The sequence below is a fragment of the Dermacentor andersoni genome, chromosome 8 (genome assembly GCF_023375885.2).
Source record: "Dermacentor andersoni chromosome 8, qqDerAnde1_hic_scaffold, whole genome shotgun sequence".
Classification (NCBI taxonomy): domain Eukaryota; kingdom Metazoa; phylum Arthropoda; class Arachnida; order Ixodida; family Ixodidae; genus Dermacentor; species Dermacentor andersoni.
In genome coordinates this window covers 30,973,638-31,261,995 of record NC_092821.1, presented here as the reverse complement: position 1 = coordinate 31,261,995, position 288,358 = coordinate 30,973,638, and the positions used below count along the sequence as shown (strand labels likewise).

The 288,358-nt window shown below is 45.5% G+C and overlaps 1 protein-coding gene across 1 annotated transcript; it reads left to right on the top strand.

Moving 5' to 3' along the window:
* The first annotated feature begins 96,498 nt into the window (after positions 1–96,498).
* On the top strand, positions 96,499–237,656 carry LOC126526149 (fatty acid synthase-like). Its single transcript, XM_050174097.2, has 25 exons — positions 96,499–96,705; positions 100,343–100,669; positions 109,074–109,274; positions 117,380–117,502; positions 118,411–118,644; positions 122,599–122,900; positions 137,707–138,096; positions 145,550–145,739; positions 148,405–148,634; positions 154,743–154,946; positions 155,469–155,726; positions 157,279–157,495; positions 159,253–159,507; positions 160,278–160,451; positions 170,841–172,056; positions 173,864–174,018; positions 177,408–177,623; positions 180,600–180,929; positions 182,031–182,150; positions 196,862–197,214; positions 207,030–207,386; positions 208,668–208,911; positions 219,959–220,195; positions 223,652–223,879; positions 237,429–237,656. Exons 1-25 carry the CDS (start codon positions 96,573–96,575, stop codon positions 237,434–237,436), a joined length of 6,702 nt encoding a protein of 2,233 aa, XP_050030054.2. The 5' UTR covers positions 96,499–96,572; the 3' UTR covers positions 237,437–237,656.
* Positions 237,657–288,358: the final 50,702 nt, after the last annotated feature.

Below are 288,358 nucleotides of genomic sequence, written 5' to 3'. Positions count from 1 at the left end.
GACAGGTGGTCCATTTGTAGCATCGCAAAAGAGAGTCCATCACAAGTTCAAATGTCGCAGGAGCATTGTATAGGCAAAAGGGCATGACTTTGAATTGATATAAGCCATCCGGTGTGATGAAGGCTGTCTTCTCCAACCATTTCATCAACCGAAATCTGCCAGTAGCTGGATCGAAGATCGATGGACGATAAGTATTTAGCTCTGTGCAAGCAGTCCAAGGCGTCATCGATGCATGGTAGTGGGTAGACGTCTTTTCGCGTGATCTCATTTAAGTGGCAATAATCGACGAAAATATGCCAGGCACCATCTTTCTTTTTTCACACGGACGACAGGCGTAGGGCTGGCTGATGGCTCGATGACCCCTTTGCGGAGCGTTTTGCCCACCTCTGATTGGATGACTCGACGTTCAGCATGCGATGCACGATAGGGACGCTGACAAATAGGATTTGTGTCTCCAGTGTTTATATGGTAGTGAACAACAGATGTTCAGCCTAAAGGCCTGTTGCCGAAATCAAAGATTCCACTGTACGATTCAAGCAGGAGACGTATGTCCCTGGCCTGTGCAGAGGTGAGGTTAAGTGCAGTCATTTTCCCAAAGTCGTCCGTTAAGGAACAAGAGCTGGGCACTGCGATTGGCGCTAATAAACCACTCTCAGAATTTAGACTCACAATATCAAATTCAGAACCACTAGAAACGGTGTCCAAGAACATGCTGGCCGAGGGCACAGGCTCAAATTCAGAAGAGGTAAAACAATGTCATTATTAGTAACCGTGACCGGTTCAAAGCACATCGATGATGGGGCCAAGCACATATTCACCATCAGGAAACTGTGGCTGGGCGGTCAAAGTGACGTAAGTAACTGCTTCGAGTGACAGACGCACATCACGAAGCGAGCACAAGTGCGGTGGGGTGGTGCTCGGAGCATCGGCGAGTTGAGGCAGTTCTAACTGAAGAACGTCGGCCGTGCAATCGAGGAGAGCAGAACGAGTGGATAAAAAGTCAAATCCTAGAATAACGTTGTGAGGGAAGATGTTGCTCACAGTAAAGAGAACAGAAGTAGGGCGGCCAGCTATACTTGCAGTACACATTCCAAGAACCAGCATTCCACCGTCAGCCATATGAAGCACTCGGGCAGCTGCTGGGGTGAGGACCTTCTTTAAACGACTACGCAGGCTAGCACTCATTACAGGTATGTGGGCTCCACTGTCGATGAGTGCTTGGACAGCTATGCTGTCTATTTTAACACCAATTACACTTCTCCTTGTGTGCATAGACAGAGAATTTGCTGCAGCATTAGGCAATGCAGCACCACCTCCGAGGGCTGCATTTCTTAGTTTTGCGAACGGGTGCGGCCAAACGCCACAGGGGACGAAAGGCGACGTGGCTGTGGCGAAAGCGAAGATGGGCGACGTGTTTGCGGTGAACGAGACTGGTGTCCGTGCGGCGATGGTGAGCGACTGTACCACATGTTCCTAGCAGAGTTGGCGCTGTTAGATTCGGCGGTGGGCGAAACATTGCGGGCATTTTCATCACAACGGCTCAGGTTGGTCGGCATGCGAAGTGTTAAGGGCCACGAGTTGTGACAGTATCAGGCGACATGACCAATGCGGCAGCAGGTGAAACATATCGGCTGGTCGTCCGCAGTGCTCTACTCAGTCGGGTTGCGATAACGCGGAGAGAAGCGTCGGGGTGGAGCAAAAATAGTAGAAGGGCGTTTGTTAGCTCTGGGATTGGCAACAGCACAGACAGAATGTAAGCCAATGTTTTCAAGTTCCTGGTGAATGATGGCTTGTAAGAAGGGGACTGAAAATGTTGTAGCATCAGGGATAGGCAAACAGAAATGCAGGCGCTATCGCATCCAGTTCACGTCAACGATTCGCACCACATCCTCCAATGGCGACGCATGCTGCTGTGTGGGTTGATCTTCACACGTTGGCGTTGCAGCAGTAGTGGGAAGTCTGGCGAATGGCTGCAAGACGCATCGGCTTTTGGCGTGCTGGAATTGTTGGCACTCTTTAAAGATAACATCAACTGTAGAGCAGCTTTTGTTTGCACATGAGCAGATTAAAGGCGTCGTCAGCAACCCTTAAGCACATGCCCGACGTTCTCAGCTTCTGTCATGTCGTGATCGTGTTTGCTTTACGACAAAGTGCCAGCATGTCTTGGATGTACAAGAGATAGGACTCCGTGGGAGATTGGGTACAGGAGGCCTATTCCTGTTTTGCGTCAATATTACGGCCGGCTGGTTTGCCAAACAACTCTGTCAACTTCTCTTTGCATTGGTCCCAGCTGGTTAGCTCCTTTTCGTGGTTTTCATACCACACCTTTGCCGTGCCTCTTAGGTAGAACAACAGGTTAACTAGCACACGCGTGGGGTCCCATCTGTTGATTCCACTCACACGTTCGTACATAGCCACCCACTTTTCAACATCGGTGCCATTGGTCCCACAGAAAGTTCCAGGATCCTTGGGTTGTGCAACCACAACCTTGGCTATGCCCGATGACAAGGTACAGCAAGATGCTACTTTACCCCCAGATGTCACCTCTTATGACATTTCAAGGCAGCGAGACTGAGACTGCACTGTATTCAGCGGCACTGACAACCATGATGTAGAGGATTGACTTTCCCCCTATGTACAACACATCAGCAGAATAAGAACGAGGAAATGCCCCACACAGGTGCATGGCACTAAACTGGACGCACTACCTGCTGTATGCAAGAGAGAATGAGGAAGAATGAGCTTCCCATTACTCCTGAGCACCTACCTACAACTGCTTTTATGGGCACAGCATTGAAGCTGCAATTGAGGTAATGCCTAACACCAAATGAAATACAAAGCACACTACGTCAACACAGAGAAACCAAAACAACTGCACACACTTCTCACCGAAATAGACACAACATCTGCTTTGTTGCATCTGAGCTGAAACGGGTGAATCCCAAACTCTGTGTCACATAACATCTGAAAAAATTAGATGCTACGAGAGAACCAATGAGATTAATCTGGCGCACTATACATGCATCTTTAGCCTAATGGGTAAAGAATTGGGCTGCTGCACTAAGGACCCAGATTAACGACCCACCATCAGGCACGTTACTAACTGTTATTGAGCCTATCTGACCGGATGTACGAAGAAGCCAGGAGACAGCTCATGATAATGCTTTGCATAAGAGACAACGAAGCTGAACCCACGTTTTCGGCCTTGTGCTTGCAATGCTCTACCAAGTGAGCTTCAACGGCAGTTGTCCCAATGTCAATTTTCTTGGATAGCTGCGCATATGTAATAAGCAAAGCCGTGGGAGTGCTAGGCAGCAGTACTGACAGTTATGATGGCAGACGTGTAGTATCCTTTAAAACACCCACATTACAAAGCACACGATCTTAGAAGCTGACAACTGGCTAATAAACACTCGTTTTCTACCATGAGGCCCCAAGGCAGCCGAAATCAAAACATTTGTATCTTATGAGCGAGAAAAATCAGGGGAATCATGCAGCTCAATTTTTTGTTTATAACAAGCATGTGATGGCAACAGACAATGAAGCAACAGTGACTATATAGAAAAATGGGTTAGAGCTGACGACAATCATTGGCAGCTCACACTATAATGCTTTCTCGAGTTTATTGTCGCAAGACATCTGGCAGCAAATCCTCTGGATTCTTCTTCTACTATGTCTTTTGCAACTGAAATTTTAAATGTGTGTAATACTTCATGGCAACTTAGAACACTTAAATGGTTAAGCATCTCCATACCTTAAATTTGTGGACCAGCTTTGTCACCTTTCTAGAACAATAACTCTCTGGTGTCATACATCACTCAAAGCAACTAATTCCCACTCAAACCACTACTTATTAAATCTACCTTTAGATGAGCAGTACCTGCATTAGACGCAGTTGCATACCCTTTTAGCAAATGGATATACATACCACGCTCAGACTGAGCAAACCAAACAAACCAACAGCAACCAGTACTTGTGTCCATTTGTCTTCAACGAGGCAGAGACAGGCACAGGTCTCGACAAACACAACAAATTTAAGGTGCAGGCAGAGGAAATAAGCAGAAGCTGTAAAGACAGCAGCAAAGTGAAACAAATTAGACAAGTTTGCAGACAGTCAGCGATCTGGGCCGAGGACAATTCACAACGTTACTGCCACAATTAGAAGCAAATGCTCCTCATGCAACAAGAAAAAACACGTTTTAGCTGTAAACAGCACGACTGCGCGGGGTTGGTTGATATTCTAAACACAGCACATACAACAATTAAAGAAGACACATTACTTGTGCCATCTGTCTTCTTGCTGTTTTTACAATATCGGTCACGGTTGCAAAGCTACGCACATGATCTATGAACGAAAGCAACGGACGTGCATATAAAGTTTGGTGAGCCGATTCATACTCATATAGGTTTAATTTTGAAAGTTCTCGTAAAAGTGATAGTAGCAGCAGCAGTAAAGTGGTTTCGTTTACCAGCTCGCTCACAACGCATTGTATGATTCAACTCCACGGCTCGCAAAGGAGCTACTAAGAAGCTTTAAGTGAAGGAAATACGCTTTCGTTATCTCACTGCAACGAATGAAAGCCTCTGACGCCCATACCGCGGTCAGCAGTGAGAAAGGTAATTAAATGCAGCAATGAGCTTCATGGGTAAATAAGAAGGGCATAGCGTAGTCATCCTATAGAGATGGAGAAAAATAGACTTAAGAACGCGATAAACATCATAGGACGACATCCACGCTAGTTGAGTGCATGCATTTCTGGCGCGTGGAAGATGTCGCTGTTTTTTTGTTCATTTTTTTACATCGGTGCAACGCGTAGGAACTGCAGCGTTGAAGGCACGAACGAATAAATTATACTGCGATCACTGCGGGACCTGCGACAACCGTTTCGTGTTCCTTCGAATTTCGAGATCACATCGACCACAGCTCGAATGCGCAACCGGTTTTTTACGTGTCAGCAAGAGAACGGGTAATCGCACAACGCTTACCGTTGTTCCAAGTACGTCGCGGTAGCACCAGCAGCTGGGCAACAAATGTCATCAAGCCCTGGCCCACCGCAGTGTCCGCAACTTGAAGCTTCTAAGCATTCGCCAAAAACTAAAAGCGGACCACATCCATACGTACGCGCGCGAACGAGACACGAGCCATGCCGTCTGAGTTCGAGAGTAGTTATTTCATAAAAGCAAAAACAAACAACAATGTGACGTCAGATCCGGTAAAGCCAACTTGTCCTCCGTTCTCACCTTCTCTCAGCTAACGCATGCGCAGCGACCACGGAGCCCTCGGGGGCGATGTTCAGGTGTGCAGTTCGGCCTGTCTGGCCGGGAGTCTATGCACAGCACCGAGCACCTCAAGCCCATTCGTGCCAAACCTCAGCTAATTATCGCCTACCACTACAGATGGCGTTAGTTGTCTGGTGGGGCTGATCGGTCGACGAGTACGTGGGCGCCTCCACAGTGCCAGCCTGCGGCCGGTGAAGTCGGATATATCATGCCGGAGACGCTACGATCACTAACATTTTACCCTGCGCTTTAAAGATGACCCGCACCAGCGCGGCAATCGGTTGTTACCGCAGCGCACGTTTGCCAGATTTCGCGATTTCTGGCAAAATCTGCTACCTTTAAGGCTCCTGGCGTACGAAAATCGTGCTTGGCGACTTCGCTACTTTCCGGCTACTTTTGGCAGATCTAGTGGTTATAAGAAGTGGCCGAATCACACCCTGCTCGACGGCCCCCTCGAAGCAGCAGCTCCAAACGTCAGATCTTCAAGGCCACGCTTTCTTATGTTGCAAACACCGGAAGCAAATTCAGGAGCGGAAAATACATCTTAGCCGGCGCAAGGTCAGTAGGCCTCTTCGACATGTCACCGTGGGCTGCCCAGGACTGCCCAAGGCGCTTCATCTGCAACGGTCTTTGGCTGAGATCAACGCCTCGGGAAGTTCGGGACTGTCATTAGCGGATAACTGAACAGGCCCAAGCAGCCCCCTGTAACAGGAATTAACCAATATCCAACGCAGTGCTTTTGCGTCCTGTGAAGCAGGGAAGCAGTCCGTGGTGTCCTAATATCACCCCCGGCGACGGTTGCCTCTATGGAGAATCTCGAAGACCATGGTTCTTGGCGTCCGCAACGACTGCAACAACCAAACCCACGTCATGGCAGCCATGATATTACAGGTGCCAATATCTATATGACTATGCGACTGCGTACCATGGAATGTGGAACGTTCGTGACGTCATAGCGGTCGCACGGGAACGTTTGAAGTGAAGTCAGATTGGCATAGTGTTAATATAACCATCTTTGCAAGGACGGCGCTCAGCGAGTTTATTCCACTGAAACTGGCGATACCACTTCGGCTATGAGAAAGCACGCAAATATGCGGCCGAATTTGTCAAAGAACATCAGATGATAATGCATTATGGTAAATTATCATACAGTATGATAACTACTGTTTTGTGCTGGTTTTTTGTTTGTCATCAGCGCAGCAGGAAATTAGTGGTCTTTCTCGCCTCACATCTTGATTCATCTTTATTTTTTCGTTAAATATGGCCAAATGTTACTTTGTCGCACCGCGGCAACATTTATGGCTAAGAATTAAACCTTCTGCCACAGTTGGCGGCTCTTTCTCTACTTTTCGGAATTTTCGGCTGCTTTTTCTTTCGAAGACCTGGCAACGATCCCGTAGCGCTCGCGGAGAAGTGCGCGGCGAGCCAGCGCTTATTTGTTTGTCGAAGATGCAGACCTAACACGCTCACCTCAGTGAAACCGAACAGCATGCTGCTGGTCCACCAAGCTACTGCGCGATGCACCCTTTTCCAGTTACCGCAGCGTGCGTATGACATGTTCTATTCCCGCGCCAGCCACACAAGACTGAGAGCGTCTAATTTCCGCCGATTTCGCGTAACTGCGCCACGCGTGGATCGCGTCCGCGTTAACCCGGACTAACCCACACATTTAGCGTGACCATTCCGATACGCTCTTCTTCAAGGAGAGGCAGAAAGCATCGAGGCACTGCTGTTGAATATAGACAACCAGATAGATGGAACTGGCTAGGCGCGGAGGATAGATTGCATTAAAAGAACATGGCGGGCGCATAACAGCCTTGTCACAGCGCACGAAGCAGCTGACAAAGTATACTAACTCTGTGACTAGCAGAGGTGCAGGACCTGTTCACTGAGGCAACGCAACGGAATACAAGCAAGGAAAGCAGACAGCACTGGCGCTCGTTCTCCACATACTGAACTGTACGTCACTTTCAGCGAGCGATAATGGCGTGTTTTTTTTTTACAGTTTCAGTATGAAAAACACCGATTTTTGCGAGCACTTTGTGACAAATTGAGCTGCATTTCAAGCATACGGTTTTGGACAGAGGCTACGGCATGTCTAAATTATTGAAAATTAAGCTTTTTACGCGGTCGAAAAATTTTGTTGTAGTTGGCCTGTGAACTTCATCCCTCTGGTATGAGTACGAAAAGTGCGTTTGCGACAGTTCTCTTTAAGTTCGGGAATCGCGGCTAAACGAAGCATCCCAGCCCCCAAAGCTTCCACAAAGATAGGACAAGAAAAACGGTGTGAGAATTTCGCGCGGCGGCGAGATTAAAGCAGTGCTCGTGGAACCGTGACTAAATCGCCTGATCGGAAAGTGTGAGCAAGACGTTCCTGAGAAGACGCAGTGAGTTGCGCTCGATGCTGCAGTATAGCTAGCCGAGCTCGGAGGCGAGGCTCGCGCATCGTTTCGCCAAAGTCTACTTTTGTGGCGCGTTCTTGGAGAGACGTGTAGAAGCCAAGAAAGTGTTCCTGCGGTAATCATGGCGTCCTCCCGTAGAGCAGCTGAAGCGGCGTGACGCGAGTAATTTTCTGTTGGGTCGTGTTTAGCACGAGAACTGCTGCAGCGACGTAGTCCTCTTAGTCGTCGTGAGTGGGACAGACGTAGAAGAACTATCTTTAATGGTGCGGTTGGTACGTTCGACCTCTCTATTTGTTTGTGGATGTGAGGGGGCGCTGCAGCGTGTCGTATTCCGTGTTCAGACAAGAAAGTTTTCAAGACACGTGACATTAATACCGTGCCACGATCGGAAATGAGCAACTTTGGCGTGCCATGCCGAAATATGAGGCACTCGTTAATAAAGCTCCTGACTTTAGCGGCTGCAGTACCAGGAACGGCTCGAACTGCTACCCACATAGTAAGGTAGTCCGTGGCCACAATGCGAAATTTGTTACCATGCTTGTTACAAGCAAACAGACCCATGTATTCAATGCCCAGGATATGGACGGATTCGTTACGATGGTCGATTGGTTGTAAGGGCACAGGTTGTAGGTTTGTGACGACCCCACGAGCTGGACAAATAGTGCAGGATGACACGTACAGGCAGACATCGGCACACATGCCATACAACCAAGGCCATTCCATAACGCAAGCCAGAGTCTTCTGCTGACCCAGGTGGTTAGCAGAGCGGGCGTCGTGACACATTCCGTGACGCATGCCGACCTCCGGAAGGCGAGTGATAGTTTCGGTTTCAAGGAACATGCGCGCTCGAAGTGGTTGCCGCACATCCTAACTTATTTTTTTTGTTTCTGTTTCTGTAAAAAGTTTAAATTGGGCGAAGCGCGGAACATGGTTGTATTGCGTCCGTCGAGCTTACCCCCCCTCACCCTTCCCACTCGCTCAGCGATATCACCAGTCAGATCGCACTTACACATCTGCTTTGGTTGCCGTCCCAAGTATGAAGATGGGAAATATAAGACAGAGAAGCTTGATCAGACGTGCAACGAATTGAAGACGCAGGAAACCAGGTCATTCAAGCATTAAGCCTGTTTCACATGATGCGATTTTCCTCGCACCGGAAGTGCGATATCTGTCGTTTGCGATGAAAATCGCAGTAGCAGTGCCGACTCCTCGATTTTTGGCGGCGACGAACCGGTTGGTCGCACAGTCGCAGCAATCGCTGCAATATTCCGTCGAAATTGCGCGGAAAGCGGTCATGCAGCTATTTCACCGGTTTGTTTTGGAAAATGGCGTCTCGCACAAGTGCAATGCGCGGAGACGTGGACTACCGAATTCGGTACGTAGGCGAAGGGAGAATAAAAAAACAACTTGCACCGCAGATTCCATTCTCCGATTTCTACGCTTTCCTTGACACGCTACGCAGCAAATGAAGTGCATTTTCACATTTGCGTCGTACACCTTTGCGAGTTGCCACGAGACGACATGGCCTTTTCGGGTCTTCAAAATTTGCTTTTGTTGAATAGCATACAAAAATCTCGCGTACGGAAAAGCTTAAATGATTTCATCCTCGGCAAGGACAAATGACAAGACAGCAAAGTACCCGAATTTTAAACGTTGTGCGGAACGCGGTACCGTTCAGTTCCATTTTCTTGTCGGTTATCAAGCGGGAACTTCCCGATGCATCTTGAAAGGTTATCTTACCTCACTTTTTAAATTTGACAGAGCAAAGGTGTAGGCTATCGTAATGCATTTTCTACGATAGCATTCAATCCGTGGCTTGAATAAACAGCATCGTTAATTTGTTTTTGAATATTACATGCACGTTAAGGTGCACATTTTCTCTGGAGAATTTTTTTTTCTCTCTCTCTTTTGCACAGAAACCCATAAACATTGAATATGTTGCGGACTTTGTATCCTTACTGCACCTGTATTAACATTTGCTGTGAAAGGTAAATAACTCTAGAGCTAGTAAATTGAGTAAATTATTTGCTTGCTATAGTGGCACAGTGACAACGTAGGCTCCTGCACCATTATGTAAATCTCCGGCAACAATGCGAAAAGCAGGCAAACAGCCTGTTCTTGTGGGGATAAAACAGTAGAAAACGACACGTTAAAGAAACGTGTACTGTACTGTACACTTTTGTACAGAAAAGTGTACTTGTACTGCAAATTACAACCTGCACAACACCCTGCACACCTGCATGGATCCACCAGAAACTGTCTGGGCCTGTACATCACATGAGATTGTCAGGAAAATCAGGAGATTGACACGTAACTTGCAAGCACATGGCCAAGAATTTCATTACAGGATACATAACCTTGAAGATATTCCAGGCCACAAGCGGGCTTATAAGTGCGACATAAGAACTGAAAACTGGATGTATTGGTGTGTATTCATTATTAACTAAAGCGCAGCAGATCGACAACGGACAAGAACGAAGCGCTCTGTGTGTTCGCTTCGTTCTTGTCCATCGTATTTTTGTTGTGCTATAGTTAACAGATTCATGAGGCCGCACAGGAGAAGAATGATACCTCCGCTCAAGGGCCTGAAATCACATCCAAATCCATGCGTCCGCACGCACGCACACCCATACACACACGCACACAAATGTTGCAAGGGTGCACAGCATGAAGCAGTATCAACAGGATGACACTACAGATGAATGAGGACTTACTTTCAACTAAGGTTCACTGTAAAAATGTGGCGAGTTATACAAATTACCAGAAAAAAAGAAAGACATCGTTGAAGGCTAGATAAAAATTGGTGCTTGATGCAGCCAAGCATAATAAAAATGCTACAAAAAAAATACGGAAACATCCTAAGTGCAGGAAAAAAATGATTACAATTGCTAATTCTGCATGCCAGCACCTTTCAGGAAACACTGTTCTTATTCCAATAAAAAGACTGACAGCTTGCTTATGCAAGCACACTCTTCCATTTCTGTGCCATTGGAAAAAAAAAACAAGTTTTTTTAAGATGCCCATATGCAAACATGTATACTTGTATACTTTTACGTATTTTTTCCCATTGCCGTTCTTATCTTTGGTTTCATCATAAGCTAGTTTTGATCAAGTTTTATTGCTGTACTACTTTCTGGTAACCTTTATAAATGACTGCATTTTCACAATAAAACATTTAATTAGAAGTTAGTCTACCCTGTTCTTACTGCTTTACACTATACATTCTTGCTACATAGGCCAAATAAAAATATTTATAAGGTACACAGAAGCATCACAAGGACTAAAAAATTCGCTTATTGCAGTCTAAAAAAAAAAATAAATAGCCTTGCTGCAAATGGCAGCAGAGAACACATAGGACGAACAAGAAAGCCGAGATGATCTAACAACCAAAACTTTAATGTACACACAGAGTAAATGCTAGCTGACAAGCAATAAACCGAACGTACACAAAAAGGAGAAGCAAAAAGTAATGTGTGTTGCCCGTCAGGAAATTCATCCATTTCTAACAGAGGCCATGCCAACAAGATTCACCTGGCATTTTCAGATCGACAGCTTCCTTAATTTCTCTAGGCAGCCGATCTGCACAGAATGCTAGCTTCTTCCTCTACAACGCACGCTCAGATGTCCAAAGTACACTGTAGCGGAAGAAACTAGCATTCTGTGGAGATCGCCTGCCTAGAGAAATTATGGAAGCTGTAGATGCAGAGACACTGGGAGAAGCTTGTGTCAGCGTGGCCTCTGTTACACTTTCAGAGATGGATGCGTTTCCTGTTGGGACATGTATGGACACACATCAGTTTTCGCTTCTGCTTTTTGTGTAAGCTGGATTTTTTGCTTCTCAACCAGATTTACTCGGCATGTTCAATAAACTTTCATTTGTTAGTACGCCTCATGATCATCTTGGTCTCTAGCAGAAAGGTGTTCATTCTTTCTACAGTGAAGCTGTATATGCCTAGGCGAAACGCTCGTAGTCCGATCACAAAACCCCTAGTGCAGGGGTATGAGCCATTGTTTAGGGGGTGTGAGCCATTATTCGTCTTACATGATGGACAGAGAAACTTGGTTAGACATAAAAATGCTTATGCATTTAAAACATATACATTTATCTACGCATTATTGCCAAGAATGGACACAGAGCGGGCGGGGCTAAGACAAGATCGTGATGTCATAATTATCTCGCACCAAAGGTGTGGTGGGCCATTGGCTACACCGATAGTGATGTCGTTTCTCTCTTGCAGCAGAGCGCGCGTGCAGCAGTCTCTCTCCGACATCTCAATAAGTATAAAAATGTGTCCCTGTATTTTATTAAACGAAATGTGCAGCCGCGGTGTGTGACTTGGCAACTACAGTGTATAACCGAGTCATAAATACTATGATTACCAATTACAAAACACAAATGCATAGCATAATTCGTCACTGTGTTGATATCTGGCAGTCTGCATCTACATTACCTGCCGTTTGCATTTCGTTATAGTTGTTAACAGTGTAGTGCATAAAGATTACATGACATTAAGGTTGCGACCTATGCGGTGCATAAGCAAACCTTGCAAGAAATGGCATGTTGGATTGCTGAAAATAAGACAGATTGTATATATCGCAGTTACTTTAACCGCATCTTATTGACCACTTGACAAAAACTTCACTTCGCATAGATTCCAACATGTACACTGAAACTGCAGTTTTTTTTTGTTTATTAATGTGGTCGTTACTGCATAGCCACAGTGCAGATTTGAAAACAAAGTTCAATAAATTCGTTTGTTTCAATATAAAATATGCGTAGATCACTGTGCTTGCAACACCAGAACTTGATACAAACACACAATATAGGATGCTCAGGACAGACTCCAGAATTTTTGCATCCTCATACTTATGAAAGTGAATAGTTTCATTCAATGGCTGTCAATGAGAGCGAGAAACAAAACTTAATTGTGTTCGTGAAACAAAAACGCACTGATAAGCTTAGAGATATAGTCATTGTTTAACACATTAGAAATCAATAAATATAGGTTGCTATCGACATTGAAGCAGCCTTTCGACAGCAAGAAAACGAAACAGTTTTTCCAGCTCTGAACATTGAATTGCAGGCAATGCAACCAGGAATACACTTCTGCCAATAAAATATGTTTAGGCATACCAAATTGGTATAAACATTGAGTCTTTCATTTGTACTTTCTCTGGCTGAGCAATCTAGGTTGAAATGACTCCCATAAGCATGTCGTAACAATGTTGATGTAAGACAGGTTAAATGCATAGCTAGCTTAATAAATCTGGATGATCGCTATCAATTACAGTGAAGAAACTATAATATTTAATAACATTAATAATACAATAAGAATATTTATTTGCACAAAACAGGCTAATCGTGAGCGGTGTGCGAGGCTGAGTCGAAAGCTGAAAAACCCTACGGCAAGTGCGCTTGCCGTGGGCCTACGATCCTGCATTAGGGATAGTGCGTATAGATATGGTCTTCTTGTTAGGAGTTCAGAGTATACTACCAGCGCAAGACAAAGAACAACAAAATGGACTAGAAGCGTGTCTTTTAGAATGCTATGTTACAACGTACAGGTTTCTACAAAAGTGACGCTAACTGATCAAAACAATTGATGCGTCAGCTTTTGCGCCTTTAGAAATATTTAGAGAGGACTCCCATACATATATTCACAGCACACGTATGGCGATGGACGAACAAGGCTGGCGCTAAGGTTGAATTTCACAACAGAATTTTCATTCCACGTCCAGTAATCACACAGATCATTTGCGGCTTCATTCAGGGGCACACGCGGGCTTTCGGGTTGGTGCTTGTTGTTGCGTTTGGCGCAAGAATATGGCTAAGAGCAGGCACCACGTATGCCCAATCACGAGCAATACACACACATCATTTCTCCAGAAGCTGACGCCGAGCACGGGTAGCGCGAGGATCTTGTTGCGCTGACACGATTACTTCATGGCAGCCGAATTCCGAATACTACATATGCGGTGAGGGTAGCTATATGTACTTGTAGATAGGTCATCTTGTAGATTGTTGTAGCGCAGGCAGAACTAAACGGTCATAGAAGGCAGATGAGACAACAAACAGCCCTGAACCACATGCGAACAGCTGTTTACGTGCGCCATATCGCACTGAACTTCAGAAACCGCCATTGCGCAACCCAAAATAAATCTTAACTAATGCGTTTTTGAATTACTAACCGTGCATATTATTTGCTCCTAATTAGAAAAATCAATAATAATATAATGTAAGCGTTTTATTCATTACATTAAAATAACTATGCATCGTGTGCCACGAAACCTGGCAGTAAGCAACCCTAGGCGTCGCAGCAGACAAATTGTTGAAATCGCAATCATGTGAAATGGGCCCTCTAAAAATCGCATTGCGAAGCATGCGACTGCACCGATTTTTGTCGTTCCAGTCGCAGCATGTGAAGCAGCTTTTACACGAAGATGGCTGAAGCGCGGCATATGTGTTACGCGGCTCTGTTCTAACACCAGTAATTCTAGTTCAGCGAAATTTTCAGATTTCCTAATGACAGCAGGTAAGCAGAAGTATTTTACTTTATGTAACGTTCTAAAGTGATTCACTCAGACAGATATGTAAAGAGATGGTTGTCATCCCCCATTTTAATCTCCTCCCCCTTGGTATTTTCATATTCCTCCTCTTCTGCCTCTTCCACGTCTTCTATGACTCTGCTGGAGCAGACCACTTCACTCCTCTAGACTTCATTGTTCACACCTCCCGTTGTAATATTTGAAGACATTGCTTATGGAGGCGCACTCCGTTTGCACAGTCTCCCAATTACCAGATGGTCTTCAGGATACCACGCTCTGAGGCAGTCTTGATTACTTGAAAGGCTCCATAAAACTTGTGATTGGAAGTGCCACTGCCTTTCCGTTCTAGAACGCGGTCGCCGGGTTGTATGTCCGGCATGTCGCTGCTGCGTCTTCTGCCAAAATTTCTCTTCATTCGATCTTTATACGTTCTTGTTGTTTCGCACTGTTCTTGCTGTGAGAAACTTTTAGGTTACTAAAAGGCCCACTTCGTGATCCGCTGGAAATACGGGCACAGTCCCTGAAGCAGTGAAAAGAGGGCTGCAACCAAGACCACTCGCGCAAGAACGGTTATCATGTCTCACAGCGCCTTCGAGGCAGCACTTCCAAGAACCTGCAAAGTTCGGGTAAATGTTAATGTACTGTTTCGTGTCTTGTATAACACGTTCTGCGAGGCCGTTAGCAACTGGGTGATGTGGTGAACGAAACTTGGTTGTCATTCCATTATCTCCTGCTAACATTGCAAGCTTTTTGTGCCGAACAGTACGTCCATTATCGCACACTATCTTTGTGTCTCGAAAACACCCAGCCTTAAGAAGAGCAATGATGCTGTTGTCGTCTTCCTTTCCTGCCGTAGCCTTAAGCATCTTCGTACATTCATCAATAGCCAGCAAGAAAGTTTGTTTTCCTGATGCCTTCCCCTTTCTTTCTGAGCTCCGCGAAATGCAAATGAAGGATTCAAACGGTATACTTGAGTGCTCTGTGGTTAACGTTACATCTGTGGGCTGCCTGAACTTGACTTTATTCGTCTGGCACAGATGACACGTTTGGATGTAGGTTCTGGTATCATTCTTCATACCTGGCCCCGTAAATATCTTGAGCAGTTTATTGTACGTGCTCCAGAAACCATCATGCCTACAGGATTCTGGGGTGTCATGGCAGAGACGGAGTATTCTGGGAACCATTGGGGCTGGAACATGATATTTGCCGTCGATGAACTTCATTTCTTTGGTGCCCTCCCCAAAGCGTCATGTGATTAATTTCTTTAGGGTAGTCAAATATGTTCGGTACCAGCAACCTGGACAGTGCATCAGCATCGTTGAAGAGAAGACCGAGGCAATGCGAAATAACGAAATCAAACTGTTGGAGATAATTTACCCACCTAGCGATGCGTCCTCTTGGTTGTGTCATGCCAAGAAGGTGTGTCAGTGCCTGGTGACATTGTTCGCCTTCCAGGTAAGTTCGAAAATACTGCACACCTTTGAAGACAGCCAGTGTTTCTTTTTCTTTTTTACAGTAGTTTATTTCAGCTGGCTTCAGAGTATAGCTGTAGTACCCGACTGCATAATACTTTTGGTGTTTAGACTCGGATGACACATCTGTATTCAGCAAAAACGGCAAGAAGTCTGGTATCTGTAGGATAGGGTCCGACGACATAATTCTCATAATTTCACCGTACGCAATCTCACAGTCGTCGTGCAACTGATAAGGTATAGCTTTTTGCGTCAAAGTGTAAGACATTCTCGTCCTGATGGCATAGCTTTTGATGAAGGACCTGAAATGTCCAGCTAGACTTAGAAAAACACGCATTAAACGTATATCGTAAGGCTTCATCAATTCCGAAATTCTTTCAGCTGATTCCTGTTTTGTACGTTTTGTAGACCCGTCAAGAACTCTTCCAAGGAGCAGCACCTTTTCTGGGAAGAGGGCACTTTTTTGAAGTTCACTTTGAGTTGTGCAAGACTGAGTACGTTCATCATCGTCATCATCATCATCATCATCATCATCAGCCTGGTTACGCCCACTGCAGGGCAAAGGCCTCTCCCATACTACTACAACTACCCCATACCCCTACTAATTGTGGCCATGTTGTCCCTGCAAAGTTTTAATCTCATCCGCCCACCTAATTTTCTGCCGCCCCCTGCTACGCTTCCCTTCCCTTGCAATCCATTCCGTAACCATTAATGACCATCGGTTATCTTCCCTCCTCATTACACGTCCTCCCCAAGCCCATTTCTTTTTTTTGATTTTAACTAAGATGTCATTTACCCGGGTTTGTTCCCTCACCCAATCTGCTCTTTTCTTATCCCTTATCGTTACACCCATCATTCTTCTTTCCATATCTCGTTGCGTCGTCCTCCATTTAAGTAGAACTCCTTTCGTAAGCCTCCAGGTTTCTACACCATACGTGAGTACTCGTAAGACAAAGGTGTTATACACTTTTCTCTTGAGGGATAATGGCACCCTGCTGTTCATGATCTGAGGATGCCTGCCAAACGCACCCCAGCCCATTCTTATTCTTCTGATTATTTCAGTCTTATCATCCGGATCCGCGGTCACTACCTATCCTATACAGATGTATTCCCTTACCACTTCGAGTGCCTCGCTACCTATCGTAAACTATTGTTCTCTTCCAAGACTGTTAATCATTCCTTTAGTTTTCTGCAGATTAATTTTTAGACCCACCCTACTGCTTTGCCTTTCCAGCTCAGTGAGCATGCATTGCAATTGGTCTCCTGAGTTATCAGCGCAACGCAAGCTGCTAAGGTATTCTCCATCAACTTTTATCCCCTATTCTTCCCAATGCAGGTCTCTGAATACCTCCTGTAAACACGCTGAGAATAGTATTGGCGAGATCGTATCTCCCTCTCTGACGCCTTTCTTTATTGAAATTTTGTTGCTTTCTTTATGGAAGACCACGGTGGCTGTGGTGCCGCTATAGATGTTTTTCAGTATTTTTACATATGGCTCATCTACACCCTGATTCCATAATGCCTCCATGACTGCTGCGCTTTCGACTGAATCAAACGCTTTTTCGTGATCAATGAAAGCTATATATAAGGGTTGGTTATATTCCGCACATTTCTCTATCACCTGATTGATAGTGTGTATATGGTCTATTGTTGAGTAGCCTTTACGGAATCCTGCCTGGTCCTTTGGTTGGCACAAGTCTAAGGTGTTCCTGATTCTATTTGCGATTACCTTAGTAAATACTTTGTAGGCAACGGACAGTAAGCTGATTAGTCTATGATTTTTCAAGTCTTTGGCGTCCCCTTTCTTATGGATTAGGATTATGTAAGCGTCCTTCCAAAATTCCGGTACGCTCGAGGTCATGAGGCATTGTGTATATAGGGTGGCCAGTCTTTCTAGGACAATGTTCCCACCATCCTTCAGCAAATCTGCTGTTACCTGATCCTCCTCAGCTGCCTTCCCCCTTTGCATAGCTCCCAAGGCGTTCTTTACTTCTCCCGGCGTTACTTGAGGGATTTAAAGTTCCTCTAGACCATTCTCTCTCTCTCACATTATCGTCGTGGGAGCTACTGGTACTGTATAGATATCTATGGAACTCCTCAGCCACTTGAACTATCTCATCCATATTAGTAACGATATAGCTGGCTTTGTCTCTTAACGCATACATCTGATTCTTGCCTATTCCTAGTTTCTTCTTCACTCCTTTTAGGCTTCCTCCGTTCCTTAGAGCCTGTTCAATTGTATCCATATTATAGTTCCTTATGTCAGCTGTCTTACGCTTGTTGATTAAATTCGAAATTTCTGCCAGTTCTAGTCTAGCTGTAGGGTTAGAGGCTTTTATAAACTGGCGTTTCTTGATCAGATGTTTCCTCTCCTGCGATAGCTTACTGGTATCCTGTCTAACGGCGTTACCACAAACTTCTATTGCACACTCCTTAATGATGCCCATAAGATTGTCGTTCATTGCTTCAACACTAACGTCCTCTTCCTGAGTTAAAGCCGAATACCTGTTCTGTAGCTTGATCCGGAATTCCTCTAGTTTCCCTCTTACCGCTAACTCATTGATTGGCTTCTTATGTACCACTTTCTTCCGTTCCCTCCTCAAGTGTAGGCTAATTCCAGTTCTTACCATCCTATGGTCACTGCGCGCGGCCGCCGTGCGTTGAACACCACCCCTATCATCCTTCTCTTGCACGGAATCGTCCAATCGTCAACTCACTCCGAGTCCTCGGCCTGGACCTGTACGATGCCGGCTCCGCCGGCCCCTGGATTCGCACAGCACGTCAGAAGACATCCCAAATGCTGCAACGCATCCGTAGGATTTCTCAAAAGTCAGGTGGTGCCACAACCACAATCGCGCGCCTTCTCATACGTACTGTGCTACAGCCAAGATTGATATACCAAGCCCAGTTTCATCACATGACACGAGCAGAGTGGGACCGCTTGGAATCTATCAATCGAGCAGCAATGCGGGTTATTACGGGCCTCCCTCAAATTACGCCCATTCACGCACTCCAGGCCGAAGCGCAATGAAATACGCTAGACGAACTGGTCCACCAGCGTCGCCAAGCTCGTTCCGCAAAGTGCCATAATATGCCTGAAGCTGCAGCTCTTGAGAAGTATATGGCAGACAGTTCAGTGATGCCCTGCGATTGCTGCTCGCCACGACCGCCATGGCTTTATCAGCAAGTTACGGACAATCGGCCTCTGTCTCGCACACACACACGATCCATTGGCCACCTTAGAGAGTCGAGTATAGTAGCAAATAGCTCATCAGCTACGAGTGCAGGCTCTTCGTGCAGGAATGTAGCGTATGTCGACGCTAGTGTGAGTGATGATCACTTCACCACGGCTATCGCTTGTCCGGAAATATTGCCAGAAATCGCAACCTGCTCGTATGCTTGCTCCCCTGCGTTGCCGTCCACACAGGCGGAGCCCTTGGCAATCCGAGACGCAATATACATCCTCTGTCCGCTGCTTTCGCCGTCTAGTAGACACACTGACATCTTCACCGATTCTTCAGCTGCCATCCGTTGTCTGCGGCGTGTTCTGAATTCCGACGTTTTGGCACAGGAGATTCAGGACAGAGTGGAGAAATTACCCGTTACAGTACGTGTACAATGGTACGTCGCAATGCACATCCCACACAAGCCTTAGTGGATGCAACGAGCCATAACAAACCTTCGCGTCCACTTCCACTGGCCCCCACCTTTCCGGAGACAAGGCTCCTCACAGAAAAAGAACACCTTCGGCGCGCCACGCGAGCACTTCCACCGTGTGGCACCGACCTCCCTGGTGGCCTAGCGCGCTGGGAAGAGGTCTTGTTACGAAGGTTACGCCTCCGTGTCGCCCTCACCCCTGCGGCAACCTGGTCGTGGTCAGCACAGTACCGTGCCTCCGTCAGCGATTCCTGCCCCTTCTGTCCCGCTCCTCTCTGTGAGGTGGACACCGGGCACCTCCTCTGGACTTGCCCTTCTCTACATGCCCTCCGCCAGAAACACCTGCTTCGATGTGGACCACCCCCAGGTCGGCCGCCTGATGTAGAAAGTTGGATCTTGGGGCACCACCACCGGACATTGCTGGACTTCCTCCGCGAAGCCGGAGTGTATCTACACGTTTAAATATTTCTTTATGCCAGAAGGCACGCTGTCGCAATAAAAAAAAAATTCCACATCTTGTATGTGCCAGGGTTAGCGCAGTGTATGAAGTCTATTTCATTTCTAGTCTCGCCATTTGGGCTCCTTTATGTCCACTTTCGGCTAACCCGCTTTCGGAAGAAGGTATTCATTATCCGCATAATATTCTCTTCTGCAAATTCTACTAATAACTCTCCCCTGCTATTCCTAGAGCCTATGCCATATTCCCCCACTGACTTGCCTCCAGCCTGCTTCTTACCTACCTTGGCATTGAAGTCGTGAGAACGTTCAAAACTTATTAAATATGTTTCTAATATTCGTCGTTTGTTTTTGAATAAACAATGATATGATAAATGTAAACGTTGCAGAACGTGCCCAAGTATGGCTTCAGGGTTTCATTCATGATATTCTGAAAACATTCGGGGGATTTCTTACAGCCGAAAGGTAGGCGAGTATATTCATATAAGTCGAATGGTGTAATGAACGCAGTGTACTTTTTCGTTTCTTCAGTCGATGGCATTTTACGGAAGCCCTTGCAAAGGTCTAATCTTGAAAACCAACGAAAACCACCGGTCTCGTCAATCAGGCCATCAATCCTCGGCATTGGGTAAAGTATCACCTCACTTTGTTCATTAAGAGCTCGGTAATATGTGCAAAGACGGAAAGTTCCGCCTTCTTTCGGAGCAATAGCTATAGGTGATTCAAATGATGACACGGACGGTGGAATGGTGCCAGCGTGCACCATTGCTTGTAGCTGTGCTTTGAACCATATCTTCTTTTCTCGTGACGTATTATACGAAGTTCTCTAACCACTGCTTTATTGGCAAGGTCGAAAGGAAACGAATGAGATTTTATCGCTGGCGTGTTGTTCCCTTTGCCAAAAAGCTCTGAGAAAGCTGTTTCTGGGTCATCCTCACATTAAATCTGTTTTTGGTGTGCAGATATCTCTCGCTTGCTCTTTCTTGTTAAGTTGCCTTCAATCAAGACATTGCCGTTCCAGTAGATATTCATCTTCAACTTTTTCATATCAGGGCGGGACAACAGAAAGTGATAACTTACATCCGGCAACAGTAATACGTCTGTATGAGTGCTATGACTTTTACACTCGAGAGCTACACTCGCGCACTCATTACGTGAGCTCACAGCCCCATCGTATGCCTGGACGCGCAGGGCTCTGCCAATATGCAGGCGGCTGATGTGCACTAGACTCTTATTTATTATGGACAGAGAGGCACTACTCTGCAGCAGTGTTTTCATGTTAACGCCATCGAGCTTAACAGGGAAGTGAAGCAAGCAAGTTGACACCACGTACACGGTATCACACATTTGAGGCTTTTCACTGACAGTGACTTGTATCTGTCGCCACAACAAACATGTAGTCAGATCTTTCAGTGTGGCATGTTGACTACTCCACTCAACACAATCACTAACGGGATAGGAAATTTCTTTTCGGTTATATGTTGGGCTGGGTGGAGGAACCTTTCGTGGATAGGCAGTGAACCCATATTTTGTGTTCCGATCACTTGAATTAGGAATATATCTTGTTCTGCAGGCCTCTAGTTCTTGTGTCGATTCCGTTGTTGCTAACAAGAAGTTATGCACTGCAGCAGGTCTTCAAATATTACTGGTACTTTTATCTAAACTTGGTTTCGTATATCTGCAGATAACTCCTGTGTAATTAAAGCTGTAACTACTCGCGATGTGAGCTTAGGCTCTGCTTCATACAACAAACGGCGTTTTTCGAGTAAGTACCCTAGTAAATAACCACATTGGTATGTAAAGCGTAAAGCCGCAACCCAACTTTCAGCAGGTTTTTGATGGAAAGCCACCAAAATTTTTTTTCCAATTGTTCCATCAAGCTGGCAGCTTATCCAAAAAACTCAGTGCCCTTACACTCTGCGAAAAAGGATGGCCAGCGAAGCTGTGTATGTGGGCCCTCAATGGCGAACTGCACCTCCACTGCGGGTCGCCCCAGCATTCCCCTATCTTCGGGATCCGCCCACGTATGGGGAGTGCCTAACGCCTGCTCTGCCTCCACCGCGGGTAGGCCCCGCATTGCACTATCCTAGGGATCGCCCCACGTATGGGGAGTGCTGAACGCCTGCTTCTGCTCCACCGAGGGTCGGGCCTGTATGGCACTATTTCCGGGATCGGCCTACGTATGGGGAGTTTTTTGCTTAATACTGGAAAATTTCCTTGGACGGTAGAGGTATGCAGCTTCGCTGTAAAACTGCATGTCATACCACTTTCTAGCGGTGACCTCGAGGTAGCGACGCATATTCTGAATCTTCTAATCGTCATAGAGTCACCCATTCTGCTGACATGCATATTCGGAAAACCGAAGCCAGTTCTTGGCGCTCGCAGAGCTTTCCTCGAATATATCCGGTTCCACAATGTTCCGTTCGAGGTTATGCACCCTGAGCAGAGTTGACATAGGATGGCTCTGATGTGTCATTTGTCGTTGCTGTTGCTCGATGACTTTCAAAATAAGGCTCACATCTGCCGATGTCTCCTGCTTAATGGTGCGTCGGTGTGAAGCTCCAGGACAAAGACCACAAGCTCCTGCAGCGGTAGGTCTACTTTAACGGATCACGTCTGCAGAAGTTATTCGCGACTCATAGCACCACTTCAACGATGTCGACCAATGTGCCAACCCAGGCAAGGTCTTTCGCTGGCTTACCTTGCACTTGGTAACGGTTAAAGGATATGCCCGGTAGTGACTTTGGGTCAACGAAGAAAGTCATCCACATACGTCTGCGCCAAAATCTAACGTTCCTAAATTTTCACTTAGACACATATGTAAAGAGACGGGTGTCGCTCCCCATTTTAATCTCAACCACTCTAGTATCTTTTTCCCTCTCTTCTTCTCCCTCTTCCTCGTCTTCTATGACTCTGCCGGAGCAGACCGCTTCACTTTATTTTCTTATAAGGTATTCATTTTGCACGAGTAAACAAATTCTGTGCAAGCCTGAGTGCAGTAGCATAGGAGCAATGTCGCTCGACCAAATAGTCATGACGGTAGCCCACCTGTTGTCGTTGAAATACTTCTACTGAAGAGCTTGAGTGTGTGTTTGTTCGGCTATACACTTCGTGCGCTTTTTACTTTGTGTATGCATACAGCCAAGGCTAAAGGAAAAAAAAAGGGACACAACATGATGTTTTACCAAATTTCAAGAGCAACGATGGTGAAAGGTAGTGCGCACGTAATTTCGTGATGCGTTTTGATGCACCACTATTTAGATGTCACATTCAAGAAGGTTGAAGCTCTATTTTATCTGAATTTTGGAGCGTTGACAGTATCATACGCTCAGTTACCTTGCTTTTGGCTCAGCTTCGGTTTGTGCAAGTTATTGAGCACCTGTACTTTAGACAAGTGCCGTGTTGCTTGTTTACCGGCAAATTGTATTTAATAATACCAGTTATACAAGCATAGGCTATTTACTGCTAACTAAACAGGAACATGTAATCCTCCTTGCGATTAAGAGTACTATTACGTTTTTTCACTATATAAATGATTGGTTCCTTGCGTTGCTATTATGCAAAAATAGTATCCTAATAGTCGTTGTGATTTTCTGTATATATAAATATGACGCAAAGTATCACAATAGGCAGATCACGTGTGCTTGTAAGCGCCAAAAAATATGCTCCCTCATTGGGCATGTAGTCCATATAATGAAAGTAATTATAGGCTACTTCCTGTTCGTGCAGACGCATGTGGCCAGTTTAAATTTCTGTGGGTCCTTAATTCTCAAACTGTCAATGAAATACATGTATTTTGCTCTACCTTCTTCCTGTAAGGAGCAAAATGCGTTGCCGTCAGACCATGCCTGATAGCCAAGTTCCGCATGACCCGCCCGTGACAATTAATCTTCGCATTAGTTTGGATCATTATGTACAAATTCCAATTGTGGATGAAAATTGATACTGCGAGTAGACGCTCTCGCATTGCGTGGAGGTCAGTCCTTTTCTAGTACTGAATGTGTGAATAAAAACATGAGCGTTCAAATTTTACCTTTGTTGAGTTTCGGCTGATAAGAAATTGGCCAGCCTTAGTTGATAAACTTTACAAAACACGAACAAAACGATTGATGGTGCCAGGAAGTTATTTTCTTTATACTACCCCCACTACATCTGTGGAATAGTTGAATTGTAGCCCTAAGCTTAAGCACAAGTTAAGAATTTCAAAGCGGCTGCGTTCACAAAATGACGAAATGTATTACCTCCGAATATTAGTAGTTAACGATGGTTTTCTACATAAATATTGTTCGTTAAAATTGCTTGGCACAGGCGTATACAAGCGTTGTCCCAGTGCTAGAAAAAATGAATGGATGCTTCCAAAGTAAACGCGGCAGACAAAAAGCGCTTCGTAAACACGGCAGATTTCAGCGGGTTCAGCCGCGCGTCTTGGCCAACATCACCGCAGGGCCAGCGGAGCTGCAAGAGTGCACGAACACAGCCCGCTTACATGCGAAGTGGGAAAGGACGGCTTCGAGGAAGGCCTCCTGTTCCCGAACGCGAGCCCTCTCCCTCTACCTTGTGACCTAATAAGTGACCTCATTGAGGGATTGTTTTGTTTGTGAAATATTTTCAGATAGAAATCCGGCAACCGCCAATGGTGGAAGTGGTGCAGCCGCCGCGTATCGGCATGGGAACGAGTGTCCCCTGCCGGTGGCTACAGGTAGGTGCGGTTCACTTCCTGTACGTCGATGATAAAGAAAGCCATCGCTGATTGTATAGGCTGATGAAACGCTCTTGAGGTGGAGCTTAGGTGTACTGGTACCACCAGAGAGGCGTCAGACGATGCCGCAAATTGCAGTATCCTTTGATTGTGCAGCTCGGCAATTGATTATTACAAATGCTGGCGCAGGTAGTTAGTAATTACAGGGTGACGTGGACGGTAGTCGGCGCCTTCGTGACGAGAACTACTGCGATGAACGAATGTGATGCTGCAGTCTTGAACAGGGCAAGTTTGGCATTTAGGTCCGTTTCATTTTTTTTTGTAGGCAGAGCACTGCAATGCTGTCAGCACCAATAGTAAAATGCTTGCCATAGACGTAAAGGCCAAAATTTCTCAATGGCAATGACTACCATTAGGGACTCTAGTTCTGAAGCGTTGCACCGGCACTCTCTTTAACTGAGGTGGCGACTCCCATAGGAAACGGGCTTCTTGATGCCATCGGAGTCGCAATGAGGAGAAACCGCCCCAAGGCCAAGACCATTGACGTCAGTGTGGATAGTATAGTATAGTATAAGTTTATTTTCCAGGTTCAACTGGAAGTTTTTCTGGCAAAAAGCTGCATGCCAGCTTGACTATGATGATGATGATGAGGATGATGTTAGGGGCCTCCTCTTGATAATGTGCGAGCGTCGGTGAAGTCGGCAAGGCCACTTCAGTTTTCTGAAACGCTGCCCAATTGCAAAACCCAGTATCCAGTGTCGAGTGCCGGATTAATGGCCAGTGTCAAACGCTGGATGCTGGGGCGCTGGGCAGGCGCGGCATAATCGGACGCGTTGGGCACTGGTGCGATAAGCAGCTGTACGGCTTGATTGAATATATATATATATATATATATATGTGTGTGTGTGTGTGTGTACGCCAGCATATTGCAAGGCGTGAACAATTTGCCGTCTCTGGAATCAGGCGCAGTTTTAGTTTCACAGAGCTTTGTCTCGCAGAAACATGGTAGATGCGCTATCGCCCCACAAGTAAACTTACGCCTGAATTAGAAAGAAAGAATTGTGTGTCACATCCAGTAGTATGCTTGGCAGTGCCAAAACACCGACTTCCTTATGCGATAGGTATTTTAGCTTCAAACGAAAACTTATATGAACGGTCCGCTCGGGACGCTGTCTAGGCTGTTACTGGAGATGTTTATATATGTTTCTTGTTCTTCACCCAAGGGATATGCGACGGTTTCTTAGCTCACCGATGCGTTTCAGTCGACACATCTGCCTAGTCACACACCTTCGTCAGAGAATCGTAGGCTATTGGCGGCAGCCTTGAAGGACAACATATATACGTATGTTTATAGCGCGTCACATCGGCACTCATCGCTTCTTGTGCTGATACTGTATACATGAAAAAAATGGTTTATTTAAGAACATCCATGCGAAAGCTCAAATATATAGTGATTTATTGTTGGCAGACATTAATTTCTGAGCATAGACGGGCCGATAGCCTGTAGACATACTCAGGTGATACGCTAAGCCTGAGCTTCGGTGGAAGGAACCGATCTCGGCGCGGGCACCTGGCGTATGCAAAATTGTAGGTATTGGAGCCTGAGAACTTTTTATCAATTATTTTTTAGTACACAAAGAAAGTAAAAGTGCACGAATCGCCTCTCACCTTTGTTATCGGTGTTATAATGTGAACCAGTGGTAGGCTTCGAACTCAGGGTCCGTTCAAACGAGTGATTTCTAGGTTTTCTGTCGACTCCACAACACTGCGACAGAACACTGCAACAATGGCAACAACTCGCAGTCATCGGTTACGTGCAAACTACCAAAAACCAGGGCCTCTCGGCGTTTTCTTGGTTTCATTAAAAAGTGTAGCTATCAGGCTAGTCAAAAGGGACAACGCAAAAAAAAAAAGAAATTGATCTTCAGTGTCAAACACACATGCATAAACAGGGCAGCTCCGGCACTTTTATTCCAAGCTGCGACACGAAATACACTTTTATGAGCCCGAGATATAGCGTTATTTATAACAATAGACTAGCATCTAGCGATTAAATTGTATAAAGCAATTATTATTATGCAGCCACTATACACCTTCCGTACTGGTACCAGTGCGGTACAAATACAGCCAGCGCAGTTTCCAGTGCGAACCAACGAAATGCAGTGAGAAACACCGCGTGTACAGAACAAACCAGTGCGCACCAGCTTCATAGCAGTGAGATGAGCGTCTCGTCCAGTGTGACCCACCTCTTATCCAGCATTCTCACTGGTGTCCCAGTGATTCCAGAGCTCAAAAGGAAGGCGGTTAAAATGGTACAGGCCGTTCGGTGTGATAAAAGCAGTATTCTCCCTGTTCTTGTAGAACCCGACTTGCCCTTAGCCGGAGAGGAGGTGGAGTGTAGCGGAAAATCTGGCAGGAAGATATCCTCTTCTCCTGTCGTAATCAGCTACCAGCCTTCCTAAGTGTCGTCGAGTACCTCGGCTCGTCGGGGCTCTCGGCGAGACTATAGGACATTTCTACAAAGACGGATAGCCTGACGGCCATCCCACCACCTCGGGCTTTATGATCCGTCACTACTTCACTTCCATCTCTACGACCCTCTACCTTTCTCCCTCCTACCCTCTCTCTCATTTAATCCCATCTCCCCCACCCTGCTGGCGCTGAGCCGTGCTCCCGCATTGGTTGCAGAAAATAGTGCTAGCCTTTCCTCCTTCCCCACAAGAACCACTTTTCTCTCTGGCCCCGTGAAGCTGATCTAAACCGTCGTCGAAGCGCGGTAGAGGCTTGGTGATCCGGCTAAGGCGGCGACAGTCACGTAGTGCGGCGATCGCGTAGGGTCGCCCTTCTTTCTCACGAGAACTACTGGGGACGACCAAAGACTGAACGAGCGGTATATGATTCCATGCTGTAACGTATGTTTCACTTGAGTTCTAATTTCAGCGCGTTGAGAAGCCGAAAAACGACGACGGTTGTGTCGAATCGGTGCAACAGAGCCAGTGTATATATTGTGACGGGCTACATTAGTACAGCCAAGTTCGGTCGGTGATAACACCAACCACTTTTCAAATTTCGCCAGCAATGCTTGGATATCTGACTTGGATATCTGACTTCTTGTATGACGTCAGATTTCGGCCTGAATAGAACACATCCCAATCGACAGTGTCATCGCCACTCTCTGAAGAAGTACGATGTAGTGTTGCCAGGACGGAGCAGGGCTGAAATGCTTCTCCTGACGTCATTACCAACACAGTTCCAGAGTGTATGAGCGGCGTCCTGACGGATAGGTTGAACACCAGAACAGCAAATTCAGATGAGCAGGAGCGCAGTAAAGAGCGCGAGACGGCAAATTCATTGCCCTGTCGCGAGGGCAAGGAAAGCAGCGTCCATGACGCAATGGTTCGAGAGCGCTCACGGTATACGTCGGAGCGACTAGCTCGGCATGCTGACGCTTGTTGATTTTGAGAAGGGCGGGGGGGGGGGGGGGGTCTTACTGCAGTGGCGCGTTCCACTATGTGAGCCTCCAAGGCAAGAGTTAACCAGATTGAACGGTAAACGGGCTAGCGAGGTGGACGAAGCATTGATTGCTGAGGTCAGTGATGGTGTCGATGAAGGATTTACTAGGAACGAAGTCGTCGGTAGAGTTCGGACAACCGGCCAGGGCCTTCGACGACAGGCATTAGATATGACCAACGAGCTCTTGCAGGTTGTAGGGGCGCAGTTGCAGGTGCTGTAATTCTGTAAAATGTAAGTGCTGAAGATGAGCATCACCATAAAGGAGCTCGAATGCCGAGATTAGACTCCCGTAATTTCAATGGTCGGATGCCCACAGGAACTCCGGAAATTGATCGGCAGCTGAACAAAACTCAGACATGATGATTTGAGTTTCGTGATGAAGTAACCAGGTGGGTAGATCAGCGAGAGACTCAAACTGCAAACGAAAAGCAGACCATGACGTGGCATTGGTAGCGTCAAGGTTAGGTGGACTTGGGAAAGGTCCCTGACAATGCTGCGTGACGGAATGCGGCGTGACAGACACAGGTGGAGCTTCGTCAGTAGAATCAGGTGACACGAGGCTCTAAACACGCTTGCTGAGTTCCGCGATTTGACTTTCCGCGGTAATCATACGCGGGACTAGACCTTTCTCAAGGGAGGGCAGTCGCTGCTCAAGGCGTGCTTCAAGAGTGCTTAGGAGAGCCGCTAGGTCTGGCGCAGGCTGACGGCGAGTCGAATCTGGATTCGTAGCATCCACGTCTGAAGGCGCCGCACCAGAATTTGAAGCCTAAGATGGCGGCAACGGTTGCGTAGTGGTGGTGCACTCGTGGAAGGGGCGTGATCCACTTGGCTGTCCCATGACGATTTTGGCACAGATTTTGGCACCAATACGAGTGAAGGCCTCGCACTGGGGACGTCTTGCTGCGGGGTAACATTACCGCTGCCTCAAATTGTAAGAGTCCGCCAATAGTTCTAAGCTGTAAACGTCCAACCCAAATCACAGCTTTTCCAAAAAGCACTTACTATACTGACCAACTGCTCCTCTATCCTTCGCTGTGACTACTTGCGGCGCTCTTCGTTAGCGTTACATTATGTACGCATATTCACAATTAGTTCATATATATATATATATATATATATATATATATATAACTGTAAAACAACATTTTGACACGTACACATGCTGAATAAATTGAGTAAAAAACGAACCTGCACAAGAAAATAAGGGACGAAGTAACATTATGTCGTACTTCGGCTTACTTAAGGTTGCCTTTGGCAACTTTGTGTGTTTGGTCTTGTACGTAACGTGGCGTGTCTTGAAAAAAAAATCTTTTGTTTTGACCGGTTCGACCACTTGGCCATGTTTGTCAAAAAGCGTGGACAGTATAACTATGGCCTGTATTGCTTTTACATCTGAGCCCATCTGCAAGACGTCACACATAGGCTCTAATACACAGTACAAAGTAACGACACGGACTGATGCATTGTCTATCTGTAAAATTAGAGATAGCAGCCACAATTACCCGTTGAGTTGCAGCGCTGGAGGATGTATTCCATCTCGAACAGGCTGGAAGTATAGCGTATAACAAGCGAAAATTGTGCTTAACTAATTTCCTGAGGGCCGTGCAGACAGAGGAATGCTGCATATATAATACGCTACCTAAATAGTGGACTCGAACAAGCAGGGTACCCTTAGGAAAAGCCGAGCGGGAATCCAATTCATGCAATACGTTATCGAGTCTATTTTAGTGAACAGGCCGATATCTTGAGTAGATACTGCTGCTAAGCCCAATATAAAGCCCATACGTTTCGTATTATTGCCTGTACATATGAGTTTCGCAGGAAATATACTTCAAAGTCCCAGTATGGCCCCTTGGACTGTTCAGAGGGCGCCATGAAGTTTTCATTTTTCACCCCAGCGTAACCGACACCAGCCGCTAGAGCTGATGTATATGATATGTCATTTCAAACGATAGCGGTCACTTTTCGTCGCTCGTCAAAGTGTTATGCCCTGCGCTACATCGAGATCAAATTCACAATTATTCACGCTTCTCATATCGATCGCAAACACGTGCAGTGATATGCAGAACATGCGCACTTCAACGTTTTCACTACTTGGACACTCTTGCCTCGCGAAAAGCGATCGAAGGTCTCACGAGGAAAGTATACAGCGTCCCCCCCCCCCCCGTTTCACTCCCTCCACTCTATAGGCTGTAAGTTCTGGCGATGCTGTCTACTCTGAAAATCTTCACCGCAAGGTGCCTATAATAGGTAATCGACCGCGGTAATCTATGTTTTATGAATTGCCTTGAAAAGATAGTGCAGCCTTTCAACAAGCTGTGTCCCAAAGTACATGCCCAGATCGTGGTGCATGAAAAGGAAAATTTGAAAATGAAATGGAGTGCGCATGTTCTAGGCAAGTCGCCTTTATTTACCAAATAGAATACAAAACAATGTCTTAATTTTGAATAAGGCGAAACAAAAAAGAAGAGGGCAATATCTTGCGGTCAGGAGAACGGGTCACGTAAAGCTAAATAATAGGCGCGCGAGATGTTAACCGCTCTCATCACAAGGTATGAAACATTTATGTGATAACATCACTCAGATGCAAAGCAAGATGACGACATTAGTAAACAAACACCGACCAGCAGTTGGACAAAATGGAATCCTCCCTAGAGTTTGTTGTGGGCCCCGTAGCACCACCAAAACCATAGGTACATCTTTCTGACCTAATAGCTAGTACTGTAGCCATCATTCTAGCCCCACCTGGGACCGGTGTCCAGTTCTTAAGAGATGGGTCCGACCCTCGGGACATTCCGAATTCGGCAGTGGAACTGTAGGGGCTTCTCTATCAAGAAGGCTTCCCTACAGCAATATCTAAGCAGTTGTGGCGATGACTGGGTTTCGGCCGGTCGCTGTGCAGTCGCGGAGGAGGGTGTGAGTACTGTTGTTAGTAACAAACTCACTTATGTAACATGATCTGAAAATCGTTGGTAGTAATATCGGGTATCCTATGGTAGAGATCACACCTGGTCGGGTAAACCGAGGGAGCATATATGTTCTTAACATTTCCAGTTGTCCTCACGATACAACGCAGCGGTTTAAGACTTTGCTCCACAAGGCCGTCGGCCTGGGAAGCTCTAGCCCTCTTATTGTCGCAGGAGACGTTAGCACCACGCTTCATGTCTGGACTTGTAAATATGATGTCAATAAATGTAAGCACCTCTCGCGCAATGTCATGGATCTGGACCTGACGCTGATTACTGACCCCATGTTTCCGACCCGAATTGGGGCATCCACGTGTAGACTACCCCTGGTCTCATCTTTGTCAAGAATATGACTGAGGCCAAATGGAACAGCTTCGCTGAGAACCGCGGTAGTGCTCACGATTTCTGAGACCCACATATATAAAGGGTAAAATATTGTGGGTAAAAAGCAGCACGAGTTCTCGTACACGCACTCGGATGACTTCCCCAAGCTTCGAGAGGAGAGGCCTCCCTCAGATTCCCGACATACCATATAGCAATATATGGGTCAGGTCGAAGTGGATGTTGGGCGTGCAACCTATAAGGTCTCATCCGACCTTCCTGTTGAGAAAATGGACAGCAGGTTAGCCCATCTGTTGGAGGTCAAAAACTCCACTCTCAACAGATAAAAGAGTCAGCGTTCTTCGTAGGCCACGCAACAAGTTCTCGGAGATTAACACATTGAGCTGCATTGCATAACCCTGTCTAAGCAGCAGTGGCACCAGGTTTGCAATTCTTAGACGGCCAGATGCGCAACCGTAGAACTTCGAACTTGCTTAAGTACCTGCTTAGGGAGACTACTACTAAGTTTAATCAGAGGCATATAATTGGTAGATGCATAAATGAGGCCGCACCAATGACCTCGGAGGAGGAGTTAATCCGTACGCTGGCTGAGAAATATGTCCCAGTCGAGTCAAAGCGATCTCGCGTGCATGCCGATTACCAAGGCCAGGACAATTCCTACCTGGATGCGGTGTTTGGCGTTAAGAATATTCGTAGGGCTCTACGCGGACTCAATGGTTGATCCGCATCCGGGCCGGATGACATCTCCAGCATGAGGTTGCGAAATCTGGATTGTAAATCAATCGCTACATCACAGAGCAAATGAATGAAATTTGGAGGAAGGCAGCAGTCCCATTGCTTGGAAGACTGCTCTCGTAGTTCTCATCACCAAACATGGCAAAGGACCTAGCGCTGACAACTTGAGGCCCATCTCGCTTACATCCTGGGGGGTAAGGTAGTGGAGCATGCGCTCCTCAATCGGCTCTCCTGATTCCTAGAGAATAACGTTATTTACGCCCGAAGTATGATACGATTCAGAGTGGGCCTAACGAGATGGGATGATATGAAGCTAAATAATAATCAAATCATAGACAACGACTCTAGCGAAACTCAGTACGTTTGGGGACTTGATCGTGAGAAAGCCTTCGATAACGTAAATTCGCATATCCTAGCCTCCATATCTCGACTCTCTCTGGGTGAGATATCTTACAACTAGGTCAGATCGTTCCTTGCGGATTGGAAGGCTACTCTCCAGGTGGCCGATGTGGAAATACAACTTCTGGAACTTGGCGAGAGGTACACGCCACAGGGGCCGAACAGTTCCCCCTCTTTATTCAATATAGTCTAGGTCGGCATCAGCAGAAAGCTTCTAGAGATGGAAGACATGAAACACGCCATGTATGCTGATGATATCACTCTATTGTGCATAGGACGCAAAGATGGTCAGGTTGAGGGAGCCCAGCAGGAGGCCTTAGACACTATCGAAGCTTGTCTCGAACCCACTGGTCTCAGGTGCTCCCCCTTGAAGTCAGCACTCCTAATATATAGTTACAAGAAGCATGCTCCCCAGCCCAAGGGATGGACCTCGTTAGAAGACAGAGACATCAACCTATGTAATTCGAACGGTTGCTGCATACCCACAGCAGATGCAGTCAAGGTCTTGGGAAATGATCGTTGAGTCAGGGGGTACAAATGGCGAGACTATGGGCAAGCATATCGCAAGCTTGCGGCTACAGGAATTTGACGTCACTACCGTTTATAAGTCCGGCCGTAAGCACAAAGACGCTGATACACTGACCCGCGCACGCATTGATCATTTCAGTCAGGAAACGCAGGACGATGAGGGTGCTTATTTAAATATAACGACAATGGAATGACGACGCTAGAATGACAACAACAAAGTGACGACGCTGGAACAAGCATTACGGCTTGACACCGGTGGAACAACTACGACGGCATGACGAAGACGGCATGACGAAGGTGGCGATTGAATGACGACGGTGCAGCATGGAGACTGCATAATTACACGGCGTGACCATAACGGTATAGCGATTGCGTCAGGACGTGGGTTCACGATGACGCAGAGATAGTCGAGGGAGTGACGATGAGAAAGTGACAGCGATGGAACGATGGCAAAAGCATCACAATCACGATAGTAAAGTGAGGCAACAAATGAGGGTGACGGTATGCCGACGTTATAATATAAGAAACAAAATGGTGACCATGTCATTTTCCTAATTGAAGTGACGCCTGCACTTAGCTTCATCAGCTACCCGAGGCCGCCTCGGTTTGCATCACCTCCGCTACAGATTTGCACTATCTTCGAGCCTTGCCCACCATACAAAAGAGTCAACGAAAAGTTAGAGGCAAATCAACCGTTATATGAGTGCTTTTTCCGGCCGATAATGGAGGTTAATAACAAATGATATTTAGGGGTGAACTCGGCTACTTTCTTAAGGGTAAAAGTACAGATTGAGAGCAGTGTGATTTCAAAGACACATTAAATATAAGGGACTCCATGTCACATAGGCTTTAAGCTCGTTTTCCGAAAGCGGATGACGAACACGGACTACGAACGAAAACCTGTTTGTGGAAGGCATGGATGAGCCTGGCGATTCAGCAGAAGGGCCTTGTCGTCCTCCGCTGTAACGGCACACCTTTTTGGGAGCGCAGGCTGTTCAATACCCTTTCTTCAATGAAACTACTAAAACAGTGCTGTCATCTTAGCTACTCCCCTATGATCAAAATGTATACTGCCGCACTTACGACCACCGCTCGCCTAAACCAAGAGGAAAGGTCCTTATCGGCTCTTCATCGTCAGGAGCAACAAGGTAACTTTCGAATTCCGAGTATATATGGTGCATAATGATACATTATTAGACTCATGCCGACAGGCAATTCTGATAAAGTTTCTAGCAATCTTTATAGCTCCAGGGACATACAGCCATCCATATGGAGGTTAAATATAAAATCAATAATGTAGCAATTAGGACGGTTGACAAATTTAATTATCTGGGTGTAGTTATTGACTCGAAGTTAACCTGGAACGCTCATGTCCAATACGTCGTTTCGGCGTCGCTAAGGATGCTATGGCTAATTAAACACCGGCTCAAACATTGCACTAGTAGGACTAAACTCGCTGCCTACACGACACTCATTAGACAACTGCTTGAATATGCCGATGCTGTCTGGGATCCCCACACAAAGACCGGTGTCAACAACATTGAAAGCGTGCAAAAGAAAGCCCTTAGATTTATTTATAATATTTATAATAGACGAGTCTCGATCACTGATCTCAGAACACGGTCTGGCCTCCCATCACTAGAATTTCGGCGTAGACTGCATCGCCTACAAACTTTGTTTAATATCGTTAATAAACAAACAAAAATGGATCCCGACATATACATCAATTTTAATAAAACAAGAGAAACCAGACGCAAGCACAGCAAAACGATTGTGATGCCACCGACTAAAACTACTGCTTATCGCTTCTCGTTTTTTCCTCGAACTATAGCAGAGTGGAATGCTCTACCGCAAGAAGTCGCTTGCATGCCCTCGGTTGAATCATTTGTGTCTGCCGTACAATCTTTGCAATGAAGCGTGTTCATTTTAGAATCACCATTTTCCTATCTATGTAAATTTTGTACATGCTGCATTTCCCGACGCAATAGTCTGTATAGTTAAGCATATTTTTTATGGTTCCTTGTAACCCATGTTTTTGTTATTTTGACTTGCAGTGCCGACTTTGTATACACTCACTCCTGCCTGGACTGCCAAGAGGCAGTTGGCAGTATCTAATAAATAAATAAAATAAATAAATATTCTCACTTTGTTTTTAAGCCTTCAGACACATCACGGAGTCTTTGCAATTGGGGCAATGCATTACAGCTTCAGTGTTTTTCCGCAATCGTGTACGGTTCTGTGGACGATTGTTGTTGTGCCACCGCGCGGTACAATTACTGTGTGATTGCCTCAGGTTTCCTTGTTTGCGCTTCATTGTGACGGGAAAGTTGAGGTTTGGAGTTGTTTACTTCCATGTAACGCAGTGATGTCATAGCGTGCTCTTTTTTCTCGCACACGACAGAAAAAACTTCGCTCAATAAGAAGGCGACATGGGTTATGATCTATTGCAACACGAAACGTCAGAACGGACTGACGTCAACATAGGATGGCATGTGACTTTCTGTGGCGGCACTGTTTTGCTAACGGCGATCGCATTTTAGGAGTACTCATGCTTTTGGTCGTTTTTCTCATTAGACATGATATATTAGTCTTCAACTTGGGATTTCGTCAAATATATGACAAATATAAATTTGTGAACTTTGCCTGAGCTTTTACTTGCCCCCTTCAATTTCAACCTCACATTGACAAAAACAGTTCCCTTCAAGCTATAAGGATGCGCAAGTGTTTGCTGTTTTAAAATGTATTCCTAGTGCTCCACCCGAGCCTTCATTATAGTGCAAGTTGCCAGAAGTTATCCCTTGCCGTTTTTCATAAAATGTAATTGGTCCACTTTTAGACTACAGAGAGAAATTCGTGACCCACCTAGTGTACTCTGAGATTCAGAGAGAGAAAATTATTTACAGAAAGGCAGAGAGGTCGGCCTGAGCTATAACTTGCTCTGGCCTGCTAATCTACACTGGGGAAGAGGCACGGGGAGGGAAAGGGCTGATGAATGACGATGGTATAAGGAAGAGATGCGTATATACTAATTCACAGAGTTGTGGCCTCTCTAAAGCCGTGCGTCCAGCCCAGTGGCTTGCAAAAAAGCTATAGCGGCTCTTGTTACCAGGGCTGCGCTGTTTGCATTAGGCCAAGGACCTAAAAGAAACTCGTCCGATAGCGGTCTCTCATGGATCTTTGCAATGGAAGAGAAAAGTTGCTGTCGTTCTTGCGTGTAGGCAGGACACACAGGAAATATATGTTCAAGTGTTTCTGGCACCTCACAGCATTCACAGTTTTGGCTAGTATCACTGGCACCTATCATATGTCTTTAACGGTTGGTGAATGCGACACCAAGGCGAATCCGGTGCACCATGCTCGTGTGGCTTCTTTTGAGCTTGTGAGGCATACGAAATTTCAATTCTTGGTCCCATTTGTGTAATCGCTTGTGTCGTTGATCTGGTTGGGTACAGGGTTCTAACGTAGACTTGCGGTTTACGCGACGAAGTAGGGCGTTTGTGTCTGTACGTGAAAAGGAATGCCTACTTTACAAGCATTATATAAAGCAGTTTTCGCTTCAGCGTCTGCCTGTTCGTTCCCGATCAGGCCACAGTGTGGGGGTATCCACTGAAAGGTGACATTGTGGCCATCTCTAGTTGCGTGGTCGAGGCGTTCTGTAATTTCCATAGCTATGGAATAATACGGGCCCCGTCTGAGGAAACAGTCAATCGTTTGAAGACCTGGCTTGCAATTGCAGTATATTGTCCATGCTTGAGGAGGCTCCTCGGAGAGAAATCGAAGTGCCTCCTGGATAGCAGCAAGTTCTGCGGCAGTTGATGTTGAGCTATGGTCTAGTTTAAACCGCCGAGCGATGATGATATGTGGAATGACGAAGGCTGCAGTGGACGCATATGGTGTGACAGAGCCATCCGTATACACATGTACAGTATCTCCGTACTTTGCAGAAATGTGCCACTGCGGGAGGTGCCTGAGGCCAATAGATGTAACGGATGACTTTTTAGTAATTCCAGGTATCTGCAATGTAACGACAAGTTTAGGCAGAACCCACGGGGGTATTCTTGGAACACAGGCAGGAGAAAATCTCTACGGCAAAACGCTTTGATGGCGCGATATAGTCCTTGAAAAGCTGGAACCTGGGTGGGCGGCAGGGAGCGGTGACAGAGGATGGTGCCTGTGTCGGGTCAACACGCGAAGGTACATTCGAAGAGGCTCGCAGAGCAAGTATACCCCAATAGGACAAGCACGAGCTTCCGCTGTTGTTCCATTGCTTGACGTGCATCGTGGGAGGCTTAAACATGGGCGCAATGCTTGAGCTTGAATGCTCTCCAGCGCGCGCACACAGCTGATTCCCATGCTTGAGAGCGCCGGAATGCTGTACCGTATATACCCTACGAATACTGCTTGGTACAATTGGAGTAATGACGACTCCGAGGGGCCCCATCTTGTTCCTGCAACGACGCGAAGGACGTGAACAAAACTCTTCAGCTTTGACTTCAGTGCGGCGACGTGTCTTGACCAAGATAATCCCCGGTCTATGACTAAGCCAAGGAATCTGTGCTGTGTAACCGTAGGTATCGCTACTCCGTTAACTATTATGGGATGCCTGGTCATTTGTTCTCGCGTGAATGTAATCACGGAACATTTTTCTGTTGAGAGTTGGAGTCCTTGACGCCGCAGATACTTACCTGTGATTGTTACTGGACGTTGAAGCGTAGCACGCATTTGGGGACGGGTGGCTCCAGATGTCGTTCGCATATGCGCTAATCTTCACCGTGTTAAGAAGTTCGGATGCAAGGCCAATCAATGCAACATTGAAAAGAGTTGGACTCAGAACTCCTCCTTGTGGGACACCTCAATGTATATGGTACTGTCCGGTGTCGCCATCACATATACACCGCGCGGCCACTGAGGTAGCTAACAATCCATGGATATAGCCGACCACCGACGTCTAAATCTTCCAGTGCATCAAGGATTGCATAATGGAGTACATTGTCGTATGCACCCTTAATATCCAGAAAAACAGCTCCAACAAACCAACGGCGACTTCTTTCTTGTTCAACAGTGGAGACCAAGTCGATAACACTGTCAATGGAAGAACAGCCTCTTCTAAATCCATACATAAAATCAGGAAAGCAATTATTTCTCTCTAGAAACCATCCCCGCTTTGACAAGACCATTCTTTCCATTACTTTGCCGACGCAAGTGGCTAAGGCGATCGGTCTGTAGGAGGAAAGCTCGTTAGGGTATTTCCCCGGTTTAAGCAGCGCTACAACGAGACTGCATTTCCAACAATCTGGAACATTTCCTCTCTCCCACGTCGTATTATAATAAGAGAGAAGAAGACGTTGTCATTCGGTGCCAAGATAGCAGAGTGCAGCGTATGTGATTCCGTCTGGTCCTGGTGCCGATGAGCGTCGAGACATCGAAATCGCAGCGTCAAGCTCTTGCATCGTAAACGGTACTTCGAGTCGCTCATCAGGTGACGGGGGCGCGATGGTGACAAGGGATGAAGTCACTGCATTAGATGCGTCCACAATGACGCATTGATTCGCGGCACGTCCTACAGCAGCTGTCTTGACTTAACGTTTGTATCAAGGAGCCTTCTGTCTTCAGCATGCTGGTCGACGGATCTAGAGACTCATGGTAGTGACCACCTCCCCACTTACGTTCACTGGCTTCGCCGTTCAGCCTCACTTTACATTCGTCAAACACACGGATTTTATTTAAGACTTCTGTCGACACCGCCTGTCCCAGTATGACATCTCGATCCGAAATAGAGCACATCATTGCTTCTACCCTGCGGGACAAAATCAGAGAAATCAGCACACTGAGGCACAGATCATCGGTCGACATAAAATATGAGGCCCTTCGTGCAATCCGTCGCCGCGCGGAACGGCGATACAGAAGAACAAAGTCACCGTCAGATCTTTCGAAGAGTCGCCAAGCTTGATAGACAGCGTTGGAGGGCATTCTGTGGATCCTTAGATCCACGACAGCCTCTAAGATCTGGTGGGTCATACGAAGTCTCCAGGCAACTCCACAACAAAGACACCCATTCCGTTGGGTGGCTCTACATCAACGCCGGACCGAATCGGAGGTAGCAGAGGACTACTGTAAACTGAGATTCAATTTTCTGATGAAGTGAGTGACGCTCTCGGTTGTTTCTGGGGCATGTACGATTTCTGATAGTTTATCTGACGAAATGTCGCACCAAGTCCTCATTGAATGCAAAGATTGAAAAGAGAGCTTCTACTTGACCAGCAATCTACTTCAGTTACAAATTTGTATCCGTAACGGACGCCTAGTGGCTACGGCTCAGCACTGCTGAGCTTGAGGTCACGGGTTCCATCCTGTCTGCAATTGCCGCATTTCGATGGGGGCGAAATGCCGAAACGCTCGCGTACTTAGATTTCTGTGCACGTTGAAGTGCCGTAAGTGGCCAAATTATTCCGGAGTCCACTACAGCGGCACGCCTTCTAATAGGATCGTTATTTTGGCGCATACAGCTTACCTGTGTTTGTCGTTATTTGTTAGAGCGCAGTGGAGCGGGGATCTCGTGTCGTCAGCCTTTTTACGTGGCAAAATGCAGGTACGTAGAATTATTGTGAAATGAAAGGCTCACGGCATTCGGATAAATTTCAGAATGCAATTATCAATTTAAATAAGGTCCTTTCTCTTCTGTGCACTGCATAAAAGCAAACAATGACCCATATTTTGAAAGGTTTCTTACAGCACTTGGCACGCAAATGATGGATACAGTGCTGTGACACTGCTGTGTTTTTTTTTCTCAGCTTAAACGTCGTAATGTAGGTTCTCATTTCGGATAACATTGAAAGAACCCTTAAACACGATTGTACTGCAGAATCAGAAATCCCAAAAAGCCAATTTTTTACCATTTCATTAACCGATTTGGTGGGTTTCTTATCATGTTTTATTCATTTTCAATCAGGCACCATTTGTGTTCAAATGTAAAAAAAAAACGTGTTCAGCCTGTCTACTGGTAAAATGAACAGCTAATTTGTTGCCGTTTGCTTTGTTTTCCCTTTTACAATGACATACTAGTAGCTATTGCAAATTTTTCTAAGCACGTGATACCTTTACGATGTGCAGCCGATATGTCTACTATCCCATTCAGATTTCTTAGACAAAATCGCTTTTCTGACCTTCCCCAAGGCTGACACACTTATTTCAGCATCTCTTTCTGTCCACCATGCGGCCCTTAGGTTTGAAAGTACAACTAGCTAGTCGTTGGGCCACAGTCCGATCGTCCCTGAATTTCAGTTACCTTCATGACATTGTTTCTGACCGATTTTTTTTCTACGATCATTTCCTATTTACGCTTCAAACCAAAAAGTTGGCAGTCTCTTTTTAGAATGAAAGCTACGCTACGCCATGTATCGCAAGGTCATTCATCGCGTCGTAATGACCTTGAGCCGCCGAAGCGCAAGCATGGCAGGTGTGCCGTCACGACCCGTGATCCGCTGCGGGGAGGCGTCGCAGCTGCGCTCGCTCGGAGCTCCGCCACTGCGGTGCCACGTGACTACACAAGGGCTTAACGGCTTCTTCGCGCAGGCTGGGCCGTCTGCGCGTGGGCTTCAGCGCAAGCGACTGGCTGAATTCAACCATCCATTAGATATAGCTAGATGGCAGGCTGTGAAATCTCAAGCAAAGGCTAAGTTACCTGCTGAAACAGCGGACCAAAGGGAAGCCAGATTAGCACGCTATAGAAAAGCTTACGAAGGGCAGAAGCGTGCAAAGATGAAAGCTACTGCAGCCGCCGCCGTCGTGCCGCAACACGAACAATAACAAGAAAGAGACAAAGGCGTGGATACAAGCAGTGGCACCCACAACGAATGTTTGACGAACCACACCCTTAGGCTGGCGGCAAGCTCGACTGCGACTGGAAGTTTTCACCCCGTGTTCACAGACAACCTGTTCGGCAGAGTATGTAACGTGTCGGAGAGACCGTGGCCAAGCTTTACAGAAACACTTGGTGCATAGTCTGCAAAACTAAGCCAAACAGACTTTCGCTCGTGAAAACTAGGTTTGCTATAGTTAAACTTCAACCATTTTTTCTTTACAACACCAACGCTTGGATTATTATTGTAGAGCTGTGCTCTCTCTGAAGATAATTTTCATTTCTTCAGAGCATAGTTACATCGTAATCCCATAACTATTCATTACACAGCCGGCAATACTGTAAAATGTAAGGAAGTCCACCATGTTGTCTGTTCTAGTGAAGAATTCGGCATAACAACCATTTTGGAAAAGTTTGCGCTTGCGTATCGGAGAAAAGTATGAATAAGTTCCGTCGTCTAGAGTATCGCAATATACGAATTTAATGTTGTTCACAAAGACCACTGTATGTGGCTGCAGCAAATGAGTGTCGGTGATGATATGTTCTACTACTTTCTCTCGGAGTTGAACTTTTGCAAAAAAACCAGCACAAGTAGTAGCCCATACAGCACATCCAGACGCTTTTTCAAGCTCAATCTGAATACGACGTCCTACCAGCAAAGTATGCGTGGCTGAACCCTCATGACAGTAGTGGGATATTTCTATATAGAGTGAAATACAATAGCGACGGTATTTGTTTCGATCGTAAGTCCCGAACATTTCCGAGTTATTCCAACAGTCCGAGTTATCTCCAGTCGTCATAGTCTCGCGCCATCCGATTGCATGCTATGGCCGACAGGTGGCAGTTTTCTGATATCATGACTTCTGATACCTTCATTCCCGTTTCCCTATTGATCGCGTTCATCGTATTGCTCTGGTAGCCTACCCATTAATAACTCGACAGCGTTAAAGAGCCGTCGTCCGCGTACGGTGTAGGACGTTGTTTCAGCAAAAAATTATTTCGTGCTACCCATACCCAGGCCATCCATGTGATGCAAGAAGTTTACTGAACTGATTGAATTTTTCAAACTAAATTACGTGAAAACATGCACACAACCTACAGACATGATATCTCTCGGATTGCACTTTGACTATACCAGAATGTATAATTCTGTTACGCCGCGAAAACGTAAAAAAACCCCTTTTCCAGCGTTTTCACAATTCACAGACCGACTTCGGTGTCCGCCATTTGCGCACGCCGGCGGGAGGATGTCTCGGAGGCCACGGAGCGGCGCGCCCAGTTCCTCGCAATACCTCCAGCTGGCGTGCGCCTCGGCCACATCGCGGCCCATGCAAGAGGCCGCGTTTCTACCACAAAGGCCACCTTCATGCACAGTGTTCGCGGCTAGCGTTTCTCGGCAGACATTATGGTTACATACGTTCCAGTTGCCGGGAAGCGTGAGAAACAGTCAGGAATCTTCTAAGGCTATCGCCTTCCACTCTTAAAAACGAATTTTAAGCGTCCTCCAGATTTTTTCCTCTACTCCGTACACGCGTTCTGCTATACGATTTATTTCTCACAACAAGATTATAAAATGGCGGTGTTTTTCACTAATCTATATCCCTGTGTCGCTGCCTCCTAAATTAGAGCTACTCACTTTGTGTTGCATCACATGATCAAACATTCCGCTGTTCTTTTGTTTACCTTTCCCGGCACGTTTCAAATGCTTATCTCTATGGTTAAAATCATCCGCGTCATCCAATAACAGTGCGTATGACAAGGGTTGAGCATAGAACAGACGCATGCAGCTATCTGACATGTTCCTGCTTCCTTTTACGCGTTGGTATTAGGCCATCGTGAAAAGGCAATCATTCAAAATTCTCGCTTTAGTGGCGACGTCTTTACTAGTTTTTATAAGAGCACCGCAACTAAAGACTGTTCTTCGTCTGCCGGTAGGGGACATAAGAGAAATTACAAGAGGAGGGGATTCGCTTAGTTATAATGCTCCCTGTTATGCAAGCAAAAATTCTTTCATTTGATCAGCTCAATGTAGTACCTGTAACAGACCTACAGAAATTTGTACTAATTACCCATATTATAAAAATATAAAACACGATAACTTATTTCAAACTTCTGGCTCTAACAAAAGGACGCTGTTTTCATAATATACGTTATGATAATCATTGGTTCGTACCATGCAAACACAAATATTAAGAGTTACAAATGATTGGATATACATTGCCAACTGCTTTAGACACTTTTAGAGCTTATTAGCATCATCATTCGTACAACCAATTTGCTTCATTATCTTTTTCATAGAAAAACGGCCCATGAAAAGCACATGCTACGGTGTCAAGCCAGTTTTTTTTTTTTTTTGTCGCAAGATGCATTGTGCATCATTAGCTTATAAGGGTAATCTTCTTGCCAATTTTTTATTGTTCTTTACGTAGATGTTACCTATTAAACTCAGAAACGTTTCTGTGAAGGTGTGCCGCCTCATTTTTATTTTACTTCATCATATGTCTAAGGAAAACTGCATACTTACGTAAGAGGCGCACAGATTTCTTCGAGTCTTCCCGGCTCTTTGTTTCCCCACCTTGCGTATATATGTATTTTGGTATTTGTGCTGAATATAAATTTCATTTTAATTGATTTGATTTGAAAAGAAACGTCCGTGTGGATACCTAGGATGCTGGCTTCTCTCGTGTAGGATGCGCCACCACTGGAGACAATGAAACTCCCCCACAGAAAACACAATAAAGAGTACTTTCAAAATGTCTTTCCAGCGTCACATGTTTGCATTACTATGCTTCCAGTGAAAGATGTATTTGATGTGGATTCTATTTTCTTATGCTGGAATTGTCAGCATGTTAGTAAACCTGAAAAACAAAGCTTTCTGTGGCCCTGACGAAACCCCGAAATGTTTCTAAAACGATATCCTGAATTCATGGCCAGCTTTCCTGTAAAAATTATTCCGCTTAACTGCTGTCGGGACAACTGCTGGATTACTGGAGAGTGGCCGGAGTTCCAATATTCAAAAAGGGGGATCGATTAGCATTGAAATATTATCGCCCAATTTCTCTGACTACACAATGCTGCAAAATCTGGGAGCAAATTAAATTAAATTAAATTATGGGGTTTTACGTGCCAAAACCACTTTCTGATTACGAGGCACGCCGTAGTGGAGGACTCCGGAAATTTAGACCACCTGGGGTTCTTTAACGTGCACCTAAATCTATGTACACGGGCGTTTTCGCATTTCGCCCCCATCGAAATGCGGCCGCCGTGGCCGGGATTCGATCCCGCGACCTCGTGCTCAGCAGCCCAACACCATAGCCACTGAGCAACCACGGCGGGTGGGAGCAAATTGTGACGAAGTATATGATGGAATTATTGGCTAAAAACAATGTACTCGCGGAGCTTCAGCACGGCACCAGGAAGCGTCATTGGACTGTAACAAAATTCGTATCAGTGATTCAATTCAGTGATTCGTATCAGTGATATTCAATTGGATGTAATATTCTTATATTTCACCGAAGCCTTGGATAAGGTTACGCACTACAAAATAACCTTCAAACTTGTAATTATTGGCATACCTGACATGTTCATAAACTCCAGTATTGCTCATCTGACCAAACGCACCTAGTATGTTACACGGGAAACGTAGCTGGGCCATTGCTCCAGTCATCTCAAGGCTGCCCCAAGGTAGCGTCGCGGACGCTTTGCTGTTGGTACTATACATAAATGACATCGCTAAAATCATCACTGCCGGTGTACAAATTAGACTGTTTGCCGATGATGGTAGTTTGTACTCTGATATAACTTATCAGAATGATCAGATCGTCCTCGAAAGGGGATTTAAACAACATACTGAAGTGATGTAGAGATGGGAAATAACACTGAAAAATCCGTATTTATTTGTATTACTCATAAAAAAAGCCCTAACTTTTTTTACACACTAGGGTCTTCAGCGCTGCGTGATAGTAATTACAAATACTTACTTGTTACTTTGACTTCCACATTGTCGTCGGACATTCATATTATTAATATTTGTTCTGATTTCAGCAAACACGGTTTTCTTTGACGTGCCTCCTAGTGCAATATTACTCTGTTGTTTCTTATCTTTATTTGACCAAAGATACAGTATGCACGACCATCATAGGATCTATGCACTAAGTCAAATATTATGCGTCTTGAAAGAATACAAAGAAAGGCAGTTAATTTAACCCTGAGACAGTTTTAACAAGACAGCTTAACCCTGACTCATTAACACCCTATTATGACCCAACTGATATGTGCAAATTTTGTTTTTTTCCCCAAACAATATCAGACTGGAACGTCGGTTTACCGGCACAGTGTGACTAAAAATTGTATAATACGGACTTGCTTGTTCCTCATTTTTGCACTATTGTTTGTATGTATTCTATTGCCCCTCTGCTTGAACCGAAAGGCCTAGGGCACGTACTAAATTATTAGGCCGATGCCGCCTGCAGCAACGAAGGCCATGATACACGAACCGCAGACGTGAGCTCAACAACATACAAAATCGAGACAAGTTGGGTGCTAAGTGCAGAGTAGACAGAAGCTCTCAGAGACGCGTACAAGAAAGGTTTAAACCGAGATCCGGTGCCGACTTGTAAGCGCGCAGCAGAAGAGCGTCGAATGGCACCGATAAGCTAAGAAGAACGCGCCGAACATTTTGCCAAATTCTAACGGCAATATCACAGAATGAGCAAAAAAATGAAGAAAAGCAACGTAGTTCACAGACAAGCCCAACTACTCAAAAGAACTAGTAAGTAGAAAATAGCACTGTGTATGAAGGACATAGAAGTTACCATGAATAGGAAACGGGAAATAAAGAAAAGGACGCTCACTTCACATAAATTGAAGATACTGCAGCTAACTTTAGGGTAGAAAGAAAAATTGGAACCACACCATTTGACTGGCATGCGATGGGAAACAACACGTAATAAAGAGTTCAAATGTTCAAATGTATTGTTTGTGCTATCGGCTCTGAAACAGTGCCTGAGCCTGCCACTGCTACTTCACACGAGGTTTTGAGGCCCTTCAAGTTGCTGTGCGCTACTTTTTCCTTAGATCGCCCATAGATTTTATGTTTATGGAAAATAAAGGCTATCTAATTCAATTCAAATTAAATTCAATTCGCCCTCACCACCTCTCTTGGAAGCCTGTTTCAGTCTTTGATCATTGGGAATATAAGAAAAAGCAGTAAGCATTCCTTCAACCTGGATGTGATGAGCGGAGTCATTGCGGTTTTGATCGACTTTTCTTGGAACCCTGCACTGCAGGCCACTGTGAATAAAACTATGATCCGTGATGTGATTTCCCCTTATATGTTTGTGTATTGTTGGGAGACGAAAGTGGGTAGGCTTTACTAAGGCGAAAGCCTGAAGTAGCTCAAATCCCCGATGGCTTTGAAAAAAAAAAACGCGTCTTCCGTTCAAATAGCACAAAAACTATCGTCATCAGCAATTACACGTAACCGCCAAGCACGCGAAAAATGCAATGGCTCATCCCCTCCTAATGCAGAGGCTACAAGAACTCAGCAAGGTGAAGATTACAGTGCGCACATTTATTGAAATCACTCATACAACACACACAACAGCGTACGTTCCAATTCCCAGCTTAGAGGATGCAACGTAAAGCCGAAGAGGAACGTCGTTGGCGCGAGTCTGACCCCGCTATACGAGCGCGAAGCCGCACCTAATCGTCGAAAACGAGCCGAAGAAGCCGGACTGCGAAAGTAGTAACGTGACGATGGAAGCCGACGCATTACCAAGTGTGTAGAAGACTCTCGCCTTCGAATGATATAGGAATGCAACGTGCTGCCGTACTTTGTTTGGGACACCTGTTCCACGTACGTATTTTTTTTTAATGTAAGTTTCCTTTTTTTTACTTTCCCTGAGTCTTCTGATGGACATTTGCATGATAAAGCGCGCTTTCAATGAGGAAAGACCACTGGATTTAGCCAAAACGGGAGCACCCAAAATCGCACTCAGCAGCACTGCGCAAAAGAAGTCTCTGTTACTCTCGCAGGAAGCTTGTACATACCTCCGAGCTCCTACGTTTCTTTGCAGAGGAAACTGCTCTGTCGCCACACATATCCAGCTTTCCTGGACACGTACCAACTAGCGCCCCAAGCGGCCCCGGCACGAAGCTAGCGCGTTTTCAATGGAACGAGCGGGTTTTTCGCGAATAACAAAAGCTGCAGGTCGATTATCAAAAAACGCAGGTGACAGACGTGTTCTGGAAGACAATCCACACGAGCCAAATGCAGTGATCACTCTATGGCACGTAAGAATTTTGTTCCCACAGCGGTTAAAGATTTAGCAATGGAAGCCTATGGAAACGACGAAAATTTGTACTCCATTTTCGAGGCAAGAACTGTGGCTGTGATTACACTACGGCTTCTATCGTAATACGCAGTGCAGCGTATGTAGTCCGGAGACTCAGCTTTCGATTGATGCTTAGCTCGACTCTCCACACATGGCGTAACACTGTTCCCAAAAGCGTTTTTTGTAACACTGTCGTGAAAATTCATGTGGTATCTATAAAAAGATGTTCGTACCACTTCGCGAACCCTCGGAAGCCGTGGCCGAGCGGTAGAATTGCGCGCACCTTTAGTCACGCTTCGCGGTGGCCGCGGTTCGATTCTCGCTCCGGACTTTTTCTTTAGCCGCATAGGACCTAGTTTTGTAGTCTCTCACTAGATGGCGGAAACACAAAGCCCAGTATTTGCTTTCGGTTCTGGTTTTTCAGCGGCGCAGTTTTTTTTTTTTTATAGCCACAGAGGACTTAGTTTTATAGTCTCCCACCAGATGGAAAATACACAAAACTCATGATTTGCTTTCGGTTCTGGTTTTCCAGTCGTTCTCTTGAAATATTATGTTTTCTATTTTTCCTTCCTAAAACACAGAAATGTCGTGTTCATTTGTTAAGTCATCGCATTTATGAAGGTTTTATTCATTGGACATCATAACTAGAAGCTTGCGCAAAGCTTTGTGCTATGCAAAAAAAAAATTTCGTGCTTTGTAGCGTGGAACCTGGGAGAACAGAATGGCCATTCTTATTGCGTCCTTCTGGAAGCTGCGTTTTCTTCGACTTTCCCCTGTCCTTAATGGCACATACTCCGAACGAATGAGGTCCACCTGGGCCACAATGCCACCCGGTGGCCAGTGCCATTCCTATGCAACATTCGTGCGGAACAAAGTGTCTGCTAAGCTGAGTCGCTGCCCGAACGTTAATTATTTCTAAAGATTCATCCAATTAAGAAATGCACCAAAGAGGAGAAGATGTGCAGCGTGTGGATTAATAGCTGCTGGTAATGTGTTCCCTACAGCCAAGTGGTATGAATCCGTAGGTGTGCCCGTAAAAAAATAATTTGAATAAATGTCCCGTGCTGTGTCTGCCCCGGTCGCTCTACAGAGAAGCTAGCTTGGCTAGCCGTCAGTATTTAGGATCAACATATGGCGTCGCTCGTTCGGTGCAGTTGCTTTTAATGTGAAGCATTCTTTGGTGAGTGCCCCAGTGATCTGGTAGCAAAATCGTGCGAAATCGTGTCTGTAACGCCAAAAAACTTGACGAATTTCCCAGATGAATACATACGTCTTTATAAAAAGCGGTGGGGTGGCCAACTTGAAATTGGAAGTGGCGTCAGCATAAATTTGGCCGTGATGCAGGGATTGGTCAAGTTGAATGTGGTAGTGATATGGGATTGGCCCAACATAAATTTGGGGTGAAATGGTAGTGAGCCAAGCTGAATTTGAGGCTGATATGGGGGTGGCTCAACCTAAATTTGAGGTGATATAGGGGTGGGTAAACCTAAGTTTGGGGGAATATGGGGGGTGGGCCATCCTGGATTTGGGGAGAATACGGGGGTGGGAGAACTTAAATTTGGGAGGGATATGGAGGGGTGGGCCACCCTAACCATGGGGCTGATATGGGGCTGGGCGAAGCTGAATCGGGGGTGATACGGGGGTGGGATAACCTAAATGTGGGAGTGATTTGCGGTGGGCCATCCTAAATTTGAGGTGATAGAGGGGTGGGCTAGGCTAAGTTTGGGGCTGATATGGGGGTGGGCGAACCTGGATTTCGGGATGACATGGGGACAGGCTAACCTAACCATGGGGGTGATGCGCGGCTGGGCCAAGCTGAATTGGAGGGTGATATATGGGTGGACTAACCTTAGTTGGTGGGCGATTTGCGGTGGGCCATCCTAAATTTGATGTGATCGAGGGGTGGGCCAGCGTTAGTTTGGGGCGGATATGGGGGTGGGCCAACCTCGAGTTGCAGGTGGTATTGGAGTGGGCCAACCTAAATTTGGTGGTGTTGTGGAGGCGGGCCAATATGTATTTGGGGGTGATATGGGATTGGTCCTACCTAAATGTGGGAGCAATCTCGGGGTCGGCCAATCTGAATTTGGGGCCGATATGGGGGTGGGCCAACCTAAATTTTGGGGTGTGTCGGCTCGAAATTTGGAGGATGATTTATGGAAATTCGTCTGTGGACCAACTTGAAAATTAGGGGTGGCCCAATTGAAATTCGGGGTTGAGCCAACTTGAAGTTCAAGGCTGGGCAAAAAGAAAATCGGGCGTGGCCGACTTTAAACTTGAGGGTGGGCCAATTTAAATTTGAGGGTGTGCCAACTTGAAATTTGGGGATGGGCCTACTTAATGTTTGGGATGGGCCAAATGAAAGTTGGGGGCCTGTTTACGAATAGTTAGACAACACCAGTGGTGTTTCTGCATATTTTTCATCATCGCAAAGTACGTATATCAATAATTGTTACCTATATCGCTCAAGGTGAGCTACCACTCGAGCTTTCCCAGCTCACTGAGCTAATGATGTCACGGGAGTGCTCTCATCGTAACGACTGCGACGTTCAATGGGCAGATCCACAAAAACAAATCGCAGACCGAGCTAACCATTTTCACACCAATGACACCGCTAACACTACTCGCTCGTGCTAGACGCAACACAAGCTTACAGCGATCATAATTCAACTCTCAATCACACCTAGTCGACACGTTCTCAGTGCAGAATTTCGTCAATCATCTGAATAGAAACCATGCTGAATGTTTTACTGTTATGTTGGGCCGTTTTTTCGAAAGCCTTCTCCCACAAAGACAATACATTTTTGAGATTGACGAGGCAAGCTAGTACATAACTCATACGAAGCAAACGTATAAAGGGTTATAGTGATTTCTCAAAAAATATGTTAGGTAAATAAGATTTCAGATAGTATTATTTCGACCGGGCATGACAACGATTTCTTCCCGCCTGTCACAGCGCTTTCACCGAAGACCTAATCATTTTGCTCAAACGCGTTGCCCCAATACTACATGTGCTGGATGTACAAAAGTGCGGTGCGTGGTCACAGCTTCAAAGCCGGTCTATTTTGTGTACTGTTGTTGTTATTGTAGTAATGTCTAGTTTTCCTTTTCATAAGAGCACAAAAAGAAAAAAAAATATTACAGATAGTAGCTGAGCGCAAAGTACATCGGAAGATCTGAAACCAGCAATTATTTTTAATTTGCGGGTTGGTCTTCTCTGCTGGTAGATCGCTGTCCGATCACTTTAACAAATTTTGTTTGCGTGCAACAGCAGGAAAACCAAAGATACTACCATTTCATTGCTAGGACCTTTATGCCATTCACACGCACAATAAGGACACCAGATAATTGACACTATCAGTTCATAAACTGACATTGTTTTGCTAATTTCAGTGTAGCGTGGTGTCTGCGAACGGAGTATTTTCTTAGTATCAGTCCAGTGTTAGCAGTGAGAAGCAGTTCGGTCTATCATCTCCGTGAGGCCATACTAGCCATTGTAGCGCTTTACTCTAGGCCAAGTGCTAAAAACTTGGTGTGCTTCGTCCTTTCCGCAGGTCGTCCATCCATTCTGTTATGGTGGCCATCAACGTTGCGTCCGTCAGGCCTCCTCCTCATTTTAGCTGCACCATCGCGAGAGTGGGCAGAGAAAGTAAGCTTTCTTCACAGTCAGCCCCAGCGGGGTTCCACCTCTCGTAACTGCTGCAATTTGCATTAAGTGGCAGGGCATGCTAACTACATCCTTAGTTTCACAATGTTCATCCTTAGTTTCACAAGAAAAAGTAAAGCTGTGGTCGCTATCACTACCACAAACCCATGTCAATGCAGATGTAAGTACGTGGAGGGGCTGGGCATGCTAACTTCTGCGCTACGACCTGCCGCCGCCACCTCAGATTTTCTATGCATACCTGCTTCTGGTTTCTATCGCACACGCATGCAGGACAAACGCGGATAAGTAATTGGATTAGATTGGGAAAAAGTTTATTGAGCCTGCAGTAAAGCGCGAAGGCGCGCTTCGGACGTGGCCTACGTCGTCATCGTGGCGGTGTTCGGAATGGCCGTACGGGGTGGCAACGTGCCAGCTTTCAGCCCGCAGCACGTGTTCTAATCCCACCAGACGGGGCGCACTTCAGAGAACTGCGGATGACCGGCAGCCACGTGGCACGCGGTCAACTAAGGAATGTGGTACTCGGCTGCGCCACCCGAGAAAAAGCAGAGTTCTACGAAGCCCTCTGATGTCGGCTCCGGACCCTTTTCCCCTGTGCGTGTGTGCGGCACGTGTTTGTGAGCCCTCCGCCAGAAGGGCTGGTGCACGGGGACATCGAACGGTGACGTCGAACGATGACGTCGAACTATGACGTCGAGCGGAGAGCTTATAAGCAGCGTTTACCGGCTGCTAGAGCGTGCTCGTCGTCGGGAGGTGAGTGCTCGTTGTCATGCTAGAAATGTACTAGTGAGCTGTGTGCTCGTAAGCTGTTTGCTGTATGATAGTCTTGCGGGCCCCATATGGGAGTCGCGCTAAACTGCCAATGTATCTTGCTTAAAATGGTAAATAAATCCTGCTCGCCTAGTCCTGTCGCCACAAGGTCCTCCCTACAGCTACGACTGCCAACTCTTACAGCGGGTGCTCTGCGAGGATCCCCGCTCGCCGTTGCCGGCTCGCCAGGCTCCTGCCTAGCCATCGCCTCGATGACCTGCTGGACGGCCTGTAGTTGTTTTTCTTGGCTTCGCTCCACGTTGCTTCCTCAAGCTGCGGCGGTATATGTCCTGAGTTAGCTTGGCTTGGATGTTTGGAGCAATCCCATAGCATGCGCTCGAATGTGGCCTTCTCCCTGCAGCACGCTCTGCACTTGTCATGGGGGTGCGATTCTGGGTACATCCTATGCAATAGCGCCGGGCTTGGAAGTGTTCTCGTTTGTAGTTACCTGAACAGCACGGCCTGCGACCTGCTCAGCCCTTTGCAGGGTGGCGGGAGAAGTCTACGGGCCAGCCGAAAGCCTTGGTCAGTTCGTTATAGGTGGTCATCCGGTCTTTGGCGCTGAAACACAGCGGGCAGCCATTGCCTTGGGCGCGGTCGGTTAATCCTCGCGCTCTGGCGTGTGTCGTTTCGTTGCGATTGGCATGCTTCTCCGACGCTTGTCCTGCGTGCTCCGGGAACCACTTGATTCGAGTCCTCTTGTCGCGGTATGCCTGTCGGCGCAGGACGCGTGCCGACATTGGGGCAATTCTTCCTTTGGCGTAGTTCTTCACCGCCTGTCTGAAGTCGCTGAGGATCATGTGGCATTCTCGGGCTACGATGGCCAGGGCGATGGCTATTTCTTCTGCTTCCTCCACTTGCTTGCTCGATGTGCTGGCAGTCGCCCGGACGGAGTCGACCACCGCGATCGCGAAGCAATTGCGGCCGGCATATTCGGCTGCATCCACGTATCTGGCACCGGTGTCTTCCGCGTGCAGGTCCGTCAGTGCCTTGGCTATAGCGCGTCTTCTGCCTTCGTTGAATTCCGGGTGCATGTTCTTCGGCAAGGGCTCAACCCGCATGTTTCATCGTGCGTGGTCGGGGACGGGGCATTTTGGTCCCTGCTGTTCGTGATAACCGATGCCTAGACTGCACAGGATCTTTCTGCCGGCCTTTGTTGATGACAATCTTTCAAACTGAGCGGCTCTTTGCGCTTCGACAATCTCGTCGAGCGTGTTGTGTATGCCCAGCTGGAGGAGACGTTTCGTGTTGGTAGTTTCAGGTAGACCTAGGGGTGTCTTGTAAGCCCTCCGGATTAGGATGTCTAGCTTATTCTTTTCGCTTTTCACCCACTTGTGGAAGGCTGCCACGTACACTGGCAGACTACGAAGGAGTGTATAAGCCTGATGAAGTTTTCCTCCTTCATGACTCCCTTCTTGGTGGTAACGCACTTGAGCAGTCTGCTGGCATTGGACGCCTTACCCATGATGCGGGTGATGGTGTCTCCGTTCCTGCCGAGCGCTTTGATCGTCATGCCCAGGACTCGGATCTTGCTGACCGTCGGTATTGTGTTACCATCCCTGGTGCGGATCTTGATATTTTCGTGTTTCCTTTGCTTCTTGATTCTGTGCGTTTTGATCGGTTGGTAAAGCAGGAGCTCCAACTTACTTGGGGAGCAACGCAGTCCCGTACCTTCCAAGCTTTCTTCGACCGTGTCGACTGCCGTCTGTGGCGTGGATTTTGTGCGGGCATCACTGCCCCCGTCCACCCACAGCGTAATGTCGTCCGCGTATATCGTGTGCTTCAGACCTTCAAGCTGGCATAGTCTTTTGGCAACTTCAATCATAACAAGATTAAATAGCATGGGTGAGATGACGGAGCCTTGGGAAGTGCCCTGGATCCCTAATGTCTTCTCGTCCGTCTTCAGGTCGCCGGGTCTGAGCTCCGCCATCTGCCGGTGAGGAAGCCTTTGAAATATTCGTACGACCTCTCGCCTAGGTTTAGATGCGATACCTGCGCGAGGATGGCAGAGTGCGTAAACTTGTCGAAGGCGCTTTCTAGGTGGAGCACGAGGACGGCTTTGGTGTCCCTGGTTTCGCCGTCGATGACCTGATGTTTGTTAAGTAAAAAATCTCAGTGCCCTCCCACTCTGTGAAGAAAGATGACCAGCAAAGCTGTGTATGTGGGCCCCTTAATGGTGAACTGCACCTCCGCCGTATGTCGGCACCGCGTTGCACTGTCTTCGGGATCGGCCCACGTATGGGGAGTGCTTAATGCCTGCTTCACCTCCGCCGCTGGTCGGCCTGGCATGGCGTTACATTCGGGATCAGCCCACGTATGGGGAGAGCTGAACGCTTGCTGCACCTCTGCTGCGGGTGAGGCCGGTATTACGCTATCTTCGGGATTTTGCTCTATACGCGGACGCGATAGTGGGGAAAGTAGCCCTTAAGAGGAACCTTTAGCTCTGGTGGTCCTATATAAATACATGTAAAAGGAGAATTCGTTTTTCTCCACAACCACTGTATCAGATTTTACAAGGTTTATTGCACTTAGAAGAAATACGTAAAATCTAGTGACTGTTGGTTTAGAATGTTTTATTTAGGTCATCATTTGTTTACTCAAAATTGGCAAAAATCACAAATATACAGAAAACGAAATCAACTTTGCAACTCTGTCTTTCGGCAATCAAAACTGATATCACAATTCTGTACATTGCATCTAACAGCACATCTAAAGCGGACAAAATTGATATATTACGCATGAATCTAAAAAAAATTTGTAATGTGAAAATACAGCTTTTCCACAACCCTTGTTCACAATGTAACGACTTCACTTAAGATATAAATCGGCATATTGGATTTCTCCGCTTTGAATTGTCTAAAAGATTCTGTTTACGTAACCGCGATATCAGTTCTTAATGCGGAGTTATTAATTTGTAAACTTCGTGCTTCTGTATTTTTCGCACTTTCGTATTTTTGAAAATCTTTTACCAGCATTCAAGCCCTAAATAGAAATTCCGCTTCCAATAGTCACTAGAATTTACCTTTCTGTCCCGAATCCAGCAAAATTTATTAAATCGGCCCAGGGGTTATCTCAGAAAATCGTTTCGGCCTTTTACATTTATGTGAATAGGCCACGTCGGAGTTGGGCCCGAGTTAAACCATACTCTTAACGAATTCGTTGTAAAAAAAAAGCCGTCAGTATCGCCGCCTCAGATTTTGTCATGATGGCACCGCCACCATCGGCACGGCTCCGTGAGCAGCTACCAAGCTGTTCACTTTCGTTATCTTCCTTCCCTCGGCGGCAGTGCACTGTCTTGATGCCGACGACACGCTAAATCTGCACCATCATTCCGTCATGCATCTCTTCTGCGAACAAGCAAGCTTTCGGCGGCACACGTTCACTGCCGTATTGACATTAAACCTTTAAAATGCTTGCCTTCGAGAAAGCAGCGTGAATAAAAATGGAACGCGACTATGTGACCATGGGGAACATGTCCAGGGGGCCATACTATTGATGACAGCATCACAAAAGGCTAGATGTGGTCAGGTTGACATTACAGGTTTGGAAGGAATGACTGACGGGCTAGTTGCTTCATTATCACATAAACAACAGCGCCTAATGTTAGCGCAGTTTGTGTGTGGTTCCCCCTGTGTGTGTCCCGTCGTGAAGTGCTGTTCTTTCTTTGACTCTACAGATGTTCTTTTTCTGCATCAGTTACGTCTTCCAAGAGTGTTTACTTGGAAAATTTTTGTTCGCATTGCTCTTACAGAAGCATATTTAGTCGAAATTTGTTCGCTTGGCTGCTTAATCTCGAGGACGGGCTCCAAACTGCTCATTTTCTTTAACAACGTAAAAACCATTCCTGAAAATTTAATTAACGTAGCTTTGTTAATTACGCAAACAAATTCTCAAGTTACTCCGCATCTAGAGGTTACCAATCTGAACACTTGAATGATAAAATGACGTTAACACTGTTTGCATCGTTCGAATAGTTTTGTTTCGTGCAGTTAAAAGCAGCCGGCATATTGATGGTGCTGTATATAGGCTTCTTATAAAGTAAGTGTCAAAGTTTGGACAGCTTATCTTGGCACAAATCAACTTCATGACCTTAAGCACATGACCCAACCTTGCACGTCTGTCTTTACAACCGATTCTCATACATTATACAAGAAGCACCTCAGCGCTACGGTACATCCCACAAGGTGTGCGAGAACGCTGTGCGCGCTCCCGATTAGGTTTCTGAGCGTTGGTGGCATCAGACTCGGTTTCCTGGCATCATAAGGAATAAAAACAGCTTCCTGGAGGAAAGCATTGGGTACATTTTCAGCACTTTGTAACATATGGATCAGCACGGATATGTACGTTAGAACGAAAAGTACTGAAATATTAAGGTGAGGGTATCGCTGCATGTATTTTGGCTGTCTAATGTTAAGATCTAAAGAAAAAATGCTTTGATTTTGTGACAATTAATGCTGACATGAAATATGAGCTCCGACACAGTACCCGTGGTGGAACTGGCCCCTGGAATACAGGGCTACATTAAACCACGATATGCTGGTTTGATAAATACCAGTAATTGTAAAGTGGTTCACTCTTGAATTTCCTGTATGTCAATCGGCGCCGCTGTGCAGTGTTGGGGGCCCTTTTTATGCCACCAGCACTATGTTTCAGCTAATATTGAAAGCAACTCTATTCTTTCTTGTAAAGGGGGGGGAGGGGCTTTTTTTAGCGTCTAACCACAGTTCCAAAGTTATCAGTTAGCTCAAGATGCGCCTGCATGTGTTTCTAATATCCAGTATGTTGGCACGAATTCAATAGCGAAAGAGCGCTATCTTATCAGATTGCGCGCGTGAAGCGAATACTGGCGTACATTCTCCATCACATTTGCCGACCCGAGATTGCGCTGCGATGTACGAGCATTCCAATCTGACGAACCGACGCCTTGATCCGTAGATCGGAATCAGAGGAAGCACTTTGCGCGCAGCCATCGGTATCTTTGAGTGTTATTTTCTTTTCCAGCGCAAGCTCATCTTATAATGAGTAACATTCGTGACTGACTCTTTTGGAAGTGTTTTGTTCTTGACATTTCTACAACGTGAGAGTATAGAGGTGCTCCATTTTTATTGAGAGAATACTGGGCAATGAACTAGGCCTTTTCTTGCGTCTGCGTTTACACATTTACCGCACCAATTTATTTTCCATAACTTACGTTTTAATTTAGGGGGCTGTAAAGCACAGCAACCTTTTACTAACACGATGTTTTAATGCCACAGAAAATTTAAATGCTTATTAGTCGGCTTTCACTTCATGGTAAGGAATTTCAATAAAGATCTACTTACGATAATTAAAAGCCTATCCGTTTGACAACGTTTCATCTGAGTTCCCCTTTGCAAGGTGATACAGACTTGCAGATTGTTCGTATTGGGCACCCTCGACATATGTCCAACCGCCAAACAAAGGGTTATTCCGAATGTTTCATTTCAGGAAGGCGTGTTACCCTCCTGTCTTTCATTCCCGTTCGCAAACACGCATAAGACGAAAGTTCTGCGTGAAGAGCGTCGTTAGTCCAAGCCAACTAGCTACCGTAACTCACCTCGCCTATATCGCTGTCATTTAGGCTTAGATAAGAAATATTATTATTTCAAATCGACGCATCACGAATCCAAAAAGAGCTGCCCGCGACCAGCCCAGCTAGGTTTCTTTCATTTCGTACTTCGCCCTAGCGGCTAATAGTAGCTCACGAAGCAGAGCACTGAGTGTGGATATGGCAGAGAAGGTGTTCTATATAATGTCTCGTCACCCACCGAGAATTGCCCGCCGTGCTACTGGCCATTCCTAGAAAATTGTATATGTGACGCCCAGCCATTTGGAACACGGCAACTTTGTTTTGCGATGGGAGAGTCCAGGTGAGAGAAAGTGTGGTTATGGAGATAAAGACACGCTATTTTCTGCAGTAACTTAGGCATGCATGGATGAATGCCTTTATTTACTGAGAAAAAGGAGGAGCAAGCATCAGTGGAAGCACGTCTCAACAGACTGGGAAAGAAGCGGGGGACAAAGAGGAAAAGCTGGGGCCTGGGTGGCAGGCGAAGTCGCAGCTTAGAGGCGAGAGAATATAAGCAAGAGTTGGCGAAACCAGTTGAATTCCAGTGTAGATGTGTGATGTGCCGAGTAAATGATTGGAGTCACCGCCCAGAATCCGTCCTTTGCGGCAGTCTAGGCTCCCACCGTTCTTGGTAACAAACCTTTACTGAAAACCAATCTTCGCAGTTACCTATTGATCAGCCATGCCTAGCCACGTATTCCTTAGTGGCAGGGTCTGTGGATTAGAACTACGCTGTCCCGACAAGTTACGACCATAATGTGGCGCTTGCGGTTACGGATGCCATACTCGTGACTCTTACTGTTCTACTACTATACTGCGCGAATACTGTAAACATGGGGTTACTGCACAAGTTAGTGAACAGACATTTTAGAACCGCGTTTTTCGCCTTACATACGCCCAACGCAAGCACCATTGTAGCATGTCACGGTGTGAGTCCCTTCAATACAGAGACGCGAACGCAAACATAAGAACGTGTTAGAAGACAGGGTCTTGGGCCTCGTGCCAAACATATCCAAGCCAACAATATCATAACAATCATGCCGTCGTTTCTATGCAAAGAGGTTGTGTATTTAAACTTCTGGGGTGACAGTCCAATCCACCACCTACGGGAGCGCGTGAAGCCGCCGGGGGCCACATTGTTAGAGGAAAAGGAGTGCGGCCACAGTACGTGGCTGCGGTAGACGCGCGACGCAACCTGTGCTTGCGGTTCTGAGATGAAAAAATAAAATTAAACCCCTTTAGGAAGTATATCAGTCCGCCATTTTGTGTCGCAGTTGTCAAAAATAAAACGTCATGGTGGTGGGTGCCTTGTGTTCTGTGTACAATATTGTTACGAGGAGTTGCGAAGAAATGGTTTTATTTACAGGAGAATTGGACGATGATGGTAGCGTGATCGTAGCGAAGCCCGGCCTCTCTAACTCCTCGTTTTCTTCGTCCTGTCTTTATTCTCTTCTTGTCCGTGCCTTTCGTATCTGTTACATTTTCCCGCAAGCAGGCGAAGCCCGTGGAGCGAGTCAGGATGTACAAGCAGGGTAGAAAGACTTCAGGCGAGCAATATGAGTCAGCTGAGTTCTGCTTGATGGCCGACCATTGCACAGGAGGCTAGCTATGACGTAAGTGAGTTCGCTCAGGCGGTCCACAACTACAAATGGGCCTGAATATTGTGACAAGAACTTTTGGCACAATCCACGCTTGCGTTGCGGTGTCCAAAGGAGGAATAAGTCACCTTTTTGCAGCGATACTTGTACGTGACGGTCGTCGTATCGCTCTTTCGAACGACTTTGCGAGGCCAGAGTACGAAGACGAGCTATTCGACGCGCTTCTTCGGCGAGACACACAGTCTTCGATACAGGATCATCACTGTGCAGAACGAAGGGTAAGAAAGTGTCCAGAGGGCTTCGCGGTAACCTTGCATACAGGAGATAAAATGGGCTATAGTTCGTGGTTTCGTGCTTCGCCGTGTTGTATGCATAAGTGATGAAGGGCAGCACGTCGTCCCAATTCTTATGATTGGAGGAGACGTACATGGCAAGCATGTTAGTCAGCGTTCTGTTTGTCCTTTCAACGAGGCCATTGGTCTGTGGATGATACGGCGTGGAATGACGGAACTGTGAAGTGCACAAACGAAGTAACTCCTTAATGGCATCAGCCGTGAACTGGCGACCACGGTCGCTGATGACACGTGGTGGGCCTTGACGAAGGACCACGGAACGGAGCAGGAAGGCCGCCACGCCAGCAGCGGTGGAAGACGGTATGGCTGCAGTTCCTGCATACCGTGTAAGATGGTCTAAGCAGACAATTATCCAGTGGTTCCTGTTGTTAGATAACGGGAATGGACCCAAAAGGTCAATGCCTACTTGCTCGAACGGCGTACTGGGCTGTGTCAATGGCCGAAGGGGACCCGGGGCTGCGGTGGTTGGTCGCTTGTGACGTTGGCACGTTTCACAACTAGCGACATAGCGCTTGGTTGTTTCGTACATCTTGGGCCAGTAAAAGCGCTCCTGCGTGCGGTGCAGCGTTCGTACGAAGCCGAAATGGCCGGATGTCACATCGTCATGCATGGCGCGTAGAACGTCGGAGCGGAGACTCTCCGCGACAAGAAGCAGAAAACGCGCTTCATGCCCGGAGTAATAAGTTTTGTACAGCAATTTATCACGGGCAGTAAAGCGACCGCTGCCTTTAGAAGTACGGGCGGCGACAAAAAGCGGATCAAGGGTAACATCATCCCGTTGTTCTCGCTGAAAGTCTGCCGCGTCATGGAACGTAGGAGTAACAGCAGCGATACAGTCGTCAAAATTCTCAGCATCGCAGTCGGTAGTCGCAAGAGGAAACCGAGAGAGGCAGTCTGCGCCAGCGTGACGACGGCCACTCTTGTACGATATCACAAAGTCGTATTCCTGGAGGCGCAGCGCCCAACGTGCGAGGTGACCAGAGGGATCACGCAAACCGACCAGCCAGCATAAAGAATGATGGTCATCGATAATCTTGAATGGTCTACCGTAAAGATAACATCGAAACTTTTGTACGGCGAAAACGGCTGCCAGGCATTCCTGTTCCGTAACCGTATATTTGCGTCAGATTTGCTCAGACAACGGCTGGCATATGCGACAACATGTTCTGCGCCACTGTGACGTTGTACAAGCACCGCTCCTATCCCGATTCCACTCGCATCAGTGTGAACTTCAGTCGGGCAAGATGGATCGAAGTGACGCAAGAGAAGTGCTGACGTTAGTATAAACTTCAGTTGAGAGAATGATGCGTCACACTCTGGTGTCCAATTGAAGGATGCATTTTGTCGCAAAATACTTGTCAACGGGTAAACGATGTCGGCAAACCGGGGAAGAAAACGACGAAAATACGAACATAGGCTATTAGATTCGTAGGCCCGGATCTACCGCTGTCGACCAGATGTAGGAGTCGTCGGACTAACTCGCCGCTGCCACCATTTGAAGGAGATGAAGGTCGTAGACAGGAACTCGGTGAACAGAATTTATTTACATATTAACAGTTTAAGCAGGATACATTGGCAGACTAGCGCGACTCCCATATGGAGCCCGCAAAACTAACATACAGCAAACAGTTTACGAGCACACAGCTCACTAGTACATTTCTAGTATGACAGAGCACTCAGCTCCCGACAATGATCACGACACGAGCACACCCTAGCAGCCGGCAAACGCCGCTTATAAGCTCTCCGCTTGACGTCATAGTTCGACGTCATCGTTCGGACGTGGACGGAGCACGAATGGTCGGGAAGGTTCGTCCAAGCATTGTAAACTTGTCGTCTCGCACTATGGCTCACACACACAAAGGCACACAGGTGCGAACCCATACACACAAAGGCTCCGGAGTCGACGACCGAGGGCTTCGTAGAACCGTGCTCCGTCTCGGGTGGTGCGGCCAAGTACCAATTTCCTGAGTTGATCGCGCGCCACATGGCTGCCGGTCATCCACAGTTCTCGGTACCGACCAGCTTTCAGTGCCGACGTCAGAGGGCTTCGTAGAACTGCTCCGTCTCGGGTGGTGCGGCCAAGTACCAATTTCCGGAGTTGATCGTGCGCCACGTGGCTGCCTACCGACCGCAGCTCTCGGAAGGGCGCTTCGACTGGTGGGCTTGGAACACGTGCAGCGGGCTGAAAGCTGGCACGTTGCCACCCCGTATGGCCATTCTTAACAAGGCCAATGAATGAGCGGAGTTCTCGTGCTGACTGCGGTGGCTTGAAGGAGCTCACTGCTTCAATCTTACGAGGATCGGGTCTGACGCCATCCTTGTCGACTAGTTGTCCCAGGACCACTGTTTGACGTTCGCCGAACCGACACTTTTTTGAGTTTAGGACCAGTCCAGCTTTCTCAATGCAATTCTCTTCTTGTCCGTGCCTTTCGTATCTGTTACAATATGTTGCGAGAACAGAAAAACAGTCGCTTCCTGTTTTCTTCATTGAGTAACCTGCCGCGTTCATCGGCACTGTGAAGCCCTTTCGTCGATACGTGGTGCCGGCCCGTATTGACACAATGACCTGACCTCGAAATGTAGTATCCTTATGCCACTTCTTAAAAAGATCACTATTTGTGTAAATCAGCGTTTTTGGTTGAAACCAAGAAAACAAGAAAAAAATATTCAACGGTAGGTATAATTTTTTCCGGCATTTGAGTTCTAGCTGAAAAGAGTCGCTGAAAGCAAATTTACAATAAAGCTAAGGCGACCCACAATCTGCACACAGCCGCAAGCCTACATGCGCTCCAATGAGTATAACCTGCCAAAGTTAAGGTCATGTGTCAGCTGGCCGCTCAAGCAATCTTTACTTTTTTTTCGTTTCTGCATCCATTCTGCCTGCGTCTGCGGCAAAAACGTGAAGTGGGATGGTGGTGGTGGTGGTGGTGGTGGTGGTGAATTGTAGCAGCAGGCGGGTTTAGCCTGGCGAACAAGTCCGGCAATTGCTCCAGGCAGATAGATAAACAGAAATTCGTGGAGGCAGGTGCTAGCGTAATGGTTAGCGTGCCCATTTCCCAAATGCAAGATGGAGCATTTGGGAGATGGGCTCGAATCTCGGTGGTTTGTTTGTGAAGACAGCTCTCTGTGCTCTCTGGTGACTGCGAAGCTCAGAATGAGGGGACATCCTGACGACAACGGTCGCCGTCCACGTAACAGAATAAGCGGGCGTGCAAGGTCACGCCTAAAGCCGAAAGCACATTCAGAGGAAATACACTACACTCTTGCCGACAAAAAAAAAAAACGTGATGAGTAACGAGCGGTGTTGTTGAGAGAGGCTGTAGACGGATAATGTCACCATAGACAGGCCAACGCTCCGATCCCGGTGCTCAGCGGAAATATATGTCGACAGTGTGTCAACTAGCGTGTAATTGATACTTCATTAAGGTCGTTGCGTGTTTGTGTTGTGTCTAGCAGGAGCGAGTAGCGTAAGAGATGACACTGGAGAGAAGGCGGTGAGCGAAGTTCGCGAAAAGTAATTGAGGATAGCCATATTGAACGTCGACGCCATGTTGAATAAAGCCTGCGACTTCAGTTGCTCAGCCGCCAGAAAGGCTTGTGTCGTAGCATACCGCTGGGCGTATTTGGTAACCACAGCGATAAACACACATTTTGCGGAAGTAAACAGAGGTAAGGGACGTAGTGAGTTGGCCGCCCTTTTCGAGCTCTGGCATAGTTTGAAAAATGAATGTGGCGAAGTATGACGCACAAAATAGTATATGTCAACCCAAACGAATCAGCGTAGTCATACTTGCGCGACACGCCATGGTAGCCTGCCACCAATACATCATGAACTTGCAGCGATGAGAGTTTTCATTGCGCACTTGAGAATAAAAACGAGCCCATCAAAGACGTCCGAGGGACATTTCTAGGGTACAAGAGCATAACGCCCCCCCCCCCCCCCCCCAAAAAAAAAAATCACGAATATAAGCTTACGAATATGGGCGTCCTAAGATCGAGCACTACGGCGCTTGTTGATCTTCTTTAGGATCACGTCAGCATTTCATTCAGCGTTTATTTCTGAGAAAAAGAGTTGAAGGCGCCCGTTTATTTACATCACAATGGCAGGCGTAATCAGGCAAACATTGACAGCATTTCATTAGAGAGTGCCTGTCTACTCTGTGGAGATTACGCATTACAATGACAACAAACGCAGAAAGCTTTGCTTACATCGATTCGCACATACATTGGATTCGCATAATTTTTTCACTCATTGAATACAGTGCATTCTACGGTGTCATTCTTCGACAGATGGTACCGATTTTTGCGCAATGAGGATTGGAACAAATTGTCTCACCTTCCGGCTGTCACCTTCCTCCTACTGCCAACATTCCTTCCCCTCCATAGTTTCTTAGCTTTTATTGGGTTCGGCTGCTAATCACGAGGTCTCGAGTCGAATCCCAACCATGACAGCGGTATTTCAACGGGTGTGAAATGCGAGAACCCGCGTACTTAGGGTTAGGCACACGTAAAAAAATCCCACGTGGTCTAAATTATTCTGAAATCCTCCACTACGGCGTGCCTCATAATGAAATCGTGGTTTTGGCAAGTAAAACCTCATAATGTGTTATGTAACATTCGTTAAGGATATCCTGGGCAGTCGCACAACTCTTGAATACAATTAAGCGTCAGGAGTTGTGCGCGAGGTCTTTGAGTATGTGGATAGCCTTTATGGCGTTCGATAGCTGCTAGTCTACATTGCGGCTATATAATAAAGGCGGAACGGCAACATGGTAGAGAATGTGGAGAACACACAAATCCCGCATATATTACTGCACAATAATTTTAAATATCATTCTTGCTTCACGCACGTGGACAACCGCCATAGGAGACGACTTTGCAAACTAACTGCAAGTACTATATATGTCGTACCCAAGGGTGTACCTGGCCTGGTGGCCAGTAAATGGAGACGTAATATTGCGAACAGCTTCGGCTATAGCATGCTAACGGACGACGACACAAACTGAAGTGACTAGTGCAAGAGTGGACAGGGAACACTAAAGACGCTACAAGGACAAGCGCCCAGTTGGATGTTTGCGCTTATCCTTGTCGCCTCTAGTGTCCCGTGTCCACTCTTGCGCTAGTCACTTTAGCATGGAATACCAACTAGCCCGGTCTCACACCCTGCGACGACACAGGAACAGTTTGCTCAACTCTTGTATCGTGACTTTTGTGTTAAGGTGAAAAACCAACTTATCCATGTATATGTCTTAATGCTTAAGCACATCTAGATTTGCAGCTGCGGCGGTAGCCCATGAGTGCGCATTGCAATGTCGCTAGTGAAATAATTGTGTGCACCTTAACGAATTCGATAGTGGAAAATCAAAATCCGTCCACGACGGCGTCTCTAGTAGATGCTGTGCGATGTTCGGACGTTAACAATGTGTGCCGACTGAAGATAGGCTGCCCCGAAGTACTTCTGACGATTAGGCTAGCTTCTTTACTCCGTAGAATGAAAAAAAAAGAAAAAGAAAAGGAAAAGAAAATAAGAAAAAAAGAACCGCATCAATAGCCCAGAATCAACCATTGCTCGTCGCGACGAAACGCTCTTAGGATGACGAGTAATTTCTAGGCGACGAGCGAATACGCTTGATCAAGACCACTGATAACACCGGCGGGACAAGCATTGTGGCGAAGTTCAATGCGCAGGGATAACTTTTATTTTTTTTTATTTTGTTTGATTGACGTCATCACGCGTCACCGCGGGAAGTTTGAAAAGTTTAAGGTTAGTACGCCACGTGGTGGCACTCACGCGAACTAAACCCTCATGTCCAGAAAAGCTGGATACGACCCAGGGTTTGTAAACCTGTCTCATAAGTTCATACCCATTATATTCACGCATAGCCTACATCATTACCGCTCATTGCTATGACGTCAGACGTGACCATATACCCACGTCCTTCACAGAGCACATGTACCAATAAACCTTGTGCACTGTTCTTGGTCTGCTCGTTGGCACTTTCACTGCTTTGGGCCGCACACGTGACCCTCGGCATTCTTTTCTGGGCTCGCAACTCCTTTGCTCACTTCAGTTATTTCCCGACACTGTCGGAAGCGGTGATAATGAACGGCACCTTCGCACGCCACCCATCATACCGCGACGATGCCAGAATGTGACTCGAACCGGCTTCAACAGGCGTTCGCTGCAGTTCTGCTCCAGCTTCCCACTACGTCACCTGTTTTTCAGATCCAATCACGTATCCGCTGTGCTCTATTCGCTGGGACTAACGCGGACTCGACTCCCAGCGTGTCTCTTCTGCACGTCGCACATAGCAGCGCAGCTTTCCTTTTCCGTTAATTCCTCAACATCCTCGTACTCGTGGCACACGAGGAATCGCTGTTGTCATATTGCCAGTAGAAATCCCTCTCGAAAACCACAGTGCGGCAGCCGGAGAGGTTCTAATGCAAATTTGCGACCAACGCCTTTCCATTACTACAGGTGTGAACGGACGTACAGCAACTCGTTCCACCAATTTTTGCACCGCCGCTGGTTATCGCCGGTACTGTACTCGAACTCCACCAGTGAAGAGGCTGGAGCTGCCACGAGCATAATGCCACAAGAAGAATAATGGGACTGTGTAGCGTCCCTTCTTAATCTCCCACGCTCCGGGTGAAGCACGCTGGAATAAAATATCCTTTCCTAAATTCGCTACCCTGTTTGTCTTCCTTTACATTGCTAATAAAGGTGATTGGCATCTTCAGGCGTTTGAACATTAACAAGGTTTCTGAGTGGTGGTGCTGGCTAACCCTCCCAAGCTTATTTTTAGCAGTAAAAACACACAAGCCTAAGAAAGTAGAATGGAAAACGGCGCCGGGGTAGTTCAGGTGGTTAGAGCATCGCACGGGAAATGCGAAGACATGTGATCGTTCCCCGCCTGCGGCAAGTTGCTTTCTCATCCAATTTCATTGCGATTCATTTATAATTCATTTATTTCAATTAGTGTGTCAAGGAATTTTCCCTATGTTGACCTTGGTGTCTTGGTTGGCTTCACATGATATGATTACTAAAAATGGGCCCCTCGTTTAACCCCCTTCTCGTTCATTACATAACGACAGTCTCGAACCCGGCAACCTTGATGCCTTCAGGTAGCATGTGTGGGTATATTGGCCAGTTCCCTTCACCCAAAAGGATCACGTGCGCGGGACATCTGCAACGGAGAGGAGGTTCTACATCCGCTACCAAGGTTTGTGAGTGGTGGCGCAGGCTAACACTCCCAAGGTTAGTTCTAGTAGTAAAAACATAAATACCCAAGAAAGTAGATGGGAAATCGGTCCGGCGGTAACTATATTGGTTATAGCATTGCATGCGTAATGCGAAGACGTTGGATCGTTCTCCCCATGCGGCAAATTCTTTCTTCATCCACTTTCACTGCCACTAATTAATCATTTCTTTAATGCAATTAGTATGTAAAAAGTACTTTTCCCTATGTTGTCCTTGGTGTCTTTGTTGGCTTCTCATGATATGATCAGTAAAAATCGGTCCCGTCGGTTAACTTCTGTCGTCTATTTCATTACAATACGAAGTGGAACACGACTAGATTAGCAATGCTACGATGAGAAACTCAATAACAGCCAAAACTTGTCTACGCGCTTACTCCGGGACCCGACTTCAATTTTGCTCACGGGTTCAAGCAATCAGCTTGCGTCACATTTATTTTTATGACACAACAACTAAACAACACAATTCTGAGTCCGCCTAACATCTATGCGCAACGCGAAACATTTGCTAGTGTAATAAATAGTTAGGGCTAATAAACAACCTATCACAGGGCCCGTATACGTCACTGAACTTGCATATCCGATACTCGTATACTTCCCTAAAGATACACACTTTTTATAGTATCGATATGTGTTCATATATTATTGAAAGTACGGTGTATTTTATTACAGGTCACCGCGGTTTTCCTAATTATTCTGCTCGTAGGCACCCAGTACAATAGTCACTCGTGAAAATCTACACCCCCCCCCCCCTTTGAGAATCACTCACACTATCAATCAGGTGATACAGAAATGTGTGGAATATAACCAACCCTTATATATAGCTTTCATTGACTACGAGAAAGCGTTTGATTCAGTAGAAACTTCAGCAGTCATGGAGGCATTATGGAATCAGGGTGTAGACGAGCCGTATGTAAAAATACTGAAAGATATCTGTAGTGGCTCGATAGCCACCATAGTCCTCCATAAAGAAAGCAACAAAATCCCAATAAAGAAAGGCGTCAGGCAGGGAGATACGATCTCTCCAATGCTATTCACAGCGTGTTTACAGGAGGTATTCCGAAATCTGGATTGGGAAGAATTGAGGATAAGAGTTAATGGAGAATACCTTAGTAACTTGCGATTCGCTGATGATATTGCCTTGCTTAGTAACTCAGGGGACAAATTGCAATTCATGCTAACTGACCCGGAGAGGCCAAGCATAAGGGTGGGTCTAAATATTATTCTGCAGAAAACTAAAGTAATGTCTAACAGTCTCGGAAAAGAACAGCGGTTTACAATAGGTAGCGAGGCACTGGAAGTGGTAAGGGAATACATCTACTTAGGGCAGGTAATGAGCTCGGATCCGGATCATGAGATTGAAATAATAAGAAGAATAAGCATGGGCTGGCGTTCGTTCGGCAGGCATTCTCAGACCATGAACAGCAGGTTGCCATTCTCCCTCCAGAGAAAAGTGTATAACAGCTGTATCTTGCCAGTACTCACGTACGGGGCAGAAACCTGGAGGCTTACGAAAAGGGTTCTACTAAAATTGAGGACGACGCAACGAGCAATGGAAAGAAGAATGATGGGTGTAACGTTAAGGGATAAGAAAAGAGCAGATTTGGTGAGAGAACAAACGCGAGTTTATGACATTTTAATAGAAATCAATAAGAAGAAATGGGCATGGGCAGGACATGTAAAGAGGAGGGAAAATAACCGATGGTCATTAAGCGTTTCGGACTGGATTACAAAGGAAGGGAAGTGTAGCAGGGGGCAGCAGAAAGTTAGGTGGGCGGATGAGATTAAGAAGTTTGCATGGACAACGTGGCGACAATTAATACATGACCGGGGAGTTGAAGAAGTATGGGAGAGGCCTTTGGCCTGCAGTGGGCGCGACCAGGCTGGTGATGATGAGAATCGTTCGGACACCAAAGTGCTACCCTGAATATCTCATAGTACCAACTCACGTTTGCGCAGATGCCTTCCTGGCATGAAAACACTAGTCCTGCGTCTATATTAAGAGGGCAAGCTTTCGGTGTTGCCGTTTGTTCTTTTCAGTGCTTGGGCTCCTATCACATTTCTTCCGAGTACTTCTAAAAAGTGCTCCCGCGTCGTCTATGTTGCCAAACATATTTACTATTCTGTCAAGGATAGCGGTAAATACTCATGCTGTTCTAATAATAAGATCTAGAACTAGCAGCAGAACAAAAACACGTTGTGCAGTATTACATGTGTGGTGGCCTGGTGATCTCTGTGTGTTGCGGTTCGCCTATAATAACATCATGGTACGTATCCATCATGGAACCCCACCTTATTCTCGCGTCATGGTGCATGAGTTTAGCAATTCTTCTCGTTCAATGTCTTGTAGCAGAGCTGTCACTGGCTATGTTTCCGTGCATTTCTTGCCCTGTGTGTGCAAAAACTCAGGTCAGGAATCTGATGCCAATTCGTTTGACTCTTTGCAAAAGATTCATCTCATCACTTGGTCATTTATTTTGAGTACGCTAGTTATCAAATGGTCACATTTTACGCATCTGTAGACTCTCATGTACATTATAAAGGTTTCTCAAAACTTGCCGCTGTGCGACCGGCACCAGCCATGTCTACGTTCGCACCGCCCTGTCTTTGTCGACGTTGCAAGCTCTTGCGAATCAAGCCTCCTTCCGCTTTTCCGTGGTGGCGGTGCCGTCAAAACATCACGGCTGTTTACTTTCCTCTGTGTTCTCGGGGCAGCGAACCCGTCATGCACGAGAATATATATTAAAAGAAACCTTTGTATCATTTGCCACATAGCTTGCAGGTCATCCACCATCACAAAATGGAATGGCTCATGATTTTTTAGAGGAATGTGTTTCCATTTATTTCACCGCTGGCAATCTTTCTCTATGAGTCTTTGCGTTCTATCAATAATTGAATTGCACATCTAAACTGGAACGATCGTGCACTGGCAAGTTGGCTCAAATTACCCGCAGTTCCGGAGAATAATGGCGGCCTCGGAGGGACCATGTTTTTGTTTTCCTTTCCGTGTTTACCTCATTACGTTTGTAGAAATGCCCCCTCCTCCCCCTACCACCTGTGTTCGACAGTACGAGTTACCGAAGCGCGCTATGCCCGACAACCTGACGCGTGAGTGCTAGCCAGATATCGTATTGTATTGGGTATAAAAGTAAGCCACTACGAAGCAGCTGCTTCACAATTTCTGCGCCTTATACGGCTAACCCTCGCAGAGACTAAGCCGGAAACCAAGCAATTACGCACCATTGTGTTGGCAACCGGAACAGGATCAGCGTTAGTGCTACGATTACACTGTGCGCATCTGGAGCTGCAGTTCTCTGAATGTGGAGAGGTGATTGAGAACTTCATGCAGGTAAAGTCTTACCTTTCGGCAAAGAAGCAATGCGAGTTAGAACAGGGAGATATCTGTTGAAATAGAAGAGTGTTTGACGTAGTAGTTCTGCGGAAACCCGCAAGGTGGAGAGAATTAATAAAGCGAAAATCAGACATCCACCCGTTCCTAGCAATTGCTACAATTGTTTCAATTGTTTCCTTTGTAGCAATTGCTACGAACCGGTGGATGTCTGATTTTCCCTTTAATAATGAAATACAAGAGGGACACTGTAAATCTTGTGGAGAAAACTTTTACTAGCGCGAAGAAAACGAGACGGAGGACGTGGAGAAAAAGAAGAAACACAACCGAGCGTTTCTTCATATTACTCGTCCTTCGTCTCGTTTTCTTCGCGCGAGTAAAAGTTTGGTTCAAGATCATCAACCAGCTACCTCGTACCAGAGTTGTGCTAACACCTATGGAGAGCTCAAGCGCGTCGCCTATGTTGCTAATACATATTTTCTGAGTAAGCTTATTCATATTCTGGCAATATAACTTGCAAGAAACTTATTTTTGCTTGTTATAAACTTTGTATTATAAAAGTGTTGTATATATCTGGTGTAATCATAGAGAAAGCAATCATGATTATTAAAGACTTGGGTAATAGTTGACAACCGTACATACGCCGTCGGACAATAGGCGAGAAGAGCATAGCTATGTGAAGATTTTTTTGTATTGCAGTCATAAATAATTATTAATGAATATTACATTTGTGTCCAACCTCATACGCTTAATAGATAAAAATTGTAATATATGAGTGTGTGATATCGTGTCTTTAGTGTAGGTTCTACTCACATTTCACGCGATCTCATATTGTGAAGAAGCGGGTTAATGTCGGAATTTCGATAAGCGTTTATTTCGTATCCACGAACGACACTCGACGAGCTTGACTGCAAATCCGAAACAAACCCACCGAATGCATTTATTCACTTTCCGCCAAGGCGGCTTGGCAACAGAGCTCGGAGCGCGATCCGCTTGCTGTAAAGCATGAACGTTCTGTGCACGCGCACTGCCATTCTTGGCGATTGGCTATCTGCTACTATTTATGGCACGAGGGTCCGAGACCTGAGTGGAGTGAACTGCAAACGTGGAGTTAAAATTAACCATAAGTACTAGGAACCATATTGTGAGATATAGGTTTCTCTTATATGTGTGAAGCTTAGTAAAACCCGGCTGTTGTTCTCACACTTTCAAATCATAAAGTCTAACTTGAGTATTTGTCAACTTGCATTGATTTTACCTGAATCGGGGCAGCATAAGGAGATGCTACTACAGTAGTCAAAGAAGACACTCTACCTCCGGTAAAGTGCGCCCTGTCATAATGAAAACAAACCTTTACTATTCACTGTGCAGAAGGCAATGTAGTCGAGACATGCCCATGCTCTGCAGCCCCTGTGAAGTATATAATGGTCTAACATTCGGAGCAAACACCTCTTTCTTTTCCTGCTCCCTTCCCCTTCCGTCACTGCTCTAGCCGCGTAATATGATAAAAAGCAACATCAAATCCAACTAGTTGGAATCTGTACACAGCAAAACTTTCTGAGAGTATATTTACAGCCGAAGCACGACTTTGTGTTTAACAAATGTCCGCGAAAAGTGACACGGAAGGCTTTATTCAGGCATTGTAGAGAGGCTGATTCAATGCCTAGTAAACGAAACACACACGTGCAATTCATCGCGGGGCGTCCTGCCGTTTTTCCGATTCTTCTTTTTTTCTACACCCACACGGCTCCCGCCGCCGCTTCCACTGAGCCGAGCGCCATTTGGTGGTGGTTCAAGAAACCCATGGTCGTTGACAATGTCCTCCGCTGTTTTTTCTGGTTCTTCATTTTCTTGCCACTGCACGGCCGCCGCCACCGCTGCGGCAGATGGATGGATGGATGGATGGATGGATGGATGGATGGATGTTATGAGCGTCCCAATTGGAACGAGGTGGTGGGTTGCGCCACCAAGCTCTTGCTATTATACTGCCTGATGTCATACCTATGTTCGAAAAAAAAAAACGAAAATACACGCGATCGACTCCCACAACCAAATTTTCTGACCCCCTATTGTGAACTTTCCTTTTGTACGTCCCCGTTTTTCGTCGTTTCGCTACTTTTCGTCCACGAATCTTCCAATCACCTCTTACTAATCTATATTGTGGACATGTTTACTTTTACCCTGCTTCCGTTGAACACAAGGGCTTTCAAGCAGGCCAGTGGTGCCTAAATCGACCGCTGGGCACATGCCTTCGCGTTCTAATAAAACATGCTCCATCGTTTCCCTAGCTTTTTTGCAGCAAGCAGATGTTTCTTCTTCCTTCTTACATCTCGCTCTATAGGTGCGAGTTCTAAGGCATCCTGGTCACGCTTCGAAAAGTAATGAGTTTTCCTTCAACTTATCATCAATTGTTTCTGTCCTGATTTGTTTTTTTTTTTCCTCTTAAGTAGTTACTCATGGCAGGTTTCTTTTCCATTGCCGCCACCCATAAGATTATTTCAGTCTCTCCGGCTTTCCGCTTGACATTCTTTGTTGCTGTGTTGCTCACCCTACAGGCCGCATATTTCCTGGTAAAGTTCCTTGTTCTCTTTTTCCACTGTGCATCAATGTTTTTCCTGCACAGATATCTCAACACTCTCCAAGCCCATTCACTTTCTTCCATATTCCTCAGTCGTTCTTCATAATGAATTTTACTGTAAGCTTCCCTCACTTCAAAACCATTCCTGCCCATATCACCCTGCAGAGCTTCATTTGTAGTCTTGCCGTGAGTGCCCAGTGCGAGGCGTCCCACTTTGGTTCCCATCAAGTCCTGCTTGCACCCCTGATTTCAAGCAAACAACCGCATTTTCAAAAGTCCTGGAACCATTACACCTTTCCACATATCGCGGTGTATGTCGTCTCTCGCAGTCATTGTGCTTCGCGGTGTACGTTATTTTTGTTAATGCGTTCACCGATGCGATTTCTATGAACTGCGGCTTCCCGAGGTCAGGCAGCAAGCATGTCCTTTAAAATACTCATAGATGCGAAAGTATCAAATGACCCATATAGTTTTTGAGAAAGGCGGCATCTGTCGTCTGGACAAGCGAAAAACGGCACCTTTAGCTTTGGCTTCAACGCCACGTCGCGAGTGCGCCTCTACGTGGCTGAGCGGGCGAAAGGGAACGCCTTCTGCGCGATAGCGTGCCAGGTGTCGCATGAGAGGACAAAGCATCTCCACTAGGCCACGTCACCCTAACTCTCGGAAGCCTGTGTTATCCGCACGTTCCTTGCCCACGCGGGCTCTCGCCTGCGTTCTAATGGCGCCTAGGTAAGGCCAAATCCAAACGCGTCAAGCAAAGGCCCCTCAGATAGCAGAGTTGTGCAATACGGCCTTTGACGTCATGCTACTTGGAGCGCGATTTGCATTGCCAAGCCAGCGGTGACGAAACGGTGACAACAAAATCACACCTGCTTACTCGGGAGCGTGCCCATTAGATTGTAGAGGCAGGGAAGGACCTGGATAAATGTTTTCTGGAACATCTTATAGCGTGGTCACGCAGTTGTGTGCTGTGGCCACTGTACTGAAATGTAAGCTAAATAACAGTCTACTATAAGAAATATTTGGCTCTAAGAAGTGTCCCATAGACCTGCTGCAGTAGTTATGCATGCGTGGCGTATGCTCCACATAAATGGCATCAATCTGAATGTCAAGAAAAGAGCGTGAGAGAAAACCCGCTGCAATAAGAAAGCTCCAACAGCTTGAAAATAAAAAAAAATTCTTGCTGATATTTTAATATTTTTGCAATTCTCATAACTCTTAGCGTGGTCTCCTGGTTAGCGTCTCCTTAGGAAATATTTCGGCATATTTCAATATTTATTTATACATAGCGCAGCCTCAGTGAGGTTATTGCAGGAGTAGGATGAAGAACAAACATGCAAACGTTTATAAACAAGCTTGCCTGAATTGTTCTAGCCGTAGTAACCGGATGTGCCCTGTAATGAATTCTAGACTGCATTTGTTGATGGAAAAAAGCTGCATTTAAAGGAACCAGCATGGGCCAAAAAGGCTCAGATATTTAGAGCGTGGTGAATCCTCGTAGAAGAGGGTTTGGGAAAAGTCAAATACTTATCTAGAGAGGAAACACGAGGAGCATTGATTAACGTGTGCAGAAATTTCAGGCATTCAAGTTTGCAGCGCTCTTCAAAAGGAGTGAGACCAAGTAGGGGAAGAGAGTTAGAGGCTAAAAGTCCTTGTCATGTCTCCTGTCTCCTACAAAGAAAACTTTCTGCCTTTCTTGCACACATTCTAGTTTTTTTCACGTCACAGTGCCTATATGGATTCCATACAACGCAGCTATATTCAAGGATGAGGCGAATGAGTGTTTTATATGTTAGAAGTTTAGTTTCTTGAGAAGCAAGGGGCGGCGTACGATGTAACTACCCTAGTCTGTTAAGGGCCTTGTTACAGGTGACATCAATGTGTTTCGACCATGACAAATCATCTGCTAGCAGGATAACTAAATTTTTGAATTCAGACACTCTATTTAAAGTAATAATATTAAATACATAGGCAAAGAAGGAAGGGCATGAGCATTGTGTAAAGAACATAGAGACCGTTTTGAAAAAGTTGATATTCATTTGGCATGCTTTGGACCACTTACAGAAGTGAGCGAAAGAATTGGTAAGGACGACATTATCGGTAGGAAATTTCATTGTATGATGTAAAACGCAATTGTCTGCAAAAAGGAACATTTTTAAATGACGTGTTTAGGGGGAGAGCATTACTATACATCAGAAATAAAAGAGGACCCAGTACTGAGAATTGGGAAGCACCTGTTGAAACAGGCATCAAGGATGAGATAGCAGAGTTGAAACGCACAAACGCACATAACTCTAATATACAGCCAACCAAATGTGCATTTCAGTATAGCGAACAGCTTGAGCATAAGTTTAGGGTGTGAAACAACGTCGAAGGTCTTTGCAATGTTCATAAAAATAGCTTCAGTCAGGACACCTATGTATAAAGAGCTGCTGATGTCATGAACGAATTCTCTCAGTTGTGTTATAGCGCTGAGGCCACGTCTAAAACTATGCTGGAAAGTGCACAAAATTTTTGTTAGTTTCAAGAAATTGTATAAGATCTTTAAAGATAATGTGTTCGAGTAATTTACATGAATGTGTTATTAAGGAGATAAGCCTATAGTTAGACAACAATTTAACGTTACCTGACTGAAATAAGGGGAGAATTGATGCAAGTTTCCTCGAAGAAGGAAGGGTGGCGGTTGAGAGAGATTTTCTAAAGATAATTGTTAGATATTTGCTGCAGCAAAGATAGTATCGAACGAGAAAAAACAGTCGGGATACCGTCAGGACCACACGACTTCTTCGTGTCTATGTTTAGGATTAAGTACGTCCTTAGAAAACAATGATACGTCGTCGATTGGAGTATATGGTTGTGAACCAAAAACAAACATTACAGAGTTAGCAGTCCTAAAGACCGAGTCGAAGTAGGCGCTAAAAAAGAAACTATTGTCTGCGTATCAGAAACTGCAACATTGCTCATTATTAACGTGCCGGAGGGCTACCAAGGTGGTAGGATAGCCTTTCAAAATTTACGGGGATTAGTCTTCATTTATTTCGGCAAGGTTACGTTGTAATAAAAATCTTTTGGCAACCGTTTTCGAACAAAGTTACTTTTTAGCTCTATGGAACGGCATGAGTTTTGTTGAGTCGCCAGAGCGTTTCGGTCGACGTAGTCTGGCTACACGACGTGATAAATGCAAAAGGTCCCGAGTCATCTAAGGAATTTCAGTGTTTGTTTTCTTTGTTTTTAAAGGAATGAAAAGGTTGATACGCTTACAGATAAGATTTTCGAAGAAGCTTGTCAAGGTGTTAGTATGACTAGTGGTAATTATTAGTTCAAACTCATGAAATAAATCGCTTAGGGCGTCTGTTATTGCCAAATCATCAGCGCAGGTAAAGTCAGAAAATGCACAGTAGAAATAGTGGGATTTAGGGACGATGCCTGGAACTGAAAATAGCACAGCACTGTGGTCAGCTATTCCATTAATAACATTGCGTTTATAACTGGCATTAAAAAGAGATGTAGTAAGAAAAAAAGATCAAGTACTGAAATTTGCCGAGTGAAATCCTGAACGATCTGGTACAGGCCACAGGACAATGAAATGTCTACCAACTCCCGCCAGCTCCTTCATGTGCACTGACTTTTATAGAAGACCAATCAACAAAGGGAGAATTAAAATCGCCCATACTGATAACGTTGGATGAGGAAGTATTATCACTATGCAAATATTCACCTAGATTATGTAAATAGTCAATATTTGAACCAGGTGGGCGGTAAACGACACCTGAAATGAAAAGCATATTTTTAAGTTGGATTTTACACCGCAAAGACTCAGTATCAGGTGGGCCAGGGAGTACAGAAAAGTGGAGGTGAGATTGAAGAAATAGACAAATAGCGCCTCCTCTCCCGAATTTGCTGTCTCCCCGAACCAATTTGAAGCCAGGGAGGGTTACTTCAGAATCATCCACACTATCATGTAACCAGGTCCCAGCAACACCGACTATATGTGGCGTGTAAGATGAGACCAAGGAAAGAAATTTAGAGATATTGTTGACAAGGTTTCTTGCATTAACGTTTAAAATGGAAAGTTTATTGCCAATACCGTGAAATCAAGGGGATTTGGCCCTAGGAAGTGTCTCGGCGGGTTTAGTTGAACCAGGAGATGATCTGACGAAAGTATCGTATGTACTCTCAAAATCGTATCATACCATGTCAATAAATACATGATCAAATCGAAGTTGGACCGATGAGCTAGTATCCCTATGAGAGCAGATCACTTCCCACTGCTTCTTGCGAATATTGCGAGCCTGAGGCGAGAAGTCTTCTGAAGCACGAAAGCTAGTATTCTTAAGTTTGTAGCATTTCTTCAGCACCAGCACCTTATCCTGAAAACCAAGGAGCTTTATACTAACGGGACGCGACTGGCCTCTAAAATAATTGCCGATTCTATGACCCCTTTCGACACGCGGACATACGATCTTAAGAGTGTCTTGGAACCAGTTAAGAATGTTGGAAGAAAGTTTCTCATAATTCTTGTTAGGGCCCTCGCTGACACTATGTATAATTGTTTCTATGCCATCTGTTTTCTAAATTGTCGTTTGTGCAAGAGAAAGTTGAGATAGCATTTTTAATTGCTGAATTGGAGTATGTAGGTTGTTATTAGAATCCTGCGCAGCAATAGAAGTGGAGGGCGACTCAAGAGAATATACAACAGCTTCCAAAGTCTCAAACCTCGTATTGGCAGATGATTAAATCATTTTGATTTCACCAATATTCATAGCCAGTTTCTTTTGCCCGTTCAGGAGTTCAGAGAGCAGTTCAGCTACCTCGGGTTGTTTATCAACATCTGTCAACCGGGTTTGGGAGGCCGGATCGCGCTGAGAAGAACGTTGGGACCAGGGTTAACTTCAACATCGCCTATCAATAAAAGCCTGTGGGCTTATATCTCGCTTTATAGGTGCGTGTTCCAAGGTATCCCCATCTCGCTTCCAAAAGTAATGAGCTTCCCTTTGAGTTAATAAATGATTTCTTTCCTGATTTCGTTTTTTCCTCTTAAGTAGTTAATCATAGCATGTTTCTTTTTCATTGCCGCCATTCATGAGATTATTTCAGCCTCTCTGACTTTCCGCTTGACCTTCTTTGTTGCTGTGTTGCCCACCCTACAGGCCGCATACTTGCTGGTAAGCTTCCTAGTTCTTTTCCTCCACTGTGAATCAATATTTTTCCAGTACAGATACCTGGACGCTCTCCCAGCCCATTTATTTTCTTACATATTCCTCAAACGTTCTTCATACTCAATTTTACTGCGAGCTTCCCTCACTTCAAAAATAGTCCAGTCCGTATCACCCTGCACAGCTTCATTTGTAGACTTCCCGTGAGCGCCCAATGCGAGGCGACCCACTGATCTTTGGTTCCCGTCGAGTCCTGCTTGTACCCCTGATTTAAAGCAAACAATCACATTTCCAAAAGTAAGTCCTGGAACCATTACAACATTCCACATACCTCGGAGGACCTCGTACCTATTGTATCCCCATAGCGCTCTGTGCTTCATTATAACTGCATTTCTCTTCCCCTTCCCTGTTATGGTTTTTTCTTGTGTTTCCATATATCTATTGCCTTCATTAATCCATATACCAAGATAGTTATACTCTGTTACCCGAGGTATTTCCTGGACCTATATCTGCAGTGTCTGTTCACTGTTTTTATTGAATACCATAACACCTGATTTCTAACACTAAATTTCAAACGAAAATTGTTGCCTTCCAGCCCACAGATATTAGCCAAACGCTACAGATCACTTTGCTTGTTAGCTAGCAATACATGTGGTCCGCATAAAATAAACCTGGGAGTTGCTCTTCTACTACTGTACCCGCCTGTTTTTATGAGAGATTAAACCCGATATTACTTCATTCTAACGCTCTCTTCTTCCTCACCAGGTACATCATAAACACCAGCGGGGATAAAGGGCACCCCTGCCTCAGTCCCTTGTTGATATGAACTTACTCCTCGCTCCTGATCCCTTCCCATTCAACGCAAACGCTATTTTCTAGGTAAATCTCTCTCAAAAGCTGTAGACAATCGCTACCGAAGCCTTGCTTTTCCAGAATATCCCACAAAATGTTGCAGTCTACGTTGTCGTAGGCTCCTGTAATGTCTAAAAAGGCCACATACAACGGGCTGCTTTCTGCTTTTGATATTTCAATACACTGAGTGAGAACAAACAAGTTATCATCCATACGCCTACCCATTCTGAAGCCATTCTGAAGCGCTCCCAAAATGCCATTATTCTCTGCCCATGCTTGAAGCTTTAATTTGATTGCCTGCATTGCTAGCCTGTATATTACCGATGTAATGGTCAACGGTCTATACGAGTGAATTCGTTCTTTCTCCCCCTTCCCTTCATAAATTAAATCATTCTACTTTTTCGCCAACTGTCTGGTATTCGTCGATCTTTTAAAATTTTTGCCACTGCTTTCACCAGAGCTTCCTTACTTGTTGGTCCTAGTTCTTTTATCAGCCTAATGGGAACCTCGTCTAGCCCTGTGGCTGTGCGCTTGGGAATTTCCTCTTCCACTTTCTTCCAGTTTAAATTTGTCAGCACCAGCTGCTTTTCCACTTGGGTCTCTTTCATGCTCTTTTTTTCTTCAAGTACAACCTCGCCATTGCCTTGGAAATATTCGGCTGTTACTTTTCTAATGTAATTTATTGCGGCTTCTCCTTCCAGTCTGTTTTCATCTTCGTCTAGGATATGTTATTGTATTGTTGCTGACTTCCTGCCTAATAATTTTATGTGGTTCCAAGATAATCTAGGTGCGGCCTTGTTCTTCTCACGTATTTCGGACAACAAACGTTCACTTTCACCTTTTAATTTTGCTTGCACCAGTATTGGAACCATAGACTTTCTCTCCCGGTATATTTCCCATTTACTGGTTACTTAATCCGTCGGCAACTGCGCCTTCTTTGCCTGCCTGTGCTCCCGAGATGCCTTCTGTTGTTCGGCAATCGCTTCTCGTATCTCCTTGTTCCGGCAGCTTTTCGGTTTCTTTTTTCCTTTCCAACGAACATGTTGTTTCTCTTTCAGTATTTCTGTCGTTATTACACTTAGAAGCTTACCATATTCCCACTCTTGGCCATTTGCCAACTTCTTTCTCAACTCTGGTGACTGTATTTGCTATTTCGTCAGCGTTCATATTTGGGCTGGCCATTTTGCTCTCCTTGCTCTCTTTCCCAACTACGTATCCTATTATCCAAATGATAGGTTTATGGTCACTCCCTGTGCTGCTAAACCCTTCCTCGTCAATGACCATTTCTCTGGACTTATGAATTGCTTCTGTCATCAGAGAGTAATCAATGGTCGATTGCGGGTTTCCCACTTCCCGCGGGGTCTGCCCTTCACGCTTAGGCACTGTATTCAAGATAACAAAGTTATGTTGCTCACAAAGGTCAAGCATAGACTTCGCGTTGTTGTTGCTACAGCCATCTAAATCCTGTATGCGGGATTACAAAGACGGCGCCGAATAAAACAACACACGAAGAAGGGAGACACGAGTCTCCCTTCTTCGTGTGTTGTTTTATTCGGCGCCGTCTTTGTAATCATGCTTAACCAACTAGCCCACCAGCACATGCTCACTGTATGCGGGCATTCATGTCACCTAATAGGACAATTTCAGCACCATTCCCGAAACCCTTAATATCAGCGTTTATGCATTCCACTAACTCTTTATTCTTCTCTGCGCAATTTTTTCCGGTCCACAAATACGTAACGCCAAACCAAGTTTCTTTCTCACTCATTGCACCTGATAACCAAAGATGCTCTTGACCTTGTGAATTTTCTATTTTCTATTTGGCTCCCTGATGGATGAGCATTCCGACACCTCTCCCTTTCTTTGCGGCTTAGTTCTCTTGCACCCTTCCCGGACATTATTCTCAATAACAGGCAGCTCTTCTGAGTCTCTAAGGTGCGTTTCTGTAACCGCATACACCCCTATTTGTTCTCTATGTAAGTGCTCCTCAATCTCTGTCCACTTTTCCTTTCTTCTGCCGCCCTGCATGTTTATGTAGGCTATTGCGTGGCAAGCTCATTTTCTTGCTTTCCTCCTTTTTCTGTTATCGACAGCGATGCTCTTCTGATGTTCCCCTAGGGGACCTTCTTCATTACTATCTACTCTGACCTACTGAGCGTCCGCGGGCCCCCTAAAAAAGCAACAGCGTGACCACGAAGTCACCAGCCTACTTCTCGTGCCAGCCTGTAATTGAAGCAGATCCCGTCTCGTTTAAAACCACCGCACCTTCTCACTTCCCTGTTTAATTCGACAACCTCGAAGCCTTTCTCTCGGCTCATTTTCCATATCGCCTCATTAGCTGCTACTACAACTCTTTGTACGTGACTGCCACGTACAGGCACCTCTGGCACCGTGCACACCACGATCTGGACCTGGGGGGATAGCTTGCGTAAGTCGTCCACCCCCTTCGCCAAGCGCTGGGCTAGTCCTGGCCCTTGGCTCTTTAGGACGTCATTTAGCCCACCTGCACCTGCTACAAGGTTGCGCATGTGGGCATTTTTCACAAGTTTTTCTTTTGCTCGCTCCATGACAGAACCCAGTGTCCGCCCTGGAAATATCCCTACCGGCACTCTTTTGTCGCTTTTCACCCTGTCCACAATTGCTTTTGAGCACCCAACCAGGTTCGAGTCGCGCGCGATAATCACTCTTTTACTCCCTCCTACCTCGCCCTGCTTCCCTTCGTCGGTTTCCGCGTGATTCGGATTCGACAAGGGGCATTGTCCCCTGGGCTCCTGCTTTTTCCGCGTGGCGGCCTCAAGGTAGGTGCCGCTCTTTCCAGCTAACCCTTCATCGCGCTGCATGCATTCCACGTATTTCGCTGCCACTCCCTCGCCTGTCGCGTTGGGGGCCTGCGTTCCATTGTCACGCACATTCTCGTTCACAATGGCGGCCCTGTTCAGCTTTTCCTCGGCTACTTCAAGTCTCTTTTCAACTACCTTCCGTGGATCACGCTCCCCGTTTAGCTCATTTTTATTTCTTGGACCTGTTTGAGAAGCTATTCCTGTAAAGCCTCCATTTTCTGCAGCCTAGTATCGATATCACATTGTGCGCTGCTTGATTCGATGCCCTCTCAATTCTCATCCGTCTCCTCATCTGCCTTGAGGGACCCCCCGCGCACTGCTTGCTTTCGCCTCTTTCTCGCCATGTATTGCACTGTCTTTTTGCAACTACTACAATACTGTAATAATGCTACTACTGATGGAAATATTACAATACTATATCAATGCAGAGCGCGTGCCTTTTAGCAAAGACCGATATGCACAGGATCCGAATCCTCAAAATGTCACAAAGCAACTCTCACCACTGTTTCAAAAACAATCAATGCCGCGAAGACTGAAGGTCTGACACGCTCTCGCACGCACTCAACCACGCGGCCACGCTCTTACTTTCCTACCAAAACACGCACAGTAAAACCACTACTAATAGCTGTTTGTCTTGCCACTTCTAAGCTACTATTTGAAGACTACAAACACTCAACGTCCCACGCGGCTGCACGTGTTGGAGCACGTGGCACGAAAAGACCTTCTAACCATCCTGCAAACCAAATGTGCACGAAGCACACCCGCGCACCCGGAATACGAGACAAAAAAAAAGGATAGAAAAAGAAAACCACTCAATTACTATTTAAAGGCAAAAAAATCAGCAAATGAAAAACCTAAGCAAGCTCAAAGCACGCACAAAAGGCTATGATTTCGTCGCTGCCACGGAGCCCCGAAAAGCAGGTCCATTCGCCACAATATGCAAACATTAACTCGCATACGCCTGCACGCACGCCGCCTGCAGAGTGATCGACACCTAGCGCCGTGTATCGGAGAAATTACGCTCACGTGATTCGTTTTATCTACTCGTCTTTTCCGATATATCTCGTCAAGAGAAATCGTTTCGCACCGTTTGCATTTACATACGTTTACCCTTTGTCGAGTTACAAAAAAGAAAACCCTCAAGATACGTCCGAAATGGAAATCTGCCCGTTTGGGGGTCAAAATAGGCCTACAATTCGGTTTTCGGTGCGACCTGTGCTCGTTTTAATTAGTAATTCCATGTGTACAATGCTTATTTATTATTTAATCGTGGCTTCATTTATATACTACCACCCAAAGCGTTTTATTTAGACACCAAATTCGGTGCACAACTGTCCCCGTATGGGTACCCCTTGTTCTAGAAGTATATGTAGCGGAACGAATACATATATGTATAGCGGACCCGTAAACGGATGGTTTCACTTGTTTGCCGTCGGCATTAAGTTATGCAGTAAACTCATGTTTATGCTATTGGCGCAATCGCAAAAGTCACGAGTATCACTGCATTTCTCTCGTGTGGATTGTCTTGCGGAATATGTCTGTCCCCTGCCTTTTTCAATAATCGCCACGCAGCTTTAGTTATTCGCGAAAAACCCACTCATTCCATTGAAAACCCGCTAGTTTCGTGCCGGACCGCTTGTGGCGCTAGTTGGTACGTGTCCACAAAAGCTGGGTATGACTCAAAGAAGACAGTTTTAGCAGTGCCAAGTTACCGTACGGTAAGTGCGGTAATACCGTACCAGTCGAGGAGTGTGCAAGCGCATATTTAGCGTACGGAAACACTTTCCGTATGGCATACGAGTCGGTAAGGAGTTGGTAGGGCTTGACTCGCACCGAGTTTTGCCAGCCAAGCCGCACCAAGAGAAAACAGCGAGAATATGGCGTCGGCCACAGAGTCCGCGCAGCGCATGTCCGCGTCTCGCACGCGTTTTTCACCTTGCAGGACCAAGGCACCAGTCAATTTTAATTTACCTGCTGCAGCGCGACGAAGTGGCAGCAAGTATGACAGCCCTTCTATACAGCAAGGTGAACATGGGCTGAAGTGATTTGAACTTTTTGCCGTACCTTTCGTAACCGGCGATTAATATACTCTGGCCGAATGAGGAACAAAAAAGAATAATTAAAAAACGAAAATTATCTAAAAAAAACACAACATACACTCTAAGAACAGTTTACACCCTTTGGCGTGCCCCTTCTGCCACACAACAATAATCGTCATCTGCCTTGATGCTTTTCCTTTCTTTATCGCTGCGAGCCCGGAACTTTCCAGCAACGAACGGCACGCGCGTTATCAGCATAGAACAGTTTACACCCTTTGGTGTGCCCCTTCTGATAACACGCGCGCCGTACGATTACCGTTGTGTGGCAGAAGGGGCACGCCAAAGGGTGGAAACTGTTCTTAGAGTGTAAAAAGTGGCATAAGAACACTTCAGGTTGGTGGCTCCATCTAGTGACGCAGAGTTTACTTAGAGGTGACGCAGAGTTTTTATTGCAGTAACTAACTATATTCTACTTATTCGGTGGTGTGAAGTGTCACCAGCTGTGCGATTTACAGCAAACTATATTTTTATATAGTGCTTAGATGAGAACATCTATGCAACTAAAAAAGGCTTCACGCGTTGTAGGACAAAGTGTAAAAAATGTCGCTTCCGGCCTTGTAACTGGAGTCTGCACTTGCCGTAGTCGCGCATATTTGTAAAGAATAATGTGTGCATGGACAAGCTAAAGCTATCTAGTATTCTCCAAAATGAATATTTCGTGCTACGGGGTTACTACGTAATAAACACGCGGGATCACCAAAGGTCGCGGTTTTAGTTCGCGAAACGGTGACGGCCGTGAGACAACATTATCAACATCACGGCATTAATCAGGTGCTAGTGGAAGTTCTCCCGCAGAAGAGGGGTACACGTAGCACTTTCATCCTGAATTTGTACAGTCCGCCGAGGGCTGGGAAAGACGACTTCCACAACATCATTTACGACGGCGTGATAGCCGCTGGCTGCAACCAGCTGGTAGTGGTGGGAGACATGAGCGCTAGACGCACGACTTGGAGCTACCAACAAGACACGCAAAAGGGGAGGTCGCTCCTGGATGCAGTTGACCAAATGGGTCTCGAATTGATAACCAACCTCCTCCAACCGAACCGAGTAGGCAACAGTGTAAGTCGAGACACGTTTCCGGACCTGCTTTTGTCAACAATGTAAGCGAATACTCGTGAACGCACCTGGACGAAACATTCGCCAGCGATCACTACATCCTCAGCATCTCGGTATCCACCCCGAAACTCAAGAGAACAATTGGCGAAATTAGGCTCACGGACAGGGAGGCGTTCAGGCAGTACCCCCCACCCGAAAACGTAATAACGGACATAGCGGAATGGATGCAGCACCTCTGGGACGCCCACAACCAAACCACTAAAACCATCCAGCGCTCGGTCGGGACGCCCGAAGTCAACCGCCGGCTCTTACACCTGTGAAAAGCTCGTGAGGGCCTCCTCAAACGGTGGAAACGACAGCGGTTAAACCGGAAACTACGCCTACGAATGCACAAAATAACAGACGAAGCCAGAAATTACGCGCACGAGCTGACGCAGCAAAATTGGGCACAGTTTTGCACCTCTCTCAAGGGTACCCTGAGTACGGCGCAGACGTGGGCCATCCTACGTTGCCTGATCGAGCCCGACAAGGCGAAAGTGACAACCAGTGGGACACTTCAAGAAATCGCTCACAAGTTTCCCGGAAACGACCAGGATCTGATTGACACCCTAAAAACCAAATACCTGGGTAGCGACCCCATACGACTCTGCCTCCTCAAATACGAAGGAGAATCAAGACCAGAACTGGACGCTCCGATCATGGAGGAAGACGTGTATGCCGCGGCACGAGCCTCACAGCGCAACACTGCTCCCAGAGTTCACAGAATCACCAATGCCATGATTAGAAACCTGAGCCCGATGCACATGCAGGACTTGACCAAATGCCTAAATGGGGAGCTCTGGAGAAAGGGCCACGTACCGAGCGAGTGGACACGCGCGGAAATCGTGGCCATTCCCAAACCCGGCAAGAAGCCCGCGATCGACGCCCTGCGTCCCATCTCGCTCACTTCGTACCTCGGCAAGCTGTACGAGAGGATCACCGAAGCCTGCCTCCAACATTACATAGAGGACGGTGACCTCTTCCCGCACACCATGCTTGGCTGCACAAGATGCGTTCCTAATCTTAAGGGAAGAAGTTCTCAAAGGCATCCCGAAGGGTGGAGAACACCTCCTGCTCGTCCTCGACCTGAAAGGGGCTTTCGATAACACCTCTCACGAGCCCATTATCAAGGGACAGAACGACATCAGCTGCTGGGAGTGCATCTGTAATTACGTTAAATTGTTCCTGACGGCCTGGATGGCAACCATCGGAATAGGCCAGACTCGATCGGATACGATCGACGTGCCGAACAAAGGAACACCGCAAGGGGCGATAGTCTTCCGGATTCTCTTCAACGTCGCGATGCTAGCGCTGACCAAAGAGCTGCGGAAGATCCCGAACCTAGGTTACGCCCTATACGCCGACGACATCACGCTCTGGGCCACCACGTGCTCCCTAGCGCGAAAAGAGGCGACCCTTCAGGAGGCCGCGACGGCCGTGGAGAGATTTGCGGCAGCGAGCGGAATGCGTTGCGCTCACGAGAAGTCTGAGGTGATCCGGGTGCACGGAGGAGGAATATACAAGTCCCCCAGCCCCAGCTACCTGCGTCTTGAGTGCCAGAAGATCACGAAAGGCAATAAGATTAGGATTCTGGGTTTTTGGATCCAGAGCAACCTGAAAGCCTCCCACACCATCCAAACCCTTAGATCTGCCACCAACCAGATCTCGCAGATTATCAAACGAATTACAAGAAGCCGCAAGGGCATGAGAGAAGAGGACACGCTTCGCCTCGTGCAGGCTCTGGTGATCAGCCGAGTAACGTATAGCATGCCGTATCACTACCACGCGCTAAACAAACGCGACCAAGAACAAGTCGATGCCATCATCAGAGGCGAGTACAAAACGGCCCTGGGTCTCCCTATCACCACCTCAAACAAGAATTTAGCGGCCCTTGGGATCCACAACACCTTCGCTGAGCAGTCCGAAGCGGTTATGGCTTCGCAAAAAGCCAGACTACAGAACACGGCGGTGGACAGAGCCATCCTCCACCGTACCGGAGGGGCAACGGAGCTCCGTGCCCTCGATGGGCAACGATCACTCCCGCCTGAGGTCAGTGGCAAAATCAAGGCGAACCCGATACGGAAGCACATGAGTCATGAACTTCATGAAGGACAACGCAAGGCTCGCGTCCACAGACAGTGCCGACAATTCAAGGGTGAACCGTACGTAATGTACGTGGACGTGGCGGCGTACCCATAGGGGGCCTCTTCGCGGTAGCCGCCGTGAACAGGAGAGAGAACTCCTTGACCCTCGCGGTTTCCGTCAGGGCAGAGACGCCAGCTGCGGCTGATACCATAGCCGCAGCGCTGGTAATAAAACAAGACAGGGTAGGCAGGGAGGTTCATGTCAATACCGACTCGCAGCAGGCCTGCGGTAACTTTACCAACGGACGAACACCGCTCCTGGCGGCAAAAATTCTAGGCCTGAGGCTGCAAGAATCCCATCAAATCACGTGGACGCTGCGCCACGCGGGTCTGGAGGGGAACAAAAGGGCAAACGCCCTAGCTCGAGCTCTAATCAACAGAGCCGGGCAAGACCAATCGTCTCATCAATCCCCACCCTTTACCTTCTTGCCCCTGCCATTCAACTACATCGAACTACTGCGACCGACTCGAGATCCAGCGACTCAACCGCATGATTTATCCTCCCCCTCACAGAAATCTCAGCACTGAAGAGGCAGTAGCTCTCAGACTTATTCAGACCAACACTTTTCCAAACCTACACAGATACAGTAAAATGTTCCCACATACATATCGCGGCATCTGCCCCTGGTGCGTCGACACACGCCCTACACTCTTTCACATCTCGTGGGGGTGCGGGGGCAAACCTCAACACTAAAAGACGCCTAGCACATCATTCCAGCGGTGGGAGGTACAGCTGACGAGTGATACCCTGGCGGGACAAGAAGCTGTCGTCCAGCAAGTACGTCGAGCAGCCATGGCCAGTGGAGTCCTGGAATGAGGACACCACCCACTCGACCTCAAGGGCAACAACCTCGATGGTCCAAATAAATGTTTTCTCTCTCTCTCGCTCTCGTGCTTAGCACAGAGTTATTGCGTCCTGTAAAGGCCCACTGTTAGCCACTGTCATCATTATTACATTACTGTATGCATCGAGCGGCCCACGCGGCTAAAACGTCGTCGCTCGTCGCGGTGCGTTAGTCTAGAACGGTAATAGCGTACCGTTTACCGCACTTACTGTACCGTAATGCGGCACTGCAAGAACTCTCTGTTAACTCTAAAATTTTTCTTTCCATAAAAACTTGAACGCCAGCTGACGAAATATGTCGACGCTTATAAAAATTTCTAACAACATTTTAGACAGTCTTCAGAATATTGTTACTAGAACCTACCAACAGTTAATCGAAATTGTTCCAACAGTCTTACGGCTTCCTAACAACTCCTTGTAAGACACTAGAAGCAATTGGCCACCAACATGATTTTGAATCATGTCAACAGGCTGTCTGTCAACTTTCTACTAACTGTCTAGAAACACTTTTCTTTAGATTTCGATTACCAGTCATCCTATTAGCAATTTACTATCGCTTTCTTCAGACACCCTAGTAACATTGTGCCAATAATTGGCCAAATAGAAGCATGTTTGTACACTTTGACAACATCCTTCCGGCATTCTAGAAAGAGTTTCTTAGGCCTCCATCTAGACTTCGTCATTTATTTAAAACCTGCTACCAACATTTTCTCTTAAAGCATTCCAGAAACGTGGAGCAAAATCGGTCTCAGTGTTTGAATAAAACATGTTCAAAGCTGCTTATAAATATATAACAACCAGAAAATTATAGATTTAAATCACCCAGTACGCCAACCTATAATGCTTGCTGTCGCAACTATTCATTTCCGTTTTGACACCATTAACGTCTCGCGCCTTATTGATGTTTATGCGATCTTGCTGAGGCATTGATAAATTATAAGCTCTTGATGCACTGTGTAGCTGAAGCCACCGGGTGCTAAATGAGCCACTGTATATACAAGTGCGACAAATCCTAAACGTGGGGAAGTTTGCATCATTTTTTCCATTCAATCAGACGAACTTGATAACAGCAGTAACGAGACTGTAGTCATGCGAAACTTCTTCCTCATCCTGGGCGTTAGTTGCAGTTGCACTTTAGCTATCGTGGACATGTTTGTTTTTGTGAGCTTTTTGCTGTACGATTCCGGGCCTTGTATCCTGAAACCCTGTGCTTTGCAGCATACAATAACTCTGGCAGCAGTGGCATTGCATGAGTTATCCTGACGGGCCACTATTAACCCACCTCTCTCTGTCTCAACAGTCTTCGTGGTGCCACGCCACATCGTCGCACCGCCCTCCTGGACGGCACTGAACCATCTGCACCTGCTGAAACTGCGACAGCGTGACCACATCGTGGCCTACTAACGACATCGACGATATCACCCCTGGAGGTCGCTGCCCTGAGCTCCATCCCTTTAAGTAAGCGAGCCCCGCGCCTACTGTTCACTAGCAGCAGTCGCATTGCACGAGGCACAACTTATGCAGTGTTTCCTGTTTACGCTGTTATCCTGACTGGTCACTTTTCACCCACCTCCCTCTGTCTCAACGGCATTCTTCGTGGTGACGCATCGTAGCACTACCCTCCCGGACAGCATTGAATCATCGACAGCTGGTGAAGCTGCGACTGCGTGACCACATCCTGGCCTCCTGGCGACGTCGACGATATCACCACTGGAGGTCGCTGCCCTAAGCTCAATTCCTTTAAGTAAGCGAGCCCCGACGCCTACTCTTCACTGGCAGCAGTGGCATTACACGAGCCACAACTTAATCAGAGTTCCCTGTACACGCAGTTATCCTGACTGGTAACTTTTCACCCACCTCCTTCTGTCTCAACGGTATTCATCGTGGTGCCGCGTCGTCACACTGCTCTCCCGTACGCTACATAATCATCGACAGCTGGTGAAGCTGCAACTGCGTGAACGCATCGTGGCCAGCGGATGACATAGACGATATCAGCATTGGAGGTCGCTGCCCTGAGCTTCATCCCTTTAAGTAAGCGAGCCCCAATGCCTACTCTTCACTGGCAGCAGTGGCATTGCACGAGCCGCAACTTTATCATAGTTCTCTGATTACGCAGTTATACTGACTGGTCACTTTTCACCCACCTCCTTCTGTCTCAACGGTATTCATCGTGGTGCCGCATCGTCGCACTGCTCTCCCGTACGCTACTGAATCATCGACAGCTGGTGAAGCTGCAACTGCGTGAACGCATCGTGGCCAGCTGACGACATAGACGATATCAGCACTGGAGGTCACTGCCCTGAGCTCCATCCCTTTAAGTAAGCGAGCGCCGACGCCTACTCTTCACTGGCAGCACTGGCGTTGCACGAGCCACAACTTTATCATAGTTCTCTGATTACGCAGTTACACTGACTGGTCACTTTTCACCCACCTACTTCTGTCTCAACGGCGATCTTCGTGGGGCCCCATCGTCGTACTGCCCTCCCGGACGCTACTGAATCATCGACAGCTGGTGAAGCTGCGACTGCGTGACCACATCCTGGCCTGCTGACGACATCGTCGATATCACCACTTGAGGTCGCTGCCCTGAGCTCCATCCCTTTAAGTAAGCGAGCCCCGACGCCTACTCTTCACTGGCAGCAGTGGCGCTGTACGAGCCACAACTTAGAGTTCCCTGTTTACGCAGTTATCATGACTGGTCACTTTTCACCTACCTCCCAAGGTCTCAACGGCAATATTCCTGGGTCCGCATCGTCGCACTGCCCTCCCGGACGCTACGGAATCATCGACAGCTGGTGAAGCTGCGGCTTCGTGACCACATCGTGTCCAGCTGACGACGTAGACGACCACTGGAAGTCGCTGCCCTGTGCGCGATCCCAGTAAGTAAGCGAACCCCGACGCCTACTCTGCACAAGCAGCAGTGGCATTGCAGGAGCCACAACTTAAACAGAGCCCCCCGTTTACGCAGGTATTCTCACCAACTCTTCTTTTTCTTTTTTCCATAGCACTGCCTCTGCTGCCACCAACTGTGTCCTCCTCCTCTTTGCGTGTTTGATATCGTATTTTAATCTATATTATGCTAACGAATGCTGAACTCTAAAAAAAATCGCAGATCTAGAGGCTAAAATTAACGGTTCAGCTAAAGACACCTCTGATAAGGTGTTCGGCAGGTTCTTGATAAAAATGAGACCCCGGCATTGATGTTGTGGAATTAAAAAAGGAAGTTGAGTCCCTTCAATCAGGTGCACAACATTTGAATGAACTTGTCGAGGACTTACATGGCCAAAATGCCTCATTGGTAAATTATATTGAAGAACTAAAAACACAAAACCACTCACTCGCTCGTAAGTTGGAAGAAGTTGAGCAATACGCACGCCTCAACAATGTTGATATCAAGGGCGTTCTCTGTTCTCAAGAGTGGACTGCATCGCGATCATAGTAATGCTAGGGGAAAAGTCTGGCTGTCCCATATCTCCTAATGATGTCGACATTTTTCATTGCCTGCCTACACGGTCTAGTGATAAAAACATCATTGCGTGTTTCTCCTCTCGAACTAAGAAATCTGACTTCGTCAATAAACCACGTAAGGCCAAGCTTTGTGTTAGTGATCTGGACTTCTCTAGCATTTCTAACACAGGCACTTTCGTAAACGATCATCTGACCCCATGTAACAAGGCCCTGTTTTCCAAAGCCCTAACACTGAAGCAAGAAAAGAAGTGGATGTTTTTTTTTTTTCGAATGGCAACTGTCAAGTCAAGACTAGAAAGACTACTAATAGCACAGTTTTGCATACTCGTGATGATTCCAACTTTACTAGCATGGACTAATAGCAGAGTAACCAGTGCTCATTGTCTTGCCCCTGATCAAATAAATAATGGTGTCTTGCCTGGAACCTAATAATGTTAACTCTTTCATAAGTGGATTTCATTCCGTAATTTATTTCAATGGCAGAGCTCTTTGAAAACATCCTGATGAGATTGATCATTCCCTTTTATCAGGTTCTAGCTCATTCTCATTAATTGGCGTGACTGAAACTTTGTTATCAGACGATGAGAAAAATCGTTTTTCTTTCCTTATCTACAATTAAGAATATCTTAACAGATTGCCTAGCAGTCATGGTGGTGCGGTGATATATAACTCTCCTGATCTTACTTATCGTTGGTGACATGATCTATACTTACCCATCACTAATTGCGAATCTGTCTGGATTGAAAAAGTTAATTGTTCTCCCTCTAATGACCACAGAGATTTCATATTTGGTTGCATTTACCGTCCCCCTTCATGATCAGTCAATGACTTTTATCTAATATTGATCATACTTTACATACCGTTTCATCAGAAAATAAAAATGTTATTATAAACGGTGACACTACTTTTAACCTACTCAATGATCACCAACAGTTATTTCTTACCCCAGTCTACTACGAAGCTACGCGTATGAATACTTCATCGATGTTCCTACACATCAGGTTCCCAATGACACAGGGACGCTAACTGATTACGCCCTCTCTAGCTTACTAACTTCACCAGAGGTGAAAGTTTTTGATATTGACAGAAGTGATCATCACTTGATGCTTCTACGCTTTAATTCTAACTCGAGTGCTTGTCGTCTTCCCCATTCCAAATATGTTCTGGACAAAGAGAGCATCATAACTGCCATTGCTAATATAGACTGATCTGAAATCAAAACTTTTAATGATGCTCAGGGAGCATTTGATAAATTTCTTACTGTAACTATATCAACTATTCATAAATTGCAGTATGAGTCATAAGACAATTAGCTAAAAATTGAATAAGTGAATTTTTATTAATTAGTCGATTTTGCATCTCAATTTTTTTGTGCAAGTATTGTCCGGCGCTTCGAGCAGAGCGGCTCATGGGTTAGAATTGTATTATGTGCCACAGGCAACATATAAAGATTTTTGAAAGTGTTCGCTGAAACGCCATGTAGAAAGTTACATAGCTCTGTAAACAGCCAGTTGAAGTGGGCAAACCAAATATATCTTGAACAAAAAATCTTACAAGCAGGCAATATTACTAAATTGAAAGGGAACATCGTCAACTCCTTTCTAAACAGGAATTCTCGACCAGAACACGTATCAAAACTATGTACAATAACTCACAGTTTAACTCCCCTATCCAAATGGCCAACGCCTTCAGCTCCTATATTTTTTCATAATGACACACCCTCTCCTTCACAAGTCACTCAACTTAATCTTCTCCCTCACTCAGTTTTTATCTTCCCCACAGCACGAGAAGAAATACGGAAGGTTATATGTCACCTAAAACCCACCAGTGCGGGAATTGATGAAGTTCTGCCTACTATCACTAAAATGATTTCGCACCTAATTTCTGATATCCTGTCTTGCAAAACTAAATTGATATTCATGACTGGCGTGTTTCCTAACGAGCTTAAGCACGGTAAACTAATTCCAGCTCGAAAAAAAGAGGTGACAGCGCACTAATACATATCTTTCACTCTATTTTTATTTTAGATTTTTCCGTAAGGTTCACGAGAAATCAATCGAATTGCGTCTAACCAAAAACCTCACTAAATTTACTATTCTTTCTTCATGCCAATTTGGCTTTCGTAATAAGTACTCAATAGATATGGCACTCATACATCTAACTGTGAAAAGAGAACTGACAAAGGTCTATTCGCAGGTTCAGTCTTCTTCGATCTAACAAAGGCATTCGACTACTTAAACCATACTATCTCTTTTACTAAGCTGGAGGCTATCGGTGTACGTGATCCTGCCCTCTCACTATTAAAAAGTTACTTATCTAACATAGTTCAGTTTGAGTCTGTGTCTAATGTCTATTCCAGACAACAAACCAATAACATTGGTACTAACATTGGTGTCCCTCAAGGATCCAGGGACACCAATCCTCAAGGGCCGCTATTGAGTATTGTACTTATATTACTGATCTACCTAAGTATTTGTCGTCTACTAAGTGCATTCTGTACGCTGATGATAGTGTGATAATTGCCTCTGATAAAAACCCGTTACTCCTTATTAACAAGCTAAATACTGATCTAGAAGATATTTTAAGTTCGTGTAATGCTAACCTATTATCTAATAATGCCACTGAGACTAAATTTGTTACATTTTCCTCACATCAACGGCATTCGGCATCCGTCTAACTTTTCGTTCACACTCTATCTTTCCTTGGCCATGCTCATCTTTGCTTGGCATTTTCTTTACTTCAATTTCAAATATAGAGATCACATTTCTCACATAAAAAAAATAGCGTACGGTAATCGCGTTCTAATTAAAACCCACCCCTATGTTACACATGATACATTATTCTCGCTATACCTCTCATTCATTCACTCTCATATTAACTACTGCATAATATGATGGGGTAACACTTACACCATACACTTGGCGTCCCTCCAGGTAATCCAGGACAAATCCATTAGAATTATTACGCTTTGCAAATGGAAAATCACTACTACATGAAAACATCATGCAAATCATTTCAGAACTCATCAAATATAATCTAGGGATCTTATTCTACAAATATGACTAAGGAACTACCATTGATTTGCTTCTCACCTTCTGACGTGATAGCTCATAGTCACGCTAGATTTGCACTCAAGAACTCTTTCTTTCTACCTAAAGTGCGTACTAACTATGGTAAACGGACTGCAGAATTTTGCGCGATATCGCTTAGAATACTTTACCACCTCTAATCAAAAATGCAAGAAAAGTATACCAATTTAAACGTAAATGAAAGCATTCATAATAAATAATTTACTGATATTGTCGGTGTTTTTCTATTTTATACTGTTTTTCATACTGTCATGCAGTTAACAAGTGCTGTTGTTACTCATATACTATAAACATATTCTGATATTACTCTTTTCTCTTGTGCTACGGTTGGTTTAAACATTGTATACCATCATAAGTGCCTTTAACTGCAGGTTCCCATGGAGTCTTCAACTACGGAACCTCCTACATACGTGTAATTTTCTGTATTTTTATCATTAAGAAAATCGTGAAAAAATTATCAAAGAGAAAGAAAGTGAGTAGCAGTTAGCTGCGTATTACTGTCCGATAACCAGATATGTGCTTTTAACAAGACGAAACCAGACACACACACACACACACGTAAGGATTTAAGCTTGCAGTCGTGAAACTATACGCTGAATATTTCCCTACGTCTCATCCTGTATGGCCAGAGTAGGAACTTGCAAAGAATGAGTTTATGATCAGACAATATTTACCACACATTAAGTCATCGCGATCGCTGTGAAAACGTAGTGTTTGTATGCTTCGTGTTTATGGCAAAATCAAGCAAACCGCGTGAGGTGGCGTAACTCGTTTATGAACATATTTCTTTAAACATTTTAGTAGCACTCCGTCACCCATTCGCCACCGACTTAGATTGTGACTGTAAATTAAATCAAAGAGCTTCATTCCTGAGTATGTCATATATCGACATTTTTTTTTTTTTTTTTTTTTATTTGATACTGTTGACCCTCGCTTGAGGGTCGTTACAGGGAGGGAATACAATGTACAACAATGTACAATTTTGTACAACATACAAAATTCATATATCATAATCATCAAGTTGGGTGCTCCTGACAAAAGATGTCGATAGAACGTTCGAACTTGTGCACGTCCGATTGCTCGACAACTTCAGCAGGCAAACCATTCCAAATTTCGATCACCTCAGGAAAAAAAGAAAAACGAAAAGCATCAACACGTGACTCGTAAGGCTTGATGGATCGTGTGTGGTTTGTTCTCGCGCTCCGTTTTCCCGGAGGCTGAATATATCTATTTGATTTAATCTTAAAGTGCCCTTGAATTATTTGAAATAAAATCCGTCTCCTAGTGTGGGGTTTTCACTCACACAAGAGCACGAAGTCATTTTCAGACCGTCGTTTGACAGAAGCTTGACTAGCTGTCTCATCTGTTACATTTTGAGCACAGCTTGTCGAAGTGCGCTTATTCATTGTTGCAAAAAATGAAAGTGAAATACTCAGCATTACTTTATGGCGACTTACATAAATTGAACAAAAAATATGGAGGCTCCAGCGCCAATTGAAAGCGCACTAGACAGCCTTGCTGCCACAGAAAAGCTGATCGAACTCAATAACTTGTAAGAGGAAGCGTCTGCGTGCTCTCTGAGCTCAAAAGCATTGCTTCGGGAGCCCAAAGCTTGCAGCAAAGTCAAACGAGGTGCTTTCTGCAATGAGTAAAAAACAAATGTTCCCTGTACAATAGGAATTTACCCGTTTTCACATTTGCGAAGCTACTGCTTTCCCGCATAGCTTGGGCGTCACTATGACTATTATTTGCACCAACCAATGTGGATAATCACTGTTCTACTTTATTTGACCTACAGAAGTTGATAAGTGGAAACCATGTGCATATTTTGTATATTTATGACTTTTTATATTCTAAGCACTTGCAGTAAAAATAGACTATTACTTTCAATCGTGTTGCTTTTGGTACTTCTAAATTTCATATAAGATTTGTTAAGCGTTATCCGAGCAATTATTGCTGCTACGCATCCACTCCAAACACCAGTGCTCATGCCATAATTTTATGTACCGCATTTTGTATTGTGGCTACTACATCTTGAAATAAAATGGTAAAACCTAAGATCTCTAAAAGTGAGAACATCTCAAGTGGCAAAGGAACTGTTACGCATTTTCATTATCTGGTTTGAAATCAATAACGAAGCGTTGCTGGCTGATGCGCCGAAATGTAAATCAAGCGTGTCCAAAAAGCAGCCCGGGACCCAACCCAAACTTTCTGTGGCCAGACCGGGTCCTAAAGTGACTAATTTGGCGCAATGTACCGACCAACAGCAAACCTCTTTGAAGTCTGAAATAAGCCCACGAAATTCGAAAAAGTGACGTGCGACTAGTCCCTTAGCACTTCTCTCTCACAATTTTCCCATTGACACTTTTGCTCTGGCTTTAAGAATTTAAAGCGAAAAAATAAATACTAACTAGTTATATAATTATATGAAATGCAAAAAAGGTGCTTTGGCTTACTTCAACGACGCCAAACGACACTAGTTAGGTTCTGTCCATCTACGGAGCGCTTGCATCTGTTTAACTTATGGCACAAGTTTCGTCGGACACACGGTATATAGCACCTCCTTTTTCTGTCTCCTTGATTTAGGGTTATCGACAGACAACCATGGCGGACGATGACATCGTTATCACTGGCTTCTCCGCCTACTTCCCACAAGCTGATCATCTGGTAGAATTCAAGGAAAAGTTGTACGCGGGTGTCGACATGATCACCGAGGATGACTTGCGCTGGCCTCCTGGTGGGTTTCGCGAAATGTTAGATAAGTGTAGCCCTCTTATTATATGTTTTGGCATAAACGATGACTTTCTACCTTCTACAAAATATTTTTCATAAAACATTTTTCCTGGTAATACGTATCCTTAGCCGCCACTGCTAGCGAAAGGCATTACATCAGCCATAAAGTCGGGAAGGTTTCAAGGCATGTTTCAGAACACAATTTACTATTGCTGCAAAGTGTGTCATGCCTTGGCGCGAATAATAAAAAAATTAGCAGTAACAATACAATTTGGTTTGAAGCTACACTTCAGCGCAACGTGCGTACAGCAGGTTTTCTTGTCAGGTCCGAAATTAAAGATTTTAGAGAATAGTCAAATCAAACTTCAAGATTCCGTTCACAAACCTATAATTTCGAGGTGTTTCAGCAATTAGTTTGTTGCTAAATCATTCAATAAAAAAACGAGAAATTTTTTTTCTCGGCTCGTGGGGCTCAGCAAAATAATATTTAATGCTACAGGGAATGCATATGTAGAAGATATGTTCAACCGCTGAGTCGCCATCCCGCCGAGTAATTTCATAAATCGGACCGGACGCCCCAATTCAGTTAACGGCATGTCGGAGAAAGTCAGCAGGACATAAACTTGCTTTATTCTGAATCCATTAAACTGAAAATTTTTAGCACCGGGTCTTACCTGACGTCGTGGAGATACTTTAGTTGTTTAACTTTGCGGCAATCTTTCTTCACCTGAAGTGCATAAAATAAAGTTGTACATCTGCAGATTCTTTGGCAGTGCGTTACTAGCGATAACATACTTAAGTAAAATGTGATAATGGCGATAAAACTAGTGAACAACGATTTGCTGCTCAGAATTATACTCATTTGGGCGTAATAACTAAATGTTTGTAAATGAAGCAGGTCCCTGAGAGGTACGGAACTTGGTAATTGTCGGCTGAGCAGCACTATTTTCGACAGTTTGAACCTTAAACTCTGGTAATAAATATATAGCTGCAATTCAAGCTTGTCCCGCAAGCGAGATCGAAGATTTCGCGAAAATACCAACCAGTGCATATATCTGCATATTTAAGGAGGACTACGTCCAAATCGATAGGACTCCTTGTAGGTGCAAACACCCTAAGCACTCCCCTGATTCAGGTCCAGTATTCCAAGATGTAACCTGACATAACAAGTAATAATCGAGCAAGTTAATAATGCGAAGCAATACATAGGAACCTTTTAACTGGATCATGCAAGTTCATATTCAATTTCTCCGTTCACCCAAAAATCTATTTACCGTTTTAAACTCCTCCCTTCCCGGGAACGAAATAGCGCACAACCTGGCTCGAGAACTGACAGGCCGAGCAGGTGACACGCAACAAATACTGGGAACGGAGAGAGACCGGATGACCAGCTTTAACGAGATCACCAAACACTATAAATTGAGAAGGGCCCATTTCCCCCCGGCACACTCCTCGTTAAATAGACGGCAAGCGACGGCATGGCGCCTCTTACAAACAGATACATATCCGAACCCGGTGGCCTACCACCGCTACTACCCGGACCTTTACACGGATAGATGTAGATTCTGTGAAGAAAGGGCGGACCTACAACATATTGTTTGGGCTTGTCCTCGTACACCCATACAGAATAAAATAATTAAGACCAGAGAGCAGTGGGAGACCGGGCTGCTCAGCTGTGCACCGGAAGACCAACTCAAGGCAATCCAGCAGGCCGAAGATGCCGCCAGGGCCCAAGGGCTCGAGGCCGTCATTTAGGTAGAGGCCTAGGTCTCAAATCTGCTGTGCACAAATAAAGTTTATTCCTCCTCCTCCTCCTCCGTTTTAAAAGAGAAAATACTGCTTCAGTATCAAATGAGACTCAATATTGTCTATAATAATGAAAAATCCTGAGGATATATACATTAGGTAACTAATTATTTTTAAAAAGGCACATCACAGTTGTGAGGTGGTGTGAATTGTGACCTTCCGTACACCATTTATGTATGCCTATGTATAGTGCACAGAACGCATATCAATACGCTTTTGCTCGAGGCACTCTTGTGCGCGATTTCTGGTAGCCTGCGAAAAGGTTAGAACTGCCATTGCCTCACACGGCACACCGCATCACGGCTGAAGCCTTCCTTTGCATGTTCATTGTCGTCTTGACGCTAAGATGCTTTAATGCGGCTTTCGTATTCACGCCCTGCGTCGCTTGTCCACGTGGACGTATTTAGCAAGTGTTTATTTTTCCACGAGCGAAAAGTGCCAATGTCGTTAGTGCTCCGTTTCACTACTGCATTTCCGTTATCTATACTCTATCTACTATTTCCATTTACTCTGCCGTTCTGTGTATCTTTTCTCTGGGCATTTGCGCGCGAGACCAAAGGCAAACACTGCAGCTTCTGCAATGCTTTCCCGGGGGGCTCCCGAGTAATCGCTGCAGCCCAAGGGGGCATTCTGCCTACGGCCACGAAGCTCCAGAAGGAATTGTTGCGACGCCGAGGGAGCTCTCATAGGAAACGTTTCATAACCCCTCTGCCACGCCTTGGTGATGGACATTATATACGTCTTCAACAATTCCCGACGCGGCGTGGCTGACAGGAGCAGCAGGAGCAAGAGCATCAGTCAACAAGTTGAAGGAAGATCCAAAGAAAGCTTCGCTTTATTGTTGCTTAATTTCCTCGAATTATGAGTACTGTTAACTGATAAGCTAATGCAGGAGTCTGGAAATAGCAAATCGGTGTTGTCTACATAGTAAGGCTTATGCCGCGGGATCGAATCCCGGCCACGGCGGCGGCACCTCGATTGGGGCGAAATGCGAAAACACCCGTGTACATAGATTTATGTGCGCGTAAAAGAACCCCAGTTGGTCGGAATTTGCGAGTCCTCCACTACGGCGTGCCTCATAATCAGAAAGTGGTTTGGCACGTAAAACTCTGTAATATAATGTTTTTTTTTTTTAGTAGTAAGGCTTCATTTAAGGAGAGTCACTTGACCATGCAATAGTTTGTAGGTCTTGGTTCCCGGGAGCATGTGGGCGACTTCGCCCGCAACAGTTCGAAGCTCCGCCCTTTTCATCAGTGCTGCGTCACGTTGTGGAAAGTTGTTGACAATTGCAGCTTAATGAAGAGTCGAGGCCGTATCATCGCAGATTAGATCCCTGCGGAGTATTCGATTGATTGAAAGTGATGATATGCGCGAGACTGGGAAACTCTCTTGCCGTGTATAATCTTGATAAATGTATGAGGAGTGCAGTGTTCTAGCCTGGAAACGTTCTGCAACATCGTCGACGAGGTGGTTATTGAAGATGCCGCAATATTCCGGCAGCTACTCAAAAATTTTATAAAGTCTTCGATCAGAAACGCAATAACAAATTTACTTGATAAGCTACACCAGTTGGTCGTCATTTCGGTGTCTTAAAATGGGCTAACTCTTTCCAGTTTAAATACGCCAAATCATGCCTCAACCTCGGTCACTAGCCTGCTGCTTTCCATTTGCGAGGATTAAGAAGTCTTGTCAGGGTTGCATACTTTCTTTTAAATGAGAGTTGAGAATTGGGGAAATATCATATGTTACCCCGAATTCGGAGGAACGCCAGCACGGTAACATGGTACTGTGATTATGCTGGCAACGTAATACACAACTCTCCACCGTTTTTGCAGGTCACATGGGTTTGCCAAGGCGCCATGGCAAGATCCGGGACTTGTCCCGCTTTGACGCGCAGTTCTTCAGCACACACCCCAAGCAGGCGCAAGTGACGGACCCACAGCTGCGAATGTTGCTGGAGACATCGTACGAGGCCATTGTGGATGCCGGCTACGACCCCGATACCTTGCGCAAACGGAACATAGGCGTCTTCATTGGCAATTCAAGCTCGGAATCTTACGACGCGTTCCGAAAGGACCCGAAGAAGATGGACGGCTACTGCCTTCTCGGATGCTCGAGAGCCATGTTCTCCAACAGAATTTCTTACTCACTCGACGTGCAAGGTATGTTTTCGAGCAGACCCTGAATGATTACTGTGGGCACAGAACGGTTTCCTCTTAAGCAGTAAACATTTGTAACAATATGAATGTTAACAGTGCACAAGAAAAGGAACAAAATTCCGCTGGAACAGCAATTCATTTTACATGAAAACGAACTAGCCCTTGTAATCCTGGCACTAATGTATTCTCAAAGGGTAGGGAATCCGGCAGCTTCAATTGTGAATAATAATTATAATAGCGTTTCTCGCCTTAAGATGTACAGATAATTTTGGCGGGCCGGCCCAAGTCCAGGTGAGACTTGTCGGGCCGTACCTGGCAGCAAGCAGTAAAAAGGCACTTTCGCAGTTTCTAAAACAAAAAACCCTAAGCAACAAAGAGAGAAAACGAAATGTGATTACATGAAATGGTATAGCACATAGGTAAACTTTAACCAGGTTGTATGGGAACTTCAGAAAAATTTGTCACGGAGGTATTGAACCAATTCACGCTTCGAAGACAGAGAAAATAGGGAATCCGGCAGCGAATGAGAAATACTTGGTATATAGTAACTCCTTCTAAAGTGACCGTACCTCGTGTAACATCTCTGAACAGAAAAGCGGGGACTCGACCGAAACAGTCTAACAGGCACATGCTGAAATAAAAAAGCGCTGTCCCAGTAATGGTTATGTGCAACGGTCTGCAAAAAGAGATCATCAAATGACGGCAGGTGTGTGCTAGAAAACAGTTTCGAACTTTGGGAAAGGTGAACATTGTACGTGGCACTTCGAAGTATAGGCTTCAAGCGACAGTTACTTTTGTTTCGCAAGGATAGAGAACAAATATAGAACAAGTGCTGCCAAATCTGAGCGTGCTATAAACGAGCCCATGTGCAATAAGTTTATGGAAAGGTCAAGGGATTAAAGAAAGCAAGTTGTATAAAACGCATGACGTACCCCGGAGCTTGTTGGATATAAGTGAAAGATAGTAATTCCAGGTCAAATCATGGTCTATGGTGAAACCTAAGTACCTAATTACCATATTATCACATTATTATTACCATAGTAAGTACCACAATATACCATAGGTGAAGTGTGCATACTAGTGCCATCGCCTATGAGATAGCGCGCGCTGGCAGGTGGTCGTGGTGGTGAAAACTACGTCTCCTTTTGAAGGAGAGGGGCACAAAGATAGAGGAGGTGAGGGTGCTACGCGCGATATTTGCTCGCCACCGTCTCAGCTATCCCAATGATGCCCTCCTGGCTGTCAGGTTTTGCTCCAACCGTCCTAGTCACGCAGACAGCATAAATTCAGTGGCGGGTTTACCGGCTCCGCCATACTGAGGCTCTCGCAACCTGGGGCTTTTCATACGTTTGGGAGCCTTCCGTGCGCTCCGGTATTGTTGGTGCGACTTCCTTAAGGCAAGGGAAATAAATATTTTTGCGTTGCTTTGGGAATCGTCACGGATTTGGAAATGGAGGCTGATGGTCTATAAAGGACAAATCGCATTCTGGGGTAATTTATTCTCATATGCGCGTTTCTTTCTCATACATACTCCACTACATTCAGGTTGGCATGTAGAAGCAGAACATATCTGTGAAACTTTGTCAAGTGCCGGAAACGCACTAGACTGTGTATTTATCTGTGTCTTTATCTTAGTTTTAAATAGCTAGTATACGAACACATCAATCAAAGAGCCGTGGTGCTCCGCATGAATTTCGGCATATATACGCTATATGTCACACTATGATATGTGCCCTGTTGTATATGCGAATTAAACTGCTACACTATCCTAACACTGAAGTCGCTGATACCAAGTTTTACATTCCTGACTAAATAATTGCTCACTGTTTAGAGAATGACCGCCAACAAAGACGTGTCATGAAACATAATACTTGCAGCGCATGCTTTTATCCTCAATCTTCTCACACTATGAAATATTGAAATTGTAAAACCATGTCAGAGCTCAAACCTGAGAGCGGAGTACTTTTTACGGGTGCCTCTCTTTACAGGCCGTGTAGTCGCACCTGCGCAGTGTAATTGCAGGCCTTACTCGGCGTGGTAAAGCTTGTAGCAGTGCCAGACATTTTGGTGCACCCGCATATATCGCGACCGCGTTAGTCGGACCCCCGTGTAATTTGTGCGTTCAAGCGCAACGGGAAATGTTGCTTTCCCAGTCAGTCTTCGCTCGTCGGGCGGAACAGCCAATTTTTCGTGACGCGGATTCAAAGCATTGAACGAGTCGCCAGCTGGTGTCGGTGCTCGATTTCGTCTTTGCATTTTTCTGTCTTGATATGGCGTTAAGCAATACGTAGCATGATATGCCTACATAAATAGTCTGCAATCTCTCGCCAGATTAAATTTAGGTGCATGTTAGAGGACAGGTGGTTAAAATTGGATAAAAATTATTAAAGCCCACTCCTACGGCGTGGATCACAATTATACCGCGCTTTTGGCACGTGCGCTCGAATTGATAGATTTTTTAAATGTTTTGCCACAATCGCAAATTTTGCCATTTGGTTCGGAAATTTTGAACTCTGTTTGCGTGCCGGAACCAGGGTTGCGCGAATGCACATGGCATCAGTTCGCAAGGGAAGACATTCAGATTTATTATAACAGAGTATAGAAATGATAACGTTATGCTCGCCAATGTATCTAGGGTTAGCTTTATCCGCAAACAGACAAACCTAAGTCGCAGGATTAGGAAGACAATTATCCATTGTGTAGTCTCACTGAATGTACAAACGCGCATAGAATTCTTCTGCTAATCTTTAAAGAAGTCTTTTAATGAATTAAAGATTATCTGTGTGTTCTCGTTGCCTAGTTTGCGTGTCATTACCTACTGCGTCCATTTCCTCTAGGTACCATGGAGCGAGAAAGTGTGCGTCAGGCGTACAATGATAACTTTTGCAATTATTTACTCATTTATTATTAAATGTAGTTGCCGTACAAGCAGGCATTGCCATTACTAAAAAGAGTAATGGTGAAAATGTTAAATACATCACAAACGAAAATGTTAGCCTCTTTGCCACTTATCAGTTATACGTTTATTGTATTTTGTTTTCTAATACGCTTGTTAGTTAATAACTTACATGCCTTCCGGAAGGCGTTGGGCAAGGGGGAATACATTTACGTGAACGTGACACAAGCGCTATTCAAAAAGGCATGAAGATTACGGCAGTACTCATCTCACGATAAGTGTCGATAGTAATTGGGTTAGCATTCAAGCAACGTAGCCACACGCCATACTTATGAGGCCAAGTTTATTTAACACGATGTGTAACATGAACTGGCGCTCCTCAGGGCTGAGTTTTAGGCCCTTTGCGTCTTCTAATTTACATTAATATTTACGAAGTCGGGTTTCTTCTGATATTCACTTTTACGTCAGTGATTATGTCGCATATAGAGAAATTTTGAGTGAGCGGGAGAAACATCCGAGTATATTACAATGAGACTTAGATTCTATAATGGGTTGGTCCAAATCATTATTCATGCAACGCAATTGCAGGCGACGTCAAACTAAAAACACTAAAATTTCGCAGAGGAGGATACTCGCCAATACAACACGCACATCATTGCATAGAGTAGGCGCACAATTCACTGAAATGTGATATCAATTCCTGAATCACCGCAGGGCACATTGAACACAGGAGGAACCTAAGTTGACAACAAGTAAACTCTGAAATCTACGAAAAGCTATCAGTTCAGAGACAAAAAATGGTGTATAAACCCACACAACTTTTCTAGAAATATAAATAAATAACCATAAGTAAAGACTATAGATAGAAGAAATTCAATGGGTCAGGTGCTGGAAAAAAAATCACGACAGAGCTCCTCTCACGATGTAAATCGACGTTAATGCGAGTAGCATTCGTGCAATGCACGGACAGACCACGTACCTCAAACGACATTTTTTTAAACGTGTAGTAGTATTTCTGAGATTTCGGTTGCTTCGGCTATATTTTACGTACTTCGATATTGTCCGACTTTACTGTGGCACTCGCTTGCCAAGATCACCGATAAGCATGGCATCATGATGACGACTGCATAACGGTGACATATAGACAATATTGGTGAAAAACTTATACCGACGGGATGACAAAGGGGTTAATGACAGTGGCATGACGACAACGAGATGTCTATTCGTAAGTTAGGCGGATGGTGTAAAAACAGCATGACGAGCACCATATCAGGAAAGTGAAATGACGATGATGGCGGGAACACTACAGTGTGACGACAGCGGGATAAAGAACCTGGAATGATAAATTGGCACGAACACAGTGGCATGACAAAGACTACATAACAAGATGCACGATATTTTCTGCCTAAAGGTGTCTCAAGGACGACGGTGGCATACTCAGGATTCAAGATTGACAGCGGGATTAGGCTAGAATGACGAACAAAAAAGTCGCTGGATTGTTAGCAGTGGCATGACGTCACTCACGTAACAAAGATGGTGGAACGGGAAGGTGAGGACGATGGCCTAATGACAACGGTATGATTACGAATGTGTGACGGCGATGGTTAACTATGACGACATGACGAGTGCCAGATGTCTAACTTACAATGACGACAATGTTATGGCCGCACATTGGCCACACGATGACTGTATGACTACGAGTACATGACGGCTACTGTAGGACGACGACGCAAAGATAACGATGACGTGACTCCCGCATAATGACAACTGAATGGCGACAAGTACATGATGAGAATGCCGTTTTTATGACGGTATCGAGACACTGCGTGACGACGACGTGGCAATGGCATGACGAAACTCGAATGACGAAGCTGTTGTAACGACGATGCCACGACCACGATGGCATGACGACGACGGTTCCACAGCAGATGGATGATACTAGCGCTCTGACAGTGACGCCATGAGAACAGTAGTATGCTCACGACTGAATGGCGAGAGTATGATTACGATAGAACACAGAAAGATTGACGTCGGTGGAACAACGAAGGCGGTATTACAACTGCATGACCGCAATAGGACAACGTTACCGAAGTCGTGACAACTATAATATGACCTTGTGACAACGACAACATGAGGACGACTGAATGACGACAATGGAGTGACGACGACGGCATGACGAGAGTCGGATGACAAAGCTGGAATGGCCACGATGCAACGACCATGATGGCGTCACGACCATGAGCCTACACTTTGTGGCCTAAGGTATTAGACAACTTGGACAAATGCTCTGGGGTGCAAGGTGTGACGCCGACGGCTTGACGAAAGTTTAATTATGAAGCTGAATTGACGAAGATGGATGAGCACGACGGCATCACATTCACGAGCACCCACCTAGTGGCCCCAGCAAGTACAGATCTTGGACCACTGGGTCAGAGTGGAAGGCATGATGACGACAGCACGACGGAAGTCAGATCACGAGGCTGGAATGACGATGATTCACTGACCGCGGCAGGATCTCGATAGTAATGTGACGAGGCATACATGACCACCGTATGAGGACGATGACGTGACGACGAGGGAATGACGAGAGTCGGATGACGAAGTCGGATGACAATGATGAAATGGCCACGACAGCATCACGACCACGAGCCCATACCTAGTGGCCCTAGCAGTTAGACAACTCGGGCGGAACAAAAGGCGTGACGATAAAGGCATGACTTGAGCAAGACTGCGACGCTTTAATGACGAGGATTGAATGCCCACGACGGCATCACAACCAGTAGAACATAGCTAGTGGTCCATGTAAGCTGACAACTTAGGTCGCGACGTCGCGTGAATGCATATATGTGTGCATGTCTGTGTTTGTATTAATATGTAGGCAGGATTACGGCTGTTATGAGCAGTTACAACGGAAACATTTATGTTGATGTATCTTTTCACATCAAAAATGTAAATCCTGCTGCAATGCTTGCCCCACCACTCATCCCTTCAGCACGACAGACACTAGGGAGAAGTAGCTGCCACACTACGTTTCCTAATTAACTAAAATGCCTTCAATTATTCACGAATGACTGCTTTCAAGTTTCTATAAGTACATTCTTGCAATGACGGTAATCCAGCCGGGCGTCGCCGAAGTCTAGATAATCTTACGCGGTCTTAATAACGACTTGCGTTCTCGAGAAATTGTTCCACTCGAACCCACATTTTTCTGCTTCGATTGTAAAACTGGTCACACGAAGAGTGTTGGAAGCCATCTTCTGCATACACCTGACCTGATCCGAGCTTAGCGTCACAATACTGAGCGGGTTGAAGATTCCTCCTCGAAATTTATTTCACCTTGTATGCCCCCGAGAACAGGGCATTGCGTAATGTGTTCTTACATTTCAATTATCATAGTAAAATAGTTCTGTGAAAGTCGACAAGGTGGGGGAAAGTTCGCGAAAGCGAACGTCATCCCACATGTTAGCGTAGCACAATGTTACAACGGAACGCATGCGGGTTTGTCAGGAAGGAAGCTCCGCAATACAAAAAAAAGCATTCGGCCTGTCTGGCGATCAAAGACGAGACCAAACGCCTTTCTGGGACTGTTGCTCTGCCATCTGAGCTAACCAGGAGCCTGACATATCGCAGAGCGAAGTCCAATTATTCCACATCTCGAAGTCGATTATTATGGCCTTTTGGATGGCTGTCTTAAAATGTTGCAGTCAATTCACTTGTCAGAGCTTTACAACGCGCAGAAGATGGCGTTTCATAGTTGACGGTCGCATACACCACAGCAAGAAATATTAAAGTGCTGTATAAAGTGAAACAGAAAAACTATCTTGAGAATTTGTACAACTGAAAAACAATGCTTTGACCGCTGCGCCTTTCACTTCGTAGTTTTTTGCGCTTTTTTTTGTTTTGTCATCTTCTGTCCGGCATTTATTGGCCAAAGAAAGCAAAATATTACAGCAAGTTTCGCCGCTCGTGTTATCGTGCGAGTAGCGCATTTCTATAAAAAATTATTATTGACGCCGTATGCTTCTTAAAGAAAAACATTACAAGGCGCTGATGCCAAATGCCTTTGCTATAATACACGCGGTAAAAAGTTAACCAGCTTTAGCAAGCAACTACATAGCTGGTAAGTAAAGCCTATAAATACACTTTGAAGTTATGCTGATAATAAAGCCGCAGTACTAGCACATAGTCGGCCAGCCATACATATCTGGTTCAACCGAAAGGACCAATACAGACTAGTGCGCCTCTTTTCGTGAAAAAAGTAGTTTAGAAAACGAACTCATAAATCCTGAACATCCACTGTAAGATTCGTTTATGCACAATTTAAATATAACGACCGAAACTTATCGGATATGTCGCGGCGTAGGCGTAATGTGGCTGGTTGCATCCTTGGTGCGTATTGCAGTTTCACGCATTCTAGAGCTTCGCGCTTGCTCGTGGAACACGGGATATTCTGCATTATGCGCAGGCTTGAATATTTGTCATTGAGATTTAATGCCGTTAAACATATGTAAAATTTAACGCGTTTCTTTTTATCAACAGTGCGTGGGAAGCAAAACCTGCGTCGGAAAAACGCCGTACGCAGAAACGCCGTGTATTCGTACAGAACATAAAAAAACTTTATAATTACAGCGAAAGCAAGCCAGCTAACACATTGCTTCCACTAGAAAGCAAATTCCGCGGCAGTACAAAGATAAACCAAGCACACGCAGCAGCGCCAAAGCAGAAGCTCCTGCACAGCATCCAACTTTACAATAAACTTTCGGTGGGTAGAGCACGCTGCTCAACGGAATGTACTGGTGCCCAATTTGCCAGGTTTCGCTTTCGCGTGTGCATCTCGCTTGTCCTCACGAGATAACTGCTGGAGTGGTTGTATGTTTTGTGCTATGTTTATGCCGTAAGTGCAACAATACAACAGCGCCTGTGTTTCTGGGCCGTTGGGCGCTATTTTTAGTGGAAAAAGAAAAGCCGAACGTGGCTTGTTTTAGAACGTTTTGGAGCGTGCTATACAGCATTGGCGATGCCCTTATTGGTGTCACGCAAGCCATCACACAAACAAGTGCGAGGAGCTTAAAGGTAATTATTTGAAACTATAGCTTCAGTTAAAATGTGTGCTGAGAGTAGTTTTGTTTTTGTGTCTTGAACAATTATGGCTCCTGTATTGTCATTTACAATAAGAAACGCACATTTGTTGGCCGACCTGGTCAGGGACCGTTTAAATGCAGTGAGCGCTAATCACGCATATTTCGGCAACAAAGCGTCTGCCCTAAATAAAATAGTTTACACAGATTATTTATTTCTTTTTACAACAACATACCTAGTCATTGTCAGAACAGTCTATTTATGCCCTTAAATAATATATAAACTATATGTAAAGAAGAACTCATATCATCTGCTAATAATGCATCGCCAAAATATAGGTTATCTTGTATGGCCTATGTTAAGAACAATCTGCAATCTAAAATTAAATTGTAATCGCACGGTTTCCCTCTTTCCTAATGTTTGGTGCCACAGGCCCGAGCATGACGATTGATACTGGCTGCACGTCAGCGATGGTGGCCCTGAATGAAGCAGTCCTGGCGCTTCGCTCGGGACGCTGCGAGGCGGCCATCGTGGGAGCAGGGAACCTCAACCTCGATCCCAGCGTTGCTGTGAACTTCAGGCAGCTGGGCGTACTGTCAGAAGACGGAAAGTGCAAGGCCTTTGACTCAAGTGGTGAGCCCCTCGCTGAACACAACCCTCCGTGTTTACACATGCCTAAACTGGAAGTTTTCTTCGATTGATCACTTCTCGAGCTACGGCGATTGGCGGTGGTGGCGGCGTAGTAGGAGCTGGGGCTAACCTGGCATTCCGAGCCGGTGATTGTTCCGCCTGAGCATATCCTACGTTTTCATCAACGGTGCGTTACAAGACGTTGTCCAAGTTCGTATCTCAAAGAAACACAACCGACGCTTGAAATCTGTTCCTGAATACAGTGGGCCCATCAGGGAACACGTTTTCTTACGTCGTGCGTGTAAATCCTTTCTTCTGCAGAGTGCGTAGCAATGCTTTTCATTCCACGTCAAACTGCGGGCACACCAGATGAAATGTTCCACATCACCGATCTCGCCGCTTGAAGCAGAAAGCGCGGAAGCGGATCGTCCAGTCTTAAACGACTAGCTATGGACGTAAGCGGATTTGGTTTTAATGTGATACAGCTAGGTGGTGTCCTCGGAAAACATGCTTGATGTGGAGTTCTGTAGAGCGCCTAAAAACGTTTACGCATTACGTTCTCACACTTTTGAAAATTGTTTGGGGTTCTCAATTTTGGGGCACGTGGTATCGTTCAACGGGGAAGAGCGTCAGCTTTTTCACTGCCTTCACACCCAACATCTCATGAGCTCCACAGAAATTTAACATTGAATCTCCAGCTGCTAAAAGCTTTCAAGGGGTCCTGAACCACCCCTCGGGCTTGGTGAAAAAATTCCGTCCACGGATAGCATACGCTGCTTTGAACATCTCACTTAAGTTTGCAGTCGTGGGTGGTTCGTGGAGAATGCAAGTGGAGCGCGAGGTCGCCTTTCTCTTAAAAGCTCTCTATTCAACAGAAGCCTATTCCTTACAGTTTTCTAGCGGCTTTATTTCGTAATATAGCAGATTCCCATACGCGGCTGCTTTTGGCAGCAGCTGACATCAATCAAGAAGGGTGTTTGGATCAGTGCGCTTCTTCCTAATCTTGATTTGTATGTATATTGACACAGTTTAATAAACAGGCTGAAGTAAGCGTGTTTCAAATTTCGATAATAATTACGCACTTCCAGAACAAGCCGACTACGGTCTGCTCGCGTTCGGCCGCGGACGCCCCGCGTAGGAATTACAATTTGACCACCCTTCTTATCGGTGTCGTAGCCATTGGGTCTCGCGAATTTCGGCTAGTTTTGAACACTCAACTAAAATTAAGCGCGCGAAACTTAAGTTCACACCACACGTACGCATGCCAGCACACGCTCGCTCCTGGCCGCTCCTGGTTAGACGCCCTGGCAGACATCACTTCGTATTAAGAAATTCATAGCGCTTAAAAATGTGCAAGTTTGATGTGGCTGCTATCCGCCGGTCAAGCCAGTGCAGTACAAAGCCCGTCCGCACCACGTAGCACTACCAGACTGAAGCACATGATCGCCAGTGGGCACTGAAGCCCTGTCGTGCACAAAGCAAACGTTACGCATAGGCGTTACCAGTTGCGTGCAGCTGCACTCAACTACATAGCGTAGATACAGCGGGTGGCCCGAGATGCCGCAGTAATTTGCTGGCTGAACGCACTTCGGTTCACTGAGGACAGCTGCGTGTGGAGGGTCGTAGGCAGCATAATCGGAAATAGAGGCATCTACGTCAACATCCATCATCACCATCATCAGCCTGGTTACGCCCACTGCAGAGCAAAGGTTTCTCGCATACTTCTCCAGCTACCCCGGTCATGTACTAATTGTGGCCATGATGTTGTCCCTGCAAACTTCTTAATCTCATCCACCCACCTAACTTTCTGCCATCCCCTGCTACGTTTCCCTTCCCTTGGAATCCAGCTCGTAACACTTAATAACCATCGGTTATCTTCCCTCCTCATTACATGTTCTGCCCATGCCCATTTCTTTCTCTTGATTTCAACTAAGATGTCATTAACTCGCGTTTGTTCCCTCACTAAATCTGCTCTTTTCTTATCCCTTAACGTTACACCTATAATTCTTCTTTCCATAGCTCGTTGCATCGTCCTCAATTTAAGTAGAACCCTTTTCGTAAGCCTCCAGCTTTCTGCCCCGTACGTGAGTAGTGGTAAGACACAGCTGTTATACACTTTTCTATTGAGGGATAATGGCATCCTGTTGTTCATTATCTGAGAATGCCTACCAAACGCCCTCCCCCCCCTCTCAGCCCATTCTTATTCCAGTAACACTTCATTTGGGCCTAGTTAGTACATAATTCTGAACTTAACGTTACAGCGGAAACAACTAAGACGAACCACAAAAAAGAAAGACACAACGGTGTGTGTCGTGTCTTTCTTTTTTGTGGTTCGTCTTAGGTGTTTGCGCGGTAACGTTAAGTTCAGCATTCTTATTCTTCTGATTATTTCAGTCTCCTGATCCAGATCCGCGATCACTACCTGTCCTAAGTAGATCTATTACCTTACCGTTTCCAGTGCCTCACTACCTATCGTAAACTGCTGTTTTCTTCCTAAACTGTTAAACATTACTTTAGTTTTCTGCGGATTAATTTTTACGCCAACCCTTCTGCTTTGCATTTCCAGATCAGTGAGCATGCATTGCAATTGGTCCCCTGACTTACTAAGCAAGGCAATATCATCAGCCAATCGCAAGTTACTAACCTATTCTCCATCAACTTTTATCCCCGATTCTTCTCAATCTAGGTCTCTGAATACCTCCTGTAAGCACGCTGGGAATAGCATTGGAGAGATGGTATTTCCCTGCCTGACGCCTTTCTTTATTGGGATTTTGTTGCTTTCTTTATGGAGGACTACGGTGGCTGTGGAGCCGCTATAGATATCTTTCAGTATTTTTACATACGGCTCGTCGACACCCTGATTCCGTAATGCCTCCATGACTGCTGAGGTTTCGACTGAATCAAACGCTTTCACGTAATCAATGAAAGCTATATATAAGGGTTGGTTATATACCGCACATTTCTCTATAACCTGATTGATAATGTAAATATGGTCTATTGTTGAGTAGCCTTTAGGGAATCCTGCCTGGTGTTTTGGTTGACAGAAGTCTAAGGTGTTCCTTATTCTATCTACGGTTACCTAAGTGAATATTTTGTAGGCAACGGACAGTAAGCTGATCGGTCTATAATTTTTCAAGTCTTTGGCGTCCCCTTTCTTAAGGACTGGGATTATGTTAGCGTTCTTGCAAGATTCCGGTACGCTCGAAGTCATGAGGCATTGCATATAGAGGGTGGCCAGTTTTTCTAGAACAATCTGCCCACCTACGTTCAACAAATCTGCTGTTACCAGACCCTCCCCAGCTGCCGTCCCCCTTTGCATAGCTCCCAAGGCTTTCTTTACTTCTTCCGGTGTTACTTGTGGGATTTCGAATTCCTCTTGACTATTCTCTTTTATATTATCGTCGTGGGTGTCACTGGTACAGTACAGATCTCTATAGAACTCCTCAGCCACTTGAACTATCTCATCCATATTAGTAATGATATCACCTGCTTTTTCTCTTAACACATACATCAGATTCTTGCCTATTCCTAGTTTCTTCTACACTGCTTTTAGGCTTCCTCCGTTCCTGAGAGCACGTTCAATTCTATCCATATTATACTTCCTTATGTCAGCTGTCTTACGCTTGTTGATTAACTTGGAAAGTTCTGCCAGTTCTATTCTAGCTGTAGAGTTAGAGGCTTTCATACATTGGCGTTTCTTGATGAGATATTGCGTCTCCTGCGATAGCTTACTGGCATCCCGCCTAACGGTGCTACCACCGACTTCTATTGCACACTCGTTAATGATGCCCATAAGATTGTCTTTCATATCTTCAAGACTAAGGTCATCTCTCTGGGTTAAAGCCGAATACCTGTTCCGTAGCTTGATCCGGAATTCCTCTATTTTCCCTCCTTCCGCTAACTCATTGTTCGGCTTCTTATGGACCAGTTTCTTCCGTTCCTTCATTAAGTCTAGGCTAATTCGAGTTCTTACCATCCTGTGGTCATTGCAGCGCACTTTGCCGAGCACGTCCACATCTTGTATGATGCCAGGGTTAGCGCAGATTATTAAGTCTATTTCATCTGTAGTCTCAACGTCCATAATCAAAATTGATTTGCGCACCATGGTGACGTTCAGTAGGCGGAGCATTGTGGACACGCCGGGCCGTGGTTCGTGCAGCCTTCGCATTGCAAGTCATTGAAGAAGGAATGAACGGACGTGATACTCGATTACGCTAACAACTCCGGTTCCGCTGAACGCATTGAAATACTTTTTTTGCGACAATCTATTTCGGAAATTGTCTAATTAACTTCAAAAGCATTTCTCGACTTTGATAAAAAGTTGTTCAGGGCCCCTTTAAGGGCACAGGATGGGGGAAAGTTATAGAATATGTCTTAAACATTCTCATTTCTGGCTCAAAAAAATTTTTCCGAAAGCAAGTAGGTAGTGAACACGCGCCCTTTTCGAACGCGCTCTGTGCTTACCGTGAATTATTTTAAAAAGAAGCTTCCGGCAAGCAAACCAGAACGCTTCTTTGGAATCATCTATATATATGACATTTTCTGCAAACTATTGCATCGATGTGGACTTTTTTTTCGCGTTTCTGCTTCGTAGCGCGTCTGTTTGAGCGCTTTTACTTCCTGTACTCGCGGACAACTTCCTGCGGCTATGAAGGGATAGCTGTGGAGGCGAAGTGCGCACAAGTGAGACTGCTTCCGAAAGCAGTCCCGCGTTTAAATTCGCGTTAGTTTATGCTGAGGAAGCAAAAACATAAACACCCAATTAGCAAAAGTTAAGTAAGACAGAAAACACCAGCGAGTGTAAAAGTTTGCTTATTTTGCAGCTTATCCCTTCCGTGTCTGGGCGAACGCGAAACCGTCGCACATGGAAGCTGCTTCAATTCACTGCCCGTTCCGTGCAACGAATAGCACCTTCAAGCGCCTTTGAACTATTTGACGCGGTAACAGATGTGCAGCAGCCACGCGCCATTAGCTTTCCCTTCATAGCCGTAAAAAGTTGTCCGCGAGTATACCTGCATGATACCTTGTGTCTGGGGTGTGATTGATTGCGTCATTAGATGCTGTTCTTTCCTTAAATAATGATACCATCGCACGTGCGAAAATTCTAAAGTAATTAGAATTGAACGCTGGCCGCAACACGGTCGATTGTGTGAAAGATGTTGACCACATTCAACGATACTTTGCAGACAGGTCTGCAAAGTCCACAAAATAGGATAGGCAAGGCAGACGTCATGCTGGAAAGCGACAAAATCACTCCGACAGTGGATACCAAGCTGGTGGCTTCTAATGAAATGATTTGAATTGTGTTTGTGGCGAAAAACGTTTTTTTTACAGCTATTGTCTTACTTTAAACTCAATTATCTCAAAACCATGTTTTTGATAAATAGGGACTATTATTTCTTATGCCTTCCAGGAAAACCAGTAGATTTTTTGTGCAGACGAATGCTGAGATAGAATTGAAAACATGCGCTTAACGGTTCTTGTGTTACAAATTTTGAAATAAGCAAATAGAACCCGAATTTAGGTACTCGGGGGAAGAATTTCACCAAAGTCGTAACTTTAGTAAGAGTTTACTAGTTCCAGTGCAGTTAAAGGAGCGCGAAACTTGGAAGGAAATGCTATATATATATATATATATATATATATATATATATATATATATTATGTGGATAGCTCTTTTAGTTACCAACAAAACGGTCCCTCAACCTGGTCAAAAATGCGCGGGAAATATAGGACATATTGTGTGCCCTTAAGAGGCTTCACAGATTGCCTTGTAAACTGATTCCTAGGCAGACTACGATATAATCTGTATAGCGCTGAATTAACTCCGTGAGTATAACGACAGCTTGTGTAGAGTAGACCCTTTGTTTTCGTACAATGGTCATGATGGCAACACTCTATCGGTGCAGTTGCGGATAAAACTAATTAGTTCAGCGCACCAGACCACGACATGTCGACGGAAGGCATACAGACTGCCTCTGCGTCCCGACCCGTCTGTGTAGAGTTGCAAATGGCTTCGATACATAATGTTTAAGTGGTCCAGCACCAGACATTTCACTTGGCCAGTATGAATTGTGCGTTTCGCCAGTCGACGGCATTCAGCCAGCGAGACCTGTAAACCTTACAAAAGCGCTAGGATTTAAAGCGAATGGAAGCATTAAGTGGTCAGTACTCGAAGTAGGCAAGTGATATTTAGAGTATCGGGGACGAGAAAGCAGGCAAGAAATTAATAGGTAAAACTCTGTTACAGTCATAGCTATTTATACAAGGTATATAGTATGTATAGAGGAGGTATGGAAGAAAGAAAAGACTAAAGAGAGATAGGCGAAATAAATGATTCACTGATAAATGTCTATAGATTGCATGATGAGCTTACCAGGCAAGGTGAATATTTGAATAAATCATCATCATCTTCACGAAGTGAATGCATAACCATAGAAAATAATTTGCAACGTGTCACCATACATATCGAGTGGTCAGTAAGGACGTACAAACATGCCCCAGGCACTGGGATTTAGGGATAGCAAAAAAAAGAAAGCCGAATGAACCTTCAATACGGAGTAGAAAAATACGACTGCAGAATTGGTGGCCTGAAATCAAGGGAACACCAAGAAAATTTATTTTATGGCACTAAATGTCATTCCGGGTGAATCAATTATGTACGCAAACCGAATGACCTTGAGGCCATCAATAAGCAAACAAGAAAAATAAAGGTGACGAGCTCCGTGGCATCTGCCACTACCCCGCTTTAGAGACACTGCACATAAGATTTATAAAGCAATCAATTAATCCAGTGAATCAAGATGGAGCGCAAAGTACAGTAGTGTCGAAGAAAACGAGGGAATAAACTGTCGCCTTATGAGAATTAGGCGAATAAATGAGGAAACTCAACGTACGTGATTGTCAATTTAACCAAATATTTGCAGCGTTATAGAAGTCTGAAATGCACTCGCGGTATATTATGGTAGAGTTTTTCTCTGCATTTGTCGCGTGGCTCAGTTTTAAACTATAGCAACAGCAGCAGCAGCAAAAAAAATTAGGAAATATAGAATGACGCTCTTTTAAGAGCGAAGCTCTTTGGCTCGCGTTCCTCCGTTTCGCCTCACCGTCGCCATTGTACCTCGCCGTTGTCCCTCGCCGTAACCAGCTCCGGAGCCAGCGCGCTGCTCTAGATGAGCGTGCTCCTGGAGCCATCTCTCGCTCATGGCGCTATCCTTGCTCTCTGCGCTTCTCTTCCAATGCCACCCCTGTGCGGCGGCAATGAGAGCACCGGCTCGTTGGCGGCTGATCACGATGATTTGCTGCTGCCCAAGCAGAAACGCAGAGCCACCTTCAGTTGACTCGCTAGCAGCGTCAGCGGCGTCAGTGAGTCGCTGCCATCTCTTCGCGGCGCAATGTTCATATGCGCCTGCGCGCTGTCTCCCGCCGCCCGTTGATAAACGAGGCAGTTGCGCCAAGCTACGCTCCGTTTGCGGCGTCTGGTGTGAAACGTTCTGCACGAGATGGATTGTCCGAGGCTCACAGACGGTTTATGTAATAATATAACCCGTCTACATATATAAATAGTTGATTCTCAGCCAGTTCTTTCTGACTTATGAACGAGGCCACCGATGGAAGTCCTTCGTCTGCTGCTGCTGCTAAACGAGCTGCCCGAGCATACGCCAAGTGCCGTCGCCGCCAGAAAACAGAGGTGCGCTAAAACCAGTCATAGGTGCAGCAAGTCGAGCAAGTCGACTACAAAGCTTCCTTTATGACAATCAAGAACTGGGATTGGAGTGTTGAAGAAGGTATATGTGTGAAGAATAAACAGTTGTCTGTAACGCAACATACATGTATTGCTAGAATTCTTTGCCTGAATATATGGAAATGCCAAAACAGCAGAAGAGCTGCGCTCAAATTTCGCATTAGGAAATAACGTAATCGTCTGCATTTTTTTTTAGTTTCTACGCTACTTATAATTATGACAGTTGAATCACTGAGCGCGGACATGTTTTTTTTTTATTTGCTGGCGCCTAAATTATTATTCCTTTCAAATCACAAGGGATATAAAATATTTAGTGTGTGTGGTCCAATGCATCTCTCCTCGTTTTGCTTTTTCTTAAACGCAGGCGATGGCTACGTTCGAAGTGAAACTGTCGGCTCCATGTTTCTTCAAACGCGTTCTGATGCCCGTCGTATCTACGCCAAGGTCATCAACATCAGTGTAAATACAGATGGGTACAAGCCCGAAGGTGAATTTTTTTTTTTACATTTGCTATGTGCCGCAATGGTGCGTTTCATAACCTGGCAAGGTTGTCATAGGCAGAGTTGATGCAAAATTATTCATAATAATATACCGCTACTTCCTCTTCGAACGCGAAGAAAATAGGGGATGCTAGTGTACCTTGAATAGCTTATCCTTCAGGAAAGAAGGTGTCGTGCGGGAAGCAAGTGGGGTGGTATTCCGAAAGGGGGGCGCAGTTGAATATTAGGTGCCCTCGCGGTGTGGTGTGACAGGTAACGTTGCCCATGTGTGTTATATATAGTTTATTGGTGATAGAATTTAATTTTGCTCTCTTTATGACACCCAACGTAGCGCGCTATTGCCATTTGCCATTCAACCGCCTATTCTTAGCTCGGCAAACCACCACTGCTACTTGGCGGCGGCGGTTTGTTACGTGATACACGTAACATACGCGTATCACGTCTGTTACGCAGGCACTTTTTGTTATACAGTTAAATTTCATATGGTGCGCAAACTAACTCGCATCACAAAATTACCGCTCGAGAAAACTGCATTTAAATACAATTGACAGAAACCCCGCACCAATCAGATCGCAAAAAGAAGCCGGCCACTGAAAGAAAAAGGCGCAACTATGAATTCAAATACCTAAAAGGGCTAAATGACACAAACGCTTAAAGCTTCCTCCAGTATTTGTCATTTTCTTTTGTGGACAGGGTTCGCCGCTACAGAGTTCTCCTCATGTAGTCATTCACCAAGTCGCGACATGTTGGCATTAGGTCTGTGTGGTTATGGCTACCTGGACTCAATTTATCCGCTGTGAGGACGGCAATTCTCATTAAGGTGGCTTGCTTGTGGCCGGGCCAATTAGAACTAAGGTTTAGGCTTTTCAGTGCAAGAGTTTTCCGACTCCCGCAGGTATCCCCTTCCCATCGGCCACCGCGCACGAGCAGCTTCTCCGTGCCACATACGCCGAAGCCGACGTGGACCCTCGGAAAGTAGAGTACGTTGAGGCCCACGGTACGGGAACTAAGGCTGGCGGTCGTCAGGAGTTGGAAGCGATCAGCAAGGCCCTGTGTCCACCGGCACGGGATAAACCACTCAAAGTGGGATCCGTCAAGACCAACATGGGTCATGCAGAGAGTGCCTGTGGTAAGAAGATGTGACTACATGGTTAACCTATCACCGGTAGCGACTAGACAAAATATTTGAGCCCTCCTCTGCTAAAGATCCACAATCAAGTGTGGTTGCTAGATCTCAGATAATAAGTATGTGCGTCTCTCAGTGTTTATATCAAATTAATGCCACCATGGCCTTTGTTGCGACTCGCCGTTCTGCAAATTCCGATTAAGTGTGGTGGGTGACTGTGGCCTTCCACATTTAAGTGGGCTGAAGGGTGCCTTCCAAGTTCAATTGCGAGACAGATTTCTTCAAGGCGTGTTTCTATTCTGCTTTGAGGGGCTCCCAGGAGCATATCTGCTTTCGCCGATGAGCACGCCTTATTCAAAGCGATTGTTTGTGGGGCGTAGTTAAACGCTGGCGTCAAGGCCGAACCCCAGTGTGAACAATCTATTGAGTGTTCTCGTCAACCGAGAAAAATTTATATCCGGTATGCAACCTTATGGTTGGGAGTGATCATATTAAAAAAAAATGGAACCCTCTTTTATGTAAAGTGCAATGCCGTGGCTACATCAAGAGCACTTGCTCTTTATGTCAAACGATAACGTGAATAGCTAAATGGGTTGGGAATCGCTCTTTGCGGGAGCTTTCAAAAGTATTTCCTCCTGCCGATAACAAGTCGCAACCGTAATAATGGAAAGGCTACGCACACCTATTGCATAATAATGGCCTCCTCGTCGGAAAAGGAGGGATTTTAGTCCGGTAACACAGGGGTCAATCAACAGGCAGTTGCGCGTGCCGCGTGACTAGGCGGCCAATCGGAAGAAAGGCAGCCTGTCTTTCAGGTAAATTTGGGTCACGACCCTCATCGCTAGACAACCCGGGGCTAATTTAGCAGCCTCGCCCTGTGCTCTCTCTACTCTCATCTAATTATCTACACCCTGTTGTGAATCAAACGCAAAGTTTTTGTAACAGCGATGTCGGCGTTACTTCCCGGTTGGCTGCACTTCTGATGCCCATTACATGTCACGCTCGGACACTCGCCAAATGATGACGCCAGGCGGCAAGCTACAAGAAACGAGCACCCGGCGTCCTTAACCTTTTAGTTTCTCTTCTGATGCACTTTCTTGACCAAAATAGAGATTTTAACTTCATTAATGTTCACATCATTACAAATACTTTTGTTGCCATTCCCTCTCTGATTTGCTTTGCACCTATTTGGTGTACTCTGTAGTGAAGTGGGAAGCCTCAAGCGTATGGTGTCACGTAAGAATGGAGACGATCACAAAAGATGCAAAACTGTGAGCTAAGACTGTAATTATTTATTGGACGAATTTGTGCTCAGCAAGATAACACTTATATCACGGCCCTTGCGGCATTAAAAGTAGTCGACCATCGAATATGAACAAAAATATTGCGCGTGCTATTTATGTATGTATAGCTCGGCATTCCACAGCGATCGCTGATGCTCGTATGCACTTGAGAATGTTTACGACATTATTCTAATAGGGTGTGCAGTCTGATCACGCAATAACGTTTGGCTATAGAATCAATTGCAACATTCAATAAATTTCAGGCATACATTGGGCGCCTCTAGAATCGATAACTGGATTACTTTGATAATCAGGTGAGAAATGTCACTGGCTGTAAGGAAAATAATGGACACGTGACAAACTCCACGCATCAAATAAGTTCTTTATTTTGATTTGTCGTTAATAACCGAAACTATTCGATTTCTTCTTAATGTAACCAAGTTTAGGAACACCTGTATGAGTCAAGAGGTATTTTTATGACAGCTGGTTCGTTATAGCAAGAAATGGGCCAGAAAGTTGAGCAGGGCACCAAATACTAAAAAACAAGCAATTTTCACTGCATTAAAGGCAAAATGCAACGATATTTTACTTGGGCTAAATTGCTTATAGATGCTTAGTTTATGCTATCAATGTAATCTTTGCAAAGCTGCAGGGCTGGTAATTGTCTAATATTCTTATTAAAAGCTTGTAAATAGCGCCTAAGCAGATGACGCGTGCTACTGACGGTTAGCGGTAACGACGTGGAAATGGGGAAAGTTTCAGTACTGTACACAACTTCTGATCTCTCAGTTGCTTCTAGGCGCCTATGCGCGTAACTTGCTCAACATTTACATGCTCATGAGTATCTCTCTAGGCTTTCTTTCCCGTTGCGTACGTGACCTGACATATTGACAGAATGCCGACGCGTTGCGGGGCCGTCAGGTGCTCGAACACGTACGCGAATATGAGCGATGGCTCTGCAGTACGTGCGCAATGCTGCGAAGAGGAAGGCCCGGCACATGTTTCCCTTCCCAGCTTTTTCAGCAAAAACTTCCACCGCGCCGCGGCAGGAAAATGCAACGCGGATCAGTAAACGCGCAAGAAGCATCTACACTGCAGTTGACCAAGCTGCACAAGCTAAACTTCAACAGTGAAACCTGTTACTCATGCAAGATGTGCATGGCAAACGCTTTCTCGGGATGACTATAAGTACTATAAGTCGCGATGGCGCATGAAAACCAAAGCTAGCTTGTATCTAGGCGCCATATTCTCGAGCGATCATTTCCGGCAGCGCATTATCTTCGGTACATTTCGTGCGTCTCTACATGGGACATGTCGAAGTAGCTGCACATTGCAGTCAATGGCAATATGTCTCCCTGTTTCATCAAACCACAGCGCTGTTCAAGAACAAAAACAAACAATCTCAGTCGAGGCATATCACATGCACATGGATTCCCCCTCATATGTTAGATAAAAAGTTTCATACTATAAAAAAGAAACATTTTTCGACTGTCCGGATTTCCTGGCCCTCTTGCATATCTCGTACGCACCACGCGACCTTATTTGTCAAGCAATAAACTTTGAAACCTCAGTGAGTGCTCGTGTTGTTAATTCCATGTTCTTCGTCTGTGTCGCGCTGCACATATACATAAAAATGTTAACCTATATATTTGCCCAACTTGCTGTATTGATGTTGTTAATGAGCCTTGTGATTGCCTTGATCTCCGTTCTCGTCTCTCGTCTTCTCTGGTGCCGTTTGCCGCAAAATATCTGAGTATATGCTATCGAAAGAATATCGAACAATTTATTGGCCCTGAGCACTTTTTTTGTTAACTTGACACCGTTTGATATAGAAGTGCTGCTCGATTTATTTTCTATTTTAGAGTACATGCCTGTATTATTGTCAACAGGAAAATTGGAAACATCGAGAGATGGTGTGAGCCTCAAGTTATATCGAGAATAATGACACTTGAGGGTGTACTACATCATTTGGTTATCTTGAAGTGACCGCATCTTTACGCTAAGCTGGAACGCAGCAAATGTAGCTTGTCAGTAGAGAATATCTTTTTTCGCGTCTCTCCCTAGTCATGCCACCAAGGCTGGTAAATGCGCTTGTTCACTGTTTTGAAATTCATAACATGTCTTCCCTCTCCAACGAAAGCTATCTTGTGCCGCGTCTATTGCCGTGGTTATTAACATGCGTCGAACAAGGAATGCCGCTTGCGCGGAACGCTTCCGTGAGAGGACTTCTCTACATCAGTCCCCTTATGCGAACTGTGGGTCCCGCGACGTTGCTTTTTCGACCAGTGTTATTCATTGGAAGCCTGCACCTTCCTCTAAACATCTGTCTGGTGCGCCGTGCAGCACTTTTATTAGCCTCGTCTACAATTAATTCTTAATGAAGGCTTCACATGTGAACGCTTGTTATTAATGTTGCGCCTGCTCGTCCCCAAATGTTTTATTGAAGACATTCAGTGGTTAAATAATTGACATCGGTACAGGCTTCTGAAGTAGGCCCTCCTCTTAAGAATAGTAGTACATAAGCTTGTGGCAGAAACACTGGCACAAGAATGACATTAGCAGCGGAACATGCAATTTCAGCCTTGCGAGCTTAACGAAATAAGCGTTGTATAGCAGTTTTACCCACCTTTCGCGCTGGTGACATTCTTCACTTTCTGGCCCCACCTTTTATCAGGTATCGCTTCGGTGGCGAAAGTGATCCTAGCCATGGAGACTGGAACCATAGCAGCCAACTTGCACTTCAAGGAGCCAAGCCCGGATATCACCTCGTTACATGACGGCCGCGTCGAGGTGGTTGACAGGCCAACGCTATACGATGGTGGTCTAATAGGCATCAGCTCTCAAGGCATTGGTGGTACCAACGCCCACGGGATCTTCGAGCCCAACCAAGGTCTGCACATTGACTTTCTTCCACGTGAGAAGCCGGAAATTCCAAGGCTTGTTCCTATGGCCGGTAGAAGCAAGGAGTCCCTGCTGGTGAGTTGCTTATCGAACGTCCTGGCCAGTTCATTTGTGTACTGACAGCGTTCTCTACTTTTCACACTATTGGAAGGCACTTTTTTTCATTGATTCATTCTTGATTTACAACATATTGTACAAAATATGAAAGCACTACTGGATCCATAGCCATTGGCTAGTCCTGGGTCCATAGTCAACTTAGGGTATAAAACGCAGCACTCGAGCAAACAATAATAGCAGACATAATACATAATAGTCATATTAACATAGATAACTCAGACACGAAGGTAAATATTAACTCAGTGTTCTTTTATCCTTCACGCACGCGAGCAAACTGAACAGACATAATACATAACAATCAAATTGACATGTACAACTTGAGCAATTGAGATGCACAACATAGGAAGGAATGTAAATATAAAGGAGTGTACTTTTATCGACTGTATTTTTCAAAAAAGTATTTTCTCACAGCAGACCTAAAGTTACGGGCTTTTTTTATACGTTTTGGAAGAGAATTCCAAATAAGTGCGCCGTTGAATTCCAAGAGCCTTTTCCCGTACAGATTACGACATGGAGGCATATTAAAGCACTGATTAGTTGCAGCTCGTGTATTTCCTTACGGGATTTTAAACAAAATATTTGGAAGTGGATTATTTTTATTTCGATAATACTATAAATGACCTCAGCAATTTTCGATTCATACAATGCATGGACTGTCAACACATGCAATGAGCTATACAAGTACATACTGGGTCGTGTACACCTAGAAGAAGTGATAATTCCTAATGCCCGTTTTTGCAGACAGAATACAGGCTCAAGGTTACTTATAAAATGTTTTCCCATGATCAATGCAATAAGATATGTGACTCTGAATGAAGGAAAAGTACAGAATGCGTAGGACAGGATATTCGAAACATTCACAAGCCTTAAGAAGAATATAACATCTGTAAGCAAGCTCTGAACAAAGGTGTTTAATGTGATTTTTCCAGTGCAAGCCTGAATCAAAGAAAATTCCTAAATACTTGTAGGAGACAACTTGTTGTAGTTTTGTACCTCGTAATGATATGTCGAATAATTCAGTATTGAGTTTTTTCTGCCTGGAATCAAAAATTATGTACTTAGTCTTACTAAGATTAAGGGTCAGTTCGTTTTACGTGAACCAGTTAAAAACACTAACTCTGAATTTACTTTATCCTGTATATCGAGCAGACTGTCTCCAGTAAATAGAAGAGCGGTTTCGTCAGCATACATCACAGCATGTGAATGCCTAAGCATTGCAGGGAAATCATTTATGCAAAGTGAGAAAAGCATGGGCCCAAGAACGGAATCCTGTGGCACACCAGTTAGTACGGTTTGTAAAGTAGACGTATAATTTTGAAGTACTACTTGCTGCTTGCGGTTACTGAGGTAGCTTCGAAGCAGCTTGAGGATTGTGCCCCTAAACCCTAGTTTGTTAACCTTGTTCAGTAATATCTGATGGTCAACGGTATCGAAGGCCTTTTTTATGACGAGATAGACAACGACCACAATTTTATTCTGCTGCAGAGCCGTATTCAGTAGGTGCGTCAGGGTAAAAACAGGGGAAGTAGATTTCTGAGGTCTGAAACCGTGTTGGTGGGGGCTCAGTATATTGCATTTGGATATGAATTTGTTTATGTGCACAGAGAGTATCTTGTCAAAAACTGTGTTGATAAGGCTGTCAATTGAAATTGGCCGATAACTTGATGGATTAGAACCATCTCCGTCCTTATAAATCGGAATTACTTTTGCTATTTTTAATTCTGAATGATATATTTCGGAATCAAGGGAGTGATTAAATACGTGAAGGAGGGGAGCCGCTAATATGTTAGTGTGGTCCTTAATTAGCTTAACAGGTATTTGGTCGAGCCCAGCTGCCTTAGTTCTTAGCCCATTAACAGGTGCTATTATTTCATCCACTGTGATATCCTCAATTACCATAGCATTCTCCACTGATTGGATAGACTACGTACATTCGGTCACTTGAGGAAGTTGGTTTGCTAGTTGCGGTCCTATATTTACAAAATATTCGTTAAATTCATCAACTGTTGCCTGGTCAAGTACATCAGGCAATATACGCTGCTCTGAACGACGCCCTAGTGCACCTGTTACAATTTTCCAGAGTTTACCTGTGTTGCCCTGAGCATTAATGATAAGAGAATACTGGTATTCTTATTTTCTTTTATGCAGTAGAGAAAACGACAGGTTCCTTTACAGGTTGCATGGTGCTTGCATGCAAGTTATTGAGGAAGCGCGATTTACAAATTGTGAATGCAAGACGTTATTGCTGGTGTTTTAGATGTCTCCACATACGGTGACTAGGCGGCATTTATCAGGGAAGCGAATACACGTTGTTGTTTTGATGCTGCCTCAGAACATTCCTGGGCCGCTGGCTAATGCGTGTTCACGGCGCGAGCCCCTGTTCGCCTTGCTTGTCCTCTGTGGCGGCAGCCAATAGAAGCAGCGTTGCTGTGTCTGCCAGCTCCAGAAGAAAGCGAGCCTGCTTGAACAGCTAAAAAATGCCCACGTGCAGTGTCACTGCCTCTCATTAATGATCTGCTTCCGCGAATGATAGTTGTGCGGAGCTAACTGGTTTTCTGCTCGCTGCAAATACAAAACAAAATTGCAGTTTCTTCTGAAAGGCACTCTGTCGATAGCGACAGTAAATATTAGAGTATTAGACGGGCTGCGGATGCTTGTTTTATGGGCACTACAAATTCGTGTAAAGATAGCTTACTAACTGAAAAGACATGGTTTACTCCACCAAAGACACTCATGAGCAGTTTTTATTACATGAACACGAGTAATCTCCCTCACAACGCGGGCTAACAAGCGTCGGCATCGGAGAGATCTCATGCTTTTTCCAAAGCGAACCCTATGTGCTTCTACTCCCCTCCTATCTCTACTGCGCGGCACATCTGAAACTCAACATACCACGTGACAAATGGCAGCATTGGTCGCACGAGAACTCTGCGCTCATAAAGAGAGAGTCAGAAACGGTTCTTTATGAGGAAGGAAAATGTTGGCACTGTCTTCTGCAGCCCTTGAGGGAGCAAGGCCACCAGCCTTCTTCGCTCGCCCTTACATGTTGACCTTTCTTCCTGGATTGTGCAGCTAATTGTGCGACCTGCAAACATGGCGCGCGGATCTCGTAAAGCTGCATCGCGTGCTTTCCTACCTAAAACAAGTAGAGAAATGCCGGAGAACACATCTTACTATGAATGTCATTGTCATGGCAATTAGCACTTAAGCAATGTAGTGACACACCGTACTGCCACCGCCAAAACACCTCATGTATGTGGCGTGTATGCATGTGGATTTGTACTTCGCATTAGATGTACCCCATTAAGGGGCACCACCATGACGCAAGCATATGGTGGGTGCATGAATATATATGTATTCACTCGAAATTCGCTCAATATATATTAGGAGAGTACAAATCCGCTCACCTACGGAGAAATACATTAATTTTAATGTGTTAGCTTTCTAAGGGTACTGCACTAACTTTTCGAGGGTAATCTAATCTATGTTTGTACATAACAGTTTTCCCACCTGCCTGGCTAACGAACTATAGGTGCATCATGACCGAATGCGTAACGCATCGGTTTGCTGTACTGAAGGAACAGGGTTCAAAAGAAAGAACAAACCATTGGACGGTCTAGGGTTACGGAGTATGTGACAATGTGTGCTTATGTGCGGGTCTTCAATGAGCTCCTTTCACACCGACATGGATCAACGCGTAGATGCAGGACTACGTAGGTACATTCAATGAAGATCTTTGACTAAGACTTCGAGCTCTGACTATGTGTCACTCTGTCTGTAGTGCTCTTCAATGACCCTCTTTGATACCTACTTGGGTCCCTGCGTATGTCCCGGTAGGTGTGTGCCACTCTTTCATGAATACCTTTGAATCCATGTCGTGTAACTTGATATAGTATGCCCGCTGGGAAGGTGCCGCTCTACAATGACAAAAAAGATTGTTTAAATTTCTTCTATGCAAGGTGGGATTGAATCCACGTCACAAAGATTCCCCAAATACAGCAACCCGACGCTACGGCAGCCTTCGCCACAAATGCATTGGGTATGAGCGGATTTCAATTGAACATCTTTCCCGCCAACGCTTTAGCGAGCTTCGGAATGAATGCATTGGGCATGTGCCGCTATTGAATGAATCTTTCGCAAACGTGGATCACTCAGTATTGAGTCACTGGAGATGCGGTAGGTGAGAATTTTCAGCATTTGCATGAACCGGCGCGCCCCGCTTCTTCCTCGGATGACACTTGCACATTTTGGCAGCGGCACCAGATGGCGCAGCCTGTGCAAAAAAAAAGTGCGAGAGAGTAGCCATGTTGGCGCAGTACGCTCTTCTCAGTGTTCGGATGGACCGGCGTGCTTACTCATTTTGGAAGCCACGTGTAAGTTTTGCGATGGCTTCGCTAGATGGCGCCTAGTGTTCTTAAGGAAGCGCGAAAGAGAAGTCCCGCTTAAGAACACGCCTCATAATTACCTTGTTTCAATGGTGGCAATTCGTTGTCTCGCTACATTGATTAAGTGCTAAACGCATAATCGTCGATAGTCATAGTAGATGGCTCGTGCTGATTTTATTTGTCATTGAAGAGCTGCACATACCCAGTAGCACAAATTCATTGACCCAAGCTGTAGTCATAGAGGTTGATGGAAAAGCGGCAGATATCGAATTGTGAATACCCTGCGCTGCAGGTTGGTGTGAAATATGTCCCTTTAAAGGGACTGAGAAGCAATTTTCACGGTACTTATATTTTTCAATGCAACGGAAAACCTATCACTAAGTGTCTAACATGAAGTGGTAACGCGCAAAACACCGTGGGCAATTTTTTATCAGAATTTATCTATCTGCAGTGACGATGTAGTCATTCACTGGAAGCATGCTGAAAACAGTGATAGGCGAGTGTGATAGCCATTATTGGCCGACATTATTGGGTGTCAGATGACAAGTGCAGTGTAAATGCGAGAACAGTATTATTTTAATTATCAAGTCGATGTTCCTGCGATTCATGTTTTCCAAAGTGTTAAAGCATTTCTGCGATAACAATTGCCTGTTTTTGTGGTTTCCTGTTCAACTGTTTTCGTATGTAAGTAGTCAAAACAAAACCAATCGAATTCAAAATGACATGTTGCTTTTACACATGATACGCAGTTCAGCGTGTTGCCGTAGCCATGCGTCCGCTTTTTGTTTCCGAAGCATAGTATAAAGTGCAAGTGTAATCAGCAAATGCAATCTTAAGCAATAATATTGCTGTACTTCATAACGGCCGACTGAAGTGCAGGAATCTCATAGACTACATATGAAGCACCAAGATTTCACCGCCAAGCATCCCCACTTACTGATTTTGGAAACTGTTTTTGCGAATTTAAGATTATCATTCCTACTTAAACCGCGAACAGCGGACAGAATTCTCTCATTATAAATCCTCGTCATTTCATTTTCATCAGTTTCGCAACACATTCTAGCCAGTTGTCAGTCCGTGTAAAAGCTGCACAAGCCTGTTTCACATGCCCCGTGACCAAATTTGGGGAGAACGAGGTTCGTTGAACAGCAGTACATACCCATTGTCATGCTGACTAAAACTTCCTGCTGCGTTAGTTCATCCATAATTCGAACTTAAGAATAGCACGGCAAAAATACGCAGACATGGAGAACGGATATTGGGTATCTAAATGATATTGGTCGTTCTTCGTTTCTGTTTTTGTTGAATGCTGTCTTTAAATGCATGCGCCTGAGTTTTACTTCATCGTAAATTTTCCTGAATAACTTAGCAGGTAGTTGGCACTCATCCCGTCTTTCGTGTCTGTATATGCTGTGTCGCGCCATTCTTAAGTTTTACCCAACGTCAAATATTCGTGAAAAATGTTGGTCGGGTGATTGGTTTCGAACTCGGTTACGTCAGCACAGCAACCCGACGATTTACCCATTAGACCTTGGACTACCGACTGAACCAATCTTGGGGGAAGGCGGTCAGAGGCACTGACAGGCAGAAATATAGGCCAACAAGAAGACAGATAGCTTCCGAAAAGTGCGCGAAGAGCCCTATGGATGCTAACCGAATTGAACAAAATAAGACCCAATCCCGATTACTGTCCAAGAATGCGTTCAGCATGCTTTAGGAGGCCATTATTTGTGGGACTATGTTGCACCATCTGTTATGGTTGGCGTTTCCAGCATACGTTAGATGTTCTTGGGAGCCAACAAGCCGTTCGAGCGCCATTTCCTTATGAATCAGATCGTAGCCCCGTGCAGGGACTGTGGGCGGAGGCTATCGCCTATGCTGGAAGGGTTTCTGAACTGAGGCGCAGCACCTGCGTCTTCGACAAGATGCGCTTGTCGCCGACAAGGGCAGCTGTGAATGCCTTGTCGGCGGCACCCGCCCCCTCCAGTGAGCTAGTAGGAGACAGTGCACACTAGAGAAAGTCGGTAGGGGAAGAATGATCTGTGCAATCCTGGGAAGGAAGCATTTCGTTCGTATAGAAAGTCGCCGTGGGAACGCTCGCAGAGCCTGTACTTTTAAAAGTGAAGCTTTTCCTTGCGAAACTCGCCGCATTTCGTGACCGCGGGTGCTGCGGCCTTGCTTTCATCTTACCGAATAGGCCGAGAAATCACAGCGGAGTACACGTGCCGCGCGCGGCCGAAGGTTGCTTGCACCGCCACTAGATGCCGCTCGCCTCTACCGCACACTAAAGTCCCTTGATAATTCGAAAGTAGCGACACTCTTTGAACTCTGCCGCTGCTGCGCGACCTCCTCGCCCCTTGCGCGTTCCCTCGCGGCAACCAGTTTTACCACCGTTTTTCTGCACGACGATTGGTTTCCCTGCCGTTGCCCTTGGAAACGCGCGGATTTGAGTTTTGCTTGTGTTTTTCTTTTTCGTTCGCGCCATTTTCCTCCTGAGCACGGCGGGCACGGCGTAGCGCACGTTGTACGCTGTGTTTCCTGATCTCTAAGCTAGCGCTATGCCGGGCTGTTGCGCATATAACTGGAGCAAGAAGCCTGAAGATGGTTATGCCGTTTTTATGATACCACTAGGAAAGCGTGACGGCTTGCGCAGGAAGCAGTGGCTGCGTGACATTGGCCGAAAGAACTCGGTTCCGACAAAGAACAGCGTTGTTTGCGAGCTGAGGCGTCTTTCTGATAGCTCGTAGCAAAGCATCCCGTAATGCTGAATTTTTTGTTTCATTCTTCCGACCTGCCCACCAGCGTTTTTGTTGCGGTTGTTCTCAGTATGCTTAATATTCTGGGGCGGCTCCATCACCTCGCAGGTCGCTAACTGTTGTTATTCAGTCGGAAGTGCAGCATTACAGATTCTGCTTTGCGCACTTAAAAAATTAGTGGCAAGTGTACCCGTGGCATTGCAGGTGATGAGCGTTAGCTAGTAAACATAGAGTTTCTTTTTTCAAGTTTAAAGGCGAAAGCCTTTAGATCTCTATGTTTCAAGGTCGCGTTGTAAACTGGAAGTATCACGTGACCCAAGGAGGGCCAGAGGTGACCTAAAGCATGTCCTTTCCTGTATAAGAGAATGATTACCCAAGTTAATTAATGAATCATTAGTGATTGGCATAAGGTGGATTAGGAGGATTAAGGTTTATTAGAGCATATTAAAGAAGATTATGGTGGATTAGAATGTATTAAGAATTAAGATGCATGAATAATGATTAACGTGGGGGAGGAGGATTAAAGAGGATTATGGTGGATAAAGGTGAAAGGTTGATGAAAGGATATTAAGACCGATTAGGGTGCATAAACAAGGATTAGGGAGGATTAAGGTGGATAAAGGAAGATTAAGGCCGATTAAAATGAATTAGCGTTGATAAAAGAGGATTCGGACCAATTAGGATGGATTACGGTAGATTAAGGTGGATTAAGGACCATGGAGCTGGATTAGGTTTGATAGGGGTGGATTAGGGTGTATTAAGGTACGTTGGGACTACTAAGCCGGATTAAGCTGAATTAAAGTGCACGAATAAGGATTAAGGTGAATGAAGGAGGATTAAGGCGGATTATGATTTATTAGGGCTGATAAAGGAGGATTAAGACCGTATTGGGTAGGCTAAGGTGCATTGGGGGCGATGTAGGTTGATTAGGTTGTATTAAGGTGGATTGAGGTGGATGAAGGTGGATTAGGGTGGACTAAGGGGAATTAGGGTCCATTGAGTATTAGACCGATTAGTCTACCATAATTCTCCTAATGCACATTAATCCACCGAATCCACATTCATCGACCTTAATCCTCCTTCGTTCACTTTATTCCACCATAATCCACGAAAGTACTCCTTAATGCACCCTAATCTACCTTCATCGACCTTAATCTACTCTAACTTTCCTTAGAGCACTTTAATCCTCCGTAATCAACCCTAATGCTACCTAATTCATCTTAATCCACTCTAATCCACTATAATCGTCACTAATTCACCTTAATCCAGACGAATCCACATTCATCTACCTCAGTCCACCCGAATCCTTCTTAATCCAGCCTAATTCTCCTTCATTCACTTTAACTCACCCTAGCCCACCATAATCCTCCTTAATGCACCTTAATCCTTAATCAACCCTTATCCTTCTTCATGCACTTTAATGCACCCTAATCCACTATAATCGTCCTTAATGCACCTCAGCGCTCCTTCATCCACCCTAATCCACATTCATCAACCTTCATCCAACCTAGTGCTCCTTTGCGCACCTTAATTCACCTTCATCGACTTTAATCCACCTTAATCCTCCTTAATACACCCGAATTCATCTTAATCCAATCACTAATCAATCTATACTTTGCTTATCATTAATCATCTCTCATACGCGGCTGCACATGCTTTGGTTCGCTTCCCGCCTTCCTTCGGTCACGTGATATTTTCTGCAGCTCACAACGGGACCTTGAAACAGAGGTCTAAGGCTTTCGCCTAATAAGCCACACACAAAGGGATGTGTCACAAGCAATACTAGATCAGACGCACGAAGTAAAGCATCTGATCATGTGGCAGAAAAATTGTCTGGAGTATAGAACTCGCCTCAAAGCTACATCGGCATACCCCGTTCATACGGCTTTAAGAAAAAAACCAACCTCCTCATAAACGTTGCCTCCAGCATTATCGAAGCTGTTATTAGCATTTGTCAAAATTTTCAACCCCACTGGGGCGCGCAGCTGGCCCAATATAACACGCCTCCATAGAATCATGCGGCCGTTCGCGGGAGCCCAGGAAGAAAAGCGCGCCGTGCGCAGCCGGCGGGCGAGGAGAATCGTGGAGGAATGCGCCGTTAGGAGGAGAGTGCTGCTACTTTCAAATTATCAAGGGGCTTTACCCCACACGACACTTTGCTTGGTTGTTCCGTCTCCCGAACCGGGATGATGACACCCACCAGAGCGATGAGACAACCGGTCCCCTCCTCCACCGAATGCACAGTGTGTAACGAGGCACCTTGTTGGGCACTCTCGAGACTTATGGTGGACCGGTCTATGAGAGGGATAAGTGCTCGCGTAACTCGGAGTACTGATGACATGCCAGCGCGCTTGATCGATTGTATAGGCGTGAACTCCAGGGACCAGCATGCCAAGTTGCCCGCAGCTGTCATTGATAGTTAACCTGTGCCTGAAGACTGGCATAATGGAAAAGTGAATCTGATTCTCTAACGGGATGAAGATGCAAGTATCATTCAGCATCAACGACCCTTTATCGTGACCACTGTGCTGTACTGCCTGTTTACTAGAGTAATCAAGGAATGTCTGAGCTTCTGGGCTGAGGCGGAGGTGCTATTCACGCAGGTGGAAAACGGCTTTAGACCAGGCAGACGATTGAGCGTCAATGTTTTGTCATCGCGCAGTGTGCCGAAATTGCATTAAATGAGAGCGGCTTTGTCGATTTGGAGAAATCTTACGAGGTCGTTCCACACTCGCCACGCTTCACTTGCCTGTCCGAATATTGCATGCCGTCACGTCTCTTCTATACAAAACAAATACTATACGGATAACGAAATGCCGGAATATTTAGGCTCCGCTTTGTCACGTGCAAGTGCTGTCACCTAAGGCCTGAATCAAAGTTCCTAAACACGGGCCACCGGTTCCATCTGAGGTTTAGAACAAGCAGTGCAAACGAGAACCGCCGCATCCCTGGCTTAGCGTTCGGGGAGGACTACTTGATCATGGCAGAGAACAGACATCTACCGGCCCTCCTGGACAGCTGCCAGGTGGAAATCTCATACATGAGGCTATGATTCGGTAGAAGGAAGTCGGCGGTTCTTCGTCTGGCTGGAGAGAGTGCCGATCCAGCTGCCCTGACTCTCCCGGTAGAACAGGTGGCTACACGTAACGAATTCAGGCACCTCGGGGTCACCTTTTGCGCCGAGGTAGCTAAGTACAGCCTCCACGAGAGCGCATTGCCACAGACGGCTCTTCGGGCGCAACGTCGGTGGATTGTGATCTACGAAAACTGGTCCACGTACCCGGCATCACTTTTTCAAATGCAATTATTTCCGTCTTATGAACAACACCAGACTGGCTGGAGTGTCAGCAGAGGGAGGCAGCACGCACTTCCATTGTATGCCATGGCCAGGTAACCAATGAGACTGCGCAAAGAGATGTAGGTGGTCGAGCTTTGAGGCATAGGAAGCTCCGAGCAACATCGCCTACCGAGGCCGTCTCTAACTCCTGCCGCGCACGGGGAGGGGGGAGGTGCCGAATTTACGAGTACCTCTCGGCGACATGCATGAGAACCGACTCGACAGGCCGAGTGTATCATATCGAAAAGAAGTATGGTTTGGTTGATGAGGGAATCACAGCCGACCCTGCCACCACGTGGTCTACCGAGGTCAGCCGACGCCTAAAGGAAGCCGAAACTACCATATGGAGCAAGGGAATGAAGTCCAAGTCCACACTTAAGCTCTACCGGAGAAGCAAGAAAGGTGTGGAGTGCTTATATGATAACAGCATTGGAAGCAGCCTCTTGTTCGAGGCGAAAGCAGTGGCTCTCCGCACTCTCGTACACCACAGCCGATTCCAAGGCACCGGTATGTGCACAAAGTGCAGTAACAGAATCGACAACTGGGCTAGTTGGTTTACTTCCATCTTTAAACTGTAAAATTTATGAAAAATTTTATTGAAAGGAAGCAAATATATGCTCACAAAAACGGAGTACGACGGCTGTGCATGCATGTCAGAGATCACGGGAGAAGTCATTCAAAGGCAACGTTAAAACTTCAGGAAAGTCTAACTATCAAAAAACTTGAATTCCTGATTATGTAGCAAGACTGATGCGTGGCTTACGCAGTTATTTCCTCTTTTGTTTAGGTGCAAGACCTCTGCCATTTCACGGGTTAGCTGGTTAGCAGCAGACGCTAGCTTGGTTAAAACATGCTTGGTTTCCACACGCTCGAGGCAGACGAGGGAAATCACGAGGCGAATGGACGTTGACCCGAACTGCATTGTGGAGGCCATGAAAAAGCGACCGACTGGATGGTGGAGCAGTGTGCGTCGGATGTGACTCCGGATTGTCTAGCGACCTACAATATGCCCGTTTTCTTTCTTAAGTTTTTAGACCCTGCAGCCCAGGACATTGCGTGGCTCCATCCGGTTCAAAGGTGCTGGCCGCCACTGCATCATCTTCCTCATTATCCGCTGAGGCGAGCATTATCACGGGCGAGCACCGAGAAAAAAGGGGCGAAATTGATGCGAGCGGATTCGTTGCAGGCCTAGGTAAAGATAAAAGGTGGATAGCGAAGTCATGAGGAAAAAAAAGTTTGCGGAGATGTATACAAAAATGTCGGAATGAAAAACATATGCAGTATACCTGATTAAATCAAGCAGGCTAGTTCTCTAACTGTGACGGCCCCATTTCAGTGGGGAGGCCAATAAATGTTATCATCACCGCAGCGGCGTCACCGGCAGTGCTGGGGAAACAAATGAAGAACACAAAAGCTTGTATTCGCGTAAGGAACAGCACAATTGTATCAACCTCTCTATAATGACTTAATAAGCCTTCCTTTTGATATTGTGCGGACATTCAATAATCACCAATTTTCGCTGTATAGAGATTTCGCTGTGTAGATCGCTGTATCTTTGCTGTATAGAGATTTCAACTCGGTGAATCTCCTGCATTTTTGTACAAGGGTCACGCTCACTCAGGTGTTAAATGATGGACAGGTAATTCGATGCCAGCAATGGTGAAACCGCATTCATCTGGGTGAACGTCGAGACCACTCACCTGAAACAGTACAAATCTCCTGCGCAGATGGGAAGCGTGTTGTTAAGCGGATGAACTTGCAACAAGTAGGTCGTCGATATAAGCGGACACGAAATCAAGTCCACGAACAACCTTCTTGATAAATCGTTCAAACGTTTCTGCTTACTTTCTGAGCCCAAATGACGCGAGCATGTACTCAAAGAGGCTAATTGGGATGACAATGGCGGTCTTCAGAATATCAGCAGGCTCTACCGGTATCTGATGGTAGGCCTTAACCCAATCAGTTTTGCAGCAGATGGTCGTGGCAGCGAGAGAGACGCGAAGTTGTGGTATGTGGATTAGCGGATAGGGGGGGGGGGGGGGAGATCGGAGGCTACATGGGCATTAAGAGCGTGGTAGTCGCTGCCCAGACGCCAGTCGCCGGGGTCGCATCGGAAGTTATGTGGATGTGGAGAGCAGCTGACCAGCTACACCAGAATGAATGAACGATCCATAATTGAAGATTGTGGTCAAATACTCTACGTAAGTAGGTACCCAGCAAGTCGACGAGGTGGACAAGAAACTAGAGGTGCCGTGGTGGTGATGATGTGATGCTCCACAGTTTGAGGAACTGGGAGCTCCAGGTGATGTGACCTGGTGATGGCGTCTAAATAAGCAAGTATCGAGGTGAAAGTCTGAAGGCGCGTACGGGGCTTTCCGCGTGGTGTAAGTGGTTCGCGCAAGAAGTCCTTTAACAGACACGAATGTCGTAGTGTCTACGAGGCGACGCGTGCGTAGGTCGACGCTGAGGCTCAATGCACTGAGGATTGTCTGCTCCCAAAGTGGCCAAATGCATGTCGGCGGCTATAAACACCCACTGAAAAGTGCGATTTAGACCGATATCAAGTGTGAGGGAACGTTGTTCATAAGTTCCGATTTTTCAATTGTTGACTACTAGAAGTGGTCTGGAAATCGGAGAACGTTCACGGTCAGTACATGTAGTGGGAATGACACTGACCTCAGCACTCGTGTACAAGAAGGTATTTACTTTTCTGACTGGTGAAGCGTCAAAGGTCAAAAGGAGCTTCCACCTGGGTAAACCACACAGCAATGTTGTCCGGCGAGAACTGCAGTAGTTCTAGCTGGACCACCGATACACTTTCCGAGGCCACAACTGCTGTGTCGTTCGGCGCTTGGAGCATGACACCTTTGCCGATAACGACCACACCGCCTACCGGGCCGCTGCCTCACGATTCTATGGGTGCAGCGTCGATGCGCAGGGGTGGTGCGTTCAGACCACATCCGGGTCACCGCGCTATAGGAATGCAAATGAGGCCCCATAGCCTATGGTACATGTCGTGGGCTGGGCCGACAGGTAGACGACCATCCAGAATAGACCGAAAGAACTTATTTTTTAATCTCTCGAGCGCTTTCCTTGAGGAGCCCCAGTATAACGCAGTAGCGTGGTCCAAGTGGGGCTGCAACCCAGGAAGACCAAGGAGCCGCTATAGGAGGTACAACCGCTCGTTGGTACTACCATGTGGTTTTCGCCGATGTGTTAGTCTGAACGAAGCTTCGCGATCAGCCCACGAAAAAGGTTAGACAGTAAAATCATGGTTAGTTCCCCCAAAAAATATATACGCTTTAAAATGTTATCATTTATAGTCGTATGAAACTACCGTCCTTCTCGGATCGCGCTGGCTGGCTTGCCGTCTTACCTTCGACGATCACGTGTGCTTCAACAAGTGATGGGTGGCGCATACGCCTCGCAATTGAGATAGTTTAATGGCGACACCAACAACGTGAACATGTCCGGATTATCCGTATGATTGCTGTCACAGTAACACGTCACGCCTCTGTGCTTAGGCTTCCCAAACGTTGCAGCGTGTCGCAAAATGACTGAACGCGCGGTAACGCGCAGGTGTGTGTCACAGTCCAATCTTTCTCGCTCGTTATTTCGCGTTCTAATCTATTCACAATGTTCTCGCTAAATCGAAAAAGCCCACTACCTATAAGCCACAAGAAACCTCAATGACTTGTTCCACCTGCTGACTTTAGAGAGTAAGAAGGCATGTAGTGTCTGTAAAAATGCGGCCCATCTTGCACGTTGCTGTACTTAGTTAATAGTATTCCTGCAATCACCCAGCAGGTGCAAATAGGAGACGGCACAGGGATATTTAGACAGGTGAGCGGCCACATGTTAGAGAACATTATTATGACAAAGGATAAAAAGCACAGGTAAAAACAACACAATTAGAAATTACCGGTCAAATTCATACTGACCCGAACAAATAATATGTCGTACAAATCAGACATAATTATTACGGAGACCTGTGACAAATTTGTCGCTGCAGCCAACTTCAATGATATCAGGGGGAAGTAGATTTCCGAGGCTGAGGGTTACGGGAAAATATGTATTTTTCAACGTAACCTTACGATATTGTAATACAATCGCAAATCAATCATAAACATTCTAGTGTTCTTCAGGCTTAGGAATGTTGTTTAGAGTTGCAACACCTAGTGGTGCATCAACGAAGTTCCGAACGGCAAGAAAGCAAAGTTTCTAAGATTTGCTCACGCTACTATGAAATATTATAATGTTTCGGTTTGTTCACGCCATTTTTGCAGCGCACTCTGGATCGGCTAGAGGCCGAAGGACTATACCCAGACTCCGGGTACGCCCTGCTGAGTCGCGTCGCTCAGCCAAGAGTGAAGCTGTTTCCGTATCGAGGCTTCGCCATTATACCCGTGGACAACTCGGGTCGGGAGGTCGTTAAAGCTGTCCACGAGGTTCCGTGCGAGAACCCACCACTGTGGTTCGTCTTCACTGGCATGGGCTGCCAGTGGAACGGCATGGCGCGCCAGATGATGCACTTTGACGTCTTCGCCCACTCTATCAGGAAGTCCCATGAACTGCTGCTAGAGCGATTCGGCATCGACCTTATCGACCTGGTGACTAGTGACGAGCCGCGAATGAGTACCATGGTGGCGCCTTTTGTCGCCATCACGGCAATTCAGGTGAGTACTGAAATGGCACTATTCAGCGAAATTAGAACGCTGGCAAGAACAAATTGACTTCGTAATAAATAATCCACTTCCCAGATTCTGCAAATCGGCTGCGCTGCCAACTTGCTTGTCAACCTGAAGCTTCAGCGCTCGGCCTGCATTTGCCCGCAAAAGTTCAGTTCTGTGGAGGAAGCGTGAGCGGGCAGGACATGTACTGTTGCCATTCAATAACCTTTGCCACTGCCGAACCATCGCCGAGTAGAGGTGTCTGCGGGGGTTCGGCAGTGGTAAGGAGGAGCACTTGGAATGACTGCAGACATTGTTATACTGATCTAATGGTCCACAGTTTATTATGTTTAAAAGGAGACTTGCTGGTGCAAGTGCATGATCACTCTTGCAAGTGGTTCGTTAACAGCGCGATTAGTAAAAGAAAGAAAAAACCACAGAACCCGCGCATCAGCCACTCTTTTGTTAAGGTAATGCATATGTATACATTAAAGATTTGAAGAGAGAGAGAGAAATAAACTTTTTTGTTACACGAGGCTTCTTGAGCCCTAAGGTGGGTGGCCTCCTCAGTCCAGGTAGCCATGGCTCGCCGCCGCCGCCGCCCGAGCCCTTTTCACCAACCATAGCTGGCTGTCAGGGTCTTGCGTCACCAGCAGAGCCTCCCAGTGGTCTTCCGATTCTTCCTTTATGTCCGCTTCTTCCTGCATGCTATCGCCTGGTGGTCATGATGACGGTGGTACTTCGCGGTTATTTCTGCACTCCAGCACCATATTGCGCAAGGTGTTGGGCGTGTCCGGCGGGCAGAACTTGCAGTCTCGCCCCTAGGTGCCCGGATACATGGCGTGCAGCAGTGTTCCATGCGGGTAGGCTCTAGCCTCGAGTCTTCTCCAGGTTACCGCTTGCTCCCTGCATATCGTCTTATGCGCGGGCGGGTAGCGACGTCTCTGCTTCCTGTAGTGCGCCAGGATGTCCGAGTACTTCTTGGATATCCGTTCATCATCCTCGTCGCAGTCGTTGGTCCGTGTTCTCTGCGTGTCGGAGATGGCTCGGCGTGCATGATCTCAAGCCGCGGCATGCGCCGCCTGATTCCCCGCGAGAGACTAGTGTCCCGGCGTCCAGAGGATTTGTGCTGTTTCTGTGTCGGTGTTGGTCAAGACCTGAAGTGCTGCCTTCCCGATCCTTCCGTTCACATATCTCCTGCATGCTTCTTGCGAGTCCGTCACCACAGTAACCAAGGTCTTCTTGCACGCTGCGATAGCCAGGGCTAGGCCCAGCTCCTCTGCTGATGTAATTCAGCTTTGATAAAGCTTTGATGTAATTATATATATTTTTATCGCAGATATATACGTTGAGGTGTTGCAGTATGGCTTCGTCTGACACGTTGTCGAAAGCCCCTTTCACGTCAAGTGCGAGGATGGCTCTTTTGCTGTGCGTGTCCAGTTTGTCGATGACTTTTTCTGTGATCTGCAGTAACACGTCTTGCGTGGACAGGTGAGCTCTAAATCCAAACATGGTGTTTGGGACGTGTCCGTTGTCTTCGAGACGTTCGATCATGCGGTTGTGCACCATGTGCTCATAGAGTTTTCCAGCACACGAGGTGAGGGATATAGGTCGAAGGTTCTGCACGCTGATGGGCTTGTTTGGTTTAGGTATCATGGTTACCTCGGCATGTTTCCATTCCGGTGGTACTTTACCGTGTTCCCAGCACTCGTTGATGTATTTTAAGAGTGCGTCTACAGAGGGTCCCTCAATGTTCCGGAGTGTCTTGTTTATTCTGTCGTACCCCGGCGCCGTGTTGCGGGTGAGCTTGCTCAAAGCCCTCTCGATTTCTGCTTCTGTGAAGCAGAAACCTTGTGCCTCAAAACGTTAGGAGAACACTCATAGGCATGGGAGCGCACTAATTTATTTAAAACGTTTATATCGAAGGCAGTTTTCCTTTCGCTTGCCCGGAGATCTACATATCCTGACGTCATCATACGGAAGGTTGCCCCGCGGGAGCACAGCATCATGATGTTTTAGTTTTGGCTCCCGCTCCACCTGACTCGTTCTTGTACCGCTACTATTTGCGCGGCACCATGGAGCAGCATGGCAGAGGGAGCCGCAACTAATGCCTTATTTCCAAAATATTATCTTCAGTATCTTTTCTAGGGTTTGGAGGTTTTTAAACACTTCATTAGGTTTTGGTTTATGTGTTTCCCATGAAGCACTATATAACAGCACGTATTGAGTCTGCAGGTATGTTCGTCCTGCTTTCTCATGCTTTATGTGCATGCTGCGCTGTAACTGACGTCTTAGCGTACAAGCCTGGTGGTGCTGCATCAGCGTGCCGCGCACATATAAGTGTCGTCTTTATCTTCTATGGTGTGCGATGACGGCGACGAGCGACCGCCATCTAGACACCGCGCGGGCGATGTGGGGTAGGTTAAGATATTTAGAGGAGCGTTCACCCCTGCTGTCGGCCAAGCAAACCTCAAGGAACGGTTGAGGAAGAGTTTATTGCAAATAAGATGAAATCCCAGAGTTACAGCAGGCAGGCAGGCAGGCAGGGCAGGGCAGGGCAGGGCAGGGCAGGGCAGGGCAGGGCAGGGCAGGGCAGGGCAGGGCAGGGCAGGGCAGGGCAGGGCAGGCAGGCAGTGAACACCGTCATCATTATCCACTATTGACACATTAACAATAAATGACTCCGGAATATTGAAGCAGTTACTTGAGTTAGACGTGAAGAAAGCAAACAATCCCGATAACGTTCCCAACGAGTTCTTGAAAAGATATGCTTAATGTAACAGTAAATACCTTGGCCTCATTTACAGCAAGTCAATTTTGACGTCAGACCTACCTGAAGATTCGAAAATTACCAAAATTGTACCGATTCATATGTCAGGTGATACTAACCTGCCATCTAACTACAGACCAATTTCACTTACCAGCACATCATGTAACATTTTGTAACACATTATTCTCAAACATTTACCTGCATATTTCGAAGAACATATTCTAGTAGATGTTCAACACGGTTTTAGAAGAGGCTTATCGACAGTCACTCAGCTAGCAGAGGTGGTACACGATCTTGCTTTAAGTATTAATAATCATAATCAAAGTGACCTAGTTTTACTAGATTTCAGTAAAGCGTTTGATTGTATATGCCATACTAAACTAAGTGCCAAAATTATAGCTGCGATTGGCAGTGTACCCATTACTGCATGGATAAAAATCTTTTTATCTCACCGATCCCAATTTGTCGTCATCGAAAACATTGCATCTTCTACGGTGCCTGTCACATCAGGAGTCCCACAGGGCTCAGTAATAGGTCCGCTGTTATTCGTGGTTTTTATCAATGACATTACACATAACAATGATTGTAAAATTAAACTGTTTGCAGACGACTACATAAGATACGGAGAAATACGTAATCACCAGGATCATGTTCTGCTCAATAATGCACTAGCAAAAATACCCGAAGGGTGTGATAACTGGCAAATAACCAATAATACAAACAAAACGGTTTGTATGACAGTAACGACAAAAAAGCACTCATCGCTTTTCCTACACACTTAACGGCAGCCTCGTAACAAGAGTTCAACAGCATAAGTATCTTGGTTTAACAATAACGTCCGACCTTAACTGGACATCACATATTAACAACATTACTTCTTGTGCATTACGAAAACTCTTTTTTCTTAAAAGGTGCCTGCGGTTGGCACCAACTAACCTCAACCTTTTAACTTCAATTAAATTTGTGAGACCTGTCCTTGAGTATGCTAATGTCGTACGGTTCCCTTACACTAAAACAAACATATCTAAACTGAAAAGGATGCAGAGAAAGCAATTAGGTTTATCCACCGAAAATACCGGCGCAGTGATTCCACTACTCTTCTCCTAAGACAGTCAGGGCTTGCAAAAATGGCCATTCGAGCAAAACGAGCTCGTCTAAAATTTCTGCATCAACTACTACACAGCCGACTAAAAATAAATGCCTCTGAATACGTTATCTTTTCTAAATCCCGCGCACTTCCTCATAATTATCCATATACAGTGAACGAGTTCCTTTGTCATAACGATACTTTTCAGTCTTCCTTTCTCCCCCGTGTTGTTCGCGAGTGGAATAACCTCGATGCATCTATGAATAACACAGTATCGCAGTCTGATTTTGGTAAGTTATTAGAAGATGAAATAAGTAGTTAGGAAAGAATAATTCTTATGCACATATAATCGCCAGAAACTCCCATTTTCATAACTATAGCTAAAAATTTACCTCCTTTGTTTGTTTCTTTGTTTTTATAACATTGTAATAATCTTTACGCACATGTAACCTGACGTGTACTATTTATGTGAGTTGCTCTTGTAATTCATGTTATTAGTGTTGTAAAATTGTGCATTGAACCTGTTTGATATATTTCCATATACATGTTTTGATGTTCTTACCATTCGGCATATAAAACATGCATTGCATCTATAATCATATGCCCACCTGCTACGGTCTCGATATGAGACTGGCAGTATTGTAAATAATAATAATAATAATTAATATACAGTCACAGCGCCGAATTATTTGTTGGTGTGAGCTATTACCAACGCCGGCGTTGGGCAGTGTGTTTGCACCGACGACCTGGTCCTACAGCCGTTTCGGGGCTCCAACGCAGGCTGCGTTTCGCTCTAAATATAGTTGCCTCCGTGAACTATGATACCTTTAGCAGAGACAAAAATTTGCGGTATGGGAACACAGGTGCTAACGCTTAGTGAATATTATTCGCATGTCTACGCGTACGCCACATTCCACGGATGCTGCGGACTCTTCGGGTCGTACAGGCGTCGGTAGAAGGCGACAAAACGCGGACGAAAACATTTTGTTGTGTTTGCCTTCATCAGTGGTCGAGACGCTGGTAGCTTCCACAGAGCTGCACGGAACATGTGATACAGAGTAGTACAGCGCCGTGTCCCTTTCTATGTTTGCTGTGATCGCACACTCGAAAACACTGTACGTGTTACTTCTTGAGTGCGACTATAATTTTCCTTTCGGCAAAATTTGACTCTATCATTGGTGCATGCGCACTTGTTTTCAATCTTCTACGAAATAATAAACATCACCTCTAGCCATTCAGAACATCAAGTGCAAGTAATGCACTAATCTCAGACGCGAATTAAGGATAACAGAGAGAGTGAGCGCGAGATTGAGGAGGACGACGCAAGGAAAAAATGAGTGTCGCTGCCTTGGGATTTTTTTATCTAGGGACCTAAGGCCGCCTTAGGCGCGCGCGCCGTCGGAAGGACACTTCGCGTGATGACGAAGACAAATAATGGTCCTCTTCGATTATCAGCCCCTGATTGCCCCGGCCTCCATGGAACTGCTGTGTCCGATTCAATTTTGTTCGGTGGGCTTCGGTATGTCCACCCACAACTGCGAGAGTTGTCGGAAGCACGTTCGTTCTTTCACGAACCGGAAATTCCGGACTGCCCACGGATTGTGGGAGCGGTCAGATGATTTTCACTCGCGCAAGCACAAGTAGCTAGCCGACGACAGCGGTCTGACAAAGATTCGCGCGGTGTCTGCGTCACATTATAAAAGCTGCCGTGTGCTTCAGCGCTCCTTACGCGTTTCAGAGGGCAAATATTGTACATGCAGCTCTCGCGTCTGTTACATCGTTGCTTTGGGTGCCATTATGTGAGCTTTTCATGAGGCGTGAAAATACCGCAGCTTTAAGGCCTTAAGTTGCTCATGGGTGGAAAAATCCGATGTCCTGTGTTATCGAAAAATTGACTGTGCGAAGTTATGGCACCAAAATTTATGGTAGACCAAACCATGACCTTTGGTTGGATCAAAATTCAATGGCGGCAAAATTGATGGTGCCACCATTGATGGTCCGGCCCACGACCATTGTTGGGAGTCGAACTCACGACCTATGGTGTTATTCGACGCCAGAATAATTAAGGCACCCGAAATCCACGACCTTTGTTGTGGCGAAAATTCAGTGGCACCAAAATTCATTGTGCCATCGTTGATGGTCGAACCCACGACCATTGGTGGGAGTCGAACCTGTGACCTTTGGTGTTTAGGCGTATTAAGGCACAGTTAATTACGATATCGTTAACTAAGGCACTCTAACCCGCGAAATTTGGTAAGAGAACACAAGTAATAGGAATTAACAACGCATTCGAACGAGAATGTCAAGTGATTTAGTCAATGTCTGGAGAGCGTGCGGGCGTTCACCATTATCCTCTGTGCGTTTGCTGAAATGGCTGTCAACTTTTCTCCGTGTTTCTTTGAGAGACAACTACAGTGATCAAGCACACAATCTTGCATTTCTTTGTGCGTTTCACTAAATCCTGCACGCTCATTGCTATATGGGAAGTAAACAGATGGACTTCACTGTCCAGGTGACTGAAGCTGGTGCATGAGGAAGGATATCACATAGCATGCGGCTATTTCACTCTGGTAGCTGAGCTGATACACCATCGGAGCTTCGCCGTTTATCCCTCCTGGTCCCAAGTTCGAGCTTTTGCGTTCTGTCCTGTAGGATTAGTACATGATGTACATGCGCTTTGTCCTACATGCCCGTCGGGCCTGGCGGAGACGGCCTCGCGAGCTTTGAGCACATCGGCATGCGTGTTCTGCGTGAGCACTGGCTTGACAAGATCGAGATTTTGCTTACGTGCGTGTGGGGATGCTGCTTCAATTTCGCAGGCGAACTAGCTTAATTGCAGAGGGTAAACGGCACGAAGAGCAACAGCGCAACGTAAACTGCGCTTTGCGAATTCGTTGTAGGCGCTAAGGCTGCGACACAACTTTATGGTTGTGTCGGTGACGTGGCCTCCGGGGCTGCGCCATCGAGGAGGCCACGCTAATGAATTCGCTAGATAGTGTGGTTTTAGCTGCGAGCAGACGACGGCCGCCAGGAGAGTGATTTTCGGTCACGGTACTTTCGAGCAAAGCTTCGGACAGCCCCCGATCACGTGACTATGACGTGTCCTTCTGTAAGAGCTAGTCAGACCGAAAGCCGCAGACGTTTTGCGGACAGTCCAGGGCAGGATAATAGAAGAGGCACAGTGTACTGCTGATTTAACCCGCTGCTGATGGCCTATTTGCCTGATCGCTTTGATGTGGTCTACCAGAGCTACAGAAGCCGTGCAGACAAGCTGCAATGCTGCGCTGCCAGAATAAGCGCCTTTTGCAGCGTTAGCTGGGCTCTCGTACGGCCCCTTCAGGCCGTCAGCACCTGTGGTGATGGACAGCATACTTGCTGTCTTATACAAAAAGCACTCTAGATTGACCAGTCGAATAAGCAATTGAAGTCTGCTCTTCGTGTACCAGCGAGAGTTTGTTCATGTACTTACTACTGCTTGAAAATGAGGTCAACATTGCTTGAGACATTTGACTTGTAGCGTTGAGATATAATGAAAGAGAAATGTTACCATTATTCAAAACTGTGCGCTGCATACAAGTTTTTGTCCACTCTCTCATTCCCAGGTTGCGCTGGTGGACGTGCTTCATGCTTTGGGCCTCAAGGCGGACGGCATAGTCGGACACTCTCTGGGCGAGGTTGGTTGCGCGTACGCAGACGGGGGCTTAACCGCCGAGCAAGCAGTGCTTTCTTCCTATTGGCGAGGCCGCTGCACGGAACTGAGCCATCCCCCCAAAGGATCCATGGCTGCAGTAGGCAAGTATCAACTGGGCCAGTTCGCCCATGTGATTCTCAAGACTTGGTATTTTTGTTTTAACGCCCGAAACCAGAACCGTAGAATAGGGTCAACGTTGCAATGGAGATTTTCCGTAATTATTTAGCAATTGGAATATTTCAGCCTCTATAGAATTTTTGTATATCAGCATTAAAACCGAGCCAACGTGGCTGGAAGTCAAGGAGCGCTATAACGTAAAACTATTCCAAACTTTTCTATTCCAATACTGCAATCAGCCCTCAACCATTGGTGAAAAACTTTCTTGGACCACCCCCACTTCACCTGTCTGTCACGCGAGGTTACGAAAACCGCGATAGCTCCCCATGTGATATGACGTGTACACACTGATTATGCGTGATTTTATCGAACAAAACAAAAATACTCATTTCTGATTCCACGCCTTTTCGCCATTCGCCCTCGGCTTTTGGTGAAAACATTTCGGGCTGCACCCACTTCACCTGCCTGTCACGCGACGTCCCAAAGCCGCAAAAACTCACTGCTGCAAAGAGACGTGTACGCGTTGAAGATGCATTAATATGCCGAACAAAACTGAATTTTCTTCCGAATTGCCGCAGGCTGCCTCGTTCCGAAAGGAATAAAAGATGGCTACATCCAATCACTCAGGCACTGCCTACTCGCACCTGCCGGAGAGCATGGGTCTATTTGCGGGTAATAAAGCTTTTTGCGTGGTCATGTAACATTTTCGGGCACTTTCGGCACGTTTACGACCTCATTCTGCCAGCTCTTCTTTTCTGAGTATCCGTTTTGGCGTCGTTCTTGAGCTTCCGTTGCATGCCGCCGCGATTGTCGACGAGCCACAATAAGCTAAGTAAGGGAAAGCGGACCAATTACAGACGCCGCACCACCCTCTTCATCCGGTTATCCGTTTTCAGTGCGGTGGATCGTCCCCATTGAATCCCTCTCCACTTGAGCGTGCTCCTCGCCCCTTGTAAGCCAATTAGATAAGACAAACTACTCAGTGTAGGCAATGGTATTTGCTTTCAAGCTAACAAAAGTGACCTCCTATGAACGAGGTGAGCGTTTGATTGGTCTGTTTAGACAACCCGGCGGGTGACCACCCGATGCTTGCGTCGGCGGTTAAGCAAATGTCAGGTCAGGAGATTGGAATATAAACATATTGGAATAGTTTTACGTTAAAGGGCCCAAGAGTAAACTTCGCGCTCTAACTCTGACGTAATCTGTCCTCAAAATGAACCGTGTTCACGTTTGTCTTATAAAGCACAGAGGACGCTTTATTAATAAGATATTGAGTAGTTGTAAAGCAGGAAGCTCTTCTGTGCACGCTAAGTACCGCCTAATCAGATAACAAGTTTGCCTACTCAGCCGTGAGCAGAATTGGCGTAAGGCGGTTTTACAGCGGTGCTGTCGTCTGCACTATATTATTTTAAATATTTCACGGCTTCAACAGGAAGCTCAGTTTGCTTAAGGCTGAATATACCAAACCGTCCTGATTGGGAGAAGTCATGGTTGAGCTGAGTTACTGAGGGCTTACGAGACTGGTACTACGTCCCCTACGAAAATTGACACCTGTGAACATTTAAGAAATTTCCTTATTTCCTGATGCGTCCGTTAGGTTTGTTACCTCGCCTACTCACAGGAAAAATATTGTCTATTTCTGTTCCAAAATGCTGGCAATCACTTTACTTTGCAGCATAAACGAGAAATTCCGCACGAGAGTGTTTCTATTGCATTTTTTTTTAATACGACCCGATTGGCCATTTATATGGGCCAAAGGCGGCTATTCTTTGAGATGGGTGCGCGTAAGTGAGCTGCCAATCTCTCATATCCTTTCTAACTCGTGCTTTGAGACGCTGTGTTGGACAGCGCCATCTCTGATACATGCGTTAGATTCCCCAGTACTTTCCTCGTAGCAGCTAACGCTACATACAAGCTCTGCGACACTGTACCACCTTCCTGACCTGCTCAGGTCGAACGCCTTTGAGCGTTTCATCGCCAAGTGAAATTGCTGCCGCCATTTTAACGTATGCCACGTGATCTAGCCATATGTATGTACAATTATATCCCAGCAAACGCCTGATGACGTCTCAATCAGCATTTCTCTTGCTCACTCTCGTCCAGTACTTACATACAATCCAACACTGTTTGTCTTAGGCTCACACCGAATGGCCGCAGTAGAAATGATGCCGTCGGCGTCACACTGTGGTTGTCACCACAGTCTTGCTACTGTGGTCGCCAACACGTTCTCGTGCCACAAAAAATTGATTCATCTTAAAGAAATGCATTGGTCGAGCTTGTAACACTTCGCGTAATCCCAAAGGAAGCTGGGTAGCCAGCCACCAGCAAAATGTTGAACATACCATTGATTCGCAATAGATGGCATTTGCTTGATTTCTTTAAGTCCTAGCCGCAGTGGCGTTGCGTATGCACTCACCTTCCATAATATTCACTCGCTTTATCAAACCAACAATGTCGACGCGCCTTCATTTGCTAGATAAAATGATCCCTTGGTATTAAACTGCGACAAAAATATCCTAAAGGTATATACCTTTAGGATATTTTTGTCGCAGTTTGATATATTCATGTGAAACACAGCTAAAGAGTAGCTGGCAGGACTGGCGGGAGACGAAATGAGGCAATTTATTCCGGATGGAAACTTTTCTTTAGGACTTACATGGGAAGAAGCGAAGAGGCGATGTCCCACTGACGTGTACCCTGCATGCAACAACGCTGAAGATTCTGTGACAGTGTCCGGTCCTGCCGAAGCCGTGGCAGAGATGGTAACGCAACTTCAAGCTGAGAACATCTTCGCCTGTAATGTCAACAGCTTGGGCGTGGCCTTCCACAGTAAACACGTGGAAAACATCGGGCCTATCCTTCGAGAAGCTCTAAACAAGGTGACATTTTAATGTTTGATGTATTAGACCTTGTACGTTCTCCTAAACATTGCACAACGTGAATGTAGAGCATATTCAGGGATAGTTTAATTACGCCTTAATTTCGTGTGACTACATGTTTGAACATTTAGAGCATAGCTCTTATGTTCAAGCATAACGCCTGTTCCTGCGTTCAATGTCGTCCCTCAGCATAATCGCGCGGAAAACCACAGCGAAGGATGAAAGAGTGACTGTGGAGCCCAGCGGGGGATGAAAGAGGGCGATAGCGAAGAAAGCGCTCGGAGGAAATCAGAGGAAGAGGTATGGCGATAGCGTGCGAAGAAAAGCGTAGTGCCGCAAAAGACGGGCTCTCAGGCAACGACCGCTACGATATGGCGCCAAAGTAGCACGCCGTGACTTGTTCACCGATGGCATGGGTCGAGCGCGTCCACCAATACCATATGTGGAAACAAAGCATAGCATGAGAGGACGTCTGTCTGCAGCGGCTGCTGTGAATAGGGCCCGCGCGTCACCACCGCGCTGCCTCTTGCGATCTCCGGATTAGCGATACAGTTGCGCCACACATTGCTCCGTTTGCAATGTGCCGCATGACACGCATTGTCTGTGCCAGCCAGTATGTCGCAAAATGAAAACACGCATAGAGCTGCGCTCTACTTTTGAATTAGGGAGCGCCGTAACCGTTGGTGAATTTTTCGGGGGGATACCTTAAATGATAATTTACATACTGCACCCATTACTGTGTTGCGGGCGTCAGGTTATCGCCGGAAAGGCGATGTTAACGTCACCAGTTTGAGCTGCAACTACGACAAAGTGTCAGCCGACTTTTGTTCAGCAAGGTTCGAACCATTGAGACAGCGCCCCTTTACAAAGTGGGCTCCTCCGTAATAAAGCTGAAATATTCACATCGCCAACTAAATATTATCAGACATGTACGTAAAACCTTACAGCCAATAACAAATGTTTAACGTCAAAAGAATAATTAAACATTCAGACAAATAAACTCTTGTGTAATGAAAGTGCGTAGTTAAAAAAGAGAGTTGTTTTCAGCAAATGCAGCGAGACCAATCCTACTTCTGCCTTGTGCGAATTCCGATGCATAGCACCATGACATGGTAAGGCGTGGTTAAATTAAACCACAATGCAGGGAACACATCGGATACCTGTCACCAATAGCATGCGTGTGGGATTTCAACCGAATTTGAGCGAGACGACAATGCGACAAGATTAGATAACGCTAGTGAGATCGCTGTTGCTATTTTGTAAAACCAGTTACGAGCGACGGCTGCGGGTGACGCGACGATGAGACAGCATATTATCCTTTGTAATCTGCTTTATCTAGTAAACTGTCCCAGTTACCGCCTGACTTAAACTTTCTACTGCAATATTACCGAGAGTATGGCACTACTCTCCACGGTTGCGTCATAACTATTTCATAGCTCTTTGCTCAAACAGAGCAATTTCAGCAATCGAACGGCCGTCATCGTATCCAAAACACTGCGTAGTGCGATAGTGACCACACACAATATTGTCGTCTTAGCATTTGTTGGTAGGCAGCACAATGACTTTCAAGTACACTAAAAAACAAAGAAAAGACAGAAGAGCCAGCTTCAAAGGAAATTTAGTCCAGAAAGAGCATACACACAAACAAAGAGAAAGCCATCACATGCAATGCCAAGTGCGTCACTCATCATGCACTAGCATTAATTCCTGCTCGACATCTTGTTTCTTTCGTTGTGACCAAAACTGCGTTGTCCTCCCGCAGACTATATGATCACGCTGCATTTCGTACACCTCTACTATCATAGGACGGACTGCTCTGTGTTACGATGCAATATACATCTCTTACTGAAAAAGGCCCTACAGCCACACTCATGACAGTGAACTACTAAGTGCCCATTTGCGAACTTCTCAACCTTGTCATGATCTCTCAGAGGTTCATTAACGCACCGCGCTCAGTGTGCCCAATGTAGACTCGACTACAAGATAGTGGGATTTTGTACACCACACCTTGTGTACAAGCTACATAGTTATTGTGGTGTGTAACGCTAACTGCCTCTTATTTCTTTCGGCACGGGATGTGTTCTTCTACAGACTAGGCAGCTTTCCAGGCGCTGACATTCATACTTTAACGCCACTTTTAATATCAATATGCTTGAAATTGTGCGTGAAACTGTGAATGTAAGGAATTACAGCAATGCGTTGCTCGTGCTGGGAAGCTTTGTCATTACCTGAGCTCCTTTCCTTCTTGGTGTCCCTGTGCACCACTTCGGCGACAGCTGCGATAAGCTTCGGTTGGTAGCCTGCTACAACCAAAGTCGAAACATGTTGGTAAAACATAAGTTGCATTTTATAGAAGCACGACTACTTGAAAGCATTATGAATACACATTCGTGCCACTGACCAACTTGCAGTTCTGGTATGGGCACAGCAGAAGCATAACAAGAGCTTACGGCTCCTAGGCTCGTAAAACCAAGAAACATGATTATGCTGATATTGCAAAACAAGATTCAAGAGCTTCAGAGTTCCACGGTCAAGAATTCATGTGTTGGTACTAAAGAGAGGCATTCATGTTCGAACACACTGGGAACGGGCTTTTCTTATGATGAAACGTTTTAGCATCAGAATTCAGAGCAAGAAGTAAGTCATAGAAGTTTGCAGATTCCCAAGCAACTTGTGCGTCATAACTTCTTTTCCAACAGCCTGTCAAAGTGTGTCATAGAGATATCGCCGAGGACAGGGGCTAATTACGAGCCTATGCATATAACTTGCTTCCAGTCAAAAACCTCCCTATTTCACTTAAGAAATTTAGATTTAAGGTATAATGTCAACAAAGGCAAAAGTATCTTGCACATTCATATTAAAGGAATTCTGGAATTTCCCAGCACAATGTTCATAAATGCTCTGTTGAAAAAGATTCAGAAGCTTATCTAGCGGTAACAAATAGTAATGATCGTTTACATCAATAGAAAACGCTCTAAATGCGACGTCAGCATGCATAGTGAAGACATCCACGGTCTGCTCAGAATTCTTTCTGGGAGAGTTATGATTCAGTTGCAGCAAATTTACCTTGTGTTGAAAAAAATGAGTTACGCTTTTCTGCCACGATCACAGTTCTCAAATAATCACTCTGAACACCCTATCAATTTTGTTTAGCACTGCTCAAGAACATGTCCAGGCCAAACTACTCCCTTTACCTTGACATGTTCTTTAGTGTTGAAACACTCAAAGTTGATATGCCGTTCGGAGTGATTATCTCTGAACATGGATCACGGCGGAAAAGCGTTCCCTATTTTCGTCAACACAAGTTATATTTCTTGCCACTGAATGATAACTTTCACACAAAGAATTTTGAGCAGGTCGTAGGTGTCTTGACTATGCATGTAGACGTCACAGTTCAGGCGCTTTCCATTAATGTAAAATATTTGTGTTATTTGTTACTGCGTGATAAGCTTTTGGATATCATTGAACAGTTAGATGTTCGAACAGACATGCCTGCCTTCAGTACTAACGTAGCGCTCTGTCCCGTTGTGGTCTCTCGTGTTCGGTGTGCTGTTCTTTCGCGCCTTAAAATAGTTATGATGAAGCAGTACTAACATATTAAATGTATGACCGTGGCGCTCTGAAGTTTCGGAATATACATTTGCAGTTTAAGCATAGTCACGTTTCTGGATTTTATGAGCCTAGTAATCGTAAGCCTTTGTTATCCTCCTGCTCTGCCTGAACGAAATCTGCAAAAGTGCCAGTGGCACCAATGTGCCTTCAAGTGCTCTGAAGAAGCCGTGATATCACATAAAATGCAATTTAGCTTTGACCAAGAGGTTTCGAGCGTGGTTGCAGTGAGCTACTCAAACAGGCTTATCGCAGCTGTCACTGAAGTGGTGCAAAGGGACACCTAGAAGGAAAGCAGCACGTGATGACGAGGCTTCGCAGGAGCAGAAGAAATCGCAATATTTTCTTGATTTATGGTGTCGTGCACAATTTCAATAATATTAGTAAGAAACGTGGCGTTAAAGTTGTAATGTCAGCTCCTCAAACGCTGTCCAGTCTATGTAGATGAACGTGTCCCGCTCCGAAGGAATAAACGGCATGGAGCGTTAGACAGCGCAATAAGTATGTAGCTTGTACACAGGGTGTAGTGTAAAAAATCCCGCTATCTTGTGGCGCAGTCTACATTGGGCAGCCTGAGCGGTGTGTTAATGAGCCTATGTGAAATCATGGCAACAAAGTGAAGAAGTGCACAAATACGAACTTAGCAGTTCACTATCAAGAGTGTGGTTGTACGCCCTTTTTCGATAACAGGTGAATAGCGTATTCGTAACATAAAGCAGTCTATCGTATGCGAGTACAGGCGGAGGAAATGCAGCGTGATAAATTTGTCTGCGTGAGCCCATCGGCAATTTTGTTCACAAGGAAAGCAACAAGATATCCAGCAGGAATAAATGATAGTGCACGATAAGTGGCGCGCCTATCATGGCATGGGGTGACTTTCTGTTATCTCTTTTTTTTTCGTCTTCATGGTTTATATGTATGCGCTTTCTGGATTAAACTTTCTTTGAAGTTGGCTCTGATGTTCTTACTGTGTTTTTTTAGTGTACCCGTGAGTCATTGCACTGCCTACCATAATGTTTTTTTTAGAATTAGCCCGATCCTGTCGCTTGTCTTATTGCTTCCTCGGACACCGAATCGAACATGTGTTTATGAATTTTCAACAATGCACGCAACCCAGGGAAACAAAAACAGTCTTTGTTAGTATTTCGCTTCAAGTTGCAGCCGCAATGGGCATGGCAAACAGCTAGCTGCCCCAGCCTTAGAGGTGATGTGCTCCAAAATAACACACGGCGGAGTAGCGATGACAATGGAGGAAGCACGCACTCCATTAGGCAGTGTCCCATTGGCTAGTGGCGAGAACGCACCTAAATAGTCGAGCAGTCGGATGACCTGAACGAACGATGCCGTCGCGCGACGGTCCGTTTCGTCGCTCGTCGCTGTCGTTTGACAATGTCGCGCGTAATATCGCTCAAAAGTGGACTGAGCTCTACAAAGGCGTGTCGGGCACACTGATAAATATTCGCTCTAGGGCATACAAGCAAACCATAATAGCACTGACACCTCCGTTACATGCTTCGGTAAATCTCGTAGTTTGTCCTTATCACCTTTTCTCAAAGCGAGCGTTCAGCCATTACATCACTGTATCTAATATTTAACTTATTGCATAGTAAGTCACGATAGCTCGGCGAAATTCAAGCCTGTCAGGGTTTTCTTTATCAACCAATTTTTTAAGTATCTCACTGAGCTCACGGCGGAATTCAATCTGTTGATGTATATTACCTGAACAGGTGCACAATGACCATGCCATACTTTCTTCGTACAAGAAAAAACGGGGGCATGAAAACATGAACAAACAAATGATACACACCGCGCTTGTGTCTGTTTATTCGTGTCCCCTTCTTTTCGTGCATAGATGAAGCAGAAAAATTTGACCACCCGCCAAATACGGCCCTTTCATCTCCGCTATGAACCAACAGTACAGATCACAGTGCCCAGATTGCAAATGAAAATATTCAATATACTTAACTTTTTCCTTTAAGCAAAATGATGTCAATTCAAAACTATAACCGAGTAGTGAAGGTATCACGTCTGCTAAGCTCACAATTCAAAGACGAGCGCTACTTTTGGTATACCCGCCTCCAAAATATGTAAAATATGCGTTGGAGCTCGAGATGATATCATCCCGAACAGCTCAATGTGCGTTTCTGATTAACCTTTAATGGAACCGTGTACAGTGATTGCTGAATCTAAGGCTGCATACCTCCTAAATTTATTTCTGCAAAATTGTCTTAGCACGGCTCCAAAGCTAAAGAAACTGACAACTGCTCCTCTTGAATTCTGCAATCACAACTTGTCGCCTAAAACAAATATATAAAAGCTGTTTAGTAACTTTTCTTATTTTTGACTTGGGTATAATATTTTTTTAGGCAGGCACTTTCAGTTTCTTCAAAGAAATGTACCTGAATAAAAGGACGCCATCAGGACGAAAAATTATCTTCTTTGAATACATCTCACGCAGTGCTAACTGATTGTTCGTCGCTTAATTTTGCATACGACTAGGTCATACCGCAGAGTAAGCCCCGCAGCAAGCGCTGGATAAGCTCATCGGTGCCTGAGAACCGTTGGCACGAATCTGGCTCGCAGCTATGCTCTGCTGAGTACCACACCAACAACTTTCTAAACACGGTACTCTTCCGGGACGCCCTCACGCATGTACCCGAGGACGCCGTCTTGTTGGAGATTGGACCACACTGCCTCCTCCAGGTGAGACGAAAACTAAAATGATGGCATCTTCACTCGCCGCGTTCACCTCATTCTGCTGTTCTTGCTGAAAGCAGCACCAGTGCAAATTTGATTGGTAGCTTCTTAGCCAGACCTTCATGTGGCACTACGCATGTTTCGTACGTACTCCCCCTGACTGTCCATTGCATTTCCTCTTTGTTTACTCGATCTGAGTCTGCCCACTAATACCGTCAAAGCTACGGGGCTTGTAAGTCACCGAAGAAGTGTTGTAAATGCGTTTTAGGCTGACAATGGTGATTACATTGTGAAACAAACGAAAAAGTCAAATCATGTAAAATTGCTCATGTGAAAACATTCAATTACACCCTAAAATGCGGCTATGCTGGCGATGGTCCAGGCAGTGGACACTTGCAAGGACTTTAGAGTATATGAAGAAAGCTGGCACTTTTCAAAAATTTCTATACGCTTTTCTATGGAAACCAGTGTGGGGTAATTCAGTATATTGATTACTTGTATCAGTGACGCCTACTTTACTTTGACCAGGCTATCCTGAGACGAACTGTTGGGCCCAAAGCAAGATGTCTGGGGCTCATGAAGCGTAACGCGGACAACTTGGAGTATTTCCTGAGCTCACTTGGCCAACTACACACTCTCGGCGTCAAGATGGACTTGTCGGTACTCTACCCTCCGGTTCCGTGGCCCGTACCGCGCGGCACACCAAACATTGCACACTTGGTCAGCTGGGATCACTCACATAGCTGGACCGTCGCCCAGTGGAAAGAGTTCACTTTCGAGACACAGGTGAGCCACCATTGTCTGCGTCGAAATATACCCTGGGACTGGCATCATTCTTGTCTTTTACAAGCTAGCGTTCCCTGAATCGTTCGGTATGTTTTCCAGACGCTGGTCGCGGTAGTGCTTGGGCTTCCTGCATTCGAGATATTCAAGTCCATGAAAGGGCAATTCGACGTCTTTACGTGCTTACGAATGATACTTTTTGCATTTTACCTTTGCAAGTCTCTCCGAATGGCGAAAAATTCAAAAGTCAGTGATTCTCGTCTGTGACTAGAAAGCAAACCTAAGTGGTATTGCATGAGCGGTGGTGCTTGCCTTTTTTCGATTGTCCCTCGTCTGATAGCACTTGGTCCTCTAGATGAATGCATAGCAGCTTTTCCAGCTGTCAATTTAACTGCAGCATTACAGTTATCCATTAGCGAAAATACACCAACGCACGCTACTACTATTACGCGAGAGCACATCATAGGCAGAAACGATGAAGTAGAAAAGTAGTCTGTCTGGCTCAAGATTCCTATAGCAGCGAGGTTGGGAAAAGTACGCTGTGACATGGCGTCTGATATTGGCAGGAGTGTGATAGTACAGAACTTTGCGCATTATTTTCCGTTCATGTCGTTATGATGCTTTCATACCGGATTGCACATAGATCAGCATTGCTGTTGAATATGAATAAACCTAAACAAGCTACACCGCAAAGAACACAGCACGATGAGTTTTATTTTGACTATTCTTTTCGATACGCAGTCTTCTTATCCTGACTTTCTTAGCGTGTTTATCTCAGCGCTCTATGTTGAACTTCAATGTTAGTTCATTTGTTAGTATTCTCACTGCGATTACGGTCAACAAGTCAATTTCAGTTCTAGTGCCATCTCAGTGCTTGCATCCTCTAGCACAAAGGAAACACCAAAGCAGTACATTATATGATGCGTTGCCGTGTGAGAAAATTTGTGGTAATTGTTAAACCATGCATAGATTCCATTGAAAAAAAAACGCGACGTGGTCGTGGAATAATAATTCAATAACAGAAATGGTAGTGTAACATTTTTTTGCCAGAAAGCTCGCAGAGTACGCAATAGTATGCGTTGAGAATCTTAAAAAATAATAATGAATTATCGACGCAACCGTGGAAACAGGTAGGCTATCGCTGAGCTTTTCGAAAATTGTGGCCTCTGTTTTTTGTTAAGAGGTCTTTTCTTAAATTATGGTCGGGTGTGATTCTCAAGTTCCCTTCCCACGTATTATCTTTGTTGTGCTGTATACACTGAAGCATATTTACAGAGCTATCGCATTTCAAACGAGTACATTTGAAGGTGTTTTGTATACAGTGCAATTTCGGAACGTATCCGTGAAGCTTACTGAAATGTCGGCTCAATCTGCATCGCCTATCCAAAACTACACTTTATCTGCATAGATACTGTACATAGAAAGAAATGGCTGTAAGTGTAGCATGATACATCTGTGTATTTAAATTTCTGAGGTATATCTTACACTAACGCACTTCGCCTCTTAGACATTCAATACTACAGTGTCCGGCTCAATGAATGTGTTACACGCACAGGCGTTTCAGGAGATCATCGAGATTGACCTCGAAGCTGACAGCGCCATGAAATATCTGCTCGGTCACCAGCCAGATGGACGTGTTATATTTTCTGGCACAGGCTACATAGTCCTCGTTTGGGAGTCGCTTGCCAAACGCTGTGGGAAACCTTTGAAGGAAACTCCTGTCATCTTCGAGGACGTGAAAATTCAACGCGTCACGATTCTCCCTCTAGCCGGTAAGTTACGGCACATTTAACAATAAAATATTTTTAACTAATATTTACATGAATCGACCGCATTATGTATATTAGCGCTTCATAAGGACCCGCATCACAAACACCTCTTTGCACTCATTGGACATTGTAGATGATACTAGTCGTAGACTCCTAAAAAGGCTAGTCTTGGTAATATCCCTTATGAAAGATATATTAGCTATGGTAATTGAATGTAAAGTTACTCTTCCTTGTTTACCTTTATAGATACTTGAACGAAGCATTTCGCCGCATTTAAGGACCTCTAGATTATGAATCTTTGCTTCAAGTACGAACCTCAAAGACACAAATACGACAGTACGGAGCGAAAGGCTTTTGACACTCTCGTTTCTTGCAAACTTGCTAAAGCCCGTGAAAACGCCTATAAGGGTATCTGAAATCAGTATCTTGTCCAAGGTTGCCACCTGACATCAATTTAAAATCGGATGTTGCGTTACTATTTCGTTTGCAACCTTGAAATGGTTCTCTCTTCGTACGACACATTTGTGTGGCGCATCCTTTTCTTTTTCGGCAGCAATGAAAGCAATGTTCATAGCTCCACAACAAACTGCAAGGAGGTCAAAACGAAGGCATGACCAGACTGATGACAAAGCTGACTGATGATTGTCGGACGATGAAGTTTACAATGACTACAATGAAACGGTCAGGGCGGCATCAGAAGGACAGTATGACAACGAATGCAAGGCTACTGTATAACGACGAAGGTGTAACTACGACACGCGGAACAGACGCGGATGACAAAGCTGGAATGAAGATAACGGCACAAGCACGACCGCATTACGAGCATGAGCACACATATAGGGACCCAAGATGTTCGACAACTTGGCCCATTTGGTCGGCTTAGAAGGCGTGACAACGACGTCATAACGAGTCCATGGCGAAGCAAGAATGACGACAATGGAAGGACCACGACAGTATCACGACCGCGAGCCCATGTCTAGTTTCTCAAGCTAGCAGGCAACTTGGGCTTCTGCGTTGGCGTAAGACGATAGATAGATAGATAGATAGATAGATAGATAGATAGATAGATAGATAGATAGATAGATAGATAGATAGATAGATAGATAGATAGATAGATAGATAGATAGATAGATAGATAGATAGATAGATAGGCTCAAAATGTAGAACAATTGGCATGTGGGCAAGTTAGTCTTGCACAGCCCCTTCAAGAAGCTCAAAACGTCTGAACATGCAAAGAATGCCAATCGCATCGATGTAGGACATGGTTTGTGACTTTTAAGGAATAGCATACATTGACTGGTTGATCATAATTAGCAGTCGGGGGCACAAATAATACTTCTTTATGATTTGATCTCCTAAGAAGCTGTTGCTGTATGCCCACGCTCACACCACCTTACAAAAACCATGCCTTGAAATATTCGGTTTATCACTTTTAAGTAATTTCTGCCATTGGAGCATCGAATGGCACATTGTTAACTTGACGGGCATGACTCAAATGATTGAAAACTCTTAATTTTAAGAACCTCGAAAAACAACGCGACCAGCTGGTATTGCATCCACTGGGCTAAGTAAACTGATTTCTTCATTGCTTTGTAGACACAAAGTGCAAATCTTAAGCACTTCTTTCATTGCCAACACTATGCCTTAGTAGTTCTGAAACTAATCTTGAGCAAGAAAATATTGTTGAGGACATGCTTGAGATAAATTGAAAGCTGACTAGACCACCTAAGCAAGGCGAGAACACGCTCTTGCACACGCAGGTTCTGTGCGAATCCAGGTCACAGTCATGCCCGTATCTGGGGAGTTCGAAGTGTGCGAGTCCCGAGCTGTCGTGGCCAAAGGACGCGTCCGAATGGCCGAAGAAGGTGAGACGGTGCTCCTCAAGGAACCTCCAGGAACCTCCGGAGAGAGCATTGCCTATGATATGGACTCGGCGGACGTCTACAAGGAGCTCAGACTCCGCGGCTACCAGTTTGACGGAGCTTTCCGGGGTGTCCTGAAGGCTAACTCACAGAGTAAGACGAACAGTTTCTAATTAGGTAGAATTTCCGACAGAACTGCTAGTTAGGTTAGGGTCACCAAATTTTACCAACATTTGAACCTTCGGAAAATGTTATATCCTAGAGCTGAGACTTCCATTCCTGATATTTTTATGGGGCGTACACTACCAACATATTGCACTTCTTAAATTTACTTTTTTTTACAACTAAGCAGCAGCGCAACACAGTTTTAATAAAGTTTCTTTACATTGTATATTGTTCTGATACTCTCCTTTGTATCGAATTCATGTCATGTGAAATTACCGCTCCTTCGGTACATTTCTTTCAGTTCATGTTTTGGTGTATAAGTCAGCTACGAATCAGTCGTCCTGAGAATATCTTGTTTGGGTCCATACTAAATGTTTATGCCTGCCTTTGTGCCCTACTGATGTATAGCTGCGGAATGGACACATTGAAGCTACTACATTGCGGAAATTTCCTTTTCTTTATTGCTGAGATGTAAGAGCATCTCAGCAATAAAGCTTCAGCTGCTTGGGTTCGTAAATTTGTTTGATGATACTAAACAAAAGCCGCGTATGCGATTGTAGCATCTCCGCTGATTATTGTCTTCCGAAGATTGTGCCGGGGACTGTCATCACCGATTCTTTGTGTGCTGACTAGTGCACACTTTTGTACATAAATATTTCGTCAACGATACATTGTGTCAGCACTTTCTCATCTTTCAGTGCCCGCCTCATGCATAATATTGATTCTCCATGTGCTTCACTCGCATGTTTCTCTTCTAGAGCCCTGCGCAAAGCTAAAGTGGGAGGGAAATTGGGTGACCTTTATGGACGCCTTGTGCCACATCAGCTTCTTGTGGAACCAACATAGGACATTTGACGTGCTTGTCAGTATACAGTCGTGCCGCATCGACCCCAAGGTTCAGGCAGAGGTCACGGATATTGTTGGGGACAAGGGTAAGTTGCAACTCGCCTCGCAATCGCCTGTGTAAGCTTTTCGAACGTACACTTCACTGTGTAGTATTAATCATGCAGGTTGCACATTACAATCAAAGCAAAATCCATGAATCAGCTGATGCAGACATCCATCACTGCCTGCTATTATATCGTCCTTTTAAAATACAACTGGTCTTTTTGTTATATGTTTGCTCTCTAATGGTTCCCTGATGCTAAACAACACACAGTGCACGTGGGGATAGCAAGAAATGTGCTGATTCTTTTCCAATTATCACGCCGCCTATTAGTGGCGTTTAATGTTAATTAAATAAAATTTCGGCTAAGCTGACTATGTAAGAATGGCCAACCTTGGTACACATCTTATCTATGAATCAATGCAGAATCAACTGTTTGAAAGCTTATTTATTAAAACAACTTATAACAAATGCGTACAGAGATATTGCACATAGTGCTAAAGTAAAGCAGTCAGATGGGACTTCTTGTAACTATATACAAAGACTTAATTTGCCACTGGATAGCAAGGAACACCGAAAAAAGAGGTAATGGACATGAACACAAAATAATGACAAATAAGTACGCCACATCATTAATGCGATTTGGGCGTATTTCATGGCGTCACCGCCTGCACTTTATAGCGTATTAGTTCTGCTTTTGCTCTCATTTGACTATATGTTTGCTGAATAGCTGCTGCCAGATCGTTCTTTCGTCTCAATTCCTAAGTAGACATGACACGATATTTTCTTCATCTGATTATGATCACGTGACTTCCTTTGAAATCTGTTTATTATCTTTCAGACTCTAGCTAGCTATGTACTAACGCTCGATTAAGTCGTCAGATGTTGAACGGGCCATGTGAGTCTGCTAAAGATGGCCCAGAAGCGTTTACTGGTTAAAAAAATGGTGTGTAAAAAAATGTGCGCAGGAGCCCAACCAAAAAGTACTGCATTTTTAATATTTTAGGACTCTGCTTAATGACATCAAGAAAGAGAGACGATTAATTTTTTCAGATGGTGTTGCTTTGAGTTCCTTTATTGCCTCCCAATACAGTACACACTTCATTCGTGAATTTATAGTGGTGATTATGTGTGGTGTTTAGTGGCGCAAGGACCATATATAGCCGGAGAGCGCCATGGAAGTGGTGATGCGGTGTCAATGAGTAGTCAGTGAGGTGAAAAGATGAATTGCGATAGGTACATTTAACATTGCTCTAGAAGGGCTTAAGATCAGTCGATGTGCATCAAAAAGAATGAAATAATTGCCATGAGAGAGACGTGCGCTAGACTGCAAATATATATACTGAGATCAGTAAGTATCAGTAGCACTAACACCTCACGAGGGCCTCTACACACTAGGACCTGCAGGTATTTGCTCTAGAAAAGTACTATCGCAGCAGCACCCTCTAGTGAGAAAATACGCGACGGTACTCCTTGGCTAATAACCTGTAGAACTGTTTCATTTATGAAATTCAGAGCTGTCTTCATAATAAAAGGGAATGGTTCTGAGCCTATTAAGAATGCCGAATGTAGCTGGCAGATATGGGGCCCAGCAGCTCGAAAAAAGTGCTTTCTCCGTTCAATTTCTGCTTTTCTATTCTCTGCAAAGACGGCGTGGACGACGGTGAACCATTCACCACTTCTACCACGTAGTGGAGGGTCGCCGTCATTGCGAAATTGTGTGGTGCATGTTTGTTGGCCCCATGCGCAGTGAACTGACCAAGACATCAGTTTGTCGTAACATTTTTATGGTGAAATTCTCAACTCTCGCTTGGTCAGATGGCGTTTATTAGAACTTTCTGCATCCCATAAACATTGCCAGTAGCCTCTAGTAGGGAAGTGCTTTAAGTCAAAGTAACAGCACTTCGTTCAGAAAAGGGCTGAGAGGCTAATGGCGACCCTCGTGGGATGCCGAAACTTCTAATAAACGTCATGTGATCAAGTGAGAGTTAGACATTTCGCCACTAAAAATAACCTGCCACCAAGACCCACACAGCACGCAAAAGAACAGAGTGCCACTCACGATTGTTTTATTAACGCGAAAGCCTTAAGCGCCTATGTTGGCGGGGGCCTTGGCGAAACTGCGCCGTGACGAAAAATGGCCGACGCCCCAAAGAGTAAAAAACAGGTCAGAAATGCTTGTTGACGTCACATTTCTCTGGGAGGTTCCAGTAAACAAAGTAAATTAGTGGCTTTCGAAGGAACATTTGGTACATTTCGGTCTCTGCGGAAATCGAATCCAAGCCACCGGGGGTGCAAGACCAGCACGCTTCCTCGAAGCCACGCCTGCTCCTCGGTTCTGTCTTACTAAAGAATTGCTAGTGCGTAGCACACGTCTCTTCGCAGCCACCTCGCTGGATAATGCGTTCGTCATTGGACGGCGCACGTGACGGTGCGGAGCAGGGGGCGCAAGTCATGAGTTCCTAAAATGAGCGCGATGTTCCGCAGTCTAAAAATAGTATAATGCTTTCGCATTCCCACATGTAGACAGTGTTAAGTATATGCCGAATTTAACTTTAGTAATTTCTGTCACGCCAGGTGTTGTTGCGCAGAAAAGCACGCGCACTCTCCGCATTGACGTCACGGTCGCAGCGGCGGTGGTGGTGGTTGTCGGCGTGGAGCGATGGATGTACGCTCTTTGGGACTCGCGAGGACGGCCGCGCAAGTGCCCCACTGCGGAAGATGCGCCTGCCGCTGCGCCTTAGTGAGGACGTCGTCTTTGTGCCACACGTGTACTCCCCGTTGCGGCTCTAATTAATCTAGCCCCAATTGTATAACTTAATGCACTACCAATATGTCTTATAAAGAATCCATACTCCACTTGTATAAATTGATTGGCTAACTTCGATTCCGTGCAACAGAAGCAGGCTTTCGCCTTCTTGTGTTACAAGAGTGTAACTGTCTGCCGAACTTTTTTATAGAAAACGCGTATATATATATATATATATATATATATATATATATATATATATATATATATATATATATATATATATCTGGAATCAGTGCCTGCACCACAAATGCATTGAGCACCACAAGCGGTACAATAAGGAGCGGTCACAACAATTTTTCTTGGGCTTGCACAATGGTAGGGAGTTTCACTTACGGACAGGCTACACTTGTAAGTGTCGAACGCTCCCATCACTTCCCTAGCTTTCGTATTTTGTGGCAAGAATCTCCACGTCAAAATAGCATGGCCCACAAGATCGCGAGAGGCAGTTTCTATTATGCTTAGGCATTTTGGGTCCTCTTTATTTTGGTGAACGTTTCGTTCGTGTTCCCTGATCTGCTCACTTACACAGCGCCTGGTTTTTCCTATATAGGAACGACCGCAGAAGAAGGGAATTTTCTAAACAACCAATTAGGCACATCCGCAGCCTCTAAATTTTTCTTTTTCCTTTCCCTTTCCTATCCGTGAGAAAAGGCCTCTGACCTTTCTAGGAGCTGAAAAGACGAGCAGTGCACCATGCCTGCTTGTCTTGGGCACAGCTTCTGAGAACTGTGGCCAAACCTTTGGCATTTGAAGCATCGGAGGGAATTTGGGATACATGGCCTGAGCCTAATATTTTCATGCAGCATTAAAACACTTGCATCCTTCGGGGTGTACAGTTGTCTAACAGTAACCCTCATCTGTCTTGCTTGCGTTTCCTTTCTTAAAAACGCTGCGCTCGCTACTTTCCTGTCAGGAATGCTATGTCGCACTGATAACGCGCATGCCGTTTGTGACTAGGAGGCAAAGGGCCCGCAGCGGTAAAGAAAGGAAATGCGTGCAAAACAGATGACGATCACTGTTGTGGCACAAGATACAACCCAAAGGGTCTACACTCTTCTTTAGGAGCGTGTAGCGTGTCGATTGTCTCGGGCAGCGCAGTTGAACGGGATGTTAGAATAAGATGTTTAGTTTCTGTTTCTTTACCATAGCGTCCCAATTTGGTTTGTTTTTCACTAATCACGTCCGGCTGACTCCAGCCCTGTAGTAGTTAAGTCTTCGTCCGATCAACCAAACCGTCGTCGGACCGACCCCATGGGTGGTGCTATGAATTGCGCTAGTTGTATATTCATTTTTTTTTCCGCTAAGCACTTTAAGCCTCCCCTGTGTCACCTCGTGTCTGCTTCATATCCAGTGTTCGTTTCGTCCCCATTGCATCTTAACAGTGCTTTGCGCAAAAAAAAATGTATTCCACGGGGGGTGCTCCTGATACCATGTGGGTCACACTCACAGGAACGCCCCCAAAACACACAAGATTAGGCACCCTTTGAGGTTGCTTCTTATCGCTTATTTCCACAAAATCTCCACATGCCAAATTGGAAACTTTATAACCTGAGCCAAGAGCTTCAGGTAGCGATTTAGCAACGAGAAAAGCGGTAATTATTATCGCTGCTTTGCTGTTTTCTCGGAATGTACAACATAAAATTGTAAATAAGTTTCAGTTTTTCGGCCCAAAAAACATGATCCCTTTGGTGCACCCTCTCTTCTGATGCTGATCGGAGAGCGGGGGGACCGAACATGCCGTCACGTCATAGGTACACATTGAATTCTGACAGTAGCACCAGCCACCCATAAGAGCTCAATGAAGGGCATTGCGGGACTTGGAAAAGCCATGCCCTGCATAGGCTAGCTGTGCGACACTACTGTCACCAAATACAGTATACGCAATGTTGGCTACTCACACACGGTTAACCCTTGCGGTCCGGGAAATCGGAAGCAGTAAAATGCAAAAACTAGACAGCGTGAAAGAAAGTCAAAGATTGCAGAGGACTACAGAAAAAGAAAACTACCAATCTCTTTGGGTTGGGTCAGTCTGGAGGTGCCGTGTAGACGAAGCGGGCCGGGGGCTAATGAGGTGTGCGGCCTCGGCCGAGTGGCCATAAAGGTCCAAGCACCTGGCATGGCCTCAAACACCAGTACTCCTTTCACTCTGGAGAAGGCTAATCCGCACACGACAACACGTGGGAGGCTTCAATCCCCATGTACTCTTGTCTATGGTGTGGCAATACATTACACGCCCGCTGACTGAAGTTATTATTCTTCGGATATATGCCTACAACTATCCGTTGCCAAATTCTCTAAGACATGACCCTAGCAGGTAGACGGGACACAATACGGTCTTCCTGCGGTCAAGTGTCTGGCAAGTGGTCGATGAACAAGTACGCAAAAGTGTTGGTTTAACCGGCCTATACGCGTATAAAGTACATCAGCGCAAGCGAGAACAGCGCCTCCACAGGAATTTTTGTAGAAGCTTCGCAAAAGTAGGGTCGCTGACTGGTTCAGTTCGTGATCCATTGGCGTGAATGTACAGCGGGAGAGTCAAACGAGGACGCATATAAGACAGCGCTTGGCACTCGTGATAGTGACGCGTGACCTGCTGCGCGGGAACGCAGTGTTGCGCGCGACAGTGCTTGTCCTTGTCTACGTCCTCGTTCAACCTTCGCGCTGCACACTCTCGACTTCGCAAGAGCGCTCTGCACTCTCTCCCTTTGTGACAACCTAATGTACGTGTTTACTTTATTTGTAAACTATCGCTAAAGGAGACACCCACGTTATAGACATTTTTATCTGGTGAGGAGGACAGGGCGCCCGTCGAGCCTTTCCTTCTCCCTGGCTTGTGCGAGTCGGTGCGACTCTTCTTGAAGGTGTTGCCGCAGCATGCTGCTTCTGTATGCTCTGGAGATGTTTTACCTCGTTATGTGTTAAGGTTATGTGATGTCATTTCGTCGGTAAATCACTGTGTAGTCTCTCACTGCAGCGGCAACTACAGCACGCGAAAATTTATGTATGGTGCGCAAACATGCGACTTGCATCATCAGCCGTTATGTGTGTGTGTTGTGAACTATTTTGAGTGCAACGTTTTCACACGATGCAGAGTACCGGTGTCTGTGAACTATCAACATGAGTTCGAAAATATTCTTACTATCCCACCGCGTGGCGTGGGAGCTACAGCAAAAGAGTGCATGGTCATGCACTCTTTTGGTTTTCATAAAAAAACGCCCATCAACGGTCATGCACAGGTTTTCATAAAAAAAAAACGCTAAAGACGGAGACGAAGTCGAAGGAACACATACGACAGGACTTCGTTCGACTTCGTTTTCGTCTTTAGCGCTTTTTTATGAATACCGTCAAGGTGAACCAACTCGCCCACACCAAGGCATTGTTGCGACAGGGATTATTTTCTGCCGTCTAACGACGGGCCAGACGTATGGCACTCGGCACTTACTCCTACATGTTCACCGTTTATGAAACTCCTGTCTGCGATACATGTGACTTGACGCCAACAGTCCTTCACATCTTGTAATAGGCTAGGGAAGCAGAAGCTTAAAGAAAAAAAGTACTTCGGCCTCGCATACAAACACATTACCCTCCACCTTGGAATTATTCTTGGCGTGGAAGAACTTTTTGACATTTAGTTTCAAGATTTTGCAAGTTGCTGGTAAGTACATTGCATGTTAGCTGAGGACACTGGTAGCACATCCTCTCGCTGGAAGCTTCTCCTGCGATAGCATTTTTTTAAAGCACGTGCCTCGCAGCCCTTGCGTTGAACTTCTCACAGGTGAGGTACAAGTGCTACTGTTACTCACGCGTTTACATCACCCCTTTGCAATATAACTTTTTTTGTTGTGGCCTGCATATAGTCATTGTCATTATTTCAATGCACATACATGTTGCGCATTTTACAGCTAATAATATTTAGGCCTCTCTACAATCATGTTACATATAATATTCACAACTCTTATTCACAAACGTGAAATTTGCCACCTTTTGCCATGCACAATCCCCTTATTATATTTTGCTTGGCGGTCTTTGGCGTAGCTGGCCCTTGCCCCAACAAAATGCACAAATTGTGAACAATTCGATTTCTTGTCAAAATAAACAGCACAACTTCTTCCCACAGCCCACACGGCGTGAATAGCTACATGTTTCGGAACTACTCACAGCTGCTAAGCACCACCTTAGGAACACAGTGACAGTGCTAAGTAAGGTCACATTAGTGAAGCGAATTTCCTAAAATGCACAACTGCTCGTGGAGACTGATTACAGGCTCAAACATGCCAGCACACATTGCACTGGGTGCACAGTCCGCCCTAACGCGGCAGGCCATGCTGACTTAGATTGCTTCAGTACGTCTCTTATACGTTTCCCACGTAAAAGGCGTCACGTCATACTAAATAGGCCGTGCCACGACAACTACAACCACCAGAAACTGTCGCCAAGGTTACGTGGCATGCAAAACGGAGTGATCGGCACAACCAGCCCGCCGACCGCCTAATGATGGCGCTACTGCGTATGCGATATGGCGGTGCGCATAGAAAACGATCTATATAGTTCCTAATCTTCATAGCCTCTTCATAACGAGCTAATAAACGAGTCATGGAACGCAGATCAGCGCTGCTCAAATAACTGATTTAAGAACCTAAAAAAGGTAATCAAGGTGTGCTGTTTGCGACCTGTGTTTTGTACAATGCTCCAAATAATAAATACTGCCATAACCTACATTGTTTCACGCGAGTCCAGTTTTGTTGCTCAGGGGCATTTTCATTAATTGTTCCCCCAGAAGTAAACTGAATTTGAACCTTTTCAATATCCTAGAGCTCAATTATTTGTTATTTTTTAATGCTACCGTTTCGTTTCCAGCAGACATTATTTCGCAAGCGGAATACGGGAATTTGCAATTTCTGCGTTGTGAAACGGGTTAAAACAGGCCAACTTGAACGAAATTTTGCTTTCGCTAGATTTGCTTTAAAAAAGTGGTATATCACTGAAGGAATCATGGAAATGCCGTGTAGTTGTGACGTGAACAGTTTTCTTCTCGGGGCCCTATAACCCAAACCTATTCTAATATGTTTTTATTCCAATCTCCTGGCGTTAAATGTGCGTAACCGCCGACGCAAGCATCGCTTGGTGACCCGCAGCGGTGCCAGAACAGACCGATCAAACGCTGTCCTCGTTCATAGGAAATAACTTTAGTTCGCTTTAAGAACGAATAACATTGCCTACAATGAGCGGGTAGTCTTATATAATTAATTGGCTGACAAGAGACCAAGAGCACGCTCAAGTGGAGAGGGATGCGATATGGGGCCGAGCCTGCGCACTGAAAATAGATTACCGGATGAAGAGGGACGTGCCGGCTCCTGCGATTTGTCCGCTTCCCCGTACATAGCATGCGACGGCTTGTCTAAAATCACGGCGGCGTGAAACGTACAGTTAAAGATGCCGCTAAAACGGATCCTGAGCGATGAAGAGTTGACAGAGCGATGTCGTATACGTTCCGAAGGAGCTCGATAACGTTACACGGACGCGCAAAAAGTTTAGTTATACGCAAATAAACCCCCGCTCTCCGGCAGATGCGAGTAGCCAATGCCTGGGCTATCGGCTGCAGCCATCTTCTATTCCTTTCGGAACGGGGCACTATCCGACTATTGAGAAAAAGAAATCCAGTTTTGTTCGGCTTAATAATGCATCGTTAATGTGTGCACGTCACTTTGACGTAAGGTCCTTTTGCGGTTTTCTGACGTCGAGTGACAGACAGCTAAAGTCGCTTCAGCCTCCAACCTTTTTAGCAATAGCAGAGGGCTGATGGCGAAAAGGCGTCCAATCAGAAATAATTCTGTTTATTCTGTTCGCTCGAATCATGCATAATGAGTGTGTTCACGTCATGCCAGATTGGGAGCTATCGCGATTTTTGTGACATCGCATGACAGACAGGTAGGTGGGGGTGGTCCAAAAAAGTTTTTGACCAATCGCGGACAGCTTATTGCGGAATTGCAATAGAAAAGTTTAATAGCTTTACGTTAGAGCACCCTTGGTAGCATTCAGGCAGCACCTCAGCAGAAGATGCGCACACCTGGTAAGTCGTTGCTATTACGAAAATCCCAGCATGCCTCTTCCGAGACTTTTCAGGGCGCCGCCCGAAGCCGTTAGCCGTCACTTTATCCCAGAGGTCATGCTAAGGAGCGGCGCGTTCAGCTAATTCATCAATTCTACAGGGCGGTATTGGCGGCTATTCTTTTTTGCGAATTCGGTAGCAAAAGTGGCTATTTGTGCGTGCTTCTTGAGATCGTTCTGCTCGTATTTTAAACGTGTAAATCTGTGCGACGCCTGCTCTATATCGACAGAATCTTACTCTTAAATTATTTTTGTATGGTCCAAAATATTGCTCTAGCTGGACCTTCAAAGAACGCTTGAGTATAGGGGCAAGCTCCGATTTGGCCTGTCAAAATTAATGTAAAATGCACACAAGCTCTTTTCGATTTCAACGAAATTTGCTGCGTTTTATAGGGAAGGTTGCGTTCTACTTACTGATACATGCAAACTGCTTATTAATGCACGAATTGTTTAGAATTATGTCTAAAATTGGTAGTGCACAAAAAGAAGAAGCATAAACATTACCAATCCGCAACCTTGCACCAAATGTATATATTCAATAGATGAATTCGGTAATATATGCTATGAACAAAATATAGGAAAGTGCTGAACCACAAGCAGTCCCAGATATCACGAATAATCGGTTAACCGTAACAGAAAACCTTTCCAAAATGCCAGCGTGCCGCACTAGTTCTTGTTTTTAGCCAAATAGAACTTCTTATCATACGCAGGATTGGTTGGTGTCCCGATGATAGTAAATATATCTGAAGGTCTCGAAGAAAAAAATGGCGGCGCTCAAAGTTTCGAAATCGCAGCTGACCGGAACCGGGCGCGTGCCATTTCGAAAGAGCTACGACGCCACCATTCTTTCTCTACATGACTTTTGTGACGTAAACTTGGAGCTAGATGTGGCAACGTGTCGGGAACGTAAACGAAGATCCTGAAAATCAGATATGTTAACAAGATGTTCTCAATTGCATTTGCTAACGTCAGCTTAAACGTCCTAAAATTTTGCGCATACGATCCCTTTCCGAGGAACTATCGAGCCTTGTAATAAACCGACTTAACTGTACATGTAATTGGTACGTGAATTTATTATATTGTTCACCTTCGTCTTGCCGACGTTCTACTTATGTACTAGTCGTATATTTCGGAGCACGAAATACATCAATTTTGTGCGCATCAGGAGCACTGTAGATGCTGCTTACAGAATATAATTTTCAGTGGCTCAGTTGGTACATAGATGTAAACATGACAAAGTGGTTTTTTGAACTGTTCCGTTTTCAGCCACTTGTATTAAAATATTTAAAGGTTAAGGAAGACATCTGCTTTTAGTAATGGCTAGATTTCAACATCTCATTGCGTTGAGTGGCTTCGTTGACGAGAAAAAAACTTTTCATTCCCATGCATATAGATGGCAGCCCCGGAGCTTAAGCTTCCTCATAAGCTCATGGTTGGTTCGCTAAAATGAAGTATTGAGGTTAAGTGCACGGGGCCGACACGTCAATTACATCATCTGGATATCACTCTACGCAGGTATGGATGCCGTCTACAGCCCGCATCTCAACTTGCGGCGCGCTGGGGGCGTCGAAATAGAAGGCCTCAAAGTCAGCAGCGTACAGCGACGGCCAGTCCAAGAGGCACCAGTCTTGGAAGAATACTGCTTTGTTCCTTACCAGGATAACGAAACCACACGAAGCGAACGGGAGCACTTTGTGCAGGAGTACGTGGACCTGTGTTGTGGCATCACACAATGCATCCTGCAGTCTTTTGCAGAAAATAACAATTTTCTCGGCATGACGAACGGATGTCATAAACTCTCAGAAGTGCTGAACCCATATGTTGAGAACACTGCATCAAATCACGGCCTATTACAGCTACTTCTTAATATCCAGAAAGCAGACAACGGTGCTGCGTCACTGGCTTCAACGGTGAAATTAGCGCTTCTAACCACCAAAAAAGCTCTGGAGCAGGACTTTCTGAGCACCAGCCTCCTAGGAGAAGACCCGCTGAGATATCTGCTTGACGTAGTGGTTGAAAATACAAGCTCCTTGAAGCTCCGTGTGGTAGAGCTGGCGGCTAAAGGAACCGTTACACTCATGGCTCCACGAGTATCTCCATTGCTTTCCATGTACCATGGGTATCTCAAGACCGTGTACTCAATCGCTCACCCAAGTCCAGACAGCCTAGCTCCCGACCAAGTTCCCGAAGGCGCAGCAGTGGTTGGAGCGAAGCCTTCTATCTCTGGGGGAAAATTTCCCGAGGCTGACTTGGTGATAGCGTCCTGCGGCACCATGACCGCTCCTATTGACCTAGTTACATTGGCTGAAGAAGTGCTCTTGCAGTGCAAAGAACACGGGTTTGTTCTCATTTCTCATCGAACAGCCCTGACAGCGGCCGAGGCATTACTGTCTGTAGTGAGTGGTGTTTCATTTCAAGTTTACGTGGAGGATACGACGATAGCAGTGTTTAGAGCGGGCGGATTTCGGTTGGTGGGACTGAAGTCGAACAACCTATCCACGCTGCTATTGTTCCGAAAAGTGACCGTGCCCACCGACGTCAGCAAGCAGGCGGTTATCAGACTGCAGAACATGGCCTTTAGATGGGTAGAGACGCTGAAGGAAAAAGTCCTCGAATATGTCAGCAAGTCATCTGGAGAGAAGATCTGGCTGCTCGCCGAAGACGCCGGAACCAGTGGCATCCTCGGTTTAACCAATTGTCTACGAAAGGAGACCGGCGAACGCCTCATAAGGTATGTATATGTATCAACTTATGCTCAGGTTTCACTGGTGAGCTGATCGTGTAAAAAAGTCGCTACAAGCAAGAAAAAGTATCTTTAAAGTTACAGTGCAGAAAATTTAGCTGGATTTCTTGCCTTATTACACGTGACCCGAAATCACGGCGGTTGCGACATGTGTCACTGTCGGGAAATTCCTCCAGTAAGTGCGTGCAGAAATCAAGTCGCGGGTGTGTGAACTTGTGCATATACGTCGGAAAACAAGCACGATCGGCAAAGCTAAACAGCGTACTACACAGATGCAAGCTGTGATCCCTATGCACGCCTTCTGGTTTGTAGCGCAGCTTTCCTGTAGAAAATACCTGTTTACCCGACAGGCCTCGCCAAGAATCCAAGAATGCGTATTATCCATATGCAATATGGTATGGTAGGATATGAAATTTATTTGGGACATCTTGCTTATGTGATACGGTTGTTACACGGGGATTGGCACGCATAATATGCTCTTCAAGTTCTTCTATTCATATAGTATAACTATGGTTTGTGTTGGAGCAAGATTTACATATGTTAAGCATTACATCGTGTACTGTGAAGGGCCTTTCAGACTTTCATAGAATGCCTTCTGCCATCAACAAAGCTGCATGTATTGTTGTGGCTTGTCGATCAGCTTTCTTTCGCATGTGCATCCTAGAAATTTTGAATTTCTTCGCTATTCATTGTCATTGTAGGTCAAATTCCTGCATTCGTCATAGACAACAGTCGCATAAATTTTCTGCACTCTTGTATTTTGCAATATATATATGTGTATATATATATATGAAATTTTAGCCGCTCCTGCACAGCTTCTACACATGAATCTGCAGATTTGTGTAAGAAATGGTGGGGTTTAACGCCCCACAACGTTACAGTAGGTTATGAGGGACACAGTAGAGGGCCGTTTGTTATTAATATTCAACTCATAGCATGATACAAGAATGCTTTCGCATTTGGTGCCCATCTGAATGCAGCCGCCACAGCAGAAATCGCCATCAGGGCCCCGTGTTTAGCAGCACAGCGCCATATCCACCAAAGAATTTATAAGTGAGTCGCCTAGTAACTGGCGGAGAGTCAAAGTGGAAGGCCGCACGGAGTCTTCGAATGTGCACACATTTAAGTTCTGATGTCATAGTAATTGTGTGGGCACTCCAAGCACATTTCTACCTTCAGCGTCGGCGTCGCCGTGAGGTTCCGTATGAAGTCCAAGGGCAATAAAATTGCTGCTACAGCGGCCGCACGCCAGGCGGCTTTATCTTGAAAGCCACCTACGACAGAGACACAGTACACCACGCGCTGTGTTTTCGCAGCTTAGTTCGCGTTGATGCGAGACTCAGCACAATAGTCAGTTCGATCGCTGATGCTTCCGCGCTTCCTCATTCCAGCGTTTTGACAGCGAGCTTCCGCGTTCATCGGGTGCGATGTGTTCATGTGCGCTTGTGCGCGCACGAAGCCATGCTTCTTAATTTGGTTAGTAAGTGTATGTTTCCAAGTTTACGCAGCCTACTGAACTGAAATGTGCCATCCTTACTTTGTATAGCTTTTCACTAATTTGCTGTCGCAATGGATTCTTCGTCTTTCTGGCGAAACCATGGCTTTTTATAAAGGAGAAGTTTATATAAAAGGAAAGACACCGTTCTAAATACTTTTGTATTTCATTATAACCTGGCATATCAGATTGCTATACACCCTGGACACTCTTCCATGTTACGTGAAAAAGACTACGTGCCATGCAGATGCATAAAAGCTGTATTCACGGTGCTCAAATTTCTTGAAATTTTTTGTACAGGTGCCTATTCGACGTCACTGGGAAAGGTGTCAACAGCGTAGCCGACTTCAGTCCTACCAACGCCACCTACAAAGATATAATAGAAAACGATCTGGTGATGAATGTCTACCGCGACGGACAGTGGGGATCCTACAGACACCGGAACATTGATTGCTGTATGTAGTTCAACAATGCGTTCCTGTTTTACCTGCTGTGAAACATCATGCTAAAATAAACCACGTAAGAGGTTATGCCTAACTCACGGTACCTGTGAAGGCTCGGCAGTTTATTGAACGTTATCGACACTTCCGAGATGACAGTGGCTGAAGTGCCACTCTTATCTACGTTATCGTTTCCTAACCAAGTGTTGTTTTCCCTCTAGGATCTGGTAGCTCACATTGTAATTGCTGCTGAAACACAATGTGTAAAAGGTAAAACAATCTCGGTGAGGTGAAGAACTTTTGAGAATTTAGGAATAAGGCCCAACGACCCCACATTCGGATCAGATTATTGAGCCTAGCCTTTACAACTGTTGCTTACGTGAGCCATGGCACGAAATTCGAAATTATTTCATAAGCAGAAATAGGGTTTCCTTTCTCCATCTTTTCTTAAGCCTAATTTACTATTGGTTATATGAACGCAAGTTAAAAAAATACCAAGAAAACCGAACAAACGGAACCGCGGGGCCTGATTTTTATTATCTGCAATTGTGTGATGCAAACAGACAGTAAAGCCAAGGTGAGAATATTTGTGTGGTCTTTTGTGACGCAAACGCAGCTAAGGTTATCACACGTCAAACAGGATTAAGTGAAGTGATACACTAGAGACCGAGAAAGAATCATTTGCTAAAATTGCAAAATAGTATAGATATGTTCAGACAGCCACTTCGGTATGAAAATTTTTCTATGTTGTCCTTTTTGGAAACCTAAAAAACATCTCTGCGTTTAACAAGGCCATTCTCATCTAGGTTTATATTGGGGTGAAATATCTCAGAAAAAGAGGTTCGCCTTTGTGTTTCTAGGGCGACATACGTTATTTGTACATGATTTACTGTAATGGTTCATGGTACTTACTGAATTTAGGCAGTTCTTGCTGTTTAAGAAGGAAGCTAAGCAAGAGATGTGTATGTGCTGTGCGTAGCCTGCACAAGATGACTTCAGAAAAACGTTCTTGGTATTGCAGGTCTTACGTTCTCCGAGTACATTCTTAATAAGACGAAGCTAACTATCAATTGTGGAATCCCACTCACTCTGTCCGTTTGAGGTAAACGCGTTACGAATAGCTCTTATGCTGCCCTTCAAAGTTATTGTAGTGAAGCTGTATATGGCTCACCGATTCGTCCATCCGTCTGTCAGTATGTTGCCTGGACGCCGAAAACTCATCTGCCGCAAACCCATACGTATTCGCGAAAAAAAAAGAGAGAAAGAGAGGCGTGCGTGTGGCCGCGCCCGTAGTGGCGTTGCTACGCTCCGTCGCTGCCGAGCGCGCGGGCAGCAGTTTCTCTCCGGCCCCGCAATTGGTAGGCAACGCGTCATACGTACTTCTGATGAACAGGAAGCTTTCGATCATCAACGCCGCTAGCAAGGAGAGTGAACGAGCTTGTCTAAGCAGTGCCGATGCTGCAGCCCGGGCACAAGAAAATACTCGCGCCGCCGAGCGCAAGCATCAACTGCGTACGGAGGATCCAGCAGCCTCCCATGCCGTCGTTCAATGAACCATCGCGATTAACCTAGTGATGAACACCAGGGTTACACGTTTCAACTTCGCTGGTTAGCTACATGTACGGAGTGATTGGTGGCCGTCGTAACAACTCTATTGAAAATCTGGCAAATGCGTAGCCTGTGCCTAGGCCGCCCCCGAGGAGGTCCGGAGATCCTGCGTCCTCGCTGGCTCACGAGTTTGCTCGAATGCCTATAGTTGATCTTGAAGGTTTGAGCTGCGCCGCGCGGCCGTGCACCGCGCCGCTGCTTCATCTAGGGAGACCGTATTTTCTTTGCCTATAGCCTCACATTGCCAGAGAATGTGTCGAAGAGATGCTTGAGCCCTGCCGCATACTTTGCAGTTATCGTCTGAATAGATGCCTGCATATATCATGTTGAGGTGAACGGGGTTTGGGAAGGTCTTGGTTTGTAACCGCCGCCAGTCTGCCACTTGAGCCGTGTCGTGTTTGGGGTTAGGGGGTGGATAAACACGCCTGGAGTTCTAATAAAATTTTGTGATGCCACATTACCTGGTCATTCTGTCCCGTGTGTCCATCCCTCCGTTGGGTTTCCATCGCTCACAGAGGGTCCTTTCACGCGGTCGTGAAATATGAGGCCTCGGGCTACGCGGTGTGGACCTCCTTGTTTAGGTTGCGTTTAGGTTAGGAACAATATCACCCCCCTAGGGGGTAATATTGTTCGCTTTGGCTTTTATATAGCTTAGGCCTTCGGCAAAATTCTTCCTTATGCATAGTTTCTGGCCACCGTCTGGAAGTCACTAAGTACGTATCTGCAACTGGGGTTAACGATGGCTAAGGCTATCACCACCTCTTCCGCTACCTCGGGTTTTGTGCCGCGTAGACTACATGAACTGACCAATTGTTTGTCGGTATTGAAGACTGCCACTGCGAAGGCATGTCGAGCCTCGTATTCTGCCACGTCTACAGACAGCGCTTCCTTGTTCATACCAAAGACTTGTAATAAAGTCTTGGCTCTACCTTTTGACCGACCCTGATTGAGTTCGGAGTTCATGCTTTTGGGTCTATCAGCCTCATGGAGCTTTTCCCTGATCGCACTTGGGAGAGATGTCTTGTTGCCACGAAGCTTCTGATTGATTATCCAGAGTTTGTCCAGGATACTCCTGCCCGTTCGTGTCCTCGTTAGTCTCTCGAGTCGCGAGATTCGCTGTGCCTCTATAAACTAATCGAGCGTGTTGTGGACGTCCCGCTGTAGCATAAGTTCCATGCTAGTGCTATGTTCAAAGTCCAGTGCAATCTTGTGTGTACTCCTAATTGTTGGGCGCTGATTTTTTTATTGGTTTACCGCAATGGATACATATTCATTGGATTTCTCATTGCCAAAGATTCTTGCATGGTTTGACACCAAGCAAAGACGGATTCTTTGTAAGAAAACAAATGGGGTAACTAATTGCAATAATTGATATGTTGAAGTGATAAATAGAAATGAAAACGGCAGGAAAAAGAAATGGCGGGAGGTTGGTTTTAAACCATTAAATTCTCTTTGCCTCATTTTCATTTTTCTATAATTTACAATGGGCTGATTCTTGCACGATGTAATTGAGTATCAAGTTAAACAGTATTGTGAAACATGGAGTTACAGTCGAAGATTAATTAATCGTTAGATTCATAAAAGACTAAGTGCATTCAAATTTACACTTAAAGTTCAGAAGAAATTTATATATTCTGGTACACCTGCAGTTATATATGTTTTTTCCTACAAGTGTTCATATATTGGTGTTCCTATTTGATTACTGAAACACCATTAAGGACGTTTTTGGAGGATGTAGTGAGCAAAATTAGCACAGGTCGGTCATTTTACTTCTATGTCTCTCCATGGCCTGGCAGGTGGGGGGGCGAAGATGGCCACGCAGTCTGCCTACCTTGACGTCAAGACACGTGGAAACCTGTCGAGCCTACAGTGGTATGAGTCCTCGCTACGCTACCTCTGCCCATGCAACAAAACCGGCACCGAGGGACTGATGTGTGACGTGTACTACGCGCCTGTTAACTTCCAGGACATCATGCTTGCGACTGGTAAGGTCAACCAGGACGGCACGCTAGGTGAGCGCATCATTCAGCTGTCAGGGATCCGTGAGCCTTCAGCGCGACTCAAGCGGCACGGCAAATTATGATGAGGATGATGTTTATTGTCATGCATAATGGAAAAAAAGCGGAGACAGTCTAGTCACCTAGCCTGCTTCATTTATTCAGGTTTTACTACATCTATCGTTATGTAGCCTTTTCACTATCCGATCTCCGCGTTGTTACGCAATAAATGTCTCTCTCACTATATTTTACCATTACCTATGGTAGCAATGACACCGGTTGTATGAACACCTTCGCTGTCTTTTTTTTCTTACGACACTTCAATTGTCTCTTATCTCGACTGAACAACGCCATATTTGTCATCTTTCTCGGTTCCCACCTTTGTAATATCCTCAGTCAGTGTGTGTAATTTTGAGAGATGCTGCAGTGGCAATTTCTGAGAGTAGCCTCAAGTAGCGGCTGCTCGATCAAAGTAAGCTGCGATTGAGCACCTTCTACTGCGATACATTGTATCGCAGTAGAACGAAAACGCTGCAACAAGGGTGGAGCACGAGCAGTCGTCGACGCAGGTTTGTTGGGGGGGGGGCGCTTGAAAAGTCACTTCAATAAATTGCACAATAGCAAGAGGAAGTGAACTGTTGCAATTATTGTACTTTTCTGTACTGTAGTTTAGGCGGCAGTGTACCCACGTAATGGTTACTTTGTTTCGTCCTTCACCTGCTCAGTCATAGCGTTGTCCAGCGTTCCTGTGTACATTCTGTTGCAGGTTGTACCTATCTGTGCCTACGCTGTTTGCAAATTTTTTCCGAGAAATGTTTAGCCAGCGTACATCGTCCTATGAACTCTCACTTCGTCGCCCATCTCATTTCACGAACTTTGAGAAACCCACTTTTGGTTTGTTTGCTGTTAATGTATCAATTCTAACTCTTTACCAGCACAATGGACGGTCTAGGATATACCGCGACCTTGTTTGCTGCCGGTCTCCACATGGCTAGGCCAAGAAGGCGCCAGCACATTGATGACATGGGACACAGTGAATACAGGCACATTCTCAAATCGTTGAACGACAAAATTAATGCAGAAGTCAAGGCTTTACACAAAAATAAAGTGAGCAAAAGGAGTTCTGAAGTGGCAGTGCAATTCAATGAGCCGAGCTGCTAGCTTGTGCTACGGGTATGGTGAACTTTTTCTCTTTGAATAGCTTACGCCACAGTAAAAGCTGCACATGTCGTGGAGCACTTGGATAGCACACCTGTACTAGTGGCTCCAGCCCGAAGTAGCGTTCGCTCTACTGCAAATGATCACGTGCTGTGATTCGCGGGTCTGTGCTACCCGTCCTTCTGCCTGTACTTCTAACCTTTCTACCTCCCCTTTTCCCCAGTGTAGGGTAGCAAACCAGATTTTGACATCCAGTACATCTCCCTGTCTTTGTTCTTTCCCCTCTTTCTCTATGTTGCAATTATTCTATAGGCGTGAGAAGTACGCTCTTCTGGAAGGCTCACGCATGCGCAAATTTCCAAAATCTTGAGGTCCAACCCTTGGTATCTTCGATCAATCTCCTCCATCTTTCGAATCGTAGTCTGACCGATCAGGCGTTCCTCCCATTCGAAAGCCGAGGACAAGCACGCAAGCCGAAAACGCGACTTCCTCTCGTCAGAGGAAACGGCAGATGAGAAGCCATGTCACTATAACAAACCTGCGATTTTGCCTAACCAAAGTTCCAGGTGCTAAAGGGGAAAGCTACAGACTGCGCCGATGAGAAAGCGTTGGTTCAAAAGGGGGACAGCATACAGTAGCCTAGGTTTTCCCAGTTTACGTTGCAATCTTGCTCAATAGTGGCAATGCTGTGCCGTGATGACGGGGTAATAAACGCCCATCTCAACTGCCGCTTTGATGACAGGGCCCGGAGCTCCTGAGAGCACTCGACGCCGAATGGGAGTGATCGAAAAGAACCAGCCCAGCACAAGGCGCCCGCTCTCTTTCGACCACTCCAAGGCAACGCTGCTCGCAAGAATAGTCTAGAACACTCCCAATCGCCTAGCCGAAGATTCGAGAAGCGTCACGCATATACCCGCTCACTCGCTAATTCCCATAAGCTTCCACCAGGTGACACTAGTTATTGTCCTGCAATGGTAGTATTAAAATTGTCTTGGCATCTCCCCTGTGCGCGATCAAAAGGTGTTGTAGAAGTAAGATCTAGTGTATTCCAATGATAACAAGCTGTGCTAATGCGCGCTGTTCAGTAGCTTCGAGCATTCGCGCGCGTTAAGAGGGCACAGCTACAAGACTGGTGTGCGTCAATTTTGATGGCAGGGCGTGCGGTTTCATTCGAGTATGTCACCGATTAAGACCTTCAAGGTGGCGGGAATAAGACAATAGTGGATGGTAGGAAGTGCAGCCGGCTTTGTAAGGGCGCCCACGAGGTGAGCTCCTCAAATGGGGAGGGCGACGGAAGCACCAAGGACGACTGAATAACAGAGTTCATTGTCTGCCGCTAGTTACGTGATTTTGCTACAAAAATTTCTACGCATATGTATGTACATCTGACAGTTTATACGACAGTGAAGGTGCATAAGAATGTTTTCACACCATTCGGAACTGCCGGAAGCTCGGCATTGCTTATGACACAATGTGCCAATATAGGCATGAAGACCGCCGCAATGCGCGCGCTTTCGTGCTCCATTTTATTTTAAGACTAATATTTCATTTAATTTGTAGGTATCATCATCTGCTAGCAGCCACGTGTCTCTATAATATCGCACGCGTCAGATATTTTGAAACGTGAATTGTGTGATGCATAAAGGAAGAAAGGGGCAACAACATTCTGTAGGAGAGCCATTCGTCCTGCAACACGCATAATTTTGAAAATGATGAGCCCAGCTAATCACGTCATTAACGGACTTTCCCTTGTCAGGAGAAAGCTATGATCGCCAACGTATTTCTAGATTCAGCGCGGTATTTTGCATGCACTGATCTGGCCCAATTTTTCAGGTGACAGGAGCAGTGCCGGCGCTTTCCTGGGAATGGAGTTCTCAGGCCGTGACCCGAACGGACGGCGTGTCATGGGTTTGGTTGGGGGAAAGTCCATTGCGACCGTTCTCGTTGCCGACCCGATCATGCTGTGGGACGTGCCCGAATCGTGGGCTTTGGAAGAGGCTGCGACAGTTCCTATCGCATATTCGACAGCCTACTACGCCCTAGTGGTACGGGGTGCCATGCAGCCCGGAGAGTCGCTCCTGGTGCATTCTGGAAGCGGAGGCGTCGGGCAGGCAGCCATATCAATTGCCCTCTCCATGGGCTGCACCGTCTTTACCACCGTCGGTGAGTGTGACGTGTTCGGGCAGCAAGCTCAACATAGCGGATGCTGGTCGGGGCTTACGGGCATAAGTGAGCTGCGAATTCAGCTGTATCGCAGGCAACGCTCTAGAAGAATATTTGTGCAGGCGCATATTCAAAAACCATCCGTTTTTACCATAACGCACATCTATAATCAAGTTCTTCATTCCGACGGAGTACTGCCTAGAATAAGGATAGTTTTCACTTGAGCAGTCAAAGTAATATACTTTCTAATGTGATTAGCGTTGTTAGCCCACTTCATGCAGCCATTTTATATACCTTTAAATTCCTTTAAATGTTACAATCATTTTGTTCTTCTCCAATCATCATACGGAAGTTAATAATTATTTTGTTTTATTTTCTGAGCACCATAGTTGCTAATCGCAGTTTTCTACGAGAAGTATGCCTCATTTGTTAAGTATCTTGAGGAATAGTTGTATCAATTATAGGGTTGCCCATCTCGCTTTGATGGTCGTCAGTGGTATAATTAACACAAGGTACGTCATGAAGACCTTCAGCTTAGATGTTTCTATTCTTAGTGAACTTAAACTGCGCTAGGGATGAGACACCAAAGTAGGAGGCAACACGAACGCAGGACTCGTCCCTAGCGCAGCTTAAGTTCAAAACAGATGTCTTACCAACTAGCTTCCAAACACACTCTCCTTGAGTTCTAATCTTAGGTTCACTTTTCGCAACAAAATAAAGATTAACAGAACTTGGAAAAAGCCTTGCTCAATTAATGTAGTCATGGGTGTTCTAGGAGAATTGTTTTGATCTTATGTAGGAAACGTTCGTCCTACAACTGCACTCCTCGATAGTAATCTCAACTGGCCACTGGACGTTTGCTTCTCCGAACTCTGGCTGCGGAGCCGCGGCCAATACCTGACAGTTTCCAAGCATTCGATTCAGAAGTCAAATAGTCACTCGCATGAAACGTTTCTTACCTGAAAAAGCGATTTTTATTTCCGGATAGTTTAAACGCAAGGCTTCTCACCCTTAGGAACGGCAGATCTCAAACTGCTTGGCCAAAACAAAGCGATGCGAGTGGATCCGGTGTTCATTTACACATTCTTGCATGTTTTCCAGGTTCCGAGAAAAAGCGGGACTTCTTAAAACACCGCTTTCCACAACTAAATACCAGGCACTTTGCGAACTCACGTGACGGGTCATTCGAAGAACGTATCAAGCTGGAGACTGGAGGACGAGGTCAGTGCAAATTTTCTGGTGCTGAAGGTGAAAATTAAATTTCTCCCCACGGCAACAATTTAAGGCTGCATGCTATATGCGCAACTGGTGGCCAACGTTAACACAAGGTCAAACTTTGTGAGATTGTAGCTGTAGTCGTGGATGATAAGCACACCAATGTCTATTGCACTAGCCTGCGCTGTTGCTGGCCTTCTTAGGGTGTTTTTAGTGCGCGTTGGTACTTTAAAGCAATTCACGGTAATTGGCGCGCCTGAAACGTTGTTCATGTTTTTTCTTGTACACAAAGCGTTATCCCACAAACAACGAGAACATAAATATACAAAATATTTAGGATTATGATGTGGTAATTTTTATGACGCCAGGGCCGCGCATGGCCAAAGAACGTTCTTCGGCCATACGTGGCCCTGCCGTCAAGAGAACTCACAGTTCTGTGGAGTTTTCTTGGCACAGAGAACTCCACAGAACTGTGGAGTTCTCTGTGACAAGATCTTGGTGGTTGTGTATCAGTGATAAGTAATATGAAAGTGAAAAGGTTGGTAAGTCGCGTATTCCTTTGGTGCAACTTTAAAAGAACTTTCAAGAGCACTGCAGCCTCCTTACCTCCCTTGTGGACGAGTGATTAGTTGCCGGTGCTGTTTTGCTAAAAATAGCTATCGCAGCTACTGCTTCTATGAAGCAGTACTGCGACTTAGTTTCTCGGACAGATAATGAGTATACGTACATGTTTAAAAATATGAAACGGAGTTTTAGTGCTCAACAGCGTTTCACTAGTGACGAAAAGTGCTGGACGTAGATGAAGATTTCTTTGAAAGGCTGGCGAAAAGTGTTCGTGCCTTATACTTTCTGCCGCTCTAAATTCCAAAAGGACATGTATAACAGTAAATCTTTCATTACATGTGAATGTATGTGGTTCACCACACACAAGCATAAATTAGTAGGTGGCATATATTTGAGAATTTTCACAATAAAAGCTCCAGCCACCTCGCTCCGAATTCGGAGATTATGTTTTTAATTATGGTGGTACAGTGTGGAGTTTATTGTCGGATTTCTTGCCCCAGTCCCGCTTCTTTTCCCTCAATCTAGTTCGCATGTATACTTTGAGGTCTGCATATGAAATGCGGGAAAATCTCCAACATTCAAGATCTGCCACTGCAGCATTCCTTTCCTTCCCCATTACCCCCTATGTCTCGATCGTCTGATACCCAGTATTAGGTCTTACCGTTGAGTGCGGGAGTTGGCCAACGTTGAGGAGGATTTCGAGAACTGAAGGTTTATTCACATTATTTACAGTAGTAGCACAGAGTAATGAACAGTTATAAAGTCATCGACAGCCGTCAGCAAATCAGACGCTGCGGCCCGTGGCAAGAAGAACGAATGAATGAAGGAATAGCTCTTCTCCCTGTCTCTCGATTTTAACCACCTTGGTCTCTCGGGGTCACGTCATTTTCGGCCAAACGTCGAGCCAGCTTAGGTGACATCATTTTCCTCCACTGGTAGGCGCCTGTGCAAGTGCCGTCACATTCGGCCAATGGGGACGCTCCAAGGGCTCCGCTATCCGATGGGTGACTTGCGACCAGCGTTGCCCCCGGGACGCTCCAAGGGCTCCACTGACTGATGTTTGACTTGCCACTGGCGTTGCCTCCCTGGCTGCAAGCTCTCGGCTGGAACCGTGCCAGCCTCCCGTTGCACTTTCGGGAAGGGAAACAATAGCTCGACGTGTAGCGCATGAGGTGGGGGTCGCCAACGTGTCTGACGGGTCCGACAACGTGGTAGATGCGCCCCGGCCCACCATAATTGGAATGCGACGGCGATTGGATGCGGTCGGTGAACTTAAGTGATTCCAGGAAAGGGGTCCGTATGCAACAGCTCCTCCTCGCCCCGGAAGTTCGGAAAGGCCCGTGAACTCAATTCGCTGGTCATGAGGAATGCTGATGGTACATGTAGTGTACTGGTGACGAGCTTCGTGTGGCGAATTTCTGAATCCCGGGCCCTGAAGAACGTACGTAAAACAAACGAAACAACATAGCGCTGCACCACGTGCAAGCGTAGGTTCATCACCCCTGACTCGCCAGGCTCTTACTATGTCAAAATCAACCCTGTTTTTTTTTTCCTTTTTTCAATTTCGATAAAGCAGTTCCAAAAACCCTTCTAAACAGCTTTCCATATCTCCGCAAATGCGGACAAGGCCTGAGTGATATTGTCGTTGCGAAGGAAACGGGAGAAAGTTGAACAATTCATAAAAACAACTTTTATAGTTATACACAAGCAAAGTTTGGAAACTACAAGTATGACTTCCAGCCCATAATAACACTTCCTACTTCCTTAGTCAAAGAAAGCAAGGTAATACGTCGATCTACCGACACCAACCACGTGAAACCATCCACGTTCCCATTTAACTTGACCCTTTTGTAACGGACGGTGAAGTTATATTCCTGGAAAATTAGACTACATCAGAGCAAGCGTCCGTTTTTAGGCCTCATGTGTCTGAGCCAGGTCGGAGGACAGCGGACTGTCTCGAAAGTGAATTTCGCTCCGTAAAGATAATTTCTGGACCGCCCAAACTAAGCAGGCGCATTCTTTTTCGGAAGTGCTTTATGCTTCCTCTATGTATGTTAATTTTCGGCTAGCATACTGTACCGGATGGTCCGTCACGCCTTCGCCCAACTGGCTGAGGTTGTCATTCTGTCACTAGCGTCGCACTGCACGATACATTCCTTAGAATAATCGGGGTCCGAGTCACTGGTCGGCAGCTTAAATCCTCTTTCAGCTGCTGAAATGCGCTTTCTTTGGCCTCATTCCATCGAACTTTTTTGGGCTCTCCGTTTCGGACGGTGTCTGTCAGGGGGCTTGCTACCTGTGAGAAATTTGGAATGTACCGCTGGTAATATCCCATGATCACCAGAAAGGCTCTGACATCCGTCTTAGTTCGCGGTTCAGGAAAGTTATTGATTGGCCCTATCATTAGTTGGAGGGCCGCCGCGTTCCTTGTCCTACGACATGCCCTATGTAGGTAACTTGCGAACAACCGAACTTGCACTTTTCGGCCTTTACCGTGAGACCCGCATCTCGTAGACGTGCCAGCACTTTCCCGAATTGCTCCATGTGATCGTTCCAGCTGTTATAAAAGATGGCCACATCATCTAAGTAGGGAATTGCTTAATATTGTAGGTCTTTCAAAGCAATATCCATCACCTTGGAAAAGCTAAACAGTGCGTTCTTAAGCCCGAAACTTAACATTAGTGGTCGAAATGTGCCAAGTGGGGAAGTGAATGCTGCGTAGCGACTGAGCTTTCTGACATGGGCACCTGCCAATACCCCCTAACTAAGTCGATTGTTGAAATGTACTGGGCTCCGCCCACCCGTTCACCTCGTTCTTCTATGTTAGGTATAGGGTAAAGTTGGTTCCTTGTAATCCCATTCAGTTTCCTATAGTCCACACATGGAGGCGGATCTTTCCCACTCGCCTCTACGAGAATCATCGGGGAAGTTTAATTACTGACTGCTGGCTCACTAATTCCCAACTCAAGCATTCGTTTGATCTCTACTTCCATTATTTCTCGCTGACGAGGTGAAACCCGGTACGGTATAAATTGGACGGGCTCGTCTGATGTCAACTCAATCTCATGAGTAATGAGCGTCGTTCACCCCGGCCGGCTACTGAAGCACTGGCGAAATTCCTCAAAGAGTTTTTGGAGGTCGCTTACTTGATCAGCCTCGAGGGCCCGTCGGTTTATGGACAGATTCAGGTTGTCCTCTATTGAGCGTTCCGCATCTCTCACTGTCGCTAAACGTGGAAGTTTGACCGCTACATCAGACGCGTTTACCACCATGTTCACAACCTCTTCCTTTTCACATAAGGGTTCGTTAAATTGCATTGGCAAATGATTCCTTTATTCCTTTTTCCGGGAACTTCTAGGGTGTAGTTAGTCTCCGATATCTTCTGCATAACCTTTACGGGTCCGTCCCACTGTACCTCAAGTTTGCTTTTTTCGTGAAGGCCTTAGGATCATGACCCTGTCGTCTACCTTAAATGTTCGCCTACGCGCATTTCTGTCATAGTACGCCTTCGCGGTTTCCTGGACCTCCTTTAGGTTTTTTTCAACCATTTCTCGCGAGACACTTAAGCACTGCATCAATTTTAAAGCGTCACTCACCACCGTCTGGCTTTCCCCTGTTCCTTCCCACATTGCTCATAACATACTGAGGGGGGAACGGATCGTCCGACCCTACACCAGCTCGGAAGGAGTGAACCCCTTTGCCTTATGTGGGACCGTTTGTGGGTAAAGAGTCCTGCCAGTCTGCTTTGTGTTCATGGCACAATGCACGCGACACCCTCTTGAGCACCAAGTGCATCTTCTCAACGCTGTTTGATGGTGGATGGTACACGTAGCTGTGTATCTGCCGCACACCACACCTTTCTAGGAACGTCGTGGTTAAAGCACTTGTAAACACCGTCCCCTGGTCATCCTGAATCTCTGCAGGAAAACCGATTCGCGCAAACGCGGAAAACAGAGCGTCGACTACCTCGGTGGAGCACAGTTCTTTCAAAGGAATCGCCTTAGGAAACTTTGTCGCGGGACAGAGCATGGTCAAGAGTTACTTGCACCTTGATTAGCTCGACCGCAAAGGCCCGACTGTGTCGATCATCAGCCGGCAGAATGGCTCCGTGATTAAGGGAACCAACTTTACAGGCGCCTTGCGTTTATCTCCCGGCTTCCCAACTCTGTGACACACGTCACAGGACCTTACATAATTTTCCACATCCCTAAAGCATCATGGCCATTCTAAAAAGAGCCTCTCCTTCATTTTGTTGATTCCTAGATGGCCCAACCAGCCATTTCCGTCCGAGACAGAAATTCAGGAGATCCACGCGATACCTCTCCGGAACGATTAACTGACCGAGCATACGACCCCTACAATCTCAGTAGTGTCTATACAGCAGTCCTCCCTTTTTGTGGATGGTAACGTTGCGCCTAGCTAAGCCCTGTTTTGCGTTGTTGTGTAAATGTGTCAGAGTCTGGTCCCTCTGTTGCTCCTGGCTGCGCGACTCCCTGTTCACCTGGAGAAGCCTGTCAAAGCGAACAGACGCAGGTAAATGTACAGAGCTGCTCTCCCTTTCTTTTACTTCCACTGACAATCTTTCTTCGCTACGCAAGTTTTCTACGGGGATAATTTTAATTGGCGCGTCTGCTGTCAGACTGTTTTATTTTCCTCCGTTGTCCGTGGTTCTACTAGGGATTACGCTTTCTCGCGTTCCGCCACCGCTTCGCTGGGGTCCTCGGTAAGCTAAACGGCGATTTGGCGCGCTCGCGAGAGTGTTAATGCCTGCACCCTTCCTTCCCCAAATTCCTTACCGCGCTCCCGTGACGAATGCTCCGATTGGTTTGGAAAGAGATACGGGTAGTCCATTGGTAGCGCCTTCGAAACGCCTGCCTCTGTCTCTAATTCTCCGAAAGGACCGGAAATTGTCACTCGTGCTATTGGCAGCCACACGCTGTGCTCCTCTAGCACTGACTTGATTCAAGTTACCTTCCCTGTATAGACCTTGGCATTTACAAAAGAAGGGTGAACTAGGTCCATGGTGGCTCCACTGTCCCTTAATACCTTACAGCTTTTCCCGCTAATCGGCAGGTTCAGGAGGTATGGACGGAGAAGCTCCAAGCTTTCGTCGCTTCCGCCCACATAGGAAAGCACTACCGGCTTTTTTTTGCAAGCCGAGGCATAGTGACCTAGGCCCTAGCACTGATAACATTGGACCGGTCGCCTCTTCTCGAACTCTCGCTTATCAGCATTCTTTGTCCCCTCTTCCGTAGGACTGCTAGCTCCTTTATCGTTGTTCCTTTCCTGAGTTTTTTTCATCGACTCACGCAATCTTTGTTTATGTTCCACCGATGAAGATGCGTACAGTACCAAAGCATTAGCAGCCCTACATTCTGTGTTCGTCAAACGAAAAGACATTAGTCTTGAAAAGGTCAACAAAGAGGCTCGTAGAGACCCGTGGGCTCTGTAAGAACTTTAGTCGTAATCTAAATAATGCTAAGGGATTCCATCTGCAAATGTTCGTTTCCGCGAAAACGCACAGGGAGAATTGTCCGTTCCGTGTGATTATTTCAGAGAAAGTCTGTTGGCAGAAATCTGTAGCGTATTTCATGCACACAAAACTCAAAATATTGACTATTGACTATCCTTTTATGAATAGCAGTACTGATGAGGTGATCAATTTTTTGAAAGCCAACACCAATGAGAACTCCTGTGCCTTTTCGCTTTACATTAAGGATCTTTTTTTTTTCTCTTTACCGCATGAAGAGCTGTTTGAATACGTTTAGGACGCCATTGACAATCACGGTGGGGGAGATTTGAGAATGAAGCCGGTCTATCCGCTAATCAGTTCTTAGAACCTGTAAAATTTTATTTGTCATCTACGTTCGCCACTGGGGTGATTCAACGTTCTTACAAAATGAAGGCGTTTGCATAAGACGTTGCCTCGCCCCAACTTTAAGTGACATTTTTCTTGCACGTTATGACACGATTCTTTGCTCTCGCTTGGAAACAGCGGTTACAAAAGTGTTCGAATATGCGGATGACTATTTGGTGATTCTGAAACGTGAGAGTGATTGTGCCGCGACTGCTACATCGACAATGTGCTCCGTTTTCCGCGAATGCCTAAAATTTATCACCTTGACATGTGAAGAGCCTGTCGAAGGACATATTAGGTTCTTAGACCTCACCCTTCATGTTTTAAGCATCCATACATGTTGGTGTTATAAGCCAGGAAGAAAGAAGCCCCTTTTTCCATACGCATCTCCACATTCAAAATTAGTTAAAAGGGGAATCATCCACCTCTGTTTTAAAAATACACTTCTGAAATCCTGCCAGCATCTTGTGCAAAAAAGTTTCGATGACCGTGTTTCGCGTTTCGGCGCATCTGGCTTCCCTTTGCAGTTGCTTATTGCGATGGCTAGCAGCATGTTAAGAAAAAGCAGAACTAATAGTGCTGATGCCGCCATGCAGCCAGGCATAAGTAAAAATGCGGTAGTGGTGCCGTATCTCAAGACGATTGCAGAAAGAGTTGGAGGGGACGTTGTTTCTTCAGCCCCACAAATACTTTCTAGCTTGTGGGCGAAAGCTAAAAACACCAAGCAGAAACGCAATGCTTGCGATATAAATCATCGCGAAAAGTTTGTTGTCCCATGTGTGGAAGGTGTAGTTTGCTGCATTATACTGTCATGCGCGAAAGAATATTTCCGACAAACTGGCAAATGTCTCAAATATCGTTTATGAGAGCACTCAAACAATGTTGATAAACGCGCAGTAACTGCTCATCTTGCTGTAAAACGCATGCGTTGTGGCTGCAAACCTTTGTTTAAAACAACTAGATTGGTGGGCAGGCATTCTGATCAACAAGGCAAAGCGTAGAGGCGTTTGAAATGAACGGAATCAAATGCTGCGTGAGCTGCCCAACTGTCGCGTTGTCAGGGACGGAGATACTGTTATTATCACGGTAGCGGTGGCTTATTACACTGTTAAGCGATCTGTGATGTTGGTGTAACGTTACACTCCCTTTCAGTCTTTTATTGTACGGTGCTATGTGAACTGTGAGCAAATGCAATAAAGCATCAGTAGTTAGTAGCACTGTGTCATGTGTGCCTTCTCTAGCGTCGTGCGTTTCTTTGCGCTTAAACTATTAACATGCAATACCAACACGCCCACCAGTCTGTTTTGTCGAAAAGGGCCATCGCATGTGGAGCGACCATATATTTAATTCAACATAATTGCTTGAAGTCAGGCTAGTCCTGAAAGCACCTATTGCCAGGCGAATTCCTAGACTGTGGGTAATGCCGACAATTTTCAGCGCGCTCTTAGGAGCTCACTGATAGACAATCCAGCTATACTCTAATAGGGATGCTACAAGGCTCACGTACAGGTAGTTAAGTCCTTTTCGCTCACTGCCCCGGCCTGTGTGGAACAAACGTTTAGGTATTGTCATCATGCTTAGACACTTTTCCTGCATATACATTAAGGGAGGGACAAATGTAAGTTTAGTGTCAAGTATAACGCTAAGACTCTTACGCTCTTTGTCCACACCCAGGCGTTCTCCGAGTAGCTCTATCACAGGTTTTAATGTCAGAACGCACGTTCTAGACAATAAAACGCAAATTGTTTTTTTACCCATTGAATAGAAAGCCGCTTTCGTACATCCATTTTCGCAAATGGTTTAGTTCAAGGTCGTCTTGCCTTTCAGAAATGGCAAGGTTACAAAATTTAAATCGCAATTGCACATCGTCCACGTAAATAGAATGAAATATAGGGTTTTGTAGCGATCCTCCGAGTGTATTTATTTTAAGGTGTGCAGCATAGCACACCTCCTTGTGGTACTCCTGTTTCCAGCACACTGTTTCGACAGCATTCCACCTACTTTCACGCGTTATGTATGGTCTGACCGATAGCTTGCAGTCACATTGAGTATTTTTTCTCTGTTGCCCATTGCGCTGAGATCTCTCAATATCACGCAGCGCCATGTGGTTTCATCCTCATTTTTCATGTGAATGGAAGCTGACAACAACTATTGTTTATGTACAAAAGCTTCCCGTATGTTTGCTTCAATGTGGACTAGGTGGTCGGTAGTAGATCTGCCTGCATGAATGCACATCGCTGTGTATCCAGTAATCTGTTCTATTGTGAGAAGTGTAATGCACGACCATTAACCATTTTTCAGACTTTGAAAATGGACCTAGTGACTGCGACTTGCCTATAATCTTCTTAGCATAAACCGATCTTTTCCTTCATTAACAATGGGAATGACAACAGCTTCCTTTCATGCTGAGGCTATATGCCCTTCACACGAAATTCGGTCCCAGAGTGAAAGCGGGGGATATAATGTGTTTCGGTGCATGTATTTAAATATTTAGCGAACGTAATGTGATCCTGGTGGGGTCCTTCTGCAGCAGGTTATAGATGCTTTAAACTCTGTTATGTCGAAGGAACGATTGTACGCTTCATTCGGCCCAAATCTACACTCTATCGGCTTGCGTTCAGACATGGCTATATATCGCATGACGATGTAGTGTGCAGCACTACATATCTACTCATATTGCGTGCCTAGCGTATCGGCTTAATCTTTGAAGCTGTTTCCTTGATCATTCACTAAGGCAATTTATAGCGCTGCTGACCTGTCACTTTTCTCAGTCAGTTCCACACTTTCGCTTCGCTTCTATAGGTATCTGTGCTGGATGCGCATGTCTGCTGGCTTTATCGTTTATCAGCTTTATCATAACGTCGTGTTCATCTTCCTTCCTAGTTTATGCGCTTAATATTTACTAGATTTTTCACTTTTGGAGACTGACGAAGCAAGCCGCAAGCCTTATTCTGTTTCTTACAAGCATTTCTAGTGTCATCATTCTACGGAGGTACGCGCCTTTTCTTCGGAGTCCCATTAGTTTGTGGGCAGGACTCTAATGCAGCATCCACGATAAAAGCGGTAAAATACACAGCACCATAGTTTATGCTAAATTCAATAAGAATGTTTTGAGGCATATAGGTTCGTTCTTTAATTGTTTTACAAATCTGCCTATGATACTATCCATTGACGAGTATGTAGAGAACAATCGTGTTCTGTGCTTTTCAGACAAATTTAGAAATTGTCACTTACCATATGTATAATCCGTTACGTCCTATTCAAGGCAGGGTAGAAGCATGGCGAAAGAGAAAGCTAAATCGATGTCAGAGTAACGATTATGTGTCGTGCTATAAAAGGTGGCCCCTTTTTTTAAAGGCCAGGCACCCGAATTCAAGTGGTACCACTCTATAACAAGACCCCTCGCCCCATACCGTGGATCACCGCAGATCAGATTGTGTGCGTTCGTCTCCGAGTACTACAAATGGCTCCGGAAGATGATTTATGAGAGACTGGAAATTTAAGCTGTTGAGGCTATACGCAGGCGGGTTATATATGGAGCTGATTGTTACAAGCTTACTATGTATATTAGCACGAATCCTCGCTACCTCGATAGGAGTCCGAAGTATTAGTGGTTGGCTAGCAATCGAGTTTACAGTTATGATTACAACGCCACCTGATGAGGCCAGAACATTCTTGCGATTATTACGAGTTATCATATATGGATTCAGAAACTGTATCTTAATTCATGCTAGATTTGATAAGTGCATTTTCGGTTATATTTCCCTGGCAGTTCCTTAATGTCAACAAGGTTAGGCCGTAGACCTCCAACATTCTACTGAATAAATTGCTTCGCCATAATAACAAAAAAGACTAGAAGTGTGGTCTTGCTAACAATATTTACATTTATGTCATGTTCTCGTTTCAGGGAGTACTTATTCTTTATTTTCTTTTGGGATACGCTCATGAGACCTGCGCCGCTCCTATGACACCGATGGTGCCGAGGTAGCTGGAGTTGTGTCTATTGCCTCCTGGGAGGCTCAGGATGAAGGCTATAAGCGCAGAGAGACATGTATTTTAGGCCTCCCCTCATGAGGCGAGGCCCTTAGGGCCACCGAGCCACTAGGCCGCTGGCCCTTTGATGATGGCAGAGTAGCAGCTGCCGCATCTGACTTGGGGGTGTAATGCGGAGCCGCCGGCCCAACGCGTGAGGTCTTAGTGGTCGCCACAGGCTGCTGTGACACTGCCCCCTTGTCTGCCGTCAGCGTAACTAGTGCAGTGAACAATCTACAAACGATTTCGTGCTTCCTTGAAAGATATTTTTCTTTCCTTTCGATGTTATACCTTTTCCTTTTTTCCCCGTTGGTTATCCCCGAAACTACGGCGGGTCCCCACCGTGGGAATTTGCACAGTGGGGCGCGTGTTTGTTAAAGTCGTGAATTGGATGGTCAATGTCACCGTTCTTTGCAGAGCTGAGCCGCCCGGCAGCTTAGAAATATGTGGCCCTATCTCTGGCATTTGAAACTTCTCCGTGGTGTCGGTATCCGTGGCCTGATCCCTGCTTTGACGTTTCAAGTTACTCGGGAAGTCGGCTAGAGCCGAAGGTCAAAAAGAGGTGGTTGGTTCGTATTTCTTTGTCATCATGCCGAATTTCGATTCTTGCCACATGTAGCCCGTTAAGCCATTTCCACCCCTCTAGCTATCCTACTTCACCAAGTTGAATGGAATCATCGTCTGTGACTACCACCCCATGGAGAGTATTCATGAATTTATGCGGTTTGACTGTGACCGGAACGCCTCCGAATTCTCAAGCTTGGTTAATTTGGCATGTTTACTGTTGCAGTGGATTTCAAAAACCAGATCTCCACTTGCCATTTTCATAACATTATAGCCTGGGCCATGCCTTTTTGCAAGGCATTTCAGAACAAGGAACGGCCAAATTACTCGAGTTGGTTTGTCTTGTTCGCTGTGCAGCACATCTAAATGAGAAAAGTTGTCTATGGTTTGGCTCGGGAATTGAAACGTGACATTGGCGCGCAATGTCTTGTGAGGACGATCAGGAAGCGGAGGAAAAGGAGTGCCCATGACTTATTTTGTTGCTATTCAGCAGTGGTGGTAGCGCCCACCACCGAACCCAATAAGGGGATGCTACAAGGTTTGTGAAACACTAGCACATGGCAGCTTTACATCAGTACTCTAAAGTAGTATAATATATCCAATGGGTGGATATAATACACAAGGTTAACCTAGACCTGCAGGAATATAGGAAAATTATGGGAAAGTAGTTTAAAGGCGAGGAAGGAAAAGAATACAGGAGAAAAATATCGTAGAGGAAGAGAGGAAAAGGTGACCGGTCGATTTCCGCCAGATAGGTCAGCCCGGAGGTGCCGTCTACGTGAAACGAAGGCCAAAGAGGTATGTTGCCTCTCCCTAGGGGCCTTGAGGGTCCAAACACCAGGCATTGACTCGTCCCCAAGGCCCCCTTTTCCTCAACCACGGCTATGATGCGCAAAGCTGTACGCGGGAGGGTCCAAATCTCATGCGCTCAATTACGTGGTGTCGCGACACAACAAACGCCTGCTGACGCAGATGCCCCGACGGGGTATAAGAAATATACACCCAAGTATAAAGTTGGTTTGATTGCTCGGCTAAATACAAAGATAACTCATTCAATCTTCGATGGAACAGTAGACACGAACGGCAACGCTGAGAATGTCATGAAGAAGGGCAAGTATATTAAGGTAAACACTGCTTGCTTGCCTGAAATGCACTATGTCTTCGCAAGCGTGAGTTTGGCCATTAGCATTCTTATGCCAGAGGTGTATCTAGGTAACTTCAATAAGTATTAACAGATGCTCATTGAGTACACCTGTAGGCCGCCTACCATAATGTTCATGCCTAATATCGAGTTCGAACACCAAGAGATAACCCACCCATGTATTCACCCCTTAAAGCACTTTATGGTAGCCAACAAAAAGCCCCGTCGCTTAATTCAATCTTCAGAAGAACGCTGTGTTCCAGGTATTTTTTCTCTTTACTTCTACTTGTTGCTCGCGAGATCACATCTGCAATAGACCTTGCGTGCGGAAATAGCGGTATAAGCATTTTAATATACCTACAGGGAATATATAAGCTTACCCTGGAAGTCACAGTCAACTATTCTGCTTCTCACATCTGCCCCTCCTTTCATCGCCTCTAAAGTCTACAAGTATAGAAAATTTGCTGTGATCCCCAAAACAAGTAGAATCTGCAGCGCGAATAAATGATTTAGAATCTGAAGTATGACAGGGCAGTATCGACACCTTTAAGCAGACCATATGCTTTACTTACACAAGAGCGTGCGCATTAATCATATTAATACTTCAAGGAGCAATTACTGATGCCGCAGTATGCACAATATATAACAGCAACCCATTCTCATCCACGTGCGTGAGTGCTTCGCAACTTGCATAGCCTACACTTTCTGAAACATAGTGCTTTCTAAGTTACCCCCGAGCACGCGTCCCGACAAATGAAAGGAGTCAACCACTTCCCCTTGAACGTTGAAAAAATTTGTGCCCGCTTCTGGTGCAACGCACCGAAAATTCACGGGTCCTGGAGGCTTCAGCCTGCCGAAGATGCCCGCTTAGGAGTCTTCTTTGCTGTGTTTTTATTAACTGTTATTTAGGCAGGTTGCTGCGATCTCCTTTAGTAATGATCATTTATGTATACAGAACCAATTTCGGAACGAACTGTCCTCCCGTATAAAACCTTCACCACTTGTGCGCTACATGGTGGGTACATGGCGAGATTGGATATAAAGCCGGAGCTTCCCTCCTTTCACAAAGCGCTCTTCCTTCCGAGATTCAGTCCGATGCACGAGCACATATCCCAAGGATATTCGCTCTTTGTTTCTCTTTATCATCGACTTCCGGATGCCCCGTCAATCATTTTTGCTTCCGTTAGTAGTAGGTAACTAGCCATAGATATGCTCTTCTTAACGTCACAATTTTTCCTTCTCTTTTTAGAAGTAATAATTAGTGAATATCATGTGCTGATTCAGTTAATGTGTGTGAAGCATCTTCAAAATAATGCTGCATTGATTTCATGTTATCCCACTCGAAAGCCCAGCGCAGGAAGGAGACGAAGGGATCGAGACAAAAAAAAAAAAAAAAACCGGAGAGTTCAGAAAACTACTATAAAACCGCTACTCTCGAAATTCTCTTATCTACTTAGGTCCGTTGTGCTGCCATCTCGATGAAAGCTAAAATGAACCTGGAAGATGGGGCTCTAGCTCTTGAGTCAAGATGTCGAATCATGGTAAAATTCTAGATAATACAGCACGAACTTGCCAATTTATCAGGTAACGCGTGCTTCCCGCTTCTTCAATTGAAGTACACTTTTTTACGTGCCGGGCCGGAAATCAGTCTGCTTTCCAAATCAGCATTACCTGGATTTCCTTGAATGCATGACATTGCAGAAACGGCTCTTGATGTCATTTGATCCGCGAAAGCTGGGAGTCCCCACATCAAGGGATGAATGCACACCTTACCGCTCACAGCAACAAACTTTGTAAATATTGTGCACACCTTGAAAATAGAAGCACTGGATGAAACCATTGATTCACGAACCTTCATCTCAAAGTGACTGAAATGCCACTTTCATAGTATTTACTTCAATGTGCCTAATACGTTGTGCTTCTTTGAATGTTTACTCTACCGTTTTATTATTAACGCAATGAAAATGCCGAAAATCGCGTTTTTTCTCGTTTCTTAGCGTGTATCACTGTTATGAACTGCTGACATGTACAAGTGCGAGGACTACTCGCAGCGTAAAACACGCACTGTCTAACATTACTCCCGGCCCACAATCACCTTTGCCGAGCCCACACGTTACAGCATTGTGACGCGACCTAAGGCAGCTTAAGGTGGCATAGGGGCAGTCCTTGTGGACGGCGGCCTAATGGGTATTGTTTTGGGTAATCGGATTGTTTCTCATCAGTAAGACATTTGTTCAAATCGCGCTAGCAACCGCAAAGTAAGGGCATCGCTTTAATAAACATTTTACTAACTCGCCGTGAAAAATAGGCGCGGGGTATCACTGAACTGTTGTGTCATTACGAGCCAGTCCACGCAGAACTGTACTTTTGACCATAGCAGTAAATATGGTCCATTGTAGCAGTGACGGGATCATATATGCTAAGTCGCCGCGTTTATTTCCGGCTTTAAGTTCTCACGAAGCCATTCCGCTTACATACACACTTTCACGTAGTCCACTTTTAAAAGCGCCCTCGCCATAAATTACACCAAAACCTTTCTACGCTGCGCCTTCATCTCAGGCGTGGACCTGGTGCTGAACTCGTCTGAGGAGAAGCTGCAGGCCAGCGTGCGGTGCTTGGCGCCACATGGCCGGTTCCTAGAGATCGGCAAGTTCGACCTGTTCGAGAACAACAGTCTAGGCCTGTCGGTCTTCCTCAAAAATGTCACCTTCCACGGAGTCATGGTGGACAACCTGCTGCGTGATGACCCCGTCACTACGGCTCACAAGCGTCGCATCGTGGAGCTCGTCCAGAAAGGAATCGATTCTGGAGTGGTCCGTCCTCTGGATGTCATCAGGTTCAACCTAGACGAGACTGAGCAGGCTTTTCGTTTCGTTGCCTCCGGAAAACACATAGGAAAGGTTGTTATTCAGGTAAGTTCCGGTTCAATGGAAGTGTGTACGTTGCAGTTTTTAAAGAGATATAGGGACAATTACCCGTGAAATATCTCAATAAAGGTAGTCCCAAGATAGCTGGCAGTGTTACTACAAGCTTCCAAAAAGATTAAAGGAGCAGGACTTCATTCATTTTTTCCTCACTACGTCGACCGGACCTTTTGAATCACGGCGCACCTATTTCGCTGAGCGGTGACCATTGAAAGGTGCAGGCACAATGTGTCCGATATTTTTTTTCGTAGCCACGTGCTTATGCATCTCGTCAACCAATCTTAGCTATAAAGGTATTTTAATTTACCTCAACAATACTTGTTGCAGGAATATTTGGTTCATGGTATCAGCTAAAATTATAAACAGTGCAAAAAATGATTGTTTCTTGTGTTCAGTACTGAGCGTGTTTTATTCTGTGCGTTTTTATGATTTTATTTTGTACGATATCAGGTATTCTTCAAACGTGAATCTTAACTTTCTGTTTTCTTTAACATGTATAACAATTTTATCTCGATGGTATCTGTAGCTGTGGGCAAAAATTTCATACATGTTTTATGTAGGATAGCGGTCCATTATTGTTGAGGGCCATACTATTAGTATGTGCATTTGTTGATAGACTGCTGAACAAAAAGAAGCACATTTCTTATGCGGCGTACCTGAATAGTGAAATATAGCAGGTTTCTTTACGTTTAGGTTTTCTATCTAAAGCTGGCCTTTTGAAAAGAAGAAATTGGGTTAGTTGGTGCTGGTTTATGGTTGTGGAGACTGAGAACGACGAAAGAGAGAGAGTGAACTTTAATGAGCACCAGCAGTTTAGTCGGCTCGGCCTAGGCCTCCCACGATGGGACGTCGAGGTCTTGCCTTATCGCCGCATGGTAGGCCTGCTGGGTCGCCCAGAGTTGGTCGTCGAGATGGGAGGTGCGCAGGGCGGCGTACCATCTCAACGAGAGGGTCACGGGATTAACGTCTGGGTGTTGATGTTTGCAATCCCATAGAATGTGGGGGAGTGTTGCTAATTCCGTTTTACAGACCTTGCACGTTTGGCTCGGGTAGATGTCGAGGTATGTGGTGTGATAGCGTGTGAGGGAGGGGTATGTATTGGTCTGTGACAGGCGAAGTGTGGTCGCCTGTGCTCTGTTTAACTTGCGGTGAGGGGGGGGGGGGGATGGTTCTTCTTGCGAGGTAATATGACTTCACAAGGTCGTTGTATCTTGTAAGGCGGTCGCGTCCTGCGGGTGCACCTGCACGTCTCCGGCACAGTTGACTAGTCCTCGTGCTACGGAGTGTGTAACCTCGTTGAGGTTGGTGAGGTGCGGGTGGACAACGCCGGCGTGTGCTGGGATCCAGACGAGGGTGATTTGATTTTCAAACGAATGCGGGGCTTGTTGTAATATAGGGAGTGATTGCTGAGAAATACGACCCTTGATGTAGTTGTTGATTGCTGCGCGAGAATAGCTCAGTATGGTGTGACAGGCTGGGTCAAGAGTGGCCAGGGCGATGGCCACTTTCTCGGCCGTCTTAGCATTTTGGGTAACGATGCTGGCAGCATGTCGGAGCAAGCCGCCTGCTGTGGTAACCGCCGCAAAGCGCCGTCGATCTTGGTACTCAGCTGCGTCGACGAAGGTCACGCCCGCGGTGTTGGCATAAGCTTTGATGAGGGAGGTAGCTCGTGCCTTCCTTGCGTTCTTTGTTTTGGTCTGGGTGCATGTTTTTGGGAAAAGGGTCAGCGTGTATCCATTGCTGAATGTCGCGTGGTATTGGGTGTTTGTCTCCATGTTGACGGTGGTAGGTGATATCTAGCTTGGTTAGAACGCCGCTCTAGTTGAGAGCGACGTTGGGCTTCGATTAACTCCTCTAGCGTGTTGTGGATGCCTAATTTTAGTAGAAGGTCCGTGCTGGTGCAGTTGGGTATTCCTAAGGCCTGCTTATAGGCTCCTGTGATGATGATGTCCAGTTAATTTTTTTCAGCTTTGTACCAGTTGAGAAAAGGCGCAACGTAAATAATGTGAGAGATGATAAAATATTGGACAAGGCGGATGAGGCTTTCTTCCTTCATACCCCCTCGTCGGTCGGTCACTCGTTTCAGCAGTCTGGATGTGTGGGTGGTCTGGCGAATGATCTTGGAGATAGCCGTAGAGTTAGCTCCGTTGGCTTCTATGGTCATACCAAGAAAGCGGATGCTAGGGACCACGGGCATGGGTCTGCCATCCCTCAGGTGGAGTTCGATTTCCATGTATTGGCGTTTATTCGTGGAGCCCCGTGGGGGGCGTCCACGGAGTGTTGGGTGGTATAGGAGAAGCTCCGACTTTTCTGAAGAACAGCGGAGTCCCGTGCCTTCGAGATAATTTTCTACGACGTCAATGACGTCTTGTAGGGCAGTTTCGATTTGGCCGTCACTGCACTTTGCAGCCCAGACTGTAATGTCATCGGCGTATATGGTGTGTTCAATGCCGTCGAGTTTTTGTAGTTCTTGTGCTAATCCGAACATAACGAGATTAAACAGTATTGGATAAATGACAGAGCCTTGCGGTGTGCCCGTGCTGCCGAGGGAGAGTTCCTCCGATCGAATGTCTCCGACCGACAGGAAAGCCTTCCGATTGGATAGGTAAAAAACATAAAATCATACTGGCTTGGCACTGAACTCGAAGTACACTTTATTCATAGAAAATACTTGTTTGAATACGAACCCCGTATGGGTAAGCACAACTGTCACACACCATGAAGACAACAGAAACGAAAAAGGAATTAATAAAAACAGCCACGAGACTAGCACATATGTAACAAATATGCAACAGATGTGAACACTACGGCCATGAGGCCGTGACGCACTACTCCACGAAGGCATCAAATCGCACATTTCGCGCACGCAGTCCCATTTCTAACAAAGTCACCTCATTTTCAAAAAATGATACTGAGGACTGGATTACGCGCGTCATCTTTCGCTTCTTTATGTGCCGTGCCTCAACAATCATGCGTGCCCTTGTATTTGCGTCCTCGAAAAACGGATCTACATCATCGAAACCAACCTTAGTACCACAAAAGGCCAACTGAGCATACGCTTCGTCTCTCAATCAACTATGACGCTTTCTTAGACTTACTTTCATACACCTCCCACTTTGCCCTATTTATACTGGACTGCAGCAAATCGGTAGGACGTACACCACACCGCATGTTCAAGAAACAAGCCGCATGTGGTGCTTAACTTTGCAGCCAACTTATTCAGGAGCACTGTCACGAAAAGGTGCACTCACTGCTGAGCCAATGCTTCCAAGAGTGCAGTGTGACGACAACGCTCATTGCACGTCAATAGTCTTCAAACGGTGACAGTGCATTAACTTATTGAATCGGCGGCATTTTCTCGCTACTGGGCTCGCTCTTTTGCGAATTATTCTTCAGCTTTCTCAGAATTTTATCGCAGGCCAGAGAGATAAACCGAGTTCTCTAGCCGACATCTCTAAGCTCGTCAATTCACAAAGAAGCATTGGCTTGTCTCGTATAAGTGCAATATATATTAGGAATAGCAACTTTCTACTTCTATAGCACACTGTGGTATAAAGTTTGTAAACAGGGATGAAGTGCCTCAGACAGGCTGGCCAACGTTTCGATAGGAGGACCTATCTTCGTCAAAGGCGGCCTCGTCATCCTCGGCGTGTTAGTTTTAAAGGGTTAGTGCAGTGACGTCACGTGCGGGTGTTGTCGCTGGCGGCTGGTTTTAAAGAGAGAGATTACAAGAGGAAACAAGCGCTGTCGTCCGACGTCTGTGAGCTTCATTCTCAAGACGAGGGGACAAGAGCGTGAGAGTGGGCACGCGGGAGAAAAGAAAAGAAATAGAAGCAGAAAAAAAGGAAAAAAAAGGAAAAAATAAAAACGGGGGGGGGGGGAAAACCAGGGCGGCACCAAGACAGACAAAAAAGGGGGGAGTGAAAGAAAAAGAAAGAGAAAAGGGAAATCTTTAAGAAATACGGGGGCTTGGGAGCGTGTTGGGGATGCGAAAGGTTAGGAGGTATTCAGGGGGAGTCGTTGGCGGCATGTTTTTGAGGCATTAAAACGGCCGGTCAAGCGGTCCGCGCGCGAGTAACACAAAAGACAAAAAGAAAGAAAAAAAAAGGGAGAAAGGAGAAAACCCAGACAAAAAAAAGAAAAAAACATGAGTTGAAAGTGACTTGAGTAGCATAGTAGTAATACGTCGAGTAATCTTGAAATAGTTAAGGTGGCGACGAGGAGTCTGCGGTGCAATGTATGGGGTGACTGAAAGGCAGCGGCATGGTCTTTCAAGGGGCACTGCCCCACGCGCTTAACGTAGGTGTCGTTACGGCGGCATCCAGAGATGGTGATACTCTGGGTTGAGGCGCCGAAAAAGGCATATTGACTTCGGAATGTGTTGTCGAGGGGATTTCAAGAAAAAAAAAGGATTAAAAAAAAGGGGGGGGGAGGGAAGGGAGAGGGGGAGGGGGGCCGAAACCGGTATAACAAACAGGAGGGTGACGCGCGCAGAAGGGGGCAAGTGTACATGGAAGAAGGGGATCGTACAGTTGGTATAGACGTAAAAACCTGAAAGAGTACAATAAATTAAGTAGTAGGCAGGAAAAAAAAAATTTTTTTCTCCGAAATGGAAGAGTAGGTGAGGTTAAGAATTAAAGTTGGCTGGTGGCCTAATGTGTTTTGTGTATTGGTTGATGATATGAGAGTTTCAGGTTTAAGTTACAGCTTTTAAAGATTCTAAGTTGCCGCGTGCCAAATTAATTCCTGTCGGGTGTAGGCAATTAAACTTGTGTATGAGGTTTCTTTCACTCCCCCCTTTTTTGTCTGTCTTGGTGCCGCCCTGGTTCCCCCCCCCCCCCGTTTTTATTTTTTCCTTTTTTTTTCCTTTTTTTCTGCTTCTATTTCTTTTCTTTTCTCCCGCGTGCCCACTCTCACGCTCTTGTCCCGTCGTCTTGAGAATGAAGCTCACAGACGTCGGACGACAGCGCTTGTTTCCTCTTGTAATCTCTCTCTTTAAAACCAGCCGCCAGCGACAACACCCGCACGTGACCTCACTGCACTAACCCTTTAAAACTAACACGCCGAGGATGACGAGGCCGCCTTTGACGAAGATAGGTCCTCCTATCGAAACGTTGGCCAGCCTGTCTGAGGCACTTCATCCCTGTTTACAAACTTTATACCACAGTGTGCTATTCCATCTGTCAGCCCCTTTCTTGTTTTTGTACTTCTATAGCAGGAAGAATGGCATAGCGACTCGCGCGCTGCGGCAGAAGTGACCTCGGACCATTGCCTTCTTAACGATGCGAGCAAGGTTGTTTTACAGCGAAGCTGTCAGCGTCTAGTTGGTCGGCGTTTCTCGCGGCGCATCCTCATGAAAAAAAAAAAAACAATATACCTACAGTGATTGACGCAAAAAGCATACATTCTGTGGTATCACGCGTGCAACATGCAGCACAGCACTCCTTTAAATAAAAAAGAAGCAAAGAACAAGCATCCGAACCACATGCTCAATAATAATAAGATTACTGTTGCTCAAGATGCCGCGATGACGGCAGCTTGGGAGGTTGGGGGTGAGGTCACAGTTAATTTTCTTTGCCTTCATCCTCTGGTCGCTTCAACACTAGTAAATGAGGGAAGGTATTTAAGCTCCGAAGTTGGCGCCCCACGATGGTTAGATTGCACAGTGGCAGCGCGAACAAGAGCCGTTACCCTGTAAAGAGACGCTTTATTCAAACACCGAGTCCAAGCCCGAAACTCCGCACTCTTAAACTGACCCCTCCCGCCTCCCCTCGATAGTGTTACTGGACACTCGATATCTACGAAACATGATAAAAAACTCTAAAAAATAAATCAATCGCATCTAACGCAAAGGACCAATCTCCATTTCACACACAAAAGGATAACTTCGTGTAATCACGCCAAAAAAAGACGCATATGACTATGCTTATAATGCAGTACACTTCAAAGTCGCATTAATAAACAAGCCTCGCCATCCTACCAACGCAAGAACAATGATGACACACTCAGTGCTGCAACCAACACTATGAATAAGTTCGCGTGGGCTTGACCACTCTAAAAGAAGGCACATGAACAGGATGGAGTCCCAATTGTCCTGTTGTGTGGTGTCTGTCAGTCATCACTCCGCACCGTGATTGTCCCAACACGCGAGACCGACTTTGGGCGCCCCAAGGTACCCCCGATCGCACTAAGCGGGAGCGGCGTGATCGACTGCTTACTAAGAAATGCAACTGGTTGCTCCATTTCACCTACTTTTTGGGAGACGCGAGGGCCAAATACGATTTCCGATGCATCCGTGGCCAAGCAAAAACCTTTGCCGGGATCTAATGCTGTCAACCCCGGAAATGACGCGATGATCTTTTTAACTGAGTCGAATGCAACCTGTGCCTCCGAGTTCCACGGCAGTGTGTTCGGAACCCTTTTGTTTGTTAGTCCTGTCAGTGGCAAGACTAGTCTTGAATAGTTTGGCACATAGGCATGATAGTAGTTGAGAAGCCCGAGGACACTGTACAGTTCGCCCTTGGTCTTAGGCGGTCTCAGCTGCTGGATAGCGCGTACCTTATCAGGGTCTGCAGCATGTGCACCGGATCCGGCTACACTTAAAGCATATTTATGACCCCGTGACGAAGCTGGCTGAAAGGGGCCTATGCAGCCAAGGTAAATTACCTCAAAAGATGTCTGCGATCTATTCAGGGGCGTTATGGGCACCCGATCGGTTTTCAGCTTACGCGCATGAACCCGACACCCGTGACAACTCTGACAATCGCGCTTGACATCAGACGCCAATCATAGCCAAAAGAAGGCCCCTTTATTGCGCTTCTTTCTTTTTTTAATGGGATGTGACCACCACAAGTACTCTCCCGCGCTATAACCCTAACACTTCGGCTTGGCGCGACTTCGGTACTTCTAACTGGAGACACTGTTTCCCATCTAATTGTTCCCTGTGATAAAGCTACGGACCATCGATTCCCATGCCGTGCGACTCCTCTTCTTTCCACTATTCCGCGAAAGAACTTTCTGTGACTGGCCGAAGTTGCTCGCTGTCGCCTATATTATCGGCCCCTACAGCCTCCCAACTTTCCGATTGCTGCTGCCCCTCAGTTGACGTGGGATAGGTAGCTCGTGGCTCCAACGCTTGTGCGCCCTCTCCTCTCTCTCTCCTTCGTCTTTTAATGAGGTATTTGACCCACTCTTCGTGTTAGTCACCTGGCGCACATTGCTCAGTGGTTCCTTAAGTGCGCGCTGCACGGCGTTAGCGTTACGGGTAGAGCATAGAGTCACCTGTTCGTGCTGTCATATCGGAGAATACTGTTCCGGTCCCAATTCCTTTAATTTAAAGTCTATAGTCCAATCACATTCCTTCAGATCATTCAGTAGCTCTTGCCGGCAGTGACGAAGGTATTCGTAAACTTCTGGAGTGAGCAAAGCTGCCGCGCTGGTAGTTAAATGATAAATTACTGCGCAAAGCAAAGGCACACGCTGAGTAGCGCTCCCCGACGACCACGGACGACCGAGAGGCACATACATTAGTTGGGCGGTGACACTGCCTCCGAAAACACCAGTTAGCTATATTCTTCTGCTGATCTGACCCAAAATCTGAGTCGTTACCTCATTCACTCGTATCACTGTGATATGTGCACCTGAATCAATGAGCGCGACGCAGGACTTGCCTCCCACTCAGATCTTGATTCTCGGGTCACCCATCGGTTGGTTGTTCCCAAAGCCAGTGTGTCGCGGTAGTGTGGCACTGCTCAACTGACTTCTCATTCTGGGGAGCTACGCGCGAAACTTCTGCTTTCTTGGCAGTAGTGTCATGTGAAGAGTCACAATCTGTTTTAAAAATGAATCCGTTGTCCACATCTAAACCACTCCACAAAATTAGGGCTGAAGCTCGACACAGCGGCTTGTTTAGCTTGCGGTCTATAATTATGATTTCCTGAGGCAGTACCACCGTAATTACCTCACCTGCTAATGTCAAGGGTTTCGTCAAGGGTCCAGCTAATTCTGCTATGTCTCCGGCTTTCAGACAACCCTTTCCTTCCTCTTGGGGAACCAGTGAGCGGAGATCACTTGGCATTAACTGCTTTAGCCTATCAACTATCAGAAATTCCTCCAGACTCTCAAACGACAGCACCTCTCTGCTTCTGAGGTAATACGTGAACATTGTCTCCAGGCGTGCCGCACTTTGCCTCCAAGACTCGTCTGCTTCGCTCTTCCTTTTGAGAACATTCGGCGCTACTCACTTGGAGTCATCCGCAGTTTTTTCAACACTCTAGATTTTAGGTCGGAGTAACGCATCACACCAGCCTCCATTGATTGGCAACGAGTGTACGCATCTTGTCATTTAGGATGGAAATATAATCGTGCCCTGTATTTCCGCAGGTGCACTCAATACCCCAAAAGAGCGTCCCCGTTCTTGAACCAGAACGGCATGATTGGCTCATTAGTGGGCATAGGGGCAAGGGCTGCTTTCAACTCTTTCGCGTATCGTGCCATTACGGTGTGCTGATTCCGGTGACGAGGCACGCGACGACCTTATCGTATCCAGCTCTAGCTTGAGCTTTAACGCCTCTATCTCAAGCATGCATTTGCTGGTACGATCCGATACGTTAGCACTTTCACCTTCTATCGCGTTTCTATCTAAATCTGCCACCTGCTAGAGTATGTGTGAAAGGAAGTGCATTCAGTAAAAAGGACCTCGAGAGGGCACAAATTGAGCCTCAAGTTGTCGTGAAGCGTCGCCCGCTGCTGCTGTCAGCTACGTCTTACTTGTCTCCGACGCCCGTCGTGCCGGAGCCCTTCGATGCTCCAAATGCTCCACTGGACCACCCTTGGCGCTGACTCACTCAGTCGCGTCCACGTTCCTTGCTGCTTTGCTCCTGATGCAGATCACCACACAACCTCCTTTGTTGTTCATCCAAGTCCTTCGGCTTTGCCCTCGTTCATTGATGCGCAGCAACTCTCCTTTTGCTCAGCTCCTTTCTCGAAAACGTTGTCTGGCAGGCTAGTACGGTATGCCAGTACTGCTTCTCGCAGCGTACCAGGACGTCCAAGTTGCAGCGAGCGTCTAGTCAGCTTCACCGGACATAAGCACGTTCCTCGCTGTGGGCTGTCCGATCATGTCGACTGCGCCAGTTTAATATCCTTTCCATTTATCCTCCGCTAGCTTCAACACTAGTTAGGGAGGGAAGGGGTTTAAGGCCTGAAGTCGGTGCCCTTGATGATTCCAGTGCATGGTGGCAGCGCGAAAGAAGAGAGGTTGTCCGGTCAAGAGACGCTTTATTCAATCGCCTAGGCATTTTTCCGAGTCCAAGCCCGAAACTACGGTCTCTCAAACTGACAGTCACTACGCTTTCATATATAACACAATGAACCTAGTAACTGATTTCATTGTTGTTGCCGCACCGCTATGGGGTGGCAACGCATTGCTATGACTCCCGAGGAACACCATGAACATGAGGAGCGACAAAGGAAACAAAAATGCCAGTAGGACCAGTGGCGGCATGCTGCGAAAATTACTCTTACTCGAAGGACACGTTGATACAAATTAGAGCAAGGTGTATTAAGGTGGATTCAGGTATAGTCATGAAGGACACGTTACAATCTATGACATCACATATCATGGAGTTCGCCAACTAAAGAGAAGTCATAACACTTTCGCATTCAAATAACCCAAGGATGTGACTGTTGATTTTTGTGGGAAGACCTAATGTGGCCCATAGTATGGAAATTTTTTAGGGAGTTGCTAATGACTGAAGTGTGGCTAAGTGCGCGCACATTATCATAATACTGAATGATTGCAGATCCGACCGGAAGAAGAGAGTCAGTGCAAGCCGACTCACGCGCCTCCGGTCACAGTTGAGGCTGTGGCGCGTCCCTGCTTCTACGGACACAAGTCGTACATTATTGTCGGCGGCCTCGGAGGCTTCGGCCTTGAGCTCGCCGAGTGGATGGTCTCTCGTGGCTGTCGCAAGCTCCTCCTGATTTCAAGGACAGGAGTCCAGACAGGTTACCAGAGACTTTGTCTTCATCGCTGGAACAGCGTCGGTGTGGCACTGTTCGTCAGCAACGAAGACGTCTCCACGGAGGAAGGGGCTCGAAAAATTCTTGACGATGCAGCAGCCACGGGACCTGTCGGCGGAATTTTCAACTTGGCCATGGTATGTAAACTACACAGCGATTCATCATGCATGGTACGTAAAACGTAGAGCGTTAGCTGCAGCAATGTCATCATATGCCTATTCATGATGATTACAGCAGAAACAAAGCGTCTTCCAGGCAATATCCACTTACGCTTGCCATACAATAAACATCACTTGTGTACTATGCATGTAAAATTATCAAACTCATCACTGCAACTCCGCCACTCGCACTCTAGAGAGCATTCCTTCTTTTTTTTTTTTTTGCAGCCGACCTGTTGGTTTACCAGACCGCGGTTCATCTGCTGTTCTACTTGCGCGACTTAATCACATCCAGTCCTTCCTGTTAATCTAGCCGGACTAAGCTACCTCAACTAGCCCTCTTAGCGATAATGAATTTCTAATGGGACACGAAATATTGCCAGCCTAATGTTCCCCTCGAGGAAGGCGACGACACAAAATTGTGGACTTCTGATAAAGACCCATTGAATTGCTGTTCCTATTGTACATCACATCAGATTTTGTAATCTTGAACACAATCACACCACCAACTCTCGTTAACAACAAAAAAAAAGAAATTCCTGCCGAACCCATGTGACGATGAATGTCGACGTTAATGCCATCAGCAGGCCGATCTAGTCAGTGCTGTGTCACATAACGTGTGACGCGGCAGCTGCTTGGAGAGAGCGCTAGGGAAACGTTTTGCAATCTTGCTTTCATTAGAAGGAAATCTTGTCAGGCGAAGCAATGCACGCGAAAGGGAGTAGTGCGCTTGGCTGTTCGCACCTCCTAATCCTGCTACTGTAGCCATATGGAAGCTGGTGCGTTCCCATGTTACGCGAATTGTTCGAATACGTGCCCATATCCTCAATGAGGTAATTGTTGCTGGTATGAGATAAGTATTCATCTGTTTGTTATCTGATTGAGGTACTGAGAAAGCCTGGCTTACAGGCTACGACGCAACACTTCACTTTACCTTGATTGAAAAGTCCCGAATAGACACAAGACGGATGCTGACATTCCGCAATGCGCCTGTTGTCAGGTAAAAACTTTATCACAAAAAAATCTCCAAGCGAAAAGCTTTACCAAACGCTTGCCGTCACACCCAGTGCTCTTATCTTTATTTTTTGCTTTTTTACTCAAATGCTACGATTTATCATATGAGAGTATTACTCCTGATGGAAGCTGAGTAAAAAGACTCTTGTCAGTTCTACCTTGCTGCACCCAGTATCAAAATGAAATCGCGTAGTCTGCCGTTCTTTCATGGATTACAAGTGCTTGTTCCTAACGTACTATTTGCAGGTGCTTTGCGATGCGTTCATCGAGAACCAGACGATTGAGATGTTCGAAGAGGTGTGCAAGCCCAAAGTGCTGGTGACCCAGAGCCTGGACCTTGTGTCTCGGAAACAATGCCCCTTCTTGGACCACTTCGTCGTCTTCTCTTCACTGGTCTCCGGTCGTGGCAACGCCGGCCAGGCAAACTACGGTTACGCCAACTCGGTCACCGAGCGCATCTGCGAGCGTCGTGTATTGGACGGGCTACCGGGTCAGTTACCATTATTTCAACCGACACCTGTTTCTTAGCCTCGTGTGCTACGCCATGGACCAGGTGCACGTGATTACCGCTCGGTGTGTCTGTATGCTACTTGAACAATTGCCTTTCTCAAGTCTGCAAGCGAAAAGACCGCCACATATCCGCTAACACATATCTGACCCGTGCAAAGCCCCTAATCACGAGAAACAGCAATGACTTAAACTTATCTGTCTTTTTTGATCGGACCAACACTTTTAAATGCAGTTTTTTTGCCTAGGACAATTGAACTTTGGAATAACCTGCATGGTTCCATCCGTTGTTTACCACATAAAGAATTTGGGGATGCTATTGAGTGCTCCCCTTAGCCATGTTAGTTACATATGCTTCTTTTGTATAGTGATTAGTTTTTTTTCCACATTTTGTATTCACCCACTCCTGCAATAGCCCTTGCGGGTTGCAGTATCTGTAAAAAAATAAAATAAATAAATCACGTGCAATGGCCAACGTGAAATGAACAGAATTTTGAGAAGCAGCAGTAAAAGAAATATAATTAGCACATGTGAACCTTAAATAACAATAAAAATAACTAAAGATAGAAATAGAAAAGCTCGAACGTTACCACGTTGTTTGCTATCGAGGCAACACGTGTGCACTAATTTTGTTACTTCTCAATGGCAACTTCTTCCAGCATATCAATTGCGTGAAGCATGCTTGCACAACCATCAATAACTTTTTAAGATGTTCTGCATTCAAAAGTGCGTATGATGATACGTTGGTATAATCCGTAGATTGAAATATGTGGCCTAAAGAAATTAACTTTAAATAATTAAGAAGCCTAGCTGCAGGTGTCTATCCGTAAACTGTGCTAGTCCGGTACTTCTAGGTGCTCGCTGCTAGCCCTGCTTCCGTTGCCACTTTGATTAAGCTGAATCCTTAATTGTAACAACTGTACTTCCCGCACTCCGGCTTCCTTCACCGCCACTCGCTCCCTCTCTTTTTCTTCGCGCTCTTTCTCTTTTTCCTCTCTTGCCAACGGCCGCTCTTGTCCGGCTACGGCCCACCCCTGTTCCGCAAACAATGTCCTGAGCTCAGCACCCTGTAGGCCTAACTGCAAAAGAAGAATTCGGGACATCTAGGCTGCGGTTTTTGCAATGAGTTCCATGTGCACCAAATAAGGCAAGCCGCAATCCGCCTTATTGGCGTTTGACGCACTGCATTTTCTATCGACATGTCGAACTCCATTCCCTCCAAAATGCCCCTACACCTCAAGAACTTGCGCGCTCACAATTCACATTCACGGGCATTCGACGTTTAGCAATTATGTGTCAGTAGCACTAATTGATCAATATTTCCGATTCTCGTTCTTTGTTCACTGTGCTGCCTTCGTACAGAACGCCTTGTCACAAACGCCCCTTTAATGTCACCGCTTGTGATTCGGTCGCCGTCGGCGCGAAGTTGTCGACGGGGTACACAAGCCAGTTGGTAAATCTGTACTCAAGCGAACACAGCGAAAGTGTCAGAGTCGGGAGAAAGAGAGAAATAATATGTATAGACTGACAACGACACACGATTGAAACGAAACACAAAAAACACAAGAACACTAACACGCAAGCACTAAATCTAGGTCAATGATGATGACAAAATAAGTACAACGGACAGTTAACAGTAAATATAGAAATTAACAGTACAGAAAACACACTTTACGGTGCTCAACTAAACAGAGTTCAAAAGAAAACAAATTATGGCATATGCATGGGCGGGCAGCAGCAGCAAATCCATAAAGCATGGAGTCGACGGCAGAGCTTTCCCGAAGAACGCTGGCAAGCCGATCTCGTTGCGGTGGATGCAACGAGATCGCTGGGTTGGGTTTCCCGCAGGTCATAGGTTTGACGTCTTCCCTCGATCAGGTTGAGCTAACTTGAGGGGAACTGCCGTGAGCTTCGTTGCAGACGTTGGTTTGTCGTCTTTTACGTCAACTAGTAACTCGCAGTTCAGTTGCGGCTAGGCGGGCAAGGCGATAATGGACTGCACTAGCTCCGTGACACTTCTCAGCAGATTGTAGGCTCTGTTTCCTGACTGCTTAGCTCGGTGTAAAACATGCGTTTAAATAACGTCTCATTTCGATAGTTCCCTGTGTGGCGGAACGACAGATATTGGTGACGATACAATCAAGTTTGCCCCATTGTATCCCGGCTTCTCCCAAGGTCATGGCCGCGCCCTCTTTAATTAGGGGTGAGGGAATGGGTGATTCCCCTGCTGTAGAAGTCGCGCACTTGTATTGCACCACACACGCACACCCTTAGGGTGAGTCTGTGGCGGGCCTCTGTTGTTGATTCACAGACACAGGAGAAATGATGGCAGCCGGCCATACGGCGCTGTCGGCACACACACACACACACACACACACACTGTCTGCAATTCGTGGACACTGGATTGTACAGAGATGCTCCATATTTCGGAGTATTCGCACCCCTGCCTTTTTAGTAAGCTTCTCAATGCAAGCGCGCGGCAAAACGTACACAGCGATTCCTACAAAAAGCCGTCGGGGCATCACGGTCACCCCGACTACAACAAGAAAATAATTTCTAAGCCTGCCTTCCACTTCTTCCGGCCGCTTGCCCGAGTGGCTGGCAATAACAATCTTCATTGTTATATTGCGCTCAGTTTTACACAGACGATATTAAGGAAGGACAGGACGTGGATGGACGTAGCGCAAACTACCAACTGTTTAATACTGTTAAATAACGCGCTTATATTCAAGGAGATATGGCGGGGGGGAGGGGGGTATAAAAGATATGACAAGTTGAAGAAATGTGATCATAGTTCGGGTCAGGCATACATCGTTCACTTGCACCCGTTCGCCCTGGCAAACTCGGCCTCAGGGGTGCTATGCAGGATGCGCCGAGTTTGGCGAAACTCGGGATCTTCACGAGCTCTGGCGACACCCCAAGATGAAAGCACAAATGGTACCGAGACACAGTTTATCTTTCGAGAAGCCTCCAGTTTCATTGGTTTATCTCGATTCACTCTGGGTGGCTATCATTCCTTGGGCGTTGCCTTCTGGGCGGTCGACAAACTGGGGCTCACGTGATCATACCGTCGGTGCATGGTCGCGCCTTCTTTCACTTGTTTGTCGTTCCACCGAGTGCATTACACGCACAAGCGAGTTATAAAACAAATGCATTTAATACAATATTATTAGTTAGTTTAACGTGGTTTAAAAGCATTTTAAAGCTTACAAGATGTACACTGAATGTGTATTCGACTAATTTGTAATTTAGTACGCTTCGCATTATACCACGAGGGAACGCTGTGGTGGCGTCATCACATACATTCATCGGGTGAGCATGGCGGCTAAACATCGAAGAGGCCCAGTGTAAACAAACTCGTACAACGAGCTTGCAGTGCGCGACGTAGTGATCAGGCTCGACGATGACCACTATTTCTTGGATAGTTCTGTTCCTCCGTGAGCAATCTTTCCGTGCACCCCGAAAGACTGCGAATAGCTTAGGCGATTTTACAGATCGCAACGCGTACTTACTGTTCACGGCACAATCCTGAACAGACAACTTATCCGGTGCTGCTTCTGTGAGTGCGCTGAGTTCCTCCACTCTGCGTGACTGCGAGCGTCACGAATATTGCATAGTGTGTGCAAAAGGAAGACAGCCGATATAGCTACGATGCGACAAGGAGGTGGTGCCGACGATGGATCTCGCAACCAACACAGTGACGGAGGCATCGACAAACTGCAGATAAGTATATTTCTACTGTTTCATATTTAGCATAATAATAGTGCACGGATTAAGTCACTTTCGTAGTAACGAACTGAATGTCCTGCAGTTTAAAAAAGGCATTGAGAGCCAATGAGTGTTCGTGCTTTTACATGTGCGTGGGCCCGCGAAAATATGGAAAAGATAAAGGTAACCTTCACTAACTTAGTGATATAACAGAAGTTCATCAGCGACATTCAGCCCGCAGAATCTATGGAAGAGTATCTTTATCCAGGTGAAATATCAATAGCAGGTACTGATATAAAGCAGGAAACTTATACAAAAATTTCATGGGTTGAACAGCACATGGGAGGCATTACCGAATTGTGATCGCCACGTTACCGATATCCTTGAAAAATGTTTAGAATCGTTGCATTCTACCGGTTATGCAATATGGGACATAAACCTGGAGGTTAACAAAGAAACTTGAGAAGTCGAGGACTGTGCAGAAAGCGAAGTAACAAAAATTGTTGGAGGCAGCATTAAGGCAGGAAGACAGTGGCGTAGTAAACCGTGGCAACTGATATGCTAGTTGAGATTTAAAAAAAAAAATGGAATCGGTAGGCAGGCCATGCACATCTTCAATCACTTGTTGCCAATTTATAACAGGTGATTACATAAGCGTGACAGAATGGATGTCAAGAAGAGAGAACTGCAGCCGAGGATGGTAGAAAATTGCGTAATGGGACAAAAATATGATGTTTGTAGGCATAGGATGCAATCAGCTCGCATAAGACGGGATTGTAGGGAGCGCCATTGATTTCGCAGTGAACAAAAATAAGTTTGTGGTGCTGACAGTAGAGACTCGTGAAGGTTCGGGGACACGTCAGCTGTTGGCACACTAATAAACATTACAACTGGCTCTGAAAAATACAACCCTTTATGAAAAATAAAGCAATGTTGTCCCGACAAATTGTTTTATCATGCATACACTAAAGGCTTCCACAGTCAAGGGCAGTTAGTACCAATAGTGCAATGAGCATTTTTATTTGTAAATAATGGTTTATATGCGGTTGATTCATTCCAACAATCCACTTTTTTTGCAGCAAAACATTCTGCTGCTGGAGGCACTCAACTGCCCGGTGGCAGTAGGCGAGCGCCAGGCACATGCTCTTGATAGTGTGGCAAGGTCCAGAGGGCTGCTCTGCAACAGTAGGATCAGTGCACTCACTGCTTTCCAGTCGAGCCCCCAGAACACACCTTATAAAGGAGCTTTCAGTTTATTATTTTGTTTATTATTCAAGAGCATGAATAAAATTATTGCAGTAAACATTGTGCTGTGCATATTGGGACACTTGTAACATGCACTTTATGTCTCTTCAAAATGGGCAAACACATAAGACAACCTGGACCGTGTAAATGAAAAAGACACTAATGCAGCATATACGTCATTGTGCTGTTTGTTCTTTCTATGTGCAAGAATACAGTGGGTGTTGATTAGCCACAAGATGAACGGTGTGTGTATTTCACAATGAAATGCAGGAAACGGCATGACCTTAATAATGCTATCACCTATAGACTGTGCACATGAATGCAAACGTGCCATTACATGCATGTTCGATACCACATATTCTTTAACAATGTCATATATTTGCATGTACTAATTTTCACACAGCTTAAGCGCATGCATAGCTCACTTGTGATGTATCCATTTCATAGGCCAAATAATTGTACACTTTGTCCTTTTGTGTTGTATGAAAAGCGGCATCCTCTAGTCGGATACAACTTCACAAGACAGGAGAGGCCCCGCCCAGATGACCAAAGCGCAGCAGCCGATTGCCTCCACATAGTCCCTCTCTAAAGAGCGGGTATTAGTGCGTCGAGCGGCACGACGTCAGTGTAGAGTGTGTGCCCATTGGTGCAGGCTTGTGTTCACCTGCCGTTGAAGTGCAGATTCTGCGGCCTCCTAAAGTTATATCTGACCATAGAATCACGTAATGCCTTGCACTGGTTGCATAGACTTTAGCAACTTGATAGCACACAATGATCAGGAACAGAAATCTATAAAGGCACCCAAGCAAAGCTGGCTGGCCACACATCTATTATGAGGGGCTGTAAACAGTTCTCACCAAATATTCCCTTGACATCCTTGAAAAAGAGGTGGTGTTTGGCACTTTAGAATCAAAAACAGATTACAGTGAATGCTGTGTACCACGTTAAAACAAACTGAGCTTGGTTATCTGCACAGCATGTAATGAAAGCTTGTGCTTCACATAGGAAACAAAATGCTCTGTCCAGTACAACTGTCGAGTTTGCTGTGGCACCTATTATGTCATTAGTGTCGACATACAAATTTTCAAAGGCGATTCATTTCACCATTATTTTTGTATGATGGTTCTTTCAATCAGTGCTTGTATTACATGAGCAGGTGGGTTTGAAAGCAAAGCTTTGTTTGCAAACCTTCAGACTTCTATAATTGTGTGGCAAGGCACTGGCATGGTGTCGAATAGCTTACACTTCCTCGGTCCTGCACCGAAGAGGCCCAATGCTCTACTTGAAGTTGGACCGCACAATTCGACGGCACACAAAGAAGAATAACACACCCAGCAGAGCGTTCTGCTGTGTGTATTCCTCTTCTTTGTGTCCCGTCGAATTGTGGTGCAATTCAGCTACAAGCTTCTATACCAATACAACGAGTCTTCAACCTCACCAATGATCTAGTTATTAAGCCACAATGGCACACATCTTTGAAATGTCCCAACACGAATTAGCTCTCCAACAAATCACCGCAAGCATAAAATTTTGCAGCACAGGTGTATGTACGTGCCATATTCTGTACCACTAAAGTCGCAGGAATTAAAGGGGCAAGCATTAACCAGCCTTACTGCTGCCGTTGCCATCATCATCATGACACCAATAGAAAGACAGTGCTGCGTTTCAGTAAAGGGAGTGCCGGAGGGAAAGGCGTGACAGCGAGGCTTGAGGCTTACAATAAAAATAGCATTTACAAGACATGTTCAATGCCAAAATATGCTGCATATCACTCATCCTACTTTGGAATTGCTGCAAGCTTTTACACGTTTGAGCATGTCACAGTTTGTGTAATCATTGCTCTAAAGCTGTACAAAAGGTCTATTCAATCTGCAATCTTTATTTTTATCATGGCGGGTTAAAGACCCACTTTTCATTGGCATCTGCACCACATTTCTCCCGATATGTAATTTTGCCTTGGTGGTTCACGACATCTTCACGCACACCGAGTTCTGCAGAGCATTGGATCTGCATTGTTCTACTGCTAAAGAATTAGAGCCCTATATGAGACGAAAATATACGATTTGTCCATACAGAACATGCCCCCCCCCCAAAAGAAATACACTGAACCACTGGCACATGCACCAACAGTGCACACAGCAAACACTCTGAAGTATTTTCTTCATGCAAGCCAGCACACTAAGATTCTCAATGCATTTTCATTTTGCCATAAATGCATAGGCACAACCGGCTTGGCGCGACATCCGCATCTCGCAATGCAACAAATTGTGCAATGCCTTACTGTTTCATAGTGTGGCCGATAGATGACGCATGACCAAAATTCAGCATTATGCATACTAAGTAACTTGTACTAAGTACTAAGTAATCTCATAAAAAAAAGCAAGTTCTTTATCAGATTAGCATTCACAGGGTACTTCACACAATTTGTGATATCCATCTATCTATTTATACTTCATTAACCTCTTTCCCCAAGAAAGTGAGCCATTTGGAAGGCACCTTGATAGACAAGTAGAACAATCGGTAAAAAGTCAGCAACCAGCGAAAAAGTCAGTATTATAGGCTGCCGCATGTGTGACGTCGGAAACCCAAAATTTAGGTCGGCTACAGAGAAGTGACAAATTTGGCAATATGGTGCGTCTAGACATTGCTACAATGCTAATCAGAGTAACGCTGACATTGAAGGCACCTTAATTCCTACGTACGTTGCGTCGACACACCCGACTACGTTCGTAATGTCTCCGCGAAGAAGCGTTTTTTTTTATAAATGCCCGCTCAGCCGCAGTCTTCGGGAAAGCCAGCCACCGCTTCCGCACCGCCGCATCAATAAGCGCATCAGACATCTCTGACACAGAGGCTCGCAATAGTTTGATGACGTCCAATGTAACGCTCGGCGCCGACGCTTCCCTGAAAACTCCCCAGTCCCGTAGAAACGGAGGGCGCAGAGGACTTGCTCTTCAACGGTGAGCGAACGAAGCCCGCCACGCTGTCTCCACAGACGAGAGTCTTCGCCTAGCTCGTCACACAGCCAGCGCACTGATGTCTTCGACAGGCCAAGATGACGCTGAAACTCCACGGCGGTCATGTACGCGAACGGGTCCAGACGGTCATACTGACGCTTGCTGCCGCTGGCTGCAATAACACAGGCTGCTGCTGCCGCCGCCATGTTCCCGAGTTGAACTCGGAGGGGGTTTCGCGATGTACGAGTTTAGCACGAGTTCGCCTGTCAATCAAAGCCAGAGGTCACGCCCCGCGCGAGGCATGTAACTCTAGTGCGCGCACCCACCAAGGTTGGGCCACGCCCAACTTATCTTTCGGCAACAGCGACGCGGTGCCGAGCTGAGAGGCATCAACAATATTCACCACCGACATAAAACACGCACAACACACTGTCATCGGTGATGTACTGCGCACTACTATCAAAAACAAAGCGTTGACTGTCGCTGGCTTCTCGGGCTGAGATGGCCCCACAGCACGGTTTCATTGCCTGCATTGTGGCGACGTAGCGCACAGTAAATAATTATCGGCACGTCACTGTAGCTGCTTGCAAGGCGTCGATGCGCCGAGGGTGACGACGATGCTGAGGAGTCCGTATCGCAGCAGTCGTTTGAGATGGCTGCTCCGTCATCGGTGATGTATCGGAGCCACAACGTCGTAAACACGATCAGCGTCCGAGAATCGCTCGCTCTTCTAGACCCAGGGCAATGGCATTTCTTCATCACAAGCACTGCGCACTCAACAGTTCCACCACCTTCCTCAGTTCGAAGTCTCATTTTATAGCCGCACACAAGAGCCCTCACCTGCCAAAATGCGATTCCTGCGGTGTCGTTACGATATCCTTCTGCGATCGCTGCTGGCTCCAGCATAAGTAATCCGCAAGCACCTTGGTGCGCACAAAACACTCAAATACTGCGTACATGCGCTCAGAGGCACTTTCAGTGGGCAAGCGATGACAAGCGATGAACTGTGTCGATGGGAAGCACGCACTTCTTCGAAATGCATCGCCGAGGCTTCGCGCACAAAGATAAACTGGTACATTTTCACTAAACTGCGTCACTACGAGCACTACGGACCACCATTTTGTAGCGACAACCGTTGCTCCCGTATTTATGACTAGTGTGTCGTTTTTAGTTGGTAAAGCGGGCGTATTAAGGCGCCTGCGATGAACAGCCGTACCATGGCGCTGCGTTTCTATTCCCCTAATAGAGAAAGAGTGGTGGTCACTGACATTATTGAGAATAGCACTGTAGCGCCCCTAGGCGACTTCTCACCGTATGAACTGCCTCGTGCGTGCGACCCGGTTCAATGTATCCGCTTCTAAGCTTTCGCCTCACTGTCGCCAACGTTTTGACTGTCGCCACTCGCGGCAAGAAGTGCAAAATTTAATATATTTGCTCGATCTCCGTTTGTCATCAGAAATTTCTAGCATTCAAAACGAAAAACAGACACTTAAAGAAATAAAAATGTTCGTTATTTTACTTGTTGTATTATAACGTATTCGTTTGAGCGAAAGCGTAGCTGCAAGAATGCGCCGCATGTACCCTGTTCGCATTCGATGGAGGATAGAAAGATAGTTGCCGAAAGATGAGGCACGCCCTTGACGCGCCCGGGAAAGGCGTGGCAAGCGGCTCACGGCAAGTCTGCAGACAGACAGCGGGACAGTCACGGTATTGCTAAGTTGCGATAATCCGTTGATAACAATACGCGGCGCTGGCGAGTTTCGTTGTGCAGCCGTCTGCGCTTGAAACGTGGAAGCAGCGTGCCGCGCAGGGTGCGCTCATGTTGTCATACGCGGCTTTTTGTCTACATATTTTTTTGCCTGCAGCCTTTGCGCGTTCCACGCTATCTCCGTTCACTGACTGCCGTCGAGCAAACTCGGGTAAAACTCGGGTGAACGAGAAACTCGGCGCATCCTGCATAGCACCCCTGGTTTGATAAGCGCGATGGACGGAGTGCTTACGCACATTTCTTTTTCTTTAGCTATCGCAAGCGCCTCCCATATTTCTCGCTCCGTTTTGGTTTTGATATGCCAATCACTGTGGTGCTTTCTAGTAGCGGAGAGCATTTGCATTGCTTGCAATGTGCAGCCAAGTTGCTAGGTGGAAATGCTCTCCGCTACTAGAAAGCACCACAGTGATTGGCACATCAAAAACAAAAACGGAGCGAGAAATATGGGAGGCGCTTGCGATAGCTAAAGAAAAGGAAATGTGCGTAAGCACTCCATCCATCGCGCTTATCAAACCTGAGGTCGAGTTTGCCAGGGCGAACGGGTGCAAGTAAACGATGTATGCCTGACCCGCACTATGATCACATTTCGTCAACTTGTCATATCTTTCATACCCCCCTCCCCGCGCCATATCTCCTTGTATATAAGCGCGTTATTTAACAGTATTAAACAGTTGGTAGTTTGCGCTACGTCCGTCCACGTCCTGTCATTCCTTAATATCGTCTCTGTAAAACTGAGCGCAATATAATCATGAACGTTCTCCAACTAGCCCCCTTCATTGCTTTACTAAATACCAATCTTGCTCTCCGTTCACTATTTCCACGACGGTCTGGCGCCCGTCGATTGGTGCTTGGCCAAAACAAATAATGCCGCACCGTGACATCAATAGTTTTTGCGAGAAATCTCCAAGCAATGAATTCTTGCACAGGGCTATGATCAGTGTAGACCATTATCCTTCCCGATGGATTTAAAGCGGCTACAATCATATTGGAAACATTCAACACACCGCAGAACATCTAGCAGACTATTGTATGAGGGTATTTATGTGGCTATGGATTAAAGGACGCATTCATACCCGTACGTATAGCTGCCTTGGCGCAAAGTAATTGATAGATATTCACCATCTTATGAATTCCAATGCAGTGTGTCAGACACCAATAAAGCGGATTGCGGCTTACCTTATTTGGTGCACATGGAACTCATTGCAAAAACCGCAGCCTAGATGTCCCGAATTCCTCTTTTGCATAAGGTTGATTATGCGCTATCGCTGCCAGTGCAGAAACGCCTTAGCCGCAGCCGTGACCTTTGGTGAGTGCACAGCAACCTAATAATATATTTGTTTCTGTTCCGGCAGGATTGGCGATCCAGTGGGGTGCAATCGGGGACGTGGGTGTACTGCACGATAACATGGTTGATGATGCGACACTAGCTGGAACTATGCCGCAGCCAATTAGGTCATGCATGGCGGTTATGGACCGGTTCCTGAGCCAAAGCAACCCCGTTGTCTCTTCCTTCGTCAAGAGCAGCTTGTCCTCGACGGCGGACAGCAAGGAGAAGCGAGATCTCGTTCAGACTGTGGGGTACATCCTCGGTGAGGATTGATAGTTTGCCATTTCTGAGCTACGCAATTTACAGATCTCTGACCTACGGCGGTATTACATCCCCATAGTCTATTCCAAACTGTCTTTATATTCTCCAGCAAAACAAAGTTCAGGTTGCACTGAGCTGACGGCACGTTTGTTATTTTTAGTTCTTGTGCCCCCGTTTTTGATATCCTGGCTACCTCAAACACGATAGTGACACTTAAGAATTCCGTATTTATATTGCATCTTAACAATGCAGGTCAGTGAAAGATAGAATCAATAATGACGTGGTCTATCCGTAAGGGTCCGTAAGGTTTTCTCTGCCGAAACGCAACTAGCTTTGTTTCTGCACAACTTGCATGTAAACCTTGACTCTAACCAACAAACTGACGCTATCTTTCTGGACTATAAAAAAGCCTCTGACAAAGTTTCTCACCGCCACTTACTACTAAAGCTTTCTTTCAACTTACACAGTGACGTACTCAAATGGCTCAAAGCATTGCTTACTGATCACTACCAATTCGTTTCTATAAATGACAAATCATCCACTCTTCCCCCTGTAACTTCTGGTGTCCCTCAGGGATCAGTTGTCGGTGCTCTTCTCTTGTTAATTTATGTTAATGATTTACCGCTACACGTATCTTGCAATATACAAATTTTTGCCGATGACTGTGTCATTTACCATCCAGTTTCGAATGCTACTGATGAAAACACCTTACAACAAAGTCTTAACAACGTGCAGTCTTGGAGTGAAGATAGGTTGATGACCGTAAAGGTGCCCTGAACCACCCTTCGGGCTTGGTGAAGTAACATAGTCCGCGGACAGCATACGCTGTTGTGAACATCTCAGCCAAGTTCTGCTGTCGTACGCGATCCGTAAAGCTCGCAAGCGCAGCGCGAAGTCACCTTTCTCTCAAACGCTCTCGTTTCAAGAACCTCATGATCCTCGCTCTTTTCTGTGTGTTTTATTCCGTCATGAAGCACACTCCAATACACGGCTGCTATTGGTCGCTGGGCTCGGCTGCACCGCGGTCGCCGCGAGGTGCCGCCAAGAGTCCAGTGGCTAAGCGCACTGCGGCTCTCTGAGGACAGCCGCGTTAGGCTTACGTTTAGCGCGGCACAGGCACCAAAACAGAAATTTTAACTTCGCGCTACGGTGATGTCTCCGCCGTAGCCTTCGCAGTGCAAGGCATCGGAGGAGGAAGGGGAGCACAGCTAAGGCCGTGTTTGATCGCCGATAACTCCGCTTCTGCTGAACGCATTGAAGTACTTTTTGCGGCAAAGTGGTTCTGAAACAGCCTATCTTCACTTCAAATGTCTTTCTCCACTTCGATAAAAAGTGGTTCAGGGCCCCTTTAATACCAACAAATGTAATCATATATTTTCTACCCGCCGCCGTAAACCTTTCCTGTCCTCTTACACAATAGCAAACGTTGTCATAGAATCAGTATAACTTAAGTCCTTGGGCGTCACACTTTCTCATGACCTCAGTTGGGGTACGAATATTTCGAACACACTTTCATCAGCTAACAGAACTATTGGCATCATGAGACGGCACTTCCGTGACGCCCTGCAGAACGTAAAACTCCTAGCTTTCAAATCCCTTATAAAACCGAAAGATGAATACACATCACCCATTTGGAATCCGTATTCCTCGATTCCTTTCAAAATGGCGTCGTCAGATACATCCATTCATCCTACTCGTATGACGTAAGGGTATCATTCTTAAAGGGACACTAAAGGTTAATATTAAGTCAACGTGTACTGTTGAAATACCATCCCAGAAACCTCGAAGCCCTTGTTTCGTGCTAAGAAGAGACTTATAATAAGCGAAAATGCGTACTGAAGCGGCCGCGTACCTCTAGCGCAGTTCAAATCACCCGCCCTCCGATCGAGGAGTATCGACGTCATGGTCTCATAGTTACGTTGCGAGGTCGGTGAGTAAAACGGCTCTCGCAGACGGCGCTACGGATTTTCTGCGCAAAACGCAAACGCGCGGCCAGAAACAGAGCCAAGACAGAGCCGACAGCAGCTATGGTGGCTAGCGGAAGAGAAAGCGCGCGACGATAAGCTTGTTCTTTATTTCATGACGCCAACTTTGACGGTCGTTGCAATGGACGACCCTGACAACGACACATTGGCTCGCGATGCTGGGCTCAAGTTCAGCGATTTAAGCACTGATGCATGTGACCTGCTGCTGAGGGCTCGCGCTGCCGGCGTCGTTGCGTACTGCTACGCCGGCGGCCTGCTTCGAAAGGCACTCCACGCGACTTCAGTCAGTCGGCGTTGAACTCGTAATCCTCTGGACGAAAGTGCAGCGAGCACACTACGTGATTTTTCGGCTCTTTGCCAGCGCGCTGTGGCAGAGGTACGGCACTTAACCATTTCGAACGGAGAGGTTCACTCGTTGGCACACAGTGATAAGAAACGTTGGATTCGCCGCTGCAACTACCCTTGGCCAAGTTCCGCGGACCGTTCGCGCATCCCACGACATCACATGGACGTGGCATCCTCGCTGCTTGTTCCAAATGCAAGTTTTGCAAGCCAGCAGGACCACCGCAGCACGACGCGATAAAGAAACAACTGAAACTCCAAAGCGCGCGCGGCGCAATGTCGAGCGAAAACGAAACCTTTCGATCACCCATACTACTCAAGGGTAACGTCAAAATGTTATTTTTTCTTAGAATCGAATAGAAGTAGGCAAGTAGCATTTTCTTCCGTCTTATAATCTAATGAAATGATCTTTCTAATACGAGTAGTTGAGTACTAGTGACATAAATTATGATGAGGAGTGCTTTCGTCAACGGGCTAGTACCGGAATGTCGCTGGGGGGTCTCAAATCGTGTCACGCATTTACCTCAATTTGTCGGTTACTAAAGCTCTGTTCGCGATAATATTGACGCCTTAGACGTTCCAGAGCATTGCTTTATCACTTTAACGTGACTTTCTGGTAACCTTTAGTGTCCCTTTAAGAATAAAATCTGATTTACAGCCCCTTGCATGTCGCCGTTCTACAGCCAGTCTTTCCCTTTTTCATAAGTTTTTTTACACTTCCTTAAATCACGAGCGATATATCATACCACCACCACGCATATCGCTACGAACTGGGCACCCATTAGAAGTCTTACGGCCACGCTCCCATATAACTACTTTTTCTTCGTCTTTTCTTTCCCACACAGCGTCAGAATGAAACGCCCTTCCCCACCACGTCACTGCAATCACTTGCCCCACATCGTTCTTCGAAGATGTGTCTGTGTTGATTGAAAAATGACCAGGTTATTCTTATTGGTTCTATGCACTTGCGTAAATGTAGCTTTCTGGTACAGCATTTACGAATACCTGTGTTTCTGTTGCAATATGAACTGTACCCACCCCTAAGTAATACCCCTAGCAAAGGGGTCTTTAAGGAAGTAAAACTGAACTGAACTATCAACACCCATACATACTCGTGACTTTTATCGCAGGCATCAAAGACTCATCCTTGCTGAACCGAAACATCAGCCTCGGCGAGTTGGGTATTGACTCCCTGATGAGCGTTGAGGTGAGGCAGCTGTTGGAGCGAGACTACGACGAACGGCTTTCTATGCAAGAGATCCGGCAACTCACTATCACCAAGCTCAGAGAGATGAGCGACGCCTACAGCGAGAATCCAGCCACGCAAGAAAGCTCCGATGCGGCCAACGGGAAAGATGGTAGGCTCTGACTCTGTCTCTTCGTTTCATTTACGACGTTCAACTTTGTGTTGTAGTATATGTGCAGTTGTGTTTTTCGGTGAGATGATGAGCGCTAATTTGTAGAAGGCTTCGTATGATTGTCCTATACGCCGTCTATCTACACAGACAATAAATATTATTGCGTGCCGTGATGCTGGGTTCGTTTTATAATCAGACAAGCAATTTGAAACTTTGTTGTTTCCTTTGCTTTCGACTCTCTAACGAAAAACTCCACTGCAAAGACTTATTTCAGCACTGTATTTCTAAAAGTTGCCATGACGAAAATTGGACACTCAGTATTCGGTTATTTTTCGGCCAGTACAAAATGTCTTGCATTTTGGTAGCACTTAATGTCACGACCCGCCCGGGTTCGTGAACGAGGGAGGGCTCGAGGCACCCACCGTTAGACAGGCGCTCCGCAGCGTGGTTGTGATGAACGATTACTGACCATCTCGAAGCAGAAGATGGATCGGCTGTGTTGCTCCGACAGGTTCGGCAGGAAACTCCCGTAGAAGTTGATGTGGCCGAGGTAGCTGTGAAGCTCCTTCTTGCTCTGGCGCTTAGGCGCCTTGAGCTCAGTATCAACCTTGCGGGGAGCCGGGGGTAGACCAGCCTGCGAAGTGACATCCCAAGTACTCAACACTGGGCGCCAGGAAAATGCACTTTTCCAGCTTGAGCTTGAGACTTGCGTCCTGCAGTCCTGCCAGGGAGTTGTACAGGTTCTTCAGGTGATCCCCGTCGTCGCTGCCAGTAACCAGGATGTCGTCCAAGTACACCGCCACGTGCCTCAGGCCCCTGAAGAGGTTGTCCACTTCCCTCTGAAATATTGCTGGGGCTCAGGCCACGCCAAACGGTAAGCGCGTGAACTGTAAGAGCCCTGAAGTTGTCGACTTTGTGACATACATCCGGTAGGCATCCTGGAGCACCAGCTGCTGGTAAGCATCTCTGAGGTCGAGCTTGGTGAACTTCTGTTCACCGGACAACGCTGAGCAGAGATCTTCAATCCGGGGCAACGGGTACTTCTCGACGGTAGCGACGGGGTTGATGGTAACCTTGAAATCCCCTGAGATCCTGACACTGCCGTCTCGCTTGGCCATCTCGCTGTAACCGTTGCGTAGGGTCGCCCCGTCCTTCAGGGCTCACGGTAGTGGCCGAGGCTTGAAAAAGTATGGTCGAGCTCCCTCAGGTACATAGATGCCAGCCGTCGTGCCGGCGAATGTGCCCACCGCTGGCTGCAACAGGGACTTGAACTCAGTCAGGAGGCTGGGGACGTCTTTCATTACATGCAGGCTGGCTTCCGGGTGCTCTGGCCGACGAACGCCCAGCGCATGAATCCTGTTTCGGCCCAGCAGCGTCGGGGACTACCCCTTTGTTAAGTAAAGGGGAACGGTTGCCTCCCTGTCGCCAAAGCGAACGCTGACCTGGGCTTGACCCTGGACCTGGGAGAGCTGCCCGAAGCCTCGACGGACACGCTGGAGAAAGTATGCTTGAAGAGTTTCCCGGCCATTACTGACACGCTGGCCCCTGTGTTCAGCTCCATGGCAATGGGGTGCCCGCAGACTTTGACGGTAAGCATGTACGGCGGCACAGACGACGGAACAAAGCCTGTGTGCCACATGTCGAAAATCGGCGGGTCCTCGGCCACCTAGTGGATCCTGACCGCGGAAGAACTCGAGCCTGCTGCCGCACGCCCCCGCCACCTACCCTTGCGACAGCTACCCTGGCCGCGGGCTTGTGTTGTACCAGGGCTTGAATCAGGCTGCTGCTGCGGTCCGCTGTTCGTCCTCCCACTTCGGCTAACGCGTTCCTGGTGCCCAGTTTTCCCGTACATGAAGCATTGTGCTTGAGAGAACTGGCACTGTGAGGGGGAGTGGGCACCTCCACAGCGACTGCATGTACTGCTCTTTGTCGCGAACTTGTTGACCGCCGCTTCCGCCGACGGTGAGGTAGTCGCACGGGCCATCTCCCTGGCGTCCTTTGCGGCAGCTTCCATTTCCAGCGCTGCCTTCACGGCGTCGTCCAGCGAGGAGTCGGGAAGCTCCAGGAGTCGCGTCTGCATGGTAGTGTTTTTGATGCCGCAGACGAATTCGTCCCGGAGCAGCGAGTCCAATTGTTCCCCGATTGCACAGGGGCTCGCTAACCCTCGTAGAACAGCAACGAACTTCCCGAGGTTTTGTCTTTCCCGACAGCTCCGGTTGTTCAAGCGGAAAAGCTCCATTAGTGTGGACGGTGCTGGGTTGAAATGCGAGAGCATTATGGCTGTCAGCTCCCCCAGCGTCTTAACATGCGGCGTGTCTGGCTTGAGAAGGTCGAGCGCGAGACTCAAGACGCGGGTCCCGAAGCTGGCCAGGAAAATGTCCCGCTGTATGGCCTCGGGTGTGTCGTTTGGCCGGAAGTACCCGTAGACTTGTTCCTTGTAAACTGGTCAGGCCAACATTTCCCTCGAGTGGCTCGAGCCTTCCGTACAGCGGCATGGCGGCAGCAACGGGGGGCGGTGTTTAGTCGGTCGCGGCGGCGTGGGACGATCTATGGGTACTCGTCGCCAGTGTCATGATGCGCCCGGATTCGTGAACGAAGGAAGGCTCGAGGCCCGGGTTTGTGGCACATAAAAATGTTGGCCCTTTTCTAACGTTATTTATCTTGAGAACTTATGCTATCGGCTTTACAGGCTCACGTGCTTAAGAAAGTTGAAGTAGTTCTTGTGTTCGTTGAGACAGACATTACAGCCGTGCGTTCCTCACAGGTGGCTTGTTGTCACCTCTGGCGCGTAGCCAGTGCCCCGTGATGTTTCCTGGCGCCCGAATTTGGTAGTAGCTTCCTGGGACTCCTGTTCTTGGCCACTAGGATGCTTTTCATGGACGATGATTGCCGACCACTGTTGCGTTCTCACCCTGTTGGTGCATGTTGCTTATAACAAAATTGATGAGATTCACATTTTGTCTTGAGGTTCTCACAATCTTGGTGCGTCATGCTCTCACACACTGCCCCACATTTCCCGATGTGCGATGTCTTCCTTTAGTCTATTTTTAGGGCGCAGCTCTTAGGCGCCTGTTCCTGCGTTGAGCGGCGGCTTTGGCGTTGGCGTAACCGGCAGAACGAACGGGGAGTGCAGCGGAGGATGAAAGATGGCGACAGCTGATTCAGCGTGAGGAGGAAAACAGAGGAGGAGGCTACTGCGGAAGCATCAGCAGAAACGCGGAGCAGTGTATGGCGAAAGGGTAAGGTGAAAAGAAGAGTGCCGCACGCCGTTCGAGAGGTGCTCCACGGTGGTGACCCGCTACGCCATGGCTCCATAGTGGCGTGCGCCGTCAACCGGTCACCGATGACGTCATTACTCCAAGTGCACCGATACCATATATGAAAACATAACGCAGGCGTGAGCATCGGACCCACTCTGCATACGCTACTTAGCCTGTGCCTGCGCCGCTAGAGAATGCGCTCCACGCGAGCTTACGTTCCCGTATTCACATTTTCTCTCTGAACAATAGCCAGATTTAGAATAGCCTTTATCGTCTTACGTACGTTATGCGTAAACACCTTTGCAGGACATCACGGCGCGCCTCCTGTCAAGACTTATAGTTTACCGTACGGGAACGCGAACGTAAAAAAGACGTTATAAAACAGGGCGCCGTCTGGTGCTTCATGTCAAACATATCCAAGTGAAGACAAACCATTACCAACCATTGTGTTGTTGCTATGCGGACGCGCCCCAAAAGGCATACGGGCGCCGGAATGAAAGAACGATCTCAGAAATCGGACGGACTTTGTACTCATAGCTAACGTTTCAGGTGAGTTCAGGGAAAGCGAAAGCTCATTTCAATAGCTCCTAACGATCAATGCGAGTGCGAGATAGCCATCATGCAAATTAAAGCTGAAGCGGGAACCATGGGTGCGGCCATGTTCGACAACGCTATTCCTTAGCGTCCGTAATCACTACGAACGCTAAACTCGCCAAATAACGTACGTTATCATAGCCCACGTAAACCACAGAAACCCAGTAACGTTCAGTGCATTATTAGTAAGGACGACGCTATTTCTTTACATACGTAATGCGCTTACGTTTGGTTGCAAACGCTATTCTAAAACTGTCTAATAATCTACGGAACCAGTGGAAGTGCTTCGTGTGCCGTTCCTACTAAACGAGCTGCTTGAGCACAGGCTCAACACTCCCTTGGCTCACTGTAAAGGGTGTCCCACATAACTGGAGCCAAGAATTTGAAATTGAAAGGATGAAGTGAATGAAAATGAATAGCCTACGACAACTCAGACAATTTTTCTTTTCCCCCTAACTGATTAATCAAGTTTAATTACCCAACTGTTTAATTATTGGCTGCGAACCCTAATGATATGCATATTTGTGCAGCACCTTCAGAAAACACTGACCGAATTGTTTACTTTACGATATGTCTCACGTAGTCCTTTTTTCCTGTTTGCAAAGAAAGCCCGCGAAATATAAAAAAAATTGGAGGACGCTTCAGCTTCGCCTTCAAGCGTGGAACGCGACAGCGTTCCCGTCGACCCGCCAAGGGGTGTAAGACAATGCGCTACGGCGCAGCGATCACATACGAGGCGCCCCGCATCGGACTTTGCACCCACCAATCACGCGGTGAGCGTCGAGCAACGCAGCGTTCGGCGCGGCAACGAAACGTGCGCCTGAGCAAGCGGAACGAACCAAAGAACTCGGTGTCTCGGAGGGGGAACGCCAGCCAAACGTCGTGATCGGCACGGGCAGAGAGATATATAGATAGTGATCTAAAGAAAGGAAGGACGCTTGATTCTGCAACCCGTGAGAGAGCACGGCGAAGCGTCGTCAAGGGAGAGGGAGTCGGGGCCGTGACGGGCCTCGCACCGGTCCCCGCACAACCCCGATGCGTGCGTGGCACGCCACCTGTCGGGGCAGCGCCGTACATTGAGAGGAAGGGGTCTTCTTTGTTTGCCGCAAAATGGCTCTGCGTGTGCGGAAAGCGCAGAAGAAATGTAGCGGAAACGTACTTCGCTACTCGTGTAATTGCAACTTCTGTAAGTTATATGCTTATAATTACCTATATATACCGCCGTATACCTTTCTACGGCTCGTTTCTAAGACAACACCGCATTCACTAGAGGCGCCTTTGTACAGCTTTCGAGCATGGAACTCGTGGCTGAGTGGTAGCGTCTCCGCCTCACACTCCGGAGACCCTGGTTCGATTCCCACGCAGCCCATCTTGCAGCTTGTTTTTATTTATGAATTGCCTGCCGAGATTCTTCGCTCACGGCCAACGCCGCCGACACCGACGACACCGGCTTTTCTGCGACACGAGCTCCTCAACGCTGTCGCGTTAGAACGTGACGGAGCGTTTGCGCAGTGGCAGCGTGCGTTCGGTGCAGAAGGTCGGTTGCATCGTGACTGGCGACGAGGAAGCGGCATGGCGTTCTTTATCTCATCGACAGTGCTCGGCCAGCAGCATGCATTTGTGCCGTCATCCGACGGGAGGTCACGTTGTTCACCGAACGCACGCTTGAGAGCGCCACGAGTGTTCCTCGTCCCCGCTGGTCGCGTTCATTTCTGCAAATGTGTATAGAAATCTCTACGCATGGTCCTCATCATCTTCATCTCTGAGGCAGCTGTTCTCCCTCTCACCTTCTGGTGGAAGGCGTGTCTTCAACTGAACTTATCTGTTAAAACGATGTGCATCCATTGGCATAGCATCAGGAAAGGGGGAGAGGGCGTGAGTCTAGTGTCCATGGTGCCAGGTTACAGAAAGGGAGGATGATGTCATCTATGTCTGCAGACTGGCATTCGCCCACCGGCTTGACTGTGCGTAAATAGTAAACAATGCTTCGCTAGTCTGTATTCTGCGCTCATGACACCCCCCCCCCCCCCTCCCGCGATCCCTTCTCCATCAAAAGCACGTGATTATAAGACGTTGCCGGTGCACTCTCCACTCCCTGCAGGGTACTTGTGGCAAGCCCAGGACGTCACGTTGAAAGCAAGTGTGTCTTATGAAAGGCACTTGAGGCCCCCGGTCGTGCCTCCAATATACATCATGAGAAGCGCTGTTTACACGAATGCGATAAGTTTCACGTCAAATTCCTAGCTCTTTGTAACTATGTAAATGTAGGTAATGCGCCAGCAAGGTGAATAGCATTGATGCGCCAGCAGAGGGCAAGTTGAGACCAGATCGTCCCCTCACGCGAGGCATGTAAACGCTGTCCTGTCTCAAAAAGGGAGAGGCGAATTCGCGAAAGCTGCGGGCGTGTTCTCTCCTTTACTCACCGGTGAACCGCCGACGGCGGAAACCTGTTCTGGCTTGTTTCGGACGTAGGGGAAATGCGCCAGATTTAAGCGCATAGCATGGGCGAAATACAACATGATAATGTCGCATTCATTTGAGCATGCGTGGGCATGGAAGGCGTTCAAAATCAATTGTGTGTTCTACCCATCAGAGCATCTAGCGCGAGTGGGCTAAGGTAGCGCCTCCTTGTTCTATGTGACTTTGGCTGAAGACAGCGTGGTGAGCGTTAGGCGCCAGCACCTACACCCCCCCCCCCCTCCCTCTGTCCCCAATCTCTTTTTTTTTGTGCATTTCTCATTTGTGCGCTGCGCTTTCCCGTACGCCATGCTTAGTGGAGAGGCTGCTATCCACTGCTTTTTCATGAGGCAGAAAAAACGTTAGCGCGAGACCTGGATTAGGGAGGGAAGTTTGATGCGACTGTTATTAGGTGGTCCTATATGCACTTGAATTTACGCCCCCAGTCTGTTATTCTCAGCACCGATTCTGTTCTGCTAAGCTCGGCTGAAGCACAATATATTTCCAGACAAGCACGGAAATCGGTCATCTCTTTTTTTATCGGTCCTGTGTGTTCTGTCAATGATTGGATTCTCTCTTTAAATGTCATTTCACGCGACAGTTCAGGGTAACGTTTAATAAGCTGGCAGTTCTCCTTTCCCAGAATATTTGCAATGGCGCGAAATTTGGCAGTACTTCTTTCCAGCATCTCTTCTTTGGTTTTGAACTTTGGCGCAGTATTCCGTAGCGTAATTCGCCAATTCGAATCGGATTGGATCCGATCGTGGCCATTTCGTAGCGGCAGCCGTCGTTCGGATCCAATCCAATTCATGAGACGCGCCATGCGAAGCCGCCTTGTAGGGAGTGCGTGATCGCTTGGACGGAACACCTCTAGTCTCGTTCTGCTTATCGGTTTTAAAACGGTTGACAGAAGCGTATCCCCATTTTGAAGTCACCAAAAACGTGGCCGCGCCCTGCAGCGGATGACGTCGGCGCGGCCTAGGCCTGCAAGTTTCGCGTGAAGCGAAAGTGAACGTGCGTTCCGAAGAACAATCTCCGATCATTCCGCAGCTCGTCAGCCGCCATCTTTATCGCCGCGGGTTCGTCGCCCACCGTCTGCAATGCAGCCCCGATGCCCATCTTCGAAAAACTAAGCGATGCAGTTCCCCGAACTGACGCTTCCTTGACAATTGGAATACAAAACCGTCTGATCACTCTTCTATTGTATCAGACGCGCATGCGCTCTATGCATGTGCCCTAGCCAGCAAGCTATCTGTAACACGTGGCTGTTATCATGCAGCCGCCGGTACACTATATATGTTGGGAAGCAATCCCGAATAAACCTTCTTCTGGTTGCCTTCCCGCTGCGTGTTCATTGTTGGACGCCGAAACATGGTGTCAGAAGTGGGATTGCCCTCACGTATGCAGTAACACGCTGGTGGAAGGGGCGTTGCTGTGCACTGGTACGATGGATTTAGTGAAGCCACCGCAGCCGCTGGTGCTGTACGGTAGCACCGCGAAGGACTGGAGCCTCTTCAAGCAGCGGTTCGAACTGTTCTGACAGGCCACGGAGCCGCCGAAAGAACCACAGACGCCAGGAGCTAAGACCGCACTGCTGCTCACCGTGGCGGGAGAGGACACTCTAGAGGTATTTAACAATGTTTTGTTCTCGGAGAGCGAACAGAAGAAAGATTATGAAACAGTTACTAAGAAGTTTGAGGAGTACTGCAAGCAGCAGCAGAACGAAGTGTACGAACGGTATGTCTTCCGCTAAAGAACGCAAGTTGAGGGCGAACCTTTCGAACATTTTTCACGGGACTTGAGACTTGCACGAAGTTGCAATTTTGGAAGCCTAAGTAACTCCATGGTCAGGGACCAGATTGTCTTTGGAACAAAGAATGCGAAGTTGCGCGAAAAGATGCTGAAAGTTAAGGACCTTACGTTACTGAAGGCTTTTTCGACCAACCAGAATTTGATGGACGTTGTACTCGATGGTACCAGTCTCCAGCACTGACGAAACAACACTGGCGTAGCCTTGCCAGTATTGTTGAGACGGGAAGCCTCAGCACATGAAGGTGTTGCCGTGGTGTTTGGTAGACGGACAAATTCGGTCGACTCGCCGACTTTTTGCGAGTTCCAGGCGGTGGCGCTCTTTTATAACGGCGCCCACCGTTGTCACATTCTTGAATACGTTCAAGTGGAAGGCGTCATCGGCGATACCTTTGAGAACGTGTACAACGTTGACTCGCTCAGTCATGTGCGCGTCATGTTTGCTGCACAGAGGCAAGACGCCTTGAATATACGTGACGTAAGGCACTGTTGTTGTCTGCATGCGGCTGGATAACGTCTTCTTCGCGGTAAGTTGGTGTCCGTAATGGTTACCGAACAACTGTCGCAGCTTTTGTTTAAGCGTATTCGATTTGGTGAGCTCCACTTCACGTGTTCTAAAGCATACTCGCCGCGTGCCACTGACGTAAAATACTACGTTGTCGATCATGACAGCAGAGTCCCAACTCCTGTAGGTGCTGATGCGTTCCTACAGACTGATCCAGCCTGCGACGTCTTCGCTATTTTCCCCCGAGAATACGCCAGGATCACGCAAGGCGGAGTGTGCGATGTAGGTCATCGGAGCGGCAGCAGTTGTCGCAGCTGGTAGAGCAGAACTGTCGTCTCCAGGAGTCGTGATAGAAGGTTCGATGTACCGTTCACTGAAACGCTCCATGACGAGGACAGGGAAGGTCCAGCTCCACGAAGTATGTTACGTAAGAAGAGACAGACGAGAAGCTATATACAAGTATTTTACAAGGGAATGCGCTGCAGTTGGATACCAGGCAACAGCCTGCGCTAGCCTCTAATCGTCGTCGTCGTCTTTTATACACCGCTGACTTGTTCTTCATTGTAACTACTGGTCCGTGGTATTATGCCTAAATATTGTGAGACAAGGTTTGGGTTCTCATAATCTTATTTATTCTCTAAAGCGAGAGCCCCATGGCACAGGTCGAAAACGGTGATGATGAGTTTACCGAAAAAAAAAATGAACAGAAGGAATGGCAGAAAAGGCACCCGTATTCGGTCACGTAATAACCGTGTGTTCTTTTAGTAACTGGCCCAAGTGATTTAAAAACTTAAATTATGGGCTTTTACGTGCCAAGACCACATTCTGATACGAGGCACGCCGTATTAGAGGACTGCGGGAATTTCGACCACCTGCGGTTCTTTAACGTGCACCTAAATCTAAGTACATGGGTGTTTTCGCATTTCGCCTCCATCGAAATGCGGCCACCGTGGCCGGGATTCGATCCCGCGACCTCGTGCTCAGCAGCCCAACACCATAGCCACTGAGCAACCACGGCGGGTAGGCTCAAGTGATAATGCGTCAAAATTTGAAGACTACTATTCAGATCTCTTAAGTGATCTTTCTGGAGACCAGAATACAAAGCTTCTACAGTACTTCGCGTCTATAAAAACTCTTACTGACGAATGCTCTTCAGTCATCAGTGGTGCCTTTACACATACAGGACGTTGAGGTTACTACTGATCAGTTACCCATGTCAAACACTCCCGGTGTTGAAAGCATTTCATGTGAATTATATATACCATTTAGGTCCATTCTCACGCCTGTTATACTGGAGATATTTTAGTAAGTTTAAAAATAGATGATTTACTACAGTCTTTCAGACAAAGCGACATAGTGTTCATGAATAGAAGTGCAGACAGAAATTAACTGTTCTGTTGATGGTTATAGACCAATTAGATTGTCAAACGTTGACTACAATTTCTTAGAATTTATTCAAATTGTTTGCCAGGCAGCAATTTTAATTCATTTTGTTCTTCTTCAAGCATGTGTTTTAACAGGGCGTGCCATACAAACTAACATAGGCATCACTCATATGCCAATTCAGTACTGTTCTACTTCGTATGATCAGCAGAAGCTTGATGTGGGTGAGTTGGTTTTGCCTCGCAAAAGCATTTCATTGGTTCCGGCATTTCTTTTTATATTCTCTTCAAGAAAACGCTAATGTTGGTTGCACAGTGCTTAATGGCGTTTATTTTGTTAGTCACTGTACAACTTGCTTCGTTGTCAATGGTAGCCTCTCGAACCCGTTCTTTCGTTAAACAGAATATCCTATGTCTCCGCTTCAGTTGGCTTTTTAGAACCACTCTGAGCATTTTTGAACTGCGGCCATGTTCGTGGTGTTAATATTTCGGGTAATGAGGCGAAAGTGGTAGCATCACACTGAGGATATCGCGTTCTTCTTCAAGGACAAGCCCAGCGCCGATAAAGTTCGTTCTGCCATAGCAGAGTTTGGTACAGTCTCCGGCGCGCGAATGAATAAGTATAGGAGCTTCGGGTTATTGTTTGGACCTTGGGCCATCACACCATCACATTATGCTGGAATTGAATGGTGTTGTGTGCTACACAAATATCTAGGATTTCCACTGTGGACCTACAATTGCAGACCTGAAGCGTACTGTTCAGCTAGTTAGTGGATAATGCAGTTTCGTTTACCGGAAATACGGCCGAGAACAAACGGAGAGGACAGGCAGACGCTCAAGTGCAGACTACAGGAGAGAGCGCCTTTCATCGCTCCAGCGCTACACAAACACCTTCGTCCCGCACCGTTTTTCACTGTTTGGAAAGTGAAATCTGGTAGCAAGTTTTTGGGAACCAATGTTTTCTATGTCTTTTAGGTTTTTACTCCGCAAGGCTTTAACAGTCTGTTCTCACATATTTTTGTTCAAAATTTATATCGTCTTCGAGTTTCGTACCTATGAGGCGCGATAACATTTTTTTTTACCAGTGGGTGCAGTGTCGTTGCATTCGTATGTGCGACAGTTACTCTCGCGCTTTCTCTTTTTTTTTTCGGAATAGCTCTCATTCGGTATTACGTGCCTTCTTGTAGATTAGCCTGGTTTATGTCCTGGCAGAATTGGTGGTGTCTTCGAATTTCCTTACGAGAACATGTTTATGGGGGTTCATGCGTGGGGCTCATTTTTCTATTGGTTCTCTCGTTTTTTATTTTTCGAAGGATTATTTCTTGAATGTCCAAGAAAAAAATATTTACAAACACTAACTATAGATATCGTTTCCACCGCTATTTTATCGAACATCAGGTTACTAGGAGATGATGTACTTGCGAGAATGCGCAAAACGCCAGTTCTCCCTTCTACAGCAACCTGTTTTTGACATATTACACACCGAAACCTTGCCAATTCAGACCTGACGTCGGAAAGGGAATATTTTTGTTTCGTCAGTTCACTGTCGCCTTTGTAATGCGAATCAAGCTATTCAACATTGTTTTATGGATTGTAAGGATGTCATTGTGTTCTGGGTTGTCCACCATAAAAATTTGCGGAAATATTTTGACAGTTTTACAGTACCGATGTGTTGTAGTTCCATGTGATCATATGTTATTGGATGTTTTCACTGAAAGGCCTGCACAGCACGTGGAAAACTCGTTTGCAAAACCGAAATGAAGCAAGAAAAATTTCCTGAAGATCGCATTTCGGTCAACTTATTACGCACTTAATGGACATTTAGGATCGAAAATAATGTCGACAGGATTGATATAGACTTTCGCTTAGGTATATCACTCTTCCTTTCAAGTTTTTGTCGTGATGGAAGCCGTTTCCTTGTGTTAGTATTTTTGTAAGAACTGTTGGTTCATCTGTCATTGATTATGACTACCTGGTGGTCATAATATTGCATGTATTTCCTATGCATACAGCAATAAATTCATTGTAATAAATACCATCTAAAAATCCGAGAACCCCTAAGCATTCCTTATAAGTTGTGAGTGTGAAGACACTATGTCTCATTTAACGGTGCTGAGTGGTTAGACATTTACGCTGCGAGCAACGTACCATAGCGGTACCGGATGCCCGAACCAGCAAGCAGCAGCAGCCTGTAATGCCAGCGCCGCATGCCACCGACGATGCGGTGCCCATCGGGTGATGTGTCGCGGCGATGCCCTCTCTCCTCACGCAACACCTGGCCCGCTGTCGTGTAGCAGGTGTCCCCTTTCGCCTGCACCGCTCCGTTGAAGCGCACTCGTGTCGACTGCGAGAGTGACGTGTCGTCGCGGCGATGCCATTTTCCCTGACGCAACACCGGGCGCGCTTCCGTTGCAGCAGGTGTTCCCTTTCGCCCGGCTTGCTCCATCGAGGCACATCTCGTGACGTGCGTGGCAGCGAATAGCAATTCAAGTTTATGAGCGGATTGGCTGCTACAGGTGACGTCCGCCGGTTTCTTTCGCTCAATGGGCAATTTCACGCTTTTGCATAAAAAAAAGCTGGCGTGGCGGAGTGGTAAAGTAGCCGACTGCCGCGAAGAGTGCCCGAGTTTGATTCCGGCGGGAGCCGGATATTTTTTTTAAAGCGAAGCTTTCTTCGTCTCTTCCTTCGACATTCCCACTGCTGCTGCTGTTGTGGGCCGCTGTCCTGCAGACCGGCTTTGGCGGGTGGTTCAGAGCGTGTATATAGATGACAAGCGTGAGTAAGAGAGGAAAGGGGACGGGAGAAACTCATTTTCACACCACCGTGTCGTCGAATGTGCACAATGCCCTCTGGTGCTCCCTTACCGTGGCCACATTAGCCGCTTGACAGCTGTAATTATCCGTGGCTTCCCTCAGAAGTATTGCAAAAACTGCAGCGCTTCCCTTTCTACTAACGTGAGAGGCCAGACGGGACGCAGATAGAACTGTAGAGAGAAGGGGAGGGAGGAATAGAGACAGTTCCCATGTAAGAGACGGGGGAGGTGACGTGAGAAGGCAAGGAAACTTCACTACTATACGACAGCGGTTGCGTGGAAACAGGATAAGTTTAAGTTCAAGACACGGTACACTGCGTTGCTGCTATTTCTGAAAAATAAACGCCATGCGAATATGTCAAGCGGGCAAGTTACGCAGGGCGTGCAGAAGCAAAGCCGCAATAATTAAATCGCAGGGTCTAGGAGAGACTGATACACTGAAGCGACGATGATACACTGAAGCGTACTCATTTCAAGAGCTTATCAGATCATTTGATAGCTGCGTGGCTAGGGGAGCTGCCTTCGTAAGTTTGGTATGCAGGTACCAATTTGTTATGATGTTGTATCGTGAGCAACTTTTATACACTTTACCTTAGAAATCCGAAATAAATCAATAGCCATCTCTATTTCATACATGCGAGTGCAGCTGTCTGTTGCATCCGTTGATTACTACAGTGGTTAGAACACTTATGTGTATCTTGTGCCTGTTTGCTCTATTTTGCCACCGCAGGTCTGTAAGGAAACACGGATGGACAGATGCCGGCTGGGCCTGCGAAAATGTCAGGCTAGCAGATTAGAGCGCCAATGTCGAGTCATCATACGCCGTCATGTGCAGCTCTAAAGGACACGCGTGGAATTGCCGCGAAGCACAGAGTTTTCCAAAAATTGTTTCCAGGTAGTTATTTCCCAGGTTGTAGGCAGAGTGATGCTGCAATAAATATTACACACTGGCACCTTTTCAGTGATGGATTCTCCATTACTTGTTTCTACCAACCTTCATAATCGGCTGAATAGGTTGCACTACTTAGGAATCATTTGAATTTCAGTGAAAGTTGCAGCTGAGGATAGCTGTGGTGCACCTGAATTTTTCCTAGTGAGCAAATAGTGCATCTAAGCTGTCGCTTTATTCACAAACTCCAATTACTATGTTGAACACGGCGAACAGTTGTTCCTACGACCACGAATAGACGTGAGGAAATAATCTATCAAGGAAAACTGCCTCCTTTATTATAAATTATTCGTCTGTGCAAACAGAAACTACGTCTAATGCGCTTGAAGGGATAACGCCAAAATTCAGTAGCCATGTGTCATCTGAGCTTCTGAGACCACAGTGGATTAGTAACATGAAACAACGTGTACTTGTGGAAGCACTTCATTGCGAAATTTCATATAAAAGAAAGGCATCAACTTCTGCAAGTTCCTGAACTAGCTAGTCAGACTCGGCACTGTTTATTACAGGTCCGTTTGTCCTCCACCATAAAAATTTTGCACCACTTCATTGTGAATCCCCGCAGAACGCATGAAGTTCACAAAATCGCAAATGTCCATGAGTCCAGTTCACGAAGAGTGGTGACCGTTTGGTTGAAGACCCAAACGATCCAAGTGACTCGTAGACGGCTTGCAGGTGGTACTGGCCCACAGCACTGGCGCAGATCAGAACGGGTCATCTCGAAGAGCAATCATTATATAACCTCAGTGCTCAGCATATTGTGTCATAGGGGCATTAACGGAACTCCTACGATCTGTACCACCTCTCGGCGGGTCAGGCCTCCCAGTAGGCATGAGAGCTTGCGTGGTATATCCAAGTGTTTCCTTGCGAATGTCCATTGTTTCCGCTGGTAGAAGGTTCAGCAAAAGATATGGTTACGCTACTGCCAGTGGCGTAGCCAGAAATTTTGTTGGGGGGGGGGGGGGGCTCACGTTGCAGCTCGGCCTCCTACTTAAGAGGAAACATTAGGTCGGATGCTCCTGTCTAAATACATGTAGAAGGAGAATTCGTTTTTCTCGGCAGCCACTGCACCGAATTTGACGAGGTTTGTTGGATTTAAAAGAAAAACTTAAATTCTAGTGAACGTTTGTTTCCAATTCTCGATTGAGGTCGTCAATACTTTATTGAAAGTGGCAAAAATCGAAAATTTTCAGAAAACGAGACAATTAAGTTTAGAACTCTGTAAATCAGCAATGAAAATTGATATCACAATTCTGTGAATCGCACATAATAGTACATCTACAGCGGACAATTTTGATATGTTACACATAAGTCTCAAAAAATTAAGTTTATGGAAGTACGGCTTTTGCAGAACCCTTGTACATAACATTACTAATCCACGTAAGATACAAATTGACATATCGAATTTGTCCGCTTTGAATGGTGTAATGGATGCCGTTTACAGAACCGCGCTATCTGTTCTTGATACAGAGCTATTAATGTGTAAACTTCGTGCTTCTATGTTTTTCGAACTTTCAAATTTTTCAAAATATTTTAAACAAAGTTCAGGCCCTAAATTGAAATTCCGCTTCCAACAGACACTAGAGTTTAACTTAGTCTCTCAAATGCAACAAATTTCGTTAAAAGCGATTCAGGAGTTATCACAGAAAAGCGTTTCTGCGTTTTACATGTATCTGAATAGGCCGCGTCGGAGTAGGGCCCGAGCTAAAGCTTCCTCTCAAAGAATTTGCCTAGGGATCAAGCACATGAATAATAACTGCATTGCCATTGCCAAAGATGCTGCAAACGAATTCTTCAACGCTAAGCACTGTCAATGCAAGTAAAATATGTATTTTTTTCATAAAAGAATATATTCGTATGTGCCAAAAATTGTGCCCCACATAACTGATGTCAATGCTTTCATGTGTTTTGTCTATTTAATAAGGAAAGAAAATATCACACGAACTGTAGAACCACATCAGTTCGAAGCCAGCAAAGCAGTGCATTCCGCTGATATCAAAAATGTAAAGGCCATGAAATGAACAAGTTGAGAACAAATATATTAATGACACCTTGTCATACAAGATCCTTGTTTACATTCTTCTACATATGCAACGGCCAGTGAAAAATCTCAATGACGCTGTCATTTGTTCCAGCGTATTACGCAGCAGCAGCTGTCACCGGACGTGTACCGTAATTGCACCGAAATTATAGTCGCAACAGAGCACGTATAGAAAGCAGGAGTTCTGCAGAGTATACGAGAGCGAGTCAAATGAAAGTGAGCCAATGCGAATATATGACAAACGGGGTACTATAATTAAAAGTAGCACCCATGAGCATTTAGACATTTGTCCCATTGACTAACGAGTCGCGCAATTCCCGTCTCATAAAGCTCCTTGGGTTGCTCCTTCAGAACCTCTGCAACTGACTTTCACTTCATCGTCCGAGACGAATCTGGTTCCCTTGAGCTGTTTTTTCGTTTGCCCCAAAATGTGGCAGTTGCAAGGCAACAGGTCTTAGCTGTGTGGCAGATGTTGCAGCGTTTCCCGCTTGAACTTTGCCAGATTTGTATTAACCCCATCAGCGACGTGGGGACGGGCATTGTCATGGAACAAGATGACCTCATTCGTCAATTTTCCACGTAGCTTGTTCTTGATTGGGGCACACAGCCAATCCCGCGTTTCACAATATCGGAAACAATTGATAGTCTCTCGAGATTTAGCAAATTCTATGAGTAATGGCTCCTGACGATCGAAAAATAAAACTCAACAACACCTTTCTGGCAGAAATGACGGCCTTTGCTTTCTTTGGGGGTGGTGAGTTCGAATGTTTCCATTGTCAGCTTTGCCGTCGTGTTTCAGACTCTTAGTAGTGGCATGATGGTTCGTCTCCGATCACAATTGTAGACAAGAAATCGTCACCCTTATTGTGATAGCGGATCAGATGAGTAAAGGCAACGCCGATCTTTTCCGTATTCTGGCGGTAGTTCAAAATCTTGCGCATCCACTGCGCGCACAAGAGCCGATAACCGGTATGTTCATGAATTATGGCGCGAACCAAACCGTGACTGATATTCACACGCTTATCCAGTTCATCGATGCTTATCATCCGTTCTTGTCTCATCAGCTCATCAACCTTTGCAATTTTGTTAGGGGTGATTGCACGATGGCTTTGGCCCGGTCGGGGATCGTCTTTGCAACTTTCAGGTCCTTTTTTGAACCGTTTGTTCCAACGCTTCACAGTGGCCAATGAAATGCAATGTTCCATGTACACGGCAGCCATACGGCGACTAATTTCTTTTTGAGAAACACCTTCAGCTGTCAAAAACCTCACGGCACCACGCTGCTCAACTTCTGGAACGTCCATTACGGCACGCAACGATGTACAACCCAGTGTATGAGAGCATTAAAGAACATTTATCCTCACACCTGCGTGTCACTTTTTAAATGAGAGATCCCTGTGTGCTACGCGCAGGCCTTGCAGATAATCAACAGAACCATAATTGCGCGCGGTGGGTAGGCTCACTTTCACTTGACTCGCCCTCGTACATTAGAAATGCGAAGATACAATGGAATATACAAATGGGAAGAAATAGCTTGATAAAGGGCAAAAAAAGTGCCACTGGAAACAAAGTTCACTGCACGTATACACAACACCACGCAACAAAATGTTTAAACATACGTATAAATAAGTCTCTAATAAATCTACGTATCTAAGAAAAAGTCACGGTATATAATGCGTCAAACTAGGCAAATAAACATGTTGCGCAATCATAGATTCACAGAATCCTAGATCCTGGCCCCATTCCATCCACTCTATCCTATGTATCGCGCGCGACAGAAGGCGGCGCGCTTGCTCCTCACTTTTCTCCCTTGCGCACACAAGACAGCCACCATCGTCGGCTCACCCATTCCCCCCACCCCCCGCACGCTTTCACTTGCACATACAGCATGCGGCGCGGGGTCACGATGTTATCGCACTTGGACTTTATGCGGAACATGAGGACGACGGCGACGGCAGGAATGCGCCTAGAGTGTCCATATAATTGCTATCGCAATAATATAGTAAGAGTATCCGGCAACTGAAGCGTCCCATGGCCCATTTCTTTCCGCAAAAGAAGTAACAAAATAGAACTTTCACGATGCGACAATTCGCTGCACCGCAACAACGCTTTTTTTCCTTTTGTGAGGCGGGGGCACCGTAATAAAGAAAACGCAAAGTATGTTGGTCACAATCGAATGCTTACTTTGGGCAACTAATATGGCTATTAAAGGAATGTCAAAGAAAACACGAGACGCTTGGTCCACCAAGAACCATGCGCATACTGCTCGGTATCCTACACCGGCGAGACAAGACTTTCTGGAGAAGTTGCGCTCAAGCGAACGCGGTGCAATCTGTCGAGTCCCCTCAGTGATGGCGGCGAGCGACCAATGTTTCTTTTTCTCGTCTGCTAGCTAGAAAGCGTCCAAAACTCTGCCAAGCGAAAATGCACTCGGCCAGAGAAAACCGAACGCGCACCGAAGTGCGCTGCTTGATGGACGGGGCAACACGAGAAAAACGCATGCGCTCTGGCTGGCTCTGGCAGCGCGCGGGTAGGGGAGCGAGAACAAAAAAATTGAAGAGGCTCAACGTGTCCTCTCGATTAAAAGCAAAAGTAGAAACAATAAATAAGAACGTAGTTACCTTTGCTGGCTTTAGTGTCTTCACTGGATACTTTGGCGCAGGTGAAAAAAAAATGTTGAGATTTTTTTATGTGACATGACGGCACGAATGAACCACCACAACGCTTCGTCTCATCAGGCCTCGCTGCGGGCTTGGTCAACTTGTCTGATAGTGTGTTAATTTGGCTTGTCTCGTTGTATGGCCCGATGTACGACTTTGGAAAAGTCAATGCACCTTTGGCGTCAAATATTTATGGAAGCATTAAACTTACAATGTTCCGCAATTGAAAATCTAAAGCGCACGTTTCGAAATTTTAATGCACCTTTCACATAAAACGTTTATGAGAACTTTATACCCATAAAGTTTCGGAATTGATATCCACGCGCTCCGTAAATTCCATGATAGAGTGTAGATTCCGCGACCTCCGCGAGATGCCGCGGCGAGCCCGTTCGCCATCAAAACGTCCTTGAAATTTTGCGCTCGGATGGGGCTACTTGCGTTATGTGACTCCCGGTGCATGGGCGTTGCCGCGAAATTCAGCCCGAGTTCGCAATTTTCGCGGTGAAATGGCTTTCCGAGCGTGAAAAAGACGCTCTAGACAAAATCCAGAATGATTTCCGGCGCCGGGGGTTGCTTTGGTAGGCGGTGCATGGACAGCACGAAAAAATTTCGGGGGGGGCTGAAGCCCCATAAGCCCCCCCCCCCCCCCCCCCCCCTGGCTACGCCCCTGGCTACTGCCGAAGGACGACAGGCGGCGTCTAAAGCAACGGGATAGGTTACAATAGATCGTCCCACCCAGAAGACTCGGGACTATAATAACAATAATAGTAATAATAATAATAATAATACTTTTATTCAAGAAAACAAGTGGTACAAAGTGCCAAGGCATTAGGGAAACAGGTTGCTAAACAAGCAACTTGACTGGTCCTAATGACCAGAAGGTCAAAAAGGCAGCAGACAAAACAATGAGATATAAAAAATGAGAGAAAAAGGAAATGAAAGGAAAGAGGAAGAACGAAAAAAGAGGAAGGAAAGAGAGATAAAGGGTATATAGCACGTAGGATCTCACTTAACGAAATTTGCAGCCCACATCAAACAGCTAGGGAGAAACAAAAATATAGACATATAGATACACACAACTCTTAAAGAAAGAAGATTAGGTATATGGTCAAACGCAATTCTTAGGGCAATAGAAATTATACAGTTCTCTGTCAGAACCATTAGGTACATCGATGGACGCAAATCTGAGATTATTCCGGAAAATAGGGGAAAGCGTAACAAGTAACCAGGTTACCATAAGTTGAACGCACATGCGCCACATGCCAGTATTCCGGAAATCTGGCGGTATAACACGGGATATTTTTTTCTAATCTAGCCAGAGATAAAACAAGGCTTAAGTACTGTTTGGTTTCTTTTAGGTATCCAAGAGCAAGACGGTAGTTAAACTTATCACTGAATTTAATTACCCGAACTTTTTTATATAGCGGGTCAGATGGGGAGTCAAAGGGTATATCATTAACTACGCGAACAATTTTCTTTTGTATTACAAGCAAGCGGTTGTTATTTGTAACAGATGTGGTGCCCCAAATAAGGCAGCAATAATGGAGGTGGCTCGCAAACAAAGCATAATAAATTAACATTTTAATCTTTCGAGGAATGTAGCGAATAGAGAAAACGCGTCTAGTAATTTGGGAGAGTTTGCCTGCAAGAAAGTCAATGTGATCGCTCCAGCTCATATTTTCACAAAAAAAGACCCCAAGTGTTTTCACAGAAGGGACGAGTTCAGTTTTAGAAGGCTCTAACACCACGTCCCTACAGAGACAGATATTCTTATTCTTCGTTTGAAATAAAACTGATCTTGTTTTATCAGCGTTAATCTTGTGATTATTTTCCAGAGACCATAAATACTTTTTCCAAACAAGAGTTAGCCACTGATACTAGCTTCGGAGAATTATTGGACGAAAACAGGACAGTAGTGTCGTCGGCATAGGTTATTAATATGTCATCGGGATCAATATTAACTAGATCATTGGCGTAAATATTAAACAGAAGAGGCCCAAGGATACTGCACTGAGGAACACCTGCCGTAACACAATAAAAATTAGACGATTTGTTATTAATGAACACATATTGGCATCTGTGCTGCAAGTACGACTGAAATAATTTTAAGGCGGCACCGCGGATACCGTAATAGGTAAGTTTATTTAATAATATTTCTCGACTGATGGAGTCGAATGCCTTAGTAAAGTCAATAAATACCCCTAAAGTAAGCTGGTGGTCCTCAAAATTTTCTAAAATATATTCTTTTTCCTGAAGAAGTGTAAGCTGAGTCGATCTGTGTTGGCGAAAGACATATTGCGAGTCAATGAGGAGGTTTTTAGTTTCAAGGAAGTTAAATTCATGGCTAAACTTATTTTTCTAAAGGTTTCGGAAAGAACGGGAGTATAGATATTGGCCTGTAGTTGCACACCGTTGTTTTATGACTTTTCTTGAATAAAGCTAAGACTTTTGCAGTTGGAATTTTACGTGACGTGGAAGGACACCACTAGCGAGTGATAGGTTATGGAAATGCACTAACACTGGGGCAATTACATTGAGAACGTATTTAACAGGTTTCATCTGCAAGTTATCTATATCGCATGTGCTACAGTCTTTTAAATTTGAAAAATTACAGATAAGTTCACCTTCATCAGTCGGCCGGAGAAAAATGGCGTCATGAGGCGCGGCTTTACTGTGACGGAAAGCACTGGTATTTGTGGGTAACGTACTAATGTTGGTGAAATAATCATTGAAAACAACCGGTAATATTTCAACCCTAATAGCAACCCCGCCTTCCTTAATAATAACAGGGAGTAGGGCATCAGGTGAACGACCGAGTAGCGAATCGACCATCTTGCATACTTTCCTACTATCACTCGAACAGGACTCGAAATATTCATTATTATAGCGAATCTTAGCAAGTCGAAGCTGCTTATTAAGTTTACTACGGTATCTCCTAAACGTGTTTATATTTGCCATGTCAGGGGACACGATAAACTTGTTATATAGCCTATTTTTTCCTTTGGTTTCATCGAATAGTTCTGCCGTGATCCACGGTTTTCTCATCTTTGAGGAGCGCTTTCTTTTGTGCGAGTTGGAAAATGACGGTCGTAGAGCGCACAAAAAATGCCCAAGAAAGTTTCTTACGCGAAGTTAGCACAGTCTGATTGAAAAATTGAACTCCAGTCAATATGGGGTAATTAGCCGGGTGGAAAATTCACATCGGGAAGATCTTTTAGTTTTACGGTTTTTACTGAAAACAATTCTCATGTGTTCACTCAAAACAGAAGAACAGACACCAGCTTTTGTATTACACTCAGGGAAATTGGTAATAAATAGATCAATACAGATGGCGGTCTGGCCGGTCACACTTGTAGGCACCGAGATAACATTTGAAAAACCATAGGAGTGTAACAAGAGCTTAAAGTCACGACACAAGGGGGTTAATGCAAGTAGGTCAACCCCAAATAACTTCACAGTGATTATGTAAGTAAAGAAGTTTTCAAGGAACAGAAAAAAAACGCTCAATGTTACCATCAGGCGATATATACCATACAGTAACCAATAAAGTTGAGCATACAACTGAAAGTACCTCATAATCTTCGGTCACAGAACAGAAATCTTCTATACACTGCACTAATAATTTGTTTCGAATCAGGATACTAACTCCACCGCCACGTGTAATATTCCTCGACTGCGGGAAGCATCTGTAGTTCGGAGGTTGCCAAACGGCCGAGTTTTGGTGGTACCACGTTTCTGACAACATGATAAAGTCAAAAGAGACGCTAAGACTGCCAAAAAATGCACCGAGCTCATCATGTTTATTGCAAGCAGGCTGCCAATTCAAATGTACGCATTTTATACCATTTCTGTGTGTAGGTCCAAAGTAGATAAACAAGTCAGAATGGCACAACCAATCAGCACAAGACATGGTTGACGTATACAAATACAGTCACCGGGAATTCAGGAAGCAAGTTTGGCAAGGTTGTCACTGGGGCATTTTATCAAGTGCGCACGATCGCCCTCATCTGTTCCGAAGAAAATTTTGCCACTTCGGAGCCATGAATAGCGAAAATGGGGCTCACGCGTCGACGCTTTAGCCAACTTCAGTTGGTCTTGCATAGTTAGGTTTCCATCATGTATACGCCGTTCTTAACAGTTGGAAAATTGTCACGTTTATCGAGCCATTGATCCCTAGTCGATTGATTCGAGAAGAGGACGACGGTTCCAGGAATCTTATCTGAGCTAGAGGGCAGCCGGTGGATCGCAGATACGTTTCGCTCAGTTAATGGTGCGAGCTGAAGTTTTGACGCAATAGCATTAACCTCAGACATTAAGCATTCCTTATGTTTCTTCTGGATGCCATGAAGTTCAGCGTTCAGCTTCCTGCTGTGGTATTCCAGGTCGTTAACCGCACAAGAAACTGTTTTTACTTCCGCGCAGGCACCAATTTCCTCAAGTTTGGACACTCTGCTTTTAAGGTTCCTAATTTCACAATTGTGCCTCGCAACACCAGAAACATTGGTGTCGTATTTTTGTCCATCATGTTCAGGGGTTCTTCCATGCATTGAACGACTTTTTTCAGAGGAAGCAGTTCATCAAGTTTTCTTTTGATGTCAAGTAGCACGGTAGCAATAGTAGAATCGTCGCTCTCTTTGTGAGTTGAGCCGCCAGCTTTGCAGAGTTTACGGCAATCCTGGCACTACCACAGTTTTTTTTTTGCTCTGCTTCCTTTGACTTGAACGTGGATTCGGAAATCCCTGAACATGAGCCTGAGTGATAGGTCACGAGGCATTCGTAACAAGACATTGAGCGTTCATCAGCAGTGAAGTTCGTGTTATATTTAGTGCATATGGTGTTTTGCAATGATGCCATGGTGTAACAAGCGTACTCAAAAAACAAAAAAATCCAGAATAACACGGATATTGTTATGGTGCGAAAAGGGGGGGCAAGGTCGTCGTTGGTGAAGACGACGAAGTGACAACAACCTCTCGGGATTACAAGGGGCATATAAATACATCTTTTATATAGTTCAATACTGGTGATATTTTGGTGGACGTGCTGGGGTACGCGTCTTCGCCACGGAGTTCCGTAGCGGACGCCTCACCCAGCCTGGGACCATGCTTCCAGTAGAAGGCGCCGCGCCGGCAGCTGCAATGCCGACTACGCATACACGAGCACGGGCATGGGCACGGGAGAGCGGCAAAAATGATGTCGCTCACGAATCCCTTTTTCTTTCATGTGCAGGTTGGTGGTACTTCATCTCTTAATTCTAAACGATCGAACAATCTTTGCCTGCTGCTGCTCCCGTGCCCTAGTGTGCTTTACGATACTCTGTGCGAATGCATTTTTGTTGTGAAACTTTTACTGCTTTGCGGCGATATAGAAGAAAATCCCGGTCCGCTAAACGCTGACTCTAGTAAATCGCACAAAGAATTGCTTGACGCCATAGGAGCCCTTTCAACGAAATTCGACAGTCGCCACTCAGAGGTGATGCATGCATTTGCTGAGCTAAAAGAAAACCAAGAGGAACTTTCCCATACAGTCGCAGATCTTGCATGCAGATTGGCAAATCTTGAATGTACTGTAGAATGTCTTGAAACAGCGCTACCTACAGCAGATATCAGTAGCTCTGTTGCCCAGGCCGTTAAGTCTGAAAGTATTGCGTTGGCCTCGCGTCTTGATGATCTAGAGGATAGGTCACGGTGACATAATTTACTGTTTTTTGGCATCCCGGACGGCGTTTCCGAGACGTGGACGCAATCGGAAGAGCATATCTGTGAGCTTCTCTTACGTCATTTAAATTTGCATATTACAGATGGCATGGTGGAGAGAGTACATAGGTCGGGGGCTTATGTTGCAAATAAGACACGCCCAATCATCGTGACGTTTTCTTGCTTCAAAACCTAAGAAAGTATTCTCTCAAAGAAATCTAAATTGAAAAGTACAGTTGTTTCCATTAGCGAAGATTTCTGCAGGGTAACGCGTTTGACACAAAAAAAACTTCTCGAATTTGGCAAGTCTAGCAGCCAGCCTTTTTCACTTCGTTTTAATAAACTAGTCATCAACAATAAAGCCTACATATACAGTGCAGTCACTTACACTGTTTGTGAACTGGTATCCCCTAGAGAGGCGCGTACAGTTCCCACTCGCAAAGCACCGGCTAACCCAGCGCATGACAGATCGGCGTACCTATCTGCCCTATCTGCAGATGGTGCTTCAATCTTTTTCACCAATGCACGCAGTGTTCTCAATAAACGAACAACTTTATCATCTCGCATTGACGCATGCTCAGCTGACATAGTTGTCCTTTCAGAAACCTGGCTTTCGGCAAAAATAAGAAACATTGAGATTTTCGAATGTGAAAAATGCTACAAGATCTACCGGTACGACCATGATATTCGTGCTGGCGGGGGTGTTCTAATTGCTATGAATGATCAACTTTCTTCATCTAATGTTCCAGTAGTGTCTGCTTTAGAACTAGTATGCGTAGGTGTTGTTATTGATAATCGTGACTGCATTTCTTGCGCTTGCTATAGACATGATGTTCTCAACTATCTAACTGCTCGGTATCCTACGTCGCCTTTGTTTATCCTGGGGGACTTTAATTTTCCTAATATTTTGTGGAGAAGAGATTTCGGGTTCCATACCCTGGCAAAAAGCTCATTCGAGGACGCACAATTTCTGAATATCTGTTCAGACATGAACTTGTCACAGTTAGTACATGAACCCATCCGTACAACTTCTACGTCGTCTAACATCCTGCACCTTATTTTCACCACAGTGCCTGACCGTGTTTCTGAACTAGCTTACCTCCAAGGCGTAAGTGATCACTGGATTCTTAATTTCACGTTGAAAATGCATGTATCTACCAAGAGACAATTTAAAATTATCGTTGACTATAACCGCGCTGACATACCCTCAATTACCAGTGAGCTGGAAACGTTTACCAGCAACTACCTTAACAAATTTGATGAACGATCTGTCGAAGAAAAGTGGCAGCTCTGCAAAAATAAATTGCTCGACTTAATTAACCGATATGTACCTCGAAGGCAGATTCCTTGACTCACGCCCACCTTGGTTTAATAATTCTCTTAAGCCACTACGCAACAAAAAGAAACGTATTTTCCGTCGTGCCAAAGAAGCCAAACTTCCGATCGCTGGGGTGCTTACCATCGTGCAGAAGCCGAGTACATTTATGCTGCTAGCAATGCCAAAAAATAACCTATTTTAATGTCACATTGCCATCCCTCTTACTAACTAACCCACGTAAATTCTGGGGTATTGTTGGCAACAAGAAAGCTGACTCCATTCATTTAGTTCATGTAGATGACAGTGATCTTGACGAAAACCAGTGTTGCACTGTGTTAAATGAAGTGTTTACCTCATTTTTTGTGATGATAACTTTGCCGATTTACCAAATATTCCTGATTCCTTGTTTTGTGCTATGGATCCTATATTATTCGATTGGGTTGATATTAACCGTTTGATTGATAATCTAAAGATCTCAGCTTCTGCAGGCCCTGAACTTAATAATTGAAACATGTTAAAATGTACTGCATTATTTTCATCTATTATTCTATCTAAACTGTATACTCAGTCAGGACAGTTCTCATCGCTTCCTTCAGACTGGAAAACGGCGAGGGTAGTTCCGGTCCATAAATCAGGTAACGCAGTATGTCCCGAGAACTACCGATCCATCTCATTAACCAGCATTCCATGCAAACTCTTAGAACACGTAATATATTCTCACCTCATCGATTTCTTGGAAAGCAACTCGTTCTTCCATCCATCTCAACACGGTTTTAGATAAACTTTTTCATGCGATGCTCAACTTCTTGTTTCACTAACGATTTGTTTGCCGCCTTAGATCTAGTATTCGATATTGACTGTATCTTTTTAGATTTTGCCAAAGCTTTCGACACCGTATGTCATAACCTACTTATCCATAAATTTAATCAGCTTAATATTGACCCAAATGTGTTGTCTTGGATTAAAGAGTTTCTCTCTAATCGAACTCAATATGTCACAACCAATAACTCTTCATCAGCTTTGACAACAGTTACATCCGGAGTGCCACAAGGTTCCGTCTTGGGGCCTCTACTCTTCTTGATTTATATTAATGATCTCCCTAACTGTGTAATGTCGTCATCAATTAATCTGTTCGCAGACGATTGCGTAATATACCGAAAGATCACTAACCCTGATGATCCAGATAAACTGCAAGGAGATCTTCACAATGTATCCCTCTGGTCTAAAAAATGGCTAATGAAACTTAACGCTAACAAGTGTAAATCGATGCGCATATCACGCAAAACCAGCATTAGCAATCATTGTCGATATGTACTGAATGACACTAGCATCCGTTAACGCTCACAAATATCTTGGCCTTCACATAACTAATGATCTTTAATGGAATATGCATACTAATTATATTACTGCTAATGCTAATCGCATGTTAGGATATCTTCGTCGTAACTTTTCTACCGTTCCTACTTCGGTAAAATTTACACTACAAAACCCTAGTTAGCTCAAAACTTGAATACGCATCTGCCATTTGGGATAACAATCAAGCATCACTAACCGTAAATCTTGAAGCAATTCAAAATCGAGCAGCTCGTTTATTTTATCTAACTATTCCCGCCATTCCAGTGTTACATGTATGAAAAAAACCCTGAATCTGCCAGATCTTTCATTAAGCCGCAAATGTGCTCGTCTTTGCCTATTTCACAAGGTTTATCACTCTAACCAGGGGCTCAAGAATCAACTTATCGCCCCACCTTCCTACACTTCATCCCGTTCTGACCACAGATATAAAGTTGCCGTCCCATCCTCCCGAACGAACAAGTATCATGATTCTTTTTTACCCCGCACAAGTGTCGACTGGAACCACCTTCCTGCTTCCATCATTCAGATGACAGATGTATCTTCATTCAAAACAGCAGTCTACCACGCTGTCGCTTAACATTGCCTGCATATTACATTGCTTGTTAGGTACCACTCCTTTCTGTAATGCCTTAGGGTCTTGAAAGTATGTATAATAAATAATTAATTAAATAAACAAATTAAAGTAAAATATTTACACTGCATGTGCACTTGTGCTTCACAGTTGTGTCAGAGAGAGTACACAAGTTGGGGCAATGCAAAACTATAAAAGCGTAACGATACTGGCATAAAAATAGAATAAGTAAACACGCAGTGATTGCTATTCTATGTCATCTAGAAAGTGTTCCTTTTTGTCATGCAATTATGATGTGGTACTCTTCACTGATTTTGTTGGGCAATCGGTTGCTGCAGGTGAACAAACCAGTTGAATCATCTAAACCCGGTGCGCAGCATCAGTCGTGTCAATGCATCCTCAAGTGGTCCAAGTATACTTGTCCCTTGAGTGAATAATGGTGCTTTCTTGGGTGCATCTTGAGGCACCAGCCAGTCTGCCCCATGTAAGTTCTGAATAAGTATACAGATGATCAAAGGAATAGACTACACTGCCCCTGACGAACACCAGACAAATTTGTTGTTATTATAACTAAGCAAGCTGCCCTTGCCTTGATGATTTTCTCAATTCACTTGGGGACAGCTATGCACACATATTTCCAGCAAAAATAATGTAGGGAATATCTACACGAGTCCACTAGAGAATTGAAAAATGCAAGCAGGCAAGCGAGGTTTGCTTGTTTACAGATATCAGTAAATTTGTCTAGTGTTTGTCAGGGGCAATGTGCTGTATTTTTTACGTATGTGGCAAAATGTACATAGTGCAGACTGGCCGGTAAATAAATATGTGTGAAAGAAATCACTATATTCCATTCAAAAGACCAGTGTGATCACCTGACTTGGTTGTGCATTGCGACATTAAGGATTAGGTCGGAAAAATGGTCACCATGGTTTCACTCATGGTCACCAATTTACCAGCGAAAATAGTGACTACATAATCAGTACCAAATACATAAGATGTGTGAGTTAGGCCGCATTATCAGTGCATGAAAAAAAGCAGCCGCTCTAGATGACAAGAAGCAGAAATTTCGGTGTGCCTATTTACTTTTTACACAATTACCGTTTGTCTTGACTTTATACCTTTATATTAGAACTTGCACTTCCCCACTCAAAACACTTCTGCATTACATCAACACACATCCAGTGCTACTGATATTTTGAATATTTCAATCAAAACAATCAGTTGCTAGCCATGGTCATGTTTTATGGTCTCCCTTCCCTCCCTGCGTAAGTTTTGTCCTGAACAGTTATATGAACTGAGCGGCAAACTCAAAAGGATGCTACATATTTCACCTAGCGGACGTGGCTGGTCTTCAGGAGATGCGCAAATACGGTGATAGGTATCTGTGGGCATAGTGTAGCAATAGTAGTAGCAAGCTAGCTTTGGCATTTCTGCAATACTCCAGCTCTCGCACGCCTACAGTGCTTAAGCATCACAGAAGTCTAAGTGCACAACGACAAAAACAAGCAGGCACACCAGCTATGGCTTGTCTTCAGCAGTCACAGCATAGGCTATTTCACGTAGCAAAAACACGTGCTTATATGTGGAAAATGATTATAGATGCTTGCATACCAAACTTAAAGCCATAAGAGTTGCAGTGCACGTGACGCTTGTTCTAGACACAAGTATTTTTATCAAAGCCACCTTTAGGATTACATATACTGCTTTCAATTTTTTCGCCCAGTAATCGAAGCCTCACAGCGTTATAATTTGGACTTGCTGGTTGAACATATTCTGACCTGGACAGTGCCAAGCAAAATGAATAAAAGGCTACTCACAATGCCGAGCAAATACATAGAATGAAATATATCACATGGAAAGGGCCCCAACACATTAGAATTGTTCACAGCTGTAAATTAGTGCCACGGCAAAGCAGTGTGTTCTACTTGGTGCTGTCGAAATAAAATTCATTTGGTGAGCAACCCTGCAATATCTAGCAAACGCCAGAGGAACACTATGGACGAAACTGTGTGCCTCTTCAATGATAGCTCTAACAGTTAATTATGTGATTTGCGCTGTATTTCTTTTAATAGAAAAATTATTTATCTGGACAGACTCGCAATTGCTGCATCGTCTACTTACACGAATGAGGGCAGCTTGCAAAAAAAAAAAAAATGCGAGCCTGCTAGAAAACACCTGCCTACTGTGGTGACTGCAGCACAGTGAATACGGGCCTTCGTGTATTTTAAGGAATTCATGCCCATTAAATGTTTATTTGCCAGTGGCAGTAATTCTGTTAACAACACATAAATAATTGTGAGTATCAGTGTTAATAAACGATGGTAGGCGCGCTGTACGCTTACATCTGTAACAAATTTGTCCCCCTGCACTTTGAATTCTTACGTGAGCCTGTAGTACAAACAGAAAACAAACGTTGCAATAAAAGCAACACCATGGAAAGCAGCTATATATATATATATATATATATATATATATATATATATATATATATATATATATATATATATATATATATATATATATATATATATATATATATATATATATATATTGTAACCAAGAAGAGTAGCCTGCCTGCGCCACAGAGCCATCGCTACCGGCATGAGCTCGTGGTTGCTGTCCTTCGCCGACTGCTTGTGACGGCTACCCGTTCACGGCCGCTGCTAATAAACCTCTTAGCAAGTGGTCGGGGTGCTGGGTTTCGACCACCCTGGAACTTCGGAGTCGCACTCTAGCCCCACCATGCCCGACGACGCACGCACTCCTTCGGCTCCTCCAACGGCGCCGGCCACCTTGGATTGTGCCAATGCCTTGCGTCAGCGAGATCCCCCTATCTTCTCCGGCACAGATGACAAAGACGCTGAAGATTGGATCTCGTCTTATGAGCGAGTGAGTGCCCATAACCAGTGGGACGATATTACCAAGCTAAGAAACGTCGCATTCTATCTTACGGACGTTGCAAAACTATGGTTTCTAGACCATGAAGCCGACCTCAATTCGGGGTTGGTCTTCAAGACCAACTTTACCCAAGTTTTCGGTCGGCCTGCAGTGAGAAAGCTTCGTGCAGAACAACGTTTGCGCACACGATCCCAAGAGGCCGGAGAGAACTTCACGAGCTAAATTGAAGACATTGTTGACCTTTGCAAACGGGTGAATGCGTCGATGTCAGAGGAGAAGATCAAACATATAATGAAGGGCATTCAGGACGACGCGCTTCAAATGTTATGATCGAAGAGTCCTCACACTGTTGCTGAAGCGATAGAATTGTGCCAGAGTTACGACAAGTTGCGCAGGCAACGGCTTCACACCCGACGTCCCACCCCGCCCGCCGACTCTCTGTCAAACCTTGGAGTCGACGACAGCCATGCTGCTCTGTTCGTAAAAATTCAGGAATTCGTTCCCGCAGGGGTCGCCCGTCAGATATCTTGGATATCCTCTGTCCAGGAACCACCAGCTGCTTTCATCCTACGATCCGAGACTTCATTCAAGAGCAAGTATCTCAAGCCCTTCCTCCAGCCGCTAAGCAGTCACCAGTCACGGCACCTCTCACTTATGCTGATGCAGTTTCCCGATCTCGTTCACAAACGCCCTTGCCACCCTCTATGCATTGACCACCGACATTTTTCCCGCCATCTATGTAGCTTCACGACCGACGGCACTTTCATCCCATGCCGCTACCCGACCGACAGCATTTTTCCGAATCCTTAACCACGACTCGGACCTTACCCCCACCAGTGGCGCACCTTCGATGACCGCCCAATATGTTTTGCTTGCGGTGGTGCTGGTCACATGGCGCGCCATTGCCGTGTTTCCATGCTTCCTCTTCAGAACATCCGGCGAGCGCCACCTTTCCCCGCTCCGTTTTCCTCTTCGCCTTCCAGCCTTCCTACCTCTTCCTTTTTCCCTGACTGCCCAACCGCCTCTACCCGCCGCTCACCATGTCCCCGTCGTCGCTCGCTTTCTCCAATGCGGCGCCTTGCTCTGTCCACCGAGCACGAAAATTGATGGCCGCAGTTCCCGAGGCACGAACTGCGTCCACGTCGCAATGCCCAAGTCCTCGTCCCTCTCCAGCCAACGTAATTGAAGTCTCTGTCGAAGGAATCGCCGTCCTGGCACTTTAGATACAGGAGCCGCCGTATCCGTTATTTCCGCCGAACTCTGCCGCACACTATATACGAAAGGTTATGACGCCTCTCTCCGACTTCTCCCTTCGAACCGCGAACGCTCATAATATAAGGCCTCTCGCTGCCTGTACTGCTCGCGTATTCATTCAAGGTCTACTGTATACCGTCGAATTCGTCGTGCTGCCCTCGCGTCCCCATAACATTATATTAGGCTGGAACTTCCTTGCAAATAATAACGCGGTTATTGACTGTCGTCACGCCGAACTCGAACTTTCTGCACTTCCCGACGTTGAGACTATCGAAAACGGCCCTTCTAGTGTTAAACTGTTTGTGTCCAAAGACAATGCCGTCCCTCCACGCTTTTTCCTGCTTGTGCCTGTATCGTGCGCCGCTATTTCTGATGGCACTGTTCTCTTTACGCCCTCTGAGGTGTTCATTCGCCGCCGATGTTCTGCGCTAGCCTTTGCTTTCCTTACTCTTCGCAGTGGCGTCACAAAAATGGTCGTCGACAATCCCACGGCGTGCCCTTCAACTTTATTTCGTGGTGAATGCCTAGGCCTTGTTCAACCGGTCGACACCTTTTGCACCTTTGACGCTCCTGCCGCTTCTAATATTGCGGACCTTGACGCACTTACTTGTGACCATGCTGTTGATCAGTCACTCCTTGACGCTTTCCACTGCTCCATCGACGATGGCACGTCATCTTCAGAACAAACTCAGCTTATTGCTCTCCTGCACAAGTTCAGCGCTTCTTTCGACAGCCATGCTTCCGGTTTGGGCCACACATCGACCGTTTTTCACCAGATAGATACCGGCCGTCATGCACCTTTACGGCAGCGCCCTTACCGAGTATCCGCCTCTGAGCGCCGTGTCATTGACCACCAGGTTGCTGACATGCTCAAGCACGGCGTTGTGCAGCCTTCCAACAGCCCCTGGGCATCACCGGTCATCCTCGTTAAAAAAAAAAGGATGGATCTATTCGATTGTGCGTCGACTACCGACGTCTGAACAAGATAACGCTCAAGGATGTTTACCCGTTACCGCGCATCGACGACGCCCTCGAATGTTTGCAGTGAGCGGAGTTCTTTTCTTCGCTGGATTTACGTTCCGGATACTCGCAAGTCCCTTTGGCTCCATCTGATCGACCTAAAACAGCATTTGTAACACCTGACGGCTTATACGAATTCATCTTAATGCATTTCGGCCTGTGTAACGCTCCAGCCACTTTTGAGAGAATGATGGATAATATTTTACGCGGCCCCAAATGGAACACATGTCTATGCTACCTGGATGACGTAGTTATCTTTTCGGCTGATTTCCGAACACATCTCAGCCGTCTCGAGCAAGTTCTGAAATGCCGTACTGATGCGGGACTTCAACTTAAATTTAAAAAAATGTCGTTTCGGCGCCGAAAGCTCACTATTCTTGGCCATGTTGTATCGCAAGACGGCGCCCTTCCGGATCCAGCCAAGCTCCGCGCTGTCACCGACTTTCCGTAAATAAGGAATTTAAAGGAGCTTCAAAGTTTCCTTGGTTTATGCTCATACTTCCGACATTTCATTCGAAATTTCGCTTCAATAAGTGCACCCCTGGCAGCCATTCTAATTGACGACAAAGAACTTTCCGCTTGGTCTCCCGCCTGTGATGAAGCCTTCACGAAATTACGCCACCTGCTAACCTCGCCACCTATCCTCCGCCACTTCGATCCTGCAGCCCTCACAAAGGTCCACACCGATGCCAGCGGCGTCGGACTTGGCGCCGTACTCGCGCAATGAAAAGCGGGGTTTGATGAATATGTCGTTGCCTACGCGAGCCGAACTTTGACAAAGGCCGAGGCTAATTACTCTGTTACAGAGAAAGAGTGTTGGGCCATTATTTGGGCCCTTGGAAAATTCCGTCCTTATTTGTATGGTCACCATTTCGATGTCGTCACTGACCATCACGCCCTTTGTTGGCTGTCTACCCTTAAGGACCCATCTGGCCCACTTGCTCGCTGGGCCCTTAAGCTACAGGAGTACGACATCCGCGTTCTCTACCGTTCCGGCCGCAAACACACGGACGCTGACGCCCTTTCTCGCTCACCGGGCTCCGCTGACTGCGCTTGCCTATCCACCCTTGAGCCCACGCTTCCATCTCATGCGCTGCGCAACATGCCTTCGGAGCAGCGCAAGGATCCCTGGATCAGTGCTCTCATCAGCATCCTTTCTGATCCATCCACCTCTTCACCATCTCGCGCTCTTGGCCACCAGGCTACCCACTTCTGCATTCGCGACGGCCTTCTTTATCGTCGTAATTACCTCTCTGACGGTCGCAAGTTGCTTCTCGTGATACCCCGCCATCTCCGTGACCTTATCTGTGACGCTTTTCACGCAGACCCTCAGTGCCCGCATGCCGGCTTCTTCAAGACCTATGCTCGACTACGCATCCGATTTTACTGGTGCGGCATGTATAACTACGTCGGAAAGTTCATTCGCTCCTGTGCTCAGCGCCAACGCCGAAAATTACCTCCCGCAGAAGTCTACCCGTCACAACCTCTTCCCTACCCTAGTCGGCCCTTTGAGCGTGTTGGTATAGACATATACGGACCGCTACCCCCCACTCCAGCAGGCAACCGCTGGATAATTGTTGCAGTGGATCACTTGACCCGCTATGCTGAAACAGCTGCTCTGCCGACTGCCACCGCCCGCAACGTTGCATCATTTCTGTTACGAGATTTCGTTCTTCGCCACGCTGCCCTTCGCGAACTTCTGAGTGATAGAGGACACTACTCGGCAAATGCCGAATTGTCCACCGCACCAGTACAGCGCACCATCAGCAAACTAACGGCATGACCGAGCGCTTCAACCGTACTCTTGGCGATATGCTCTCGATGTACGTCACCTCTCATCATTCAAACTGGGACCCAGTTCTCCCTTTCGTGACATATGCGCACAACACTGCGGTCCAAGCAACAACTGCTGTTTCCCCTTACTTTCTCCTATACCGGATGACGACCTTCTACTATGCTCGATACCATTCTTTCATATACACCTGACGCGTCCGAAAGTACTCCGCTATCTGAAGCTGCTCGTCATGCCGAGGAATGCTGCCAGCTTGCCCGCTCTTTTTCCACCGAGGACCAGTGGCAGCAGCAATCCCATCAACCTGCCGACCGTCCTGCACCAACGTTTTCGCCTGGCTCTCTTGTATGGCTTCGGGTACCCGCTACTACACCCGGCCTCTCCTCAAAACTTGTCGCAAAATACCTAGGACCCTACCGCGTTCTGGAGCAAACGTCCTCCGTCAATTACAACGTAGAGCCCCTCACGCCATCGATGGACCTAGGCCATCGTGGCCGCGAACTTGTCCGCGTCTCTCGCATTAAGCCGTACAACGACCGAATAGCAGTCTCTTCGCCTTAAGCCGCCAGGATGGTGCCTTCTTCTGCGGAGGGCGATTGTAACGAAGAAGAGTAGCCTGCCTGCGCCACAGCACCATCGCTACCGGCATAAGCTCGTGGTTGCTGTCCTTCGCCGACTGCTCGTGACTGCTACCCGTTCGCGCCCGTTGCGAATAAACCTTTTAGCAATATATATATATATATATATATGTATATATATATATATATATATATATATATATATATATATATATATATATATATATATATATATATATATATATATATAATACCCTTCATCGCTTCAAATTTGAAAAGACACGCAGCAACGTCACATTACACAGCATCTTTGATTACGTCACATTCATATTTTCCATGCTAGCTTCATCAACTTTCCCTTGTCAAGCTTAATTACGTCAAATTTATGTCAACACATCTTGTCTTAAAATGCAGTCTGTGTTCGTCTTCTCAATGTGGAATCAGCTTTTGCACTGTGTTCTCTACACTGAATAGAACGGTTGCGCCATTTCAGTGCGAGCAAGCGTGCGCGACCATGTGAACGTCTCCTTCACATTTCCTGCATCCATGAGAAAACCAAATAATAATCGTGAACCACTCCCGCGTTCGTGGCAGTCGTTGAAGTGAAAAATGATGCAGGACCACCATTCGAGTTGACTATATATATGTTAGCATATCCCCAAATTTCAATTGGCCCACCCTCAAATTTAACATGGCCCACCTCGATGTTTAGGTTGGCCGAGACCCAAATTTCAAGTTGGAACACTGCCACACTTCAATTGACTCACCCCCAAATTTCGACTCGGCTCACGCCTAAATTTCATGGTGGCGCTCCAGCAGATTTCAACTTGGTTAATCCCTAGCTTTAGGTTGGCCCACCCCGAATTTTCAAGTTGTCCCAAGACTAAATTTCAAGTTTGTCAGCTCCCAAACTTAAGTTGGCCCAACCACAAATTTCAAACTGGCCCAAACCCAAACATAAGGTGGCCCACCCCCAGGTTTCCACTTCACTTATCCCTAAATTTAAGTTGGGGAACCCCCATATTAAAGTTGGCTCCCCAAATTTAACTTGGCCTTCCCCTAAATTTATGTTGGTCCAGCCCCACATTGCAAATTGGCCCAACCCTGAATTTAAATACGCACACCCCGAAATTTTAAAGTGGCCCAACGCCGAAATTCAATTTCCTCACCCTTGAATTTCAAGTTCTCCCACCCACAAATTTAAGTTGGCCCACCCTCAAATTTGAATTTGGCCCAACCCCGAACTATCGCTGGCCTACCCCGAGATTTCAACTTTGCTTATCCCCAAACTTCAAGTTGTCCCAACAGTAAATATAATTTTGCCTATCCCCAAATTTCAATTTCGTCCACCCCCAAATTTAAGTTGGCGCACCTCCAAAATTCAAGTTGCTCCAACCCCAAATTTCAAGTTGCTTCCTCCCAAACTACAGTTGGCCCACCTCTACTATAAGCTTCCGCATGCATATCCTAAAGAGCCCAGTACCTCTATGGGTATTCGCTTCTTATTTATTTTTTTTAAGGTTAAATTGTTCTTTATCCGGTTGAAAGCTACCAATCATCTACATTTACGCGAATACAACGATTCAATGTCTTGAGTTCGCAAGTTACGAAGTTTTGTGCAGGTAGAAGGCATTACACTTTTCGTGGTAGGGGGCTGAGATACTCGCCAAACAATGCTCACATATTAAAAACGCAACCTATACTAACTTGCACTCATTACCCGCAATGCCACGGGTACACTTGCCAATTATTTTTTGAGGGTCGCCTTCATTTTATCTAAGTGGCTGACGCGCACATCGAAGTAAGCTTGAAAAAGGACTCCTCTACAAGCCGCTATTTCAATTTTCAGTAAAACAGGCAAGGATCCAAGGAATCACGAAAAGTGCGATCGAAAGGCTGTATCTTCGCACGTAATTGTTCACAGCGGAAAGCTTCACCTAGAGTGCTGCATTTCCGACTGAATAAAAGTTGACGGCGTGCGACATCACGAGTCCCAGCAGAATATTCAGCATGCTAACGACGCTCCTATTTTTATGCAATGTACAACTTGTAGCAGCAGAAACGAGGATAAGCAGGCCGGAAGAATAAAAAATTGAAGCGCTGTGGGAGGCCTTGATACCAGCCATTAGACAGGCACCTTAGCTCGCAAAAAACACTCTTCTTCGTCGGAACAGAGTTCTTTTGGCCAATATTATGCAGCCACTGCTTGCTGAGCAAGCCGTCACACTTTCCTTGTGGTATGATAAAAACTGCATAACAATCTTTTCTGCAGTAGGCTTTATGCTGCTGTTATATGCGTTACAGCACAATATAGCACGAGCACTACGCCGCAGAAAACACGGTGCATCGTTCGGCTGTGTCGAGTTGAGGAGAAAAATGGCACCAAGGAACAAGAAAAACACAAGCAAAACACAAGATCCGCGTGTTTACGAGGGTAATGGCAAGTAGACCAATCGTCTTGCAGAAAAACGGGCGCAAGGCTGGTTCCCGCGAAGGGGACGCTCAAGGGACGAGGAGGAGGCGAGAAGGAGGAGAAGAGATCGTGGCGCGGCGGCAGAGTTCAAAGAGTGGCAGTACTTTCAAATTATCAATGGAACTTACAGAATAGCTACATGTCGTGACGCCAGGTGGAATACAACAATAGTACAGTGCAATGCTCGCATTTATCGGCGCTATGGTGTGTGCATCTCACATATCGTGTCAAATGGCACAAAAATATGCTGCTGCCATTGCTGCTGCTGCTGCTGCTGATATTGATATATTCACATCACCTTTGTAACGGGGCGGTGACGGATAGCCACCCAGCCTGCTTGATTTAAATCAGGTATGCTAGACAGGCCTGTTTTTTATTCTATCATTTCTATATACATCTCCTTAACCTTAATTTTCTTCCTGCAAACTTTTCTATATACCTTCTACCGCTACCTGCCAAACTTCAACATGGCGTGCTACCTGGTGCAATAATATTCCACTGCAATGCAAAGTGTGCACCTATAGAAGCTACTCAGCGCGTATCTCACATGGCCTGAGTCGTCGCGCGATACGACGCGTGTACAGGGCATGTTCCCGCAGTAGCTAGCAAGCGCTGGCGTGGCTATCCCTACTACTGACACTCTCTCCGATAACTGTTTGTTGAAGTGCCGTGCCTCGACAATATCCGTGTCGAACGAGGGAGAACAACACGCCAAATGCTTCCGAGCAACCGTGTCACGACTGCTCTGACAGAAAAAAACTGCCTTCTGTTGATGCTTATAGTACAATGTCGATTGTCAATTGTTGACCACAATTTTCTTAGAATTTTTTTCAAATTGTTTGCAGGTAGCAATTTTAATACATCTTATTCCTTATCAAACATGTGTGATAAAAGGCGTTTCATACAAAACAACATAGGCGCTCATAGAGTAGCCCATTAATTTTCCACTTAGTATGAGCAACTTTCATTTATTTTCATTGACCTCGCAAACGCATTTGATCGGTTGCAGCATTTCTTTTTATACTCTCTTCAAGACAAATGCCAATGTTGGTTGCGAGGTGTTAATGGCATTCCACTTTGTTGCAGTCACTGTACAAGTCGCTTCGTTGTCAATGGTAGCCTCTCAAAACCGTTCATCCGTTAAACAGGGTATCCGGTGTCTCCGCTTCCCTTGGCTGTTGAGAACCAGTCTGTTTGAGCATTTTTGAACTGCGGCAATGTTAGTGGTTTTAATGTTTTGGGTAATGAGCGAGAAGCCGTAGCATAACGCTGATGATATCACGTTCTTCTTCAAGGACAAACCCAGCGTCGATAAAGTTATTTCAGTCAGAGAAGAGTTTCGTAAAATCTGCGGCGCGCAAATTAATGACTCTAGGAGCTCCGGGCTATGGTTTCGACCTTGGGCTGTCACACCAGGACATTATGCTGGCACTGAATGGTCTAGTGTGCAACCTAAATTTCCACGGTATGCCTACAAGTGCAGACCAGAAGCGTAGACTGTAGCATGATCTAGTGTCGTTCAGCGGAAATACGATCTAGAAGAGACGCAGTGGAAAGGCAAACGCTCAACTGCAGACTACTGGAGAGAGCACGTTTTAGCCTTCCATCGCTAGACAACTACCGTTGTGCCGCACCGTTCTTTCGAAATTTGGAAGAGTAGAATCGTGTAGGATGTTTTTAGCAACCAATGTTTTCTGTATTTCAGGTTTTCACGCCGCAAGCGTTTACCAGGCTGTTGTCACACATTTTTTTTTTTTCAAAATTTATATGGCCTCCCAGTTTTTAACTCATGAGGGGCGATAACATATCTTCACCAGTGAGTGCGGAGGGTTACGCTTGGTGCATTTGTGCGCGGGGACGTTAGTCTCGCGCTTTCTCTTTGTTCAGGATAGCTTTCACCCGGTCTTACGAGCCTTCTTGTAAATTAACGTGGTTCATGTACTGCTAGAATCGGTGGTGTCTTCAAATTTCCTTTCAAGAACATGTTTATGGGGGTTCAACACGGGGTTTATTTTTCTATTGCTTTTCTGGTAGTTCATTTTGCTGAAGATTATTTATTCACTGTTCCAAGAAAAACGTTTACAAAGACTAATTATGTCATTTCCGCCGCGTATTATCGATCAGTATACATCAGATTACTAGGACATAATATATTTGCAAGAGTGCGCAAAATGTCAGTTTCCCCTTCTACAGAAACCTTTGTTTCATAAATTAGACACTGAGACCTTGTCAATTAGAACCCGGCGTCGGAAACGGAATATTTTTGTTTCGTCAATTCACTGTCGTTTTTGTAACGTGAATGAAGCTATTGAACACTGTTTTATTCAATCTAAGAATGATTTTATTCTGGTATGTCCTCCATACATATTTCCAGAAATATTTGGTGGAATCTTTTGCAGTATCGGATACCTTGTTGTTCCGCGTGATCATGTACTATTCGATGTTTTTACTGAAAGACCTGCATAGCCTACGGAAAACTCCTTTGCAAGACCGATATGCAGAAAGAAAAGTTTACTCAAGAATGCATTTTGCTCAAATGATTGCGCACTTAAAGGACATTTACGATCCAAAATAATGTCGACCGGGTTGGTACAGACTTTTCACTTGGTATTTAACTCATCCTTTCAAGTTTTTGTCCTGATGTAACCTGTTTCCTTGTGTTAATTTTTTTTATAAGAACGACTGCTTCATCTGTCACTGGTTATGATTACTTTGAGCTTATAATACGTATTGTAAATAGTTCCTATGAATACATCAATAAATTCAGTGTCATAAATACCATGTAAAAAATCCGGGCACACCCAAGAATTCCTTATAAGTTGTGACTGCAAAGCCATTATTGTCTCATTTAACGACGCTGAGTGGTCCTTCGACATTTACGCTACGAGCAATTTACCATAGGTGTACGTGATGCCCAAACCAGCGAGCAGCAGCAGCCTGAAATGCCGATGCCGCATTACACCGACGATGCGGTGCCCATCGGGCGACGTGTCGCGACGATGACCTCCCCCCTCGCGCAACACCTTGCCCGCTGTCGCGGCCAGCAGGTGTTCCCAGCAGGCGGATCTTGTGACGTGCGTCGCAGCCAATGGAAACTCCGTCTAGGCGCGCTCGCGACGTGGCGTTGCAGCGAATACCAATTCGAATTTAGGAGAGGATTCGCTGCGGCAAATGACATCCGCCGGCTTTTTCGCTCAATGGGCCATTTGACGTTTTCGTATAAAAAGAAAAACTGGTGTGGCGCAGTGTTAGAGTAGCTGACTCCCGCGGAGAGAGCCCCGGTTTGATTCCATTGGGAGCTGGATGTCTTGTTTGCTCATTTCTGACGACAGCTGCGACGGACAGCGGCGATGGACAATATCGCCAACAGAAATGGCTATTGGAATGAGCCTATACAACAGCTTGCGCTGTCAAAGTCAAGCTGGCCAGGCTGTATAATGTGTGCAGCACACATAACCGGGTTACAAATTGGTGCCAAGGGAATGGGGGGCGCACTCGACGAAGGCAGAAGATGATGTTGGCTGATAAAATTAGCAAATTTGCAAGCGCAAGTTGGAATCGACTAGCGCAAGGCAGGGGTTATTGGAGGTCGTTGAGCGAGGCCTTCGTCCGGCCATGGTCATAATGGGACAACACATACAACGCAAATGAAAATGGAGTAAAACAGGTAACAAAAAACGCAGCAAGAGGAACGCCGTGAATGCTTTCCAAAATCTGTCCGCTAAGCGTGTCATGAGGGTCCCCGATCTTTTCAGAGGTCCTACACTGTAAACAGGTTTGACCCTTTTAGGGAGTTTTGGCCTCGTTGCATAACTTCAGCCCTTAAGGGAGGACAATATCCTCCGTTCGAACGGAGTTTCTTTTCACACCCTTGTGTTTGGTGGTGTTATGGGGAATTATGGGAGCTTTTTAATTCTCCTTTGAACACCGACCCCTGAGTGGTTGCAGGAGTCTATATGGAGAATTATGGGAGTTTTTCAATTCTCTTTTGAACACCAACCCCCGAGTGGTTGCAGGAGTCTATATGGGGAACGTTGGAAGTTTTTCATTCCTCTTTTGAACACCAGAACTATGGAAGTTCTTATGAGGAGCTTTGGGAGCTTTTACAAGTTGACATGGGTATTTTATTTTGCTTCTTATGAGAATTTATAGGAGAAGTGATGGGAGTTCTTACGTACATATTTTCGGAAACGTTTGACCTCTTAAGAGACTTTTGAAGGATACCTTTGGGAAATTATTTTACCTCCTTGTAGGAGTGCTTAGGTGCAAACCTGGGAGCAACCGTTCCCATATTTTGGGAGGTCTGCTTAAGGGAGCACTTATGGATAGTTTTGAGAGTTCATTTTTTTGCTTTTTATGGGAACATATAAGAGAATGTTTGCGAGTGAATTTTGACAGCTTTAGGGAGCTGTTTTACTAAGGGAGTTTTAAACAGATGTTTTGGGAGTGCATTTTAGCTCTTTATTAGAGCTTTTACAGGTAAGTCTGGGAGTTTATTATGCACCCTTTGGGAATTTTACGAGGTTGAAGGGAGTTCTTTTTGTGTGTGTGTTTAGTAGATTGTGTCTGACGAGTGCAAAAACCATGACAAAGCAATAAAATCTCTGGGAATTTATTGCAGTTCCAGAATCAAATGTGCCAGCATGATAGTAGAATCAATGACTATTAGCATAATGAAAGTGAAATAATTCAATAAATTGGATACAAACAAGCAAACCAGTTTGACAGGAAATTCAAGCATATTACAAGCTTCAGTACAGTTGAAAATCAACAAGTGCAGCCAAGACTGAAATTGAGTGGCTCAAAACAACGTGAGCTATTGGGCAGTCCTTGCATGCATTAGAACAGGCCACATTTGTTTTTGCATGTAAACGAGCATGCTACAAAAAATGATGCAAAGGAGGCCAGACAGCACCAATGACCTAGAACATAATGAAAGTACCTTTGAATACGTATGCTGTTTCTAATAGACATCTACGTACAACTTATTCTCTCATGCAACACGCAGCTGCAAAGAAAAAGAAGCAGAGGTGGTACCACCGACTCTGAATCAATTTCCTTAGCACTGTGCAGTACCTGAAATTTAAGCTTGCCAGCTAGAGAACACGACAAGTTCACAGCAAAATGGGCGCAATGTGATAACAGTAGACAAATAGGTGATATCTCAGGCTGAAGTTAATTCAACAAGGGGACTAGTCGTCGTCAGGGAAAGAAAATCCAAGCAGACAATTCCAGCTCACACTTACATGCATACACAGCTGTCACTACGTAGGTTCGTGTTGTGATGCCCCATGACCTAAGTCAGCATCAAAGAGGTTCATTAGAGAGTGGCACATATGCAGTGGCACACACCCAGTGTAAATACACAAGTTTGTGTCAAAAACGTTCATTGAAGAGCTGCATCTACCCAGTGGCCCTAAGTGCTTGTAGTAGCCCCAAGGGCACGTACTGAATTTCCACAAATATAACGAGTTTTTTCAAAATTTCTGGCCTCAGAAGACGCCTTGCATTATATAACCGACAGACACGAAGAAGTCCACTTCTCAAAAAAAATTCTCCACCTGATGTTACACTTGTTCGACCTCTGCTGATCACCTTCAGCTGAATATTGCATATCACACAAAGCAGCAATTCAATTATAATTTTTAGTTTCGTAATGAAACAAAAATTACTATAGGATGTGAAAGAAAATATAATACAGGAACCCTTAACAGTATCCATAAGTGTAAAATTTTTACACAGGCAAGGAGGCAAACACTTAGCCACCAGGGCACACATAAGGCGTCATTTCAAACATTTTCTCTGCAAAAAGCCCTAACACCCCGACGACAGGTGGTGTTGCATGGAGCCATGCATGCGTTTCAAAATATAGGCATTTTGTATTTTCTTCTTCCGCAAGGTCAAGGCAGGCAGGCTGAGATGCTGTGCAAACAGTCGTGGCCTTCAACAGGGAAGGAACCCCCACAAGAAGCCATGGTACTGTTGAGATGGCAGTGCATGATAGGGAGCATTTTGAAAAACCAAACGTAAAGAGATTATGTACTATTTTATTGCAAAGTGACACCGCATGAATATTTAAACATGGCATCACGAATTATTCAACAGTGCTGGGCCATTCAATGCTACCACTCCAATTGTATCTTCGCCACCTCAGATTTTAGGAAAAATTACAGCCCATTGTACAGTTGCAGACTGGATGAAGTGGAGAGTATGACGAAAGCCCGTCTGGTCGGGATGATGCATACTAAAAGGAAGAGGTCCAGACACCGACCAAAATGTTTAAAATAGTTATTTACGTTTTTACATTCAAATAAATTCAAATAGCTTCAAAATTGAGAAATTCAAATAAGTACTTTAAACCATTTTGGTCCGTGTCCGGACCTCTTCCTTTTAAGTTGCAGAATGCACAAACAGAATACTTCACGAAAATTTCACATCGTGTGAGCATCGCTATCTTGTAGGCTAAGGTTGAAACATCACGGCACTGACGAAGCTACAAACAAGTGTTTCTACAAATGACCACAAGGCTTTCCAGAAGGTTTCATTATGTGAGATAGGCCATTAATGTTTTTTATCTGCAAAGAGTATCTTCTTATTCTGACTTAAGTAAGATAGACCGAGCAATTTCTGAAAAGTATTTTCATCCAGCTAGGGTGGCCTATAGGTGCAAATAACCAATTTAGGAGGCCCCCTTTTGTAGTGAAGAAAGAGCTTATATTAAAGAAAACCTATAGCTGCAGTGATTAAAAGTTTCTGAAATTTTGAATGAACTCTTTATATCTGCAGAAGTTCTTTAATCAGCTATTAGGACGCCTTGCAGCACTGACAATGAAAGAAAATAATGACAACACATTACAAAAACTAATAAAATGAATGTGTTCTTGATGATATAATGTGTTGTTTTATTATACACAGAATATACAAAACACCAGCAGTAATGCGCATATCTTCAGAGTGCACACAAAGCTCACCAACGTAATAATAAATACAGGTCAACATCATAAAGCAACACATAGGTACTGGGGTTTTTCTTTCCCATAGGGCAAAAAACCAATCACATGAGCATTCAGCCATCATATAAACAGCACCTGCTTGCATGAATTCAAGGAACTTTCAGGTGTGCAAAATCGTTTAGGAGCTTTTAAGCAATAGGCATGACACTACTATTATAGTTAATTTGTTGCCTGTAAAAGTGGTAAATGAGGTGAACTGCTAGTTGTCCTTCCGGTGAAGGATATTGCAGAAAATGTGAGGACAAAAAGATTATAGGCGCTATTTGGAACTCGTGAATGTTGAGAACGAAGATAATATGCAATGTTGCCATGCTGACAGACACTCAGATAAAAGATGATACAAAGAAAATATTATATATAGATTACACAGATGCAAGCATTCCGCTTCTTTATTGCTGCAAAACTCGGCAGTTACAGAAGTGTTTCATCCCCTGAAAAATATTTTTAGCCATACGTTCAGTATGGAGTTCTGTTGAGGATGCATCAGATTTGCATGCTACAAGTGGTTTGAGCTGTTCAGAGACAGACATCTGGCTTGTAAACGCAAGAGCAGGACGAAATACTGCAAGTGCTCCAGAAAAATGCTTACATGGTAAGGGAAATGACAAAAACAAGAATGTGGATGAAAAGCCCAAACTGCCATAAAGTCTAACTTTAGCAATGTAAGGTTTTATGAAACATAATTACAGTTCTAAGACAAAACAAAATACCAACATGATATGCAGAGAATGGGTGCTGGACATCAAGCGACCTCACTAAACAATGATTACATACATAAAAATGACACATTCGCAGGAAATTTCACCATACACGACATATAAACTATGTGATTCATGACGCACCCATGTCATACATCATATTGTTCAAGTAACCAACTTCTTTATTGAAGACCCCTGTAGAAGGTTTGTCAATGCAGTTATTGGTTTCTAGAATGGAAAAGACCTAGTATACAAATCTGCACTTCCCTGCCTTCTATTTGCAAAGTGCATGTGTACAGTCAAATTTTGGCACAGTTTGGCATCTTTTGCAATGTTTTGTGAGATATCCAGATGCTGTTACCACCTACATCTGCGCACAATGCTCCTGCAGCCTGCCATTACCACAAATCCTGGTCTATGCTACATAATACCCCAGTCACAGGGGCACTTTCAAAGTCCTTTGAACCGAAGATCCTTTACTTTAAGGGAGAATGTGCACTGTCACACAGGCACAGCAAAGGAGCCCTACTGGAAGGGGGCTTTGAGTCAAAGGAGTGCGCGTTCGTCCTTTGAAACCTCAAGGGAATACTATCAAGCCTAGAGGGCGTCTGGCAGCAGAAAAAATACTCTCTAAAAATATGGAAGTTCAATTTTTACGTCTTCAGAACGAGCTTATAAGTACTGAATACTGTTACTAAAGTACTAAACACTTTCGGGACACCCGCAATCTCCATCATGAAAGCGCCGGTACAGCAACGCCGGCACGGCCTGTCGTCAGCAGCAACATCGACACAACACGGGTGCCATGTGCGATTTGGTTCTTTGGTTAGTGGCTGCTAGGCATCCCAGTCTCCTTGGCTTTTTTCTGCACACATTTCCTTGTCACTTTTGTTTTGTAGTTTTTTACAGTGTTTATGTGTACCTACCGCTACCTAGCCACAACGAATGAAACAAAGCAGCTGAAGCAAAGGCAACAATGAATAATCGACGCGAACGTGCGGTGTACGAAGCGGTACACATGGTGGCCATCATTACAATAAATACATCTGTTTGTGATAAAGTAATGCCTTTACTACGTGTGCATGTTGTTTTGATGTTTCTATGTATTAGGAAAAATGAATGTTGCTGAAAAAATGTGACAAATTTATTATAAGACGCATTGGGCCATATTTTTTTATTACTTTCGAGGTGATGGTAGCGCTAAGGATACATTGCGGTTTCTGTTGAAAGCTTACACGCAGATTACCTGGAGACCATGCAGCACCGTTCCACATATATAGCACATATATCCGTTGAACTAATGTCTTTGAAAGCTCAAGGCTCCTTAACTTCAAACGACCTTTGGCATGCTCGTGTGACTGGGGCATAACAATTGCTGTTGAAGGCATTAAGACACTCAAAGGTGGCTCAAAGACAGGCTGAGCATTCTGCGCAGGTTAGCCTGTTAGCAAGGCCTGAAAAACTTGCAGGACATTGTAAAAGATGTCAATACATGGCAAAATACTCAGAAAATGTAAGGCTAAACGTGCACACTGATATATAAGGGCCTTCCCAGACAAACCGATAAATACAATAGCACACCTTCTATTGAAATCTCGAATAGAAAAATTGATTACTTGAAAAAGATGTATGGTACATGCAAAATAGAATGAGTGATGTATCTTATATGTCATGTATAGTCAAATTTTGCTGCAAATGTGAGCCTTTCATGCATGCATATAATCGCACTCATGTACTAAAACAAGTTCATGTGCAGTGCTCGTCCTGTGCATTTCATGTTTCATCTTATAGTGTAGTAACTATGTTTCCTAATGCCAGTAACCAACTCTCCCAGCTTTCAGCAATAGTATGCAAGATTATTTATTCTTAGAAGTATGATAGCATGAAGAAACAAGGATAAAGACCTGTCAACAGGTCTAGCATCAACTACAAGCTGATTTTGCTCCTGGATGGAAACGAGTATTAGTAACCGTAATCATTATCAATGTTTCAATGAGGGAGTGGGTGAACCCAGAACTTGCACAAAGAATAACTACAGTAGCCACATGGCTGAACATATGAGCCGTGGGTGTTTTGCTATCTTCCAGCACATGAGTTTAGTTGCAAAGAGCCCTGACAGAGCTGAGAGGGAAGTGATTGTGGTTTTCCACATTAGCAAATAAAGATCGACATGTGTCGGATAATAATCACCATCTCTCATCAAAAACATGTAATTTTTTATAGAGCACTTATCCTCAATTCATTACACACATTGCGTTAGGTGACTAATTTGTTTCGCTACTGCTCTTAATGCCCCATACAAGATTAACCTTTTCCATGCCAATTTTATTTTTAGAAAACCACTGAAATTTAAAAAATAATTTTATTAGCTATTCTTTGTGAAGAGTTTTCATTACTGCAATATCAGCAGTTCGTTTAAAATATTCTGCTGCCTTTTACCAGCTGTTTTTCATGTTTTTAGGTTGCAAACAGACAAGGACACAGAAACAGTCTACATGAAGCATATTTTTTTTTAAGAAAGTCAAGCGTGCTTTTGTTATGCTCCATGAAACATGTTATTGCAGGAAGAAAGGTGGTTAACCAAGGGCCCCGATTTTTATTAGTCATATCATAAGAAGCCAACAAACACTGACACCAAGGGCAACATAGGGGAAATTACTTGAGCTTAATAAATGAAATAATGAAGCGATAAATTAATAGAAATGCAAGTGGATGCAAAACAACTTGCCGCAGTTGGGGAATGATCCCACAACCTTCGTATTTCGCATGCCACGCTCTACCAATTGAGGTACCGCGGCGAAGTTTCCCCGTCCACTTTCTTGGGTACTTATGTTTCTTTGTAGAACCCTGGGAGTGTTAGCCAGTGCCACCACTCACAGACCTTGACGATGGGCTTAGAACATCCTTTCTGTCACAGGCGTCACGAGAACGTGATCTTTTTTGGATGAAGGCAACTGGTCAATAAGCCCACACATGCTACCTGAAGCTTTTGACGTAGTAGTTCTGCGGAAACCCGCAAGGTGGAGAGAAGTAATGAATAAAGGGAAAATCAGACATCTACCCGTTCGTAGCAATCGTTCGTAGATCCGAGTCCCGGACCAGGACGAATTTTTCTTCAACTATGAGGCTTTTCTTTCGAGAAACCCGTATGGGTTTCCTTTGTAGCAAGTGCTACGAACGGGTGGATGTCTGATTTTCCCTTTATTCATTACTTCTCTCCACCTTGCGGGTTTCCGCAGAACTACTACGTCAAACTCTTGCCTTTGCTTCGTGTTGTCGACAAATTCGACTTCGCCCTGCCATCTCCTAGCCGCCTGGTTAGCTCAGATGGTACAGCGGCTGCCCCGGAAAGGCGGTGGTCCCGGATTTGAGTCCCGGACCAGGACGAATTTTTCTTCAACTATGAGGCTTTTCTTTCGAGGAACCCGTATGGGTTTCCTTTGTAGCAATTGCTACGAACGGGTGGATGTCTGATTTTCCCTTTATTCATGCTACCTGAAGGCATCAATGATGCCGAGCGGCCCAATTTTTATGAGTAATATCATAAGAAGCCCACAAACACCAAGGACAACATAGGGGAAATTACTTGAGCTTAATATATGAAATAACGAAATGATAAATTAATCAAAATGAAAGTGGATGAAAAAACAACTTGCCACAGGTGGGGAACGATCCCACAAGTTCACTTTCTTTTTTTGGGGCGGGGGCAAGAACTGAACACATAACTAATCACTGATCTATCATGCAAGTGGTGCTTGCCTATCTCAATAGTCCATATAAAGACAGAAAACTAGGCTCAGGTGTTTTTATCTCTAAAAGAAAAGACAAGCTTTTATAAGACAACCTATCAACTTGAAGCCCACGGTAGTAGTTCATCTTCTATGGCATCTAGCTGTTGAGCACGAGTCAAATAAAGAATAATGCAAAAGTATTAGTGTTCCATGCTTTTAATGCATGGAAAAAGGACACTATAGTAAATTAATGAGTTAAGTTAGATTAAAGGTTAGCCTTTTGTGATAACAAATCCATCATTTATAGCAAGAACAGAGCTTTTATAAGCAAGAAAATTTGAGAACTGGAACATCAAAGGGCACCAAGTAATATATTGAACCAAATTCTGTAGTTTTGTGTGCCAAAACCACAATATGATTATGAGGCACGAAGTACGAGGGATTCTGGAATAATTTTGACCCCCTTGGTTACTCTACTGTGCATACAGTGCAAAACACATGCGTTTTTGCATTTCACACCTATCAAAATGCAGCTGCCACTGCTACAGTTTGATCATCCACCATCAAGCTTGGCAGCGCAACGTCAAAGAACCCAACTCAGAGCCCATGCTTGTCAGAAACCTGCAGTGAGTGCATCACTTGGTGCTCATGAGGCAGTACTTCCATCTGCTTTAAAGTGTGTGCACTGCTGGCTTTTGCTGTTTTGCAGCCCTTAAAGCCCAACTACAAGAAAAGTTAGGGCTGCATAAAAAAATTATTTAAACAGTGTAAATACAAAACAGCATTCTAGTAATCTTGATACCGAGACTGAAATGAATGCCACAATTACCAGCAACTGGCATTGAGGCATGACTCAGATTGCAGGGTGTGGCCTACGAGATAAGGGACCACCTGCAGCTACCTGCAGTGTGATAAAAACCTGGAGGCGATGTGGACTCTCGTCATAGCCACTAACCACCAGGTTCATGCGTTGTCTGCTAATACAGTATTAAAAGAATATCAAAAAGAAAATTACATACCAGCCCCGCAGCTTTGCCGAGATCACTACAGTAGTATTTACTACTAATTTATTACCAATATAGCCAAAGTTAAATTTCATTGCGTTTGGAATTTAAGCTTCTGCAGTAGGGGTTTTGAGATGTGATAATCACGATGCTCCTGTGCTTGTGACATTAAATCACTAGATATTTGACAACGCCGTGGATGTAAGTGTTTTTAGATACATCGATATCTTAATTCTTTTACAACCTAACTCCTATATGACACATGAGAATACAGTAGATAACTTTTGAAATGTTTTTAATGGGCACGGAAAAGGACTAGCCTTTACACATGAGACACGCATGGCGAAAGCATTGTAAGCAAGGCTCCCAGGTGTTTTTGAATAATTTTTCACCTTGGTCGGTGTCAGTTCTGTTTTTCCCCTCGACTCTTTCTAACCGGATAAGACTTCGTCAGACTCAACTTCATTAACCCATTTACAATGTGCTGCATATGTTAGCTAAACATCTGATGTTCACCCTAAAGCATGCTTCCCGATGTTACCAACTAAGAGCAAAAAAAAGGTTAGCTGCTGTATGAACCAGCCTGCATCCATGTTAAGGCCACTATTACCTCAATGTGCCTTGAATGGGCTCTAAAAATGTGTATTAACACAATGCGCAATAGATATTGTGCTCACGTTGGCAGGTTCATAACAGCTGGCCTCCCTCACTCTCATCATCGGAATCTCAGAATCCCTACTGCGAAAACTTCAGGAGTTGAAAGCAGCAAAGGCAACAGTACGCAGTTTGAAGCAGCCAGAGGCACTGCCTCATGAGCACAGCAGTTGCACTGACTGAGGAAGTTTGATGACAAATATGGGGCTCCATTCGTGGTGCTGGTTCCGAAGAAGCCATCGAAGCTCTTTTCCCACGCTTGAGTGTAAAAATGCAGCTGCTTTTAACAAAAGGCATGCAACACCGTTCATGAATTGTGCCATTGGAATGGTTTGCCAAATAACCTCTTACTTCTGGTAAGCTCTACACAAGCCAAGTTGGACGCTGCACTGATAAAAGGGCAAGAGAAGATTTCCAGAATATGAAAACAAAGTAAGAGCAATGTAGGTGAGCATTGTAACACATGCACTTGTCATCCACAACTTGAAATACACTCTTGGCAGAAGTAGAAACATGAATTCACAACTTATATCAGAAGCTCTTTAATATCAAAGAGTGGGAGTGGCTGTGTAATTATTCATTTTGTTTCTATTCCTCACAAGTATGTGTATGAATGTTTTTTGCTTTCAGTTTACACAGGTTGCTACACCTCAATTTGTTTGACCCTGTTCCCTTCCTTGCAATCTTTCCTCCCTCTCCCTCTTTTATGAACATCCAGAGAGATTATATGAATCGTTTCTGCTTTCTTAGAAAACATGGCACACACGCGGTGGATGTGGAACATCATTTCTGCTGCAGGCATGACAAGTACGTGATCTTTTTGGGTGAAGGCAACTGGTCAATAAAGCCCCACATGCCAACTGAAGGCATCAATGTTGCCGGAATCGAGACCCTTGTTATGTAATGAACGAGAAGAAAGCAGGTTAACCGAGGGGCCCGATTTTTATTAATCATATCATAAGACGCCAACAAAGAAAGGCATCAAGGACAACACAGGGAAAATTACTTGTACTTACTAATTGAAATCAAGAAATTATAACTTAATGGAACTGAAAGTGGATGAAGAAACAACTTCCCGCAGGTGGGGAACGATTCCGCATCTACGCATTACGAGTGTGATGCTCTACCGATCGAGCTACCACAGCACCGTCTTCCCATCTATTTCCTGTGGTATTTATCTTACTACTAGAACTAACCATTGGATTGTTAGCCAGTGCCACCACTCGCAAACCTTGGCGATGCATGTAGAGCATCCTTTCTGTCGCAGGCATCGCGAGTATGCGATCTTTTTGGGTGAGGGCAACTGGTCAATAAACCCACACGTAGTACCTGAAGGCACCAATGTTGCCAGATTCGAGACCCTCGTTATGTAATGAACGAGAAGGGGGTTAACCAAGGGGCCCGATTTTTTACTGCTGGTGTAGTACACACTTTCCTGCGTTTAGGGTGATGCCAACTTCTTGCAGGTGCTGAAGTACTTTGTGCAGTCGTGCATCATGTTCTGCCTTCGTGGGACCAAACACTATTATGTCGTCTTGCAGACATGCTTGGCCGTCCAGGCCTTCTAGCAGTCTTAGCATTTCCCTGTGGAACAATTCGGTTGCTGTGGAAATTCTGAAGGGCAATCGGAGGAACTTAAAATGGCCAATTGGCGTCAGGAAAGTGTTGTACCTCTGGGACTCGGGTAACCAGTAACCAATATCCGGCTATAGCATCAAGTTTGCTAAACCAGGCAGCTCCGGTGAGTTTGGCCTGGCAATCATTGACGGTGGGTACTAAGATTCATTCTCACAGAATGTTCTATTTCGACCCTCCAAAGTCACTGCAGATTTGAAGCTCGCCTCCTTTATTTTTCGCAACTACCATAGGTGCACGCCACTCTGTGGTCTCTTCGACCTTTATGATGACACCCAGGCTCTCCGTTCTCTCCAACTAACATTGGACACTCGGCAACATGGGCAGAGGTACTCGCCCCGAGTACATAATAGCACACCACTTGGCATCAGGGAGTAGCGATATATTGTAATCGGTCTTGAGAAGGCAGGCCCAGGTCTGTAGCCAGGTAGAGGTAGTGGCATAAAATGTTGGCTGGGTCGCTGACCTTGCCTGTTCACTCCGCTACTTCTAGGAGACTTGGTAGGACATTGAAGGATTTGATTGCGGGACGTCAAAAAGTGCGTCATGCAGCTTGTCTATTACATAAATTTGTTCTTGACACAACCAGCCATTTCAGCACAGGGTAGAAGTCTAACCGTTGCTTTTTTTGGTCCTGCCGGGTCCGAGCAGCTGTTCTTTTGCTTGCTTCAGGTTTCCCGTGACTTCTTCGTCGTAGAGGCTTGTTGGCATGGCAGTCACATCTGCGCCAGTGTCTACCTTTAAGTCATTGACCATCACATTGATTTTTCATGGCCCAGGATCCTGTTGATCAGTTAATTGTGCAAGTAAACCTCCTCCAAAACAGCTTGGTATGTGCTTTTTGTTCTGCTTTTTGGAAGCCGAAAAGCATATGGCAGCAATGTTCCTTTTTACTGCAGGCCCTGCATGTTCTGCCATTCACTGTGCACATAGTGTGTGATGGTGAACCATAGGTGTCTTTTTGAACCATACCACTTGCATGTCAGCGCAGTTTGGTCACGCTGGTTTTTACGAGAATTATTTGACTTTGCTCTTTGCTCTTCGAGAAGCTGTGCATGGTGTCTACGGCTTCAAGTGGTTGTAGCTGTGACCGCAGGTCCTTTTGCTGCTGTTTGATTGTTGCCATGTTGCGAGCAGCGTTGACAGCGGCTTCCAGAGTAAGCTCAGCGTGAAGTTGCAGCTTCTCACTTACCTGCGTGTCTGTGGGACCGACCACGAGTCTATCACAGATCAATTCCTCTTTCAGGGCGCTGTACTCAGAGGCTTCAGCTAGTCTGAAGAGTTCGGTGAACATATTGGCTCTCTCATGCGCGTCTTGCTTCTGGCTGTTGAACTTTGCACGCTCGTATATCACGTTCATCTGTGGCAGGAAATTTTTTATGAACACTTGCATTACTGTGTTGTAGTCGAGTTTCTCAGCAGCACAGAGCCTGAGCAAGGCTAGGACGTCTTTGGCTTCACGACCCATGGCATAAAGGAGTGTGTTCACCTGCATCTCGTCGTCTTGCTTCTTTAGTCTGGACATAGCTCTATAACACTCCCTTCTCGTGAACCACCGTTTCTACTCCTCGGGTCGCCGAAAATCAAGTTTTTCCGGCAGTTTGACGACGAACGAGTTTAGCGGAGCTGCGTCCTGGGCTATGGAAACTGTAGGCGAAGCCATGGGTAGCAAAGTTTCGTATTCCCCACAGTGCGCTGATGCTGTAGACTTCTACTTGCATGGTGCATTTCTCACAGCGTTGTCAAGTATCCCACCGCTGCCTCCATGTCATGGTCGGGTGACGAGCATACGTGATTGACAAAACGTAAGTGTTAACTGGGAGCTTTTTACGAGGTTGTGTGTGCAAAACACGCACGGCTACATGCCGGCTCGGCTTACACGGTCTGGTCCGCTCTCCCAGAGGCGTTGTTCCGCATCTTACATGACCGTGTACATAGCGCCATCTCGTTGCAGTAGCTCGCATGACACAGTGCACCAGTGTAACTCAATGGACAGCAACTTCAAAAAAAGTATATTTCGGAAGGCTGCCCAAGTTTAAACAACTCTCAGTTAACGTTAAGGCGATTCGCCCTCTTATTAAAATGCACATTTACGCCACTAGACCGTAACCTCTTTGCTACATTATAGCACGGTTTTGGTCCGAATTAAAACACTGATATAACACAGCGGAAAAGTTACGAATAAGTGCCATAAATACGAAGAATATTAGAAAGGCATACACTATCATTCTTGCTAACGGCTCATTTGTTTAAATTCCAGCAGTCTTCTGAATTATAATTTGTAAACGTGCTGCCCACTGAGTTATGATAATGCATTACGGTGAAATTTGATAGATGGCCGCAGAGCCAATGCAACATTTCAGTTTCAACCACAGCTAGTTACCCCTATGCTTTTCTTGGCTTCATTGCCTGCTGGCTTTATATGGTCGTGATTTTTAAAAAATGAAGCCCGTTTTCCTTCTCATTCATTCATGCGAGGGTTTGAAACCTCATAGCCTTGATGCCTTTAGGTAGCATGCATGGGTTTATTAGCCACATGCCTGCTCTCTTCAGTTCAGGTGTTACGCGACACCATCGTGCAAAAAAACATGTTCCACATCTGCCCACCATGGCTCTAAATGGCGCTGGCTAACACTCCGAGGGCATAAATACCATAAATACCCATGTTAGCACAATTGGTAGTACATCGCGTGTGTACTGCAAAGGTTGTGGGTTCAGTCATCACCAGAGACAAGGTCCTTTCGTCTGCTTTCATGACTTTTTTTCAATATTTTCTACATTTCAATTTCAACCACAGCTAATTACACCAACGCTTTTCTTGGCTTTATATAATCACCAAATATATGGTAACAAGAAAATTAAAATAAATAATTGGAGGACGGGGTCATCGGTGTTCAAAGAAGCACCTTCCTTTTTGTATCGTTAACAAATATGTGCGCCCAATTGGTAACTCCTCTACCTGCACATCGAATGACAATGCAAGAGATGCAGCTGGAATCCACAGTCAAATACGTGTACAGCATACCAATGCATCTCTCCTCCGAAGGTAGTGAAGAGCGCAGGTGCCTGTAGAGTTGCGTGCCATGGTTCCTCTTCCCAACCCATCGAAAGGAGCATAAGTGATGCTGTAGAGCTTGCTCCTTCAAGCAGTGCTCAGGTATCCATTCAGAATCCTGCATGTAGTGTCCAATGTATTGCAGATATCAAGACAGCTTCAGTCCTGCAGCAAATAAAGTGATCAGTTCTAACCAAAATGTTGAGATGTAGGCAGTTTGGCAAACGGATGTTAAGTGTTGAAGTTTCTGGGATGCCAGTGATAATTTCAATAAACATATTATGGGCCACTCATACAGGGATGGAAGCAGTCAAAGAAGTTTTGGAGCAGCTCTGGGAGCGGCAACTTTGACACTCTGGAGCATGAAATGCCCGCTTTGGAGCAGTAAATACATGTTTACATGAGTAGCTTGGTAAAGGTCAATGAGTGAAATACAGGTATATGAAGAAAAGCTGTTCCTTATTTCACTTTACAGAGCACTATTTGATTATGGCAGATCAGTTCTGCTGAAGCCTGCAAGGCAAGTAAAATTCATGACAGGAAAAATTTTCACCCACCCTATTTTAGCATGAAGCTACGAAGGAGACCTGTACAGGTTACTTGGAAACCACCATTAAATTACATACTGGATGTGACAACTAACTGCGGCCAAGAAAAAAATTAATGAGTGCTTTCCGTGAACATCACCCACTCTATGTTGATAGGTTTATGTTTGTGCTACTCAAGTTTTTTTTTTTCATTGTGAACAAGCAATTAATATGTACTTGTAATGAATGTTTATTTCCTTACTTATCGAATACGGTGCCAATGCAAAGGTTGCGGAATACGCCGAGAAATGACCGATAACAGCGTTACAACGACCTAGGTCACGTGTGGTCTTTTTTTTTTTCGACAAAAAAAAAAGAATACCAAACAAGCAAATTTTTCTTTAGAAATTAACGTGACAATGCGCTCCGCATCAGTAATATAAGTGGTCTCAGACGGAAACAGTGTCACCAGTGCACTGCATATATTATGAATGTGCAAACCTGGGGCACAGTCTTGTAAAGGTTTTTCAAAGTGAACTGTTACCAAGACCACGCTACTTCGCGTTTGGTAGGGAGTGTACTTGCACGCCAAAAACTGCTGACATGTCGAGAAAAAACTGCAGCTGTTCTTTCCCAGTGCCCATATTTAGCAAAGTTTTTGTAAAGATTGATGCAATAGTTGGTGCGCAGAAGCATTGTCATGGTCAGGGCAGTTTATTTTCACCTTTTATTTATTTCACGGGCTTTCATTCAGGTGTCTTCACAAATCCTAGGCTGTTTTAAATGCTGTTACCGGCCATTTGTAACCATCATACAAAACTTTTTCACTGACATCTCATCGACTAGGTAAATTAAAAAAAATAGCTAATGAATAATCTTCGTGCACAATGAAAGAGAAATATTTGCAGCGACTGCCATGAACAACACTCATCAAGATACAGTGAACACCATTTGAGTAGTACCCTCTGGTAATTTTTAACTCTTGGCAACCTGCAGTTGAGATAGCAGAATATTGGAGAATAAATGTGAAGGGACGTACTGGTCATTGCATGTTTGCCAGTATTTTACATCTGTTTTGACACGCTGGTTGGAAAAAAGACATGAACGGGCATGTTGGTTGCACTTGAGCTGTGGTATACAAGTTTCCCTTGTTGTGCAAGGGCGTCTACATTAGACAGACGGGAAGGAGTATCAATGATTCATAATAAGGTTCGTTACAGCGCAACCTAAGACAAGGACAACCGAAGGTACAAAATGACGACACGGCGCTGTTTTGTACCTTCTGTTGTCCTTGTCTTAGGTTGCGCTGTAACAAAGCTTAGTATGAATCCCGACCAACTGGCCCAACTTGCCGTTCTGATGCAGTATCAATGAGTGCTTGGGCGAGCATAGTTACAACCTTCATAAAAGTTAATGAAGCAGGTCCCTTGCCATGCATTGCAAGACTTGTGGATGCAAACTAGTTTTTTTTAATGAATGTGTCATCATAGGATGCAGTAACACTCAACTGATGCGAGAGATTACTGATCAGGCTAATGCCATTGCCAAATGCGTTAGCGTGTGCGTGAGTACACCCTCCTTCTCTTTATCAGGCAAGGGACTTTATAAGTTGGTCGGCACGTTTTCAGTGAACTGCAGCCGTCTGCTTCTTGTAAGGTTGTTGCTTCAGTTGTTTTTCTCATGTGTGCTATGAGCGGCGCATATAATGTGCAGTGGGGTCGTGGAATAAGACCAGTTAGAAGTTAGTGCTCATCCTGTCACATGTACTTTTTCGTCCATACTCAAACTGAGTTATGCTAAAGCAAGACAAGAATCCATTCAATCAGTTTGTGCCTTCGAACCAGTTCACCTCCACGGTGCACAACGATGCTATTATAAAGGGACATTGAAAATATTGTTTATTTTCTTTTAATAAATAAAGTTTAGTATTAAGTTTCACACTGCATTTTGCAAGTTTTAGTTACCCTAGTATAAATTTGTATTCTAGAATGTGAAGGATGAAAACAAGCATTTCCAACCCTACACATTTCCAATGACATATAATCACTACAACTTAGGGAAAAGGCGCTACGATCTCAAACAGTCGCAGCTTCTATCCGCGGTTGTTGTGTATAAATGCATTACGCACCGAGAGAATACGGTCAAATCTTAAAGCTAAAACTACGGTAAAGGCTTGTACGAACACGCTTAAACAAGGGAGAACATTTCAAAACACATAGTGCAGAGGTAAAAAAAAATAGATCATGGAGTTTTACTTGCCAAAACTACAATCTGATTATGAGGCACGCCATAGTGGGGGGACTCCGAAATAATTTTGACCACCTGGGGTTCTTTAACGTGCACCTAAATCAAAGTACACGGGCGTTTCCGCATTCTGCCCCCATCAAAATGCGGCCGCCGTGGCCGGGAATCGATCCCACTACCTCGTGCTTAGCAGCCCAACACCATAACCCCTAAGCAACCACGGTGGGTACAGTGCACAGCTGTGAAAATTTTTCCTATACCAGAAATAAGTTTTTGGCCAGGGGCTCAAGAACCGGGGGAATCGCGCCCTGTCTGGCGCTGTTCACAGTGCCACCTCAGCAAACCGGGACATTTGCGCGCGAGAACGAGAGCACCAAGTCCGGCCATGGCTGGTAAACCATATGACGATACATTAACAAAATATACAGTAACCAAAACAAAAGGACGCGTACAAACGAGACGTGTCCTTTTTATTTAACTGACATATTATCTTCGTGTCTTTTCCTCCCTGTACGATATAGAGGTTACACGGTTCTGCTTATTCTATCGTCTTACATCATGCATGCGCACTGAGCACATCAATACGTTCTGGATATCGCAGAAGCCGTTGTTCAAGGCGCGGGACTCACGATAGCGAAGTCAAATGCGATCCTTTTAGAAATAAAGAAAAAAAATTGTTTGCCTGCGACAAACTTTGCGAACAAGAAATAAAATACGAGCTTACCAAAATGCTTCGTCCAGGTTGGTGGCGGCACGCAGTTCGTTGGCGTTCACCGTTGCGCATTACGCTGTGTTGTTAATCACGCCGCCCTCGCTTGTAGGCGTGAGAAGAGCATCAAAGTATTATTCTTTTCTGTCAAATACTGCTGCCTCACAAGTACAAATAGAAAATTTTGAGTTGTCAAGCCTACCCCGGCATACCGGCACAAAGCAGCTTCCCGCGCTCAAATCTCGCCGTGGATTCGAATTCGCGCAGCGTGCATTTGTATGAGCTGTTGTGGCGCCACCTAGAAGAGTTTGAATATGGACGGAACGAAACAAAGTTCTAATATATGTCCGTCTAGATTTCACTATATTTATTTATTTAAGATATAAGCCACATGCTGTTTAGAAAATACTCACGGCAAACAATGTTTTAGTCTAGTTTCCTTGGCGCCTCGGCCCCTCCGATTTATGTCCATTGTCAGCTGGCCTGCGGCCTTTAAACGATATTCCTTACATGTTGTGGCTTAATGTTGAGGACATTGAACCTGGTTGAATGGGGTTTATATGGAGGGACAATATTTCGTTTTGTACAGTATTGCTGCTGGGGATAAAGCGAGAAATAGGCTGCTTCTCGTCGGCAAAAGGAGCCGGACGAGCAAATCACGAAATGCAAGAAAACGAACGGCTTGCATGATTACTAGTACAGTCTCGCTTGGTTGACCAGTGAGAAACAGCATAATTAACAACCTAACAAATACAATGGACAGCCGCCAAATCATTGGTCAATTAGACATGTTAATGATGAGTAAGACTGGTTGTTATTTCGTGTTTGTCCGTTCGTAAACCTGTTGTGCAAAGCTTCGTTTATTCGATGTTGTGCCCCGTTTCCACCAGAAAAAGAAAGAAAAGCGGCGTGTTTCTGTTGACGCGGCACGCGCAAGTGAAACGGATTTACGGGCAAGCCGCGCGTGTCACGTTCACACATACCGCTCAATAAAGCACTCCGGCGGTATCGACATACCGGCCGCACCACTGGTGGAAACGGCTATAGTGGTACCGGTGGTAATAAGGGCAGCCGAAAGGACCTAGAACCTCAGGGCACTACAAGAATATATTTCATGGTTTCATACCTGCTTACTGCATAAGTGTACAAAGTACATGCATCTTTGGTATAGCACAAGTCTGTGCTCACAATGCAATAATAAACGAATTAAAATAATTGGTAAACTAAGAAACCAAGGTAAACCTTCAATAATTCACGAACAGGTAGGTTCACACTCAACTGACTCATGAAACAGTATGCTAGCTGTGCCAAGAATCTTAATTCGTCGAGCAATTAAGGGTGGTGACTGTCATGTGCAATGCCTTGGGGAAATGCATGAAGTAGGACAATAGCTGTTGCTCTGTCTTTGCTCATACCCTATCAACTGATTATTCACTTATTTATTTATTTTTATTTTCACATACTGTAGCCCAATTGGGCAATCGCAGGAGTGGGTTTGTATATTGCACATAAGAAAATATTTTTCTGCACAAATCAACTTCAATCCCTTAAGAAACATGATAACTTCAAAATAAAAGATATAATCAGTATAATAAACACAGCATGAATCAAGCTAATTTATACAAACATTTCTCTAAAGCCAGTGACCTAGTTTCACCTGGGAGTAAGTTCCGTTTTTCAATTGTATGAGGAAAGCTATACTTAAACAGGTTAGTATGCGGTTGAAATGGTGCAATGTTAAGTTTGTGGCTATTCCTAGTAGGTTTCAATTTATCAGGAGACAGATAGTTGTTCTTTAATGAGTAGTGTGGGGTATTATTTGAATTATGCAACAGTTTAAGGCATTCATGATCACGCCGCTTGGACAGAGGTAGTAAACCAATTTGTTATTTATTTAAGTCATTCTTCCGAAAATTGGAGAGTTGGAATTTCCCCTAACAAGGCACTATTGACAATAAAATCACCTACAGTGCTTGTCGAATGGGTGCCACAGTGTTACAGTTGATCTGCAAAGTCGGGGCCGAACCCCTGCTTAGAAAATGGAAGAGAGGCCGAACTCTCTCGAGCCCCGGCTAACTTTGAGCACTGACTGTGTTGAGCGGTATACTATATATTGTACTACCACACAGTACAACGATGTATATTAATGATTAATACAGTAATAATAATAATAATAATAATAATAATAATGATGATGATGATGATGATGCTGATGATGATGATGATCTGCAACCATATCTGCATCTCCTTCCTCCATGCCACAGAAATTGTCTATGGAATTCTTGCTGTCAAATCAATAAATATACTTGAGAGCATTGTTGCGTTGCCGTGACAGTGTAGAATAAGACACTGGAAACATCTCTTCATAGCATTAACTCTTTATCGGTCAAACCTGTGCTCACGAAAACATGTGGCACTCAAAGCACAACAACCCAGCGGCTAGCATGGTGTGTCAGTGTAAAGCTCGTCACATGACTCGTCAAAGGTCGTAATATAATCGCTGGTGCTATATGTATATATATATATATATATATATATATATATATATATATATATATATACCTTCCCCAAAGTACAACACTATTTGCATCTCAAGTTGACTGATATCTTTCAATTGTTAGTAGGTGAAATGCAATCCACAGAAAAAGAATAAACAATTATATGCACATCAGTATAATCACGGAATATCAGGCTGGGCATCAACCAAACTGATTCTTAATATCTGTAACTGTGGCGAGGAAAGCATATGTCGCCTTGAAGAAGACAAGTCCACTTGTTGAAACGTTGGCTCCTGCTTTCACCTTGTTCTCGGTTTGCTCATCGTCTTGCATTTTCATTTCCCGCCTTCCCCGTGTTTTCCCTGGGTTTGTATACATGGTATTTTAACACGCAGCCTAAAAGATTGCAGATTCTTCTGCTATATGCATAGTTGGTATAAAATTGTGAATCAGCAACACACTAAAATAACGTTTTCTTCTAGCATAACACTGAAGCATACAGAGCTGAAAATTCATTGTGCCTACCTGGGCGTAATTTCACATATTTAAGAGGTGAATCATTTTCCTTTGTGTACATGTGCAGTGGGCTAGCTCCCGCATCAAATTATATGTCATCAATCTGCACAGTTGGCACAGTAGGAATTCACAAGACAAATTTTAGCACAGTGCACCTTGTTTACACATTTCTGTATGCAAGATGTAACACTACAATTTCCGCTGAGGATACCGTGCTTGTGCAGGCCATGTTTTGATGCTAATGGATGGCACCTGCATAATCGTATAAGACTTTTGTGAATATATTGGCACAGCAGCACCTTCTGTTATTTTGTATATATATTTCTGACCAGCAACACAACCAAGCAGCGGTATATTGTGCTGTAGGCAAAACAAGTGGCCACTTAGATTTGGCAGCTCTAGATGGGCACATCGCATCTAGTCGTTCCTCACCCCACTTTAGCATTTACATTTCACCAATGGCAAAGGAAAATGTTGGATTCCGTAAAATATCCAATTTCAAATGCACTATGGATGACTGACTTTTGAAAGAACAATGAAGTGATGCCTGGAAACCTGTGTACCAACTTTCTTCCCCTATTGGTTACTATAATGCCTTACAATGTGTCTTAAAATTCTTCATATGATGCACCTAAATTTGGTGCTAGAGTGGAGAGAAGTGCAGTAGTTTGACTTTACCTGGGGTGGCAAAATGCCTCACAACACTGCTACATCAAAGTAGCAGTGTTGCAGCGCTCAACGGTGCCCTTAAAGGCATTCAGTTGCGCGCATCACATAACAGGGGAGGAGTAGTACAAACATAAATGAGATTACAAAGAAATAGTTACAATAAATAATAGGACAAAGTACAGAACAAAAGTATGCTAACATTGTTTAGGTATTAAGAAACAGAATGTAAGAAAACATAAGAATTGCGAAACGAAAGTTATGCACACAGCACAATCAAATGTTGAAAATATTCATGCACACATAAACTACAGGTATTTATTAGCAACTCACAAAAACAACTAAACAAGAATGTAATAAAAAGGGAACTAATTAACAGTGCGTAGCACGTCGTAAAATTTTAGTGTCAGATTCTGTGGCATTATCAGAGGGAAAGCAGTTCCATTCAGTGATGGTGCAGGGTATAAAGGAGCATGCATATTGTAACGCGTGAGATGGTATACGCTTGAATATGAGGTGGTGATCCCGGCATGAAAAGACGGCAGGTGGTGACTGAAAGAAATCATTGTGAAGTGTGATTATAAAGTTTGTCGAGCAGGCAAAGACGCACTGATTTGTGGTGAAGCGATAGCGCTTGTAAATCAGTACATGCTTTTAATGGTGACACGGAAGTGTAAGATGAATAGTCGGAAAATATGAAGGCAAGCAGCCCAGTTTTGAACAAATGCAATCTCGTCAACAATGTTTACCTGCCAGAGTGCTGTATTAGCGATGCGTATTCGAGCTTTGTGTGGATTAGTGTAGTGTAAGCAAGCTTATGTATGTTGACAAAAGCATGCTTTAGGTTTCATTTGATGGTGCCAAGAGAGTGATGAGCTGCTGCAAAGATGGAGTAAATTTGGTGGTTTCATGTTAAGTCATAATGTAAATGCAAACCTGTGCTGGTAGTTGAATGTTAAACTGGGATCTTCGAAATAGTCGATGACTTGTGAAATAATAATGTGTTCCATATGTTTGCGAATTGTACTGGTTAATGATATTCATTGGTAGTGAAGGGGTGAGAAACACTCGCTGGATTTGTAGAAGGGGATGACTTTAGCCACTCACCAGTCTTAAGAATGGACCCAGGGGTATGTTGCGACACTAGCTGGGACACATTCTTGAGTAGCTTGTTATTAAATTCGCTGTGACCTGTTGTAGATGAAGTTTTTAATCTGTTTAGTAAGGTAAAAATGCCCGACCCACTAATAACAATTTCAGACATGTCAAAATGCATGGGGAAGTCAGGGCATGCAGCGATGTCTTCGCATTTGGACACTCAACAAAACATGTCATTTAGTAACTGCACACACTATAACTCGGGAACTACGTCACCACCAGAATTAGGATTGTGTCAGGCTGTGAATAGGGATTTATTACGTGCCATAATCACTGTTATTCATAATAAATCATAGCTGTAAACCTGCTGACGTGTGGATTTTAGCAGCATCTGGCATTCTTTGTCACATAATATGTATCTTTGCCATGTCTTGGATTTTTTTTTATTTGCCATTCTATAGAGCGCTTCATTTTATTTATGTGGTGCTGCAGGCGTTTATTGAATGTTTTGTTGCATCTAATGCTGAGAAAAAGGTCGAACATTTTGGTAAGATTTGCAAAGGTGGCTCTAAACATAACCTAGTTCTCTTCAATAGCCAGAGTGTGTCTGCAAAGGTGACTAATTAACGATTATGCCGAGCAATGTTGGCCCTATTGTAGCACCTAATGTGTTTAGTAGCGTTTTCTTTTTTGTTAAAGAGTAATGTTGGCCCTATTGTAGCACCTAATGTGTTTAGTAGTGTTTTCTTTTTTGTTAAAGAGAAGTTAAGCAGACCTACTATAACTGCATGATCAGACAGCCCGTCCAGGTGAGTAATGCCGGAACAGATTAGAGGATCGCTCATAGAGATGAGGAGGAGAAGAAATAAACATTTATTTTTGAAACAGTATCCCGGGTTAAGCCCCAGTTCTACTCTAGGTGGGAGGCCTCCTCATTCCAGGAACCCTCTGTCCTTCGCTGCCTCCTTGGCCCTGGCGACGAAGTGTCATTGTTGTTCCAGGCCCTCGG

Coding starts and splice junctions, on each gene's coding strand:
- LOC126526149 (XM_050174097.2), top strand. CDS start 96,573: ATGGCGGACGATGACATCGTTATCACTGGCTTCTCCGCCTACTTCCCA. Junction 172,057..173,863: donor ACCGGCGAACGCCTCATAAG/GTATGTATATGT, acceptor TTTTTTGTACAG/GTGCCTATTCGACGTCACTG. Junction 208,912..219,958: donor TGTATTGGACGGGCTACCGG/GTCAGTTACCAT, acceptor CTGTTCCGGCAG/GATTGGCGATCCAGTGGGGT.